Consider the following 268,612-nt stretch of genomic DNA (forward strand, 5'->3'; position numbering starts at 1 on the left):
TGGATGTCAGGAGGGGTCAGGGGACTGTCCTCAGCCAGGAAGGGTTAGGGCCTTTCAGCTTCTGGGGTCAGCTGCTGCCAGCACCATTGGAGGTAGGAGCCAGGCAGAGCCACACAGCTGCTGAACTAAGCCCTCCCACCCCCTGCAGCCTTCACCCTCCATCTCTCCATCCAGTGCTCCAGCTCCACTCACTTGCTGCCCCCTCAGAGTCCCAAGGGTCCCACAACATCACCAGGGCTGATCTTTACAGCCAGTAGGTTCCAACAGAAGTCCCTGGATGAGAACATGGAGAATCCCTGTGGTGGGTGGAAGGCACTGGGATGTCTTACACCAGACAGTAGAGACCGCCAGAAGGGACAGCAGAGTCCAGAGGGACACCACAAAGTGTCATCTATCTCATTTCATCCCCACAAGGCCTGCACCCACTCTCTACAAAGGAACAGCACAGGATCTCCAACCTCCTTTGCCCTTCCTCTCTGCTCCCAGGAACATCTTCTGGCATCTCTCTCTGCAGAGGAGCTTTGAGGCCTTGGCAATGCTGCCAACTGCGGCCTGCAGAGGCCTGGCTCACCTGGGAGCTGCCTACCAGAATCTGTAACTGCAGCACTTGGGTATGGGGGAGGAGGGGCAGAGAGGCATGGGGGAGGGGGAAGGCATTTGGGGCCTGGGGTTCTGGCCTGCTTTGGTGGAGCTCTGGAGGAAGCTTTGGCCTAGGGAGGTTGCTTGGCTCCCGTGGCCCAGGCACACTATGGATTGTTGTGGATTTGATGCTTTGCACTGTAGGATGCAGCTCTGAACAGCACAGCCATGGAAACTGCCCAATTCTATCCAACCCTCTGGCCACAGCTTCGCATCAACTCCTTTCACAAGGCTCAGAGAGAGCCTCTCTGCCTCCTGAAACCTAAGGCAATACCCTGCAGAACAAGTTGGAGGAGCTCAAGGGGACAAGCTGCAGAGGGGGCCCAGGGCAACCTCCTGAGCTTCAACAAGAGCAAGGGCAGGGTCCTGCCCCTGGCCTGGCACAATCCTCACAATCAGGACAGGCTGGGGGAGGAGGGGATAGGAAGCAGCCCTGCAGAAAAGGACTGGGGGCTGCTGCTGGACAAGAAGCTGGACAGGAACAGACAGGGGGAGCCTGCAGCCCACAAGGCCAAGGGCAGCCTGGGCTGCACCAAAAGCAGCAGGGCCAGAGATGGACAGAGGCCATCCTGGCACTTGGCTCTGCTCTGCTGAGACTTCACCTGCAGCACTGCAGCCAGCTCTGGAGCCCTCAACACAGGAAGGACATGGACCTGATGGAGAGGGCCCAGAGGAGGGACACAAAAGTGATCAGGGGCTTGGAGCAGCTCTGCTACCAGGACAGGCTGAGGGAGCTGGGGGTGATCAGCCTGGAGAGGAGAATACTCTATGGAGACCTAAGAGTGACCTTCTGGTACCTGAAGGGGACTACAAGAAGGCTGCAGAGGGAATCTTTGAAGCCATTGCCTCTGGTCCTGTCCCTGCAGGCTTTGCAAACTAGAGCAGAGCAGATTGAGATTGGAGGTGAGGAACAAGTTCTGCACCAGGAGCCTGCTGGAACACTGCAACAGGTTGCCCAGGGAGGGGCTTGAGGTCCCAGCCCTGCAGAGGTTCAAGGTCAGGCTGGACAGGGCTCTGGGCAACCTGAGATAGTGCAGGATGTCCCTGCTGACTGCAGAGGGGCTTGGACTGCAGCACCTTTGCAGCTCCCTGCCAACCCAAACCACTCTAGGATTCTAGGAGGCTAAGGGCAGCCTCCAGGGAGAGCAGGAAAAAGATGAGGCAGAGGAGGACAAGGAAGAGGACAAGGAGGAGGAGAACCAAAATCCCTTCCCAACTCCTCCAAACCTCTGCCAAATTCCTGGAAAGCTCTTCCAGCTCTGCAGAGTTCATTCTCAAGAGAGCTGAGGGAGTTGCTAGGCTCAGGGATGTCTTGCACACTCTGCACAAATGCTCCAGAAGCTTTCCAAGTGCCCTCAAAACCAGCAGCACAGCTCTGCTGCCACACAATGCCAGGCTGCAAGGGATCCCAAGGCTCAGCTGCTCCAACCTTGCCAGCTGACACTGGACTGGAAAGGAGCTGGCCCAGCCCCCTGCCAAGCTGAGCCTTCCAACTCTGCCCTGCAGGGCAATCCACCACTGCCCTGGGGAGAGGATTCCAATGGCTGACTGGCAGGGAAAAGCTTTTGCCTCTGCAGGGCACTGTGCCACTTCAGCTCAACTCTTGCAGCAGCTCTTTGAGATCTGCCTTTGGAGCACCACAAACTCTGCAGCACTGCAGTGCAAAGCAGCTCAGCTTCAACTTCCAACTGCCTGAACTCTCACATTTTAAATTCAAGGCAGGGGCCAAGCTCACACCCAGCCCCCAAGCTCAAGAACCAGCCACTAAGGTCAGAGACAGCTCCCAAGCACAAGAATCCAGATCAGAAATGCAGAACCAGCCCCCAGGCTCAGAGCCAGCTCCTAAGTTCACATCCAGGCCCCAAGCTCAAGAACCAGCAGCTAAGATCAGAACCACTTCCCAAGCTGAGAGCCACCTCCAGAGCTCACACCCAGGCCCCAAGCTCACAAGCCAGCAAACCAAACCAAACCAGGTTGGAAGAGACCTTCAAGATCATCACGTCCAACCCATCAACCAATCCAACCCACCCAAACAACTAACCCATGGCACCAAGTACCTCATCAAGTCTCCAAATAAGGTCAGAACCACAATAATAACCACAATAATAAGCAAATAAGGACAGAACCACATTCCAAGCTCAAGAGCCAGCCCCCAAGCTCAAGAGACAGCCACTAAGGTCCAGAACCTAGATCAAAAGTGCAGACTCGACTCCCAAGCCAGCAACTAAGGTCAGAATCACTTACCAAGCTCAAGAACCAGTCCCTGACCTCAGAGACAGGCCCTGAGGTCAGGAACCACACCCCAAGCCCAGAGCCAGCAACTAAGGTCAGAACCCCTTTCCAAGCTCACACCCAGACCCCAAGCTCAAGAAACAGCTCCCAAGCCAGCAATTAAGGTCAGAACCACTTTCCAACCTCAGGAACTAGCCCCCAAGCTCCAGTACCAGCAACAAAAGTCAGAGCCAAGCTCCAGAGCCAGCCCCCACAAGCTCAAGAGTCAGCCAGTAAGGTCAGAACCACTTTCCAAGCTCAAGAAGCAGCAGCTAAGATCAGAACCACTTCCCAAGCTCAGAGCCAGCCCCTAAGCTCACAACCAGCCCCCAAGCTCAAGAACCAGTCCCTGACCTCAGAGACAGGCCCTGAGGTCAAGAACCACACCCCAAGCCCAGAGCCAACAACTAAGCTCAAAACCCCTTTCCAAGCTCACAACCAGACCCCAAGCTCAAGAGCCAGAAAATAAAATCAGCACCACTTCCCAAGCTCAAGAGCCAGCAACTAAGGTCAGAACACTTCCCAAGCTCACAGCCAGCCCCCAGGTTCAAGAACCATCCCCCAAGCTCCAGAACTAGCAACTAACATCAGAACCACTTCCTAAGCTCACACCCAGACCCCCAATCACAGTATCACAGTAGAACTTAGGTTGGAAAGGACCTCGAGGATCATCGAGTCCAACCTATCAACACAGACCCCATGACTAGACCATGGCACCAAGTGCCACGTCCAATCTCCCCTTGAACGCCTCCAGGGTCGATGACTCAACCACCTCCCTGGGCAGCACTTTCCAATGCCGAATGACTCGCTCTGTGAAGAACTTCCTCCTCACCTCGAGTCTAAACCTCCTCTGGCACAGCTTGAGACTGTGTCCCCTTGTTCTGGTGCTGCTTGCCTGGGAGAAGAGACCAACCCCTTCCCGGCCACAACCACCTTTCAGGTAGTTGTAGAGGGCAATGAGGTCACCCCTGAGCCTCCTCTTCTCCAGGCTAAACACTCCCAGCTCCCTCAGCCTCTCCTCATAGGGCTTGTGTTCAAGGCCTCTCCCCAGCCTTGTTGCCCTTCTCTGGACACGTTCAAGTGTCTCAATGTCCTTCTTAAACTGAGGGGCCCAGAACTGGACACAGGACTCAAGGTGTGGCCTAACCAAAGCAGAGTACAGGGGCACAATGACTTCCCTGCTCCTGCTGGTCACACTATTCCTAATGCAGGCCAGGATGCTATTGGCCCTCTTGGCCACCTGGGCACACTGCTGGCTCATATTCAGGTGGCTATCGACCAGCACACCCAGGTCTCTCTCTGTTTGGCAGCTCTCAGCCACTCCAACCCCAGCCTGTAGCTCTGCATGGGATTGCCGTAACCAAAGTGCAGCACTCGGCACTTGGACTTGTTGAATGCCATCCCATTGGACTCTGCCCATCTGTCCAGTCTGTCGAGGTCCCTCTGCAAAAGGGGACTCTGCAAGCTCAAGAAACAGCTCCCAAGCCAGCAAGTAAGGTCAGAACCACTTTCCAACCTCAGGAACCAGCCCCCAAGCTCCAGTACCAACAACAAAGGTCAGAAGCAAGCTCCAGAGCCAGCCCCCACAAGCTCAAGAGCAAGCAAGCAAGGTCAGCACCACTTCCCAAGCTCAAGAACCAACCCCTGACCTCAGAGACAGGCCCTGAGGTCAAGAACCACACCCCAAGCCCAGAGCCAGCAACTAAGGTCAGAACCCCTTTCCAAGCTCACACCCAGCCCCCAGGCTCAGAGCCAGTTTCACAACTTTGCTTATTTCAAGTTCCCTTCATTGCACTTCTGCTAAGTGTCCAAATTCAAGCAGCCAGAGAATGCTTTGGGCTGGAAGGGACCCCAAAGATCAGACAGCTCCAACCCCCTGCCATGCCCACAGACACCTTCCACCACACCACTCTGCTCAAGCCCTCATCCAACCTCACCCTCAGCACCTCCAGGGAGGGGGCAGCCAGCACCTCCCTGCCCAACCTGCTCCAGGCTCTCACCACCCCCACTCCAAACTACTGCCTCCCAAGCACCACTCCAAATCTGCCCTCCTCAACCTTCAATCCACTCCCCCTCAGCCCATCACTCCCAGCCCCTCACAAAAGTCCCTCCACCGCTCTCCTGCAGCCCCCAGCAGCTACCACAAGGCTGCTCCAACCTCTCCCCACAGCCTTCTCCTCTCCAGCCTCCACAGACACAACTCTCACAGCCAACCCACACAGGGGAGATGCCACAGCCCTCCCACCACCCCCAGGGCCTCCTGCACAGCCCCTCCAACAGCTCAACCTCCTGCCCCTCCTGGGGGCACCACAGCTGCACACAGCACTCCAGCTGGCAGCACACAATGCTGCCAGCACAAAAACCATTGCAGCAAAAGCCTCAAGCTGTGCTCAGCTGCCAAACCAAAGGGACCTCAACTTGGCCACAAGAGAAAGGACCAAACTCAGCCAAGACACTGATCCAACATCCAAGGCTGCACAAAACAACCAGCAACAGCTTCCAGCAACAGCAGACCTGCAGCTGGGCTGCAAAGCTCTGCAGAAGAAAACCACTCCAGAAGGGCTCCAGGGCCCCAGGGATTGCAAAGCCCAGGCTCTCACTCTCCTCCTGCACAAGGAAAGCTTCACTTGCCCACAAGAAGCCAAACACTTCCCCACACCAAGCCATCCACACCACTTGACTTTCAACCTCCTTCAAGCCCTTGCCTGGCAGCACCACTTCCTCAGCCCACAGCTCCAGCAACACCACAAGGCCTTGAAGGCTCTCCTGCACTCCACACCTCTCAGCCACACCCACACCCCTTGGCCACCCACAACCCAACAAGCTTCCTGCTCACCACTTCTCTTCCCAAGCCTCACCTCCCTTTGGCCCTCTCAGCACACCACCAACTAACCACAAAGGGCTCCAGCTGACAGCACTGCTTGCAAGAATCCCAGGCACTTCCAAGGGCAGACTATGAGCCCAAAGGCAAAACCCAAACCTTTCCCCTCTCCACAGGACTCTCTCCCATTTCCCATTCTTCCCAGCACCTCCAGCACCTAAGAGGCATTTGCTCTGGGGCAGCTTCCTCACACAGCCACACAATTGCCTGGCCTGCAAAAGACCTCTCTCAGCACTGAGGCCAACTGCCAGCCCCAACACCACCAGGGACACCAAACCATGGCCCCATGGCCACACCTTGCTGCAACACCTCCAGCCATGGCCACTCCACTGCCTCCCTGGGCAGCCTCTGCCAGGCCCTGACCACTCTGGCACCAAACTCATTCCTCCTCCTCTCCAACATCTTTATTGATGATCTGGATGAGGGCATTGAGTCCATCAGCAGTAAATTTGCTGACGACACCAAGCTGGGGTCAGAAGTTGATCTGCTGGAGGGTAGAGAGGCTCTGCAGAGGGACCTTGACAGGCTGGACAGATGGGCAGAATCCAAGGGCAGTAGATTGAACACATCCAAGCGCCGGGTTCTGCACATTGGCCACAACAACCCCAGGCAGAGCTACAGGCTGGGGTCAGAGTGGCTGGAGAGCAGCCAGGCAGAGAAAGACCTGGGGGTGCTGGTCGATGGGAGGCTGAACATGAGCCTGCAGTGTGCCCAGGCAGCCAAGAGGGCCAATGGCATCCTGGCCTGCATTAAGAACAGTGTGGCCAGCAGAAGCAGGGAGGTCATTCTGCCCCTGTACACTGCACTGGTTAGGCCACACCTCGAGTCCTGTATCCAGTTCTGGGCCCCTCAGTTTAGGAAGGAGGTTGACTTGCTGGAAGGTGTCCAGAGAAGGGCAATGAAGTTGGTGAGGGGTTTGGAACACAGTCCTGTGAGGAGAGGCTGAGGGAGCTGGGGTTGCTTAGCCTGAAGAAGAGGTGACTCAGGGGTGACCTTATTGCTGTCTACAACTACCTGAAGGGAGGTTGTAGACAGGCAGAGGTTGGTCTCTTCTCCCAGGCAGCCAGCACCAGAGCAAGAGGACACAGTCTCAGGCTGCACCAGGGGAGGTTTAGGCTGGAGGTTAGGAGGAAGTTCTATACAGAGAGAGTGATTGCCCATTGGGATGGGCTGCCTAGGGAGGTGGTGGAGTCACCGTCATTGGAGGTGTTCAGGAGGAGACTTGATGGGGTGTTTGGTTACATGGGTTAGTTGATTAGGTGGTGCTGGATGATAGGTTGGACATGATGATCCTGAAGGTCTCTTCCAACCTGGTTTATTCAATTCTTTTATATTCTATTCAACCTAAGCCTCCCCTGCCACAATTTCAGGCCACTTCCTCTCCTACCACCTGAGACTAGGCAGAAGAGCCCAACCCCCACCTCACTGCAGCCTCCTTGCAGGCAGCTCCAGAGGCCAAGAGGTCTCCCCTCAGCCTCCTCCACACTAAACACTCACAGCTCCCTCACCTGGTCCTCACCAGCCCTGCTCTCCAGACCCTTCCACACGTTTCTTGCCCTTCTCTGCACCTGCTGCAGACCCTCAAAGTCCTTCTTGGAGTCTGGGGCCCAAAACTCACCCCAGCATTCCAGGGGTGGCCTCCCCAGGGCCCAGGACAGGAGGACAATCCCTGCCTTGGCCCTGCTGGACACAGCACTGCTGAGACTTGCAGAGCACTGCAATTGCTTTGCTCACTTGCAGCAATCATTTCCTTCCCTTCCCAGCTCATTGCACAGCAAACAGCAGCAAGGGAATTGCTTTGGCTTCTGCTGAAGCTCCTCCAAGGAAGCTGCAGGACTTCTCACCACCAAAACCATCAACAACAGGCTGCCCCCAGCCCAAGCCAAACCTTTCAGTCCAAGTCAATGCAGTTCCTCAGCCACAAGCAGACACTCAACAGCTCAGCCTCATTTGGCTGCCTGCCAGCAAGCATTTCCCCAGGGGCAGAGCAGCTGCAGCACAGCAGTCTGCTTCTGACCATGCTTCCTGCCAGCACAGCTGACAAAAGCTCTGCACAGCTCTCAGCCTGCAGCCACACAGCAGAAGCTCCTCCTGCCCTGAGCCTTTCTGTGCTCAGGAGGCCTGCAGAGAAACTGAGAATCACTCTGCAACCCCCCAGGGAATCTTTGTGCCTCAAGAGATTGCAGAGCACAGAGGCCTTGGAGGGGTGTTCTGGGCAGGGGGGCTGTGGGTTTGGGGTGCTTCTGACACCTCCTTAACCTCTCTGCCCAGCTCTGCAGAAGGCCCAGCATCAGGGGCAGGCATTGTGCTGCCAGCCCAAGGGCTGAGGCAGGAGCACCCCTGGCAGCTGGCCCAGCACAGCCAGCTGCAGGCACTGGCAGTCTAGGGGGGGATAAAGCCCTGAACCCCCCAAACAGCCTCCCCCAGCTCCCTGTGCCACCCCAGGCAGCCCATGCTGCACCCTGCCACAAGCAGGAGGAGCCCAAAATGCCCCCAGGGAAACCACAACAGCAGCCTGAGAGCTCAAAATGCCTCCCTGGCACCCTCAGTTACCTCCCTGCACCCCAAAGCTATCCCAAAGGAACCAACAAGGGTCCCCAACACCCAGGCAGCAGGAAAGGACTCCCCCACCCCCATGGGACCCAGCACTGGGGGTGACTGTAGAGGGATTCTGGGGGGCTGGGCCCATGGCAGTGCCATTTGGGACCCTGCCTGACCTGGGGGCAAGAAGACTTGGGGGGCAGCAACATTTGGGGACCCTCCTGTTCTTCCCTCCCCACTCCAGCTGGGCACTCCTCCAGTGCCACCCAAGTTGGGGACCCCATTTCCCTGGGGGTACCCCCCCACCTCCTGGCCTCCTCTCACCAGTAGCCTCTCTCCAAATGGGGGCTCCTGCCCAGGAGGCCACCCCAGCCCCAAGCCCTGGGCTCACAGACCAGGCCAGGTGTGGCCGGTTGACGTTGCCCCCTTAAGAAAGGGAATATGGTGGACGGAAGTTGGTAAACGGAAGGAATAGTCTAAACTAATTTCATTGGACGAGTGGGAGGAAGCACCTTCTGAGCTGGGACTATACTGGGTTTTTCCAGCACCTTATCTTCAGTCTTGCTTCCGCCTTTCCATGGTGCAGCAGCTCTGCAGCTAACTCTGTGCTGGGCTTTCTGCCAAGGCCTCAGCCTTGAAAACAAGATACCAGGCCTGTATATTAACTCTTTTCCAATTAACACAAAACTGCTTTTAACTTCTTTCTTTCGCTCTCTCTCTCTTCTAACCCAATCTGGGGAAAGGGGGGAAAGAGGGGAAAGAGGAGGTGGGGAACCCCCTCTCTGCCGAGGGGGGATTACTCTCATTTCTGTGTTGCTCTGTTGTATATCTTTGTATATATTGTAGATATTGTAAATTTGTAAATATCTCCCTGCAAACCCTACATTGTTTTGTAAATATAGCTCCACTGCTTTGCTAATTCAGCTTGCGAGTTTTTTTTTCCTTTCCCTTCAATTTTTTTTCCCTTTTACCTTACAAGGGGGAAGGGAGGAGGCTTCTTGGCCTTACCCCTTCCACCCACCACACCAGGCCAGGCTCTGAGGTGCTCTATGGCCAAGCCAAGCTGAGTCCAGCACCAAGCCACTGCTGGACCCCCCTGGACTCTTCCTTGGACCCCCCCAGCAAGGGCAGCGCTCAAAGAGGTGTCCTGCAGCTTGTGCAGGGCTGAGAGCAGCTGAGGAGAGAGGGGAGAAGGCAAAGAGAGGGCAGAGAATGACCAGCAGAGAGCTCAGCACCACCCCAGGCTCCCATCCAGGCTGCCAAGGTGCTGCTGGGCACCCACCGGGCTTGGCTGGGGGCAGGGCACCACTGCCAGCTGCAAGTAGCCAAAGGGGCAAGCTGAGCACACTGGGCACAGAGGCTTCCTGAGGGCAGGGACAAAAGGCAGAGCCCAGCTGGGGTCATAGAGAGGCCTGCAGAGAGATGGACACAGCCCTGTGCCCGAGGGCAGGCAGAGGCACCCCTGGCACAAGGGCACAGCAGAGCCCCACAGGAAGGGGCTGGGGGGCACAGAGGCCTTGGATGCCACCACCCCCAGCACAGCCAAACCGCCCCACAGCTGACACCAGCCCCAGGCGCTCCCAAGCTCAGGCTCAGCACAGCACCCACGCCTGACACCCCCACGGCACCCAGCACACAGCCTGCCCACAGCTCCCCCCCGCGCCTGGCCCTCAGCCCAGCCGCTGCCCTTCAGCACAGCAGCCGCCCGGCACCTGCAGCACAAAGCCTCCAAACCCCCAGGGCTCCCCCACACACCCCCACAGCAGCCTCTGCTGCAAGCCACACCCCACACTCACCACCACCTCTCCTGCACACAGCAGCCCCCACAGCGCCGCTGCCACCTCAGCTCTGCTGCCAGCCCAGCCCCCAGCACAGGGACACAGGGACACAGGGCCAGGGACAGCCCCTGCAGCCCACCAATGGCTCCGCCTGCAACACAGCAGCAGCCAAAGGGGGCCTGCAGCTGCCCCCACCAGGGGGAGGCAGCACCACAAAGAACCCCCAAACACACCCACCCCGACCCAGCCCCACACACAGCTCCCCACAACCGCACCCACCCCCTCGCACCACCCCACCACTCCCCACTCCAAGCCTCACCACCCCGACCCACACCACACCCACACACAGCCTCCCTCACCACCAACAACTCCTACCACCAAACCCACACAGCCCCACGGGCTCCTCACCAGCCCCTCACACGCCCCTCTCCGACCCCAAGCCCCCACCCAACCTCACACACGCCCCCACAACTCCACAGCCCCCAACAACCACCCCCCACAGCCCCACCCACACCAGCCCCACACCTCACCGAGCCCTCCTCAAGCCCAGCTCCACGACACAGCCCTCAGCCCCAGGCCATCCCAATGCCAACCCCACCAGCCGCTCCCCCAAGCCCCAAGGGATCCCCACACCAGCAGCCCCCACTCTGCCCCGCGCCTGCTCACACCTACCCCACAGCCCAGGCCAAAGGGGCGCACAGCAGCAGGAAGAGGAAGGAGGAAGAGCTTGGAGCAGAGGCAGCTGCCGACTGCCGTCCCCTGCAGCCTCCTGCCAGCCTGGGCGAGCAGAGAGCGATGCAATGGAGGCCCCGAACCGCCCACGTCGCAGCCCAGCCCAGGCGGGGGCTGGGGCCGCAGAGGAAGCCCCGCCCACGGCCGGGCAGCCGCAGCCAATCAGACACGCCCGATTACCCCAACCCCGCCTCCAAGTCCCAGCGGGGAGCTGCGGCCCTGGCTCCGCGCGGGGCATGCCGGGAGGTGCAGCTCTCAGCCAGGGCGGCGCCGTCTGGGCTGAGCTGCGCTGCGGGGGCAGGGCTGGGGCACAGCAGCTCCGCAACAGCTCTGACCCAGCAGCTGCGCACAGCTCCCAGGAGCTTTGGCTCAGCTCGGAAAGGTTGCGCAGAGGTTTCCAGGAGGTCCGGAGAGCTTCGGAGGAGTTTTTTCGCTGAGGATTCTCTGCAGGGTTGGGAACCCAAAACCTCCTCCCAGCCTCTCCCAAACTCTTGCAGACAGATTTCGATGCCTCCCGAGGGGGCTTGGGGCAGCTCCAGGGGATGTGAACGGCTCGGGAAGAGCTTTTCTGTCGCCTTCCAGAGTTTCCAGCAGGTGCTGAGGACTTTTCCGGCAGTTTTCAGCCTTTTGCAGCATTTCGGAAGGATGTTGGAGACTGCAAGAAGCCAGAGCCTGGCTGAGAGCTCTGCAGAATCAGTTTGCAGGAGCTTGGCAGCCATGGGGATGAGGTTCTGGAATTGGTTTGGATTCGTTTGGGCACTTTTAATCATTTCCCGAAGCTCTGTGGATTATTTCCAGCCCCTTTTCGTTCCTTTTGAAGCTATTTTCCTTATTTTGGGCTGATTTTAATGGGTTTTGGGGCGACTATGCTTAGCCTCAGGCATTTTGAATGACTTTTGAAGATAGTTTGAGTATTTTCATCTCATTTTTCATGATTACTGAAGACATTTTGATCATTTTCAGGCCTTTTCAATGATTTTTTGGAGATATTTAGACCATTTTTAGGATTTTTCTAATGGTTTTTGAGGTATTTTTATTATTCCCAGTCCCTTTCAATGATTTTTGAAGTATCTTTACTCATTCCAGGCCCTTTTAGTGAGTTTTGAAGACATTTTGATTATTTTTGTCCATATTTGATGTTTTTCTACAAGATTTTGATTCTTTTCAGGCCCTTTGAATGATCTTCAGAGAGATTTGGATCATTTTTAAGCCATTTTGTACAAAGCATTTTGAGTGCCAAAAAAACTCCTTAAAATCCTCAAGTCCTCAAACAGAGCTTTTAAAGCATCTTTAGGGAGGTTTAGGAGGTTCTAATAGTTTGGGAAATGTTAAAATCTTCTCCAAGTGCTGAAACAGGAATCCAGAGGCACAAAGCTGTCAGCTCCCTTGAGCTGCAGCTATAGAATTTGGGGGGTTTGAGAGGTGAAGCATCAGGACTGTGGAACCTGCTGCTCCTGGCAGAGTTGATCCAATCAGAGAAGAGTTTGGGTTGGGAAACCCCCAAATTCAGCTGGCAGCTGTGGGCAGGAGGAACATTGCCCTGCTTGAAGCAGAGCCTTTGGACTGCAGCTGAGGGTTCAGAGCTGCCTTAGGAGGAGACTTGAGCCCTGGGGATGTATCCCAGTGGGAGTTGTGTTCTCAGCCCCTGAGTGCTGCTGGTTTGCCACAGGGTTTCACAGACAGACTCACTAAGGTTGGAAAAGACCTCCAAGCTCATCAAGTCCAACCTTCTACTCACATCTCCATGACCACCAGACCATGTCCCAGAGTGCCACCTCTACTCATGTCTTGAATACACCCAGGGACAGTGACTCTCCCACCCCCCTGGGCAGCCTGCTCCAATGCCTGAGCACTCTTGAAGCAACTAAATTTTTCCTCCTCTCCAACCTAAATCTCCTCTGGTACAATTTCAGGGCATTTCCTCTTGTCCTGCCATTGGTTACTTGGGAGAAGAGGCCAATATTGGCCTCACTCTGATCTCTTTCCAGGTCCATGTAAAGATCAATGAGGTCTCCTCTCATCCTTCTCTTCTTCACAATAAGCAATCCCAGGTCCCTCAGCCTCTCCTCACCAGACCTGCTCTCCAATCTCCTCACCAGCTTTGCTGCCCTTCTCTGTCCCTGCTCCAGTGATGAACAGAAAAGTCTCATTAACAGAACAACAGAGTTGATAAGAATTTTCCGCTTGTTAGCTGAAATGCTGGAATGCAGGGAGGGGGAGAGGGGTTGGCAGACAGCCTTTGGATCGATAAGGAATAACAGGATTTGTCAGTGATTCACTTCTGTTAGTCTTGGACAAGATGATCTTTTGTACAAGATAAAGGACACCTGCATGATATGTGTACTTCTGCTAGTTTTAGCTAGATAAGCTGTGTATAGATAGGAAGCATCTGGACCTCTGTCATTATAGACAGATAACTTTCTGTATAAAAGTTTGCCCAAAGCTCTCTGAAGGCACACAGCTCTTTTGAAATGATTCTACCTGTGTCAGGCGCCAGAATAGAAGCATGATACAAGAAACTTACTGAGTCTAACTCCCAAGCGGGTCGCGCCGAGGCTCTGACCCCCTCCCCCCCCCCTCCCCCCCTCCTCCCCCCTTCTCCCCCCCTCCTCCCCCCCTCTCCCGAAGACCCTTCCCCACCCCCTTCCCCTTTACCGCTGAGGTCTCTTCTCCTCCCTCCTCCAGGTCAAAACCCCCGGTGGGTGCTAAAGGGAAAAGGAACCAAGCCCCAACCCCAAACCCCCACCCCCCCCCCGGTCCCCTTCATCCATGGCGCCGTCGCTAAGGAAACCGCCGCGGCCGCGCTTCCGGGTCGGGCGAGCTGCAGCGCTGGGAGCCAATGGGCGAAGCGTTGCTAGGCAGATTAGGGAGCTGGACGGGGGGGAGAGGGGAATGATAGCCAATGGGGGACTCGTTGCTAGGTCGATTATGGCCCCTGCAGGCTAGGGAGCGGGGAGCGGGCGGCCAATCCGCAGACGCGTTGGTAGGCCGATTAAAGGCAGTGCCGGAGAGGGAACGGGGAGGGCTTGGGGAAGGGGAAAGCCAATGGGCGACGCGTTGCTAGGCAGATTATGGCCCCTTCAGGCTAGGCAGCGGGGAGCGAGCGGCAAATCGGAAGGCGCGTTGGTAGGCTGATTAAAGCTCAGCCTGCTACAGAGCTGGGAGCCAATCAGCGACGCGTTGCTAGGTAGATTAAGGCCCCTGCAAGCTCGGGAGAGGGGAGCGGGCGGCCAATCCAGAGACGCCTTGGTGACTGATTAAGGGCAGTGCCGGCGAGGGAGCGGGGAGGGCTTGGGGAAGCGGGCAGCCAATGGGTGAAGCGTTGCTAGGCAGATTAGGGAGCCGGACGGAGGGGAGCGGGGAGGGACAGCCAATGGGCGACGCGTTGCTAGGTAGATTATGGCCCCTGCAGGCTAGGGAGCGGGGAGTGGGCAGCCAATCAACTCCCTTGATGAATTCCCTTGACCAATTTCCCATATCAATTTCCTTAAGTAAATTCATTGATTGATTTCCTTGATTAACTTCATTGACTAACTTAATTGATTAATTTCCTTGATTAATTGATTAATTTCATTAATTTCCTTGATTAATTTCCTTGATTCATTGATTAATTTCCTTTATTAATTGAGTTGATCAATTTAATTGTTAATTCCCTTGATTACTTTAATTGATTAATTGATTAATTTTGTTGATTAATGTCCTTGATTAATTTCATTGATTAATTTCCTTGATTAATTTAATTAATTCCCTTCATGAATTCCCTTGATTAATTCCCTTGATCAATTTCCTAGATCAATTTCCTTAATTAACTTCATTGATTAATTTCCTTGATTAACTTAATTAACTTCATTGATTAACTTCATTGATTCATTCCCTTTATTCATTTCCTTGATTAATTTCCCTGATTCATTGATTGATTCATTGATTAATTCCCTTGATTAATTTCCTTGATTAATTTCCTCGATCAATTTCCTCGATCAATTGATTAAGTTCATTCATTCATTTCATTGATTCATTTCCTGGATTCATTTAATGGATTAATATTGTTCATCAATTTCATTGATTCCTTTCATTGATTAATGTCATTGACTAATTTCATTGATTAATTGATTCATTCCCTTGATTGATTTCCTTGATTAATCGATTGTCATTGAGAAATTTCATTGATTAATTGATTCATTTCCTTGATTCATTTCCTTGATTCATTGATTAATGTAATGGACTAATTTCATTGATGAATTGATTCATTTCCTTGAATAATTGATTATTGTCATGGACTAATTTCCTTGATTCATTGATTAATTCCTTTGATTCATTTCCTTGATTAATTGATTAATGTCATGGACTGATTTCATTGATCAATTGATTAATTTCCTTGATTCATTGATTAATGTAATGGACTCATTTCATTGATTAATTGATTCATTCCCTTGATTAATTTCCTTGATTCATTGATTAATTTCCTTCATTTCCTTGATTAATTGATTAATTTAATTACTTTCCTTGATTAATTTCCTTGATTCATTGATTGATTCATTGATTAACTTCCTTGATTAATTGCCTTCATTAATTTCCTCCATGAATTTCCTCGATTAATTGATTAAGTTCATTCATTCATTTCATTGATTCCTTTCCTTGATTAATCATGTTGATTCATTTGCTTGATCAATTTCCTTGATTAGTTTGCTTGATTAATGTCCTTGATTAATTTAATTGATCAATTGATTGATTCTCTTGATCAATTTCCTTGATCAAATTCCTTCATCAACTTAATTGATTCATTTCCTAGCTCAATTTCATTGATTAATTCCCTGGATTAATTTCCTTGATTAATGTCCTTGATTAATTGATTAATTCCCTTGATCAATTCCTTTGATCAGTTTCCTTGATCAATTTGATTGATTAATTCCTTGATTAATTGATTGATTTCCCCGATTAATGGCATTGATTAATTTTGTTGATTAATTTCCTTGATTAAATGGTTATTTCCTTGATTAATTGATTAATTTCCTTGATTAATTGACTAATTTCCTTGATTCATTGATTAATTGACTTGATTAATTTCATTGAGTACTTCCTTTGATCAATTTCATCGATTCCTTTCCTTGATTAATTTCATTGATCCATGTTCAGGATGAATTTCATTGATTAATTTAATAGATTAATCCCATAGACTCATTCCCTTGATCAATTTCCTTGATTCATTTCATTGATGAATATCCTTGAATAATTTCCTTAATTGATTAATTGCATTGATTAACTTCATTGATTAATTTCATTGATTACTTTCCTTGATACATCTCATTGATTAATTTCCTTGATTAATTTCCTGGATCAATTTCATTGATTCATTTCCTTGATCAATTTCATTGATTCATTTCCTTGATCAGTTTCATTGATCAATTGATTAATTCCCTTGATTAATTCTCTTGATTAATTCTCTTGATCAATTCCCTTGTTGGCTTTTGGTGCCCTGTAAACCTCAGGGACTGAGAGGAAGCTGATGAAACCTCTCCAGGAGTCAAAGTCAGACTCAAACTCTGAAGTTTCTTCTACTCTTAATGGGTCCCAGTGAAGCATACTGGGAAAGGGTCCCCAGGGTCTGCTTAGAGCAGGACAGAGTGGATGCAAGGGAAGCATCACTGGAGGCACTGAAGCATCTCCAGGCTCTGGTGAGAGCAGAGAACTGAGGCAGTGCTGACAGGTCAGGACAAGCAGCTCAAAGTGGCTCTGCTGCTGAGTGAACCTGGAGGGGTTTCACTGATCCAAAGGGCCAAGCCCTGACCCCTAGCCCCTGGCAAGGCAGATCTTATGATACTATGATAATCAGCTGCAGAAACCTTGGCAATAATGAGAGGTTCAGCAGTATTTAATGAGCCCCATGGAGTATTTGGGGCTGATGACATCATCCTTAGGTACTGCCAGGAGACTCTGCCAAGCTACTGCCAAGAAGCCTCTCAAGAAGTCCAAGTCAGAAGCAAACTCCAAAGTACCTTGAAGCACTGATTGGCCTCACTGAGGCTTGTAACTGACAAAGGCTCCCCAGGGACTCGTTAGAGCAGCTTGTTAGAGGCCAGGATTGCAGGGAGACAAAGGCAAAGTACAGGGCAGAAAAACTTGCCTTTGGTCTGTGAAGCAGAAAGGCCAAGCCCTGACCACTTCCCTTGCAATAGAAGAACCTCAAAGCCTCAAAGCCAAGTTTCTCCTCACAGGCCTTGGTGGCAGAGGCAACTGCCAGAGCCAAGGGGACAAAGACCTTGGTCCTGTTGGGGCTCTCAGCCTTGCCAGAGCCCTTGGCCATCCCTACTGCAGCCTGCATTACACTGTCCCATGCCTGCAGCTCTTCCCCTTCAGGCTGCTCACACCAATCTTTCTTCCTCACCCAGCTCTCCCCCTGCCATTTCCATCCCTTCCCTGAGCTGTCTCAGCTCTCCCTGCCATTTGCTGACACATCTGGATGGCCTCATGCATAGCAGTTCTGCCCTTGAAGGGACATTTCTTTGGCCTCATCTCTACTCTGAATCTTCCAAGATGCTCTTTGTGAAGGCTTTAGTCTCTCCCCACTCCCCAGAAGAGCTCCATCCTCTCTGAAACCACCCTTCAGCCATGTGCACACTGCTCTGGCAGCGCACTGTGCCTCCATTCAGCAGGCTGAAGCAGCCCAGGTCCCTCAGCCTCTCCACAGAGATGTCAATCTCCATCCTGGCAGATCTCCTCTGCATTCTCCTGAGTTCCTCCTATGCTCTTCTAGTCTGGAGAATGCAACACCAAGACTCCAAGCATCCAGATGTGTCCACAGCAGTGCTGAGTCCAGAGGGAGGACTACTCCTGTGTCTGGGTGGCCACACTCCTCCTGCCACAGCCCAGCTGCAGTTGGCCTTCTTCACTCTTTGCAGGGTTTGCTCCATCCCAGGGCATTTGGAATGGTTCCTCCCAGATGCTGTGGTGCCTTTCTGACTAGGGCTAGGACACACCAGAAACTCCATCTCCAAAGAACAGGCAGACAGTTTATACTGGGATGGGGCCCAGTCTGTCAGGGAGTGGGTAAGGGGATATGGTTTGTACTGGGAGGAGTCCTAGAGGAGTGGTTAGAGGGCTTCAGGTGGTGTAGCCTTTCCTGGGAGTGGGCACAATCTGTACTGGGAAAGAGTCCTGTTACAGTTTTATAGTTGGCTGCACCAGGGGAAGTTTAGGCCAGAGGTGAGGAGAAAGTTCATCCCAGAAAGAGGAATTGGCCGCTGGAATGTGCTGCCCAGGGATGTGGTGCAGTCACCATCCCTAGAAGTGCTCAAAACAAGATTGGATGTGGCACTTGGAGCCATGGTTTAGGTGTCAGGGGGTGTTGGGTAGAAGGTTGGACTTGATGATCTCTGAGGTCTTTTCCAACCTGGCTGACTGTGTTTCTGTGATTAGAAGGTGAAGGGAAAAGTTTCAACACAGCTGGTGACCAAACCAATGTCTGGTGACAAACCCAAGAGATTGCAAAACACATAGTGAAAGGTGAGGAGAACATCTCCTGCCCTGCTGATAGAATGAGAAACTCAAGAGCCTCCCAAAAGCAACAGAAAGAAGGGAAAAGAACCTCAGGAAAGTGTTGCTCAGTATTGCTCTATGAACTGCAGACAGGCCTTAGGACTGGTCCTTGAAATGGGAGCTTAGGAGAAGACAGAGGCTTAGGGCCTGCTCTTGAAGGTGACATTTGCCCCAGCTCTTCCCAGAGAGGTCCTTGCTGTCCCCTGTTCTGCTCCCTCAAGCAGACCAGCACTCACACATGCCCTGCACTCTAACAGCCATGCAAACAAAGGGGAACAAGCTCAGGGTTATTGCTCCAACCAACTTCCTGAGACTGAAGCCCAAGGCAGGAATCCACAACCATAGCCAGACCCACAGCTCTGAGAAGCCCCAGGTGGTGTCTTCCTTTTGCACTTTGCTCCCATATCTCACTGACCATGGAATAGGCTGGACTGGAAGGGACCTCCAAAGGTTATCTTGTCCAACCTTCCAGGGACATCCTCAACTAGATCAGGTTGCCCAGAGGCCTGTCAAGCCTCACCTTCAATATCTCCAGTGATGGGACACCAACCCCCTCCCCGGGCAACCTGTTCCAGTGTTCCACTACCCTCATGGTGCAGAACTTGTGCTGGCTCCTCCTTCCTGCACAATCCTGCTTTGTTCCCATCTCTCACCCATGTCTATGGATGTCCTTCCTCTCTGATCCATGGAAACACAACACCTTGTGTTCAGTGCTGTGCCCACTCCTCCTTCTGAGGCAAAGACCATGCCTGGAGCCATTCCCTCCTGAGCAGCTATTTCTGCAACCTGTTTCCCTCCTCCCTGGGAAGCTGATCCTGCACCTGCAGTCCTATTCCAGAGGACTGGGAGAGCAGAGATCTTCACCATGGCCTTTTCTGCTTCAGAAACCATCAGGCAGAAACCATCAGGCAAAGCTGCGCCAAGCAGAGGCCCTTTCCTTTGCAGCATTGTTTCATTTGTGCCATTTCACATCTCCTTGGACCCAACTTGGAGTCTCTCACTGATCAGCCACAGTTGTATTTGGGAGCACTGCCCCAGGGGCACAGATTCCTGACCAGCTGAGGGGTAATCTTTTCCTGCCTTTACTGCCACATCTCCAAGACTTTCCCTTTCCTCCTAGTGCTGCCCACCCTGTGTGTTTGTTCCTTATTATGGGATGGTGACAGCCTGGATGGATGCACAGCCTGAGTGTTTTTCCCACAGAGGTGCCTTGACTTCAGGCAGTCAATGTTTGCTGATCAGTTAGGTTGCATCTCTGGACACCTTTGGAATATCTCTTTTTTGGATCAGGAGCCTCTTCCATCCCCATCCTGTGCTTCTAATTCTGGATTATCCTTAAGGGAAGTGTTCATCCACAAGCTCAACAGGAGCCACCAGTGTGCACTTGCAGCCCAGAGAGCCAATTGTATCGTGGGCTGCATCAAGAGAAATGTGACCAGCAGGGCCAGGGAGATGATTCTCCCACTCTGCTCCACCCTGGTGAGACCACACCTGGAGCTCTGTGTCCAGTTCTGGAGCATCTATTACAAGAAGGATCTGTAGGGGCTGGAAGTTGACCAGAGAAGGGCCATGAGGATAAGCAGAGGGCTGGAGCTGCTCTGCTATGAGGACAGACTGAGGGAGTTGGGGCTGTTCAGTCTGGAGAAGAGAAGGCTCCAAGGAGTCCTTCTTGTGGCCTTCCAGTATCTGAAGGAGGCTACAAGAAAGCTGGGGAGGGACTATTTAGGGTGTTGGGTAGGGATAGGATTGGGGGAGAATGGAGCAAGACTTGAAGTGGGGAGATTCAGATTGGATGTTAGGAAGAAATTCTTCCCCATGAGGGTGGTGAGACACTGGCACAGGTTGCCCAGGGAGGTGGTGGAATTCTCATCCCTGGATGCTTTTAAGGCCAAGCTGGATGTGACTCTGAACAACCTGCTCTGGTGTGAGGTGTCCCTGCCCATGGCAGGGGGGTTGGAGCTGGATGATCCTCGAGGTCCCTTCCAACCCTGACAATTCTGTGATTCTCAGTATGCCCAAGAGGTATTATCAGGTATTGGAATTCCAGTGAATGCCCTCCCCCCTCCAGCCCTTCCTTAGGGGTCTCAGGGCAGTTGGTGCACCCCCAGCAGTTGCTCTCATCAGCTCTCTGTGTTGTGCTCTGTGTCCATCCAGAATGGACATTTGCTACCAAGGGCTTTCTTTCTAGATTCAGGTGATGAGATTTTCAGTTCCCTTTCTCCTTCTCTTCAGCCTGGTGTTCCTTCTCCTGCACTAGTGCCTGCTGGGACAGGATCCATGTGATTAAGAGGAATCCACTGGCAATTTCTGGGGAGCCTCAGATTCACTAGGGGTGATCTGCACCATGCAATGTCCAGAACAATGTGAACCCTACAGCACTCAAGGGAACAAATAGTTGGAGAGCAGCCCCATGGAGGACCTGGGAGTTCTGGTGGGCAGCAAGTTCTGCATGGGACAACAATGTGCCCTTGTGGCCAGGAAGGCCAGTGGGGTCCTGGGGTGCATTTGGAAGAGTGTGGCCAACAGATCCAGGGAGGTTCTCCTCCCCCTCTACTCTGCCCTGGTGAGGCCCCACCTGGAATATTACATCCAGTTCTGGGCTCCCCAGTTCCAGAGGGACAGGGATCTGCTGCAGAGGCTGTGAGGATGCTCAAGGGACTGGAGTACTGACTGATGAGGAGAGGATGAGAGTCCAGTGGCTGTTTAATCTGTAGAAAAGATGTCTGAGATGGCATCTGATCAATGCCTATCAATATGTGAGAGCTGGGGGTGAGGAAGCAAGAGGCAGGGACAGCCTCTGCTCACTTGTGCCCTGGGAGAGGATAAGGGGCAATGGATGGAAACTGCAGCACAGCAAGTTCCACTTCAACAGGTGTGGTGTGTTCACTATGTTGATGGATTTGCTTTTGGGAGGCTGATGAACTTCAGTCCTGTTTGTGGTGCTGATGGTGCTGGGTGTTAGCTTAGGGCAATGGCTCAGAGCTGTGCTGTCCACTGCTGGGCAGCTTGCTCTGGTTCCATCCAGAGCAATACAGGACACTCCCTAGGAAAACACTGTGAGACCTGCCCAGATACTGGATACCGAGGAGTGGCAGGAGGTGGGGGAGGGAAGGGGCAAATTCTTAGGCTGGTGGTCACCTCTGGTGCTTTGGAATTTCACCCCTGAGCAAGTGCAAAATCCTCCCCAGCTGGGGAATGGTTTGGGAAAAGTCTGTTGTCAGCCTGGGAGTTCCTGAGAGACAGAAATCACTGCAATGTGCTTGGGCCTGGCCCATGCCTCTCGAGCCCTTCTCATCTCTGTGCAGAGGGCTCAGGGGCAAGAGAAGGTCTCTGGACCTACAGACAGTGCCACAGGCATGGCAGCTGTGTCAGAGAAGCAGCCTGTGCCAGGATCAGCTGCCCCTCATAGTGAATGATGCTTATGACCAGGATTGTGCCCCAAATATTACCAGAACATGCTTCTGTGTGTGTGACTCAAACCCCCTTTTTCCCCCCTCCACCCTGGAGTCGGGGGGGAGGGTGCCATTGGTACCACTGAGTCCAGGTCAACAATCTGCCTGGGCATGTTCTCACCCCTATGGCAAACAAGGCCCAGGCTACATGTTTGTTTGCCCTGTTTACAGCCTGTGCTTATGCTCATTTGGCAGAGTATCAGCTGATTGGTTAATTATTGTGTTAGCAGTGGGTGCTGACTGGAGCAGTATTCTTTGGGGCAAATGGTAAATAGGAGTTGTTTGGTAAACAAGTGCCCCCCACGCTGGTGCTCGTGCCTATGCCTGCGTGCGTCTCTGTGCCGCTACGGTCCGCCTCGCCCGGGACTTGAAGCAGCTCCAGAAGGCCTCGCTGCACATTGCCACTGTTGCCCGGCTGGGGGCAGTGCCGTGGAGCGTGGGGTCAACTGCCGCATGAGCCATCGCCACGGGAGGAAACCATGGCAGCCCCTGTGCACCACCGGTCCTGAAGCGCTACAGCCCCCAGAGCGGGGAACCTTTGCCAGGTGCTGCGCTTCGTGGAGCCAGCGGCAAAAGCCTCTGAAGCTTCCCCTGGGAGGCTCCAGGACCTTTGTGCTCTGGGAGAAGCAGCAACCCTGCGGCACAGCCACGCGGTCGGCGCCGTTCTCTAGTTCCTCATGAGGGCACAGCCGTGCCGCGCTGTCAGGACTCTAAACACATCACCAAGGAAAGATTTCATGAGGTTCTCAGCTCGTGAGGAAGCCAAACCTTTGCTTTATAGAATTTGGGTTCAGGGAGTGCTGAAACTGTCCTGGGTTGAGGGTTTGCCGGTCACCGACCAACCCCTCCCCCACTGCTTTTCCAATCAGTTTCAACTCTAAATTCTATAACTCATTTGGTTCCTCTGAAGTGCCCAGGCACAAACGTTCTGCAGAGGTGGTTCCACCAACCCAATACTGCTGCCTGTGAATAGAAACTAAATCCCCTGCTGCATAGTTTGTATATCAATAGACTACCAATATATCTATTCATTGATATCCTTGCTGCTCATTCCTGAGGGCACATCTGCAACACTCCTGTAGGGACAAAGAAGCCTACAAGGAAAGCAGCTGATCCTGCAAAGGACCAGGAGGGATCAGGGTCCCCATGGGAACAAGAGAAAGAGCCTGGGCTGCTGGCTTGGTTCTTATCTCTGGCTTTGGAAGAAGGCCAAGGACAAACAGTGGATGAAACAAGCAGCAGGCCCCAGCAAGGCAAAGGAAATCTCTGCTCCTCTGTCCAGGCCTGTGTTTCAGCTGTGAAGGAACTGTCCCAGAAGTTCCATCAGCTCCAGAAGAAGCTTTTATTCCCCACCTGTACAGTCCTGTGTTTCAGCCATGAGGAGCAGCTGCTCCCCGTCCAAGGGAGAGAATCTGGGAGGCACACAGCACAGCACACCCTCTGCTTTACTTGTGTGACAATGGGCAGAACATGAGGAAGTGGAAAGGAAAACCCAATCCAGTCCTGGCTGCAGGAGTCTGTGACTTACAGGGGAATTGTCCCCCCAGAGATGCTGCCTCAGTTTCCAGTGGGAAATGGGCTAAGAAGAGCAGGGAAGTTGAAACTGCTTCTGGTCCTCCTGAAGGGACTCCCAAAGCATCTTCACAAGATGCAAGGGACCCAAGACAGAATTAGAGGGGCTCTGCCTGCAACCAGATGGAAGGGAGAGACAAATTGGTTTGTTGGACCACACAGAACCAATGGCCTGGCAAGTTGAACCCATGAGAGCATAAAGCTTTAGTAGATACAGGTGCCCAGAGTGCTCTGACACCATCAAACCACAAGGGGTGGAACCCATCTGTGTTTCTGGTGTGACAGGAGGATCCCCACACCTGGATGTGTTGGAAGCTGAGTATTGGGATGCAAGCCACAGTTTGCTTTCACTTGGAGGCATGGAAGGAGTCACTGGTCTCAGACTGCCCCAGAGCTGGAAACACAGCCCCAGCATTTGCAGCATTTGGACTGGGCATGGACTGATCCAGACTGTGCTGGAACAGAGTGGAGCTGCAGAGCACCTGCAGTGAGCAGCCCTCTGGGTACTGCAAAGCGACCTCCTGTGGAGTGAGAATGGACAGTGCCTGAAGTGTGCTGCTGATTGCTGCTGGGCATGGTGCAGATGGCACAGAATGAAGGCTTGGGAGTATCAAAGGTTAAGCTGAAAATTTGCTGCCATTACTCCATCCTGCCTCATGTCACCTTCACAGCGACAGTGCTGGCTGGAGCAAAGGACTACAGGGCTTGAAGTTCAGATGGCAACATGAGAGGCTTCCTGTTCTGGTTGCTGCTGTTGGGTTCTGGCTCTCAGGTGCTGGCTCTTTGCTGAGGGGGAGGGCTGCAGGGGTTTAACTCCTGGCTGCTGCTGCTCACTGCTGTGCTTCTTTCTGCAAACAGCCTCAGGTCAGTGTGCATTATGGGATCTCCTTTGGGTTCAACTCTTTTGATCTTATCTCAAGTCCTTATCTCAACCCAGAGGGTTTTTTGATTCATGTGTGTATGTTTCCCTCACTTCTGTTTTGGGGGGGAACAGGCAGCTTAACCTCTTCTCAGCTCTTCAACCTGTTCCAGCCCCAGAGTGGAAAGCCAACAGAAGCTTTCTGAGTTCTTCCAAAGATCTCCATCAGCTTCCCCTTACACTCTCCAAAGATCTCAAAAGTCAGTCCCAGGACCATCCAAATCCCAAACACCTAAGATCACCTGAAAGCCCCTGAAGAATGCCTCTGAGATGCCACTCAAGACTCCTCTGAGAACCTCATTGTCCCCTCCCTGAACTGGGCACACAGCTCCACCCCATCCCTTGGGAGCAAATGCCCCCAATATTCAGGCATTGAGGCAGGGATATCTGAAATAAAAGCAAACAGACAGGATTTGGGTAACTTTTGGGTTTTATTGAGACAATTGGTCAATGGACAGAGGATTTCTTACCCCAGGGAGACACAAAGCATTGGGGAAGAACCAGACAGACCCTGGCAAAGCCCTGCCCAGCTCCACTGGGAGCTCCAGCTGTGCCAACTCAGCACTGTAATTGTTCTCATTAGCAATAATTGGTGTTCAGAAGGGCAGGAGGTGTTTGTTGCTGCTGGTGTCCCCAGTCCCTGAGAACTGCAAAGGAAAAAGGGATGATTTTGGTGCTGGAAAGGCCCTCTCAGAAGGGTCATGATTACCCAACAGATTCTAGGTGGATTTATGCCTCCCCTCTAGTGCAGGCTGCTCTCTGGTGTGGATGTAGCGGTGCTTCTTGAAGCGCCCCATCCGGGTGAAGCTCTTACCGCAATCAGCACGTGACAGCCTTCTCACCAGTGTGGGTGCGGTGGTGGCGACTGAGATGTTGCCTCTGTCTGAAGCTCTTGCCACAGTCATCACAGGTGTAAGGCTTCTCACCGGTGTGAGTGCGGTGGTGCGCAATGAGAGTGCCCTTATGTCTAAAGGCCTGGCCGCACTCAGCACAGCTGAAAGACTTTTCACCAGCGTGCACACGACGGTGCTCTGTGAGGTTTCCCCTCTGGGTGAAGCTCTTGCCGCAGTCGGCACAGCTGTACGGCCTCTCACTATTGTGGATGAGTTGGTGCTGGATGTAATCCCTGCTCGTGGTGAAGCTCTTGCTGCACACAGCACAGGGGAACAGATGCTCTCCAGTGTGGATGCGGCGATGGATGGTGAGACTGGAGCTGTGTTTGAAGCGCTTGCCGCAGTCCCTGCAGGGGAAGGACTTAGTGCTGTGCACACTGCGGTGCTGCCTGAGGGAAGATTTGTGAGTGAAGGTCTTGCCACACTCAGCACAGCTGTATGGCCTCTCACCGGTCTGGGCGCAGCATTGCTGGATATGCTCAGAGCTCTTGCTGAACCTCTTGCCACAGTCACCACGGATGAAGGGCTGGGGGCCAGGGTGGGGGCAGTGGTGCTTCACCTGCTCTGAGCCAGGTGGGAAGCTCTGCCCACACTCAGGACACTGATTCAGCTGCTTGGGTGGCACAGAGGGACCTGCTCTGGCTTCATTCTCTTCAAATTCCTTTTCCTCCTCATCCTGATCACCTTCATCCTCATGGTTATCCACCTCTTCATACTCATCATTATCATAGTCATCCTTCTCCTCAGCATCACCATCCTCCATCTTGTCCTCTTTCTCTTCCTTCTCAACACCCTCCAGGCTGCACTTTGGCTGCTCGAACTTCATCTCTGGCTGCTGCTTCTCCTCGCAGCTTTTGCCTGGGTCCTTCTGTGAGGCCATACTGTGGCAGGAAGGGGTTACAGCAGAGAGATTAGGAACATGGAAGCACCTGAGCCCAGGATCACAAAACCTCACATCCTGCCTGGGACAAGACAGTCCCTGACTCCCAGCACTTCCCAACACCCAGCTGGAGGAGAGAATGCAGAAACCTTCAGTTTCTGCCACAGTGTGGGCTCAGACCTCTAATATCTGTGCTGAGACCCCAGGTTCCTGTGATCAGTGCCCTGAGGTACCCTGGGACTTAAAAGTGGTCTGGTCCCACTCTCCTCGAGCCTGGTAGCATTGGCAGGGTGGTTCCTGGCCCAGGCTCTGTCCTTTGATCTCTTCTGGCTCAGGCAATGGAGGCAGCAGCACTGAACAATTAAAGACCAAACCACCTCCAACCTTCTCCCACCACCCTCCACGTGCCAACTACAAACATCACCTCCTGCCACACAACTGATCCCAAGCCTAGGGAGTTCCCAAACTCCAACAGCTGATGTGCCTCAGAGGCCCTGGAGGGGCGAAATGTGGTGGGTAGGAGGAGGTGGAGGAGGCTGGGAGGTGCCCTGGGACTCTAGGATTCTGGGGGCTGGGGTCCTGCTGTTGCCCCACTCTGGGTTCCTTACCTGCTGGGCTGCTCCAAGGGGCAGATCTGCAAACTCTGCTCTTCCACAGCACACAGGGGCAGGGATGATGGAGAGAGAGGGACACAACTCCTGCTACAGAGAAGAAAAGAGCTCAGAGGGGAGCACTGATATGCAAGGGATGGCTCAGCACTGCCCAGGACCAGGCAGCACAGCTCAGCCTTGCTGGGGGCAGCTCCCAAGCCCAGCAGCACAGCCACAGCACACAGCCAGGGCTGATCAAGATGGGAGGCCTCAACAAGTGCAGACTCAGCTCCTTGCCCAGCACACAGCTGCAGGCCAGCACCACAACACAGCTGCCTCCACACAGCCTCTCCCAGGCCTTGCCTAAAGCTTCCTCCCACTGCCTGCCCAGGGCTCTGCTGCCTGCAGCTGCATTTGACAATAGATTTTGCTCTGGTCCCAGTTCCCCTCCCTGGCCCTGCCCCCACCACACCCACTCTGTGCTCAGCTCTGCCCTGAATACACCTTTCTGCTAGCCACTCCCCAAGAGAAGATCACAGCAGCCCTCAGGACACACACAAAGGGAGCTTCATGAGGGGGAAGGGACTTGGGCAGCTTCTTGCTACACCTCTTCAGCCCTCACTGGGATGCTGGAGGAGTCTCTGGCTCCTGCCCACACCAAACAGCTCCAGCACCCTTCACACACCTGCAGTCCAAAGAGACTCACTGGAAAGGGTTTGGCTTCCCTCTCTCCCTGACCATTTCTCTCAGCTTGATCTTTGCAGCTCCCCTGGAGCTGCCACTCCACATCCCCAAGAGAAAATGAGGTTTGGTGGGAGGGCACAGTGCCCATGGGCTGCTGTTCATCTCCCAGCTGACACATGCAGAGCTGCAGCACAATTCACTCCTTTCACCTCCTCAAATGCTGCCAGATTCTGCCATTTCCTGCACACACATCTGCCACCTGGGCCCTGGATCCTCTCCCCTTTTGGAGGGGACAAGGCCTAATTCCTGCCTGACCACACCCAGGCCCTTCCCTCATTCCCAACACATCCATGGCCCTGCTGCCTTGGCTCTCCCATGGCCCTGTGTCCCCCACCTCCACTGCCACTGCAGCTGGAAGGGTGGAGTGGGAAATGCTGTGGCTGAGGAAGCATCTAAGGAACTGGGCTGGAAGCAGCAGCACAAGAATGGAAGGGGCCTGAGACTAAAGGCTGGGATCAGCTGGAGGGCTGAAAGAACAGCACCAAGCCAAGGGGGGGTTACAGATGGGGGCTGGGGAGGGACCCTGCAGCTACCTCATGCAGCAACTGATGAGAGCAAGGGGGGCAGAGAGGGACTGAGACCACAGGTGACTCCTGCCATGGGAGATGGCTGGGCTGTGTGGCTAGGAGCCCTGAGTGCCTGCTTGGGCTGTGCTGCATGTCAGGAGGGGTCAGGGGACTGTCCTGAGCCAGGCAGGGTTTGGGGCTTTGAGCTTCTGGGGTCAGCTGCTGCCAGCACCATTGGAGGTAGGAGCCAGGCAGAGTCACATAGCTGCTGAACTAAGCCCTCCCACCCCCTGCAGCCTTCACCCTCCATCTCTCCATCCAGTGCTCCAGCTCCTCTCACTTGCTGCCCTCTCAGAGTCCACAGGGCCACAGCAAGTCCCCAGGGCTGATCTACACACCCACTAGGGTCCAACAGAAGCCCCTGGATGAGAGCATGGATGAGGATCCTTGTTGTGGGTGTAAGGTACTGGGATGTCTTACACCAGAGAGTAGAGACTGCCAGCAGGGACAGCAGAGTCCAGAGGGACACCACAAAGTGTCATCTAGCTTACTTCATTCCCACAAGGCCTGCACCCACTCTCTACAAAGGAACAGCACAGGATCTCCAACCTCCTGTGCTCTTCCTCTCTGCTCCCAGGAACAGCTTCTGGGATCTCTCTCTGCAGAGGAGCTTTGAGGCCTTGGCAATGCTGCCAACTGCGGCCTGCAGCAGCCTGGCTCACCTGGGAGCTGCCTACCAGAATCTGTAACTGCAGCTCTTGGGTATGGGGGGAGGAGGGGCAGAAGGGCATGGGGGAGGGGGAAGGCATTTGGGGCCTGGGGTTCTGGCCTGCTTTGGTGGAGCTCTGGAGGAAGCTTTGGCCTAGGGAGGTTGCTTGGCTCCCGTGGCCCAGGCACACTATGGATTGTTGTGGATTTGATGCTTTGCACTGTAGGATGCAGCTCTGAACAGCACAGCCATGGAAACTGACCAATTCTATCCAACCCTCTGGCCACAGCTTGGCATCAACTCCTTTCACAAGGCTCAAAGAGAACCTCTCTGCCTCCTTAAACCTAAGGCAATACCCTGCAGAACAAGTTGGAGGAGCTCAAGGGGACAAGCTGCAGAGGGGGCCCAGGGCAACCTCCTGAGCTTCAACAAGAGCAAGGGCAGGGTCCTGCCCCTGGCCTGGCACAATCCTCACAATCAGCACAGGCTGGGGGAGGAGGGGATAGGAAGCAGCCCTGCAGAAAAGCACTGGGGGGTGCTGCTGGACAAGAAGCTGGACAGGAACAGACAGTGGGAGCCTGCAGCCCACAAGGCCAAGGGCAGCCTGGGCTGCACCAAAAGCAGCAGGGCCAGAGATGGACAGAGGCCATCCTGGCACTTGGCTCTGCTCTGCTGAGACTTCACCTGCAGCACTGCAGCCAGCTCTGGAGCCCTGAGCACAGGAAAGACATGGATCTGATGGAGAGGGTCCAGAGGAGGGACACAAAAATGATCAGGGGCTTGGAGCAGCTCTGCTACCAGGACAGGCTAAGGGAGCTGGGGGTGATCAGCCTGGAGAGGAGAAGAGAAGGCTCTGGGGTTTCCTAAGAGTGACCTTCTGGTACCTGAAGGGGGCTACAAGAAGGCTGCAGAGGGACTCTTTGCAAAGCCTGCAGGGACAGCACCAGAGGCAATGGCTTCAAACTAGAGCAGAGCAGATTGAGATTGGAGGTGAGGAACAAGTTCTGCACCAGGAGCCTGCTGGAACACTGCAACAGGTTGCCCAGGGAGGGGCTTGAGGTCCCAGCCCTGCAGAGGTTCAAGGTCAGGCTGGACAGGGCTCTGGGCAACCTGAGCTAGTGCAGGATGTCCCTGATGACTGCAGTGGGGCTTGGACTGCAGCACCTTTGCAGCTCCCTGCCAACCCAAACCACTCCAGGATTCTAGGAGTCTAAGTGCAGCCTCCAGGGAGAGTAGGAAAAAGATGAGGCAGAGGAGGACAAGGAAGAGGACAAGGAGGAGGAGAACCAAAATCCCTTCCTAACTCCTCCAAACCTCTGCCAAATTCCTGGAAAGCTCTTCCAGCTCTGCAGAGTTCATTCTGAAGAGAGCTGAGGGAGTTGCTAGGCTCAGGGATGTCTTGCACACTCTGCACAAATGCTCCAGAAGCTTTCCAAGTGCCCTCAAAACCAGCAGCACAGCTCTGCTGCCACACAATGCCAGGCTGCAAGGGACCCCAAGGCTCAGCTGCTCCAACCTTGCCAGCTGACACTGCACTGGAAAGGAGCTGGCCCAGCCCCCTGCCAAGCTGAGCCTTCCAACTCTGCCCTGCAGGGCAATCCACCACTGCCCTGGGGAGAGGATTCCAATGGCTGACTGGCAGGGAAAAGCTTTTGCCTCTGCAGGGCACTGTGCCACTTCAGCTCAACTCTTGCAGCAGCTCTTTGAGATCTGCCTTTGGAGCATCACAAACTCTGAAGCACTGCAGTGCAAAGCAGCTCAGCTTCAACTTCCAACTGGCTGAACTCTCTCATTTTAAATTCAAAGCAGGGGTCAAGCTCACACCCAGCCCAGGAGTTCACACCCAGCCCCCATGCTCAGAGCCAGCAACTAAGTTGAGAACATCCAAATCTCAGAGCCAGATCAAAATGGCAGAACCAGCTCCAAAACTCAGATGCAGTCGCCATGCTCAAGAACCAGTAGCAAATAAGCTGAGAACCACTTCCCAAGATCAGAAGCAGCTCCCAAGCTCAGACCCAGATCAAGAGTCCAGGACCAGCCCCCAAACTCAGAGCCAGCCCCCAAGCTCTAGAGCCAGTAAATAAGCTCAGAAGCAGTTCTCAAGCTCAGCCCCAGGTCCCATGTTCAGAAGCAGCTCCAAAGCTCAGACCAGGCCATCAAGATCAGGCCCAGCCCCCAGGCTCACTCAGACCAAAATGCAGACCCAGATCTCAAGCTCAGACACAGCTACCAACCTCAAGAAGACAAAATAAACTCAGACCCACTTCCAAAGCTCACAGCCAGCCCCCCAGCTCACAAGCAGATCTAAAGTGCAGAAACTGACCCCAAGCTCAGATGCAGCTACCAGCAAGAACCAGCAAATAGGCTCACCCCCAGCCCCCAGGCTCAGAGCCAGTTCCACAACTTTGCTTATTTCAAGTTCCCTTCATTGCACTTCTGCTAAGTGTCCAAATTGAAGCATTCAGAGAATGCTTTGGGCTGGAAGGGACCCCAAAGAGCAGACAGCTCCAAACCCCTGCCATGCCCACAGACACCTTCCACCATACCAAAGGGAGTCTGCAGCTGCCCCGAGCAGGGGGATTCAGCAGCACAAGGAACCCCACCAACCCCCCACCTCAACCCCACCCGCGGCCCCGCAACCACACAGACCCCTCCCAGAACAGCACAGACGACGCTCACCGACCCTGCACACCTCTGCCCTACCCCACAGCACCCCCCACGATTTACCCCCAACACCGCAGACCCCCACAGCCACACAGAGGTCCCCACACTCACAGCGACATGCCCCCAAACCACACAGGCCCCAAGGGCCAAGCTTGCAGAGCTCCCCCAGACCCCACAGCCCCCCGCCGCGTGCCCCAACCGCAAACCCCACCGGCTCCCCCAAGATCCCCACAGAGAATCCCAGCCCCACCGACCCCTACCCCACAAACCCTTCCCCAACTCAAGTGACCCTCCCCACCACTCGCAGCCCCCCAGAGAGCATTCCCTGATCCCCACCCCACGACCCCCAACTCAGCCCCAGAGATGCCCTCACCCTACCTGGACCCCAGGACAACAGCGAAGAAGAGAAGGAGAAGGAGGAGAAGGAGGAAGAGCTCAGCGCACAGGGAGCCGCCGGCCCCGGCAGGCTGCTGCCGAGCAGAGAGCGCTGCGAGGGAGACCCCGGCCCGGCCCCTCCGGCTGCTGCGGCCACGTGGGACGGGGAGCGGAAGCAGGGAGCAGTCTGGAACGGAAGCCCCGCCCACGCCCGGGCAGCCTTAGCCAATGAGAGGCGGCGGGAGCGCGGCAGCTCCTCCCCCTGGGCGCTGCCGAGGCCCAGCCAGGAGCTGCCCCTGCCGGCCGCGGCCGCCATTGGTGCTGCCCCGTGGGGAGCGGCAGCGGGGCCGGAGCGCGGGAGAAGTGCCGGAGGTGCTGGCGGGCGAGCGGCAGCTGCCGGCTGGTGAGCTGCGGCGGGGCGGGAGGGGCTGAGGGGGCCGGGGAGCGCTGAGGGCGGCGGCAGCGCAGCGGGGAAGGCTCTGGCTGCGTGGGGCTGCCGGGGGCGTGTGTGGAGTTGGGGGTCGGGAGGGGCGCGGGGGGCAGGGGGCTCCGTGGGGCTGGGGCAGGGTCGGGGAGGGTGAGGAATTGTTCTGTTTGGCTTGGGCCAGGGGCAGGGGGGTGCCGGCGGTGCTGGGGGCCGCGGGGTTGGCTCCTGAAGCTCTTGGCTGTTTGCAGTCTGTGCTGTGCAGGATGTGCATTGGGACAGCAATGGGGGGGGGGCGGTGAGGTGTCAGAGAGCGGCCGGGAGGGACGGGGTCCAGAGTGCAACTCTCATCCCAGCCCTGCTGCCCGCACTCAGCACCAGGCGGGGCTGGCACTGGCACTGGGGGTGGAGCACAGCCCTGGGAGGAGAGGCTGAGGGAGCTCTGGGGTTGCTGAGCCTGGAGAAGAGGAGGCTCAGGGGAGACCTCATTGCTGTCTGCAACTCCCTGAAGGGAGGCTGGAGCCAGGTGGGGGTTGGTCTCTTCTCCCAGGCAAGCAGCACCAGAACAAGAGGACACAGTCTCAAGCTGTGCCAGGGGAGGTTTAGGCTGGATGTTAGGAAGAAGTTCTTCATAGAGAGAGAGATTGGCTATGGGAATGTGCTGCCCAGGGAGGTGGTGGAGTCACCATCCCTGGAGGTGTTTAGGAAGAGCCTGGATGAGGCACTTGGTGCCATGGTTTAGTTGATCAGATGGTGCTGGGTGAGAGGTTGGACTTGATGATCTCAAACGGTTCTTCCAACCTGGTTAATCCTCTCCCCTCCCTCTCCCCTCCCTCTCCCCTCCCTCTCCCCTCCCTCTCCCCTCCCTCTCCCCTCCCTCTCCCCTCCCTCTCCCCTCCCTCTCCCCTCCCTCTCCCCTCCCTCTCCCCTCCCTCTCCCCTCCCTCTCCCCTCCCTCTCCCCTCCCTCTCCTATCCCTCCCCCACAAACCAGGAGAGCCAACAGCTGCCACCCAGCCAGGGGAGAGATGAGGGAGCAGAGGGGTGGAGCTGGCTGTGCATTCTGCTTCCAGGGCAGCTGCAGGGATTATGGGATGGCAGAACAATTCACCATGTCCTGTGCCCACCCTCTGGCCACTGCCCAGCCCCTTGCTGCTCTCTGGCACTGCTGGAGGAATCTTCTCTCTGGTCCTCAGCCCACAGCAAAATACTATTGACCAAAGGACCTCTTCAGCTCTGGCACAGTGCCAGGGTCAGGGCATGGCTGACCTGCACCTGAAAGGTCTTCTCCAGCCACAGGCACTCTCTGATTCTTACTCCTTTAGGCTGGGAAGGGCCAGGCCTGGAAAAACATCCAGGTGGCTGTCAAGAAGGTGGTGCCAGGCTCTCTGTAATGGTGTCCTGGGACAGGACAAGGGGTAATGGATGCAAGCTGGAACACAGCAAGCTCCACCTCACCATGAGGAGAAACTTCTTGGCTGGAAGGGTGCTGGAGCCCTGCAGCAGGCTGCCCAGAGAGGCCCTGCAGTGCCCCTTGCTGGAGAGCTTCCAGAGCCATCCGGATGTGTTCCTGTGGGACCTGCCCCAGGGGATCCTGCTCTGGCAGGGGGATTGAACCTCCTCTCCAGAGCTCCTTTCCAGCCCCTACCATCCCAGCAGTCTATGATGCAATGACCCCAAGCTGTCTGACACCAAGCTGTGTGGTGCAGCAGACAGGCTGGAGGGAAGGGAGGCCATCCAGAGGGACCTGGACAGGCTGGAGAGGTGGGCACAAGCCAACCTCAGGAGGTTCAACAAGAGCAAGGGCAGGGTCCTGCAGCTGGGTCGAGGCAATCCCAGGCACAAATCCAGGCTGGGCAGTGACTGGCTGGAAAGCAGCCCTGAGGAGAGAGACTTGGGGGTGCTGGTGGACAAGAAGCTCAACAGGAGCTCTCAGTGTGCACTTGCAGCCTGCAAAGCCAATCAGATCCTAGGCTGCATCAGGAGAAGTGTGGCCAGCAGGTCGAGGGAGGTGATCCTCCCCCTCTGCTCAGCTCTGGGGAGACCCCACATGGAGTACTGTGTCCAGTTCTGGAGCCCCTATTACAAGAGGGATCTGGAGGTGCTGGAAGGTGTCCAGAGAAGGGCCACGAGGATGATCAGAGGGTTGGAGCAGCTCTCCTGTGAGGACAGACTGAAGGAGTTGGGGCTGTTCAGTCTGCAGAAGAGAAGGCTCCCAGGTGACCTCATTGTGGCCTTCCAGTATCTGAAGGGGGCTACAGGAAGGCTGGGGAGAGACTGCTCAGGATCTCAGGTAGTGATAGGACTAGGGGGAATGGAATGAAGCTGGAGGTGGGGAGATTGAGGCTGGAGGTGAGGAGGAAGTTCTTCCCCATGAGAGTGGTGAAACCCTGGAATGGGTTGTCCAGGGAGGTAGTTGAGGCCCCATCCCTGGGGGTGTTTAAGCCCAGGCTGGATGAGGCTCTGGGCAGCCTGATCTAGTGTGGGGTGTCCCTGCCCATGGCAGGAGAGTTGGAACTAACTGATCCTTGTGGTCCCTTCCAACCCTGACTGATACTATGATGCTATGACCACAGCCATGGGCTGGACCTAGTCAGTGCTGAGCAGCAGATATTTGTCTCCCTCACCTCCCTGCCAAGGCAAAGCACAGAGCTCCCAGAACCGATTCTCTGATTGCTCATGGAAACATTTGAAACCCAGGGTGGCTATAACTCAACTGGAGTTTTAATGCTCATCTTAGTGTTTGTTAGGTGTGTTCTTGTTGGTTTGGGGTTTTTTTTTCCCCCTGGTCTGTATTTTCTAAGCCTTTCAATGTTCACTAGACAAACCCTGGTGGTGGTGGTACTCCAGGTGATTTCTGACTGCATCTTCTGCCACATAAACAGCAAGAAATTACAGAGTGAGCAAGGTGCAGACAACATGAAGTGGGAGTGTTGATCTGCTGCAGGGTAGGAAGCCTCTGCAGAGAGGTCTGGAGAGGTTGGACTGCTGGGCTAAGGTCAGTTCCAGAAGGTTTAATAAGGCCAAGCACTGGCTCTTGTGCTAGCATCACAACCACCCCGTGAAGGCTGCAGGCTTGGGGCAGCGTGGCTGGAAACTGCCCAGCAGAAAAGGGCCTGGGGGTGTTGGTAGACAGCCAGCTGAGCATGAGCCAGTGTGTACCCAGGTGGTTAGGAAGACCTCCACCATCCTGGCCTGGATCAGAAGGGCTGTGACCAGCAGGAAGTGATTGTCTCTCTGGCCCCAGCACTGGGGAGACTGCATCTCAAGTGCTGTGTTTGGCTTTGGGCATCACAGTATGAGAAAGTCACTGAGGTGCTGGAGCAGGGAGAGAGAAGGGCAGCAAAGCTGGTGAGGAGATTGGAGAGCAGGTCTGGTGAGGAGAGGCTGAGGGACCTGGGATTGCTTATTGTGAAGAAGAGAAGGATGAGAGGAGACCTCATTGATCTTTACATGGACCTGAAAGGAGATCAGAGTGAGGCCAATATTGGCCTCTTCTCCCAAGTAACCAATGACAGGACAAGAGGAAATGCCCTGAAATTGTACCAGGGGAGATTTAGGTTGGAGAGGAGGGAAAATTTCTTTGCTTCAAGAGTGCTCAGGCATTGGAGCAGGCTGCCCAGGGGGGTGGGAGAGTCATTGTCCCTGGATGTATTCAAGACATGAGTAGAGGTGGCACTCTGGGACATGGTCTAGTGATCATGAAGATGTGGGTAGAAGGTTGGACTTGATCTTGGAGGTCTTTTCCAACCTTAGAGAGTCTGTCTGTGAAACCCTGTGGCAAACCAGCAGCACTCAGGGGCTGAGAACACAACTCCCATTGGGATACATCCCCAGGGCTCAAGTCTCCTCCTAAGGCAGCTCTGAACCCTCAGCTGCAGTTCAAAGGCTCTGCTTCAAGCAGGGCAATGTTCCTCCTGCCAACAGCTGCCAGCTGAATTTGGGGGTTTCCCAACCCAAACTCTTCTCTGATTGGATCAACTCTGCCAGACGCAGCAGGTTCCACAGTCCTGATGCTTCCCATCTCAAACCCCCCAAATTCTATAGCTGCAGCCCAAGGGAGCTGACAGCTTTGTGCCTCTGGATTCCTGTTTCAGCACTTTGAGAAGATTTTAACATTTTCCAAACTATTAGAACCTCCTAAACCTCCCTAAAGATGCTTTAAAAGCTCTGTTTGAAGACTTGAGGATTTTAAGGAGTTTTTTTTTGGCACTCAAAATGCTTTGTAAAAAATGGCTTAAAAATGATCCAAATCTCTCTGAAGATCATTCAAAGGGCCTGAAAAGAATCAAAATCTTGTAAGAAAACATCAAATATGCACAAAAATAATCAAAATGTCTTCAAAACTCACTAAAAGGACTTGAAATGAGTAAAGATACTTCAAAAATCATTGAAAGGGCCTGGGAATAATGAAAATACCTAAAAAACCATTAGAAAAAGCTAAAAATGGTCTAAATATCTTTTAAAAAAATCATTGAAAAGCCCTGAAAATGATCAAAATGTCTTCAGTAATCATGAAAAAAAGGATTAAAATACTCAAGCTATCCTCAGAAGTCATTCAAAATGCCTGAGGCTAAGCATAGTCTCCCCAAAACCCATTAAAATCAGCCCAAAATGAGAAAAATAGCTTCAAAAGGAAGGAAAAGGGGCTGGAAATTATCCACAGAGCTTCGGGAAATGATTAAAAGTGCCAAAACGAATCCAAACCAATTCCAGAACCTCATCCCCATGGCTGCCAAGCTCCTGCAAACTGATTCTGCAGAGCTCTCAGCCAGGCTCTGGCTTCTTGCAGTCTTCAACATCCTTCAGAAATGCTGCAAAAGGCTGAAAACTGCCGGAAAAGTCCTCAGCACCTGCTGGAAACTCTGGAAGGCGACAGAAAAACTCTTCCCGAGCTGTTCAGATCCCCCGGAGCTGCCCCAGGCTCCCTCGGGAGGCATCGAAATCTCTTTGCAAAGTTTGGGAGAGGCTGGGAGGAGGTTTTGGGTTCCCAACCCTGCAGAGAATCCTCAGCGAAAAAAATCCTTCGCAGCTCCTGGAAACCTCTGCGCAACCTTTCCGAGCTGAGCCAAAGCTCCTGGGAGCTGTGCGCAGCTGCTGGGTCAGAGCTGTTGCGGAGCTGCTGTGCCCCAGCCCTGCCCCCGCAGCGCAGCTCAGCCCAGACGGCGCCGCCCTGGCTGAGAGCTGCACCTCCCGGCATGCCCCGCGCGGAGGCAGGGCCGCAGCTCCCCGCTGGGACTTGGAGGCCGTGGTTGGGGTAATCCGGCGACTCTGATTGGCTGCGGCTGCCCGGCCGTGGGCGGGACTTCTCCTGCGGCCCCATCCCCCGCCTGGGCTGGGCTGCAACGTGGCCGGTTCGGGGCCTCCATTGCATCGCTCTCTGCTCGCCCAGGCTGGCAGGAGGCTGCAGGGGACGGCAGTCGGCAGCTGCCTCTGCTCCGAGCTCTTGGTCCTTCCTCTTCCTGCTGCTGTGCGCCCCTTTGGCCTGGGCTGTGGGGTAGGTGTGAGCAGGCGCGGGGCAGAGTGGGGGCTGCTGGGGTGGGGATCCCTTGGGGCTTGGGGGAGCGGCTCGTGGGGTTGGCATTGGGATGCGGTGGGGCTGAGGGCTGTGTCCTGGAGCTGGGCTTGAGGAGGGCTCGGTGAGGTGTGGGGCTGGTGTGGGTGGGGCTGTGGGGGGTGGTTGTTGGGGACTGTGGAGTTGTGGGGGCGTGTGTGAGGTTGGGTGGGGGCTTGGGGTCGGAGAGGGGCGTGTGAGGGGCTGGTGAGGAGCCCGTGGGGCTGTGTGGGTTTGGGGGTAGGAGCTGGTGGTGGTGGGGGAGGCTGTGTGTGGGTGTGGTGTGGGTCGGGGTGGTGAGGCTTGGAGTGGGGAGTGGTGGGGTGGTGCGAGGGGGTGGGTGCGGTTGTGGGGAGCTGTGTGTGTCTGTGGGCAGTGTGTGGGGAGCTGTGGGGGTGTGTGGTGTTGGGGGTGGTGTGGGGAGTTGTGTGTGGGGTGTGTCTGGGGGGTGTGTGTGGGGTACGGCAGAGGTGTTGGGGGTGGGTGAGTGTGGTGTGTGGGTTTGTGGGTGCGTGTTTGGGGTGGGGTCGGGGTGGGTGTGTTTGTGGGTTCGTTGTGGTGCTGTGCTGCTGCCTCCCCCTGGTGGGGGCAGCTGCAGGCCCTCTTTGGCTGCTGCTGTGTTGCAGGCGGAGCCATTGGTGGGCTGCAGGGGCTGTCCCTGGCCCTGTGTCCCTGTGTCCCTGTGCTGGGGGCTGGGCTGGCAGCAGAGCTGAGGTGGCAGCGGCACTGTGGGGGCTGCTGTGTGCAGGAGAGGTGGTGGTGAGCGTGGGGTGTGGCTTGCAGCAGAGGCTGCTGTGGGGGTGTGTGGGGGAGCCCTGGGGGTTTGGAGGCTTTGTGCTGGCAGGTGCCGGGCGGCTGCTGTGCTGAAGGGCAGCGGCTGGGCTGAGGGCCAGGCGCGGGGGGGAGCTGTGGGCAGGCTGTGTGCTGGGTGCCGTGGGGGTGTCAGGCGTGGGTGCTGTGCTGAGCCTGAGCTTGGGAGCGCCTGGGGCTGGTGTCAGCTGTGGGGCGGTTTGACTGTGCTGGGGGTGGTGGCATCCAAGGCCTCTGTGCTCTGCAAGCTCTTGAGGCACAAAGATTCCCTGGGGGGTTGCAGAGTGATTCTCAGTTTCTCTGCAGGCCTCCTGAGCACAGAAAGGCTCAGGGCAGGAGGAGCTTCTGCTGATGGTTGTTTTGTGCAGCCTTGGGTGTTGGATCAGTGTCTTGGCTGAGTTTGGTCCTTTCTCTTGTGGCCAAGTTGAGGTCCCTTTGGTTTTGGCAGCTGAGCACAGCTTGAGGCTTTTGCTGCAATGGTTTTTGTGCTGGCAGCATTGTGTGCTGCCAGCTGGAGTGCTGTGTGCAGCTGTGGTGCCCCCAAGAGTGGCAGAAGGTTGAGCATTTGGAGGGGGTGCATAGGAGGCCCTGGGGGTGGTGGGAGGGCTGTGGCAGTTCCCCTGTGGGGGTGGTCTGTGAGTGTTGTGTCTGTTGAGGCTGGAGAGGAGAAGGCTGTGGGGAGAGGTTGGAGCAGCCTTGTGGTAGCTGCTGGGGGCTGCAGGAGAGCTGGGGAGGGACTTTGGTGAGGGGCTGGGAGTGATGGGCTGAGGGGGACTGGATTAAATGTTGAGGAGGGCAGATTTGGAGTGGAGCTTGGGAGGAAATTGTTTGGAGTGGGGGTGGTGAGAGCCTGGAGCAGGTTGGGCAGGGAGGTGCTGGCTGCCCCCTCCCTGGAGGTGCTGAGGGTGAGGTTGGATGAGGGCTTGAGCAGCCTGGTGTGGTGGAAGGTGTCTGTGGGCATGGCAGGGGGTTGGAGCTGTCTGATGTTTGAGGTCCCTTCCAGGCCAAAGCATTCTCTGACTGCTTCAGTTTGGACACTTAGCAGAAGTGCAATGAAGGGAACTTGAAATAAGCAAAGTTGTGAAACTGGCTCTGAGCCTGGGGGCTGGGTGTGAGCTTATTTGCTGGTTCTTAGCTTGGGAGCTGCATCTGAGCTTGGGATCTGGGTCTGCATTGGGATCTGGCTGCAGGCCTGGGGGCTGGCTCCGAGCTTAGTGGCTGATTCTTGAGCTTGCTGTCTGCATCTGAGCTTTGGGTCTGGTTCTGCACTTCTGATCTGGCTGTGAGCTTGGGAGCTGCTTCTGAGCTTATTTGCTGGTTCTTGAGGTTGTGAGCTGCATCTGAACTTGGGATCCAGGTCAGCAGTTTTGATCTCTGTCTGAGCCTGGTGGTTTCATCTGACCTTGGGAGCTTCTTCTGCACTTCTGATGTGAGTCTGAGCTTGAGGGCTTGGTCTGAGCTTTGGAGCTGCTTCTGAACATGGGAGCTGGGTCTGAACTTGGGAAATGATATTTGCTGATTCTTGAGCTTGGGAGCTGCATCTGAGCTTGGGGTCTGCTGCTGCACTTTTGATCTTGGCCTGAGCTTTGGAGCTGATTCTGGACTTTTGATCTGGGTCTGAACTGGGGCGCTGGTTCTGGAGCTTGGGGAGCTGATTCTAGCACTTGGGGGCTGGCTCTGAGTTTGGGACCTGGGCCTGAGCTTATTTCCTGGTTCTTAGCTTGTTAGCTGCATCTGAGCTTGGGATCTCGGTCTACATTGTGATATGGGTCTGGGCTTGGGAGCCATGTCTGAACTTTAGATCTGGTTTTATACTTTTTATTTGGCTGTGAGCTTGGGGCTGGGCCTGCTGAGCTGCTTTGCACTGCAGTGCTTCAGTGTTTGTGATGCTCCAAAGGCAGATCTCAAAGAGCTGCTGCAAGAGTTGAGCTGAAGTGGCACAGTGCCCTGCAGAGGCAAAAGCTTTTCCCTCCCAGTCAGCCATTGGAATCATCTCCCCAGGGCAGTGGTGGATTGCCCTGCAGGGCAGAGTTGGAAGGCTCAGCTTGGCAGGGGGCTGGGCCAGCTCCTTCCCAGTCCAGTGTCAGCTGGCAAGGTTGGAGCAGCTGAGCCTTGGGGTCCCTTGCAGCCTGGCATTGTGTGGCAGCAGAGCTGTGCTGCTGGTTTTGAGGGCACTTGGAAAGCTTCTGGAGCATTTGTGCCGAGTGTGCAAGACATCCCTGAGCCTAGCAACTCCCTCAGCTCTCTTCAGAATGAACTCTGCAGAGCTGGAAGAGCTTTCCAGGAATTTGGCAGAGGTTTGGAGGAGTTTGGAAGGGATTTTGGTTCTCCTTCTCCTTGTCCTCTTCCTTGTCCTCCTCTGCCTCATCTTTTTCCTGCTCTCCCTGGAAGCTGCCCTTAGACTCCTAGAATCCTAGAGTGGTTTGGGTTGGCAGGGAGCTGCAAAGGTGCTGCAGTCCAAGCCCCTCTGCAGTCATCAGGGACATCCTGCACTAGCTCAGGTTGCCCAGAGCCCTGTCCAGCCTCATCTTGAACATCTGCAGGGCTGGGACCTCAAGCCCCTCCCTGGGCAACCTGTTGCAGTGTTCCAGCAGCCTCCTGGTGCAGAACTTGTTCCTCACCTCCAATCTCAATCTGCTCTGCTCTAGTTTGCAAAGCCTGCTGGGACAGGACCAGAGGCAATGGCTTCAAAGAGTCCCTCTGCAGCCTTCTTGTAGCCCCCTTCAGGTACCAGAAGGTCACTCTTAGGACTCCCCAGAGTCTTCTCTTCTCCTCTCCAGGCTGATCACCCCCAGCTCCCTCAGCCTGTTCTGGTAACAGAGCTGCTCCAAGCCCCTGATCATTTTTGTTTCCCTCCTCTGGGCCCTCTCCATCAGGTCCATGTCCTTCCTGTGTTGATGGCTCCAGAGCTGGCTGCAGTGCTGCAGGTGAAGTCTCATCAGAGCAGAGCCAAGTGCCAGGATGGCCTCTGTCCATCTGTGGCCATGCTGCTTTTGGTGCAGCCCAGGCTGCCCTTGGCCTTGTGGGCTGCAGGCTCCCCCTGTCTGTTCCTGTCCAGCTTCTTGTCCAGCAGCACCCCCCAGTGCTTTTCTGCAGGGCTGCTTCCTATCCCCTCCTCCCCCAGGCTGGTCTGACTGTGAGGATTGTGCCAGGCCAGGGGCAGGACCCTGCCCTTGCTCTTGTTGAAGCTCAGGAGGTTGCCCTGGGCCCCCTCTGCAGCTTGTCCCCTTGAGCTCCTCCAACTTGTTCTGCAGGGTATTGCCTTAGGTTGCAGGAGCCAGAGAGGCTCTCTTTGAGCCTTGTGAAAGGAGTTGATGCCAAGCTGTGGCCAGAGGGTTGGATAGAATTGGGCAGTTTCCATGGCTGTGCTGTTCAGAGCTGCATCCTACAGTGCAAAGCATCAAATCCACAACAATCCATAGTGCGCCTGGGCCACGGGAGCCAAGCAACCTCCCTAGGCCAAGGCTTCCTCCAGAGCTGCACCAAAGCAGGCCAGAAGCCCAGGCCCAAAATGCCTTCCCCCTCCCCCATGCCTCTCTGCCCCTCCTCCCCCCATACCCAAGAGCTGCAGTTGCAGATTCTGGTAGGCAGCTCCCAGGTGAGCCAGGGAGCTCCAGGCCGCAGTTGGCAGCATTGCCAAGGCCTCAAAGCTCCTCTGCAGAGAGAGATCCCAGAAGCTGTTGCTGGGAGCAGAGAGGAAGGGCAAAGGAGACTGGAAAGCCTGTGCTGTTCCTTTGTAGAGAGTGGGTGCAGGCCTTGTGGGAATGAACTAAGCTAGATGACACTTTGTGGTGTCCCTCTGGACTCTGCTGTCCCTTCTGGAGGTCTCTACTCTCTGGTGTAAGACATCCCAGTGCCTTCCACCCACCACAGGGATTCTCCTCCATCATCTCATGTCCAGGGATTTCTGTTGGGCCCTACTGGCTGTGTAGATCAGCCCTGGGGACTTGGTGGGGTCCTGTGGACTCTGAGAGGGCAGCACGTGAGTGGAGATGGAGCACTGGATGGAGAGATGGAGGGTGAAGGCTGCAGGGGGTGGGAGGGCTTAGTTCAGCAGCTGTGTGGCTCTGCCTGGCTCCTACCTCCAATGGTGCTGGCAGCAGCTGATCCCAGAAGCTCAAAGCCCCAAACCCTGCCTGGCTCAGGACAGTCCCCTGACCCCTCCTGACATCCAGCACAGCCCAAGCAGGCACTCAGGGCTCCTAGCCACACAGCCCAGCCATCCCCCATAGCAGGAGTCACCTGAGGTCTCACTCCCTCTCTGTCCCCCTTGCTCTCATCAGTTGCTGCCTGAGGTGTCTGCAGGGTCCCTCCCCAGCCCTCATCTGTAACCCCCCCTTGGCTTGGTGCTGTTCTTTCAGCCCTCCAGCTGATCCCAGCCTTTAGTCTCAGGCCCCTTCCATTCTTGTGCTGCTGCTTCCAGCCCAGTTCCTTAGATGCTTCCTCAGCCACAGCATTTCCCACTCCATCCTTCCAGCTGCAGTGGCAGTGGAGGTGGGGGACACAGGGCCATGGGACAGCCAAGGCAGTAGGGACATGGATGAGCTGGGAATGAGGGAAAGGCCTGAGAATGGTCAGGCAGGAATTAGGCCTTGTCCCCCAAAAAGGGGAGAGGATGCAGGGCCTAGGTGGAAAATGTGTGTGCAGGGAATGGCAGAATCTGGTAGCATTTGAGGAGGTGAAAGGAGTGAATTGTGCTGCAGCTCTGCCTGTGTCAGCTGGGAGATGAACAGCAGCCCATGGGCACTGTGCCCTCCCAAGAAACCTCATTTTTCTCTTGGGGATGTGGAGTGGCAGCTCCAGGGAACTGCAAAGAGCAAGCTGAGAGAAAAGGTCAGGGAGTGAAGAAGCCAAACTCTTTCCACTGAGTGTCTTTGGGCTGCAGGTGTGTGAAGGGTGCTGGAGGTGTGAGGTTTGGGCAGGAGCCAGAGACTCCTCCAGCATCCCAGTGAGGGCTGAAGAGGTTTAGCAAGAAGCTGCCCAAGTCCCTTCCTCCTTTGCTGCATCTGCAGAGATCATGAAGCTCCCATTGTGTGTGTCCTGAGGGCTGCTTTGATCTTCTCTTGGAGAGTGGGCAGCAGAGAGGTGTGTGCAGGGCAGAGTTGAGCACAGAGTGGGTGTGGTGGGGGCAGGGCCAGGGAGGAGAGGTGGGACCGGAGCAAAATCTGCTGTAAAATGCAGCTGCAGGCAGCAGAGCCCTGGGCAGGCAGTGAGAGGAAGCTTTAGGCAAGGCCTGGGAGGGGCTGTGTGGAGGCAGCTGTGTTGTGGTGCTAGCCTTCAGTTGTGTGCTGGGGCCTGTGTGCTGGGCAAGGAGCTGAGTCTGCACTTGCTGAGGCCTCCCATCTTGATCAGCCCTGGCTGTGTGCTGTGGCTGTGCTGCTGGGCTTGGGAGCTGCCCCCAGCAAGGCTGAGCTGTGCTGCCTGGTCCTGGGCAGTGCTGAGCCATCCCTTGCAGGTCAGTGCTGAGCCATCCCTTGCAGGTCAGTGCTCACCTCTGAGCCCTTTACTTCTCTCTGTCAGGGGCTGAGTCCTCTCTCCATCATCCCTGCCCCTGTGTGCTGTGGAAGAGCAGAGTTTGCAGATCTGCCCCTTGGAGCAGCCCAACAGGTAAGAAACCCAGAGTGGGGCAACAGCAGAATCCCAGGCCCCCAGGGCCGCTCCTAACCTACCCCATCTCCTCCTGTCCGGCATATTTCACCTCTCCAGGAGCTCTGAAGCACATCAGGTGTTGTGGGAGTTGAGGAATGCTCCAGGCTGCTGGGGGTGAGTTGTGAGCAGGAGGTGATGTTTGGGGGTTGGGATCTGGAGGGTGGTGGAAGAAGGTTGGAGGTGATTTGATGTTTCTAGTTCAGTGCTGCTGCCTCCATTGTCTGAGCCAGGGGAGATCAAAGGACAGGGCCTGGGCCAGGAACCACCCTGCCAATGCCACCGGTCTTGAGGAGAGTGGGACCCAACCACTTGTAAGCCCCAGGGTAGCTCAGGGCACTGATCACAGGAACCTGGGGTCTCAGCACAGGTATTAGAGGTCTGTGCCCACACTGTGGCAGAAACTGAAGGGTTGAGGTCCGCTCTGCATTCTCTTCTCCAGCTGGGTGTTGGGAGTCAGGGAGTGTCATGACCCAGGCAGGATCTGAGGGTTTGAGGTCCTGGGCTCAGGTGCTTCCATCTTCCCTATTGCAGAGCTGTGACCCCTCCCTCCCACAGTATGGCCTCACAGAAGGACCCAGACAAGAGCTGGGAGGAGAAGCAGCACCCAGAGATCAAATGTGCAGTCCCAAGGGAGAGGAGGATGAGGAGGAAAAAGAGGAGAAGATGGAGGATAATGCTGAGAATGACAACTGTGAAGAGGAGGATAATGATGATGATGAAGGTGAGCAGGATGAGAGGGAGGAATGTATGGAGGAGGATGAAGCCAGAGCAGGTCTCTCAGTGTCACCCAAAGAGCTGAATGAGTGCCTTGAGTGTGGGCAGAGCTTCCCAGGTGGCTCAGAGCTAGTGAAGCACCACTGCCCGCAGCCTGGCTCCCGGCCCTTCATTTGTGGTGACTGTGGCAAGAGGTTCTGCTGGAACTCTGAACTCATCAAGCACCGCCGCACCCACACTGGAGAGAAACCTTTCACCTGTGCTGACTGCGGCCAGAGCTTCACCCAGCGCTATCATCTCACCCGTCACTGCCTCACCCACACTGGAGAAAAGCCCTTCTCTTGTAACAGCTGTGGCAAGCGGTTCAGGCAGATCTCTCATCTTATGCAACACCACCTCACCCACACTAGGGAGAAGGCCTTCACCTGCAGGGACTGCGGAAAGAGCTTCAAAAGCTGCTCCAGTCTCACCATCCATCGCCGCATCCACACTGGATATCATCTGTTCCCCTGTGCTGAGTGCGGCAAGAGCTTCACCACGAGTAATGGATTCATCCGGCACCAACTCATCCACAGTGGTGAGAAGTCTTACAGCTGTGCCGACTGCGGCAAGAGCTTCACTAAGAAGGGAGACCTCACAGAGCACCGTCGTGTGCACACTGGCGAGAAGTCTTTCAGCTGTGCTGAGTGCGGCCAGGCCTTCAGCCGTAGGAGCTATCTCATTTACCACCACCGCACCCACACCGCTGAGAAACCTTTCACCTGTGCTGACTGTGGCACGAGCTTCAGCGAGAAGCGATCCCTCAGCAAGCACCGCTGCACCCACACCAGAGAGCTGCCTGCACTGGAGGGGAGGCATAAATCCACCTAGAATCTGTTGTGTAATCGTGAACCCTCTGAGAGGGCCTCTCCAGCACCAAAATCTTCTCTTTTTCCTTTGCACTTCTCAGGGACTGAGGACACCAGCAGCAACCAACACCTCCTGCCCTTCTGAACACCAATTATTGCTAATGAGAACAATTACAGTGCTGAGTCAGCACAGCTGGAGCTCCCAGTGGAGCTGGGGAGGGCTTTGCCAGGGTCTGTCTGGTTCTTCCCCAATGCTTTGTGTCTCCCTGGGGTAAGAAATCTTCTGTCCATTGACCAATTGTCTCAATAAAACCCAAAAGTTACCCAAATCCTGTCTGTTTGCTTTTATTTCAGATATCCCTGCCTCAATGCCTGAATTTTGGGGGCATTTGCTCCCAAAAGATGGGGTGGAGCTGTGTGCCCAGTTGAGGGAGGGGGAAATGAGGTTCTCAGAGGAGTCTTGAGGGGCATCTCAGAGGCATTCCTCAGGGGCTTTCAGGTGATCTTAGGTGTTTGGGATTTGGATGGTCCTGGGACTGACTCTTGGGATCTTTGGAGTGTGTAGGGGGAAGCTGATGGAGATCTTTGGAAGAACTCAGAAAGCTTCTGTTGGCTTTCCACTCTGGGGCTGGAACAGGTTGAAGAGCTGAGAAGAGGTTAAGCTGCCTGTTCTCCCCCAAAACAGAAGAGAGGGAAAAATAACAGACACAGGAACCAAAAACCCCTCTGGGTTGAGATAAGGACTTGAGATAAGCTCAAAAGAGTTGAATCCAAAGGAGATCCCATAGTGCACACTGACTTGAGGCTGTTTGCAGAAAGAAGCACAGCAGTGAGCAGCAGCAGCCAGGAGTTAAACCCTTGCAGCCCTCCCCCTCAGCAAAGAGCCAGCACCTGAGAACCAGAACCCAACAGCAGCAACCAGAACAGGAAGCCTCTCATGTTGCAATCTGAACTTCAAGCCCTGTAGTACTTTGCTTCAGCCAGCACTGTCCCTGTGAAGGTGGCATGAGGCAGGATGGAGTAATGGCAGCAAATTTTCAACTTAACCTTTGGTATTCCCAAGCCCTCATTCTGTGCCACCTGCACCATGCCCAGCAGCAATCAGCAGCATACCTCAAGCACTGTCCATACTCACTCCACAGGAGGTCACTTTGCAGTACCCAGAGGGCTGCTCACTGCAGGTGCTCTGCAGCTCCACTCTGTTCCAGCACAGTCTGGATCAGTCCAAATACTGCAAATGCTGGGGCTGTGTTTCCAGCTCTGGGGCAATGGAGTCCAGTGACTCCTTCCATGCCTCCAAGTGAAAGCAAACTGTGGCTTGCATCCCAGTACTCAGCTTCCAACACATCCAGGTGTGGGGATCCTCCTGTCACACCAGAATCACAGATGGGTTCCACCCCTCATAGTTTGATGCTGTCAGAGCACTCTGGGCACCTGTATCTACTAGAGCTTTATCCTCTCATGGCTTCAACTTGCCAGGCCATTGGTTCTGTGTGATCCAACAAACCAATTTGTCTCTCCCCTCCATCTGTTTGGAGGCTGAGGCCCTCTAAGTGCCGGGTGCTGCTCTTTGGCCACAACAACCCCTTGCAGTGCTACAGGCTGGGGTCAGAGTGGCTGGAGAGCAACCAGACAGAAAGTGACCTTGATGGTACTGGTTGATAGTAGGCTGAACATGAGCCAGCAGTGCACCCAGGTGGCCAAGAAGGCCAATGGCATCCTGGACTGTATCAGGAACAGTGTGGCCAGCAGGAACAGGGAGGTCATTCTGCCCCTGTACACTGCACTGGTTAGGCCACACCTTGAGTCCTGTGTCCAGTTCTGGGCCCCTCAGTTTAGGAAGAATGTTGACTTGCTGGAAAGTGTCCAGAGAAGGGCAACAAACCTGGGGAGGGGTTTGGAGTACAGGTCCTATGAGGAGAGGCTGGGAGTTCTGAGGTTGCTTAGCCTGGAGAAGAGGAGGCTCACAGCAGACCTTATTGCTGTCTACAACTACCTGAAGGGAGGTGGTAGATAGGTGGGGGCTGGTCTCTTCTCCCAGGCAACCAGCACCAGAACAAGAGGACACAGTCTCAAGCTGCACCAGGGGAGCTTTAGACTGGAGGTTAGGAAGAAGTTTATCATAGAGAAAGTGATTGCCCATTGGAATGGGATGCCTGGGGAACTGGCAGAGTTGCCATCATTGGGAGTGTTTAGGAGGAGACTTGATGGGGTGCTTGGTGCCATGGTTTAATTGATTAGATGTTGTTGGATGATGGGTTGGATGTGATGATCTTGAAGTTCTCCTCCAACCTGGTCTGGTCTATTCTATTCTATTCTATTCTATTCTATTCTATTCTATTCTATTCTATTCTAAGTGGACAGAACAAAAGGGTTGTTGCCTGAGAAAAAAGAAGTGCAGGGAATAAAAGGGTTGGTGCCTGAGCAAAAAGAAGGGCAGAGGAAAAAAGGGTTGGTGCCTGAGAATAAAGCAGCGCAGGAAGCACTAGAAAAAAAAAGATTTGGTGCCCAAGAATAAAGCCCAGAGAATAAAAGTGTTGGTGCCTGAGATAAAAGGGGATCAGAGAAGAAAGAAGTGCATAGAATAACAGGGTTGGTGCCCGAGAAGAAGTAAGCACAGGGAATAAATGGGTTGGTGCCTGAGAAAAAAGAAGAGCAGAAGAAAAATGTCTTGGTGCCCAAGAGATAGAAAGTGAAGAGAAAAAAAGGTTGATGCCTGAGGAAAAAGAAATGAAGAAAATAAATGTTCAGTGCCCGAGAAGAAAGAAGTGCAGAGAATAAAAGTGTTGGTGACTGAGAAAAGAGAAGTGCAGGGAATAAAACTGTGAGTGCCTGAGGAAAAAGGACAGAGAATAAAATAGTTGGTGCCCAAGAAGTAAGAAGTGCAGAGAAAAAAAGGGATGGTGCACAAGAAAAAAGAAGTACAGAGAAAAATGTGTTGGTGCTGAAAGAAAACAAGAGCAGAGAATAAAATTTTTGGTGCCCAAGAAATAAGAAACACAAAGTAAAAAAGGGTCTGTGCACAAAAATAAAACTCTCAGAGATAAAAAGGGTTGGTGCCTGAGAAAAAGCAGCACAGGAAAAAAGGGTTAGTGCCTCATAACAAAGAAGCATAGAGGAAAAAAGGGTTGATGTCCAAGAAAAAAGAAGTGCAGAGAATTATAGGGTCAGTGCCCAAGAAAAGAGAAGTGCAGGGAAAAAAAGGCTTGGTGTCCAAGAAAAAAGAAGTGCAGAGAAAAAAAAGCATTGCTGCATGAGAAAAAAAGAAGTACAGAGGAAAAAAATGATTGGTGCCCAAGGAAAAAGGTGCAGAGAATAAAATAGTTTGTGCCTGACAAATAAGAAGCTCAGACAAAAAGCGTTGGTGGCCAAGAAAAAAGAAGCGCAGGAAAAAATAGGGTTGGTGCCTGAGAGAAAATAAGTGCAGAGAAAAATGTGATGGTACCTGAAAAAAACCAGGGGCAGAGAACAATATTTTTGGTGCCAAAGAAATAAGAAGCGCAGGGAATAAAAGTGTTGGTACCCAAGGAAAAAGAAGTGGGGAGGAAAAATGTGTTTGTGCCCAAGAGATAAAAAGCGAAGAGAAACAAAGGGTTGGTGCCCGAGTGAGAAGAAGTGCAGGGGAAAAAAGGGTTGGTGCCTGAGGAAACAGAAGTACAGAGGAAGAAATGGTTGGTGCCCAAGGGAAAAGAAGGGCAGAGGACAAAAGGTTTGGTGCCCAAGAAAAAAGCAGCACAGAGAAAAAAGTGTTGCTGCCTGAGAAGAAAGAAGTGCAGGGAATAAAAGGGTTGGTGCCTGAGAGAAAAGAAGCCCAAAGAAAAAAAATGGTTGGTGCACAAAGGAAAAAGAATCTCAGAGAAAAAAAGTGTTGGTGCCTGAGAGAAAAGATGAGCAGAGCAGAAAAGGGTCTGTGCCCAAGAAAAAAGAAGTGCAGAGAAGAAAAGGGTTGGTGCCCAAGAGAAAAGAAGTGCTGAGGAAATAAGTGTTGGTGCTGGAGGAAAAAAAAAAGTGAAGGGAAAAAAAGGTTGGTGCCCTAGAGAAAAGAAGTGTAGAGATAAAAATGATTGGTGGCCAAGAAAAAAGAAGCACAGAGGAGAAAAGGCTGGTGCCCAAAGGAAAAGAAGTGCAGAGGGAAAAAAGGTTGGTGCTGGAGCAAAAAGAAGATCAGAGGAACAAAGGGTTGGTGCCCGAGAACAAAGCAGCACAGAAAATAAAGGTTGGTACCCAGAAGAAAAGAAGCACAGAGTAAAACCAGGGTGGTTCCCAAAAAAAACCAAGATCAGAGAAACAAAGGGTTGGTGCCCGAGGAAAAAGAAGGCCAGAGGAAAGAAGGGCTGGTGCCCAAGAAAAAGAAGCATAGAGAAAAAAGTGTTGGTGCCTGAGAAAAAAGAATTGCAGGGAATAAAAGGGGAGGTGCCCAGAAAAAAGAAGTGCAGGGGAAAAAGGGTTGGTGGCTGAGCAAAAAGAAACAGAAAGAATAAAAACAATGGGTGCCTGAGAAACAAGAAGTGCAGGGAATAAAGGGGTTGGTGCCAGAGAGAAAGGAAGCACAGAGGAAAAAGGGTTGATGCCTGAGAAAAAAGATAGTAGAGGAAAAAATGTTTGGTTTGTGAGAAAAAAGAAGCACAGAGAACAAAATGGTTGGTGCCCAAGAGAATAGAAGCACAGGGAATAAAAGGGTTGGTGAACGAGAAAAAGAGAGCACAGAGAATAAAAGGGTTGGTGCCTGAAAGAAAAGAAGAGCAGAGGGAAAAATGGTTGGTGCCCAAGAGAAAAGAAGCACAGAGGAAAAAATGGTTGGTGCAGACTTTGCTCTCTTTCCTGCTGCTTCCACACTCTGCAAAGGACTGGTTCTGTATCTCATAATTGTTTTTCCTTTTCCTCTCCTTCTCCCATCCATCCTTGTTCCTTACCCTTCTGAACCCTGCCTGTCATTGTTACATAAATATATATATATATATATACTGTTTAAAGAAAAATCCTTTGCCTCTTTACTTCCAAGCTGAACCCAAATTATTTCTTGGTGGATTTGCTCTCTCTGTTGGGGAAGAGGATTCTCAGCCTTGCCCCCATCTGAGCTTTTAAGCCCCAGTTAAGGCTCAAACCACCACAATGCCTTAATGACAGGCATGCCAGTAGAGAATGACCAATTGAGATGTGACACCTGTGCCTGCTGATAGACCAGAGAACCTTGCTGTGCAACGTAATAAATGTCTTTGCCTGCTTACATCCTGTCCTGGAAGCATTGCTCGAGGTAATTAAAACATCTAAACTATTACAAATGGTGACCCCGAACGTTTGCCTTGACCAACTATTCATTATGACTCTCACTTGCACCAGCAAGAAGACATTTCACTTTTAAGGACTGTGGAGATGCTCCTGTTTGTCAGTGCCACTAATGGTGGCTATTGGATTAGTCTCTGTGAGATTAATCTGTCTGCCTTTATGCCAGCGACGTTCCCTGATTCGCCGGACGTTATGGATGTGCTATATGTCTAAGATAAGGCGAGGTACACCTGATAACGAGTAGTTAATTATATTGGAGATTATAGGCGTGCTATATGTCTAAGATAAGGTGAAGTACATCTGATAATGAGTAGTTAGTTATATTGGAGATTATAGACATGCTCTATGTCTACGATAAGGTGAGGCACGCCAGAGATAAAGGTGCAAGGAGCACTGAAGAAAAAAAGAAGAAAAAAGGGTTGGTGCCCTAGAAGAGAAGCAGCTCTGCAGTGACAGAATTGAGCAGTCAAGGAAATTGGGTGGTTGGAGCCTCCCCAGGGGTTGGTGCCTCCTTTTGACAAACACATGACAGGTAATCAAATAATAAAAGAGGAGAAATCAATACTGGGAGTCATTATGCATATCTTGACAAAAAGAGCAACAACATATGATGAAAGGACAGGGGAGCAGGGAGAGATGGCTATGGCTGGGGCAACAAAAGTAAGCAAAATAGCTACATCTTCCTTTACAACGTGGAGATTAGTTAAATATTCTTTAGACCAACTAGCAGAAGATCCTAAGGCAAATTCAGCAGTGATTAAGAGCATTTCACCAGAACAGAACTCTTCTTTGACATCTACACGCCCCTTCCCCCTCCACCACCATGGCCACTAAGCCTGCCTGCCCCCCTGGAGCTGCAGTCGATGGTGTCTCTCCAACAAAAACAGCAGCCTGTTGCTAGGCTCCCCTGCTGCAACTCTCAAGAGTTCTCCAACATGTTTTGATTCTGGACAGAAGGGACATCCTAAGTTAAATGATCAGAACTTAGCTTGGGGACGATGGCTAAGAAAGAAAGATCAGAAAAATCAAGGCAATGCCTAACTTAGAGAAGAAAATGAGAAATACTGATTGCCAGATACTTTTGTGTGCTTTAAGAAATGCTGCTCTAAGTGGTGTGCTAACAGCCTTACACACCAACACCCAGCGGTATGGACCGGAGAAGAAGCAATGGCCTCCACTCTAAGCATCTCAAATTTCAGGCTCAAAACCAGCAACAATTCAGCTCAAATCTCTGATATCACCACCCACTGAAATATTCCTGCCTTCCAGGAAAACTACACTTTGGCTGGAAGCTGTAAAATAAAAAGACAGCTGCTGGGAATTCAGCGGAGTTCTCCCACCGCCACCACCCCTTTCCTTCCCCTCTTTCCCCCCCTCCTCCTGTGGCTGTGCTGGCTTTGCTGAGCCATTCAGCTCTAACTGGGGCCCAGGGCAGGTCATCTTTTGAGCAGTTCCAACTCCTGATGGCATTGAGGATCTGGGCCCAGAGAGTGTGTGTTCCATTGAGTTTGGCTAACTTTTTGTCCAGGCTGACATCACGAGTCAGGGAGCCTAAAAGCTTCACCTCCCTCTTATCCAGGTCCATTGTGTCCACCCCCTCGTCCCAGCATCTCATCAATAGAATAGACTAGACTAGGCTAGACTAGACTAGGCTAGACTAGACTAGACTAGACTAGACTAGGATAGACCAGGTTGGAAGAGACCTTCAAGATCATCGTGTCCAACCTATCATCCAACGCCACCTGATCAACTAAACCATGCAACCAACCACCCTATCAAGTCTCCTCTTGAACACCTCCAGTGATAGGTGACTCCACCACCTCCTCAGGCAGCCCATTCCAATGGGCAATCACTCTCTGTGTAAAACTTTCTCCTAATCTCCAGCCTAAACCTCCCCTGGTGCAGCCTGAGACTGTGTCCTCTTGTTCTGGTGTGTTTGCCTGGGAGAAGAGACCAACCTGTGCCTGTCTACAACCTCCCTTAAGGTAGTTGTAGAGAGCAATAAGGTCACCCCTGAGTCTCCTCTTCTCCAGACTAAGCAACCCCAGGGCCCAGCTCAGTATTGGCTCACCCTCTTTTCCTGCATAATCCAGATGAGTTTGGAGTCCTTTGGTTAGACCAGGATCAGACAGTGAATACTCTGATGCAGACCAGGAATAGAGGGTCCCTGCCCTTGGCCAGGAGGAGGAAAGGGATGGCAGTGTGCTGTGTAGGTTCGATGGCCTGGCTCATCAAAGCCACAGGAACAGAAGGTGTTGGCAGACACAGGGGCACAGTGCACATTGATGCCATCATGGCACAAAGGCACTGGATCCATCTGGATTTCTGGAGTGACAGGAGGCTGCCAGCAGCTGTCTGTACTAGGAGCTGACATGAGTCTAAGAGGGAATAAGTGAGAAAAACATCCCATTTTGCCTGGCCTAGAGGCCCCTTGCATTCTTGGTACAGAACACCTCAAGAAAGGCTACTTCAAGGACCCAAAGGGCTCTCAATGGGCTTTTGGTGTAGCCATGGTGAATACAAACAAGATCAGAGAGCTGTCTGCCCTGCCTGGCCTTGCAGAGAATCCCTTCCTTGTGGGACTGCTGCAGGTTGAAGAACAACAGCTGCCAGCTGCTACCAGGACTGTGCACTGGCAGCAATATCACACAAACCAAGACTCCCTGGCTCCCATTCCAGAACTGATTCACCAGCTGAAGATCCAGGGAGTGACCAGCAAGTCACATTTGCCTTTCAACTGTCCCAGCTGGGCAGTGCAGAAACCTGACAGAGAGTGGAGATTAATAGTGGACTATTGAGGCCTGAATGAAGTGACAGCACCACTGAGTGCTGCTGTGCCAGACATGCTGGAGCTCCAGGATGAGCTGGAGTCAAAGGCAGCCAAGGGGTTCTCTACAATCAACATTGCCAATGCTGCCTTCTCAATTCCATTGGCAGCAGAGTGCAGGCCACAGTTTGCTGTCACCTGGAGGGCTGTGCAATACACCTGGAATCGACTGCCCCAGGGGTGGAAGCAGAGCTCCACCATTTGTCATGGACTAATCCAGACTGCACTGGGAAGACTGATGCCCCTGAACATCCATGACATCATTGTGTGGGGCCACAAGGCAGAAGAAGTGTTGGAGAAGGGAGAAAAAAATATTCAGATACTTCTGAAGGAAGAAAATGGCAGGCTGGATGCTGTCATGTACCTATGGACATGGTCAACAGGATAGCAACCATGTCTCTACCATCCAACAAGAAGGAGACACAGTCTGTCCTAGGCCTTGTGGGGCCCTGCAGAATGCATGTCCCAGGCTGCAGTCAGCTTTTGAGCACTCTCTATCGAGTGACCTGAAAGCAGAATCACTGTGAGTGGGGCAGTGAGCAACAAGGCTATGAGCAGATCAAACAGGAGGGAGCTGTGCAGTGGCACTTGGGCCTATCTGAATGGCACCATTGGTGCAAAATATCCTCTACACTGCAGCCAGGGAACATGGAGCACTTGGAGTCTCTGACAGAAGACATCAGGTGAAACCTGAGGTCAGCCACTGGGGTTTTGGAGTAGGAATAAGGGGTGGAGATTGTACTGGGTTTGGGCTGAGCTGGAGTTAATTCTCTTCTGAGCATCCTGCTAGTGCTGTGTTTTGCAGGACTGAGGCTGGATGTTGGTAACACAGCAGAGTTTTGGCTGCTGCTCAGCTGAGCACTCAGGCTGTGTTTTTCCAACATTTCCCTGCCCCAAGGGTATCCTGGGCTGGGGGGGGAGGCAAGATCTTGGGAGGGTACACAGCTAGGCCAGCTGACCCGAAGTGGCCAAAGGTGTGCTCCATGCCAAGGGTGGTCAGCTCAGCTATAATTGCAAAGTGGGAAGGAGATTGGTCCTTGGAGTTTGTCCTCCAGAAGAACCACTCTGCACAGAGCCCTGCTGCCTGAGACCAACACCCCTGTGCTGCTGGTCTGTAGAGATTCACTTTTCCCTCTGCTTCACCCTGTGTGGTCTATTGCTTGTGCCTATTGTTAGTGTTAAATTTCTTCTATCATACACTGCCTTTTGTTATCTTTCCCTTCTCCCCTGTCCATCTAAGAAGAGGAGTGATAGAGTGGCTTTGGTGGGCATTAAGCCCCCAGACAGGTCCAAACCGCCCCACTTGCCCAGTCAGAAAGGTATCACAGGGTCTGGGAGGAACCATTCCCAATGCCCTGGGATGAAGCAAACCCTGCACAGAGTGAAGAAGGCTAACTGCAGCTGGGCTGTGGCAGGAGGAGTGTGGCCACCCAGGCACAGGAGTTGTCCTCCCTCAGTCTCAGCATTGCTGTGGCCACATCTGGATGCTTGGTGTCTGGGTGTTGGCCTCTGCAGTCTGATGGAGAAGGGAGGAACTGGAGAGACTACAGAGGAGATCTGCCAGGATGGGGGTTGGCATCTCTGTGGAGAGGCTGAGGGACCTGGGCTGCTTCAGCCTGCTGAATGGAGGCTCAGAGCACTGCCAGAGCAGTGTGCACATGTCTCAAGGGTGGTTTCAGAGAGGGTGGAGCTCTTCTGGAGAGTGGAGAGACACCAAAACCTCCACAAAGTGCAGCTTGGAAGTTTCAGAGTGAAGATGAGGACAAAGCAATGTCCCTCAAAGGGCAGAGCTGCTATGCATGAGGCCATCCAGAGCTGTTAGGCAATGGCAGGGAGATCTGAGACAGGTCAGGGAAAGGATGGAAATGGCAGGGGGAGAGCTGGATGGGGAACCAAGACTGGTGTCAGCAGCCTGAAGAAGAGCTGCAGGCATGAGACAGTGAAGGAGAGGCTTTGAGGTTCTTCTATTCCAAGGGCAGTGGTCAGGGCTTGGCCTTTCTGCTTCCTAGATCAAAAGCAAGTTTTTCTGCCCTGGACTTTGCCTTTGTCTCCCTGCAATCCTGGCCTCTAACAAGCTGCTCTAATGAGTCCCTGGGGAGCCTTTGTCAGTAACAAGCCTCAGTGAGGCCAATCAGGGCTTCAAGGTACTTTGGAGTTTTCTTCTGACTTGGACTTCCTGAGAGGCTTCTTGGCAGTACCTTGGTAGAGTCTCCTGGCAGTACCTAAGGATGATGTAATCAGCCCCAAATACTCCATGGGGTTCATTAAAATACTGCTGAACCTCTAATTATTGCCAAGGTTTTTGCAGCTAATTGGAGAGGATTTTATTGCACAAAGCATCTGATAAAAATGATTTCACAGGGTGAATCAGAGACCTGAGCCAGAGGTGAGGGACAGGATCTGCCTTGCCAGGGTCTGGGGGGTCAGGGCTTGGCCCTTTGGATCAAGGAAACTCCTCCAGGTTTCCTCAGCAGCAGAGCCACCTGACCTGTCAGCATTGCCTCACTTCTCTGCTCTCACCAGAGCCTGGTGATGCTTCAGTGCCTCCTGTGGTGCTTCCCTTGCATCCACTGTCTCCTTCTGCTCTGAACAGACCCCGGGGACCCTTTCCCAGTATGCTTCACTGGGACCCATTAACAGTAGAAGAAACTTCAGGGTTTGAATCTGACTTTGACTTCTGGAGAAGTTTCATCAGCTTCCTCTCAGTCCCTGGGGTTTACTGGGCACCAAAGCCAACAGAGGAGTTATTAAAACACCTTGGGCTGGTTGTCTGCTGCCCTATTGGGCCAGACTCCTGGGCTGGAGGGAGCTGCTGGCAAGGAGGCAGTGCTGCAGGAGACAGCTCTGGCCAGGAGCAGGTCCTCTGCACAGCACAGCAGGGCTGAGGACACTGCCAGAGGATCTCAGGGAGATGAGGAAGGCAGAGAGAGCTTCAAGGTGGCCAGGACTGAGAGGACGGTGAGAGCTCCGTGGAGTAGAAGTTGCTACATTCACTGACAGATTAAGGCTGTAGGTGCAGGACACTGCAGCTGTAGCCCCTGGAGGCATCTCCATCTCAGCAGCTGATGCTCAACTGAAGGCTCCTGGAGTGTGCACACAGAAGGAGGACCAAAGCCCTTCAGTTCCATCCTGTGAGCAGCAGTGAGCAGAGCTGGGTAAGGAGAAGGCTTCACCCCCAGCCTCTCTGCCTTTCTCTCTTCCCTTCACTGTCTCTGCAGCACTGCAGGCCTGCTCCCTGTTTCTCCACCTCTCCATGGGTGTAGTGGTTTTAGGCAATGCCTTTGAAATTTAGTTACAGATTTTGAGCAAAAAAGTAGAAACAAAATAAATAGATCACTCTTGGGTGTAAAAAGGAAAAGAAAAGATTATTCTAAACAAATTCATTGGATAAATATCTGGAATCAGTGGAGCTGTACCATAACAATTCTCTCTCTTCTCTTCTGATCTCAGCTGTTTTGCTCCATGGCCAGAGGCAGCAAATGTCCAACAGCAGCTCCATCACCCACTTCCTCCTCCTGCCATTCCCAGGCACAAGGCAGCTGCAGCTCCTGCACTTCTGCCTCTTCCTGGCCATCTACCTGGCTGCCCTGCTGGGCAATGGCCTCATCATCACCACCATAGCCTGGGACCACCACCTCCACACCCCCATGTACTTCTTCCTCCTCAACCTCGCCCTCCTTGACCTGGGTGCCATCTCCACCACTGTGCCTAAATCCATCATCAATTCTCTGAGGGACTCCAGGGACATCTCCTATGCAGGATGTGTTCTCCAGCTCTTCTTTTTCATGTTCCTAATTGATGCAGAGTATTTTCTCCTCACCACCATGTCCTACGATCGCTATGTTGCCATCTGCAGACCCCTGCACTATGAGACCCTCCTGGGCAGCAGAGTTTGTCTCCACCTGGCAGCAGCTGTCTGGGCCTGTGGCTTTCTCTATGCTCTGCTGCACACAGCCAATACATTTTCCCTGCCCCTCTGCCAGGGCAATGCTGTGCACCAGTTCTTCTGTGAAGTGCCCCAGATCCTCAAGCTCTCCTGCTCCACATTCTACCTCAGGGAACTTTGGCTTCTTGTGGCCAGTGCCTGTTCATTATTTGTCTGTTTTGTGTTCATTGTGGTGTCCTATGTGCAGATCTGCAGGGCAGTGCTGAGGATCCCCTCTCAGCAGGGACGCCACAAAGCCTTTGCCACCTGCCTCCCTCACCTGGCTGTGGTCTCCTTGTTTATCAGCACTGCCTTCTTTGCCTACCTGAAACCCTCCTCCATCTCCTCCCCATCCCTGGACCTGGGGATGTCAGTTCTATACTCAGTGGTGCCTCCAGCAGTCAACCCTCTCATCTACAGCCTGAGGAACCAGGAGCTCAAGGCTGCCCTGAGCCAACTGATCCATGGCTGGTTTCAGAAGCAATAAACTCTTTGTCTTCTCCTGCAGAGCAGTTCTGATGTCATTCAATGCAAGCCCAGCCTGGCTGCTCAAGCTCTGGCTGTTGGTGGTGCTGTTCCCCTTGTGAGAATGTTGTTCCCACACAAATGACTGTCTTCAGACCATTTCTGGTTCAGTGTTGTCCTGTCTGGGGTGACCCAGAGGCTGCAGACATGAGGAGCTGTGCTCCCTGTGTGTTCAACACAATAAAGGACCCTGCAGGGAGTTGTTTCTTTGAGTTCCTTCCTACAGGTTTCTGTGGAGCTGCAGGACAGTGCCTGTGTGCAGAGGTGGAGGGGCTGAGTCCCAGCACAGCAGCAGTGCCAGGCAGCCCCAGAGCTTGGGCGGTCCTCAAATGATCTTTCTGCCCTTCCACCCCCTCCTGCTGAGCCTCTGTGCTGGGGCAAGGCCTAAGTGCTCTGGCAGCTTGGGCACTGTGCTGCTGTGTGGCAGTGCTGGGATTGCCAGCAAGGATAGGCCAGGGCTGCTTGTGGGAGAGTGCTGGGCTCCAGAGCAGCACTGCCATCAGAACAGGAGGTCTCCTCATGCCTTCATACCCCAACCCCCTCCCATTACAGACTGCACCTACTCAGAGTCCAAACTGGATACCCTGACCCCCTTCCAGTATAGACTCAGTCCAAACATGGTTCCTTTATCCCCTCCCAGTACGGATGTGGCCTCATCCCAGGACAAGCTAGCTCATATTGTCTTCTTCCTCTACAGACTGTGTCCCATCCCAGCACAGAATGTATCCCCTGGCTCCCTTCCCAGTACCATCTGCATCCTTCCCAGTAGAAACTTCACACCCTCATGCCCTCCCAGTACAGTCTGCACCCTGTCCCAGTCCAAACAGGTTCCCTTTCATCCCTCCAAATGTACACTGGGCCTTTTCTCAGCAAAATCTCAATCTCTTTATGCACTCCCAGTGCAGACTGGGCCCTGTCACAGTCACAACTCCATAGCTAATCACATCAGAGTCCAGTCTGGGCCATCTCCCATTTCAAACTGGCTCCCATTAACATCTCCAAGATCATCCCCAGCCCTGTCCCAGTACAAACTGATTCCACTCATCCCATCCGGTGCTGTTTCATATTTTTATCAGTGCTATAGACAGAGGGATGGAGACACCATCAGCAAGTGTGCAGGTGGCACCAAGCTGAGTGCTGCTGTTGATATGCCAGATGGACAGGATGGCATCCAGAGGGCCCTGGACAAGCTGGAGAGGTGGTGCCCAGGTGACCCTCATGAGGTTCACCAAGAGCAAGAGCAGAGTCCTGCAGCAAATGTCTGTAGGGACAGGGACAGAGGCAATGGCATCAAAATAAAGCAGAGCAGATTTAGATTGGATGTGAAGAAGTTTTTTATCATGAGGGTGGTGGAACACTGCAACAGGTTGCCCAAGGAGGTGGTTGCAGCTCTTTCTCTGCAGATATTCAAAGTCAGGCTGGACAGGACTATGGGCAACCTGATCTAGTTGAGGATGTCCTTTGCTGACTGCAGGAGGTTGTACTGGATGACTTTTGGAGGTCCCTTTCAACCCAAACCATTCTATGATTCTATGATCCCAGTACAGATTGGGCCTCAATGAAGTAAAACTGGATCCCCTCACCCCCTCTCAGCACCACCTGGATCTCTCCAAGGGCAAAATGGGTGCAGGACAGACTGAACTCCTCCCCAGTGCAGAATGCATCCACAGACCTCCTGTCGGCACACACTGTGCTCTCTCCCAGCACAAACTGGACCCATCCCAGTTCACTCTGCAACCTCTTCTTGTAGAAATCAGATCTCATGGTCCCCTCTCAGTCTAGACTGGGCCATGTGCCAACCCAAACTGCTTTGCTTTTGCCCCTCCCAGTTCAGACTTGGCTCTCTCCCACTACTGACTTGCACCCCTGTCCCACTCCCAGTACAGACTGAGGTCTCTCCCAGTACTAACAGGAGCCCCTGGTGCCTCCTAGTAAAGTCTTGGACACCTCCCTGTAAAAGCTGACCCCATGGCCTCTCCCAGTAACACTGGGCCTTATACCAGGACACTCTGAAACCCTAATCCTCTCCCAGCACAGACTGGGCCCTTCCTGTCCAAACTGGATCCCTTCAGTTTGGGGCTCCCCAGGTCAAGAGATCTGCTGGAGAGAGTCCACCAGAGGCTATGGGGATGAGGAAGGGACTCAAACATCTCTGTGGCCAAGCCGCTATCCATTGTTGACCAGGAGTCCTGGTTCACTGGGGAGGTCCCAGGGCATTGGAGAGGAGCAAATGTGACACCCAGCTCCAAGAAAGGAAGAAAGGAGGACCCAGGAAACTACAGAGCTGGCAGTGTGAGCTGGGTAGCAGGGCAGGGCATGGAGCAGAGCATCTCCAGCACCATTGTTGTTTTTTACCTAAGATGAAAATGTATGTTGTGTTACAATTAATTTTGACTTTCCCTTTAACTATCTAAGATTATGGCAAACCGGTGAGGTGACAAATAAATCCATGTGAACATTTCCTCTAATCACACAACAATCAAACCACCATAATGTTCAGTCCTAATTCAGATGTCTGTTTTTTTTGGTACATTTTTCTGACTGATGCTTTTGACCTCAGATTATCCTAACAGTTATTGTGATGGATGTTCAGCTGCATGGGAAATGCTGTTCCTTCGTATTCTTGATTCTTCTGCCCTTGTTTATTGCGATGATTGCAGCTGACATGCAGTTAGTTATCTCTGGCTGCTATCACTAAACCCCCTTAGCTATACAATATGCATCCTCTTCTTTTTTTTGTTATTTTTTTTCCTTGACATATTTTTAACTATTTTTTTCTTTTTGAATTTTATTATTTTAAATTTTTTAATTTAATTTATTTTTTAAATGTCTTTTAGTATTTCTTCTTAATTTTAATATTTTAACAAATATTTTTATCTTATATTTTTTAAATATTATTTTAATTTTTTGTATGTTTGTTTAATCTATTTTTTTTAAAATTGTAATATTTTTATTGCAATTTAACAAAAAAAATTAACGAATTTCTAAATTTTTTTATCTTTTTATTTAATCAATTTATTTTTTTAAATTTTGTTTTGTTTTTGTTATTTTATTTTATTTTTTAAATCTAATTTTAATTTTACATTTTTATAATTTTTATTTTCATTGTTATTTTTATTTTTAAAAAGAATTTATTTTAATTATTTTTTCATTTAATTTTTAAATCTAATTTTTAATTCAACTAATTTTTAATATGCCTTTTAAATATTTTCCTTTTGTCATTATATGTATTTTTTGGTCTATAATTTTTAATTTTTTTTTTTAAATTTAATTTTTTTAATCTATTATTTATCTGTTTATTTATGCCTTGATTTTTATTTAATATGATTGAATTTTTATTAATTATTTTTATGTTATTTTGTTTTGTAATCTGACTTTTTAATTTTTTTAAATTTAATTTAAAAATATTTTTAATTGTTTTTTGTTTTAGTTTTTCCCCTTTTTAATATTTTTTAAAACCCTTTTTGCATTTAATTTTTTGTCCTTATTTTTCATTTAAATTTTTAAATTTTTTTATATATTTATGTATTTTGTTTTAATCTAGTAATCCCTATCTTAATAATCCTTATAATTTTTTTTGCTAATAATCCTTACGGGTTTTGTTTATAGTTATTTTTTGTTAGTAATCCTTATTTTGTTGTTTTTTTTGCTTTTTTCAATTATTATTCTGTTTGATTATTTATTATTTATTGTTTTTATTATATTCCTATTTTAATTTTGTTTTTTTATTATTATTATTGTTATTATTTTGTTGTTTTGTACTTTATTTTTTGTATCTAATTTTTTTGGTCATTTTTTTATTTTTTATGGTATTTTTTTATCTAATTTGTAATTTTTTTTGTTTGGTTTTTGTTTTTTAAGTTTACTTTTTTCTTTTTGTATTTTTTATTTTTTCTCGTCAATGTCTAAGAAGGAAATAGAAAGACATTTCATTAGCTAAGGAATAGTTTTAAAAATGAATACCTATTTATTACAAACCTTAACTATATGACATGGAGCTCCTTTGAAATGCCATGGCACACAACTAAGCAGGTTGGAACCAAAAGAAAATCTTACAGTGTGAACTCATTGCTAAATACTTACACCTTACTGCAATTATTGCATACTAAGCACCTGTAAATACCAAATGCTTACTATTCATTATTCTTACCAGGAAGACTTAGCAAAACTCTAAGTAACAAATCTCTGAAAGACATTACAATCAGAAATTACTAAATTAGCACTGTTGCTTTAAATCAGAACAGAGCTTTGGTAGACTAGAGTCATACCATAAAAGGGAAGGGGGGCGGGGGGCTGAGGGGGGAGGATGGCTAGTTGTGCCCTAATTGCAATTGTTTCTGCACTAGGGTCTTAACCATTTGCAGACTAGAAATTGCAAGCTCTGCTGTGGTGCTATTTTCAACCCTCTGCTTTCCAACATGGGTTGAAGCTCAGAGAGAATTGTCTTAAGATCTAACTTTTTTTGTAATTAGAATATCATCCATATCATCCATCACAGTCTCAAGCTGTGCCAGGGGAGGTTTAGGCTGGAGGTGAGGAGCAAGTTCTTCCCAGAGAGAGAGATTGGCCATTGGAATGTGCTGCCCAGGGAGGTGGTGGAGTTACCATCACTGGAGATGTTTAGGAAGAGACTGGATGGGGTGCTTGGTGCAACGGTTTAGTTGATTAGATGGTGTTGGATGATGGGTTGGACTTGATGATCTCAAAGGTCTTTTCCAACCTGGTTTATTCCATTCTATTCCATAATGATAGGTGACAAAGTCACTACGAGTCTGTCTAAATAGGGACAAAGCCCAAGCCACATACATGTGGCACAGGGTGGGAGAATTCTGCAGGCCTTGAGGCAAGGTTACCCATTGATATCATTGGGCAGGTTCTCCCTTGTTAATTGATGGCCCAGTAAATGCAAACTTTTCTGAATCCTCCAGATGTTAGCAAGTGTGTGCTGAAAACAAATGATCAGTTATAGCAGTTGTGTATCCTGACTTTGACCTGTAGGTAGTTATGGCTTGTTTAGCTTCTTTTAACATTTTCCAGTCCAGAGATTGCCATATTCTTTGTTGACCTTCTAATACCACAGGAAATCTACAGATTCTCCATCTATTACTGCATTTCTCACAATGCCTTTCCACCGGTGCAGCGGAGCATCTCCCTGTCCCTCCCACCTCTCGATCCCTTACACTATTGTCCCTTCATAATTCGACTGTAGCCTCCATCACAGTGATATCACCTGCTGATAATGCCTGGGATCTAAGGGGCAAGGAGGGTAGTGCAGCTGGAGCCGCTGGGGGGGGCACTGCTGTGGGGGCCACCACTGTGGGGGCCAGCACTGGGGGGACCGCTGCCGTGGTTTGTGCTGCCGGTGTCAGTGGTGTGTTGGTCCAGGCCGCCCTGGTCGGGGCCACTGGGGCTGCCGGGGCTAGCAAGAGGGGTCTGGGCATAAAGATGCCATAATCATGAGCCTCCAAGCGCTCCATTTTTCCTAAGAGGAGGTGTGAAACAGAGTCGGTACTGTTAGATTTCTTAGGGTAGTATTTTTCGTCTTCTGAATCCGAGCCATCACTGTTGGTATTTGTGACCGTTTGAGGCAGTGCCTTTAACAAGGGGACACCATGGCTGAATGTTTTATAAACAAGACAGGTCTAAACTAATTTCATTGGTGGAGAAGCAGAAGCACTGCCCTCAGTTCAGTCTTGCACTTTTTCCCCTCCTTCCTGCAGCTCACAGCTTCTGGGCTTTCGGCCAGGCTGACCTTGGAGCAGATAAGGCCTCTTCCGACACGTAACTGCTTTTAATTAACATTTGCTCTTTTTTCTCTCTTTCTAACCCTCTTTGGGGAAAAAGGGGAGAGAAGGGGGTACAGGGGGAAACCCTTCCTCCAGATGGGGGAAGGGAATCTCATTCTGTGTTACTTTGTTGTATATTTCTGTGTATATATTGTAAATATTGTAAATTCTGTATATAAACCTGCATTCCCTAAACTGCTTTGTAAATACAGCACACAAGCCCTTTGCTAATCCGGCTGTGGGTTTTTGTTCCTTTCAATTTTCTTCCCTTCACTTTACAGGGTGGGGAGAAGGCCTGGCCTTCCCCCCAACCCTCGACAGTATTAGAGGAAGAAGGGGATTGAAGACACTGAACCACAGGTTTCACTGCCTTTTTATCGCTTTTCTTCTGCTTGGGACAAACAGCAGCCGTGATGTCTGGTGAACGCAGTGTGTTTGCCAAGATGGCGGGCCTGGCATCTTCTTGCGTTGAATTTTCATGCGTTGTGGCCTCCATTTTTTCTGTTGACATCTCCTCAGGCAGGTCAGAATTTGCCTCTGTCGCTACTGATGCAGTGGCAAGAGATTTTTTCTTGGAAGAGGATGGTAATAGGGAGCTGTGATTCACGTAGGAGGAGGGATAGCAGGTGATTGAAATAGGAATGGTGACAAGGATGCTGATGAAGCGGCAGACGCTGCAGGGAGGGAGGGGGGCCGGAGGGTGCAGAGCCTTCTGAATCTCCCTTTTTCATCTGGGTTAGAACCTACACCACAGGAGCTGAATCGAGAGTAGACTGCTCTGCTTTTATAGATTGCAGTGTATGTGACAATGTGCCACACGGTGCTATAGTGAAAAGCTTCTTTTTGAGCCTTTAGGCACCTCATCCCACAGCTGGGCTCCAATTTTGTCCCATGCTTCGTAAGTGAAAGCTTCAGTTGCTCTGGAGATAAAATCATGATCCCGGGCCCAGGCTAACAGCCCCTTTAAAATTCCAGAATCGTAAGGAATACCTCTCATGGAGAGGATACCTTGGAGGGCTTTTAGCACAGCCTCTTCTTCTTTGCGGAGTGCGTCCCCGTACCCTCCCTGGCTGCTTCACCGGATCCTGATGAGATTCGCTTCCTTTTCTGAGCGCGTGCTGCTTATTTTCTCAGCACTGGGGCAGTGCTGGTTCGAGCGGCTTTCCATATCTCTTGGAGCGTAGCTCTTATGCTGAGTTGAGCAGCATCGTAGTCTGAGGATCCCATCATGAGTTCAGGTGTCAGATGTCGGCCACAGAGGACGGAGTCAATATGAACGACCAATGTGATCTAGTATTAGTCCTTTATTAATGGAACTTCTACAGTTTATATAGACTCAGAGAGCATCATTGGCATAGCTTCATTGGTTCCCCACGAGTGACCACACATCGCACTATTATAGATTATTGGTCAAACTACTAATGACACGCAAGGTTGTTGATGCAGGTGTGCATCCTATTATTCCCAGATAACACTCTGTGTTTATAGCCCTGCTTTAGTTAAATGCTGCAGGCACAGCACTGTTCTGCTACACTGCTAGCCACTTCTGCACTTATGTTGAGAATGGCCTACCACCATGTCAGGCTCTAGGCCTACACTGCCAGATTGCTCACACTGCTCATTGCTGGCATCACCACATATTCCTACTCCAAAACCCCAGTGGCTGACCTCAGGTTTCACCTGATGCCTTGTGCCAGTGATTCCAAGTGCTCCACACTCCCTAGCTGCACTGTAGAGGATATTCTGCACCAATGGTGCTATTCAGATAGGCCCAAGTGCCACTGCACAGCTCCCGCCTCTTTGATCTGCTCAAAGCCTTGTTGCTCACTGCCCCACTCACAATGATTCTTTTTTAAGGTTACTCGATAGAGAGGGCTCACAGGCTGACCACAGCCTGGGGCATGCATTCTGCAGAGCCCCACAAGGCCTAGGACACACTGTGTCTGCTTCTTGTTGGATGGTGGAGACATGGTTGCTATCCTGTTGACCATGTCCATAGGTACATGACAGCATCCAGCCTGCCATTTTCTTGCCAAGAACTGAATTTCCTGTGCAGGTTCTTTGACCTTGCTTTTCTTTATGGCAAATTCAGCCTTCAGAACTATCTGAATAATTTTTTCTCCCTTCTCCAACACTTCTTCTGCCCTGTGGCCCCACACAATGATGTCATGGATGTACTGGAGATGTTCAGGGGCATCAGCCTTCCCAGTGCAGTCTGGATTAGTCCACGACAAATGGTGGAGCTCTGCTTCCTCCCCTGGGGCAGTCAATTCCAGGTGTATTGCACAGCCCTCCAGGTGACAGCAAATTGTGGCCTGCACTCTTCTGACAATGGAATTGACAAGGCAGCATTGGCAATGTTGATTGCAGAGAACCTCTTGGCTGCCTTTGACTCCAGCTCCTCCTGGAGCTCCAGCATGTCTGGCACAGCAGCACTCAGTGGTGGTGTCACCTCATTCAGACATCAATAGTCCACTGTGCACTGGAATGGGCCCAGGAAATGCAGCTTGTACTGGAAAGAGTTCCAATCTGCATTGGGAGGGCACAAGGGGATTCAGTTTTTATTGGGACAAAGCCTAATGTGTACCTGGAAGAATTAAAAGGAGTGGGACAGGGCCCAGACTGTACCGGGAGGGCATGAGAGTGTGCAGTTTCTAATGGGATGGATCCAGATGGTACTGGGAAGGGAGCCAGGGGATATATTCTGTGCTGGGATGGGAACCAGGCTGCAGTGCTAGAGGACAGTAGGATCCAGTTTGAACTGGAATGAGGCCACATCCGTACTGGGAGGGGTTAAAGGAACCATGTTTAGACTGAGTCTATACTGGAAGGCGGTCAGGGCATCCAATATTGACTGAGTAGGTGCAGTCTGTAATGGGAGGGGGTTGGGGTATGAAGGCATGAGGAGACCTCCTGTTCTGATGGCAGTGCTGCTCTGGAGCACAGCTCTGTACCAGAAGCAGCCCTGGACTGTCCCTACCTGCAGTCCCAGCACTGCCACACAGCAGCACAGTGCCCAAGCTGCCAGAGCACTCAGGCCTTGCCCCAGCAGAGAGGCTCAGCAGGAGAGAGTGGAAGGGAAGAAAGAGCAGCTGAGAACAGCCCAAGCTCTGGGGCTCCCTGGCACTGCTGCTGTGCTGGGAGTCTGCCCCTCCACTTCTGCACACAGGCACTGCCCTGCAGCTCCACAGAAGCCTAGGAGGAAGGCACTCAGAGAAACAACTCCCTGCAAGGTCCTTTATTACTGACCACACAGGGGGCACAGCTCCTCATGTCTGCAGCCTCTGGGTCACACCAGACAGGACAACACTGAACCAGAACTGGCCTGAAGAAAGATATTTGTGTGGGAACAACATTCTCCCAAGGGGAACAGCACCAGCAGCAGCCAGAACTCCAGCAGCCAGGCTGGGCCTGCACTGAGTGACATCAGAACTGCTCTGCAGGAGAAGACAAAGAGTTTATTGCTTCTGATAGCATCCAGTGATCAGTTTGCTCAAGGCAGCCTTCAGCTCCTGGTTCCTCAAGCTGTAGATGAGAGGATTCACTGCTGGAGGCACCACTGAGTACAGAACTGACACCACCAGGTCCAGGGATGGGGAGGAGATGGAGGAGGGCTTCAGGTAGGCAAAGATGGCAGTGGTGATAAACAGGGAGACCACAGCCAGGTGAGGGAGGCAGGTGGCAAAGGCTTTGTGGCGTCCCTGCTGAGAGGGGATCCTCAGCACTGCCCTGAAGATCTGCACATAGGACACCACAATGAACACAAAACAGACAAAGACTAAACAGATATTGAACATAAGAAGCCAAAGTTCCCTGAGGTAGGATGTGGAGCAGGAGAGTTTGAGGATCTGGGGATTTCACAGAAGAACTGCTCCACAGCATTGCCCTGGCAGAGGGGCAGGGAAAATGTATTGGCTGTGTGCAGCAGAGCATTGAGAGCTCCACAGCCCCAGGCAGCTGCTGCCAGGTGGACACAAACTCTGCTGCTCAGGAGGGTCTCATAGTGCAGGGGTCTGCAGATAGCAATGTAGCGATCGTAGGACATGGTGGTGAGAAGAAAATACTCTGCCTGAATTAGGAATATGAAAAAGGCCACCTGGACAACACATCCTGTGTAAGAGATGTCCCTGGTGTCCATCAGGGAATTTACCATGGATTTGGGAACAGTGGTAGAGATGGTACCCAGGTCAAGGAGGGCGAGGCTGAGGAGGAAGAAGTACATGGGGGTGTGGAGGTGGTGGTGCCAGGCTATGGTGGTGATGATGAGGCCATTGCCCAGCAGGGCAGCCAGGTAGATGGCCAGGAAGAGGCAGAAGTGCAGGAGCTGCAGCTGCCTTGTGCCTGAGAATGGCAGGAGGAGGAAGTGGGTGATGGAGCTGCTGTTGGCCATCTGCTGCCTCTGGCCATGGAGACCTGTCCAAGGATGGAAAGGCAGTGACAAGTTAGGGCACACTTCTCTCAGCATCATTGTAACCTCCCTCCCTGAGCTGCATGAGGAATGGATCAGCTTATTCCCCATCACTCCCAACCAGTGATGGTTCATCACCACTTCAAACACAGCAGGGACCCAGAATTGCCATGAAGATTCCTCTGGTGTCTGAACAGAAAATGACCAACAGCCCAATCCCAGGGATGAGAGTCCCATGGAGAGGTGGAGAAACAGGGAACAGCTCTGCAGTGCTGCAGAGACAATGAAGGGAAGAGAGAAAGGCAGAGGGGCTGGGGGTGAAGCCTTCTCCTTACCCAGCTCTGCTCACTGCTGCACACAGGATGGAACTGCAGAGCTTTTGTCCTCCTTTTGGGTGCACACTCCAGGAGCCTTCAGATGAATGTCAGCTGCCAAGGTTGTGACTCCTGACCTGGAGCCCATAGCTTTGAGGGCACTGCCTCTGCTGGGTAGGAGAGGAGAGCAAAAGGTTGCATTGGGAAATGTGTCTGCAGTGCAGAGAATGGCACAGAGGTGCCTGATCCCCCTTGCCAGGGCATCTCTGCCACAAGATCCCTCTCCTCCCGCTGCCCTAGTCCCTGCTGCCTGCAGCTGTCCCTGCCAGAAGCTGCATCTCTGTGCCCAGCTCTCCTCCCTGTCCCTGCTGACAGAGCTCATCCCACCTGCTGTGTGCTCAGCTCTGCCCTGCAGACCCCTCCCAGCAGCAGGACACTGCCCAGGGCCAGCTCTGAGTGTGCAGGGGCTCAGAAGCAGCTCAAAGGCTAATGAAAGTCTTCTCCAGAGTGGAGAAACAAGCTCTAGTCTCACACAGCCCACCCAGCACACCAAGGAGGTCAACATTCAAAGCCAAGACTCCTTCCCTTCCAGCAAAATGCTGCCTTGATGCTCTTCTGGAAAGCCTCCTCAGAAATGCCCAGGGGGGAGCTAGAACTGTGAGCAGCTCTGGCCAACATAGCTCCCTCCCCACAGCACAAGGACCCTGCCCTGCCCTGCCCTGCCCTGCCCTGCTATGCCAGGGCTGTCTCCTGCCACTCACAGCTTCTCCCCACAGCACTGTGTGGAGCTCTCTGGGCAGGCTGAGACCTGAGCCTGGCAGGCAGCAGAGTCCCTGCCCCAGCACACAGACCCTGGGCTGCAGGGACCCTGCTCTGAAGGACAGCCCTCACCACCCCTGCCTGCACCCCAGAGCTCCACAGCTCTTCAGAAAAGCCTGAAAAGAGCCTCTGCACAGGAAGATTTCCTTCCAGCCCCCACCAGCTGTGGCTGTGCCAGCTTTAGGAGATGCCTCCAGGAGCTGCACCTGCACTGCCCTGCCCCCACAGACTCACCGTGTCAGTGCCTGCAGTGACTTCTCCTCCTGTCAGCTCTCAGTCACCCTCCTGGACACCTCCAAGCTCTCTCTGCCTTCCTCATCTCGCTTAGATCCACTGGCAGCGCCCTCAGCCCTGCTGTGCTGTGCAGAGGAGCTGCTCCTGGGCACAGCTGACACTTTTCATTGCTGCCTACTTTCCAGCAGCTCCCTCCAGCCAGGGAGCTCAGCCCAGCTGAGCAGCAGAGGACCAACCCAAGGGCATTTTAGTGACCCTCTGGTGGCTTTGGTGCCATGTAAACATCAGAGACTGAGAGGGAGATGATGAAACCTCTCCAGAAGTTGAAGTCACTTTCAAACTCTAAAGTTTCTTCTCTTGTTGAAGGGTCCCAGTGAGGACACTGCTGGGAAAGTGTCTCCAGGCTGTGGTTGGAGCAGAGAAGTGGAGGCAGTGCTGAGAGGTCAGGAGAAGCAGAGGAAGATGTCTCTGATGCTGAGCAAACCTGGAGGTGTTTCATTAATGCAAAGGGTCAAGCCCTGACCCCTGGCTCCTCCACTAGCAGATCCTGTCCCTCAGGGTGACTCCTGGAGCAGTGAGATGTGAAGAGGACCGATATCAAGGGCAGGATTATGGCACAACCCCTCCCAGGCTCCTGAGGATGGAAAAGGAGGCAATGAGGCCCCAAGGCTGGAAGGAGGAGTTGTCTCCTCAGAGGCATCAGTGACACAGACCACAGCCAGAACCAAAGGCATGAAGAGCTTGGTTCTGCCATGAGCCTTTCAGCTCTCCCACAGCCCTCTGTCATCTGCCCCTCAGGCTGTCCTCTGCTGCTGCATCAGCTGAGCCTCTTTCCCTGCAGGCTGTAGTCACCCAGCCAGCTGCCCCACCTTGCTGGCACCTTCCTTTGTTGCTCTCTCTCCATCCTCCCTGGCTGTTCCTTGAGACTCCAAGCCTTGGAGTGCTCCAGGCTGCAGCTGGGGGATGTCTTGCAGTGACATTTCTTTCTCCTCATGCCCAGTCTGGACCTCCCCAGCTGCACTTTGTGGCTTTGTTTCTTTCTCTTGCACTTTGTCACTGTGCGGAAAAGTTTCTCCGTGTCTCAAACCACTCCCCAAGCACTCTCAGGCTACTCTGCTCCTGTCCTCACTCTTCACACCATTGAGCCCATGGCCTTCAGCCTCTATCTACTGGTCATGTGCCTGAGGCCTCCCAAGCACATCTTGGGAGATCTCTGGGCACTCTCCAAGGTCTTTGCAGATGGAGATGTGGTGCTCATAGGACAACAAAGAGACTTTTGACCAAGTGCTGTAGTGGGTGGACAAGGGGAAGTGGTTTTGAACTGAAAGAGGAGACTGAGATTGGATAGAAGGAAGAAACATTTTGCAAGGAGGGTGGCAGGACACTGGAACAGGATGCCCAGAGAAGGGGATGTCCATCCCTGGAAGTCTCCAAAGTCAGGAGTTTCAGCAGCCCAACCTAGTGGGAGATGTCCCTGGCCATGGTCAGGGTGTTGGACTCAATGCTCTGTTCCACCTCTGCCAATCCAAACCATTCCAGGATTCTTTTATTCCAATATCCCCAACCCCTTCTCCACAGGGCTGCAGCTACCCCCCTACACCATGGGGGTGTTTGCATCTCCCCTAGGCCCCTGCATCCCCATACAAAGGAAATTGTTGTCATTCCTGGCCATGAATGGCAATGGCTTGGGCAAATCCAATCCAATCTCAAAGGCACCTCCCTCAGAAGGGAAAGCAGCAATGAGTTCTGCTGAGGCAGGAGGAGCATCTGAGACATTGGAATGAATTGGATGGAATTCAGCAAAGGGAACAGAGATGTCAACAGGTTCAGTTTGGTGTCAAGTTTTCACTCTCTCACCTTCACCATGGGAGAATCCTGCAGAGGAAAATCAGTTTGGGGGAGGATTAGAAAGACTGTGAAAGGAAAATCTCCTGGGGCTGGAAGGATTTTACATGGAGCCTGAGAATAAAGGCCTCAAGGAAGCCCTTCTGTTGACTCACAAGGTTTTTAATGGACTCCCTCACTCTCTAAACAACTTGAGAGAGAAGCCTGTCTGAGGTTAAATCCATTCCTAGTCCCTGGTTTATGACTCAGAGTTTGGGTGCAGGGATTTCAGGGGCAGTGCTTTCCCAAGGCACTGTGGCTCCTGTAGAACTTGAAGGTAGCAGCAGCAGCAGTTTGAAATCCTTTCAACAGTTCTGGTGAATCATGAGCTCAGGCTGTGGGATTTCATAGCAGCACTTCACAAGTCAAACCCCAACAGCTGGTTACAATCAATGCAGGGATTTAGATCAGGATTGCACAGGCTTTGACCCACAGTCCGACTTGAGGTCCAACAGCTGAGGAGATGTGAGGAGAGAATCTGCCAGGGAAGACTGAAGCAAAATGTGTTTGTGTAGCTCAGCCTTCTCCTCATGTGCTGCTACCAGCTGTCCAGTCTGGCTCATCACAAAGAACATCCTTCCTTTGACTTTCCTTCTCTGGCTGGCAGGCCTGGAGAATCTGCTTCTTGTTCTTTGCATGCCTAGGAAGGTTCAGCTCCAGCCATAGCTTGGCCTTCCTGACCCCATGTGGGGAAGGCACATTATGCCCAGAATTATGCCCAGATACTGAAACTTGTCCCTGCACATGGACAAGTTCCCCCTCCTTTCATGAGGAGAGCAAAGGCCAAGGTGTGAACCAGGTGGTACAGACCCCTGCACACACCCATGGCATTGGATGCTGGTGCTGATGCCAAGCATGGCATAATTCCAGCTTCACACCTCCCATAGGCTGCAGCCGGTTGTTTACGACAGTGCCCATTGGCCATTGGCCACTTGTTTTGCCAGGGCTCTTCTCCTTCCACTTCCACACTCTCCTGCTGAGCCCCTGTGTTGGGGCAAGGCCTGAATGCTCTGGCAGCTTGGGCACCATCCTGCTGTGTGGCAGTCCCATGACCACAGGCAGACACAAACCATTGGAAATTCTTTGGCTCAGATGGCCTCCACAAGAGCAGTTCCACACAGAGAGCTGATCTGCTTGGGGCAGTGCCTGAAGGCTTAGGCCTTCTTCCAAAATTTCCTTCAAGAGCATGCCCAAGAAATTGTCCACCAGATGCAAACAGCAGGGAACAGCTAAAGTGTGTGAGTGTGCAGGGCTGGGGCACACAGCAGTGTCCTCACACAGCCAGGCCTCCTGCAAGTGACCTGAAGGATCAGCAGAGAAGGGTCTGGACTGTGTCTGTGTTCACTGGACACCCTGGGAAGCTGTCCCAGGGCAGTCATCCTAGACTGGGCTTCACAACCACTGTTTCCAGCAGCAGCCTCACACCTCAGCTTGGATAGACTCTGTGTCCTTCCACAGGAGGACATGGCCTCAGGAGGTCAGCAGTGCCTGTTTGCATTGTGCAGATGAGATGTCAGCAGATGAGGTGAGGTGAATCTGAGTGAGCATACATCATCAGCTATTGCTGGAGGTACCAGGGCACTGGAGGTGTGAGAAGCCTCCCAGCCTCTGGCAGGGGCAGCAGGAGGCCAGGGAGACTGTCTGACTGCTGCAGGGCAGGGTCTGTGTGAGTGATGGGGAAAGACTCTGTCTCTGAACATCCCACACTCCATTAGGGGTCTGTGAGGCCAGCTCAGTTGTGGACACCTGACAGAGCTGGGACATTGCTGTGTGTCACTCCAGAACAAACCCTACTGGCCCAGGGAGATTCATCTCAGATGTCTTGGGCAGGCTGCTGTCTGCTCACATCATCCTTTCTGGACTGTGCCCTGAGATGTGCACAGAGCCATCCCAGAGGTTTTGGGCTCCTTGGAAAAGGCCTCCTTCAAGAACACCAAAAAGGAGGGTGGGGAACATTGCAGGCTGGTCACCCTCATCACAGTCCCTGGGAAGGTGAAGGCTCAAACACCTCTGCAGCCATTTGCAGGCCCTTGCAGGACAAGAGAGGTATTGCTGAAGCCATATGGGTAGGGGCAAAAAGGGAAGGTTTTGTCCCTGGACCTTAGCCAGAGCTTTCCCATAGCCTCCTTAGAGCCAGACTGCTGAGAGCTGGAGAGCAGAAATGGGTGAGGTGGTGGCTGGGTGGTGGAGGAAGCCCAAATATCATCAGTGGAGAGTCCTCCTGTCAGACACTTCCCAGTGGCATCCCTCAGGGCAAGCCCTTGGGCCAGAACTGTGCAATGTCTTCATGAACTCCCTGCATCATCTGACCCAGGGCCTTTGCAGATCCTCTGGAGATGAAGCCAAACTGGGCAGAGCCCTTGAGGGACCTCATCTGCTTAACCCTGCCCTGAGCAGGATCATTGGAGAAGAGGATGTGCAGGAGGCTCCTCCACAAATGCAGCAGGACAGAGCCAGCAGCTTCTCCACTCAAACCCTTGGCAGGAAATCTCCCAGATGGATCTGGTGAAACTTTGATCTGCTCAGGCTCTGGCCACAAGAAGGCTGAGGGCTGAGTGTGCAATCCTGTGCTCAGTTGTGTCTCAGGAACTCATCATTCAGTAGGAAGCCAAGGACTGTGAAGGGGGAGGGGAGGCCACTTCTGCCTCCTGAGAGGATTGGCCAACAGCAGGAACACAGCTGGGAAAGGGACTGTGAGGTCAGCTGTGTCTGCAGGAGCTGATAGGGCAGCCCTGGGCTCATGGCTGGCAGATGGGCACAGTGATCTGGGAGATGCCCTCTGCCAAAGGGCCTGGGCTGACTGCAGGAAGGGGCTGATGGGTTGGTTGCTGTGTCTCTGCTGCCTGAGTACCTGATGGGACAGCAACAGGCACAGGGCTTGGTGCTGTCTCTGCAAGAAACTGCAAGGCCAGCAGCCTTGCGAGCTCCTGGTGAGGTAGGAAAGAGCAGGAGAGAGGAACACTGCCAGATGGTGCAGCCTGGCCATGAGGAGCAAGAAACCTCTCTCAAAGGGTAGTGCTGTGGCCTGGGAAGTTCTTCAGCAGGAGTCTGGGATCAGCCCTTCTCTTTGTGTCCCAAGGAGCAGAGTGTGAGTGTGGGCAGGTGTCAGTGAAGGCATGGAAAGGCCAAGGTGGGGAAGTGAGATGAGTGTCTGCAGCCTGCAGGGCAGGAGAAGCAGCTGTGAGACAGTGCAGGACAAAGCTGTGGGAGAGCTGGCAAAGGGCAATGGCAGTGGTGGGAGTGATGAAGAGAAGCCAAGGCTGTGCCCTCTTGACTATGGCAATACTCTGCCCCTGAGGCCTGTGAGGAGATGTTGTCCTAAGGTACTGGGAGGAACTCACTGCCTCTTTCCACAGCCCCAGGAAGGCTGGGGACTGTCAGGCCCTTGTCCTCCACTCAGCATCACAAACCCTGCAGGGATCCTAAAGGAAGGCTGGAGAGGAACTTTTCATGAGGGTGTCTGGTGACAGGACAGGAGGAAAAGGTTTGAAGGTGAGGAAAAGGAGGTTTAGACTGGGTCTCAGGAAGAAAGTTCTTCAGTATGAGGGTTGTGGGACTCTGGAATAGGCTACCCAGGTAGGATGCCCTCTCCTGAGGATGTTGAAGGCCAGGCTGGATGAAGCCTTGAGCAGCTGAGTCTATTGGAGAGGCATCCCTGCCTATGGCAGGGAGGTTGGAGCAGAGGAGCTCTGAGGTCCCTTCCAACCTAGGCCATGCTATGCTGCTATGAAACCCACACCCCACCCCCACTGCACCTGAAGAGCCTTGACCCACACATGTGGGACAGGGTCTGCCTGCCCAGGGGCTGTGGCCAGGCCTTGGCCTTTGTGCTGCAGAAACCAGAGCCAGAGTTTGCTCTCCTGCACTTTGCCTTTGTCTGCTGCAATCACAGCCTCTCCTGAGCTGCTCCAACGAGTCCCTGGGGAGGCTTTGGCAGTAACAAGCCTCAGTGGGGCCAATCAATGCTTCAAGGTACTTTGTGTTTTGCTTCTTGCTTCTTGCAGAGTTTCTTCACTCTTCTCTCAGTACCTGAGGTTCATGGAATGATTCCCAAGTGCCCTAAGGAGCTCTTTGTGTCTTTGTTGTTGACTTCAAGCTTTCCAAGTGCACCTCACAAAGCTCAGATTTTGATGGTAAGCTATTTGATTCTTTCTCAGATGAGGGCAGAGGTGACAGCAGCATCCACCAAGCCAGAATGATGCAGGCTGTCTGCTCAGGAGGTCTGGACTGGGAGGAGAAGCTGTCCTTTGAGGGCTGACATGGAGTGGACATCTTTGCTCCTCACTTTCCCCAACCTCCCTGTTGTTGTCACTGCCCACCTGGGCCTTACATCCCTGCTCTTTGCATCAGACTTCTCCACTGCTCTCTGCAGCTGGAGCTTACAGCTCCATGGCACACCTGCCCCCTGCTTTCCTTAGAGAGCTGCCTGCACACAGCCACAGAAGAATTGTTGCTCTTTCAATGCTAAGCAAAGCCATGGCTGAGAAAATTCCCTCAGCAATCCAAGCCCTCTGGGACCATCTGCTCAGCACAAGCTGTCTCTCAGCAGCTTGCCTGTCCACAAGGATGAGGCAAAGCCAACAAGTTCTGACATAGCTGTGATTTCTCAGCCAGTCAAGAGTTCTTGAGAGTGAGCAGATGAAAAGTTTGGATTCAAGTCGCCCTTCCTCATGAACCAATCCTGAATTCAAATCTCTTTCTATGGCTGTGCACCACACAGAGCCCCCCAACATGGTGACAGCAAAGGTGTCTGTCCAAAGACACAGAGGTGGAGAGGTGGCTGGCAGAGAGGCTGCCCTGGAGTTCAGTTTCCTTCTGCTGGAGATCAGGGCAAACACTCACAAAGCTTCAACATTCTCAGAGGATGAGAACTGAGCCTGGAGAAGTCTGACTTGGTGCTGGCCCTTGGTGCAGGTTGTGCCTGGGAGATGTCTGACTGGGGGAGATGCTGGACACAGCTGCTGTGATCCAGGAGAGCTCCAAGGCTCTGACTCTAGGGTCACTGTATTTAGAGGTGGAGATCCTTGACTTTCATCAGGTGTTTCTCTGATCTGGGGAACCTTGGATGCTGAATCATCCTGGGATCTTCTGCCACTTGCACAGACCCTGAAGTTTTTGGCTTTCAGAGTTTTCTATCAGCTCCCTGTTGGCTGTGATCCAAGCACAGATGCACTGAGCTGGCAGGAGGTGACAAACCCCCAAGCCACAGGGAGAGAAAAACAAGGCTGGGAGAGCCCTGGTCAGCACTGAGCCATTCCTTGCAGATCAGTCCTCTCCTCTGAAGCCTTTGCTTCTCTCTGCCTGGGGTCATATCCTTCTCTTCTCTCCATCAGCCCTGCTCCTTTGTGCTGGGCAGGAGGAAAGTTTGCAGATCTGCTCCTTGGAACAGGCCAGAAGGTAAAGAACCCAACTTTGGAGCAGCAACAAGGTCCCAGGCTCCTGATGACTGCTAAGCACCTCCCTACCCTCTCCAGACCCTCCTCCCAAACCACACTTCACCACTTGTAGAGCTTTGAGGGTCATTGGTTGTGATGAGAATTGAGGATTTCATCTCCCTGAACCCCAGGTGGTCAGGTATAAGTTGCATGGCCAGAGGGGGATGATTGGGATGACTACATCCTGGGGGTGTCAGCCCCATCAGCACTACAACCAGGGGACTCAGCACAGGAGTTAGGGCTCTGATCCCTCCATTGCAAGAAGTCACACACAGTGTCCTTACTTCTCAGTCACTTGGTCCCCAAGTATTTGCCCAAGAGCCCAGGGGTGACCATTCCTCTTATCAGCATGGACTCCCAGAAGGATCTGGACAAGATCTTGGAGAAGAAGAATTTCCTGGAGAATAATTTGAAGGAGACAAATCTTGGCCTTGAGGAAGAGGAGAAGTGGTTGATGAAGAGATGGATGAGGATAGCAAGGATGAAGTATATGAGGATTAGGAGGAGGATGACAATAATTATGAGGACAAAGGGGATGATGTGGAATAAGAGGAGGATGATATGGAATAGGACAAAGAAGAGAAGGAGGAGGAATATGAAGAGGAGGAAGATGGGAAACCCATATCAGCCCCTCTGTGCCACACATGCAGCCACATTAGTGTCCTGAGGGTGGGCAAAGCTTCCCACCCAGCTACTGGAGCTGGTGAAGCCCCACTGCCCCCAGCCCAGTGCCCAGCCCTCTGTCTGTGGTGACTGTGCTGTGAGCTTCACCCTCAGCTCCAACCTCACCCGGCACTGCTGCGTCCAAAGCCAGAAGCAGCTGCTCCTCTGAGCTGCCTGAGCCAAGAGCTTCACTCAGATGGCCTCTCTCAGACAATACTGCTGCACCCACAAGGGTGCCAGCCCTTCATCTGCACAGGCTTCAGCAAGGGCTTCAGCCACAGCTCCTCCCTCACCTGGCATATTCACCCCCACACCAGTGACCAGCATGCCCCAGGGGACACAGCAATACACTGACTCTGGCTCTGCCAGGCCAAATGTGACCCCCCTGGGGAGCTTTTTCCAGCAGATTGAACTGAAATCTCCTCTTTTACACCTTCTTTCCTCAGAAGCAAATGTGCTCCTGCCCTTCTCAGCACCAGCCAGTGCTGAGGAGAGTAATAACAGTGCTGAGTCAGCACAGCCACTGCCACCTCTGCAGCTGGACTGGGATTTGCTGCTTTCCCCCCAACACTTTGGGTTTCCTAGAGGGAAAAGAAAAAACTCATCCCAAGGATAATGCCTAATTAGAATGGAAACCCCAACCCTAATAAAGTATTGTCTTTGGTTGGTTTTTCTTTGATATTTCTGTCCCAAAAGGCCACTTTTGGGGATATTTCTTCCCCAGGGCCAGGGATGAAGCCATGTGCTCACTGCAGGGAGCTGTCCTTGAGGGGTCCTGGGAGGATCTTGAATGTGAAGTGAGGAACTCAAACTCAGTGCCTCCCACAGCCATACAGCAGTATCCTTCACTAACCTGCATTGACATGGAATGATGGCTCCAAAATGTACCTGTGCTGAAAAGGTTAACCATGGTCCTCATCTAGGACTCAGTAACACACAGGCATTAGAAGGATAAAATCTTATTTGATAATGTCCTTCCATGTCTTGGTCTTTGCTACCACCTCCTGTCCTTTTAACAACATTGCAGTCCCCATGGCTTCTGTCTTGTATTGTTCCTGTTGGTCCTCTGCCAATCCCACAGAACTGTCCTTCTCTTGTTAGTGAGGCCCAGGGGTATGAGAACCCAGCCTGCTTTCCAGACTCAGCCTTATTTCTCTCTCTGTCTAGAGCTGCCATCTGCTGCTCTATCTCCATTTGTTCTCCCAAGCTCCAGGTTTACTTTCTTGATGTCAGAAAGCTAAGCTCTGAACCAGTGGGAGAGTTTCTACCAGTTAGTGAGAAAGTTCAGAAGTCTCCTTCCATCAGATGTCCTGCTGAGTGTTCTGGGAAGGGCTGAGGTGAAGGTCAGTTCTGAGAGGTTGGGTTGTGGCTGGGTTGAGGCCTGGGGTTAACACCCAAGGGTCAATGCCAAGGGTAAAGGCTGGAGCCAGGCTGAGCAATGGGGGCAGAGTCAGGATCAGTGGTGGATTTGAGAGGAGCTGAACTGTAAGGGGTTAGCTGAGACATGGGCTCAGTTTCACTGTTAGAACAGGGGGCAGAGTAGAGAGGATGGGAAGGGCTCAGGTTGCAGTTGGAGGGCATCATAGGATCTGGGAGGTGCTCAAGATATTCAGTCTGTATTGGGAGGTGTGGTTATTGCTCCCCCTGTTTCCATAGTAGTAGTAGTAGCCCCTTATAACGAGGTCTCTTAGGGTGATGAATACAGGGGCATGAACCCTGCTGCTGCTTCAAGCAGAATTCCAGAAATGCAGAGAATCTTAGAAGTCCTCCCAGAAGTTCTTTATTACTGTGTTGTAGAATCCCCAGCATTAGAGTTTCAGAATGTCTTTATCAGATGAAGTCCCAGAAGCCCTTAACAAAGTAGCTAAGCAAAGCAGAAGTCCCAAATATTCCCTAGCAGTATATCCCTAACCCCCAATCTCCAGTATTGCTCTGAGTAGCTGCTTCAGTTCTCTTTCTTATCAATAACTTAACCAATAAAACCTAACCACATGTATAAGCTAAAAAGCATTTCCCAATAAGAGGTGCCAGTGTGTCAAGGAGGTGTCTTCTGCAGCCTGTTCCAATCAAAGGATGTAAGGATGTGTGCTGGGTTGAGGCAGCCCCCACGATGGGCAGAAATAATAACTCAGACAAAACGGATTGCAAAAGTGATGGAAAGTTTAAATAGAAAAGCAGTGAATGTTTACAGAGAACCAGAAAAGCACAGTGACAAAGAAAGATCCCAAAAATAGACCCAGAGAGATCCCATCCCCACCTGGGGGTACACCCAAAACCCCCAGAGCTCCTTCTTCGTGCCCCCCCCCCCGCTAAGCTAGTCTCAGCTGGCCAGGTCTGAGACTGCCCATCCCCCTGTGGCCTTGGGCCTAGCCAGGCCCAAAGCGAGGAGACATCTCCCCCCGTTACCTGCTAATAGAGGAGGAAGAAAGAGGAAGTGCTAGACCCTGCACTGGATCTTATAGTGGTGCAAAGAATCATGGTAGGAAATACCTAATTTCCTGTGTCCACCCCTCTGGGCTGGACTTCTGGACACAGGAAGTAAACACAGCAGAGGGCACCCAGCTCAAACTGCAACAGGATGTTGTTCTTGGCACGCATGTGTGGTGGTTTTATGCCTTTAAAATTTAGTTACAGATTTTGAGCAGAAAAGTAGAAAAATAGAAATAAATCACTATTGGGTGTTAAAAGGAGAACAAAAGATTATTCTAAACAAATTCATTGTATCATAAAAATTCTCTCCTCTCCTCTCCTCTCCTCTCCTCTCCTCTCCTCTCCTCTCCTCTCCTCTCCTCTCCTCTCCTCTCCTCTCCTCTCCTCTCCTCTCCTCTCCTCTCCTCTCCTCTCCTCTCCTCTCCTCTCCTCTCCTCTCCTCTCCTCTCCTCTCCTCTCCTCTCCTCTCCTCTCCTCTCCTCTCCTCTCCTCTCCTCTCCTCTCCTCTCCTCTCCTCTCCTCTCCTCTCCTCTCCTCTCCTCTCCTCTCCTCTCCTCTCCTCTCCTCTCCTCTCCTCTCCTCTCCTCTCCTCTCCTCTCCTCTCCTCTCCTCTCCTCTCCTCTCCTCTCCTCTCCTCTCCTCTCCTCTCCTCTCCTCTCCTCTCCTCTCCTCTCCTCTCCTCTCCTCTCCTCTCCTCTCCTCTCTCTTCTACCTTCTCCCTTCTCTCTTCTCCCTTCTCCCTTCTCTCTTCTCTCTTTCTTCTCTCTTCTCTCTTAATAGAATTTAATAGAATAAACCAGATTGGAAGAGACTATCAAGATCATCGTGTCCAACCCATCAACCAGTCCAACCCACCTAAACAACTAAACCATGGCACCAAGCACCCCATCAAGTCTCCTCCTGAACACCTCCAATGATGGTGACTCCACCACCTCTTCTCTTGGCTGTTTTGCTTCACTCAGGAGAGATAATGTGCTCTGGCTGACCTTGGCTAAGCCTAACTTATCTGCTCCTTTCTCTTGTCCCTTTTGTGCAGGGGGATAAGGGGGAGCCAGGGAGGGAGAAGCCAGTATCTTCCCCTGGTCCTTGGCTGGGGGGGTCCTTGTGCTGTTTATTAGAAGTGGGTTTGGGAAGTGCTGAACTGTAAGGGGGGAGGTGAGGAATTGGCTCTGCTCCACTGCATTGGAGTATAGGACTGAGTAGAGAGGATGGGAGGGGCCCAGGCTGTACTGGGAGTGCATCCTAGGATCCAGCATGCACTGGGAGGGGATAAAAGCATTCAGTCTGTAATGGGAGGTGTGTCAGCTTCAATTCAGACCCTGAGGAGTCCCCCACACAGTGGAGGAGGGCTGGGTGGGGAGGGAGGGATACACTTTCCTGCCAAGGAGCCCCGCACCCATGCCTGGTGAAGGAAGACAACGATCCCCTGATGAGAAGCAAGCTGCAGGGCTGGCCAGGAATGGATCTTGATCAGATTCCTGATGTCTTCTTTTTGTCTTGTCTTTCTTGGCTTGAGTGCTGCTCACTGGACAGTCACTGGAAAATGAAAAAGCCTCCAGCAGAAGTTTCCAACCTACCACAGCCTGGGACTGCAGACACAGTGCTGTTAGGTCTGCCCTATGAACTGTCTGCAACTAAGGCAGCAACTGAGCTGACCACAGACTCAAATGCAGGAGGAGTGTGGTTCACAGCTGCATTCACCTACTGTATGGGATGCAAATGGCAACAGCAAGCTGCAGTGATAGAGGTTGGCACTGGGAAGACTGTGACAGAGGAAGGTGGTGCACAGGTAGAAGAATTGCCCTGCACTCATGCTGGCAGCAGAGAATGGTGCCACTGCTATTCACACTGATTCCTGTGCAGCCTACAAGGGTGCCACTGAATGGATGTGTCAGGGGGAATCTAATCAATCTGGAGAGCTGGAGACTGGCCATGATTCTGAGAAATAGGTCAGTCAAGCCCCTCAAAGGTAGGATTGGTCAATGGCCATGCACAGAAGGGAAGAGCTGCTGCAAATTGGAACCAGCAGGCAGCTCACCCAGCAAAAATTCCTGTGGTGAACAATGAAGGGAAAGATTGAGCAAGATTGGCTGAGTGGCTGCACATCAGAAGAGGCCACCCAGGGAAGGCCAACCTCTATTCTGAGTGTCAGCCTCAAGGATAGTCAGTTTGAAACAATTCTTATATCTTATCCACAATGTTGGGTAAGGCTTAAGGCCAACCACCCAAACCAAGTCTCTACTCAACACTCCAGACACCAGAAGACTCTGTGGAGCCCCTGGCAAATTGATTATGTTGGCCCTTTGAAGACCTCTCCTGGGAAAATTTATATCCTGGTAGGAGCAGAAGTGGTTTCAGGAGGAACCATGGCCACAGCTCTCAGTACTGCCACAGGAGCTCAAAGGATTGAAGCTCTGGAGAAATGGTTCAGCATTCTACCTATGTCTGAGTGTGTCCAAAGTGCCAATGGATCACACTTCACAGTGAGCACAGTGCAAGACTGAGTGCAAGGAGAATGAATTAAAGGAGTGTTCCCTACCCCATATTATCCTCAGGCTAATGGTGTAGCTGAACAGACCAATGGTCTTATTACAAGACATGCTGATAGCTCAAGGCACAGCTGGGACACACAGTTGGCAGAAGCAGTTTTTACTGTCAGCAGCTGATGAGGAATATATGGAAGCCCCAAAATTCAATCATTTAGTCCCATGGCTACTGCCCATGGACCTGATGGACAGAGGAGTAAATCCCTAGCACAACCTGTACCAGTGAAGCTTCTGTCCTTTGGCATTGTGCCCATGATATTGGCAAAACCCAGAGGCTTCTATGCCTGGGAAGCCTTGGATGGGATTGGGATTGGGCAGGGACAGCAATGGGGAGGCTGGGGAGGGTGAGGAGCAAAGTTGTCCATTCAATGTCAGACCTGAAGGACAGATTTCCCTGCAAGTGCAGATGTCCTGGTGAGGCAGCCTGGGTCATTGTCATTTGGTGAATTATCATCTCTGCTCTGAACTGAAAGCTAACAGAATATTCTACCTCTGATATGAAGTAAATAATAAAGGAGCTTTGTGAGGAGCACTTTGAAATCCTGAAGAAAACCACAAAGACACAAATAGCTCTTAGGGCACTTGGGGATCATTGCCTGAGCCTCACACACTGAGAGGAGACTGAAGGAATCTGCTCAAGAAGTCAGAAGAAAAACAAAGAGTGCCTTCAAGTATTAATTGGCCTCACTGAGGGCCGTTAGCAACAAAGCCTCCCAGGGGTGGTTAGAGAAGCTCAATGAAGGTCATGATTGAAGGCAGACAAAGGCAAAGTGCAGCTGAACAAACCCTGGCCTTGGTTTAGGAAAGAGAAAGGCCAAGCTCTGACCCTCAGGCCTTGGAAAGGCAGATCCTGAGAGCCTCCAACTACAACTTCGTCTCAGCAGCCATGGTGGCAGAAGCTGCTGCCAGAAGGAAGAGGATCAAGACCTTGTCCCTGTTGAGCCTTTCAGCCCTGCCAGAGCCCTTGGCCATCCCTCCTGCAGGCTGCGCTACCCTGTCCCATGCCTGCAGCTCTTTCCCTTCAGGCTGTTGACATCCATCTGGCTTCCCCAGCCATCTCTCCCCCTGACATTTCCACACCTTCACTCAGGGCTCTCCACTCTTGCTGCTTGTTCCTTGACACACAAAGGCAGACATGGGCTGTCCAGACTCCTTCTGGATCACCTCTTGCACCACAGCTCTCCACTTTGAGTGACATTTCTTTCTCCTGGCCTCCAGTCTGAGCCTTTAAGTTGCACCTTCTGAAGGCTTCCTTCTGTGTCCACAAGCAAGAAAAGCTCCATCACCTGACACCCCCCTTCAAGCAGGTGCACATCACCCCTGAGCCTTCACTTCACCAGGCTAACGAAGCTCAGCAGCTTCAGTTTCTAGATAGAGACTCCAAACTCCTTCCAGGCAGATCTCCGACAGAGCTTCTCCATTACCTCTCCATTCCTCCAGACTAAGGAACTCCCCAGCCAGACACCAATTTTGCAGATGTGGTCACAGCAGTGCTGAGTGCATGGGGAGGACAACCTCTGTGTCCGCGTGGCCACACTCCTCCTACCACAGTCCAGCTGCACTTGGCCTTCTGCACTCTGCTCAGGCTCTGCTCCATCCTAGGGCAGTGGCAATGGTCCCTGCCAGAGGCCTTTCTGCCTGGGCACAGAGCAAAACCTCCAGCTCTAAACCAGCACCCAAGGCACCTCCCTGATGCTGCCGCTCAGTTTGGCATGCACAAGGGATGGCACAGTCCCCAGCCCAGCCCTCGGCCTGCTGCTGGCCAATGGCATAAAGGGATTGGCGTTTGCAGTGACCTCACACTCACCTCATGGCCATGTGGCTCCTCCTGCCCTAGGAGCTTCTCAGCCATCCCTGATGTCCCAATGCTGGCCCAGGGCCTCAGCCTGCTTGTGGCCTGGCAGCTGAACAGCCACAAGAAACCTCTCCAGAGCCTTCCAGGGCAGGTCCCTGCTGCTGCCTCTCAGCTTCTCCAGCAGCCACAACCAAGCCCTGTCCCTGCTGCTGTCGCCTCAGGCCATCAGGTGTCAAGGAGGTGACAACCCAGCTCCAAGGCTCTTCCTGCAGGGGCAACCAGGTGCTTAGGGACAGGGAGTCACACAAGTCCCTTGTCCACCACATGCCTTCTGATGCCCTGCTGGGGACTCTGGCAGCTGGGAGGCCAAAAGCACATAGGCCAGACAGGAGCCAGGGGCTGCCCTCTCAGCTGCTGCAGCAAGAAGTGACCTCCCAGTCCCTTTCCTGCCCTCTCCCTGCTGCTGCCCTCTCAGCTGCTGAGCCAGCGGTGACCTCCCAGCCCCAGCCCAGCCTTGTGCCTGCTGCTGTGCAGGAGATCCTGAGGCAGAGCTGAGCTGCCCATGGCATTGCCACCCATCTTTTCCTGGTGTCCATGAGCTTCTAAGCCATAGGCCACCTCCTGCTCCTCTTCCTCTGGCAGCTCCCAGCTCCTGCCCTGTGTCAGGTGCCAATCAGGGTCATTCAGGGGTGGGAGGGGATGCAGGTGAGGGTCAGAACACAGGAAGTCTGAAGTGGGAGCCTCACCTTGAATATCTCCAAGAAGAGGCCTCAATCACCTCCTTGGGCCACCTGTTTCAGTGTTCCACCACCCTCATAATGAAGGAGTTCTTCCTCATATCCAATTTGAATCTACTTTTCTCTAGCTTGATGCCATTGCCTCTCATCCTGTCCCTGCAGGCCTCTGCAAACAGTCCCTCTCCATCCTTCTTGTATCCCTATTCAGGTACTAGAAGGCTGCTATTAGGTCTCCCCAGAGCCTCCTCTTCTCCAGGCTGAACACCCCCAGTTCCCTCAGCCTGTCATCATAGCAGAGCTGCTGCAAGCCCCTGATCATTTCTGTGGCCCTCCTGTGGATGTGCTCCATCAGCTCCATGTCTTTCCTGTGTTGAAGGCTTCAGGAGAGGTCTTACCAGAGCAAAGTGGCAGGATCCTCTCTCTCCATCTCAGGCCATGCTGCTTAGAATACAGCCCAGGCCCATTGGCCTTCTGGGATGCAAGCTCACACTGCCTGCTCCTGTCCAGCTTCTCCCCCACCAGCACCCCCAAGACCTTCTCCTCAGGGCTGTTTTCTATCACCTCCTCCCCCAGCCTGTATTGAAAGTGAGGATTGTTCCAGCCCAGCTGCAGGACCCTGCTCTTGCGCTTGGTGAACTTCATGAGGGTCACCTGGGCACCACCTCTCCAGCTTGTCCAGGGCCCTCTGGATACCATCCTGGCCCTCTGGCATATCAAGAGTACCACTCAGCTTGGTGCCATCTGCACACTTGCTGGTGGTGTCTTCATCCCTCTGTCTATAGCACTGATAAAAATATCAACCAGCACAGGATGGGATGAGTGGAATCAGTTTTTCCTGGGACAAGGCCTGGGCTGTACTTGGAGATGTAATGGGACCCACTTTGAAATGGGAGATGGCCCAGACTGGACTCTGGTGTGATTAGGGTATGGAATTGTGACTGTGACAGGGCACAGCCTGTGGTGGGAGGGTATTAAGGACCCCAATACGTACTGGGATGAGTCCCAGACTGTATTGGGATGTGTCCAGGGGACTCAGGTTGTACTGGGATGGGGCCAGTCTGTCTGGGAGGTGGTTAAGGAATACAGCTTGTACTGGGAGTGGTTCCAGTCTTGTCCTGGGAGGGGTTCAGCTGGTGCAGCTTTTCCTGGGAGCAGGCACAGTCTGTACTGGGAAGGAGTCCTGTTCTCTAGTTTGCAGTGGGAGCGAAGCACTTAGTACTTGGAGGAGGTCAGAGCTTCAACTCTGCTGTGGGATGAGACCCTGTCTGTACTGGGAGGAGATTAGGAGATGCAGTTTGCACTGGGCAGGTTCCCAGTCTGTACTGGGTGACGCCATTGGATCCATTTCCTCCGGGACAGGACCTGCACTTTACTGGGATGGGATCAGGGCACCAGTTTGTCTTGGGCAGGGCCTAGTCTGTACTGGGAGGGAGTCAGGAGATGCAGTTTGTACTGGGAGTGAGCCCAGTCTGTACTGGATTGTAACAGGAGTACACAGTTAACATGTGGAGGGATGCATTAGGAACTGAGAAGGGGTCCAAGGGATGCACTTTGTAGTGGCACAGGAAACTGTATGGGAGATGGCAAAGTGATGCAGTTTGTACTGAGATAAGAGCACATCTGAGCTGGGAGGGGTTCAGGAAATGCAGTTTGTACTGAGATGTGACCAGGTCTGTACTGGGAGGGGACAAATGGTTCCCAATTGTACTGTGTGGGGACCAGACTGTACTGGAATGAGATCCAGGCTGTACTGGGAGTGCATAAGGGGATCAAGTTTTCATTGAGACATGGCCTAATGTGTAGTAGGATGGATTAAAGGGATCCTGTTTGGACTGGGACAAGGCCCAGGCTGTACTGGGAGGGCATGAGGGTGTGCAGTTTGTACAGGGATGGATGCAGATGGCACTGGGAAGGAAGCCAGGGGATATATTCTGTGCTGGGATGGGACCCAGGCTGCAGTGCTAGAGGACAGTAGGATCCAATTTCTGCTGGGATGAGGCCACATCTGTACTGGGAGGGGTTTAAGGAACCATGTTTGGGCTGAGTCTATACTGGAAGAGGGTCAGGGTATCCAGTTTGGACTCTGAGGAGGTGCAGTGTGTAATGGGAGGGGGTTGGGGCATGAAGGCATAAGGAGACCTCCTGTTCGGATGGCAGTGCTGCCCAGCTCTGTCCCACAAGCAGCCCAGACCTGTGCCTGCCTGGAGTGCCAGCACTGCCACACAGCAGCACAGTGCCCAAGCTGCCAGAGCACCCAGGCCTTGTCCCAGCACAGAGGCACAGTGGGAGAGGGTGGAAGGGAAGGAAGAACAGCTGAGGACAGCCCAAGCTCTGGGGCTCCCTGGCACTGCTGCTGTGCTGGGACTCTGCCCCTCCACCTCTACACATAGGCACTGCCCTGATTTCCACAGAAGCCTTGGAGGAAGGAACTCAGAGAAACAACTCCCTGCAGGGTCCTTTATTATGTTCAGCACACACAGGGAGCACAGCTCCTCACATACACAGTCTCTGGGTCACATCAAACAGACCAACAAGGAACCAGAAATGGTCTGAAGAGAGATATTTGTGGGGAAACAACATTCTCACAAGGGGAACAGCACCAACAGCAGCCAGAACTTGAACAACCAGGCTGGGCCTGCACTGAGTGACATCAGAACTGCTCTGCAGGAGAAGACAAAGAGTTTATTGCTTCTGAAACCATCCAGGGATCAGTTGGCTCAGGGCAGCCTTGAGCTCCTGGTTCCTCAGGCTGTAGATGAGAGGGTTCACTGCTGGAGGCACCACTGAGTACAGAACTGACAAAACCAGGTCCAGGGACAGGGAGGAGACGGATGAAGGCTTCAGGTAGGCAATGGAGCCAGTGCTGAGAAACAGAGAGACCACAGCCAGGTGAGGGAGGCAGGTGGCAAAGGCTTTGTGGCGTCCCTGCTGAGACGGCATCCTCAGCACTGCCCTGAAGATCTGCACATAGGACACCACAATGAACACAAAGCAGAGAAAGATTAAACAGACACTGGCCACAAGAAGCCAAAGTTCCCTGAGGTAGGATGTGGAGCAGGAGAGCTTGAGGATCTGGGGGATTTCACAGAAGAACTGGTCCACAACATTGCCCTGGCAGAGGGGCAAGGAAAATGTATTGGCTGTGTGCAGCAGAGCAAAGAGAAAGCCACAGGCCCAGACAGCTGCTGCCAGGTGGAGACAAACTCTGCTGCCCAGGAGGGTCTCATAGTGCAGGGGTCTGCAGATGGCAATGTAGCGATCGTAGGACATGATGGTGAGGAGAAAATACTCTGCATCAATTAGGAATACTATAAAGAACAGTTGAAGAACACACCCAGCATAGGAGATGTCCCTGCTGTCCCTCAGGGAATTGGCCATGGATTTGGGGATAATGGTGGAGATGGTACCCAGGTCAAGGAGGGCGAGGTTGAGGAGGAAGAAGTACATGGGGGTGTGGAGGTGGTGGTCCCAGGCTATGGTGGTGATGATGAGGCCATTGCCCAGCAGGGCAGCCAGGTAGACGGCCAGGAAGAGGCAGAAGTGCAGGAGCTGCAGCTGCCTTGTGCCTGGGAATGGGAGGAGGAGGAAGTGGGTGATGGAGCTGCTGTTGGCCATCTGCTGCCTCTGGCCATGGAGACCTGTGCAAGGAGGGAAAGACAGAGACAAGTTAGGGCACACTTCTCTCAACCTCATTGTAAGCCCTGTCCCTGAGGTGCATGAGGAATGGATCAACTCATTCCCCATCACTACCAACCCAATGGCAGAATTCATGACAACTTCAAAAGCAGCAGGGACCCAGAATTGCCATGAAGATTCCTCTGGTGTCAGAACAGCAAGTGACCAACAGCCCAATCCCAGGTAATAAGAGTCACATGGAGAGGTGGAGAAACAGGGAGCAGGCCTGCAGTGCTACAGGGACAGTGAAGGGAAGAGAGAAAGGCAGAGGGGCTGGGGGTGAAGCCTTCTCCTTACCCAGCTCTGCTCACTGCTGCTCACAGGATGGAACTGAAGGGCTTTGGTCCTCCTTTTGGGTGCACACTCCAGGAGCCTTCCGCTGAATGTCAGCTGCTGAGATGGAGTGCCTGCAGGAGCTACAGCAGTGACTTTTCCTCCAGCGAGCTCTCAGTCACTCTTCCAGTCCTGGACACCTCAAAGCAGTTTCTGCCTTCCTCATCTCCCTGAGATCCTCTGGCAGTGTCATCAGTCCTACTGTGCTGTGCAGAGGAGCTGCTCCTGGACAGACCTGTCTCTCTGCAGCGCTGCCTGCTTGCCAGCAACACCTTCCAGCCCAGGAGCCTGGCCTGGCTCAGCACAAAAGGACCAGCCCAGGTATTTAAAGGAGCCCTCTGGTGGCTTTGGTGCCATGTCCATGAACCTCAGAGACTGAGAAGCTGATGAAACCTCTCCAGAAGTCAAAGTCAGATTCAAACTCTGAAGTTTCTTCTACTCTTAATGGGTCCCAGTGAAGCATACTGGGAAAGGGTCCCCAGGGTCTGGTTAGAGCAGAAGGAGACAGTGGATGCAAGGGAAGCATCACTGGAGGCATTGAAGCATCTCCAGGCTGTGGTGAGAGCAGAGAACTGAGGCAGTGCTGACAGGTCAGGACAAGCAGCTCAAGGTGGCTCTGCTGCTGAGGAAACCTGGAGGGGTTTCACTGATCCAAAGGGCCAAGCCCTGACCCCCAGCCCCTGGCAAGGCAGATCCTGTCCCTCACCTGTGGCTCAGGTCTCTGATTCACCCTGTGAAATAATTTTCATCAGATGCTTTGTGCAATAAAAACCTCTCCAATTAGCTGCAAAAACTTTGACAATAATTAGAGGTTCAGCAGTATTTAATGAGCCCCATGGAGTATTTGGGGCTGATTACATCATCCTTAGGTACTGCCAGGAGACTCTGCCAAGGTACTGCCAAGAAGCCTCTCAAGAAGTCCAAGTCAGAAGCAAACTCCAAAGTACCTTGAAGCACTGATTGGCCTCACTGAGGCTGGTTACTGACAAAGGCTCCCCAGGGACTCGTTAGAGCAGCTTGTTAGAGGCCAGGATTGCAGGGAGACAAAGGCAAAGTGCAGGGGAGAAAAACTTGCCTTTGGTCTAGGAAGCAGAAAGGCCAAGCCCTGACCACTGACCTTGGACTAGAAGAACCTCATAGCCTCAAAGCCAAGTTTCTCCTCACAGGCCTTGGTGGCAGAGGCACCTGCCAGAGCCAAGGGAATAAAGACCTTGGCCCTGTTGAGCCTCTCAGCCTTGCCAGGGCCCTTGGCCATCCCTACTGCAGCCTCTCCTACACTGTCCCATGCCTGCTCCTCTTTCCCTTCAGTCTGCTGACACCAATCTTGCTTCCCCATCCAGCTCTGCCCCTGCTATTTCCATCCCTTCCCTGAGCTGTCTCAGCTCTCCCTGCCATTTCCTGACATCTCTGGATGGCCTCATGCATAGCAGCTCTGCCCTTTGAGGGACATTTCTTTGGCCTCCTCTCCACTCTGAACCTTCCAAGCTGCACTTTCTGAAGGTTTTGGTCTCTTTCCACTCTCCAGAAGAGCTCCATCCTCTCTGAAACCACCCTTCAGCCATGTGCACACTGCTATGGCAGTGCCCTGAGCCTCCATTCAGCAGGCTGAAGCAGCCCAGCACTCAGCCTCTCCACAGAGATGTCAATCCCCATCCTGGGAAATCTCCTCTACAGCCTCCCCAGTTCCTGGCTTCCCCTTTGGACTTCTGAACTCTGCACCCAGATACCAGGAATCCAGATGTGGCCACAGCAGTGTTGAGTCTGGGGGAGGACAATTCCTGTGTCTGGCCACTTTTCTCCTGCCACAACCCATCTGCAGTTGGCCTTCTTCCCTGTGTGCAGGGTTTGTTCCATCCCAGGGCATTTGGAATAGGGAGAAGAACCTCAGGAAAGTCTTGCTCAGTATTGCTCTATGAAATGCAGACAGGCCTTAGGCCTGGTCCTTGAAATGGGAGCTTAGGAGAATACAGAGGCTTAGGGCCTGCTCTTGAAGGCAACATTTGCCCCAGCTCTTCCCAGAGAGGTCCTTGCTGTCCCCTGTTCTGCTCCCTCAAGCAGACCAGCACTCACACATGCCCTGCACTATAACAGCCATGTAAACAAAGGGGAACAAGCTCAGGGTTAGTGCTCCAACCAACTTCTTGAGACTGAAGCCCAAGTCAGGAATCCACAACCATAGCCAGGCCCAGAGCTCTGAGAAGCCCCAGGTGGTGTCTTCCTTTTGCACTCCATGCAGAATCTGCTTGGTTCCCATATCTCACTGATCACAGAATGGGCTGGGCTGGAAGGGACCTCCAAAGGTTATCTTGTTCAACCTTCCCAGGGACATCCTCAACTAGATCAGGTTGCCCAGAGCCCTGTCAAGCCTCACCTTGAATCTCTCCAGGGATGGGACCCCAACCCCCTCCCTGGGCAACCTGTTCCAGTGTTCCACTCCCCTCATGGGGCAGAACTTGTGCTGGCTCCTCCTTCCTGCACAATCCTGCTTTGTTCCCATCTCTCACCCATGTCTATGGATGTCCTTCCTCTCTGATCCATGGAAACACAACAACTTGTGTTCAGTGCTGTGCCCACTCCTCCTTCTGAGGCAAAGACCATGCCTGGAGCCATTTCCTCCTGAGCAGCTATTTCTGCAACCTGTTTCCCTCCTCCCTGGGAAGCTGATCCTGCACCTGCAGTCCTATTCCAGAGGACTGGGAGAGCAGAGATCTTCACCATGGCCTTTTCTGCTTCACTTTCTCCTGAGCAAGGCAGAAACCATCAAGCTAAGCTGTGCCAAGCAGAGGCCCTTTCCTTTGCAGCATTGTTTCATTTGTGCCATTTCACATCTCCTTGGACCCAACTTGGAGTCTCTCACTGATCAGCCACAGTTGTATTTGGGAGCACAGCCCCAGGGGCACAGATTCCTGACCAGCTGAGGGTTAATCTTTTCCTGCCTTTTCTGCCACATCTCCAAGACTTTCCCTTCCTCCTGGTGCTGCCCACCCTGTGTGTTTGTTCCTTATTATTGGATGGGGACTGCCTGGATGGATGCACAGCCTGAGTGTTTTTCCCACAGAGGTGCCTTGACTTCAGGCAGTCAATGTTTGCTAATCAGTTAGGTTGCATCTCTGGACACATTTGGAATGTCTCTTCTTTGGATCAGGAGCCTCTTCCATCCCCATCCTGTGCTTCTAATTCTGGATTATCCTTAAGGGAAGTGTTCATCCACAAGCTCAACAGGAGCCACCAGTGTGCACTTGCAGCCCAGAGAGCAAACTGTATCCTGGGCTGCAGCAAGAGCAATGTGGCCAGCAGGGCCAGGGAGGTGATTCTCCCACTCTGCTCCACCCTGGTGAGACCCCACCTGGAGCTCTGTGTCCAGTTCTGGAGCATCTATTACAAGAAGGATCTGGAGGTGCTGGAAGGTGTCCAGAGAAGGACCATGGGGCTGAGTAGAGGGCTGGAGCTGCTCTGCTATGAGGACAGACTGAAGGAGTTGGGGCTGTTCAGCTTCGGGAAGAGAAGGCTCCATGGAGTCCTTCTTGTGGCCTTCCAGTATCTGAAGGAGGCTACAAGAAAGCTGGGGAGGGACTTCTTAGGGTGTTGGGTAGGGATAGGACTGGGAGAGAATGGAGCAAAACTTGAAGTGGGGAGATTCAGATTGGATGTTAGGAAGAAATTCTTCCCCATGAGGGTGGAGAGACACTGGAACAGGTTGCCCAGGGAGGTGGTGGAAGTCTCATCCCTGGTGGCTTTGAAAGCCATGCTGGATGTGGCTGTGAGCAACCTGATCTGGTGTGAGGTGTCCCTGCCCATGGGAGGGGGCTTGGAGCTGGATGATCCTTGAGGTCCCTTCCAACCCTGACAATTCTGTGATTCTCAGTATGTCCAAGAGGTATTATCAGGTACTGGAATTCCAGTGAATGCCCTCCCCCCTCCAGCCCTTCCTTAGGGCTCTCAGGGCAGTTGGTGCACCCCCAGCAGTTGCTCTCATCAGCTCTCTCTGTTGTGTTCTGTGTCCATCCAGAATGGACATTTGCTACCAAGGGCTTTCTTTCTAGATTCAGGTGATGAGATTTTCAGTTCCCTTTCTCCTTCTCTTCAGTCTGGTGTTCCTTCTCCTGCACTAGTGCCTGCTGGGACAGGATCCATGTGATTAAGAGGAACCCAGGGGCAATTTCTGGGGAGCCTCAGATTCACTAGAGGTGATCTGCACCATGCAATGTCCAGAGCAATGTGAACCCTACAGCACTCAAGGGACGAAATAGTTAGAGAGCAGCCCCTTGAAGGACCTGGGAGTTCTGGTGGGCAGCAAGTTCTGCATGGGACAGCAATGTGCCCTGGTGGCCAAGAAGGCCGATGGGATCCTGGGATGCATTTGGAAGAGTGTGGTCAGCAGATCCAGGGAGGTTCTCCTCTCCCTCTACTCTGCCCTGGGGAGGCCCCACCTGGAATATTGCATCCAGTTCTGGGCTCCCCAGTTCCAGAGGGACAGGGATCTGCTGCAGAGGCTGTGAGGATGCTGAAGGGACTGCAGCACTGCCTGATGAGGAGAGGCTGAGAGGCCTTGGGCTGTTTAATCTGGAGAGGAGAAGGCTGAGAGGGCATCTGATCAATGTTTATCAATATCTGAGGGCTGGGGGTCAGGAGGCAAGAGGCAGGGACAGCCTCTGATCACTTGTGCCCTGGGATAGGACAAGGGGCAATGGATGGAAACTGCAGCACAGGAAGTTCCACTTCAACAGCAGGAAGAACTTCTTTACTGTAAGGCTGACAGAGCCCTGGAACAGGCTGCCCAGAGAGGTTGTGGAGTCTCCTTCTCTGGAGACTTGCCAGCCCTGTCTGGATGTGTTCCTGTGAGACCTGCACTAGATTCTATGGTCCTGTTCTGGCAGGGGGACTCAGAGATCTCCAGAGGTCCCTTCCAACCCCTAACATCCTGTCACCTGTGACCCTGTGAATTGTCACAGGGCTCTGAATCCAAAGGAGATCCCAGTAGGAAATACCAAGGCTCCAGCTACAAATCATGAAGTCTGTCTGAGCTTCATCTTCAAGGATCCTTCTGAAGTCACCTTCCACTGCCCCCTTGGGCTCTTCTGGGCTGTCAGCTAATGCATCCATGTGGCAAGTCCAGCTGCCTTCAAAGCAGTGTAAGTTGTTCACAGAAGCTGAGAGGCTCTTTCCATTTCACTTGGAGGGCTCCTGATTGTCATGGGTTGAGTTGACTCTGCTGCTGTTATCCAGACCATGCTGCAGCCATGCCAGCCTCAGAAATGAAAGTGCTGGCTGGAGCAAAGGATGATGGGGCTTGAAGTTCAGGTTGCAACATGGGAGGCTCCCTGTTCCAGTTGCTGCTTCTGGGTCCTGGGATTTTTTGGGTGTTGGCTGCTCTGCTGGGATGGCAGTGGGACAGGGAGGGATAGGGGAGCAGCTCCCTGGTTTGGGCTTTTGCCTTGCTTGCTGCTGCTTGCCGCTGCTTTCCACTGTGGCTTTTCTGCACACAGGCTGAGGTCACTGTACTTTTGTATTCTGATGATCTGATTTGCTCAGGAAACTCTTCTCTCATTTGTTTCTGTATCAACACAAAGTGGTTTTGTGTGGTGTTCTTTCCCCCCAGTTCTGTGTTGGGGGAGGCAGAGAGCTTAAGCTGCTGGTTCAGCTGAACCCATTACATTCTTTCTCTGGAGCCCAACGTTGGGCAGGAAAGCAGCTGCCTTAATGAGGACAGATTTTGGCAGGATTGAGGCAACAAAAAGAGAGGAGAAGAGAAGAGGATTCAATTAAGGCTTGAGGCTTGTCAACAGAGTTAGAAAGAAATTTTCTTTCCTGTGGTGTGTTCACTTTGTTGATGGATTTTCTTTGGGGGGTCTGATGAGCTGCAGTCCTGTTTGTACTGTTGATGGTGCTGAGTATTAGCTTAGGGCAATGGCTCAGAGCTGTGCTGTTCACTGCTGGGCAGCTTGCTCTGGTTTCATCCAAAGCAATACAGGACACTCCCAAGGAAACCACTCTGAGATCTGCCCAGATACTGGATGCTGAGGAGTGACAGGGAGTGGGGGAGGGAAGGGGCAAATTCTTAGGCTGGTGGTCACCTCTGGTGCTTTGGAATTTCAGCCCTGAGCACGTGCAAAATCCTCCCCACCTGGGGAAAGGCTTGGGGAAAGCCTGTTGTTCCTGAGAGACAGAAATCACTGCAATGTATTTGGGCCTGGCCCATGCCTCTCAAGCCCTGCTCATCACTGTGCAGAGGGCTCAGGGACAAGAGAAGGTCTCTGGACCTACAGACAGTGCCACAGGCATGGCAGCTGTGTCAGAGAAGCAGCCTGTGCCAGGATCAGCTGCCCCTCATAGTGAATGGTGCTTATGACCAGGATTGTGCCCCAAATATTACCAGAACATGCTTCTGTGTGTGTGACTCAAACCCCCTTTGTCCTCCCTCCCTTCTGGAGTTGGGCGGGGGCACCTTGGCACCACTGAGTCCAGGTCAACAATCTGCCTGGGCATGTTTCCACCCCTGTGGCAAACAAGGCCCAGGCTACATGTTTGTTTGCCCTGTTTACAGCGTGTGCTTATGCTCATTTGGCAAAGTATCAGTTGATTGGTTAATTATTGTGTTAGCAGTGGGTGCTGACTGGAGCAGTATTCTTTGGGGCAAATGGTAAATAGGAGTTGTTTGGTAAACAAGTGCCCCCCACGCTGGTGCTCGTGCACAGGACTTGAAGCAGCTCCAGAAGGCCTCGCTGCACATTGCCACTGTTGCCCGGCTGGGGGCAGTGCCGTGGAGCGTGGGGTCAACTGCCGCATGAGCCATCGCCACGGGAGGAAACCATGGCAGCCCCTGTGCACCACCGGTCCTGAAGCGCTACAGCCCCCAGAGCGGGGAACCTTTGCCAGGTGCTGCGCTTCGTGGAGCCAGCGGCAAAAGCCTCTGAAGCTTCCCCTGGGAGGCTCCAGGACCTTTGTGCTCTGGGAGAAGCAGCAACCCTGCGGCACAGCCACGCGGTCGGCGCCGTTCTCTAGTTCCTCATGAGGGCACAGCCGTGCCGCGCTGTCAGGACTCTAAACACATCACCAAGGAAAGATTTCATGAGGTTCTCAGCTCGTGAGGAAGCCAAACCTTTGCTTTATAGAATTTGGGTTCAGGTAGTGCTGAAACTGTCCTGGGTTGAGGGTTTGCCGGTCACCGACCAACCCCTCCCCCACTGTTTTTCCAATCAGTTTCAACTCTAAATTCTAGAACTCATTTGGTTCCTCTGAAGTGCCCAGGCACAAACGTTCTGCAGAGGTGGTTCCACCAACCCAATACTGCTGCCTGTGAATAGAAACTAAATCCCCTGCTGCATAGTTTGTATATCAATAGACTACCAATATATCTATTCATTGATATCCTTGCTGCTCATTCCCCAGGGCACATCTGCAACACTCCTGTAGGGAAAAAGAAGTTTACAAGGAAAGCAGCTGATCCTGCAAAGGACCAGGAGGGATCAGGGTTCCCATGGGAACAAGAGAAAGAGCCAGGGCTGCTGGCTTGGTTCTTATCTCTGGCTTTGGAAGATGACCAAGGACAAACAGTGGATGAAACAAGCAGCAGGCCCCAGCAAGGCAAAGGACATCTCTGCTCCTCTGTCCAGGCCTGTGTTTCAGCTGTGAAGGAACTGTCCCAGGATTTCCATCAGCTCCAGAAGAAGTTTTTGTTCCCCACCTGTACAGTCCTGTGTTTCAGCCAGGAGGAGCAGCTGCTCCCCTGTCCAAGGGAGAGAATCTGGGAGGCACACACCACAGCACACCCTCTGCTTTACTTGTGTGACCATGGGGAGGATGTGAGGAAGTGGAAAGGAAAACCCAATCCAGTCCTGGCTGCAGGAGTCTGTGACTTACAAGGGAATTGTCCCCCCAGAGATGCTGCCTCAGTTTCCAGTGGGAAATGGCCTAAGAAGAGCAGGGAAGTTGAAACTGCTTCTGGTCCTCCTGAAGGGACTCCCAAAGCATCTTCACAAGATACAAGGGACCCAAGGCAGAATTAGAGGGGCTCTGCCTCCAAGCAGATGGAATGGAGAGACAAATTGGTTTGTTGGACTGTACAGAACCAATGGCCTGGCAAGTTGAACCCATGAGAGGATAAAGCTTTAGTAGATACAGGTGCCCAGAGTGCTCTGACACCACCATACCATGAGGGGTGGAACCCATCTGTGTTTCTGATGTGACAGGAGGATCCCCACACCTGGATGTGTTGGAAGCTGAGTACTGGGATGCAAGCCACAGTTTGCTTTCACTTGGAGGCATGGAAGGAGTCACTGGACTTGATTGTCCCAGAGCTGGAAACACAGCTCCAACATTTGCAGCATTTGGACTGGGCATGGACTGATCCAGACTGTGCTGGAACAGAGTGGAGCTGCAGAGCACCTGCAGTGAGCAGCCCTCTGGGTACTGCAAAGTGACCTCCTGTGGAGTGAGAATGGACAGTGCCTGAGGTGTGCTGTTGATTGCTGATGGGCATGGTGCAGGTGGCACAGAATGAGGGCTTGGCAATATCAAAGGTTAAGTTGAAAATTTGCTGCCATTACTCCATCCTGCCTCATGTCACCTTCACAGGGACAGTGCTGGCTGGAGCAAAGGACTACAGGGCTTGAAGTTCAGATGGCAACATGAGAGGCTTCCTGTTCTGTTTGCTGCTGTTGGGTTCTGGCTCTCAGGTGCTGATTCTTTGCTGAGGGGCAGGGCTGCAGGGGTTTAACTCCTGGCTGCTGCTGCTCACTGCTGTGCTTCTTTCTGCAAACAGCCTCAGGTCAGTGTGTATTATGGGATCTCCTTTGGATTCAACTCTTTTGATCTTATCTCAAGTCCTTATCCCAGCCCAGAGGGTTTTTTGATTCATGTGTGTTATTTTTCCCTTCCTTCTGTTTTGGGGGGGAACAGGCAGCTTAACCTCTTCTCAGCTCTTCAACCTGTTCCAGCCCGAGTGGAAAGCCAACAGAAGCTTTCTGAGTTCTTCCAAAGATCTCCATGAGCTTCCCCCTACACCCTCCAAAGATCCCTAGAGTCAGTCCTAGGACCATCCAAATCCCAAACACCTAAGATCACCTGAAAGCCCCTGAAGAATGCCTCTGAGATGTCCCTCAAGACTTCTCTGAGAGCTTCATTTTCCCCTCCCTGAACAGGGCACACAGCTCCACCCCATCCCTTGGGAGGAAATGCCCCCAAAATTCAGGCATTGAGGCAGGGATATCTGAAATAAAAGCAAACAGACAGGATTTGGGTAACTTTTGGGGTTTATTGACATGATTGGTGAATATACAGAGAGGATTTCTTACCCCAGGGAGACACAAAGCATTGGGGAAGAACCAGACAGACCCTGGCAAAGCCCTTCCCAGCTTCACTGGGAGCTCCAGCTGAGCCAACTGAGCACTGTAATTGTTCTCATTAGCAACAATTGGTGTTCAGAAGGGCAGGAGGTGTTTGTTGCTGCTGGTGTCCCCAGTCCCTGAGAACTGCAAAGGAAAAAGAGATGATTTTGATCCTGGAAAGGCCCTCAAAGATGGGTCACGATTACCCAACAGATTTTAGGTGGATTTATGCCTCCCCTCCAGTGCAGGCTGCTCTCAGTTGTGGGTGCAGCGGTGATTGCTGAGGGATCGCTTCTGGGTGAAACTCTGACCGCAAGCGCCACACGTGAAGGGCATCTCACCAGTGTGGGTGCGGCGGTGCCGAGTGAGACTTTGGCGCCATCTGAAGCTCTTCCCACAGTCAGCACAGGTGAAAGGTTTATCACCGGTGTGGGTGCGGTGGTGCTCAGTGAGAGTGCTCCTGTGTCTGAAGGCCTGGCCACACTCAGCACAGCTGAAAGACTTATCACCAGTGTGCACGCGACGATGATCGATGAAGCCTGCCGCCTGGGTGAAGCTCTTGCCGCAGTCAGCACAGCTGTATGGCTTCTCACCATTATGGATGAGTTGGTGCCGGATGTATCGATTACTCGTGGTGAAGCTCTTGCCACACTCAGCACAGGGGAACAGGTGCTCTCCAGTGTGGATGCGGCGATGGATGGTGAGAGTGGACCTGTGTTTGAAGCTCTTGCCGCAGTCCCTGCAGGTGAAGGCCTTCTCACTGCTGTGGGTGAGGTGGTGTTGCCTAAGATGAGAGAGCTGTCTGAAGCGCTTGCCACAGCTGTCACAAGAGAAGGGCTTCTCTCCAGTGTGAGTGAGGCAGTGCTGGGTGAGCTCGCCGCGCAGGGTAAAGCGCTGACCGCAGTCAGCACAGGTGAAAGGTTTCTCTCCAGTGTGGGTGCGGCGGTGCTGGGTGAGATGACCGCGCTGGGTGAAGCTCTGTCCACAGTCCACACAGAAGAAGGGCTTCTCTCCAGTGTGGGTGCGGCGGTGCCGAGTGAGAGTGCCGCGCCGGGTGAAGCTCTGGCCGCAGTCAGCACATGTGAAAGGTTTCTCTCCAGTGTGGGTGCGGCGGTGCTGGATGAGCTCAGAGTTCCAGCGGAACCTCTTGCCACAGTCACCACAAACGAAGGGCCGGGTGCCAGGCTGCGGGCAGTGGTGCTTCACTAGCTCTGAGCTACCTGGGAAGCTCTGCCCACACTCAGGGCACTGATTCAGCTCTTTGGGTGACACTGAGGGACCTGCTCTGGCTTCATCCTCCTCCATATATTCCTCCCCCTCATCCTGGTCACCTTCATCATCATTATCCTCCTCTTCATAGTTGTCATTCTCAGCATCATCCTCCATCTTCTCCTCTTTTTCCTCCTCATCCTCCTCTACCTTGGCACTGCACATTGGCTTCTCCAACTTGATCTCTGGGTGCTGCTTCTCCTCCCAGCTCTTGTCTGGGTCCTTCTGTGAGGCCATACTGTGGCAGGAAGGGGTCACAGCTCTGCAATAGGGAAGATGGAAGCACCTGAGCCCAGGACCTCAAACCCTCAGATCCTGCCTGGGTCATGACACTCCCTGACTCCCAACACCCAGCTAGAGGAGAGAATGCAGAGGGGACCTCAAACCCTCAGTTTCTGCCACAGTGTGGGTTCAGACCTTTAATACCTGTACTGAGACCCCAGGTTCCTGTGATCAGTACCCTGAGGTTCCCTGGGGCTTACCAGTGGTCCCATTCTCCTCGAGCCTGGTGGCATTGGCAGGGGGGATCCTGGCCCAATCTCTCCTGGTTCAGGCAATGGAGGCAGCAGCATTGACCAAGGAAGAACAAACCACCTTCAACCTTCTCCCACCACCCACCACATCCGAACCCCAGTCACCTCCTGCCACACAACTGACCCCCACAAGCCTGGGGAGTTCCTAAACTCCAACACCTGATGTGCCTCAGGACCCCTGGAGGGATGTAATGTGGTGGGCAGGAGGAGGTGGAAGAGGCTGGGAGGTGCCCTGGGACTCTAGGATTCTGGGGGCTGGGGTCCTGCTGTTGCCCCACTCTGGGTTTCTTATCTGCAGGGCTGCTCCAAGGGACAGATCTGCAAACTCTGCTTTTCCACAGCACACAGGGGCAGGGATGATGGAGAGAGAGGGACACAACTCCTGCCACAGAGAAGCAAAGGTCTCAGAGAGGACTGACCTGCAATGGATGGCTCAGCACTGCCCAGGACCAGGCAGCACAGCTCAGCCTTGCTGGGGGCAGCTCCCAAGCCCAGCAGCACAGCCACAGCACACAGACAGGGCTGCTCAAGATGGGAGGCCTCAACAAGTGCAGACTCAGCTCCTTGCTGCAGCTGCAGGCCAGCACCACAACACAGCTGCCTCCACACAGCCTCTCCCAGGCATTGCCTAAAGCTTCCTCCCACTGCCTACCCAGGCACCCACCACACCCACTCTGTGCTCAGCTCTGCCCTGCACACACCTCTCTGCTGCCCACTCCCCAAGAGAAGATAACAGCAGCCCTCAGGACACACACAAAGGGAGCTTCATGCTTTCTGAAGGTGCATCAAAGGGGGAAGGGACTTGGGCAGCTTCTTGCTAAACCTCTTCAGCCCTCACTGGAATGCTGGAGGAGTCTCTGGTTCCTGCCCAAACCTCACACCTCCAGCACCCTTCACACACCTGCAGTCCAAAGAGACTCACTGGAAAGAGTTTTGCTTCCTTCTGTCCCTGACCATTTCTCTCAGCTTGCTCTTTGCAGTTCTCCTGGAGCTGCCACTCCACATCCCCATGAGAAAATGAGGTTGGATGGGAGGGCACAGTGCCCATGGGCTGCTGTTCATCTCCCAGCTGACACATGCAGAGCTGCAGCACAATTCACTCCTTTCACCTCCTGAAATGCTGCCAGATTCTGCCATTCCCTGCACACTCATTTGCTACCTGGGCCCTGGATCCTCTCCCCTTTTTGGGGGGACAAGGCCTAATTCCTGCCTGACCACTCCCAGGCCCTTCCCTCATTCCCACCACATCCATGGCCCTGCTGCCTTGGGTGTCCCATGGCCCTGGGTCCCTCATCTCTACTGCCACTGCAGCTGGAAGGGTGGAGTGGGAAATGCTGTGGCTGAGGAAGCATCTAAGGAACTGGGCTGGAAGCAGCAGCACAAGAATGGAAGGGGCCTGAGACTAAAGGCTGGGATCAGCTGGAGGGCTGAAACAACAGCACCAAGCCAAGGGGGGGTTACAGATGGGGGCTGGGGAGGGACCCTGCAGACACCTCAGGCAGCAACTGATGAGAGCAAGGGGGACAGAGAGGCAGTGAGACCTCAGGTGACTCCTGCCATGGGGGATGGCTGGGCTGTGTGGCTAGGAGCCCTGAGTGCCTGCTTGGGCTGTGCTGGATGTCAGGAGGGGTCAGGGGACTGTCCTGAGCCAGGCAGGGTTTGGGGCTTTGAGCTTCAGGGGTCAGCTGCTGCCAGCACCATTGGAGGCAGGAGCCAGGCAGAGCCACACAGCTGCTGAACTAAGCCCTCCCACCCCTGCAGCCTTCACCCTCCATCTCTCCATCCAGTGCTCCATCTCCACTCACTTGCTGCCCTCTCAGAGTCACCAGGGCCCCACCAAGTCTCCAGGGCTGATCTACACATCCATCAGGGCCCAACAGAAGCCCCTGGATGAGAGCATGGATGAGGATCCTTGTTGTCGGAGTAAGGCACTGGGATGTCTTACAGCAGAGATCAGAGACTGCCAGCAGGGACAGCAGAGTCCAGAGGGACACCACAAAGTGCCATCTAGCTTAGTTCATCCCCACAAGGCCTGCACTCACTCTTTACAAAGGAACAGCACAGGAACTCCAACCTCCTTTGCCCTTCCTCTCTGCTCCCAGCAACAGCTTCTGGGATCTCTCTCTGCAGAGGAGCTTTGAGGCCTTGGCAATGCTGCCAACTGCGGCCTGCAGCGGCCTGGCTCACCTGGGAGCTGCCTACCAGAACTGTAACTGCAGCTCTTGGGGATGGGGGGAGGAGGGGCAGAGAGGCATGGGGGAGGGGGAAGGCATTTGGGGCCTGGGGTTCTGGCCTGATTTGGTGGAGCTCTGGAGGAAGCTTTGGCCTAGGGAGGTTGCTTGGCTCCCGTGGCCCAGGCACACTATGGATTGTTGTGGATTGGATGCTTTGCACTGTAGGATGCAGCTCTGAACAGCACAGCCATGGAAACTGCCCAATTCTATCCAACCCTCTGGCCGCAGCTTGGCATCAACTCCTTTCACAAGGCTCAAAGAGAGCCTCTCTGGCTCCTTAAACCTGAGGCAATACCCTGCAGAACAAGTTGGAGGAGCTCAAGGGGACAAGCTGCAGAGGGGGCCCAGGGCTACCTCCTGAGCTTCAACACGAGCAAGGGCAGGGTCCTGCCCCTGGCCTGGCACAATCCTCACAATCAGGACAGGCTGGGGGAGGAGGGGATAGGAAGCAGCCCTGCAGAAAAGCACTGGGGGGTGCTGCTGGACAAGAAGCTGGACAGGAACAGACAGGGGGAGCCTGCAGCCCACAAGGCCAAGGGCAGCCTGGGCTGCACCAAAAGCAGCATGGCCAGAGATGGACAGAGGCCATCCTGGCACTTGGCTCTGCTCTGCTGAGACTTCACCTGCAGCACTGCAGCCAGCTCTGGAACCATCAACACAGGAAGGACATGGACCTGATGGAGAGGGCCCAGAGGAGGGACACAAAAATGATCAGGGGCTTGGAGCAGCTCTGCTACCAGGACAGGCTGAGGGAGCTGGGGGTGTTCAGACTGGAGAGGAGAAGAGAAGACTCTGGGGAGACCTAAGAGTGACCTTCTGGTACCTGAAGGAGGCTACAAGAAGGCTGCAGAGGGACTCTTTGCAAAGCCTGCAGGGACAGCACCAGAGGCAATGGCTTCAAACTAGAGCAGAGCAGATTGAGATTGGAGGTGAGGAACAAGTTCTGCACCAGGAGGCTACTGGAACACTGCAACAGGTTGCCCAGGGAGGGGCTTGAGGTCCCAGCCCTGCAGAGGTTCAAGGTCAGGCTGGACAGGGCTCTGGGCAACCTGAGCTAGTGCAGGATGTCCCTGCTGACTGCAGAGGGGCTTGGACTGCAGCACCTTTGCAGCTCCCTGACAACCCAAACCACTCTAGGATTCTAGGAGTCTAAGGGCAGCCTCCAGGGAGAGCAGGAAAAAGAGGAGGCAGAGGAGGACAAGGAGGAGGACAAGGAGGAGGAGAACCAAAATCCCTTCCAAACTCCTCCCAAACTCTGCCAAATTCCTGGAAAGCTCTTCCAGCTCTGCAGAGTTCATTCTGAAGAGAGCTGAGGGAGTTGCTAGGCTCAGGGATGTCTTGCACACTCTGCACAAATGCTCCAGAAGCTTTCCAAGTGCCCTCAAAACCAGCAGCGCAGCTCTGCTGCCACACAATGCCAGGCTGCAAGGGACCCCAAGGCTCAGCTGCTCCAACCTTGCCAGCTGACACTGGCCTGGGAAGGAGCTGGCCCAGCCCCCTGCCAAGCTGAGCCTTCCAACTCTGCCCTGCAGGGCAATCCACCACTGCCCTGGGGAGAGGATTCCAATGGCTGACTGGGAGGGAAAAGCTTTTGCCTCTGCAGGGCACTGTGCCACTTCAGCTCAACTCTTGCAGCAGCTCTTTGAGATCTGCCTTTGGAGCACCACAAACTCTGAAGCACTGCAGTGCAAAGCAGCTCAGCTTCAACTTCCAACTGCCTGAACTCTCTCATTTTAAACTCAAGACAGGGGCCAAGCTCACACCCAGCCCCCAAGCTCAAGAACCAGCAACTAAGGTCAGAGCCAGCTCCCAAGTACAAGAATCCAGATCAGAAATGCAGAGCCAGCCCCCAGGCTCAGAGCCAGCTCCTAAGTTCACATCCAGGCCCCAAGCTCAAGAACCAGCAGCTAAGATGAGAACACTTCCCATGCTCAGGGCCAGCCCCTGAGATCAAGAACCAGCAATTAAGGTCAGAACACTTCCCAAGTTCAGAGCCACCTCCAGAGCTCACACCCAGGCCCCAAGCTCACAAGCCAGCAAATAAGGTCAGAACCACATTCCAAGCACAAGAGTCAGCCACTAAGGTCCAGAACCTAGACCAAAACTGCAGACTCAGCTCCCAAGCCAGCAACTCAGGTCAGAATCACTTAGCAAGCTCAAGAACCAGCCCCTGACCTCACAGACAGGCCCTGAGACCGAGAACCAGACCCCAAGCCCAGAGTGAGCAACTATGCTCAAAACCCCTTTCCAAGCTCACACCCAGACCCCAAGCTCAAGAGCCAGAAAATAAAATCAGAACCACTTCCCAAGCTCAAGAGCCAGCAGCTAAGGTCAGAACCACTTCCAAGCTCAGAGCCAGCCCCCAAGCTCAGAACCATTTCCCAAGCTCAGAGCCAGCCCCCAATTTCAAGAGCCAGCCCCTAAGCTCCAGAACCAGCAACTAAGGTCAGAACCACTTCCTAAGCTCAAGAACCAGCACCCGAGCTTCAGAACCTAGATCAAAAGTGCAGACTCAGCTCCCAAGCTCAAGAATCAGCAACTAAGATCACAACCACTTCCCAAGCTCACACCCAGCCCCCAAGCTCAAGAAACAGCTCCCAAGCTCCCAAGCCAGCACCTAAGGTCAGAACCCTTTCCAAGCTCAGGAATCAGCTCCCAGGCTCCAGTACCAGCAACAAAGGTCAGAACCAAGCTCCAGAGCCAGCCCCCACACGCTCAAGAGCCAGCCAGTAAGGTCAGAACCACTTTCCAAGCTCAGAGCCATCCCCTAAGCTCAGAGGCAGCCCCCAAGCTCAGAGGCAGCCCCCAAGCTCAGAGCCAGCCCCCAAGCTCAGAGCCAGCCCCCAAGCTCAGAGCCAGCCCCCAAGCTCAAGAGCCAGCAGCTAAGGTCAGAACACTTCCCAAGCTCAGAGCCAGCTCCTAAGTTCACATCCAGGCCAAAAGCTCAAGAGCCAGCAGCTAAGCTCAGAACCACTTCCCAAGCTCACACCCAGGCCCCAGGCTCAGAGCCAGTTTCACAACTTTGCTTATTTCAGGTTCCCTTCATTGCACTTCTGCTAAGTGTCCAAATTGAAGCAGTCAGAGAATGCTTTGGGCTGGAAGGGACCCCAAAGATCAGACAGCTCCAACCCCCTGCCATGCCCACAGACACCTTCCACCACACCAGGCTGCTCAAGCCCTCATCCAACCTCACCCTCAGCACCTCCAGGGAGGGGGCAGCCAGCACCTCCATGCCCAACCTGCTCCAGGCTCTCACCACCCTCACTCCAAACAATTGCCTCCCAAGCTCCACTCCAAATCTGCCCTCCTCAACCTTCAATCCACTCCCCCTCAGCCCATCACTCCCAGCCCCTCACAAAAGTCCCTCCCCAGCTCTCCTGCAGACCCCAGCAGCTACCACAAGGCTGCTCCAACCTCTGCCCACAGCCTTCTCCTCTCCAGCCTCAACAGGCACAACTCTTACAGACCACCCCCATAGGGGAGCTGCCACAGCCCTCCCACCACCCCCAGGGCCTCCTATGCACCCCCTCCAACAGCTCAACCTCCTGCCCCTCTTGGGGGCACCACAGCTGCACACAGCACTCCAGCTGGCAGCACACAATGCTGCCAGCACAAAAACCACTGCAGCAAAAGCCTCAAGCTGTGCTCAGCTGCCAAAACCAAAGGGACCTCAACTTGGCCACAAGAGAAAGGACCAAACTGAGCCAAGACACTGATCCAACACCCAAGGCTGCACAAAACAACCATCTGCAGAAGCTCCTCCTGCCCTGAGCCTTTCTGTGCTCAGGAGGCCTGCAGAGAAACTGAGAATCACTCTGCAACACCCCAGGGAATCTTTGTGCCTCAAGAGCTTGCAGAGCACAGAGGCCTTGGATGCCACCACCCCCAGCACAGCCAAACCGCCCCACAGCTGACACCAGCCCCAGGCGCTCCCAAGCTCAGGCTCAGCACAGCACCCACGCCTGACACCCCCACGGCACCCAGCCTCCCCCACCACCACCAACTCCTACCCCCAAACCCACACAGCCCCACGGGCTCCTCACCAGCCCCTCACACGCCCCTCTCCGACCCCAAGCCCCCACCCAACCTCACACACGCCCCCACAACTCCACAGCCCCCAACAACCAACCCCCACAGCCCCACCCACACCAGCCCCACACCTCACCGAGCCCTCCTCAAGCCCAGCTCCACGACACAGCCCTCAGCCCCACCGCAGCCCAATGCCAACCCCACCAGCCGCTCCCCCAAGCCCCAAGGGATCCCCACCCCAGCAGCCCCCACTCTGCCCCGCGCCTGCCCACACCTACCCCACAGCCCAGGCCAAAGGGGCGCACAGCAGCAGGAAGAGGAAGGACGAAGAGCTCGGAGCAGAGGCAGCTGCCGACTGCCGTCCCCTGCAGCCTCCTGGCAGCCTGGGCGAGCAGAGAGCGATGCAATGGAGGCCCCGAACCGCCCACGTTGCAGCCCAGCCCAGGCGGGGGCTGGGGCCGCAGGGGAAGCCCCGCCCACGGCCGGGCAGCCGCAGCCAATCACAGACGCCGGATTACCCCAACCACGCCTCCAAGTCCCAGCGGGGAGCTGCGGCCCTGGCTCCGCGCGGGGCATGCCGGGAGGTGCAGCTCTCAGCCAGGGCGGCGCCGTCTGGGCTGAGCTGCGCTGCGGGGGCAGGGCTGGGGCACAGCAGCTCCGCAACAGCTCTGACCCAGCAGCTGCGCACAGCTCCCAGGAGCTTTGGCTCAGCTCGGAAAGGTTGCGCAGAGGTTTCCAGGAGCTCTGGAGAGCTGCGGAGGAGTTTTTTCGCTGAGGATTCTCTGCAGGGTTGGGAACCCAAAACCTCCTCCCAGCCTCTCCCAAACTCTTGCAAAGAGATTTCGATGCCTCCCGAGGGGGCTTGGGGCAGCTCCAGGGGATCTGAACGGCTCGGGAAGAGTTTTTCTGTCGCCTTCCAGAGTTGCCAGCAGGGGCTGAGGACTTTTCCGGCAGTTTTCAGCCTTTTGCAGCATTTCTGAAGGATGTTGGAGACTGCAAGAAGCCAGAGCCTGGCTGAGAGCTCTGCAGAATCAGTTTGCAGGAGCTTGGCAGCCATGGGGATGAGGTTCTGGAGTTGGTTTGGGTTTGTTTTGGCACTTTTAATCATTTCCCGAAGCTCTGTGGATTATTTCCAGCCCCTTTTCCTTCCTTTTGAAGCTATTTTCCTCATTTTGGGCTGATTTTAATGGGGTTTGGGGAGATTTTGCTTAGCCTCAGGCATTTTGAATGACTTCTGAGGATAGTTTGAGTATTTTCATCTCCTTTTTCATGATTACTGAAGACATTTTGATCATTTTCAGGCCTTTTTAATGATTTTTTGGGAGATATTTAGACCATTTTTAGGTTTTTCTAATGATTTTTGAGGTATTTTCATTATCCCCAGGCCCTTTCAATGATTTTTGAAGTATCTTTACTCATTCCAGGTACTTTTAGTGAGTTTTGAAGACATTTTGATTATTTTTGTGCATATTTGATGTTTTCCTACAAGATTTTGATTCTTTTCAGGCCCTTTGAATGATCTTCAGAGAGATTTGGATCATTTTTAAGCCATTTTTTACAAAGCATTTTGAGTGCCCAAGAAAACTCCTTAAAATCCTCAACTCTTCAAACAGAGCTTTTAAAGCATCTTTAGGGAGGTTTAGGAGGTTCTAATAGTTTGGAAAGTGTTAAAATCTTCTCAAAGTGCTGAAACAGGAGTCCAGAGGCACAAAGCTGTCAGCTCCCTTGAGCTGCAGCTATAGAATTTGGGGGGTTTGAGATGTGAAGCATCAGGACTGTGGAACCTGCTGCTCCTGGCAGAGTTGATCCAATGAGAGAAGAGTTTGGGTTGGGAAACCCCCAAATTCAGCTGGCAGCTGTGGGCAGGAGGAACATTGCCCTGCTTGAAGCAGAGCCTTTGAACTGCAGCTGAGGGTTCAGAGCTGCCTTAGGAGGAGACTTGAGCCCTGGGGATGGATCCCAATGGGAGTTGTGTTCTCAGCCCCTGAGTGCTGCTGGTTTGCCACAGAGTTTCACAGACAGACTCACTAAGGTTGGAAAAGACCTCCAAGATCATCAGGTCCAACCTTCTACCCACATCTCCATGACCACCAGACCATGTCCCAGAGTGCCACCTCTACTCGTTTCTGGAATACACCCAGGGACAGTGACTCTCCCACCCCCCTGGGCAGCCTGCTCCAATGCCTGAGCACTCTTGAAGCAAAGAGATTTTTCCTCCTCTCCAACCTAAATCTCCCCTGGTACAATTTCAGGGCATTTCCTCTTGTCCTGTCATTGGTTACTTGGGAGAAGAGGCCAATATTGGCCTCACTCTGATCTCCTTTCAGGTCCATGTAGAGATCAATGAGGTCTCCTCTCATCCTTCTCTTCTTCACAATAAGCAATCCCAGCTCCCTCAGCCTCTCCTCACCAGACCTGCTCTCCAATCTCCTCACCAGCTTTGCTGCCCTTCTCTCTCCCTGCTCCAGCACCTCAGTGACTTTCTCATACTGTGATGCCCAAAGCCAAACACAGCACTTGAGATGCAGTCTCCCCAGTGCTGGGGCCAGAGAGACAATCACTTCCTGCTGCTCACAGCCCTTCTGATCCAGGCCAGGATGGTGGAGGTCTTCCTAACCACCTGGGTACACCCTGGCTCATGCTCAGCTGGCTGTCTGCCAACACCCCCAGGCCCTTTTCTGCTGGGCAGTTTCCAGCCACGCTGCCCCAAGCCTGCAGCCTTCACGGGGTGGTTGTGATGCTAGCACAAGAGCCAGTGCTTGGCCTTATTAAACCTTCTGGAACTGACCTTAGCCCAGCAGTCCAACCTCTCCAGACCTCTCTGCAGAGGCTTCCTACCCTGCAGCACATCAACACTCCCACTTCATGTTGTCTGCACCTTGCTCACTCTTTCATTTCTTGCTGTTTATGTGGCATAAGATGCAGTCAGAAATCACCTGAAGTGCCACCACCATCAGGGTTTGTCTGGTGAACATTGAAAGGCTTAGAAAATACAGACCAGGGGAAAAAAAAAAACCCAAACCAACAAGAGCACACCTAACAAACACTAAGATGAGCATTAAAACTCCAGTTGAGTTATAGCCACCCTGGGTTTCAAATGTTTCCATGAGCAATCAGAGAATCGGTTCTGGGAGCTCTGTGCTTTGCCTTGGCAGGGAGGTGAGGGAGACAAATATCTGCTGCTCAGCACTGACTAGGTCCAGCCCATGGCTGTGGTCATAGCATCATAGTATCAGTCAGGGTTGGAAGGGACCACAAGGATCATCTAGTTCCAGCCCCCCTGCCATGGGCAGGGACACCCCACACTAGATCAGCCTGGCCAGAGCCTCATCCAGCCTGGGCTTAAACACCTCCAGGGACAGGGCCCCAACCACCTCCCTGGACAACCCATTCCAGGGCTTCACCACTCTCATGGGGAAGAACTTCCTCCTCACCTCCAGCCTGAATCTCCCCACCTCCAGCTTCATTCCATTCCCCCTAGTCCTATCACTCCCTGAGATCCTGAGCAGTCCCTCCCCAGCCTTCCTGTAGCCCCCTTCAGATACTGGAAGGCCACAATGAGGTCACCTCAGAGCCTTCTCTTCTCCAGACTGAACAGCCCCAATTCCTTCAGTCTGTCCTCATAGGAGAGGTGCTCCAGCCCTCTGATCATCCTCCTGGCCCTGCTCTGGACACCTTTCAGCACCTCCAGATCCCTCTTGTCATAGGGGCTCCAGAACTGGACACAGTACTCCAGGTGGGGTCTCCCCAGAGCTGAGCAGAGGGGGAGGATCACCTCCCTTGCCCTGCTGGCCACACTTCTCCTGATGCAGCCCAGGATCTGATTGGCTTTGCGGGCTGCAAGTGCACACTGAGAGCTCCTGTTGAGCTCCTTGTCCACCAGCACCCCCAAGTCTCTCTCCTCCATTGCCTCCATTGCATCGCTCTCTGCTCGCCCAGGCTGGCAGGAGGCTGCAGGGGTCGGCAGTCGGCAGCTGCCTCTGCTCCGAGCTCTTCCTCCTTCCTCTTCCTGCTGCTGTGCGCCCCTTTGGCCTGGGCTGTGGGGTAGGTGTGGGCAGGCGCGGGGCAGAGTGGGGGCTGCTGGGGTGGGGATCCCTTGGGGCTTGGGGGAGCGGCTGGTGGGGTTGGCATTGGGCTGGCGTGGGGCTGAGGGCTGTGTCCTGGAGCTGGGCTTGAGGAGGGCTCGGTGAGGTGTGGGGCTGGTGTGGGTGGGGCTGTGGGGGGTGGTTGTTGGGGGCTGTGGAGTTGTGGGGGCGTGTGTGAGGTTGGGTGGGGGCTTGGGGTCGGAGAGGGGCGTGTGAGGGGCTGGTGAGGAGCCCGTGGGGCTGTGTGGGTTTGGGGGTAGGAGCTGGTGGTGGTGGGGGAGGCTGTGTGTGGGTGTGGTGTGGGTCGGGGTGGTGAGGCTTGGAGTGGGGAGTGGTGGGGTGGTGCGAGGGGGTGGGTGCGGTTGTGGGGAGCTGTGTGTGTCTGTGGGCAGTGTGTGGGGGTGGTGTGGGGGTGTGTGGTTTTGGGGGTGTTGGGGAGTGCTGGGGAGGGTGTGTGGGTTTGTGGGTGCGTGGGTGGGGTGGGGTCGGGGTGGGTGTTTTTGGGGGTTCCTTGTGCTGTGCTGCTGCCTCCCCCTGGTGGGGGCAGCTGCAGGCCCCCTTTGGCTGCTGCTGTGTTGCAGGCGGAGCCATTGGTGGGCTGCAGGGGCTGTCCCTGGCCCTGTGTCCCTGTGTCCCTGTGCTGGGGGCTGGGCTGGCAGCAGAGCTGAGGTGGCAGCGGCGCTGTGGGGGCTGCTGTGTGCAGGAGAGGTGGTGGTGAGCGTGGGGTGTGGCTTGCAGCAGAGGCTGCTGTGGGGGTGTGTGGGGGAGCCCTGGGGGTTTGGAGGCTTTGTGCTGGCAGGTGCCGGGCGGCTGCTGTGCTGAAGGGCAGCGGCTGGGCTGAGGGCCAGGCGCGGGGGGGAGCTGTGGGCAGGCTGTGTGCTGGGTGCCGTGGGGGTGTCAGGCGTGGGTGCTGTGCTGAGCCTGAGCTTGGGAGCGCCTGGGGCTGGTGGTAGCTGCTCTTTGCTGTGCAATGAGATGGGAAGGGAAAGAAATGATTTCTGCAAGTGACCAAAGCAATTGCAGTGCTCTGCAAGTCTAGAGCTCCCTGCAAGGAGGCTGCAGTGAGGTGGGGGTTGGGCTCTCCTGCCTGGTTTGAGGTGCTAGAAGGTGAGAAAGTGGCCTGAAATTGTGCCAGGATAGGCTTAGGTTGGAGAGGAGGAGTTCCCATGCTGACAATGTTGGAAACAACTATCAGATGTAGTCACCCAGACTGGTGGTTCCCAAATCCAATTCCTTGAAGCTTCCCCAAATAGCAGGGTCCTCATCTGGCCTGGGGGCAGCTGGGTGCATCTCCAGCAGTTAGAAAGAATAGTTTGCCAAGCCAGTTCTTGACTAACATTTCAGTACCTATTTCCTTCCCATCCCTCAGCAGTGTTCACCATCAAACAGGCCACAACTATCGATGCAGCTTGAGCTGCAGGGGGCCCTGGGATTGGAGTTTCCATTCTCCCACCGAAGCCTTCTTGCCTGGGGTGTGGTGGATCCAGGCAGCTGGTTCCTTGGTTTCAATGGCTGTGAAGGCTGTCAGCAACACCTGATATGGTCCTGTCCCCTTGGGCTGCAGAGGGGTCTCTGAAAGAGATCTGACATGGACATAGTCTCTGGGTTCCACATCAGGGCCTGGTCTGTCTAACCCTCTCACCTGGGTTGCAGCCACCTGGTTGGTAACAATGCTCAGGCTCTTATCAATCTGCTGAACTTCCTTGTTCAACATTGCCTCTGAATGGCCCTGGTTCAGAGGGGTCCATAGCTCCTACTGCATGAGGCCTTGCAAACAGGATTTCAAATGGGCTCAACCCCTCCTTTGTCCTTTACTTGGTTTGAATTCTCAGCAGGGCTCTTGGTGATGCTTGTGGCTAAGGGAGGTTTGCTTCCTGCCCAGTTTTGACTGTCTGGGTTTTGATTAAATGGTTTATTTTCTCCACTTGCCCACTGGAATGTGGATTATAGGGGCTGTGGAGTTGCCAATCCATCCCTAAGGTTTTACTTACTTGTAGCACCTTGGCCACAAAATGAGGTCCTATGTCTGAGGAAACAGCAGCAGGTGCCCCAGAGCAAGGCATTGCCTCCTGTAACACTGTTTTAGTAACCTCTGGAGCTTTGTTTGTGCCACAGGGAAATGCTTCCTGCCAGCCAGGGGAGTTGTCAGTGAGTACCAACAGGTACCTGGATCCCCCTTTCTTGGGAGCTCAGTGACATCCATTTGTTGTCCTGGATCATTTCCTTTGCTAATCTGTGCCAGCCTAACTCCTCTCCTTACCCTGGGGTTAGCTTTCAGGCACTCCTCTCACTGTTGCTTACCTGCTCTCCTGGGGTGGATAATTCTCGTGCTAGACACTCCTGAACAAAGTTTCCACACAGGGCTTCCACTCCCCAATGAGTCTTTGCCTGTTGCACCTGAACAGAAGCCCACAGGTTTGTAGGTGTGATTAACTTCCCATCCGGTGTCCTGGCCCAGCCCTTTCCTACCCTAGTCCCTAAGAGGTCTTTGATTCATTTCTCCTGCTCAATTGAGAGTTTACCATTGGGATCAAACTCTGCCACCTTCCTCCCCTCCCTGGCCACTCTTTGAGCTGTTTGCCAGTCCATTGCCTCTTTCTTGACTGGTGTTCCCCTTCTGGTGTGCTTTGGAGTGCACTGTGGCTGCCTTGCTTGGCTTTTGCCCTGCTGCCAGCAGCCTCAGTATCTCTTCCCCATGTTTAATACCTGTTCCCTGAGTTGACAACAGTCCTGGTTCTTCCCACATGGCTCCATGTGCCACCCCAAAGGCTTACATGGAGTCAGTCCATATGTTTGCACATTTCCTTTGGGAAAGCTCAGGCGCTCTGATTAGCGCTGACATTGCCATGCCTGTGCCATCCCAGTTCATTCAGCCTGACCTGATCCAGCAAGAGCCTGCACCTGGCAGCTGCAGCATTTTGTGATGTCAAACATGGCTGCTTCAGTGGGAGGTTAGGGGCAAGCAGCATCTGTGGGCAGCAGTGTAGGGTGCCTCAGGGGCCTGAGCTGGTGTTAGAGCAGGAGCAGCCCCTGGCATGTTTGTCCCAGTTGGGTGACTTTTTGAGAGGCCAGAGGCATTCAGGTGACATTTGCCCTTCCTTGTAGCATCCTTCCTGGCTCTGCCTGAGTCGGTGTTGTGGCAGCCTGGGGCTGGCTTCTGCAGCATTTTGTGACATCACAGGTGGCCATGTCAGTGGTTCATCTGGGGCAAGCATCTTTTTTGTGCAGTGATTTAGGGTTCATCAGGAGCCTGAGTGGTTTGGGGGGGGGCAGGAGCAGGCCCTGTGCAGCTCCTGATGTCATCCTGTCAGCGACATCAGGAATCAAACTCCTGCAGGCTGGGTTTGGCACTAGCAAGCAGCCATTGCTAGAGTACAGAGCTGCACAAGCTGGGGTGCTGAGGGCATTGCCACAAAGACAACACACAGGTGAAATTCCTGGTGGATGCTGATCCAGTGCAGGGCATGAGCTATGCCTGATGACAACACCTGCTGAGGCTCCATTGGTCAGTCTCTTGCTGGCTTCCATTCACGCTCCAGCTGCTGTTCAGTTCCCTGTGTGTGTACAGGGGGTGGGTGGTTTATTCTGGGCAGGGGTCTCCCAGCTAGGAGCTGTGCTTTGTAGCATGATAATGAGGCTGGTTTAGTCCAGGACACTATTTCCCAGGCCAAAGCTGACTGCATGTCATGGTTATTGGGATGAATTATCAAATATGAAGTATTAATAATATTAATTACTTATTACTATTGACATTATCAACCTTTCAACACTCCATATCCACATGCAGTTTCTAGTGTGTGGTCATGGCTATAATTCCATAAAGTGCTGCAGTTTGAGAATTTGGAACCAAATTAGAAAACTAAAAGAGCTTTTCAGTGAGAGAACTGGGGTGCAGTCTGCCCTTTGTCCACTAGGGAGCGACTCAACAAGACACCTGGCAGCTGAATGCAGCTGGTGAGGCTGGGTGTCAGGCACAAACAATTCAAAGAACCTTTCAAAGAGGCTTGAACCAATTTTCACTCACCAATTATGGCTCAGTGCATTACCTGGGGTGCTGCTTTACAACCCACAGGTGACAATGCCACATGGGCTGAAGTGCAGGGACTTTAAACAGAACCCAAATGGATGTTCAATGTGTGAGCACTGAAAAGAGAGAGAGAATCAGAATCAGTGAGGGATGGAAAGGACCACAAGGATCATCTAGCTCCAACCCCCCTGCCCTGAGCCTCCTCTTCTCCAGGCCAAACAATCCCAGCTCCTTCAGCCTCTCCTCACACGGCTGTGCTCCGGACCCCTCCCCAGCCTCGTTGCCCTTCTCTGGACACGTTCAAGAGTCTCAATGTCCTAATGCAGCCTTTGCCACATTCCACCCCCTTGACTTTGGGCAAAGAAAGACCTCAGGCATAAATTCCCCCTGTTAAGATTTATCCCATGTGGGTTAGGTTGTCTCACACAAGCACAGTGAGTTACATGTACCACATGCACTGTATGAGCAGGACACAAGCATGTAAGGCATACAACCATACTCTAACCAGAGTGTACTGCAAAAGCAGTGTGGAGCAGTGTTTGCTCTGAGCCCAGTATTGGTACTTGTAGTTTCCACCCCCTGACCAGTGATGGGTCTGTCTGCAGTGTGACACTGAAGCACTTAAAGTGTCCATGGAGCTTTGTCATTTCCTGTCCCCTTGCTGGAGAGAGGATCTGTGGCTGTGACGTGATTCCCTTAACAGGGAGGTGAGGGAGGAGCCACTGCCTTGCTGAGTGGAGGTGGTTAAGCTGGAGCTGAAGCTGGAAGAGGGGCAGCAGTGAGTGGAGCAGGAACTGAAGCAAGCTGTGGAGGCTGGAGCTGGGCTGCTGTCTCAGCTCTGGCTTCTGTTGAGGCTGCTTTTGTGGAGTTGCTTTTCCTGTTTCCAGCTGCCAACACATTCATTCTTCCTATCCCTGCTTAGTTTGTAAGCAGAGGAACCTGGAGGTACATGTTATTCCTTACTCTTATCCTGCAGCTGGGAGCTTCTAATCAAACACCAATGATTCCCAGACATCCCCAGGCAGCTGGATACTTGTAATCAAACTTCAGTTAACCCTTTCCTGTTACAGCCCCTCAGTTCAAGAAGGACCTCAGGGAACTGCTTGAGAGAGTCCAGCACAGAGCCACAGAAATGATTAAGGGAGTGGAAGATCTTCCTTAGAAGGCGAGATTGAGGGAGCTGGGGCTCTTTAGCTTGGAGAGGAGGAGACCAAGGGGTGAGCTCATTGATGTTTATAAATATGTAAAGGGTGAGTGCCCAGAGGCTGGAGCCAGGCTCTGCTGGGTGATGCCCAAGGACAGCACAAGGGGCAGTGGGTGGCAGTTGAGGCAGAGGAAGTTCCATGGAAACAGGAGGAAAAAAATTTCACTGTGAGGGTGACAGAACCCTGGAACAGGCTGCCCAGGGGGGTTGTGGAGTCTCCCTCTATGGAGATATTGGAGACCTGCCTGGATGAGTTCCTATGTGATCTGCTATAGGTGATCCTGCTCTGCAGGGGGGTTGAACTGGACAGTCTTTTGAGGTCCCTTCCAGCCCCTAACATTGTGTGACTCTGTTACTGCTTGGTATGCAAAGTCAGGCAGTCATTTCGTCACTCCTAACTTTACATGTGAAGCTAGAAATTTACCATTCCTTTATCTCCATGCTCCTGTTACCTTTTGGGAATAAGGAGTGCTTACCCAGGTGTGATACCACCTCCCACTCCCCACCCCTGGCTGTGAAATCTAGAACCTTTGTTAACCCTTTTCCTTCTGACAAAACCTTGCGTGTGTCCTTTTAAGCTTCCTCCTCTTACCCCTGAAAGTTTCATCTTGTAAAGCATGTTCTAATCTCCCATCAGGATGAAACTGCAGTCAAGGCCTGGGAGAAGCTGCCTGGAGTCCCCTCTCTCATGGGCCTGCCCTGCAGATGTCTACTGGAGGTTATCTGCTTGAGAAGGAGCTGCATCTCTACTGAAGACATCCATCCCAACTTCAGGAGCACTGCCTGTCTGCTGTGCCTGTGCTGCTGGTCTTTGAAGCTGCCTGCAGCAAGGCCTGGCTCTCCTGTAGGACTGTGGGCAGTGCAAAGCCACCCCATGTAGATCAGTCCTTTTGTCTGAGCCCTTTGCTTCTGTCTGGGTGGGGCCCTGTCATTCTTTCTCCATCACCCCTGCTCCTTTGGGAAGGGCTTGCAGATCTGCCCAGTTGAACAGAACTCCCCTGCTCTCATCAGAATAGAGTTGGGTTGGTGGGAGGGGGTTGGGAGGGTTGGGCTTCTGGGTCAGCACCACCACCTCCTTTATCTGAGGTGGGGGAGATCAGAAGGCAGGGACTGGGCCAGGAAATGACCTGCCACTGCTGCTGGGCTCAGGAACAAGGTAGATGACCCCCACTAAATAGCTACCAGGGGCTTCAGCATAGGAACTCAGTGTCTGACCCCCCACACCCATGCAAGTGTTGGGTGTCAAAGGCTATTTCTGTGTCCAGACACACACAGAGTCCACCCATCTGTCTCTTATCACTTGGTCCCTGGGGCCTTGCCTGAGGGCACAGGGGTTCCCCTTCCCCCTCCACCATGACCACCCAGAAGAACCTGGATAAAAGCCTGAAGGAGAAGAATCACCTGGCAAAGTTGGAGGATCTAAAGTGCAGCCCCAAGGAAGAAAAGGAGGAAGACAAAACTGATGAAGACAAAGAGGAGGAGGAAGAAGATGAGGAGGAGGAAGAAGAGGAAGAGGAGGAGGAAGAAGAAGAGGAGGAGGAAGAAGAAGAGGAAGAAGATGAGGAGGAAGAGGAGGAGGAAGATGAGGAGGGAGAGGAGGAAGATGACAATGACAAGTACAAGAAGGAGTATGATGAGGAAGAGCAGGGGAAGGAGAAAGACAAAGCCGCATTACCCCCCTGTGTGCCATCTAAGCAGCCAAATCAGTGTCCTGAATGTGGACACAGCTCCCCAACAAGCTCAGAGCCGATGAAGCACTGCTGCCCCCACCATGGTGCCCAGCCCTTTGTCTGTGGTGACTGTGGCAAGAGCTTCAGGCTCAGCTCCAACCTCACCCAGCACCACTGTGTCCAGCCCGGGAGGAAGCCCTACATCTGTGCTGGCTGCGGGAAGAGCTTCACTCGCAGCCTGGCACTCATTGCCCACTGGCATGGCCACGCTGGGAAGAAGCCCTTTGCCTGCACTGACTGTGGCAAAAGCTTCCATCGTGGCTCCAACTTCCTCCAGCACCGCCGTGTCCACACCAGCGAGAGCCCACACATCTCTTGTGCCTGCAGCAAGAGTTTCCAGGAGAACTCGATGCTCATCGCTCACTGGCACATCCAAACCAGCCAGAAAGCCTTCAGCTGCAGCAACTGCGGCAAGAGCTTCAAGATGAGCTGCCAGCTCTTACGGCACCGCCGCGTCCACACTGGCGAGAACCTTACTGCTGTGGTGGCTGTGGCAAGAGCTTCTGCTGGAGCAGAACCCTCATTACCCACTGGAATGCCCACAGTGGCAAGAAGCCCTTTTCTTGTACTGACTGTGATAAGACCTTCAGCCATATCTCCCAAGTCTCACAGCACCGCTGTGGCCACACCAGCAAGAGGCCGTGCAATCCAGGCACCTCCAGTGAGAGTCTGAGCCACAGGGCAGACCACAACCTCAGCAATGACCTCTCTGAGGGTCACAAGCTGCACAGCAGAGAGAAGCCAGCAGCCACTGAAGTCATCTCCAACCCCTGCAGCAAGTGCCAGCAGAGATTTGCCAGGCGCTCAGACCTGGTGAGGCACATGCGGATCCACACTGGGGAGAAGCCATATGTCTGTGCTGTCTGCGACAAGAGCTTCAGCCAGGCCTCCAACCTCACCCGACACCACCGGATGCACACAGGGGAGAGACCGTACCGCTGTGCTGACTGCGGCCAGAGCTTCAGCTCCAGCCATGCCCTCACACAGCACCACCACACTCACAGTGGCAGAAAGCCATACCGCTGTGCTGACTGTGGCAAGAGCTTCTCTACAAGCTCCACCCTCCTCCAGCACCACCTCATCCACACTGGGGAGAAGCCCTACCGCTGCACTGCCTGTGGCCAGAGCTTCAGACATGGTGCCACCCTCAGAAGGCACCTCGATGTCCACACTGGCAAGAAGGCTTTCACCTGTGCCGACTGTGGCAAGAGCTTCAGCCAGCACTCCCAGCTGCTCCATCATCACCGCATCCACACCGGCCAGAAGCCCTACGTCTGCAGTGACTGCAGCAAGTGTTTCACTCACAGGGCCTCCCTCAGGCAGCACCACCTTGTCCACACAGGTGAGAAGCCCTTCCCCTGCACCACCTGCGGCAAGAGCTTCCGGTCCAGATCTAACCTCAGCCGGCACATGCGCATCCATGCCAGTGACCAGCCTGTGCTGGGGGACGCAGAAGAGCACTGACCCCAGCACTGCCAGGGTAAACATCACCCCCATGAGGGACCTATTCCAGCAGATTGAACCAAGATCACCTCATTTGCACCCTGTTTTCTCAGACTCTGGGGGCTCTGGCAGGAAAAAACGCCCCACTCACCCCTAAACACCAATTAGGGATGATGAGAATAATTAACAGTGATGAGTCAGCACAGCCATCACTGCCACTGAAGCTGGACTGAGCATTGCTGGGATTTGTATGCTTTCTACCCTGTACTTTGGGTTTCCCCAGGCTGAATGCTCCTTTCCTTTGTCCCTTGCACAGTTATAATGCTAATAACCTCAACAGAATCTTCTCTTCTTTTGGGTTTCTTTTAGACATTCCTCTCCAAAATGCCTAATTCTTGGGGACATTTTTTTCCTAGGCCTGAGGCTGGAGCTGTGTGCCCAGTTCAGGGAGGTCTTTGGTGAGATTTTCATCAGTCTTGATGGTGTCCTGGGGGGGGCGGGTCTCAGAGGCACCTCTGTCTTCATATTTCAGCCCCATCCTGGGCATTTGGTGCTTTGGGGGCACATGGCAGCAGAGGCTCCTCAGCTTCCTGAAGATGGGGGTGTCTGTAGTGGGTAGGACATGAGGATGTCCTGCCCTGCCACCACTGCCAGCTCAGCCATGTGTCTCCCAGGGAGTGAAGCATTGTGATGGGGCTGTCACTTCAGAAGGGAGCAAATGTCTTGCTGTAATCCTGCAACCACCCCAAAAAGGGAGTGGAGTGGCCCCCAGCCCCAGCATTTCTGCTGCCGTTCCCCTGATATGAACCCTGGCCTAAGAGTTATTAAAAAGTAAATAGATTGAGCAGCAGATATTCGTAGTTGTATATATTTATATTCTCCAACCCTCGGACTCTTACCCATTTCTGCTTTTCCATGTGGGTGGAGATGAAGCCACAATCTATAGTCCAAGAGGGATCCAGAGACATCAAGGCCTGGAGACAGATGGGAAGAGAGTCTGGGGCACAGGTTCTATGCTCCTCTCCCTTTTCATCTGCAGGCAGTAACACTGGCAGAAAGAGACAGACCCATGCTGTGAATCCATGGCTCTGTGGCTGGTGTCACTGCCACAGCTCTGGGGTCTAACAATGGGATGGGCAGCACAGCACCAGGCTTGCTGGGGTCAGGTGGGATTCATCTTTCTCCAAGGGAGCAGAGGGTCTTTGCTCAGGAGCTTTCAGGGCTCAGTGGCAGGCCTTTAAACTGGACTTGAAAGAAGAGGGGGACAAGATGAGGCTTGCTGGTGACAAGCTGTGGAGTGATGTCATGATTAGAGAGGGCTAGAGAGTGCCATTAGGCTCTTGTTCTGAGCTGAGCTGGGGATACTGCAGCACATTGAAGTCCTGTGGAGATGAGCCAGGGGCTCCTGGGGATTTGAATAAGGAAACCTTGGTTGAATCACTGCAGGCCATTGGACTGAAAGACCTGTGAAGGTCCCTTCCTACCCAAACCAGCCTTTGATTCTATGATTGTATGCCATGGAGATGCCCCAGACATACTGGGACCAGTGCTGTTCAATATCTTCCTCAATGACACAGACAGTGAGGTTAAGGCATGCTCAGCAAGTTTGCAGATGATAGAAAGCTGAGTGGTGTGGTTGATAAGGAAGGACAGGATGGGTGTCATCCAGAGGATCTGGACAGGCTGGAGAAGTGAGCTCAAGAGAACCTCAAGCAAAGTGCAAGGTCTTTCACCTGGGTCATGGCAACCCTCAATATTAATTCAAGCTGGGGGTGATAAAACTGGGAGCAGCCTACAGAAAGGGACTTGGGGGACACTTGTAGGTGAAGGGCTGATTTCAGATAGCTTTGGAAGGTTATGCTTGGTCTCTGAGTTGGAAAAGAATGCAAACACCTTGTAACTGGAGGAGAGAAATTGGGCAGAATTTGGTTGGATGTGTTAAAACATTGTTTTGTTATTTTAGCCTATTGCATGCCTTGATGACAGGCATGCCAGCAGAGAATAGCCAATTGAGATGTGACACATGTGCCTGCTGAGAGACTAGAGAACTTTGCTGTATAACGTAATAAATGTCTTCCCCTGCTTACACCTTGTCCTGGGAGCTATGCTCAGGGTGGTGGGACAGCTAGACTACAACAAATGGTTCTTCACCATGAGAGTGGTGAAGCCCTGGAATGGGTTGTCCAGAGAGGTGGTTGAGTCCCCATCCTTGGAGATGTTTAAGCCCAGGCTGGATGAGGCTCTGGTCAGCCTGATCTAGTGTGAGGTGTCCCTGGCCCATGGCAGGGGCGTTGGAACTAGATGATCCTTGTGGTCCCTTCCAACCCTGACTGATTCTATGATTCTATGAAATGGTGACCCCAGACATGCTCCTTGAGCAACTTCAGATTACAACTCCCACTGGCACCAACAACAAATAATTTTGCTTCATGGGGACTGCAGAGATGGTTGTGTTCAGTGGTGCCACAGATGGTAGGCTTTAAGCTGTTAATCTCTGTGAGATGCTGATTATGCCAGAAGGGAAGCCTGGCACTTGTGATGCTCCCCAGCTGAGTTTAGGACGAGGCAAAAAGCACAAAGAGAGAGACATGTGGTGGTTTGAGCCTTAACTGAGAATTAAGAGCTCAGATAGGGGGCAAGGCTGAGAATTCCTCCCTCGCTTTCCCCCTCCTCTCTCCCAATTGAGAGAAAAAGAAAGGCAAGGAGCAAATCTACTGAGAAATAATTTGGAGTTGGTTTGGAAGTAGAGAGGTAAAAAGTTTCTTTAAACCATATACATATATATATACACACAAAATAAATAGATATATATACACATATATTTATGACAATAACAGGAAGGGTTCACAAGGGTCAGGAACAGGGATGGATGGGGGAAAAATGCATACAAAACCAGTCCTTTGAAGTCCTTTGAAGAGGCCTGGATGTAGCAGGGAGGAAAAGGACCAGGCCTGACCACATAGCCTAAGTTCTCCTTTGAGAGATCAGGCAGGTAACAAAGAAGTTCAAAACTGTAGGATGAAATTTTGTGTCTGAAAGAAGCAACTGTTCTGTGTTCTGACCTTGTAAGATAAGTGGAAAGGAATGTCTGCTTGTTACTGAAATGCAGCTGGAAGGTTTGTTCTCTTTAACCATATATTATGCCAGTTCTGTTAGAATGTTCTAATCAGCTCAACCTGAGCATTGTGTCTTGTATGGCTTACATCAGTCTGTTAGACACGCTGCCTTACACAGCTGTTGCTTTTGCCATAGAGTTAGTTTTAACTTGCTTGCTTCTGTGTATGCAAAGAATGTTAGAAAGGCCAATCAAAAGTGGTGTTCTATGGAAAAACAGAAAGGGGAGATGTGGGAAGAGGTTGTTTTCAGATAGCTTTGGTAGGCTATAGGGAAGATTTGCCTTTGCTGGAATTACAGAAAGCTATGGTTTGTCTTTGACTCTGGGAGTAATGCAAACACCTTGTAACTGAAGGAGAGAAGCTGGGCAGAATTTGGTTGGATGTGGTAAAATATTGTTTGGTTGTTTTGACCTATTGTCTGCCTTAATGACAGGCATGCCAGTAGAGAATGACCAGCTGAGATGTGACACAAGTGCCTGCTGATAGACTAGAGAACTTTACTGCACTTTGGCCACAGCAACCCCATGCAGAGCTACAGGCTGGGGTCAGAGTGGAAGGAAGAGCTCCCAAACAGAGAGGGACCTGAGGGTGCTGATTGACAGCCGCCTAAACATGAGCCAGCAGTGTGCCCAGGTGGCCAAGAAGGCCAATGGCATCCTGGCCTGCATTAGGAATAGTGTGGCCAGCAGGAGCAGGGAAGTCATTGTGCCCTTGTACTCAGCACTGGTTAGGCCACACCTTGAGTACTGTGTCCAGTTCTGGGCCCCTCAGTTTAGGAAGGACATCGAGACACTTGAACATGTCCAGAGAAGGGCAACAAGGCTGGGGAGAGGTCTGGAGCACAAGCCCTATGAGGAGAGGCTGAGGGAGCTGGGATTGTTTAGCCTGGAGAAGAGGAGGCTCAGGGGAGACCTCATTGCTCTCTACAACTACCTGAGGGGTGGTTCTAACCAGGAAGGGGTTGGTCTCTTCTCTCTAGCAACCAGAACCAGAACAAGGGGACACAGTCTCAAGCTGTGCCAGGGGAAGTTTAGGCTGGAGGTGAGGAGAACATTCTTCACGTTCTTGCATTCATTATTGGAATGTGCTGCCCAGGGAGGTGGTGGAGTCCCTGTCCTTGGAGGTGTTGAAGAGGGGATTGGACGTGGCACTTGGTGCCATGGTCTAGTCATGAGGTCCGTGGTGACAGGTTGGACTTGATGATCTTTGAGGCCTCTTCCAACCTTGGTGATACTGTGATACTCCAAATAGGTTATCTTTGGACTTCTCATATGTTGTTATGTGTGGTCATAAATGTAAGCTGTTGTAGTTATGTCAATCTGTAGTTATGTTAAGTAATTGTAGATCACAATCAAATATTACATCAGATTTCTTTGGATGATACTTCTTGTGGGTTATATGAAGAAATATGGGATAAGTTAACTCCTTGGTTATTGACTATAACTTGGTTTAAACATTTGTTTTTAATACTATTTGGAACAATTGTAACACTGCTCTGTGTAATTCTTTGTCATTGTTGTTTCAAAATGATAAGACCTTTAGGTAAAATTGTTTATGCCAACAAGTTACAAGCAGATGGTTATGATCTGATGGTGATCAGAACAGAGGAACCTAATTATGATCCAATTAAGGAGGTTCTGAAAAATCTGGAAATTGTAACACAAATCAATGGTGACAAAAAGAAAATGAGGGATTGTTATGAATATACTGGTGATCTGTGATTTGTGTTAAAGGGTGATTGGGGGCTTGCAGGAGCCTGCTTTGAGGACAAAGGGGGAGCTGCATATTTTACAGCCTTAAACAGAGACAGTGTGTTTGGCTAATTGGAGACACCAAGGCTGAGGAGAAGCTGTGTTAAGATCATAGTATCATAGTATCATTCAGGGTTGGAAGGAACCACAAGGATCATCTAGTTCCAACCCCCCTGCCATGGGCAGGGACACCCCACACTAGATCAGCCTGGCCAGAGCCTCATCCAGCCTGGTCTTAAACACCCCCAGGGACAGGGGGCCCCAACCACCTCCCTGGACAACCCATTCCAGGGCTTTGCCACTCTCATGGGGAAGAACCTCCTCCTCACATCCAGCCTGAATCTCCCCACCTCCAGCTTCATTCCATTCCCCCTAGTCCTATCACTACCTGAGATCCTGAGAAGTCCTTCCCCAGCCTTCCTGTAGGCCCCCTTCAGATACTGGAAGGCCACAATGAGGTCACCTCGGAGCCTTCTCTTCTGCAGACTGAACAGCCCCAACTCCTTCAGTCTGTCCTCATAGGAGAGGTGCTCCAGCCTTCTGATCATCCTTGTGGCCCTTCTCACTCAGTTCTATTCAGAACTGGGGATTTGTTTTCTTTAGATAAGAAGCCTGAATGACTGAGCATGAGTCAAAGTGGACAACTTTGAGGATGACTCATTGACTTCATCTTTCGACCCTGGGGAGCACCCTTACCACGCAGAGTGCGCATGAGCAGGGATCTGCCCACCTATTCTGAGACCCATTATCATATGCCCACCTTCTATTTAGCATAAGTTTGTTTATGTAGATGATGGACCTATATAAGATGAAGAAAGCTATTGTAGAGCTGCTGTGGGGGTATCCCTGCATGCCCAGCCAGTTGCTTTGCTTGCTTTTATTGCCTTTTTTTTCCTTTTTATGGTCTTTTATTGCCAATAAAATTGTGACCAGAAACTTTTAACTGGAGTCATCTCTAACAGCAGGATCACCCATGGCTGGACACACAGGAACACATCCAGGCAGGTCTGAAAACCTCCAGGGAAGGAGACTCCACATACTCTCTGGCAGCCTGCTCCAGGGCTCCAGCACACTCACAGCACAGGAGAGTCTCCTCACACTGAGGTGGAACCTCCTGTGTTCCATCTTGCACCCAATGCTCCTTGTCCTGTCACTGGGCACCACTGCCAAGAGCCTGGCACCTTCATCTGACACCCCCCCTCTGATATTGATAGCCATTGATCAGATCCCCTCTCAGGCTTCTCCCCTCCAGACTAAACAGCCCCAGGGCTCTCAGTCTTTCACAGAATCACAGAAACATTCAGGTTGGAGAAGGCCCTCAGGAGCACCCATTTCAACCATTAACCCTACTCTACAAGGGTCACCCCTAAGCCGTATCCCCCAGCACCACATCCAAAGCACCTTGAAACACCTCCAGGGTTGGTAACTCCACCACCTCCCTGGACAGCACATTCCACTCCCTGACCACTCTGGATGGGAAAATTTATTTCCTACTGTCCAGTCTGAACCTACCCAGTCCTAGCTAGAGGCCATTCCCTCTTGTTCTGCCACTAATGACCTGTGAGAAGAGACCAGCAGCAGCCTCTCCACAACCTCATTTTAGGTAGCTGTAGAGAGCCATGAGGTCTCCCCTCAGCCTCCTCTTCTCCAAACTAACCATCCCCAGCTCCTTCAGTTGCTCTTCATCAGATTTATTCTTCAGGCCCTTCCCCAGCTCCTTGCCCTCCTCTGCCCTGGCTCCTGCACCTCCACATCTCTCTTGGATGGAGGTGCCCAAAACTGGACACAACACTCAAGGTGTGGCCTCCCCAGAGCTGAGTCCCAGGGGACAGTCACCTCCCTGCTCTGGCTGAACAGAGCATTTCTAATCCCAGTTTATTCATAATTTTGCTTCTCAGACTGAGTTAGCCATGGTTTCTTCATGTTGGGGGGGGGGAGGGGGGGAAGAACTGAACTTTCTCTCACCACCACAACACACTACAAAGGAGATCTGGCAGGATGGGGATTGACATCCCTGTGGAGAGGCTGGGGGACCTGGGCTGCTTCAGCCTGCTGAAAGGGGGCTCAGGGCACTGCCACAGCAGTGTGCACATGGCTGAAGAGTCATTTCAGAGAGGATGGAACTCTTCTGGGGAGTGGGGAGAGACCAAAACCTCCACAAAGTGCAGCTTGGAAGGTTCACAGTGGAGATGTGGACAAAGAATACCCCTCAAAGGGCGGAGCTGCTATGCATGAGGCCATCCAGAGGTGTCAGGAAATGGCAGGGAGAGCTGAGACAGCTCAGGGAAGGGATGGAAATGGCAGGGGGAGAGATGAGTGGGGAAGCAAGATTGGTGTCAGCAGCCTGAAGGGAAAGAGCTGCAGGCATGAGACAGTGTAGGAGAGAATGGCCAAGGGCTCTGGCAAGCCTGAGAGGCCCAGCAGGACCAAGGTCTTTGTCCCTTTGGCTCTGGCACTTGCCTCTGCCACCAAGGCCTGTCAGGAGAAATTTTGCTTTGAGGCTTTCAGGTTCTTCTATTCCAAAGGCAGTGGTCAGGGCTTGGCCTTTCTGCTTCCTAGAACAAAGGCAAGTTTTTCTGCCCTGCACTTTGCCTTTGTCTCCCTGCAATCCTGGCCTCTAACAAGGTGCTCTAAGGAGTCCCTGGGGAGCCTTTGTCAGTAATAAGCCTCAGTGAGGCCAATCAGTGCTTCAAGGTACTTTGGAGTTTTCTTCTGACTTGGACTTCTTGAGAGGCTTCTTGGCAGTACCCTGGCAGAGTCTCCTGGCAGTACCTAAGGATGATGTAATCAGCTCAAAATACTCCATGGGGCTCATTAAATACTGCTGAACCCCTAATTATTGCTAAGGTTTCTGCAGCTAATTGGAGAGGTTTTTATTTCACAAAGTATCTGATAAAAATTATTTTTAAAGGTACAGTTCAATACTTTTCAGCAGGAAACCACAGCAAAACCTGACAAGGTCCTACCCTGGTCACTGCTCATCCTCAGTCCCCACTGCCCCCAGCAGACCCCAGGGCCACAGGTGGGGACAGGATCTGCCTTGCCAGGGGCTGGGGGTCAAGGCTTGGCCCTTTGGATCAATGAAACCCCTCCAGATTTACTCAGCAGCAGAGCCACCTTTAGCTGCTTGCCCTGACCTGTCAGCACTGCCTCAGTTCTCTGCTGTCACCACAGCCTGGAGATGCTTCAGTGCCTCCATTGATGCTTCCCTTGCATCCACTCTCTCCTTCTGTTCTAACCGGACCCTGGGGACCCTGGGGACCCTTTCCCAGTATGCTTCACTGGGACCCATTAAGAGTAGAAGAAACTTCAGAGTTCGAATCTGACTTTGACTTCTGGAGAGGTTTCATCAGCTTATTCTCAATCCCTAAGGGTTACAGGGCACCAAAAGCCACCAGAGGAGTTGTTAAACACCTTGGGCTGGTCGTCTGCAGCCCTATTGGGCTGGACTCCTGGGCTGGAAGGAACTGCTGGCAAGCAGGCAGGGCTGCAGGAGACAGCTCTGGCCAGGATCAGCTCCTCTGCACAGCACAGAAGGACTGAGGACACTGCCCGAGGATCTCAGGGAGATGAGGAAGGCAGAGAGAGCTTCAAGGTGGCCAGGACTGGGAGGATGCTGAGAGCTCACTAGAGGAGAAGTCACTGCAGTCACTGACACAGTGAGGCTGTGGGTGCAGGACACTGCAGCTGTAGCTCCTGGAGGCATCTTCGTGATAGCAGCTGACGCTCAGCTGAAGGCTCCTGGAGTGTGCACACAGAAGGAGGACCAAAGCCCTTCAGTTTCATCCTGTGAGCAGCAGTGAGCAGAGCTGGGTAAGGAGAAGGCTTCACCCCCAGTCCCTCTGCCTTTCTCTCTTCCCTTCACTGTCTCTGCAGCACTGCAGAGCTAGTCCCTGTTTCTCCACCTTGCCATGGGACACTTGTTCCCTGGGACTGGGCTGTTGGTCACTTTCTGTTCTGACTCCAGAGGAATCTTCATGGCAATACTGGGTCCCTGCTGCATTTGAAGCTGTGATGAACTCTGCCATGGGTTGGTAGTGATGGGGACTGAGCTGAAGCATTCCTCCTGCAGCTCAGGGACAGGGCTTACAATGAGCCTCCAAGAAGTGTGCCCTAACTTGTCACTGCCTTTCCCTCCTTGCACAGGTCTCCATGGACAGAGGCAGCAGATGGCCAACAGCAGCTCCATCACCCACTTCCTCCTCCTGCCATTCCCAGGCACAAGGCAGCTGCAGCTCCTGCACTTCTGCCTCTTCCTGGCCATCTACCTGGCTGCCCTGCTGGGCAATGGCCTCATCATCACCACCATAGACTGGGACCACCACCTCCACACCCCCATGTACTTCTTCCTCCTCAACCTTGCCCTCCTTGACCTGGGTGCCATCTCCACCATAGTCCCCAAATCCATGGCCAATTCTCTGAGGGACACCAGGGACATATCCTATGCAGGATGTGTTGCTCAGGTCTTCTTTTTCATATTCCTAATGTCAGCAGAGTTTTTTCTCCTCACCACCATGTCCTACGATCACTATGTTGCCATCTTGTCAAGGTCCGGAGACATTAGATGTCTCGGTCCAGAGACACAGTTCTTTTAAATATTCCCGTGTTGTGAAATTAAAGGCACAAACGAGGCCAAAGTATCAACAGCTAGACTATTTAATAGATAAAGTGGGCATAAGAAAGGAAGAGGGAGAAAATAAAGAGGGAGAGAGAGACGAGAGATAGAAAAGGAAAGGAATTATATTACCACACCCCTCATCTCCCCCAAGACAGTTAAAGTCTGTGGAGGAAAGGTGCTGCAGGAGATGTTGGGTTTGTAGAGAAACCGTGGTGAGGCTTTTGCTGGAGAACAGCTGTGGTCCTCTGGGGAGATGTTGGGTTGATACAGGAACGGTGCTGAGGATTCGGCTGGAGCTGTGGTCCTCCGGGCAGCTTCTTTTCTCCGGAGCGGCATCGTCCCAGCTTTCTCTTCTCAGCGGCCTGGCCCGGCTCCTGTGTTTTCCTTCATCTCCATTTTTCTCCCCGTTTTTCTCCTCTGTTTCTCTCCTACAAACCAGCAGTTGCTCAAGTCTTTTATACAGTTTTTTAGTCCTCAGGCAGGTGTTGGTCACCCTGCCCAAGGTACTTGATGGGCGGAAACCATCCTGCCCAGAAAGCGTGATGGCTGGGTCTTTGGGTCCATTGTTGTAGTCTCGTGTTATCACGATGCAATCACAAGCTGATTTGCATCCAGGATTGGTGGACAGGATTCTTTCCACCTTCTTTCCAGTGGCTCTGCTATCACTTTATCTTTGTTGACTCACATAGAGAGAGACAAACTTATTAGACTCTCACACATCTGCAGACCCCTGCACTATGAGACCCTCCTGGGCAGCAGAGTTTATGTCTGCATGGCAGCAGCTGTCTGGGTTTGTGGTGCTCTCAATGCTCTGCTGCACACAGCCAATACATTTTCCCTGCCCCTCTGCCAGGGCAATGCTGTGGAGCAGTTCTTCTGTGAAGTGCCCCAGATCCTCAAGCTCTCCTGCTCCACATCCTACCTCAGGGAACTTTGGCTTCTTGCGGCCAGTGCCTGTTTATTATTTCTCTGTTTTGTGTTGATTGTGGTGTCCTATGTGCAGATCTTCAGGGCAGTGCTGAGGATCCCCTCTCAGCAGGGACGCCACAAAGCCTTTGCCACCTGCCTCCCTCACCTGGCTGTGGTCTCCCTGGTTACAAGCACTGGCTTCTTTGCCTACCTGAAGCCATCCTCCGTCTCCTCCCCATCCCTGGACCTGGTGGTGTCAGTTCTGTACTCAGTGGTGCCTCCAGCAGTGAATCCTCTCATCTACAGCCTGAGGAACAAGGAGCTCAAGGCTGCCCTGAGCCAACTGATCCCTGGATGCTTTCAGAAGCAATAAACTCTTTGTCTTCTCCTGCAGAGCAGTTCTGATGCAACTCAGTGCAGGCTCAGCCTCGCTGCTCGAGTTCTGTCTGCTGCTGGTGCTGTTCCCCTTGTGAGAATGTTGTTGCCACACAAATGTCTTTCTTCAGACCATTTCTGGTTCAGTGTTGTCCTGTCTGCTGTGACCCAGAGGCTGCAGACATGAGGAGCTGTGCTCCCTTTGTGTTCAGTACAATAAAGAACCCTGCAGGGAGTTGTTTCTCTGAGTTCCTTCCTCCAAGGTTTCTGTGGAGCTGCAGGGTAGTGCCTGTGTGCAGAGGTGGAGGGGCAGAGTCCCAGCACAGCAGCAGTGCCAGGGAGCCTCAGCACTTGGGCTGTCCTCAGCTGCTCTTTCTTCCCTTCCACCCTCTCCTGCTGAGCCTCTGTGCTGGGGCAAGGCCTGAGTGCTCTGGCAGCTTGGTTACCTTGGGATCCTGACACCCTTCCTGTAGAGACTCAGCCCTTTAAGCCCTCCCAGTACACACATGTCCTCATCCCAGGAAAATTTGGACCATATTGACCTCTTCCTCTGCAGTTTGGGTCCCATCCCAGTACAGATTGTGTGCCCTGGCTCCCTTCTGTAAGGAAAAATTCTCTTGATTTAGATGTTCCTGTTCACAATGGAGACAGAGGAGTTTAGTAAAGCTTTATTTGAATAAAGGGAGAGTCTACAGGGCAATTCCTGGTGGGGTCTCTCAAGTTGCTGGGAGTCGCAGCTCCCTTTTTATCCTGAATCCCTGGATGCAAATTACCTCTCCCTTTCCCCACTGTCTCAGGTGCTCAGGCTTTACAGTCTTTCCTGAACTGCCTACTGCATGCCCCCCCTCACATGCAACCCTCCCATTACATGCATCCTATGTTCATTTAAATTAGGTTCTTCATGACTCTGGGTGGAGAAGTAAATTGTTAGTAGTCTGTTAAGCTTGTGCTCTGGTCTGAAAGTTGAGGAGTTTAGGCTGTGTTCAGTGTTCTGACAGCCTCCCACTGATTTACCATGATGAGTAAGACAAGGATGCCTTGCAGATGCTCCTTTGTTGTTTATGCACATAGATAAGGGGAACTGTCTGGTTTCCCCCTTCCTCTTCCTACCTTCTTCAGACAACTATTCCTTTGTAAAGACACTGATTACTTTTAATCCCATCATTTCCCTGTGACAGCTACACCTATTCCAGTACAAACTGCCCACCTTCATGTCCTCTCAGTACGGTCTAGGCCCTGTCCCAGTCCAAACAGAGTCACTTCAATCACTCCAAGTACACATTAGGCCTTATCCCAATACAAATTGGAAGCCTTTATCCCCTCCCAGTGCTGACTGGACTCCATTCCATTGGAACCCTTGGGCCCCTTCCCAGTCCCAGCTGCACCCATCCCATCCCAAACTGGATATGCTGATCCCAGTGCAGGTGTGGCCTGCTCCTAGTACAAATGGGATCCCATTGCTGTCTCCCAGTACCGTCTGAGTCCCATCCCAGTACAAAGTCCATCCCCTGGAAGCCCTGATTCCATCCCAGTACAGACCAGGACACATCTCTGTGTACACTGCTACCCTGATGCCATCCCACTTCAGACTGGGGCCCCCTCCTGGTACAAACTGAATCTCTTTGATGTCTCCCAGTACAGACTGGGCCTTATTCCAGTACAAGCTGAACCCCCTGGTCCCCTCCCAGGACAGGCACGGCCTCCTTCCAGCACAAACTGGATCATCTGATTCCATCCCAGTATACACTGGGTCACATTCCAGTGCAAAATGACTTCCCTGATCCCCTCCCAGTACCTACTGCATCCCTCCCTGTGTTAACTGTATCCTGACTCCAACCCAGTAGAGAGTGCTCGCCCCGCCCATTATAAACTGCATCCCTGATCCCATCCCATTATAACTGAAGACCTGCCCCAGGAACTGGATCCAATGTCATCCCCCAATGCTGAATGGAGACCATCCCAGTGCAAAGTGGTTCTCCAGATTTCCTCCCAGTACAGACATGGGCTCATCCTGGAGCAGAGTGGAATCCCTTCCCCCCTCCCAGTGCAAAACAGGGAACAACCTCAAACTTCTTTCCTGAGCTCTGACCTCTCTGCTCTGCACTCCTCCACCACTGACTGATTCTGCTTGGCTCCTGGCACAGGACAGGGGATGGGAGCTCCCAGAGCAGCCTGGAAGAGAAGCAGGAGGTGAACTGTGGCTGAGCAGCTCACAGATACAATGTGGAGATGGTAGGCAATGCCATGGGCAGCTCAGCTGTGCCTCAGTATCTCCTGCACAGCAGCAGCCACAAGACTGGGCAGGGGCTGGGAGGTCACTGCTGGCTTAGCAGCTGATAGGGCAGCAGCAGGAAGAGGGCAGCAAAGGGACTGGGAGGTCACTTCTTGCTGCAGCAGCTGAGAGGGCAGCCCCTGGCTCCTGGCTGGCCTCTGTGCTTTTGGCCTCCCAGCTGCCAGAGTCCCCAGCAGGCCAGCAGAAAGCATGTGGTGGGCAAGGGACTTGTGTGACTCCCTATCCCTGAGCACCTGGTGGCCCCTGCAGGAAGAGCTTTGGAGCTGGGTTGTAACCTCCCTGCCACCTGAGGGCCCGAGGGTACAGCAGCAGGGACAGGGCTTGGCTGTGGCTGCTGGAGAAGCTGAGAGGCAGCAACAGGGACCTGCCTTGGAAGGCCCTGGAGAGGTTTCTTGTGCCTGCTCAGCTGCCAGGCCACAAGCAGGATGAGACCTTGGGCCAGCAATAGGACATCAGGGATGGCTCAGAAGATCCTAGGGCAGGAGAAGCCACATGACCATGAGGTGAGTGTGAGGTCACTGCAAACTCCAATCCCTTTGTGTCATTGGCCAGCAGAAGGCCCAGGGCTGGGCTGGGGACTGCCAAGCTGAGACGCAGCAGCAGGGAGGTGCCTTGGCTGTTGCTTTGGAGCTGGAGGTTCTGCTCAGTGCCCAGGCAGAAAGGCCTCCATCAGGGACCATTCTCAATGGCCTGGGATGGAGCAGAGCTTGAGCAGAGTGAAGAAGGCCAAGTGCAGCTGGGCTGTGGTAGGAGGAGTGTGGCCACCCAGACACAGAGGTTGTCCTCCCTGCACTCAGCACTGCTGTGGCCACATCTGGATTCTTAGTGTCTGGCTTTGGGACTTCTACTCTGAAGGAATTTTGAAGAGTCTGAGAAGCTTCAGAGCATATCTGGAAGGACTGGGTTGGAGAGCCTGAGGGACTGGGGCTTCTCTAACCTGGTGAAGTCCAAACTCAGGGCACTACAGATGCAGTGTGCACCTGCTTGAAATCTGGGGATGATGCAGCTTCTGGTGGTTGTGGGACAGGAAGACAACCTCCATTGAGTGGAGGTGTCCTGGTTTGAGGCCAGGAAGATCCTTTCCTGCCCCTGAGAGTGTACAGGAGGTGAGGACAAAGAAGAGTCAATCAAAGGGGATTCTTGTGGTCCAAGATGTCCTGGCTGTGTGTGTCAAGAAATGGCCATGGAGAGTAGAGACAGAGCAGGGAGGGTACAGAAATGTCATGGTGAGAGCTGCTAGGAAAGCAAGATGGGTGTCAAGAGCATGAAGGTAATGAGCTGCAGGCATGGGGCAGTGTAGCACCACCTTCAAGGATGAAAACTCAACAGGACTGAGGTCTTTCTCCTCCTGTCTATGGCAGTTGTCTCTGCCGCCAAGGCCAGGGAGGTGAAACTTTAGCTTGAGCCTCTCTGCATCTGACTGCCCAGGCTCTGTGGTCAGGGCTTGGCTTTTCTGCTGGAGAAACCAAACCCAAGTGTGGGACAGTGTAGGACAACCTGTGGTGGGGATGGCAATGGGCACTGGCAAGGCTGGAAGTCATCAGGAGAACCCAAGGCTTTGCCTTCTTGACTATGGCAATCATCCATCTCCAAGGGCTTTGAGGAGACTTCCTAAGGCACCATAGGGTCCTCAGGGCTTCCTTAAGCACCCCCAGGAAGGCTGGGGACTGTCATCCCCTTGTCCTTCACTCAGCATCACAAACCCCACAGCCCACAGCACCTGAGGAGCCTTGACCCATACATGAGGGACAGGATCTGCCAGTCCAGGCACTGTGGTCAGGGTTTGGCCTTTCTGCTCCATAAACCAAACCCAGACTTTGCTCTCCTGCACTTTGCCTTTGTCTGCCTGCAACCATGGCCTCCACTGAGCTGCTCTAAGGAGCCCTTGGGAGGCTTTGTTGGTAATGCCCCTCAGTGGGGCCAATCAGTGCTTCAAGGTACTTTGTGCTTTCCTTCTGACTTCTGAAGAAGTTTCTTCAGTCTTCTCTCAGTACCTGAGGTTCCTGCAATGAGTCCCAAGTGCCCTAAGGAGATGTTTGTGTCTCTGCAATCTTCTTCAGGATTTCAAAGTGCACCTCACAAAGCTCAATTTTTTTATGCCAAAGATAAAATATTTTACTCCATTTCAGTTCAGAGCAGAGATGATAATTCCCCAAGTGACACTGACCCAGGCTGTCTCAGCAGGACATCTGCACTTGCAGGAACATCTGTCCTTCAGTCTGACATTGAATGGACAACTTTGCTCCTCACCCTCCCCAACCTCCCCATTGCTGTCACTGCCCACCTGGGGCTTACAAGGTGATTCAGCAGAATGTGTTCTAATCACAGAGCCTCTGAATGACAGAGTGGACAAGGACAAGGCTGACCCTGACTGGCTGCAAGGGATCCTGAATTCAAATCTATTTCTATGGCTGTGCCTGGAGAGAAGCACCAAGGACAAAGATACAGGGACAGTGCTGGCTGGGTTCAGTGCATGATAGAAACCTTGCCCCTGGTGACAACAAAGGCATCTGTCCAAAGACACAGAGAGGTGGAGAGGTGGCTGGCAGAGGGTGCCTGGGAGTTCAGGTTCCTTCTCCTGGAGCTCAGGGCAAACCCTCACAAAGCTTTGGCATTCTTAGGGCAAAAGAACTGAGCCTGAAGAAGTCTGACTTGGTGCTGGCCCTTGGTGCAGGTTGTGCCTGAGAGATGTCTGAGTGGGGGAGATGCTGGACACAGCTGCTGTGATCCAGAAGAGCTCCAAGGCTCTGGCTTTAGGGTCACTGTTTTTAGAGGGGGAGATCATTGACTTTCATCAGGTGTTTCTCTGAGCTGGGGAACCTTTAATGCTGAATCATCCTGGGATCTGTTGCCACTTGCACAGACCCTGAAGATTTTGACCTCCAACGTTTTCTATCAGCTCCCTTTTGGCTGTGGTCCAAGCACAGATGATTAGGTGGTGTTGGATGATAGGTTGGACGCGATGATCTTGAAGGTCTCTTCCAACCTGGTTTATTCTATTCCATTAATTCTAATTCTGAGCTGGCAGGATGTGATCAACCCCCAAGGCACAGGGAGAGCAGTGCAAGGCTGGGAGAGCAAGGGCGCAGCACACCAAGGACACTTCTCAGTTCTCTATTTCTCTCTGTCCTGATCCATCCCTGGCTTACCCTGGGCTACTTCATGGCCTAGGCCTTTTCTTTGTTTGTTTGTTTTTAACCTAAAATGAGAATGCATGGTGTGTTATAAGGAAATTTTACTCTCCCATTAACTATTTAAAACTAAGGCAAACTGGTGAGGTGACATAGAAATCCATAGGAACATTTTCTCTAGTCACACAACAATTAAACAATCATAACAGCCAGTCCTAACTCACACGGTGCTGTGGTGCATTCTTCTGAGTGATGCTTTTGATCCCAGATTATCCTAACAGTTGTTGTGATCGATGTTCGACTGCATGGGAAATGCTGTGTGCTCATGGCCTTGATTCCTCTGCCGTTGTTCATTGCGATGATTGCAGTTGACATGGGGTAGACATTTCTTGCTGCTATCACTGAACCCCCTTAGCTATAAAATATACATCCTCTCTTTTGCTTTGTTGATTTTTTCTTGATAGATTTTTAACTTTTATTAAATTTTGGTTTTTATTATTTTTATTTTTTTAAATTTTATTTTTATTTTTAATTTTTAAGTGTTTTATTTTAAAATATTTTTCTTAATTTTAATTTTTAATCCAATTTTAAAAATTTATTATTTTTTGATCTTATGTTATTTTTTTAAAACTATTTTAATTATTTTTTGTATGTTTGCTTTATTTAATCTATTTTTAAAATTTCTAATATTTTAATTTCAATTTTTTAAAATCTTAATTTTTTTATTTAATCTATTTTTAAATTTTTTAAATTTTATTTTGTTTTGGTTTTTTTTTTTTAACCTTTTTAAAAATTATTACATTATTTTTATTTTTTTTAATATTATTTTAATTAATTTTTATTTTTAAATTTTAATTTTTTTAATTTCATTTTTAAAATCTAATTTTTAATGTAATATGCCTTTAAAATATTTTTTCTTTTGTTGCTATCTGTGGTTTTTGGCCTAGAATTTTTAATAATTTTTTGGTAATTTTATTTTTCTTTTAAATCTATTTTTTTATTTATTGATTTTTTTTATAGCTTTTAATTTTTCTTGAATTTTATTTATCATAATTTAATCTTGTATTAATTAATTTTTAATGTTATTTTATAATCTAATTTTTAATTTTTTTCATTTAATTTTTTTAATTTGTTTTTTATTCTATTTTTTCCTTTTTTATTTTCTATTTAACTTTTTTTGTACTTAATATTTTGCCCCTATTTTTCATTTTAAATTTTTGTAAATATTTTTTCTTGCTAATAGTCCTTATGTTTTTTGTTAATAGTTATTTTTTGTTAGCAATCCCTTATGGTTTTTTGTTTGTTTTGGTATTTAAAAATTATTATTATGTTAAATTTGTTTTTATAGTAAATTTTTTTTTTTTTTTTTTTTTTTGTTATTTTGTACTTTTCCTTTGTAGTAGTACTTTGTGCTATTAGCCAAACACCAAACTTAGGTGCGAGAGGCAATGCACCAAAATGGACTCTCCAGACTGTCTATTAGCTGAGGAAGGAGGTGGATGTGGAAAGTTTAATACATCTGATTGGTGCCTAAAGACTGAGGCCAATGGGGAGGCAGCAATAAGTATAGCCTCCAACAGCAGGGAAATAGCTCATGGACCAGTCCAAACCTGGAAAGGACTGGAATGGGACACATTATCTTGGTTTCCTGGTGGGCCATGGGTCAAACGAGTGTCATTCTTCTCTCTTTGTGCAACAGCAGCTCTAATCTTTCTACCATGTCTGATACCCTGGTTTGTATGGCTTATCTATTCTGCAGTCAGGCAGGTGCAGGTTGTAGCCATATGAAGTGAGCCTGAAAAGGCTATAAAAAAGAGCAGTATGACGTATCTGCAAATCAGACCAACATCAGAAATGAGCCAAGAGGAAAGGATTTAGTTAATGGTGAATGAATTTTGTAAAGGCAATTATTAAAGCAGGGAGAGGAGGGATTGATGGGATCAAAAGGAGGGAGTGTCCTTACAAAGGAAGAATTGGCTAAGAGGGAGTTGGAAGAGAAAGGGAGGAACCAGACAGTTCCCCTTCTCTATGTGTATGTAAATCACAAAGGGGCCCCTTGAACCTTGCTGTAAATCAGTAGGGGTCTGTCCGAAGATAGCAGACACTGAACACAGCCTGAACTGCTGAACTTTTAGGCCAGAGCATAGGCTTAACAGACTACTGAATATTAACTTCTGCACCCAGAGAAGTGGAGAACCTAATTTAAATGAGCATAGGATGTATGAAACAGGGAGGGTTCATGTGAAGGAGGACATGTAGCAGGGCTTTCAGGAAAGACTAAATCCTGAGTACCTGAGCAGGTGGGGAAAGGGAGAGGGAAATTTGCATCCAGAAATGTAGGATGAAAGGGGAGCTGTGTCTTCAGCAATGAGAGACCCCACAGGGAGTTGTCCTGTGGACTCTCCCTTTCTTCAAATAAAGTTTTACAAGACTCCTCTGTCTCTGTTATGAACTTCTAGATGGGAAGAAGTTTTCCTTGCTTGTTGCACACCAAGGGAGCACAGCTGCTGATGTCTGCAGTCTCTGGGTCACAGCAGACAGGCCAGCACGGAATCTGAAGTGGTCTGAAGGAAGACTCTGGTGGGGAAACAACATTCTCACAAGGGTAACAGCACCAGCAGCAGCCAAAAAGAGAGAAACCAGACTGTGAGTGACATCAGAACTGCTCTGCAGGAAAGGACAAAGAGTTTATTGTTTCTGAAAGCATCCAGGGATCAGTTTGCTCAGGGCAGCCTTGAGCTCCTGGTTCCTCAGGCTGTAGATGAGAGGGTTCACTGCTGGAGGCAACACTGAGTACAGAACTGACATCACCAGGTCCAGGGATGGGGAGGAGATGGTGGAGGGCTTCAGGTAGGCAAAGAAGGCAGTGGTGATAAACAGGGAGACCACAGCCAGGTGAGGGAGGCAGGTGGCAAAGGCTTTGTGGCGTCCCTGCTGAGAGGGGATCCTCAGTACTGCCCTGAAGATCTGCACATAGGACACCACAATCAACACAAAACAGACAAAGACTAAAGAGGCACTGGCCACAATAAGCCAAACTTCCCTGAGGTAGGATGTGGAGCAGGAGAGCTTGAGGATCTGGGGGACTTCACAGAAGAACTGGTCCACAACATTGCTCTGGCATAGGGGCAGGGAAAATGTATTGGCTGTGTGCAGCAGAGCATAGAGAAAGCCAGAGGCCCAGGCAGCTGCTGCCAGGTGGAGACAAACTCTGCTGCCCAGGAGGGTCTCATAGTGCAGGGGTCTGCAGATGGCAACGTAGCGATCATAGGACATGGTGGTGAGGAGAAAATACTCCGCATTAATTAGGAATATGAAAAAGAAGATTTGGAGAACACATCCTGCATAGGAGATGTCCCTGGTGTCGCACAGGGAATTGGCCATGGATTTTGGCACAGTGGTGGAGATGGCACCCAGGTCAAGGAGGGCAAGGTTGAGGAGGAAGAAGTACATGGGGGTGTGGAGGTGGTGGTCCCAGGCTATGGTGGTGATGATGAGGCCATTGCCCAGCAGGGCAGCCAGGTAGATGGCCAGGAAGAGGCAGAAGTGCAGGAGCTGCAGCTGCCTTGTGCCTGGGAATGGCAGGAGGAGGAAGTGGGTGATGGAGCTGCTGTTGGACATCTGCTGCCTGTGGCCATGGAGACCTGTCCAAGGAGGGAAAGGCAATGACAAGTTAGGGCACACTTCTCTCAGCCTCATTGTAACCCCTGTCCCTGAGCTGCAGGAGGAATGGATCAGCTCAGTCCCATCACTACCAACCCATGGCAGAGTTCATCACAGCTTCAAATGCAGCAGGGACCCAGAATTGCCATGAAGATTCCTCTGGTGTCAGAACAGAAAATTACCAACAGCCCAGTCCCAGGGAATGAGAGTGCCATGGAGAGGTGGAGAAACAGGGACCAGGCCTGTAGTGCTGCAGAGACGCTGAAGGGAAGAGAGGAAGGCAGAGGGGGCTGGGAGTGAAGCCTTCTCCTTACCCAGCTCTGCTCACTGCTGCTCACAGGATGGAACTGAAGGGCTTTGATCCTCCTTCTGTGTGCACACTCCAGGAGCCTTCAGCTGAGCGTCAGCTGCTGAGATGGAGATGCCTCCAGGAGCTACAGCTGCAGTGTCCTGCACCCACAGCCTCACTGTGTCAGTGACTGCAGTGACTTCTCCAGTGAGCTCTCAGTCACCCTCCCAGTCCTGGCAACCTTAAAGCTCTCTCTGCCTTCCTCATCTCTCTGAGATCCTCTGGCAGTGTCCTCAGCCCTGCTGTGCAGAGGAGCTGCTCCTGGCCAGAGCCATCTCCTTCAGCACTGCCTGCTTGCCAGCAGCTCCCTCCAGCCCAGGAGTGCGGCCCAATTGGGCAGCAGAGGACCAGCCCATGGTGTTTTAATACCTGCTTGGTTGGCTTTTGGTGCCCTCTAAACCTGAGGGACTGAGAGGAAGCTGATGAAACCTCTCCAGAAGTCAAAGTCAGATTCAAACTCTGAAGTTTCTTCTACTCTTAATGGGTCCCAGTGAAGCATACTGGCAAAGGGTCCCCAGGGTTTGGTTAGAGCAGAAGGAGAGAGTGGATGCAAGGGAAGCTTCACTGGAGGCACTGAAGCATCTTCAGGCTCTGGTAAGAGCAGAGAACTGAGGCAGTGCTGACAGGTCAGGACAAGCAGCTAAAGATGCCTCTGCTGCTGAGCAAACCTGGAGGGGTTTCATTGATCCAAATGGCTAAGCCCTGACCCCAAGCCCCTGACAAGGCCCCTCACCTGTGGCTCTGGGCTCTGCTGGTAGCAGTGGGGAGTGAAGATGAGCAGTGACCAGGGTAGGACCTTGTCAGGTTTTGCTATGGTTTGCTTGCAAAGAGACAACTCCTGCTGAAAAGGAATGAAATGTCCCTTTAAAAATACTTTTTATCAGATGCTTTGTGCAATAAAAACCTCTCCAATTAGCTGCAGAAACCTTGGCAATAATGAGAGGTTCAGCAGTATTTAATGAGCCCCATGGAGTATTTGGGGCTGATTGCATCATCCTCAGGTACTGCCAAGAAGCCTCTCAACAAGTCCAAGTCAGAAGCAAACTCCAAAGTACCTTGAAGCACTGATTGGCCTCACTGAGGCTTGTTACTGACAAAGGCTCCCCAGGGACTCGTTAGAGCAGCTTGTTAGAGGCCAGGATTGCAGGGAGACAAAGGCAAAGTACAGGGCAGAAAAACTTGCCTTTGGTCTGTGAAGCAGAAAGGCCAAGCCCTGACCACTGCCCTTGGACTAGAAGAACCTCAAAGCCTCAAAGCAAAGTTTCTCCTCACAGGCCTTGGTGGCAGAGGCAACTGCCAGAGCCAAGGAGCCAAAGACCTTGGTCCTGTTGGGCCTCTCAGCCTTGCCAGAGCCCTTGGCCATCCCTACCGCTGCCTCTCCTACACTGTCCCATGCTTGCAGCTCTTTCCCTTCAATATCTGGGATGAATGCACAAACAGATTTTAGAAGAAAATTAAGTCTACACAGCCTCTGAAGTGCAAACCCAAACCAATGTCTTGTGACATTGAGGGTGCAGGATATTATGGGTATGAAATAGGCTGTTTCCTGTGTCCACCTTATGGAGTTGGACCCTCTGGACACAGGAGGTGTAGCTTATGTGGCAGGAATAGAATGCACCCAGCCTCAACTGCCACAGAAGGTGAAGGGAAAAGTCTGAACACAGCTGGTGACCAAACCAATGTCTTGTGACAAAACCAAGAGATTCCAAAACAGGCAGTGAAAGGTGAGAACTTCTCCTGGCTAGCTGATGGAAGGGAAAACTCAAGTTTTGCCAAACAAGCAACAGGAAGAAGTGATTCAGAGAACTGGAAAAACTCAACAGCTAAGGCTGTGCAGTGTTGGTGGCCAAGAGAAAGGATGACACCAAGATGTGCTCAAGCACCAGCCCTCAGCAGAGGCCACTTGATTCATACACATCATGGCTTATATCTTTTTCTTTCTGTGTCCATATGCCCTTTGTACTTAAGTTTAGGCTTGGTGTCCAGGCACCTCTCTCCCCCTTTTGGTAGCCTGGGGAGTTCTCTCTGTTTCTTCCTTTGTTGTTCACAGACTTTCTTTCCTGGAGTTGTTTCCATTCGTGATTCAAGGGCAGAGCTCTGCTTAGTTCAAGGTTAAAGCTGCCCATGGCCACCTGCTTTATCTACAATTCCTCCTTTTTGCCCAGGGCTCATTCTCTTCTGCAGGGCCCTTTGCAGGCATGAGAATGAACAGGGCACTGCCAACACCAGGATTAATCCAATCAGCAATATTCACAACCCAGTTTGTAATACTCTTATGTCTATGTTTAGAATGATCACTTCAGTGTGTACCACACAGACCATCAAATTCTGCCCAGCCCTGACTGTGAGCTGATAACAAAGAACCAACAGCAGCTCGATTTTGCAGGCTGGCATGGCTGACACTATCCTCATCAGTGGCTAATTCAAGCAAGACTTTTGATGCTTCCTTGTCTTGTTTTGCAACCCAAGATGCCAGTTCCCTTAGCTGAGCTGGTGCTTTGCTCTAGCAATTTGAAGCAAGATTACCCTGACTGCTATGTGTTCAGCTTTGTTCTTCATACCTCCATGATCATCTCATTCAGCTGTTAGGCTAAGCCTGCATGGCTTTAAGGCAAAGGGAGTGTGATTAAAGATCATAGTACTAGATCAGATCCAGATCTATGCTGCAGGTACACACAGCTTTCTGCTTGGAAAGTCCCTGAAATATCTAATTCTTGAGGCTCTAATGGGGCCAAGAGCAAATTATCATCCACATGTCCTGATGCTCAAAACACCTTACTGGTATGTTACAATTTAATCTTGACAGGCATTTAAATTCCAGGTTTGATTTACTGCATGCAGCAGTGCTGCCCAAATGTTTTGCTATCCCATGGACTTACTGGTTGTGGGCTGAGGGCATTGTTTGCATTGATCATGCTCTGGAGTAGGCCAAACACAACAAGCAGAGACCCACTGGACCCTGGTACCTGTGGAAACACAAGCATAGCCATGGCCCCAGGTCACAAGATCCCAGGGGCCTTCCCAATCAAGGGTCTGTAAATTGCAGACCCACACTGGGGCCTTTTCTGCCAAAGGATTGCTCACAGACTGCAAGGACAAGAAATGAGTTACTATGGCAGGGTTCATACCACTCAGAGAGATGGTTAAATAATTCAGGGTGTAGGCAGCTTTGCATAGCCTGCTGTGTGGTGTCTCCCCCAACATTCCCTGTGGTGGTGAGAGAAAGTTCAGTTCTCCCCCCCACAGAGAAACCATGGCTAACTCAGTTGGAGAAGCAAAAATGAATATAAGCTCTATTTACAACCAGGATGAGATGCAGTGAATCTATATGCAATATACAGCACTTACAATATATACAGAAATATACAGCAAAGAACATAACAGAGAAAACCTTTCCCTCCTCCAACAAGGAGGGTCTCCCCAACTATCCCCCCTTCTACCCATTCCTCCCTTTTTTCCCAGAAAGGGTTAGAGAGAGAAAAGGTAATTATTAAGGAGGAAATTCTGTTAGCTCAAAGCGTATGCAAGAATTAGTTGCTTATCTGGTTAGTTGAAGGTCAGCACCTGCCAGCACAGACAGAGCACAGCTGTTCAGAGTGTTATAGATGACTCCAGGTAAAAGTTTTTGGTAACAGTTTTATTGGCACTAAAAGATCATAAAAAGGTAATAAAAGGCAATAAAAGGCAAGCAAAGCAGCGTGCTGGGCTGGAGAGGGGACAAAACTCCACCTCCACAGCAGCCTTACAATAGCTTTCTTCATCTTACATAGTTACATCATCTACATAAGCAAACTTATGCTAAATGGAAGGCAGGCATATGATAATGAGTCTTAGAATAGGTGGTCAAATCCCTTCAAGGGTCAAAGCATCCACTTTCACCCATGCTCAGTTGTCCAGGCTTCTTATCTGAAGAAAACAAATTCCTAGTTCCAAATGTTTACCATTAAGACAGCTCCTTCTCAGCTGTGATGTCTCCAACTAACCAGACAGTGTCCTTGCAAGTCTGCAAGATATGTTTCTTCCCCTTTACTCTCAAAACTGGCCTCCCAAGATCCTCACCCTTAATCCCAGTGCACTCTAAGTCTTATCATTTTAACATAAATCACCAGTATATTCATCACACACTCCATGCAGAATCTGCTTGGTTGCCATATCTCACTGATCATAGAATGGGCTGGGCTGGAAGGGACCTCCAAAGGTTATCTTGTCCAACCTTCCCAGGGACAGCCTCAACTAGATCAGGTTGCCCAGAGCCCTGTCAAGCCTTACCTTCAATATCTCCAGGGATGGGACCCCAACTACGTCCCTGGACAACCTGTTCCACTGTTTCACTACCCTCATGGTGCAGAACTTGTGCTGGTTCCTCCTTCCTGCACAATCCTGCTTTGTTCCCATCTCTCACCCATGTCTATGGATATCCTTCCTCTCTGATCCATGGAAACACAGCAGCTTGTGTTCAGTGCTGTGCCCACTCCTCCTTCTGAGGCAAAGACCATGCCTGGAGCCATTCCCTCCTGAGCAGCTATTTCTGCAACCTGTTTCCCTCCTCCCTGGGAAGCTGATCCTGCACCTGCAGTCCTATTCCAGACTGGAAGAGCAGAGATCTTCACCATGGCCTTTTCTGCTTCACTTTCTCCTGAGCAAGGCAGAAACCATCAGGCACAGCTGTGCCAAGCAGAGGCCCTTTCCTTTGCAGCAGTGTTTCATTTGTGCCATTTCACATCTCCTTGGACCCAACTTGGAGTCTCTCACTGATCAGCCACAGTTGTATTTGGGAGCACGGCCCCAGGGGGACAGATTCCTGACCAGCTGAGGGGTAATCTTTTCCTGCCTTTACTGCCACATCTCCAATACTTTCCCTTTCCTCCTGGTGCTGCCCACCCTGTGGGTTTGTTCCTTATTATGGGATGGTGACAACCTGGATGGATGCACAGCCTGAGTGTTTTCCCCACAGAGGTGCCTTGACTTCAGGCAGTCAATGTTTGCTAATCAGTTAGGTTGCATCTCTGGACACATTTGGAATGTCTCTTCTTTGGATCAGGAGCCTCTTCCATCCCCATCCTGTGCTTCTAGTTCTGGATTATCCTTAAGGGAAGTATTCATCCACAAGCTCAACAGGAGCCACCAGTGTGCACTTGCAGCCCAGAGAGCCAATTGTATCCTGGGCTGCATCAAGAGAAACGTGGCCAGCAGGGCCAGAGAAGTGATTCTCAGCCCCTGCTCCATCCTGATGAGACCACACCTGGAGCTCTGTGTCCAGTTCTGGAGCATCTGTTACAAGAAGGATCTGGAGGTGCTGGAAGGTCTCCAGAGAAGGGCCACCAGGGTGAGCAGACGGCTGGAGCTGCTCTGCTCTGAGGACAGACTGAGAGAGTTGGGGTCATTCAGTCTGGAGAAGAGAAGGCTCCAAGGAGTCCTTCTTGTGGCCTTCCAGTATCTGAAGGAGGCTACTAGAAAGCTGGGGAGGGACTTTTTAGGGTGTTGGGTAGGGATAGGACTGGGGAGAATGGAGCAAAACTAGAAGTGGGGAGATTCAGATTGGATGTTAGGAAGAAATTCTTCCCCATGAGGGTGGAGAGACTCTGGCACAGGTTGCCCAGGGAGGTGGTGGAAGTCTCATCCCTGGACGGTTTTAAGGCCAAGCTGGATGTGACTCTGAGCAGCCTGATCTGTTGTGAGGTGTCCCTGCCCATGGCAGGGGGGTTGGAGCTGGATGGTCCTTGAGGTCCCTTCCAACCCTGACAATTCTGTGATTCTCAGTATGTCCAAGAGGTATTATCAGGTATTGGAATTCCAGTGAATGCCCTCCCCCCTCCAGCCCTTCCTTAGGGTTCTTAGGGCAGTTGGTGCACCCCCAGCAGTTGCTCTCATCAGCTCTCTGTGTTGTGTTCTGTGTCCATCCAGAATGGACATTTGCTACCAAGGGCTTTCTTTCTAGATTCAGGTGATGAGATTTTCAGTTCCCTTTCTCCTTCTCTTCAGTCTGCTGTTCCTTCTCCTGCACTACTGCCTGCTGGGATAGGATCCATGTGATTAAGAGGAACCCACTGGCAATTTCTGGTTAGCCTCAGATTCACTAGACGTGATCTGCACCATGCAATGTCCAGAGCAATGTGAACCCTACAGCACTCAAGGGAACAAATAGTTAGAGAGCAGCCCCATGGAAGACTTGGGAGTTCTGGTGGGCAGCAAGTTCTGCATGGGACAGCAATGTGCCCTGGTGGCCAAGAAGGCCAATGGGATGCTGGGGTGCATTTGGAAGAGTGTGGCCAGCAGATCCAGGGAGGTTCTCCTCCCCCTCTACTCTGCCCTGAGGAGGCCCCACCTGGAATATTGCATCCAGTTCTGGGCTCCCCAGTTCAAGAGGGACAGGGATCTGCTGCAGAGGCTGTGAGGATGCTGAAGGGACTGAAGCACTGCCTGATGAGGAGAGGCTGAGAGGCCTGGGGCTGTTTAATCTGGAGAGGAGAAGGCTGAGAGGTCATCTGATCAGTGTTTATCAATATCTGAGGGCTGGGGGTCAGGAAGCAAGAGGCAGGGACAGCCTCTGCTCAATTGTGCCCTGGGATAGGACAAGGAGCAAAAGATGGAAACTGCAGCACAGGAAGTTCCACTTCAACAGGAGGAAGAATTTCTTTGCTGTAAGGGTGACAGAGCCCTGGAACAGGCTGCCCAGAGAGGTTGTGGAGTCTCCTTCTCTGGAGACTTGCCAGTCCTGTCTGGATGTGTTCCTGTGAGACCTGCACTAGATTCTATGGTCCTGTTCTGGCAGGGGGACTCAGGGATCTCCAGAGGTCCCTCCCAAACCCTAACCCTGTGAGTTGTCACAGGTCTCTGAATCCAAAGGAGATCCCAGCAGGAAATACCAAGGTTCCAGCTACAAATCATGAAGTCTGTCTGAGCTTCATCTTCAAGGATCCTTCTGAAGTCACCTTCCACTGCCCCCCTGGGCTCTTCTGGGCTCTCAGCTAATGCATCCATGTGGCAAGTCCAGCTGCCTTCAAAGCAGTGTAAGTTGTTCACAGAAGCTGAGAGGCTCTTTCCATTTCGCTTGGAGGGGCTCCTGATTGTCATGGGTTGATTTGACTCTGCTGCTGTTATCCAGACCATGCTGCAGCCATGCCAGCCTCAGAAATGAAAGTGCTGGCTGGAGCAAAGGATGATGGGGCTTGAAGTTCAGGTTGCAGCATGGGAGGCTCCCTGTTCCAGTTGCTGCTTCTGGGTTCTGGGATTTTTTGGGTGTTGGTTGCTCTGCTGGGATGGCAGTGGGACAGGGAGGGATAGGGGAGCAGCTCCCTGGTTTGGGCTTTTGCCTTGCTTGCTGCTGCTTGCTGCTGCTTTCCACTGTGCCTTTTCTGCACACAGGCTGAGGTCACTGTACTTTTGTATTCTGATGATCTGATTTGCTCAGGAAACTCTTCTCTCATTTGTTTCTGTATTAACACAAAGAGGTTTTGTGTGGTGTTCTTTTCCCCTCAGTTCTGTGTTGGGGGAGGCAGAGAGGTTAAGCTGCTGGTTCAGCTGAACCCATTACATTCCTTTTCTGGAGCCCAACGTGGGGCAGGAAAGCAAATGCCTTAATGAGGACAGATTTTGGCAGGATTGAGGCAACAAAAAGAGAGGAGAAGAGAAGAGGATTCAATTAAGGCTTGAGGCTTGTCAACAGAGTTAGAAAGAAATTTTCTTTCCTGTGGTGTGTTCACTTTGTTGATGGATTTTCTTTGGGGGGGTCTGATGAGCTGCAGTCCTGTTTGTACTGCTGATGGTGCTGAGTGTTAGCTTAGGGCAATGGCTCAGAGATGTGCTGTTCACTGCTGGGCAGCTTGCTCTGGTTTCATCCAGAACAATACAGGACACTCCCAAGGAAACCACTGTGAGATCTGCCCAGATACTGGATACTGAGGAGTGGCAGGGGGTGGGGGAGGGGAGGGGCAAATTCTTAGGCTGGTGGTCACCTCTGGTGCTTTGGAATTTCACGCCTGAGCAAGGGCAAAATCCTCCCCAGCTGGGGAAAGATTTGGGAAAAGTCTGTTGTCAGCCTGGGAGTTCCTGAGAGACAGAAATCACTGCAATGTGCTTGGGCCTGGCCCATGCCCCTCGAGCCCTTCTCATCTCTGTGCAGAGGGCTCAGGGGCAAGAGAAGGTCTCTGGACCTACAGACAGTGCCACAGGCATGACAGCTGTGTCAGAGAAGCAGCCTGTGCCAGGATCAGCTGCCCCTCGTAGTGAATGGTGCTTATGACCAGGATTGTGCCCCATATATTACCAGAACATGCTTCTGTGTGTGTGACTCAAATACCCTTTGTCTTCCCTCCCTTCTGGAGTTGGGGGGGGGACAGGACCTTGGCAGCACTGGGTCCAGGTCAACAATCTGCCTGGGCATGTTTCCACCCCTATGGCAAACAAGGCCCAGGCTACATGTTTGTTTGCCCTGTTTGTGGCGTGTGCTTATGCTCATTTGGCAAAGTCTCAGTTGATTGGTTAATTATTGTGTTAGCAGTGGGTGCTGACTGGAGCAGTATTCTTTGGGGCAAATGGTAAATAGGAGTTGTTTGGTAAACAAGTGCCCCCCACGCTGGTGTCCGTGCCTATGCCTGCGTGCGTCTCTGTGCCGCTACGGTCCGCCTCGCCCGGGACTTGAAGCAGCTCCAGAAGGCCTCGCTGCACATTGCCACTGTTGCCCGGCTGGGGGCAGTGCCGTGGAGCGTGGGGTCAACTGCCGCATGAGCCATCACCACGGGAGGAAACCATGGCAGCCCCTGTGCACCACCGGTCCTGAAGCGCTACAGCCCCCAGAGCGGGGAACCTTTGCCAGGTGCTGCGCTTCGTGGAGCCAGCGGCAAAAGCCTCTGAAGCTTCCCCTGGGAGGCTCCAGGACCTTTGTGCTCTGGGAGAAGCAGCAACCCTGCGGCACAGCCACGCGGTCGGCGCCGTTCTCTAGTTCCTCATTAGGGCACAGCCGTGCCGCGCTGTCAGGACTCTAAACACATCACCAAGGAAAGATTTCATGAGGTTCTCAGCTCGTGAGGAAGCCAAACCTTTGCTTTATAGAATTTGGGTTCAGGTAGTGCTGAAACTGTCCTGGGTTGAGGGTTTGCCGGTCACTGACAAACCCCTCCCCCACTGCTTCTCCAATCAGTTTCAACTCTAAATTCTAGAACTCATTTGGTTCTTCTGAAGTGCCCAGGCACAAACGCTCTGCAGAGGTGGTTCCACCAACCCAATACTGCTGCCTGTGAATGGAAACTAAATCCCCTGCTGCATAGTTTGTATATCAATAGACTACCAATATATCTATTCATTGATATCCTTGCTGCTCATTCCCCAGGGCACATCTGCAACACTCCTGTAGGGAAAAAGAAGCTTACAAGGAAAGCAGCTGATCCTGCAAAGGACCAGGAAGGATCAGGGTTCCCATGGGAACAAGGGAAAGAGCCAGGGCTGCTGGCTTGGTTCTTATCTCTGGTTTTGGAAGATGACCAAGGACAAACAGTGGATGAAACAAGCAGCAGGCCCCAGCAAGGCAAAGGAAATCTCTGCTCCTCTGTCCAGGCCTGTGTCTCAGCTGTGAAGGAAATGTCCCAGAAGTTCCATCAGCTCCAGAAGAAGCTTTTATTCCCCAGCTGTACAGTCCTGTGTTTCAGCCATGAGGAGCAGCTGCTCCCCTGTCCAAGGGAGAGAATCTGGGAGGCACACAGCACAGCACACCCTCTGCTTTACCTGTATGACCATAGGGAGGAAGTGGAAGGGAAAACCCAATCCAGTCCTGGCTGCAGGAGTCTGTGACTTACAGGGGAATTGTCTCCGCAGAGATGCTGCCTCAGTTTCCAGTGGGAAATGGGCTAAGAAGAGCAGGGAAGCTGAAACTGCTTCTGGTCCTCCTGAAGGGACTGCCAAAGCATCTTCACAAGATGCAAGGGACCCAAGACAGAATTAGAGGGGCTCTGCCTCCAACCAGATGGAAGGGAGACACAAATTGGTTTGTTGGACTGTACAGAACCAATGGCCTGGCAAGTTGAACCCATGAGAGAATAAAGCTTTAGTAGATACAGGTGCCCAGAGTGCTCTGACACCATCAAACCACAAGGGGTGGAACCCATCTGTGTTTCTGGTGTGACAGGAGGATCCCCACACCTGGATGTGTTGGAAGCTGAGTCCTGGGATGCAAGCCACAGTTTGCTTTCACTTGGAGGCATGGAAGGAGTCACTGGTCTCAGACTGCCCCAGAGCTGGAAACACAGCCCCAGCATTTGCAGCATTTGGACTGGGCATGGACTGATCCAGACTGTGCTGGAACAGAGTGGAGCTGCAGAGCACCTGCAGTGAGCAGCCCTCTGGGTACTGCAAAGCAACCTCCTGTGGAGTGAGAATGGACAGTGCCTGAGGTGTGCTGCTGATTGCTGCTGGGCACGGTGCAGGTGGCACAGAATGAGGGCTTGGGAATATCAAAGGTTAAACTGGAAATTTGCTGCCATTACTCCACACCATCCTGCCTCATGCCACCTTCACAGGGACAGTGCTGGCTGGAGCAAAGTACTACAGGGCTTGAAGTTCAGTTGGCAACATGGGAGGCTTCCTGTTCTGGTTGCTGCTGTTGGGTTCTGGCTCTCAGGTGCTGGCTCTTTGCTGAGGAGGAGGGCTGCAGGGGTTTAACTCCTGGCTGCTGCTGCTGACTGCTGTGCTTCTTTCTGCAAACAGCCTCAGGTCAGTGTGCACTATGAGATCTCCTTTGGATTCAACTCTTTTGATCTTATCACAAGTCCTTATCCCAGCCCAGAGGGTTTTTTGATTCATGTGTGTATTTTTCCCTCACTTCTGTTTTGGGGGGGAACAGGCAGCTTAACCTCTTCTCAGCTCTTCAACCTGTTCCAGCCCCAGAGTGGAAAGCCAACAGAAGCTTTCTGAGTTCTTCCAAAGATCTCCATGAGCTTCCCCCTACACACTCCAAAGATCCCAAAAGTCAGTCCTAGGACCATCCAAATCCCAAACACCTAAGATCACCAGAAAGCCCCTGCAGAATGCCTCTGAGATTCCTCTCAAGACTCCTCTGAGACCCTCATTTTCCCCTCCCTCAACTGGGCACGCAGCTCCACCCCATCCCTTGGCTGCAAATGCCCCCAAAATTCAGGCATTGAGGCAGGGATATCTGAAATAAAAGCAAACAGACAGGATTTGGGTAACTTTTGGGTTTTATTGAGACAATTGGTCAACGGACAGAGGATTTCTTACCCCAGGGAGACACAAAGCATAAGGGAAGAACCAGACAGACCCTGGCAAAGCCCTGCCCAGCTCCACTGGGAGCTCCAGCTGTGCTGACTCAGCACTGTAATTGCTCTCATTAGCAATAATTGGTGTTCAGAAGGGCCGGAAGGGTTTGTTGCTGGTGGTGCCCCCAGTCCCTGAGAACTGCAAAGGAAAAAGGGATGATTTTGGTGCTGGACAGGCCCTCTCAGAGGGGTCACGATTACCCAACAGATTTTAGGTGGATTTATGCCTCCCCTGCAGTGCAGGCTCTCTTCAGGTGTGGGTGCAGCGGTGCTTGTTGTGATAGCCCTTCTCGGTGAAACTCTTCCCACAGTCAGCACAAGCGACCGGTTTCTCACCAGTGTGGGTGCGGCGGTGGCGAATGAGATTTTGCCGCTGGCTGAAGCTCTTACCACAGTCAGTACAGGTGAATGGCTTTTCACCAGTGTGGGTGCGGCAGTGAGCAATGAGATAGCTCCTGTGGCTGAAGCTCCTCCCGCAGTCAGCACATGTGAAAGGTTTCTCACCTGTGTGGGTGCGGTGGTGGTCAATGAGAGCATCTCTACGGCTGAAGGCCTGACCGCACTCAGCACAGCTGAAAGATTTCTCGCCAGTGTGCACACGACGGTGCTCTGTGAGATGGCTCTTCCGGGTGAAGCTCTTGCCGCAGTCGGCACAGCTGTACGGCCTCTCACAATTATGGATAAGTTGATGCTGGATGAATTTAGTACTCGTGGTAAAGCTCTTGCCGCACTCAGCACAGGGGAACAGATGCTCTCCGGTGTGGATGCGGCGATGGATGGTGAGAGTGGAGCTGTGTTGGAAGCCCTTGCCGCAGTCCCTGCAGGTGAAGGCCTTCTCACTGTTGTGGCTGAGATGGTGTTGCCTAAGAGTAGAGATCTGCCTGAACCGCTTGCCACAGCTGTCACAAGAGAAGGGCTTCTCTCCAGTGTGGGTGAGGCAGTGGCGGGTGAGACTATAGCGCTGGGTGAAGCTCTGTCCACAGTCAGCACAAGTGAACGGTTTCTCTCCAGTGTGGGTGCGGCGGTGCTGGCTGAGATGAGAGTTCCTGCGGAACCTCTTGCCACAGTCACCACAAATGAAGGGCCGGGTGCCAGGCTGTGGGCAGTGGTGCTGCACTAGCTCTGAGCCACCTGGGAAGCTCTGCCCACACTCAAGGCACTCATTCAGCTCTTTGGGTGACACTGAGGGACCTGCTCTGGCTTCATCCTCCTCCATACATTCCTCCCCCTCATCCTGGTCACCTTCATCATCATCATTATCATCCTCTTCACAGTTGTCATTCTCAGCATCATCCTCCATCTTGTCCTCTTTTTCCTCCTCATCCTCCTCTAACTTGGGACTGCACATTGGCTTCTCCAACTTGATCTCTGGGTGCTGCTTCTCCTCCCAGCTCTTGTCTGGGTTCTTCTGTGAGGCCATACTGTGGCAGGAAGGGGTCACAGCTCTGCAATAGGGAAGATGGAAGCACCTGAGCCCAGGATCTCAAACCTTCAGATCCTGCCTAGGTCATGACAGTCCCTGACTCCCAACACCCAGCTGGGGGAGAGAGTACAGAGGGGACCTCAAACCTTCAGTTTCTGCCACAGTGTGGGCACAGACCTCTAATACCTGTGCTGAGACCCCAGGTTCCTGTGATCAGTGCGCTGAGGCACCCTGGGACTTACACATGGTCTTGTCCTACTCTGCTCAACCCTGGTGGCCATGGCAGGGTGGTTCCTGGACCAGGCCCTGTCCTTTGATCTCCCCTGGCTCAGACAATGGAGGCAGCAGCACTGAACAAGGAACACCAAACCACCTCCAACCTTCTCCCACCACCCTCCAGATCCCAACCCCCAAACATCATCCCCTGCTCACAACTCACCCCAGCAGCCTGGAGCATTCCTCAACTCCCACAACACCTGATGGGCCTCAGAGCTCCTGGAGAGGTGAAATATGCTGGACAGGAGGAGGTGGAGGAGGTTGGGAGCTGCCCTGGGGGCTGGGGTCCTGCTGTTAACCCACTCTGGGTTTCTTAACTGTTGGGCTGCTCCAAGGGGCAGATCTGCAAACTCTGCTCTTCCACAGCACACAGGGGCAGGGATGATGGAGAGAGGACTCAGCCCCTGACAGAGAGAAGCAAACGGCTCAGAGGAGAGCACTGATCTGCAAGGGATGGTTCAGCACTGCCCAGAACCAGGCAGCACAGCTCAGCCTTGCTGGGGGCAGCTCCCAAGCCCAGCAGCACAGCCACAGCACACTCCCAGGGCGGATCAAGATGGGAGACCTCAACAAGGTTGAGGCCGGATGTGAGGAGGAGGTTCTTCACCATGAGAGTGGTGAAGCCCTGGAATGAGTTGTCTAGGGAGGTGGTTGAGGCCCCATCCCTGGAGGTGTTTAAGCCCAGGCTGGATGAGGCTCTGGCCAGCCTGATCTAGTGTGGGGTGTCCCTGCCCATGGCAGGGGGTTGGAGCTAGATGATCCTTGTGGTCCCTTCAACCCCGACTGATACTATGATACTATGAGACTAACTGCGGACTCAGCTCCTTGCCCAGCACACAGCCCCCAGCACACAGCCCCCAGCACGCAGCTGCAGGCCAGCACCACAACACAGCTGCCTCCACACAGCCTCTCCCAGCCCTTGCCTAAAGCTTCCTCCCACTGCCTGCCCAGGCCTCTGATGCCTGCACCTGCCTTTGCCAGCAGATCTTGCTCTGGCCACAGCTCTCCTCCCAGGTCCTGCCCCCACACCACACACTCTGTGCTCAGCTCTGCCCTGCACACACATCTCTGCTGCCCACTCCCCAACAGAAGATCACAGCAGCCCTCAGGACACACACAAAGGGAGCTTCATTATCTCTGGAGATGCAGCACAGAGGAAGGGACTTGGGCAGCTTCTTGCTAAACCTCTTCAGTCCTTACTGGGATGCTGGAGGAGTCTCTGACTCCTGCCCAAATCTCACACCTCCAGCACCCTTCACACACCTGCAACCCAAAAAGACTCACTGGAAAGGGTTTGGCTTCATTCTCTCCCTGACCATTTCTCTCAGCTTGCTCTTTATAGTTCTCCTGGAGCTGCCACTCCACATCCCCAAGAGAAAATGAGGTTGGATGGGAGGGCACAGTGCCCGTGGGCTGCTGTTCATCTCCCAGCTGACACAGGCAGAGCTGCAGCACAATTCACTCCTTTCACCTCCTCAAATGCTACCAGATTCTGCCATTCCCTGCACACACATTTGCCACCTGGGCCCTGCATCCTCTCCCCTTTCTGGGGGACAAGGCCTAATTCCTGCCTGAACACTCCCAGGCCCCTCTCTCAGTCCCAGCCCATCCATGGCCCTGCTGCCTTGGCTCTCCCATGGCCCTGTGTCCCCCACCTCCACTGCCACTGCAGCTGGAAGGGTGGAGCATAGGGGCTGGCTCTTGAACTTGGGGGCTGGCTGTGAGCTTGGGAATTGTTCTGACCTTAGTTGCTAGGTCTGAGCTTGGGAAGAGGTTCTGATCTTAGCTGCTGCTGCTTGAGCTTGGGAAGTGTTTCTGACCTTTCTGGCTGGCTCTTGAGCTTGTGGGGGCTGGCTCTGGAGCTTGGTTCTGACCTTTGTTCTTGTAGTGGAGCTTGGAGGCTGGTTCCTGAGCTTGGGAAGTGGCTCTGACCTTAGTTGCTGGCTCTGAGCTTGGGAGCTGAGTCTGCACTTTTGGTTCCAGAACGAGCAACAAAGGCCAGAACCAAGCTCCAGAGCCAGCAACCAAGGTTGGAGTCATTTACAAGCCCAGGAACCAGACCCTGACCTCAGAGACATGCCCTGAGGTCAGGAACCACACCCCAAGCCCAGAGCCAGCAACTAAGGTCAGAACCACTTCCCAATCTCACACCCAGGCCCCCAGGCTCAGAGCCAGTTTCACAACCCCCTGCCATGCCCACAGACACCTTCCACCACACCACGCTGCTCAAGCCCTCATCCAACCTCACCCTCAGCACCTCCAGGGAGGGGGCAGCCAGCACCTCCCTGCCCAACCTGCTCCAGGCTCTCACCACCCCCACTCCAAACTATTGCCTCCCAAGCTCCACTCCAAATCTGCCCTCCTCAACCTTCAATCCAGTCCCCCTCAGCCCATCACTCCCAGCCCCTCACCAAAGTCCCTCCCCAGCTCTCCTGCAGCCCCCAGCAGCTACCACAAGGCTGCTCCAACCTCTCCTGACAGCCTTCTCATCTCCAGCCTCAACAAACACAACTCTCACAGCCAACCCCCACAGGGGAGCTGCCACAGCCCTCCCACCACCCCCAGGGCCTCCTACACACCCCCTCCAACAGCTCAACCTCCTGCCCCTCTTGGGGGCATCACAGCTGCACACAGCACTCCAGCTGGCAGCACACAATGCTGCCAGCACAAAAACCATTGCAGCAAAAGCCTCAACCTGTGCTCAGCTGCCAAAACCAAAGGGACCTCAACTTGGCCACAAGAGAAAGGACCAAACTCAGCCAAGACACTGATCCAACACCCAAGGCTGCACAAAACAACCATCAGCAGAAGCTCCTCCTGCCCTGAGCCTTTCTGTGCTCAGGAGGCCTGCAGAGAAACTGAGAATCACTCTGCAACCCCCCAGAAAATCTTTGTGCCTCAAGAGCTTGCAGAGCACAGAGGCCTTGGATGCCACCACCCCCAGCACAGCCAAACCGCCCCACAGCTGACACCAGCCCCAGGCGCTCCCAAGCTCAGGCTCAGCACAGCACCCACGCCTGACACCCCCACGGCACCCAGCACACAGCCTGCCCACAGCTCCCCCCCGCGCCTGGCCCTCAGCCCAGCCGCTGCCCTTCAGCACAGCAGCCGCCCGGCACCTGCCACCACAAAGCCTCCAAACCCCCAGGGCTCCCCCACACACCCCCACAGCAGCCTCTGCTGCAAGCCACACCCCACGCTCACCACCACCTCTCCTGCACACAGCAGCCCCCACAGCGCCGCTGCCACCTCAGCTCTGCTGCCAGCCCAGCCCCCAGCACAGGGACACAGGGACACAGGGCCAGGGACAGCCCCTGCAGCCCACCAATGGCTCCGCCTGCAACACAGCAGCAGCCAAAGGGGGCCTGCAGCTGCCCCCACCAGGGGGAGGCAGCACCACAAGGAACCCCACCGAGCCCCCACCCCACCCCCACCCGGGGACCCGCAACCGCACAGACCCCTCCCAGAACAGCACAGACGACGCTCACCGACCCTGCACACCTCTGCCCTAGCCCACAGCCCTCCTCGACCACCCCAAACCCCCACAGCCGCACAGAGGTCCCCACAATCACAGCGACCACCCCCCCAAACCGGACGGACCCCAAACGCCAAGCTTGCAGAGCTCCCCCGGACCTCACAGACCCACCCCCACCCGTACCCCACCGATCTCCCCCGGATCCCATGGACCCCCAAACACATATCCCCAGAAACTCCCCAAACAACCCCCACTGATTTCCCCTAGATCCCTGCAGAGGCTCCCCCCCCGCCCCAGCCCCACCTAGCCACAGGGATCCCTGCCCCACAAACCCCTCCCCAACCCAACCGACCCTCCCCGACCCCTCGCAGCCCCCCAGAGAACATCCCCTGTTCCCCACCCCACCACCCCCAACTCAGCCCCACAGACTCCCTCACCCCACCTGGACACCGGGACGAGGGGGAAGCAGTGCAGCAGAAGGAGGAAGAGCTCAGCGCATAGGGAGCCGCCGGCCCCGGCAGGCTGCTGGCGAGCAGAGAGCGCTGCGAGGGAGACCCCGGCCCGGCCCCTCCGGCTGCTGCGGCCACGTGGGACGGGGAGCGGAAGCAGGGAGCAGCCTGGAACGGAAGCCCCGCCCACGGCCGGGCAGCCTTAGCCAATGAGAGGCGGCGGGAGCGCGGCAGCTCCTCCCCCTGGGCGCTGCCGAGGCCCAGCCAGGAGCTGCCCCTGCCGGCCGCGGCCGCCATTGTTGCTGCCCCGTGGGGAGCGGCAGCGGGGCCGGAGCGCGGGAGAAGTGCCGGAGGTGCTGGCGGGCGAGCGGCAGCTGCCGGCTGGGGAGCTGCGGCGGGGCGGGAGGGGCTGAGGGGGCCGGGGAGCGGCGCTGAGGGCGGGAGCTCGGCCGCGGGGCGATGCTTTTTGTCCCCCTCCGAGCCGCCGTCGCCTTCCTGCCGCCGGAGCCGCGTGGCAGCGGCTGTGCCCTTCCCCTGCGTCCTTCTCCTGCCCTCACGTGACGCAAGGGGGGGGCAGGGCTGGGACCGAGCCCCACGGCACCAACGCCAGCCCCGCCCCCAGCCCCGCCCCCAGCCCCCGGGACCACTCCCAGACCCTTGTAGTTCATCCCAGGTCCCTTTAAAAGACTCCCCCAGACCCTTTTAGATCCTCCCTGGCACCTTTAGCATCTCTCCATCCCTCCTCAAACCATCCCAGGACCCCCCCAGATCCTTTAAGCTCCTCCCAGGACCTTCTAGGACCCCCCCAGCCCCCCACAAACCACCCCAGGACTCCCCCAGACCCTTTAAGCTCCTCCCAGGACCCTTTAGGACACCCCCAAGTCCCCCCCAAGACACCTCCAGACCCTTTAAGCTCATCCCTGGCACCTTTAGGATCTCTCCAGCCCCCCTCAAACCACCCTGGGACCCCCCCAGCCCCCCACAAACCATCTTAGGACCCCCCCCAGACCTTTTAAGCTCCTTCCAGGTCCCTTTAGGACCCCCCAGGGCACCCCCAAGACACCCCCAGATCCTTTAAGCTCATCCCAGGCCCCTCTAGGACCCCCCCAACCCCTTACAAACCACCCCAGGACCATTTTAGTTCCTCCCAAGCCCCTTCAGGAGTCCCCCAGGACCCCCCCAGATCCTTTAAGCTCATCCCAGGTCTCTTCAGGACACCCCAGGTTCCCCCCAAGACACCCCCAGATTGTTAAAGCTCATCTCAGGCCCCTGCAGGACCTCCCCAGCCCCCCACAAACCACCCCAGGACTCCCCCTCAGCTCCTCTACAAACCATCCCAGGACACCCCCAGATCCTTTAAGCTCATCCCAGGTCCCTTTAGGACACCCCCAGACACCCCCCAGACACCCCCAGCCCCTTTAAGTTCATCCCTGGCACCTTCAGGCCCCCCCCAGCCCCCCTCAACCCCCCCTGGGACCCCCCCCAGCCCCTCCTGGCTGACTCCAGGTCCCTTCAGGCCCCTCCCCCCCAGCCCCCTACAAACCAGCCCAGGGCTCCCTCCTCTCCCCCCCAGACCCTTTTCGACCTTGCCAAGACCTCCTGGGGGACCTTCCCCCCCCCCCCAGGAGAGGCCTTTGGAGACATCTGGGGAGGGTCCTTTGGGGTCCTGAGGAGCAGCTCCTGCCCCCCCCCCAGGGGTTTGTGGTGAGTTGGGTTTGGGTCTGCCCTGACCCAGGGCCTTGGGACCCCCCCCCCCCAGAGCCTTGAGACCCCCCCCAAGGGTTTGAACCCCCACCCAGGGCCTTGGGACCCCCCCCAGAGCCTTGAGACCCCCCCAAGGGTTTGAACCCCCACCCAGGGCCTTGGGGCTCTTCTTCAGGCCTCCCCCCAGGGATCTGGGGGGGCTTTGGGGACCTCCCCCCAGGGTTTTAGCCCCCCCCCAGGGTTTTAAGGTCCTCCCAAAGGCTTTGAGGACCTCACTTAGGAGTTTAGAGACCCTGCCCCCCCCCCCCCCCCAGGTCTTTAGAGACCTGCTCCCCCCCTCCCCAAAAGCTTCCTTCCTTCCCCCTTCCTTCCCCCTTCCTTCCCCCTTCCTTCCCCCTTCCTTCCCCCTTCCTTCCCCCTTCCTTCCCCCTTCCTTCCCCCTTCCTTCCCCCTTCCTTCCCCCTTCCTTCCCCCTTCCTTCCCCCTTCCTTCCCCCTTCCTTCCCCCTTCCTTCCCCCTTCCTTCCCCCTTCCTTCCCCCTTCCTTCCCCCTTCCTTCCCCCTTCCTTCCCCCTTCCTTCCCCCTTCCTTCCCCCTTCCTTCCCCCTTCCTTCCCCCTTCCTTCCCCCTTCCTTCCCCCTTCACCTTCCCTTCTCCCTTCCCCCTCCTTCCCCTTCCTTCCCCCTCCCTTCCCCTTCCCCTTTCCCCCCCTTCCCCCTCCCTTCCCCCTCCCTTCCCCTTCCTCCCCCCCCCTTTTTCCCCCCAGTTTCTCCCTTCCTCTCCCCATTTCCTGCCCTCTCTCTGCTGCCTCACAGCAGCTCTCTGATCTCACTCAGCACCAGCTGCTCCCAGGGCTCCACTCACTCCAGGGCTGCTTTCTGGAGGGGGGGAGCCTGCAACTGGCCAAACTGGGACCAGGCCCCCCCTTAATGGGGGCTTCTTGCCACCCCCCCACCCCCACAGAGACCCCAACCTCTGCACTGGGAAGTGCAGGGTGAGGACTGGGGGGGGAGGGGTTGTGACACAGCCTGACCCTAAGTGGCCCTTTCTGGCCCTAAATTGCCCCTTTTGACCCCAAAATTGGCCATTTCTGGCCCCAAATTCACCTTTATTGCCCCTTTTTAGCCCCACATTACCCCATTTTGCCCCCAAATTGGCCCTTATTGGTCTTTTTCTGCCACAAATTGGTCTTTTCTGGCCCCAAGTTGGCCTTTATTGTGCCTTTTTAGCCCCAACTTGGCTTTTTGGTCTCCAATTTGCCTTTATTGTCCCTTTCTGGCCACAACTTGGTTGTTTTTGGCCCCACGTTGGCCTTTATTGGCCCTTTAAGGCCCCAGAGAGGCTCTTTTAGGCCCCAGCTTAACCTTTATTGTCTGTTTTTAGCTCCCAATTGTCTCTTTTTGGCCCCAAATTGGCTTTTATTGCCCCTTTTTAGACCCAAATTGGCTCTCTTTGTCCCCAGGTTGGCCTTCATTGTCCTTTTATAGCCCCAAGTTGGCCCTTTTTGGCCCCACGTTGGCCTTTATTGTCCCTTTATAGCCCCAAATTTGCTTTTGTTGGCCTTTATTGTCCCTTTTGGGCCCCAAATTGGCTCTTTTTGGCCCCCAAATTGGCTCTTTTTGGCCCCAGTTTGGCCTTTATTGTCCCTTTTTAGCTCCAAATTGGCCCTTTTTTGCCCCAATTTGCCCCCAAATTCACCCTTATTGATCCTTTTTTGATCAAAATTGGTCTTTTCTGGCCCCAAGTTGGCCTTTATTGTCCCTTTTTGGCCCTAAATTGTCCCTTTTTGGCCCCACATTGGCCCTTATTGTCCCTTTTTAGCCCCAAATTTCCTCTTTTTGGCCATAAATTGGACTACACTGCCTCTTTTTGGCCCCAAATTGGCCTTTATTGTCCCTTTTTGGCCATTAATTGTCCCTTTTTGGCCCCATGTTGGCCTTCATCATCCCTTTTTAGCCCCAAATGGACTGTTTTTGCCCCCAAATTTGCTTTGTTAGCCCTTTGTGCCCTCACATTGGCTCTTTATTGTCCCCAGATTGGCTTTCTGGTCCCAAATCGGCCTTTATTGGTCCTTTTGGCCCCAAATTTGTCCTTTTTTGGCCCTTTTTGGCCTCAAATGGGCTTCATTTGACCCCTAGTTGGCCTTTATTGTCCATTTTGGGCCCCAAATTGGCTCTTGTTGGCCTCTATTGTCTCTTTTGGGCCCCTAATTGTCTCTTTTTAACCCCATATTTGTCTTTTCTGGCCCCAAATTGGCCGTTATTGGCTCTTTTTAGCCCCAAATTGACACTTTTTGGCCCCAGTTTGGCCTTTATTGTCCCTTCTTAATTCCAAATTGGCCCTTTTTGGCCCCAATTTGGCCCCAAATTTGCCCTTATTGGTCCTTTTTTGACCAAAATTGGTCTTTTCTGGCCCCAAGTTGGCCTTCTTTGTCCCTTTTTAGCCACAAATTGTCCCTTTTTGGCCCCAAAATTGCCTTTATTGGTCCTCTTTGACACCAAATTGGCTCTTTTTACCCCAAAATTGGCCTTTTCTGGCCCCAAATTGTCTGTTATTGGCTCTTTTTAGCCACAAATTGGCCCTTTTTGGCCCCAGTTTGGCCCCAAATTTGCCCTTATTGGTCCTTTCTTGACCAAAATTGGTCTTTTCTGGCCCCAAGTTGGCCTTTATTGGCCCATTTTAGCCGCAAATTGTCCCTTTTTGGCCCCAAATTGGCTTTTATTGTCCCTTTTTAGCCCCAAATTGTCTCTTTTTTGCCCCAAGATGGCATTTATTGTCCCTTTTTGGCCCCAAATTGCCTCTTTTTGGCCATAAATTGGCCTTTTCTGGCCCCAAATTGGCCTTTATTGTCCCTTTTTAGCCTCCTGTTGACTCCTTTTGGCCCTAAATTGGCCCCTTTGGGACCCAAGTTTGCCCTTATTGGTCTTTTCTCACCCCAAGCTGGCCTTTATTGTTCCTTTTGAGCCCCCAATTTGCTCTTTTTGGCCCCACATTGGCCTTTATTGGCTCTTGTTTTGCCCCAAATTGGCTCTTTTTGGCCTGAAATATGCCTTTATTGTCGCTTTTTTGCCCCAAATTTGTCTTTTCTGCCCCCAAATTGGCTTTTGTTGTCCCTTTTTGGCCCCAATTTGCTTTTTATTGGCCCTTGCTGGCCCCAAATTGGCCTTTTTTGGCAGCAAATTTGTCCCTTGTGACCCCAGATCACTGGTTTTGGACCCTAAATTGCCATTTCTCCCCCCAAATGCCCCTTCCTCTCCCCAAATGCCCCTTCCTGTCTTTTTCTTGCCCCTTCCTGCCCCCAAATTGCCTCTTTTTGGCCCTAAATTGCCATTTCTGTCCCCCAATGTCCCTTCCTGTCCCCATCCTGTCCCTCTGTGTCCCCAGATGGGGGAGGAGCGAGCCACAGCCATCGCCCTGATGCGGAAGTCCATCGGCTACCAGTTCACTGACATGGTCAGGAGGTCCCCAAAGTGTCCCCGAGGTCCCCAAAGTGTCCCCAAGGTCCCCTCCTGCCCCCCCAGGCCCTGCAGATCAAGTCAGGGGTGGCTCCAGAGCCCCTCAAGGCGATGTCTCCATGGGGTCCTACCACCCGAGTTGGCCTTCCCCATGTCCCCAACCTCTTCCTCCTCCTCCCCCCAACCTCTTCCTCCTCCTCCTCCCCCCAACCTCTTCCTCCTCCTCCTCCCCCCAACCTCTTCCTCCTCCTCCTCCCCCCAACCTCTTCCTCCTCCTCCCCCCAACCCTTTTGGCTGTCACCAACCCTCTCCCTTCCCCCTCCCTGCCCCCCGGGATCGTGACCCCCGTGCTCAGCAGGGGCTGTGGCGCCCCCTGCAGGTGCTGAACATGTATGGGAAGGTGGTGGCAGTGAGGCACCAGGCTGTGAGCAGGAAGAAGGACAACTGCTTCGCCGCGGCCCTCGACTCGGTGCAGAACAACATCCACGTCCAGGGCATCATCAAGGTCATCGACAGCCCCCACTCGGTGAGGCCCTGGGGGGCTGGGGGGGTTGGGAGGCCAGACTTGGTCCTTTGGAGGCTTCTCTTGGGGCTTGGAGGGGTCTTGGGGGTTTGGAGGGATAGGAAGGGGGTTTGGAGGCCAAACTTGGTCCTTTGGAGGCTTCTCTTGGGACTTGGAGGGGTGTCAGGGGGGCTGGAGCCATCTTGGGGGGCTTGGAGGCATCTCAGGGGGGGCTGGAGGTCTCTAAAGGGGCTTGGAGACATCTCAGGGCTTTGGTGGATCTCGGGGGGGGGGGGGGTTGGTAGCCCTTGGATGCCCCTTGGTTGCCCCTGAGGTGCCCACGAGGTGCCCATGGTGTGTGTTCACAGGCAGCCATACTCTGCACTGCAGCTCCCAGACTCCCAGACTCTGCTGCACAACGGCAGCAGAACCCCAGCCCAGAGCGGGGCCTGGGACCCCAGCAACCCCAACACCCCCTGCAGGTGTGTGCCCTCAGCCCTCCCGAGCCCCCACCCCATCCCTACCTTCCCCATCTCTCCTGTCACCTCTGCCCTCCCCCTTCACCTTTCCCCCTCCTCACCTCTGCCCCCCCACCTTTGCCCCCCCCCAACCTCTCTCCCCCCCTCACCTATGCCCCCCACACTTCAGCCCCTCCCACATCTGCTGCCCCCCCCCGCCTCCCCTCCACCTCTGCCCCCCCTCACTTCTGCCTCCCCATCCCCAACCCCTCCTTCATGGCCACCACCAGGAGTGGCCACCAGAGGGCGACCACCCGAGTTGGCCTTCCCCATGTCCCAAACACCTCCAGTGGCTCTCATCCACCTCTAACAGGCCCCAGAGTGTCCCCTAGGCCCCCAAAAGTGTCCCTTTATTGTGGCCTTTATTGTCCCTTTTTAGCCCCAAATTGTTCCTTTTTGGTCCCAAGTTGGCCTTTATTGTCCCTTTTTGGCCCCAAATTGGCCTTTATTGTCCCTTTTTAGCCCCCTGTTGGCTCTTTTTGGCCCTAAATTGGCCCCTTTGGGACCCAAATTTGCCCTTATTCGTCCTTTTTTGACCAAAATTGGTCTTTTCTGGCTGCAAGCTGGCCTTTATTGTCCCTTTTTAGCCACAAATTGTCCCTTTTTTGGACAATAAAGGCCAACTTGAGGCCATTTTGACACCAAATTGGCTCTTTTTTACCCCAAAAAAATCAGCAGCTCAGCTAGGAACTCTCTCGAGGGATAATGGGATAGATAGACATCTGGGCAAGGCTCTTGGTAAGGTTAATCTGTGGATACACCTTTTAATGGCAGTTGCCCTGAGATACCCTTCCCGAGATGATCTCCCATGGAATCCTAAACCCTGGGCTACCATAGATGAGGGAATTAAGTGTCTGAGAGACTTTGCTGTTAGAGAGCTACTCTATGGTGAACATGAACCTCTGAATCCTGATGACATCCCTGTGGGTACTGGTCTTGCTAAAAAGCTCATCAAGCTTGCTCCTTCTAATTATGCAAACATTCTGGCAAGCAGAATTGTGTCAGGGAATTATGGTGGAGCTCCTCCTACGGTTGGCCAATTCAGTGATCAAATGAGACAACTGGAGGAGAGCATGACACGTGGTTCTTTGGTTTCAGCCATTGAAACTCTCTCTGGAAAAACTGAGAGTTGCATGAAGGATCTGAAGGATTCCCTATCCCAATTGGCACAGAGAGATAATTCCAATTCTTCCCCCAGGTGGATACAAGTTTCATCTGTGAGGAACAGACATCCCCCAAGGAGGCCATTCCAAACCAGAACAAACCAAAACAGACCACCGAGGCAGTCACGTAGGACTGTTTGGATAACTCTGCATCTCTCTATGAAGAACTTCTTCCTAACATCCAGTCTAAAGCTCCCCTGGTGCAGCTTGAGACTGTGTCCTCTTGTTCTGGTTCTGCTTGCCTGGGAGAAGAGACCAGCCCCCACCTATCTACCACCTCCCTTCTGGCAGTTGTAGACAGCAATGAGGTCTCCCCGAGCCTCCTCTTCTCCAGGCTAAGCAACCCCAGCTCCCTCAGCCTCTCCTCATAGGGCTTGTACTCCAAATCCCTCCCCAGCTTTGTTGCCCTTCTCTGGACACCTTCCAGCATATCAACATCTTTCTTAAACTGAGGGGCCCAGAACTGGACACAGGACTCAAGGTGTGGCCTAAGCAGTGCTGAGTACAAGGGCACAATGACTTCCCTGCTCCTGCTGGCCACACTATTCCTGATGCAGGCCAGGATGCCATTGGCCCTCCTGGCCACCTGGGCACACTGCTGGCTCATGTTTAGGCAGCTGTCAATCAGCACCCTCAGGTCCCTCTCTGTTTGGGAGCTCTCCCGCCACTCTGACCCCAGCCTGTAGCTCTGCATGGGGTTGCTGTGGCCAAAGTGCAGTAAAGTTCTCTAGTCTATCAGCAGGCACATGTGTCACATCTCAACTGGTCATTCTCTACTGGCATGTGTGTCATTAAGGCAAAGAAGAGGTCAAAATAACAAAACTGTATTTTAACATGTGTACTGGAGCAGAATGACCTCCCTGCTCCTGCTGGCCACACTGTTCCTGATGCAGGCCAGGATGCCATTTGCCTGCTTGGCCACCTGGGCACACAGCTGGCTCATGTTCAGCCTACTATCAACCAGTACCATCAAGGTAGCTTTCTGTCTGGCTGCTCTCCAGCCACTCTGACCCCAGCCTGTAGCACTGCATGGGGTTGTTGTGGCCAAAGAGCAGCACCCAGCACTTATAGGGGCTCTGCCTCCAACCAGATGGAGGGGAGAGACAAATTGGTTTGTTGGATCACACAGAACCAATGGCCTGGCAAGTTGATACCATGAGAGGATAAAGCTTTAGTAGATACAGGTGCCCAGAGTGCTCTGACACCATCCAACTATGAGGGGTGGAACCCATCTGTGTTTCTGGTGTGACAGGAGGATCCCCACACCTGGATGTGTTGGAAGCTGAGTGCTGGGATGCAAGCCACAGTTTGCTTTCACTTGGAGGCATGGAAGGAGTCACTGGACTCGATGGCCCCAGAGGTGGAAACACAGCCCCAGCATTTGCAGCATTTGGACTGGGCATGGACTGATCCAGACTGTGCTGGAACAGAGTGGAGCTGCAGAGCACCTGCAGTGAGCAGCCCTCTGGGTACTGCAAAGCAACCTCCTGTGGAGTGAGAATGGACAGTGCCTGAGGTGTGCTGCTGATTGCTGCTGGGCATGGTGCAGGTGGCACAGAATGAGGGCTTGGGAATGTCAAAGGTTAAGCTGGAAATTTGCTGCCATTACTCCACACCATCCTGCCTCATGCCACCTTCACAGGGACAGTGCTGGCTGGAGTAAAGGACTACAGGGCTTGAAGTTCAGTTGGCAACATGGGAGGCTTCCTGTTCTGGTTGCTGCTGTTGGGTTCTGGCTCTCAGGTGCTGTCTCTTTGCTGAGGGGGAGGGCTGCAGGGGTTTAACTCCTGGCTGCTGCTCACTGCTGTGCTTCTTTCTGCAAACAGCCTCAGGTCAGTGTGCACTATGTGATCTCATCTGGATTCAGCTCTGTTGATGTTGTCTCAAGTCCTTATCTCAACCCAGAGGGTTTGTGGGGTAGTGGTCGGTGGGGCTGGGGCGGGGGGAAGCCTCTGCAGGGATCTAGGGGGAATCGGTGGGGTTTGGTTGGGTGGCTTCTGCGGATATGTGTGGGGGGGATCCATGGGATCTGGGGGAGATCGGTGAGGTACGGGGTGGGGGTGGGGCTGTGAGGTCCGGAGGAGCTCTGCAAGCTTGGCGCTTGGGGTCTGTGTGGTTGGGGGGGGGTCGCTGTGATTGTGGGGACCTCTGTGCGGCTGTGGGAGGCCACCCCTGGAATGCTGGGGTGAGGTTTGGGCCCCTGACTCCAAGAAGGACTTTGAGGGTCTGAAGCAGGTGCAGAGAAGGGCAAGAAAGGTGGGGAAGGGTCTGGAGAACAGGGCTGGTGAGGAGCAGGTGAGGGAGCTGTGGGTGTTTAGTGTGGAGAAGAGGAGGCTGAGGGGAGACCTCTTGGCCTCTAGAGCTCCCTGCAAGGAGGCTGCAGTGAGGTGGGGGTTGGTTGCTGCTGTTGGGTTCTGGCTCTCAGGTGCTGCCTCTTTGCTGAGGGGGAGGGCTGCAGGGGTTTAACTCCTGGCTGCTGCTGCTCACTGCTGTGCTTCTTTCTGAAAACAGCCTCAGGTCAGTGTGCATTATGGGATGTCCTTTGGATTCAACTCTTTTGAGCTTATCTCAAGTCCTTACCTCAACCCAGAGGGTTTTTTGATTCAGGTGTGTGTTCTTTTTCCCTCCCTTCTGTTTTGGGGGGAACAGGCAGCTTAACCTCTTCTCAGCTCCTCAACCTGTTCCAGCCCCAGAGTGGAAAGCCAACAGAAGCTTTCGGAGTTCTTCCAAAGATCTCCATCAGCTTCCCCCTACACCTTCCAATGATTCCAAAAGTCACTCCTAGGACCATCCAAATCCCAAACACCTAAGATCACCTGAAAGCCCCTGAAGAATGCCTCTGAGATGCCCCTCAAGACTTCTCTGAGAGCCTCATTTTCCCCTCCCTGAACTGGGCACACAGCTCCACCCCATCCATTGGGAGCAAATGCCCCCAAAATTCAGGCATTGAGGCAGGGATATCTGAAATAAAAGCAAACAGACAGGATTTGGGTAACTTTTGGGTTTTATTGACATGATTGGTGAATATACAGAGAGGATTTCTTACCCCAGGGAGACACAAAGCATTGGGGAAAAACCAGACAGACCCTGCGGAAGAACCAGATAGACTCTGGCAAAGCCCTGCTGAGCTCCACTGGGAGCTCCAGCTGTGCCAACTGAGCACTGTAATTGTTCTCATTAGCAATAATTGGTGTTAAGAAGGGCAGGAGGTGTTGGTTGCTGCTGGTGTCCCCAGTCCCTGAGAACTGCAAAGGAAAAAGAGATGATTTTGATGCTGGAAAGGCCCTCAAAGATGGGTCACGATTACCCAACAGATTTTAGGTGGATTTATGCCTCCCCTCCAGTGCAGGCTGCTCTCAGTTGTGGGTGCAGCGGTGATTGCTGAGGGATAGCTTCTGGGTGAAGCTCTTACCGCAGTCGCCACAAGTGAAGGGCATCTCACCAGTGTGGGTGCGGCGGTGCCGAGTGAGACTTCGGCTCCGTCTGAAGCGCTTCCCACAGGCAGCACAGGTGAAAGGTTTCACTCCGGTGTGGGTGCGGTGGTGCTCAGTGAGAGTGCTCCTGTGTCTGAAGGCCTGGCCACACTCAGCACAGCTGAAAGACTTATCGCCAATGCGCACGCCACGGTGATCTATGAGGCCTGCAGCCTGGGTGAAGTTCTTGCCACAATCAACACAGCTGTACGGCTTCTCACCGCTGTGGATGAGTTGGTGCTGCATGTATGGAGTACTCCTGGTGAACGTCTTGCCGCACTCAGCACAGGGGAACAGATGCTCTCTAGTGTGGATGCGGCGATGGATGGTGAGAGTGGAGCTGTGTTTGAAGCTCTTGCCGCAGTCCCTGCAGGTGAAGGCCTTCTCGCTGGTGTGGGTGAGGCGGTGTTGCCTAAGATGAGAGATCACCCTGAACCGCTTGCCACAGCTGTCACAGGAGAAGGGTCTCTCTCCCGTGTGGGAGCGGCGGTGCTGGATGAGATTAGAGCGCTGGGTGAAGCTCTGCCCACAGTCAGCACAGGTAAACGGTTTCTCTCCAGTGTGGGTGTGGCGGTGTTGGGTGAGATGACCTCGCTGGGTGAAGCTCTGACCACAGTCGACACAGATGAACGGTTTCTCTCCAGTGTGGGTGAGGCAGTGCCGGGTGAGATTGCCGCTCTGGGTGAACCTCTGGCCGCAGTCACCACAGGTGAAAGGTTTCTCTCCAGTGTGGGTGCGGCGGTGCTTGATGAGCTCAGAGTTCCAGCGGAACCTCTTGCCATAGTCACCACAAACGAAGGGCCGGGAGCCAGGTTGTGGGCAGTGGTGCTTCACTAGCTCTGAGCTACCTGGGAAGCTCTGCCTACACTCAGGGCACTGATTCAGCTCTTTGGGTGACACTGAGGGACCTGCTCTGGCTTCATCCTCCTCCATACATTCCTCCCCCTCATCCTGGTCACTTTCATCATCATCATCCTCCTCCTCCTCTTCACAGTTGTCATTCTCAGCATCATCCTCCATCTTCTCCTCTTTTTCCTCCTCATCCTCCTCTCCCTTGGGACTGCACATTGGCTTCTCCAACTTGATCTCTGGGTGCTGCTTCTCCTCCCAACTCTTGCCTGGGTCCTTCTGTGAGGCCATACTGTGGGAGGGAGGGGTCACAGCTCTGCAATAGGGAAGATGGAAGCACCTGAGCCCACGACCTCAAACCCTCAGATCCTGCCTGGGTCATGACATACTGCAAGAAGGGGGCCGCTTTAACGACCAATTTGATCAGCGGATTCCACTTTATTGAGCATCAGACACATCTTATATACAGTTTGCTATAATTATGCCCACTTGGCAACATACTATTGGTTGCTCTCTAAAAGGTTACATCATTGTTTTCACAACTCTGTGGAATTCTTCCATCCGGCCTAATTGCTCTCTTTCCCAGATCTCGCCTCCTCCTTATCTTGCTTGCCTCCCATCTCAGGGGCAGCTGGACTTCAGCATACCAAGCAATCAGCACTTTCTCACATCTCCTCTCCGCCAGTATATTATCAACAGAGAATTCTTCAAGGCCTGAATTGCACAGGTGTTCCTGGGACCCATGTCCCCTCTTGTCCGACAACAATTCCCCCGTTTTTCTTTTGTGCAAGTAAGGCCTTGGAAGTTATTCTTTGAACACTTTGCATAATACAATTATAAACAAGTTTAACAATAATCAAAATGAGTACAATAATACCTAAGAACCTTAAAACTTACTACTATAATTAACAAACATATTTACATTAAGTCTGGGTATCCCTATCAGACACGTCTGAAAAAGTTCAATCAATTCATTATTACCTGTTATGTTGCATCTTTATTTTCTCTAGGATGGTCAAAAAGCATAATTTGTTTAATGGTAGCAAGATTTCTTTAATCTGTAAAGGTAGATCTGGCCAGGCTCTAGCTTCACAGACAGAAAACTTGCAGGCAATCAGCAAGAGCAAAAGAGCTTCATTGCTTTGCCCAATATAAAAATTACCCATAATAATGTGTTTTTGGTCATCCTAGTAATACTAATCTCTTATTGGTACCAACTTCACCCAAAAAGCAACCTTACAATAGTTTTCTTCATCTTATATAGTTTCATCATCTATATAAGCAAACTTATGCTAAATAGAAGGGAGGCATATGATAGTCTTAGAATAGGTGGTCAAATCCCTTCTCCCTACATTCAGTGTGGTAAGGGTCAGAGCATCCACTTTCACACATGCTCAATTGTGCAGGCTTCTTATCTGAAGAAAACAAATTCCCAGTTCTGAATGTTTATCTTTAAGACAGCTCCTTCTCAGCCATGATGTCTCCAATTAACCAGACAGTGTCCTTGCAAGTCTGCAAGAGAGGTTTCTTTCTCTTTACCCTCTAAACAGGCCTCACAAGATCCTGACCCTTAATCCCAGTGCACTCTAAGTCTTACAATTTTGACACAAATTACCAGTATATTCATCACAATTCTCCCCCTTTTTTTTTTTTGTCACCATTGATTTGTGTTAAAATTTCCAGATATTTCAGAACCTTCTTAATTGGATCATAATTAAGTTCATCTGTTCTGATCACATTCTGATCATAATTCTCTACTTGTAACTCGTTGACATGAGCAATCTTACTTAAAGGTCTTAGTATTTTGTAACAACAATTGCAGAGTATTATGCATAGCAATATTACAATTATTCCAACAATATTACAAACAAATGTTGAAGCCAATTTAGATTTGGTAACCAGAAAGTTAATTTATCCCATATTTCTTTAAATCCACAAGAAGTATCATCTAAAGAAATCTGATGTAATATCTGATTGTGGTTTACAATCGCCTGTAAATCTGTTTCCACTCGTTTATCTAGATTAACATAACTACAACAACTTACATTTATGACTACACATACACCCCCTTCCTTAACATATAAAAAATCCAAAGCTAATCTATTCTGAGTAGATATTTTCGAGAGACTATTGATTTCAATTTGCTGCACTTTTATTGCATCTGTGCTTGCATTTACTATGATTTCAACTGTAGCAGAAAAATTTACTATTGCTTTTTCAAGTTCAAGTCTTTTCTCTCCGGTCTGATCAAGATTCCACATATTTGCTTCTCCATAACTAATAAATTGTGAACACTTTGAATATTGCCCTATAAAAATTACATCGCCACATCCAGGGTCAGTTCTATTTCCCCCCTTATTCTTGTCTATAGTTATTTGCCAACATCGCTGGACACAAGGTACTGGCATATTCGCATGTAAAGGTTCCTCAAATTGTAATTTCCACCTTAACTGAGATTGTGGGATCTCCATATGATCCTCATGCTTATGATTTTGGAATACTTTTGTATTTCTGTTACATTAGGAAAGGCTGTTCCTATTAAAGGAAGCCCATGGGCCGAATTTTTAGGTAGCCGGGAACAGATCCAACAATCAGTCAAATTATAACTATTCACTATCCCTTTCAATAGATGCAGATAAGTGTTTTGTTCCCATGACCTTACTTCAAATGGTGCTATCATCAATATGATTAATGGGGTTATGATCTTAGCTCCTTTTAATCTGTATATCATTACTGATGTTGAAAGAGAATTCATCCACACAGGGCAACGTGGTTTTTGATCTCAATTGAACTCCTTATGTGCAAATAGGGCTAGGATCAAAATTAGGCTCCACCAGTATATGTTAACTCTTCCTCCTCGGCCTGCTGGGGTGCAACCAGCAGCTGGGTGTATTTTCTTCTCGGCAGCAGTTACATTCTTCAGGAGTCCTACAGATTTTAACTCCTTAACCCACTTCAAAATTCCATTTGGAGTCTCTTCTCTACTTCCTTGGTTAGTTCGTTTACCATTTCCCATTGTGCTTTTGTTATTTCAATTCCTCTTCCTTCAAAATCTTATGTCTCTTACTTTTCCTTTTACTAATCCCTTTTAATTATTCCTGATATTTCCCAACTAAAATTTCTCTAGTCTTTATTTCCCACTTATGCCAATCCCTTTCAATAATTTTCCATGGGGATTTAAATCCTTTTTCTCACCACAAAATAGGTTTTCTGTATTTACCAGCCCAAACTGCCTATTTTCAGATTCAGCATTCAGGACAAAATATTTTTTTGATTGATGCTTTTGACCCCAGATTATCATAACAGTTATTGTGATCGATGTTCGACTTCATGGGAAATGCTGTTCCCTCTTAGTCTTGATTCTTCTGCACATTAGTGAAGGAATAGTTGTTAAAATTAATACCTATTTACTACAAACCTTAACTTATGCTAATACCAAAAATCCTTAAAACCTTAAAAAACTATGTTAAAATTAATCCATCAAATCAGTGTCTAAAAAGAAATAAAATTGTTACATTAACTAAAAAACACTTTCCAAAATTAAAACCTGTTTATACATTCCTTAACTATATTACATGGAGCTCCTTTGAAATGCCTAGGCAGACAACTAAGAAGGTTCGAACCAAAAGAAAATCTTACAATTTGAACTCTTAACTAAGTGCATACACCTTACTGCAATTACTATGTACTAAGTACTTATAAATACCAAATGCTTACTTATTCATTATGCTTATTAGAAAAACTTAACAAAACTCTAAATAACAAATCTCTGAAAGACGTTACAATCAGAAATGACAAAATGAGTACTGTTGCTTTAAATCAAAACAGAGTGGTGCGGCTAAAGCCGCTGCGGGGGAAAGGGGTGGGGGCTGCTGCCGTGGCAGCTGCTCCGCTGCTACTGTCGGTGCTGTCGGTGTCGGTGGTGCGTCAGCCGGTACCGCCTTGGTCGGAGCCGTCGGTATCCGCGGGGGCCGGCAGGGCTCGCGGGAGGAGTGCGGTGGCAGGAACGCTGTAACCGCGAGCCTCCAAGCGCTCCATTTTTTCTAAGAGGGGCTGTAAAGCAAAGTCGGCGCTGTTTGAATTCCTCGCTGCCGGTGTCGTCTTCCGAATCCGAGCCGTCGCTGGCGATGTCAGAGGAAGGTGTTGATAAAAGGGGTCGAACACACTGAGCTGCCTTTTTCCGGCTTTTTCTCCGCTGTGTGCAAACGGCAGTGGTGGGGGCTGGTAAACGCGGTGTGGTTGCCGCAAGATGTATCAGGGGCAGCCCCGGTCGATCGGTTGATAGTTCTCAAACACATCTTTCAGCTGCAACTCAGATACACCTGGCGCTGCATCTCGTCCTGACAAAGTTGCTCTAACTGCAGCAGCTATTCGCTATTTCAGTTCATAGGTTTTAACACAGTTCATGCATTCTCGCCACGGCTTTTGCAGCTTGATGGTAACCCAGTCCCACAGTTTGTCAAAAAACTTATCTGCTAACTTATGTCATTCTCCTTCTTCAAAGACACTATTAGGGTCCTGAAAACACCCTTTAGCAGTACCCTAAGTAAACAATCCTGCTAATTCCTTACTAAAGTCTATATCATTAACACATTGCTTTTCTAAAAAGCACTTAAATAAATCATATGCCTCTTGCCTCTCCATATTTACCGTCAGTGCACACTGTTTTGCAGCTTTTCCAGAGGTATCGGCAGTGTATCTTGGCTGGATCACTTCTGTAAGTGCATCCAAGGTGCGGAGCCTTTCCTGCTTGTCGGCTGCCCTTTTGACCCACCGGCGCAGTGTTTCTCTTCTTTTCTGCTTACCAGCTGCCCTTTGACCCACTGGTGCAGGTTTCCTTTGGCTCTTTCACCTCCTGTGCTGCTGCAGGGCTGAAACCATTACACCCAACCGTGGCCAGGATCATATCCTTTAGGAGCAGGGGGGGTCCCTTTTATCTCCAGGCAGAGAGGGTCCCTGTTTGGGCGCCATTTGTTGTGGTGGGAAGCATTGAGCAGACAATCAATATGATTGGTAATCAGGCTTCGACTTTATTGTTCAAAAACACAGCTTATATAGTATATTCAGCAGCTAAATATGCATACGTGTCATTATTCTATGAGCTATTAGTCCAGGGTTACATCATATTGTCCATCCTACTTGTGGTTAGGCCTACGTGCAACTCCACAACCTCCTTTCTCAGTAGGTCTTTGTTTCGCATATATACTTTGTTTCACATACTACTATCTTGTAAGTAACTATTTCACATGGTGCTATCTTCTAAAAATTACAAGCACAGTCACAGGGCTGTGGTGACCTTGCTACATCAGCATACCAGCTAAGCTGTGAGCAATAAACAACAAAATGGAGTCTGGCCTATACACTCTGATCAAACAGCTGTTCCATAGAACCATGTCCCTGCAATTCAAGCCATTCCCCAACACTCTGTAACCTCGACTCCAGAAACCAAGAGGTCATCCACGTGTCTCACCTGGAGCTCTTTGCCACAAGCACCAGGTTGGACCATTGTCACTTGCAGCCGTGTACAAAATGTTCTTAATGTCTGGACCATCTCGGACAGGTCCCAGACCCACTGCTTGAACTACCTCTTGCTTTATCTGGTCAAAGGCTGCTTGTTGTTCAGGTCCCCAGTGGAAATGGTTTCTCTTTTGAGTCACATCATACAGAGGTTTCACAATCTGACTGTATCCAGGAATGTGCAGTCTCCAAAATCCCACTATCCCCAAGAAACGTAGGGTCTCTTGCTTGTTTGTGGGACTTGCCATGGTAGACTCTATTAACCACATCCACTGGAATGTGTCGGCATCCATCCTGCCACTGTACTCCCAGAAACTGGATCTCTCTGGCAGGTCCTTTAATCTTGTCTTGCTTGATGGCAAAACAAGCCTGTGCAGATGATCACATACACAATACACAGTATTTACAAGATATACAGAAATGTACAGCAAAGAACATAACACAGAAGACCTTTCCCTCCTCCAAGTAGAGGGGTTCCCCCCCAACAGTATCCCCTTCACCCCCTTCCTCCCTTTTTCAACATAAATGATTAGAGAGAGAAAAGGTAATTATTAAGGAGGGAATTCTGTTAGTTCAAAGCAAGAATTAGTTTCTTATCTGTTAGTTCAAGGTCAGCACCCGCCAGCACAGACAGAACACAGCTGTTGCTCAGAGAGACTGAACCAGACAGACTGAACTGACTGAGATTGAAACTGAACTAAAGCTAAAAATTTAAAGTTGCATTCTACCAATCTACCAATGAAATTTGTTTAGACTTATCTCTGTTTTCATTCTACACCAAAACATTAATCCAGAGTGTTCCAGAAACTGTCCCTTCCTTAAAGGCACAGCCTAAAATGGTCACATTGACACAGCTTTGCCTGATGGTATCATAGTATCATAGCATCATAGTATCAGTCAGGGTTGAAAGGGACCACAAGGATCATCTAGTTCCAACCCCCCTGCCATAGGCAGGGACACCCCACACTAGATCAGCCTGGCCAGAGCCTCATCCAGTCTGGGCTTAAACACCTCCAGGGACAGGGCCCCAACCACCTCCCTGGACAACCCATTCCAGGGCTTCACCACTCTCATGGGGAAGAGCCTCCTCCTCACCTCCAGCCTGAATCTCCCCACCTCTAGCTTCATTCCATTCCCCCTAGTCCTATCACTACCTGAGATCCTGAGCAGTCCCTCCCCAGCCTTCCTGCAGGCCCCCTTCAGATACTGGAAGGCCACAATGAGGTGACCTTGGAGCCTTCTCTTCTCCAGACTGAACAGCCCCAACTCCTTCACTCTGTCCTCATAGGAGAGGTGCTCCAGCCCTCTGCTCATCCTCCTGGCCCTTCTCTGGACACCTTCCAGCACCTCCACATCCCTCCTGTAATAGGGGCTCCAGAGCTGGACGCAGTACTCCTGGTGGTATTTCACCAGAGCTAAGTAGAGGGGGAGAATCACCTCCCTTGACCTGCTGGCCACACTTCTCTTGATGCAGCCCAGGATCTGATTGGCTTTGTGGGCTGCAAGTGCACATTGAGAGCTCATATTGGGCTTCTCGTTCACCAGCACCCCCAAGTCTCTCTCCTCAGGGCTGCTTTCCAGCCAGTCACAGCCCAACAGCCAGTTCTGCCTTGCTTAGGAGGAAGTGAAGCAGAAAAGGTCATGGTGAAGATCTCTGCTCTTCCAGTTCTCTGGAATAGAACTGCAGGTGCAGGATCAGCTTCCCAGGGTGGAGTGAAACAGGTTGCAGAAAGAGCTGCTCAGGAGGGAATGGCTCCAGGCATGGTCTTTGCCTCAGAAGGAGGAGTGGGCACAACACTGAACAAAAGCTGTTGTGTTTCCATGGATCAGAGAGGAAGGACATCCATAGACATGGGTGAGAGATGGGAACAAAGCAGGATTGTGCAGGAAGTAGGAGCCAGCACAAGTTCTACACCGTGAGGGTAGTGGAACACTGGAACAGGTTGCCCAGGGAGGTGGTAGGTATCCCATCCCTGGAGATATTGAAGGTGAGGCTTGACAGGGCTCTGGGTAACCTGATCCAGTTGAGGATGTCCCTGGGAAGGTTGGACAAGAAAACCTTTGGAGGTCCCTTCCTGCCCAGCCCATTCCATGATCAGTGAGATATGGGAACCAAGCAGATTCTGCATGAAGTGTGGAAGGAAGACACCACCTGGGGCTTCTCAGAGCTCTGGGTCTGGCTATGGTTGTGGATTCCTGCCTTGGGCTTCAGTCTCAAGCAGCTGGTTGGAGCAATAACCCTGAGCTTGTTCTGCTTTGTTTGCATGGCTGTTGTAGTGAAGGGCATGTGTGAGTGCTGCTCTGCTTCAGGAAGCAGAACAGGGGACAGCAAGGACCTCTCTGGGAAGAGCTGGGGCAAATCTCACCTTCAAGAGCAGGCCCTAAGCCTCTGTCTTCTCCTAAGCTCCCATTTCAAGGACCAGGCCTAAGGCCTGTCTGCATTTCATAGAGCAATACTGAGCAAGACTTTCCTGAGGTTCATTTCCCTATTCCAAATGCCCTGGGATGGAGCAAAACCTGCACACAGGGAAGGTGGCCAACTGCAGTTAGGCTGTGGCAGGTGGAGTGTGGCAAATCAGACACAGAAGTTCACAGTATCACACAGTATCATAGTATCACCAAGATTGGAAGAGACCTCAAAGGTCATGGAGTCCAACCTGTCACCACAGACCTCATGACTAGACCATGGCACCAAGTTGTCCTCCTCCTGGACTCAGCAATGCTGCAGACATATCTGGATTCTCGGTGCCTGGGTGTGGGTTTCTGCAGTCTGAAGGAGAAGCAAGGAACTAGGGAGGCTGAACAGGAGATCTGCCAGGATGGGGATTGACATCTCTGTGGAGAGGCTGAAGGACCTGAGCTGCTTCAGCCTGCTGAATGGAGGCTCAGGGCACTGCCAGAGCAGTGTGCACATGGCTGAAAGGTGAATTCAGAGAGGATGGAGCTCTTCTGGGGAGTGGAGAGAGAACAAAACCTCCACAAAGTGCAGCTTGGAAGGTTCAGAGTGGAGATGAGGCCAAAGACATGTCCCTCAAAGGGCAGAGCTGCTATGCATGAGGCCATCCAGAGGTGTCAGGAAATGGCAGGGAGAGCACAGACAACTCAAGGAAGGGGTGGAAATGGCAGGGGGAGAGCTGGCTGGGGAAGCAAGATTGATGTCATCAGACTGAAGGGGAAGAGCTGCAGGGCATGGGACAGTGGAGGAAAGGCTGCAGTAGGAATGGCCAAGGCTGAGAGTCCCAACAGGACCATGGGTTTTGTGCCTTTGGCTCTGGCACTTGCCTCTGCCACCAAGGCCTGTGAGGAGAAATTTTTCTTTGAGGCTTTGAGGTTCTTCTATTGCAAGGGCAGTGGTCAGGGCTTGGCCTTTCTGCTTCACAGACCAAAGGCAAGTTTTTCTGCCCTGTACTTTGTCTCCCTGCAATCCTGGCCTCTAACAAGCTGCTCTAACAAGTCCCTGGGGAGCCTTTGTCAGTAACAAGCCTCAGTGAGGCCAATCAGTGCTTCAAGGTACTTTGGAGTTTTCTTCTGACTTGGACTTCTTGAGAGGCTTCTTGGCAGTACCTTGGCAGAGTCTCCTGGCAGTACCTGAGGATGATGTAATCAGCCCTAAATACTCCATGGGGCTCATTAAATACTGCTGAACCTCTAATTATTGCCAAGGTTTCTGCAGCTAATTGGAGAGATTTTTGCTGTACAAAGCATCTGATAAAAAGTACTTTTAAAGGAACATTTCATTCCTTTTCAGCAAAAACCCACAGCAAAACCTGACAAGGTCCTACCCTGGTCACTGCTCATCCTCACTCCCCACTGCCCCCAGCAGAGCCCAGAGCCACAGGTGAGGGACAGGATCTGCCTTGTCAGGGGCTGGGGCTCAGGGCTTGGCCCTTTGGATCAATGAAACCCCTCCAGGTTTCCTCAGCAGCAGAGCCACCTTGAGCTGCTTGACCTGACCTGTCAGCACTGCCTCAGTTCTCTGCTCTCACCACAGCCTGGAGATGCTTCAGTGCCTCCAGTAATGCTTCCCTTGCACCCACTGTCTCCTGCTCTAACCAGACCCTGGGGACATTTTCCCAGTATGCTTCACTGGGACCCATTAAGAGTAGAAGAAACTTCAGAGTTTGAATCTGACTTTGACTTCTGGAGAGGTTTCATCAGCTTCTCCGTCTCTGAGGCTCATGGACTCATCACCAAAGCAACCAGAGGGCTCCTTTAAATGCCTTGGGCTGGTCCGTTTGTGCTGAGCTAGGCCAGGCTCCTGGGCTGGAGGGATCTGCTGGCAAGCAGGAAGCACTTCAAGAGACAGCTCTGGCCAGGAGCAGGTCCTCTGCACAGCACAGCAGGGCTGAGGACACTGCCAGAGGATCTCAGGGACGTGAGGAAGGCAGAGAGAGCTTCAAGGTGGCCAGGACTGAGAGGGTGACTAAGAACTCACTGGAGGAGAAGTCACTGCAGTCACTGACACAGTGAGGCTGTGGGTGCAGGACACTGCAGCTGTAGCTCCTGGAGGCATCTCCATCTCAGCAGCTGACGCTCAGCTGAAGGCTCCTGGAGTGTGCACACAGAAGGAGGACCAAAGCCCTTCCCTTCCATCCTGTGAGCAGCAGTGAGCAGAGCTGGGTAAGGAGAAGGCTTCACCCCCAGCCCCTCTGCCTTTCTCTCTTCCCTTCACTATCTCTGCAGCACTGCAGGCCTGCTCCCTGTTTCTCCAACTCTCCATGGCTGTGGTGGTTTTAGGCAATGCCTTTAAAATTTAGTGTGACCGTTTGAGGCTGTGCCTTTAAGAAAGAGACAGTGCTGGGACACTATGGCTGAATGTTTTGGAATATTAACGAAAACAATCAGATATTCTAAACTAACTTCATTGGTGGATTGGTAGAACGCAGTTTTAAGCTTAGGTGCAGCTGGGACTTTCCTCAGTTCGCTCCTTTCCTTTTCCCTTTCCAGCTCGTCCGCTTCTGGGCTCCCTGCCAGACTGATTGTGGACAGATAAGCAACTAAGGCCTATTAATACTTTGCTTTAATTAATAACTTTTTCTCTCTTTCTAACCCTCTTTGGGGAAAAAGGGGAGAGAAGGGGGTACAAGGGGGGAACCCTCCTCCAGAAGTCAAACAGTCACAATTAGTTACAGATTTTGAGCAGAAAAGTAGAAACAAAATAAATAGATCACTCTTGGGTGTGAAAAAGAAAAGAAAAGATTATTCTAAACAAATTCATTGGATAAATATCTGGAATCAGAGGTGCTGTACCATAACAATTCTCTCTCTTCTCTTCTCATCTCAGCTGTTCTGCTTCACTCTGGAGAGATCACCTGCTTTGGCTGCCCTTGGCTAAGTCTAACCCTCTGCTTTTTTTCTCTCTCCACTCCTCCTTTCTGTCTTGGAGCAGGGGGCTAGGGGTTAGGGTCAGAGGAACAGCTTCCCTAGTCTCTGGCCAGGGTTTTTTTGTGTTGATTAATAATTGTAAATAGCTGTCTAATATTGTCACTCCTGGATGTTTTGTACCTGTTCATTGCATTCCATTGTAGAGTGTAGCTCTTGCTTGTCAATACAGCTTCATTTGCTTCTAACTGAGCTGCTCCGGCAAAGATAATGCTAGGGGGAAATATCAACCCACCACAATGGGACTCTTGTTCTCTGGGATTGGGCTCTTGACCACTTTTTGTTCTGACACCAGAGAAATCTTCATGGCAATTCTGGGTCCCTGCTGCATTTGAAGCTGTGATGAACTCTGCCATGGGTTGGTAGTGATGGGATTGAGCTGATCCATTCCTCAAGCAGCTCAGGGACAGGGCTTACAATGAGGCTAAGAGAAGTGTGCCCTAACTTGTCACTGCCTTTCTCTCCTTGGACAGGTCTCCATGGCCAGAGGCAGCAGATGGCCAACAGCAGCTCCATCACCCACTTCCTCCTCCTGCCATTCCCAGGCACAAGGCAGCTGCAGCTCCTGCACTTCTGCCTCTTCCTGGCCATCTACCTGGCTGCCCTGCTGGGCAATGGCCTCATCTTCACCACCATAGCCTGGGACCACCACCTCCACACCCCCATGTACTTCTTCCTCCTCAACCTCTCTCTCCTTGACCTGGGTGCCATCACCACCACTGTTCCCAAGTTCATGGCCAATACCCTGAGGGAGTCCAGGGACATCTCCTATGCAGGATGTGTTCTTCAGGTCTTTCTGTTTGCCTTTTTCATTTCAACAGAATTTTCTCTCCTCACCACCATGTCCTATGATCGCTATGTTGCCATCTGCAGAGCCCTGCACTATGAGACCCTCCTGGGCAGCAGAGTTTGTCTCCACCTGGCAGCAGCTGTCTGGGCCTGTGGAATTCTGTATTCTCTGCTGCACACAGCCAATACATTTTCCCTGCCTCTCTGCCAGGGAAATGCTCTGGACCAGTTCTTCTGTGAAATCCCCCAAATCCTCAAGCTCTCCTGCTCCACATCCTACCTCAGAGAACTTTGGCTTATTGTCTTCAGTGCCTGTTTATTCTCTGTCTGTTTTGTGTTCCTTGTGGTGTCCTATGTGCAGATCTTCAGGGCAGTGCTGAGGATCCCCTCTCAGCAGGGACGCCACAAAGCCTTTGCCACCTGCCTCCCTCACCTGGCTGTGGTCTCCCTCTTTCTCAGCACTGGCTTCTTTGCAAACCTGAAGCCCTCCTCCATCTCCTCCCCATCCCTGGACCTGGTGGTGTCAGTTCTGTACTCAGTGGTGCCTCCAGCAGTGAACCCTCTCATCTACAGCCTGAGGAACCAGGAGCTCAAGGCTGCCCTCAGCCAACTGATCCCTGGATGCCTTCAGAAGCAATAAACTCTTTGTCTTCTCCTGCAGAGCAGTTCTGATGTCACTCAGTGCAGGCCCAGCCTGGTTTCTCGAGTTATGGCTGCTGCTGGGGCTGTTCCCCTTGGGAGAATATTGTTCCCACACAAATGTCTTTCTTCAGACCATTTCTGGTTCAGTGTTGTCCTGTCTGGTGTGACCCAGAGGCTGCAGACATGAGGAGCTGTGCTCCCTGTGTGGTCAACACAAGAAAGGACACTGCAGGGAGTTGTTTCTCTTGTTTCCTTCCTCCAAGGCTTCTGTGGAGCTGCAGGGCAGTGCCTGTGTGCAGAGGTGGAGGGGCAGAGTCCCAGCACAGCAGCAGTGCCAGTGCCAGAGCTTGGGCTGTCCTCACCTGCTCTTTATTCCCTTCCAGCCTCTCCTGCTGAGCCTCTGTGGTGGGTGTAATGGGTTGGGGCAGACCCCCTCCCCACCATGCGCAGAAATAACGACTCAGACAAACGGATTGCAAAAGCGATGAAAAGTTTAAATAGAACGGTGAGTGCGTGCAGAGAACTAGAAACACAGTGACAAGAGAGAGACCCAAAACAGACCCAGAGAGATCCCATTCCCACCTGAGGGTGCACCCAAACCCCCAGGGCTCCTCCTTCCCCCCCCCCACTGCTAGGCTAGTCTCAGCTGGCCAGATCTGAGACTGCCCATCCCCCCGTGGCCTTGGGCCTAACCAGGCCCATGGCCGGGAGATCTCTTCCCCAGTTACCAGGTGGCGAGGAGGAAGGAAAGAGGAAGTGCCTGACCCCGCCGTGAGACTTATAGTGGTGCAAGGGATCATGGTAGGAAATAACCTAATTTCCTGTGCCCACCCACTGGGCTGGACTGCTGGACACAGGAAACACCCCTGTAGCAGAGGGCAGCCAGCCCAAACTACGACAGGAGGGCAAGGCCTGAGTGCTCTGGCAGCTTGGGCAGTGTACTGCTGTGTGGCAGTGCTGGGTCTGCAGGCAGGGTCAGGCCAGGGCTGCTTGTGGGATAGAGCTGTGATCCAGAGCAGCACTGCCATCAGAACAGGAGGTCTCCTCATGCCTTCACACCCCAACCCCCTCCCATTACAGACTGCACCTACTCAGAGTCCAATGTTTTTCTCCAGTCCATTTCTGATTCAGCACTGGACTGTCTGCAGTGACCCAGAAACTGTAGACATGAGAAACACTGTTCCCTGTGGTTTCAAAACAATCAAGGACCCTTCAAGTTTTGTTTCTCTGAGCACCTTCTGGAAAGCTTTCTCTGAAGCTGCAGGGCACTTCCTGTGTGCAGAGGTAAAGAGGTAGACTCCCACTAGAGGTTGCTGGGCTCTGATCCTTGGAAGAATGTGTCAGGCTCTTGTCCATTGTTCAGGACACTTGGACAATAGACAATGGTCTGAAACTGATGAGGTTCAGGCTACACAGAGAGACAAAGTTTTCCAACATGAGGATAATCAGCCCCTGGAAGCTGTTTTCCTGAGAGTGTGCAGGAGCTCTGCCCCAGGCAGTGACCACTACATGTTTGGCTCAAGCCCTGAGGAATCTGCTGTGATTCTGCTTAGAGCTGGAGGTTGGTTGAGACACTTCCTGAAGTCCCTTCCAGCCTGACTGCTGCTGTCCTCCCTTGCACTTCATAGCTTCCAATTAGGGAAAGCTCTTGGACCCTCCCTGTTCACAGCACTCATTCCCAGCAAGTGCAGAGCTTTCTCACAGGGTATCCCAGCCAGCACTGACCACATCCTTCACTTCACCCAAGATCTTCTCTGGTTACTGTTGTAAAGCACTCCACAAAGAACCTCTGACCCTCCTGGCCTTGCACTTCTGGGGTTGTACCTTCTGATGGTATTGCTGAGGTTCCTGTGGTATTTACCCCCTTGGGTGGCAACTCCATGGAACAGTTTTCATTCCATACCTGTAGTGTCCTGCAATTCCCCACACTGTTAACTTGTTTGAGGCACTGGCCCTCTAACCTTAAATGCTGTCATGCTGGGATTCCAGTCCACAGGGACCTGGACACGTGAGTGGATTTGGCCATCAAAGACCTCCTGAAGTTTCACAAGGCCAAGGCAGGCAAGGTCTGCACGGGGGCAGAACAACCTCATGCCTCTGGACAGGCTGTGATGTGACCAGCTGGGCACTGATCCGAGGAAGGGGGCATGGGAGTCTTGATGGAAGCCACATCAGATGGTGAGGTTCCCATTTCTAAAAGAGGGTGGAGAACCTGGAGAAGTGCAGAGAGATTCACAGTATCACAGTATCACTAAGGTTGGAAGAGACCTCGAGGATCATTAAGTCCAACCTGTCACCACAGACCTCATTCTCTCATGAAGAGCTTAGGGCCCCACAGTACAGGACCTGTGTGGCAAGCTGGAGGCAGCTGGACCACTCTGGCCTGATGAAGGGCAGGTACATGACAGTCTAAAGGCAGACAGCACCTGCCTGGAGAGGTTTTGGAGCCAGGCTCTTCTGCAGTGCCAGATGGCATGACAGTGGCAACAGTAAGAAGGTGCTTGCTCCCAGGAGCTTTGCCCTGGGCCATAAGCAAGTTCGTGTCTGCTCAGTTTTGTCTGTTTTGTGTTCATGGTGGTGTCCTATGTGCAGGTCTTCAGGGCAGTGCTGAGGATCCCCTCTCAGCAGGGATGCCACAAAGCCTTTGCCCTCTGCCTCCCTGTGTCAGTTTTAGGCTATGCCTTTCAGAAGAGACAGCTACTGAGCACTCTGGCTGAATGTTTTGGTGTAAAAAGGAAAACAAAGATAATTCTAACCGAATCTCATTGGTAGATCAGTAGGAATGTAACTTTAAGGTTTTGCTCTGTGCAGTCAGCCTGAGTCTGTTTCAGTCTTGGTCTGGACAGCTGTTTTTCTTTCTTCTGTGCTTGGTGCCGACCTTGGATTAATGAGAGAAGAAAAGAATTCTTCCCTTAGCATATGCTTTGAACTAACAGAATTTCCCTTAATAATTACTTTTCTCTCTAACCCTTTTTGGGAAAAAAGTGAGGAAGGGGGAAAAGGTTTTTTTGGGGGGGACCCTCCTCTATTGGTGGGGGGGCAGTTTTTCTCTGTTACTTTCTTTCCTGTATATTTTTGTATACACTGTAAATACTGCATGTTGTGTATATATTCATTGCAGTTCATTCTGCTTGTGAAATACAGCTCTTTTCCATTTTGCTTCTCTGACTGAGTTAGCTGTGGTTTTGGGGGGGGGGGGAGGGGGGAGAACTGAACTTTTCTCACTACCACACATACCTAAATCCCCCCTCCTTATTTTTTGTTATTGTTGTTGTTCTTTTTAACCTAAAATGAGAATGCATGTTGTGTTATAATTAATTTTGACTTTCCCTTTAACTGTTTAAAATGATGGCAAGCTGGTGAGGTGACAGAAGTCCGTATGAACATTTTCTCTAATCACACAACAATCAAACAATCATAACAGTCAGCCCCAATTCAGCTGAGGTTTTTTTAGTAAATTCTTCTGATTGATGCTTTTGATCTCAGATTATCATAACAGTTACTGTGATCGATGTTCGACTTCATATTCTTGATTCTTCTGCTGTTGTTTATTGCGATGATTGCAGTTGACATGGGGTAGTTATCTCTTGCTGGTATCACTAAAACCCTTACCTATAAAATATACTATTTTTTTGTTATTGTTATTTTTTTCTGGATATATTTTTTAACTATTTTCAGAATTTTATTATTTTTATTTTAATTTTTTATTTCAATTAATTCTTTATTTTTTTTTATTTCTTTAATGTTAATTTTTAATACTTTATCATGCCCAGCAGTGCTCCACAGACGTTTGCCATGGCACTGTGGGCCATGGTTTAGTGGCCATGGCGGTGTTGGGTTGATGGCTGGGCTCAATGATCTTAGAGGTCTCTTCTAACCTTAATGATTCTAGGGCATACTGAACCCAGTCCCTTGCCCTTGAGAGCCTGGAGGCAGGCAGAAAGGAAGGAAGCATCTTCATTTATTAAAGATAACACAGCTATGGACACCAAGGCCCTGAGGAGTGAATCCGGAGGACCGCTGGGCCCCTCCCAGTGCATGCCCATCCATCAGGTCCCCTCTGTCCTGACGCTGCTGCAGGACCTGGGAAAACACAAACATCAGCACCATCATGTGATGTTTTTTCTTTTAATTTTAATTTTATTTTTAACCCAACTTTTTAATTTATTTTTTTTTATTTTTTGATCTTAATTTTAAATTTTTTAAAATTGTAATTAATTTTTTATTTTAAAATTTTTATTTTCTTTATATTTTAATTTTAATTTTATTTTTAATGTAATTTTAAATTATTTTTTATTTTTAAAATTATTTTGATTATTTTTATTTTTAATGTTTATTATTTTAAAATATTTTAATTATTTTGATTTTTTAATAAATATTTTCCATCTAATTTTTAAATTTAAAAGTCGTTATTTTTTCATTAATTTTAATTGCTTTTATTTTATTTTTAATTTTTTGCTTTTTTATTTTTTAATATTTGTATTTTTTTTTCCTTATTTTTCACATTTTTTTTTAATATATCCTTTTGTTTTAATCTAGTAGTCCCTATCTTAATAACCCTTTATTTTTTGCTAATAATCCTTATGGGTTTTGCTAATAGTTATTTTTTGTTACTGATCTTTATGTTTTTAGTTTTTTTAATTGTTGTTTGTTTTTATTATTACTTTGTTGAGTTGTTTTTATTTTCTTTTTTCTTTTGTTTTTTTAACTTCTTTTATTATTATTATTATAATTTGTTATTATTTTGTTATTTTGTACTTTATTTTTTATCTAAAATATTTTATTTTGTCATTTTTTATTGTACTTTTTGTATCTAAGTTGCATTTGGTGATACTGTGATTTTTTGTTTTGTTATATATATATTTTTAATTTTTGGTGTGTGGTTTTTTTACTATTGTTTTGTTTTTTTTATTTTTTGTATTTTTTATTTTATCTAGTCAATGTCTAAGAAGGAAATAGAGAGATGTTAGCAAAACTCTAAATAACAAATCTCTGAAAGACATTACAATCAGAAATGATGAAATTAGCACTGTTGCTTTAAATCAGAACAGAGCTTTGGTAGACTGGGGTCTTACCAGGAAAGGGAAGGTGTGGGAGGTGGGGGGGGGGGGTGTGCCTTGCAAGGTATGCCCTAACTGCAATTGTTTCTGCACTAGGGTCTTAACAACTTGCAGCCTATCTTGTCTGAGCAACCACTGTTCCACCCATACTGGATTAGCTGTTGTCTATTTTAATTTGAGGGTTGGTTGCTGACCAGTAGCCGCTACAGAAATGGAACAGGAATGAGTTTTCCTCCTAGCTAACTTAAGGCATCTCTGCCCAACAGAGCAACTGGAAGGGTTAACAAGTACGGTCTTACAGCAATTGATTTGCCATCTTTAAAAGCTAACTGCACTGGCTCTTTGCTAACCCAGGTTGTTTGCATACCTTTTAAACCCATGACTCCAGAATTTGCCATCAGCAATGGCTAGTGACCATTCCACTTATAGCAAGGTATAATAGCGACATTGTCTCCAGTATCCACAATCATTGAAAGTTGTACAGTTTGTCCACAAGAGTGTCTGATAGTTACAATTTCTTCTGGTTTTCCCTTTTGGATTTCTAGGGCCAATAAGATATTAGGGCATACCAGTGGAACCAAAGCCTTCTTGTTCTTGAATCCTGTATGAAGCCCTAGGCACTCAGGACTCAAATGGTATTAGCTGAGCAATTTTTGTCCCAACAGGAGTGCTAACAGGAAGGGTAATGGTATAGTGCATAATTTTCATAACCCAGTCATAATCATAATCTATTGAATAAGGAATTATAAAGATGCCCTGTCTAGAGGTAGACAATCTGCCAATTAACAGAGCACAGGGTCTGTGACCCAGAGGACCGTGCTGATTGGACTCGACAACATTTTGTGGACTCAAGAGTGACATCCACTGCTGTTGCCAGGTCTGCTCCACGCTGCCACAGGTGGCTGCGAGGGGGGCGGTCCAAGCACCCTGGTTTGGTGTCGTGGCACGGGGTGTACTTGCGCTGCAGGAGCAGTTTCCCTACCAACGATAATCTTGAGTAACATGATTAGGTCTGTGACAGTGAGCACAGCACTTTCGAGTCTGTCCAGCAGTCAGGCAATTTGATTTAAGGTACCTGGGTTTCCCAGAAGTACGATGTTTACCATCCAGGTTGTTTCCCTTGTGCGGTGGTCGTACTGGTGGTTTCACGACTGCTTCTATGGCCCTGGCTAGATACATTGCCATTTGTTGGTGCTTCATTCATTCTGCTGTCACGAGACAGTGGCACCTGTTGATAAGATGCTGAGAACCTGTTTAGTTTCTTCGTTAGCATTGTCAAATGCCAAAATATCCAGCATTTTTACCTTCATATCGTGAGTCAGATCTTGAATGTGGTATGCAAGGTACTGACAAAGCAACCAAGTGGCCCTGTTAGACCCTTGATTGTTTTGAAACCACAGGGAACAGTGTTCCTCATGTCTACAGTTTCTGGGTCACTGCAGACAGTCCAGTGCTGAATCAGAAATGGACTGGAGAAAAACATTGGACTCTGAGTAGGTGCAGTCTGTAATGGGAGGGGGATGGGGTGTGAAGGCATGAGGAGACCTCCTGTTCTGATGGCAGTGCTGCTCTGGATCACAGCTCTATCCCACAAGCAGCCCTGGCCTGACCCTGCCTGCAGACCCAGCACTGCCACACAGCAGTACACTGCCCAAGCTGCCAGAGCACTTAGGCCTTGCCCTACCACAGAGGCTCAGCAGGAGAGGCTGGAAGGGAATAAAGAGCAGGTGAGGACAGCCCAAGCTCTGGCACTGGCACTGCTGCTGTGCTGGGACTCTGCCCCTCCACCTCTGCACACAGGCACTGCCCTGCAGCTCCACAGAAACCTTGCAGGAAGGAAACAAGAGAAACAACTCCCTGCAGGGTCCTTTCTTGTGTTGACCACACAGGGAGCACAGCTCCTCATGTCTGCAGCCTCTGGGTCACACCAGACAGGACAACACTGAACCAGAAATGGTCTGAAGAAAGACATTTGTGTGGGAACAATATTCTCCCAAGGGGAACAGCACCAGCAGCAGCCATAACTCGAGAAACCAGGCTGGGTCTGCACTGAGTGACATCAGAACTGCTCTGCAGGAGAAGACAAAGACTTTATTGCTTCTGAAGGCATCCAGGGATCAGTTGGCTCAGGGCAGACTTGAGCTCCTGGTTCCTCAGGCTGTAGATGAGAGGGTTCACTGCTGGAGGCACCACTGAGTACAGAACTGACACCACCAGGTCCAGGGATGGGGAGGAGATGGAGGAGGGCTTCAGGTTTGCAAAGAAGCCAGTGCTGAGAAAGAGGGAGACCACAGCCAGGTGAGGGAGGCAGGTGGCAAAGGCTTTGTGGCGTCCCTGCTGAGAGGGGATCCTCAGCACTGCCCTGAAGATCTGCACATAGGACACCACAATGAACACAAAACAGACAAAGAATAAACAGGCACTGAAGACAATAAGCCAAAGTTCTCTGAGGTAGGATGTGGAGCAGGAGAGCTTGAGGATTTGGGGGATTTCACAGAAGAACTGGTCCAGAGCATTGCCCTGGCAGAGAGGCAGGGAAAATGTATTGGCTGTGTGCAGCAGAGAATACAAAATTCCACAGGCCCAGACAGCTGCTGCCAGGTGGACACAAACTGCTGCCCAGGAGGGTCTCATAGTGCAGGGGTCTGCAGATGGCAACATAGCGATCATAGGACATGGTGGTGAGGAGAGAAAATTCTGTTGAAATGAAAAAGGCAAACAGAAAGACCTGAAGAACACATCCTGCATAGGAGATGTCCCTGGACTCCCTCAGGGTATTGGCCATGAACTTGGGAACAGTGGTGGAGATGGCACCCAGGTCAAGCAGGGCGAGGCTGAGGAGGAAGAAGTACATGGGGGTGTGGAGGTGGTGGTCCCAGGCTATGTTGGTGATGATGAGGCCATTGCCCAGCAGGGCAGCCAGGTAGATGGCCAGGAAGAGGCAGAAGTGCAGGAGCTGCAGCTGCCTTGTGCCTGGGAATGGCAGGAGGAGGAAGTGGGTGATGGAGCTGTTGTTGGCCATCTGCTGCCTCTGGCCATGGAGACCTGTCCAAGGAGAGAAAGGCAGTGACAAGTTAGGGCACACTTCTCTCAGGCTCATTGTAACCCCTGTCCCTGAGCTGAGTGAGGAATGGATCAGCTCAGTCCCATCACTACCAACCCATGGCAGAGTTCATCACAGCTTCAAATGCAGCAGGGACCCAGAATTGCCATGAAGATTTCTCTGGTGTCAGAACAAAAAGTGGTCAAGAGCCCAATCCCAGAGAACAAGAGTCCCATTGTGGTGGGTTGATGTTTCCCCCTAGCATTATCTTTGCCAGAGCAGCTCAGTTAGAAGCAAATGAAGCTGTATTGACAAGCAAGAGCTACACTCTACAATGGAATGCAATGAACAGGTACAAAACATCCAGGAGTGACAATATTAGACAGCTATTTACAATTATTAATCAACACAAAAAAACCCTGGCCAGAGACTAGGGAAGCTGTTCCTCTGCCCCTAACCCCTAGCCCCCTGCTCCAAGACAGAAAGGAGGAGTGGAGAGAGAAAAAAAGCAGAGGGTTAGACTTAGCCAAGGGCAGCCAAAGCAGGTGATCTCTCCCGAGTGAAGCAGAACAGCTGAGATGAGAAGAGAAGAGAGAGAATTGTTATGGTACAGCACCTCTGATTCCAGATATTTATCCAATGAATTTGTTTAGAATAATATTTTCTTTTCTTTTTCACACCCAAGAGTGATCTCTTGATTTTGTTTCTACTTTTCTGCTCAAAATCTGTAACTAATTGTGACTGTTTGACTTCTGGAGGAGGGTTCCCCCCTTGTACCCCTTTCTCTCCCCTTTTTCCCCAAAGAGGGTTAGAAAGAGAGAAAAAGTTATTAATTAAAGCAAAGTATTAGTAGGCCTTAGTTGCTTATCTGTCCACGATCAGTCTGGCAGGGAGCCCAGAAGCGGACGAGCTGGAAAGGGAAAAGGAAAGGAGCGAACTGAGGAAAGTCCCAGCTGCACCTAAGCTTAAAACTGCATTCTACCAATCCACCAATGAAGTTAGTTTAGAATATCTGATTGTTTTCGTTAATATTCCAAAACATTCAGCCATAGTGTCCCAGCACTGACTCTTTCTTAAAGGCACAGCCTCAAACGGTCACACTAAATTTTAAAGGCATTGCCTAAAACCACCACAGCCATGGAGAGTTGGAGAAAGAGGGAGCAGGCCTGCAGTGCTGCAGAGATAGTGAAGGGAAGAGAGAAAGGCAGAGGGGCTGGGGGTGAAGCCTTCTCCTTACCCAGCTCTGCTCACTGCTGCTCACAGGATGGAACTGAAGGGCTTTGGTCCTCCTTCTGTGTGCACACTCCAGGAGCCTTCAGCTGAGCGTCAGCTGCCAAGATGGAGATGCCTCCAGGAGCTACAGCTGCAGGGTCCTGCACCCACAGCCTCACTGTGTCAGTGACTGCAGTGACTTCTCCTCCAGTGAGTTAGAATAAACCTTTATTAGAATAAACCAAACCAGGTTGGAAGAGACCTTCAAGATCATCGTGTCCAACCCATCAACCAATCCAACCCACCCAAACAGCTAACCCATGGCACCAAGCACCCCATCAAGTCTCCTTCTGAACACCTTCAATGACGGCGACTCCACCACCTCCCCGGGCAACCCATTCCATAGCGCAATCTCTCTTTCTGTATGGAACTTCTTCCTAACATCCAACCCGAACCTCCCCTGGCGCAGCCTGAGACTGTGTCCTCTTGTTCTGGTACTGGGTGCCTGGGAGAAGAGACCATCATCAGCCTGTCTACAACCTCCCTTCAGGTAGTTGTAGAGAGTGATAAGGTCACCCCTGAGTCTCCTCTTGTCCAGGCTAAGCAGCCCCAGCTCCCTCAGCCTCTCCTCATAGGGCTTGTGTTCCAAACCCCTCACCAACTTTGTTGCTCTTCTCTGGACTCGTTCCAGCAAGTCAACATCCTTCCTAAACTGAGGGGCCCAGAACTGGACACAGGACTCGAGGTGTGGCCTAACCAGTGCAGTGTACAGGGGCAGAATGACCTCCCTGCTCCTGCTGGCCACACTGTTCTTGATGCAGGCCAGGATGCCATTGGCCCTCTTGGCTGCCTGGGCACACTGCAGGCTCATGTTAAGCCTACCATCAACCAGCACCCCCAGGTCCCTCTCTGCCTGGCTGCTCTCTAGCCACTCTGACCCCAGCCTGTAGCACTGCATGGGGTTGTTGTGGCCAATGTGCAGAACCCGGCACTTGGATGTGTTAAATCTCTTGCCCTTGGACTCTGCCCATCTGTCCAGCCTGTCGAGGTCTCTCTGCAGAGCCTCTCTACCCTCCAGCAGATCAACTCTTGCCCCCAGCTTGGTGTCATCAGCAAATTTACTGATGATGGACTCAATGCCCTCATCCAGATCATCAATAAAGATGTTAAAGAGCACAGGGCCCAGCACTGATCCTTGGGGCACACCACTAGTGACTGGCTGCCAGCTGGGTGTGGCACCATTCACCACCACTCTCTGGGCTCGGCCCTCCAGCCAGTTCCTAACCCATCGCAGTGTGCTCCCGTCCAAGCCATGGGCTGACAGCTTGGCCAGCAGTTTGCTATGGGGGACGGTGTCAAAGGCCTTGCTGAGGTCCAGGTAGACTACATCCACAGGCCTCCCCACATCCACCAGGCAGGTCACCTGATCATAGAAGGAGATCAGGTTGGTCAGGCAGGACCTGCCCTTCCTAAATCCATGCTGGCTAGGCCTGATCCCTTGGCCATCCTGTAAGTGTTGTGTTATTGCACTCAGGATGACCTGTTCCATGATCTTGCCTGGCACTGAGGTCAGGCTGACAGGCCTGTAATTCCCTGGCTCATCCAACCGGCCCTTCTTATGGATGGGCACCACGTTGGCCAGCTTCCAGTCCTCTGGGACCTCGCCAGTGAGCCAGGACTGCTGGAAAATTATGGAGAGTGGCTTGGCCAGCTCATCTGCCAGCTGTCTCAGCACCCTAGGATGAATCCCATCTGGTCCCATGGACTTGTGGGGATCCAAGCTGCTAAGGAGAGTTCCAACCACCTGCTCATGGAACATAGGGAAACTGTGCAGCTCCCTGGCTCCTTCTGCTAGCTCTGCAGGCCAGCTGTCAGGAAGACGTTCTGTCCTTCTAGTAAAAATTGAGGCAAAGAAGGTGTTCTTAGTCACCCTCTCAGTCCTGGCCACCTTGAAGCTCTCTCTGCCTTCCTCACGTCCCTGAGATCCTCTGGCAGTGTCCTCAGCCTTGCTGTGCTGTGCAGAGGAGCTGCTCCTGGCCAGAGCTTTCTCCTGAAGTGCTTCCTGCTTGCCAGCAGATCCCTCCAGTCCAGGAGCCTGGCCTGGCTCAGCACAAACGGACCAGCCCAAGGCATTTAAAGGAGCCCTCTGGTGGCTTTGGTGATGAGTCCATGAGCCTCAGAGACGGAGAAGCTGATGAAACCTCTCCAGAAGTCAAAGTCAGATTCAAACTCTGAAGTTTCTTCTACTCTTAATGGGTCCCAGTGAAGCATACTGGGAAAATGTCCCCAGGGTCTGGTTAGAGCAGGAGACAGTGGGTGCAAGGGAAGCATTTCTGGAGGCACTGAAGCATCTCCAGGTTCTGATGAGAGCAGAGAACTGAGGCAGTGCTGACAGGTCAGGACAAGCAGCTCAAGGTGGCTCTGCTGCTGAGGAAACCTGGAGGGGATTCATTGATCCAAAGGGCCAAGCCCTGAGCCCCAGCCCCTGACAAGGCAGATCCTGTCCCTCACCTGTGGCTCTGGGCTCTGCTGGGGGCAGTGGGGAGTGAGGATGAGCAGTGAGCAGGGTAGGACCTTGTCAGGTTTTGCTGTGGGTTTTTGCTGAAAAGGAATGAAATGTTCCTTTAAAAGTACAGCAAAAATCTCTCCAATTAGCTGCAGAAACCTTGGCAATAATTAGAGGTTCAGCAGTATTTAATGAGCCCCATGGAGTATTTAGGGCTGATTGCATCATCCTCAGGTACTGCCAAGAAGCCTCTCAAGAAGTCCAAGTCAGAAGAAAACTCCAAAGTACCTTGAAGCACTGATTGGCCTCACTGAGGCTTGTTACTGACAAAGGCTCCCCAGGGACTTGTTAGAGCAGCTTGTTAGAGGCCAGGATTGCAGGGAGACAAAGACAAAGTACAGGGGAGAAAAACTTGCCTTTGTTCTAGGAAGCAGAAAGGCCAAGCCCTGACCACTGCCCTTGCAATAGAAGAACCTCAAAGCCTCAAAGAAAAATTTCTCCTCACAGGCCTTGGTGGCAGAGGCAACTGCCAGAGCCAAAGGCACAAAACCCATGGTCCTGTTGGGACTCTCAGCCTTGGCCATCCCTACTGCAGCCTTTCCTCCACTGTCCCATGCCCTGCAGCTCTTCCCCTTCAGTCTGATGACATCAATCTTGCTTCCCCAGCCAGCTCTATCCCTGCCATTTCCATCCCTTCCTTGAGGGAACACGGCACAACTGTCATGAAAATGGCAGTCAGCAAACCTGCCTAGCACTGACCTCAACGACTGTCACGATAATCCAAGATGTCAACAGAAAGCATCTAACTTATAACTTTGCTGTATATTTCTGTATATATTGTAAATACTGTATATTGCATATATATTCACTGCATCTCATCCTGATTGTAAATAGAGCTTATATTCATTTTTGTTTCTCTGACTGAGTTAGCCGTGGTTTCTTTGTGGGGGGGAGAACTGAACTTTCTCTCACCACCACAGGGAATGTTGGGGGAGACACCACACAGCAGGCTACGGAAAGCTGTCTATACCCTGAATTATTTAACCATCTCTCTGAGTGGTATGAACCCTGTCACAGTAACTCATTTCTTGTCATTGCAGTCTGTGACAAATCCTTTGGCAATATAAGGCCCCAGTGTAGGTCTGCAATTTACAGACCCTTGATTGGGAAGGCCCCTGGGATCTTGTGACCTGGGGCCATGGCTATGCTTTTGTTTCCACAGGTGCCAGGGTCCAGCAGGTCTCTGCGTGCTGTGTTTGGCCTACTGCAGAGCATGATCAATGGAAACAATACCCTGAGCCCATATCAACTAACTCCATGGGATAGCAAAACATTTAGGCAGCACTGCTGCATGCAGTAAATCAAACCTGGAATTTAAATGCCTGCCAAAATTCAATTGTAACACACCAGTAAGGTGTTTTGAGCATCAGGACATGTGGGATGATAATTTGCTCTTTGCCCCATTAGAGCCTCAAGAATTAGATATTTCAGGGACTTTCCAAGCAGAAAGCTGTGTGTACCTGCAGCATAGATCTGGAGCTGATCTAGTACTATGATCTTTAATCACACTCCCTTTGCCTTAAAGCCATGCAGGCTTAGCCTAACAGCTGAATGAGATGATCATGGAGGTATGAAGAACAAAGCTGAACACATAGCAGCCAGGATAATCTTGCTTCAGATTGCTACAGCAAAGCACCAGCTCAGCTAAGGGAACTGGCATCTTGGGTTGCAAAACAAGACAAGGAAACATCAAAAGTCTTGCTTGAATGAGCCACTGATGAGGACAGTGTCAGCCATGCCAGGCTGCAAAATCGAGCTGCTGTTGGTTCTTTGTTATCAGCTCAGGGTCAGGGCTGGACAGAATGTGATGGTCTGTGTTGTACACACTGAAGTGATCATTCTAAACATAGACATAAGAGTATTACAAACTGGGTTGTCAATATTGCTGATTGGATTAATCCTGGTGTTGGCAGTGTCCTGTTCATTCTCATGCCTGCAAAGGGCCCTGCAGAAGAGAATGAGCCCTGGGCAAAAAGGAGGAATTGTAGATAAAGCAGGTGGCCATGGGCAGCTTTAACCTTGACCTAAGCAGAGCTCTACCCTTGAATCAGGAATGTAAACAACTCCAGGAAAGAAGATCTGTGAACAACAAAGGAAGAAACAGAGAGGACTTCCCAGACTACCAAAAGGGGGAGAGAGGTACCTGGGCACCAAGCCTAAACTTAAGTACAAAGGGCACATGGACACAGAAAGAAAAAGATATAAGCCATGATGTGCATTAATCAAGTGGCCTCTGCTGAGGGCTGGTGCTTGAGCACATCTTGGTGTCATCCTTTTTCTCAGCCACCAACACTGCACAGCCTTAGCTGTTGAGTTTTTCCAGTTCTCTGAGTCCCTCCTTCCTGTTGTTGGTTTGGAGAACCTTGAGTTTTCCCTTCCATCAGCTAGCCAGGAGAAGTTCTCCTTACCTTTCACTTCCTGTTTTGGAATCTTTTGGTTTTGTCACAAGACATTGGTTTGGGTTTGCACTTCAGAGGCTGTGTAGACTTAATTTGTCTTCTAAAATCTGTTCGTGCATTCATGCCAGCTATTGAAGGGAAAGAGCTGTAGGCATGGGACAGTGTAGGAGAGGTCGCAGTAGGGATGGCTCTGGCAAGGCTGAGAGGCCCAACAGGACCAAGGTCTTTGTCCCCTTGGCTCTGGCAGTTGCCTCTGCCACCAAGGCCTGTGAGGAGAACCTTGGCTTTGAGGCTTTGAGGTTCTTCTATTGCAAGGGCAGTGGTCAGGGCTTGGCCTTTCTGCTTCCTAGAACAAAGGCAAGTTTTTCTGCCCTGTACTTTGCCTTTGTCTCCCTGCAATCCTGGGCTCTAACAAGCTGCTCTAATGAGTCCCTGGGGAGCCTTTGGCAGTAACAAGCATTAAGTGAGGCCAATCAGTGCTTCAAGGTACTTTGGAGTTTTCTTCTGACTTGGACTTCTTGGGAGGCTTCTTGGCAGTAGCTTGGCAGAGTCTCCTGGCAGTACCTGAGGATGATGTAATCAGCCCCAAATACTCCATGGGGCTCATTAAATACTGCTGAGCCTCTAATTATTGCCAAGGTTTCTGCAGCTAATTGGAGAGGTTTTTATTGCACAAAGCATCTGATAAAAAGTACTTTTAAAGGTACATTTCATCACTATTCAGCAGCAAACCACAGCAAAACCTGACAAGGTCCTACCCTAGTCACTGCTCTCCCTCACTCCCCACTGCCCACAGCAGAGCCCTGAGCCACAGGTGAGGGACAGGATCTGCATTGCCAGGGGCTGGGAGTCAGGGCTTGGCCCTTTGGATCAATGAAACCCCTCCAGGTTTCCTCAGCAGCAGAGCCACCTTTAGCTTGTCCTGACCTGTCAGCACTGCCTCAGGTCTCTGCTCTCCTCAGAGCCTGGAGATGCTTCATTGCATCCAGTGATGCTTCCCTTGCATCCACTGTCTTCTTCTGCTCTAACCAGACCCTGGGGACCCTTTTCCAGTATGCTTCAGTGCACTTCTGGAGAGGTTTCATCAGCTTCTCGGTCTCTGAGGTTCATGGACTTGGCACCAAAGCCACAAGAGATCTCCTTTAAATGCCTTGAGCTGGTCCTCTGCTCCTGGGCCAGGCTCCTGGACTGGAGGGAGCTGCTGGCAAGCAGACAGCGCTGCAGAGGCAGCTCTGGCCAGGAGCAGCTCCTCTGCACCACACAGCAGGGCTGAGGACACTGCCAGAGGATCTCAGGATGATGAGGAAGGCAGAGAGAGCTTCAAGGTCACCAGGACTGAGAGGGTGACTGAGAGCTCACTGGAGGAGAAGTCACTGCAGTCACTGACACAGTGAGGCTGTGGGTGCAGGACACTGCAGCTGTAGCTCCTGCAGGCATCTCCATCTCGGCAGCTGATGCTCAGCTGAAGGCTCCTGGAGTGTGCACACAGAAGGAGGATCAAAGCCCTTCAGTTCCATCCTGTGAGCAGCAGTGATCAGAGCTGGGTAAGGAGAAGGCTTCACCCCCATCCCCTCTGTCTTTCTCTCTTCCCTTCACTGCCTCTGCAGCATTGCAGGCCTGGTCCCTGTTTCTCCACCTCTCCATGGGACTCTCGTTCCTTGGGATTGGGCTGTTGGTCACTTTCTCTTCTGACTCCAGGGGAATCTTCCTGGCAATGCTTGGTCCCTGCTGCATTTGAAGCTGTGATGAACTCTGCCATTGGTTGGTAGTGATGGGGACTGAGCTGATCCATTCCTCATGCAGCTCAGGGACAGGGGTTACAATGAGCCTGAGAGAAGTGTGCCCTAACTTGTCATTGCCTTTCCCTCCTTGGACAGGTCTCCATGGCCACAGGCAGCAGATGTCCAACAGCAGCTCCATCACCCACTTCCTCCTCCTGCCATTCCCAGGCACAAGGCAACTGCAGCTCCTGCACTTCTGCCTCTTCCTGGCCATCTACCTGGCTGCCCTGCTAGGCAATGGCCTCATCATCACCAACATAGCCTGGGACCACCACCTCCACACCCCCATGTACTTCTTCCTCCTCAGCCTCGCCCTGCTTGACCTGGGTGCCATCTCCACCACTGTGCCTAAATCCATTGCAAATTCCCTGAGGGACACCAGGGACATCTCTTATACAGGATGTGTTCTCCAAATATTCTTTTCAGTATTTCTAATACCAACAGAGTATTTTCTCCTCACCACCATGTCCTACGATCGCTATGTTGCCATCTGCAGACCCCTGCACTATGAGACTCTCCTGGGCAACAGAGTTTGTGTCCACCTGGCAGCAGCTGTCTGGGCCTGTGGGGCTCTCTATGCTCTGCTGCACACAGCCAATACATTTTCCCTGCCCCTCTGCCAGGGCAATGCTGTTCACCAGTTCTTCTGTGAAATCCCCCAGATCCTCAAGCTCTCCTGCTCCACATCCTACCTCAGAGAGCTTTGGTTTATTGTGGTCAGTGTCTCTTTTTTCTTTGTCTGTTTTGTGTTCCTTGTGGTGTCCTATGTGCAGATCTTCAGGGCAGTGCTGAGGATCCCCTCTCAGCAGGGACGCCACAAAGCCTTTGCCACCTGCCTCCCTCACCTGGCTGTGGTCTCCCTCTTTCTCAGCACTGGCTTCTTTGCAAACCTGAAGCCCTCCTCCATCTCCTCCCCATCCCTGGACCTGGTGGTGTCAGTTCTGTACTCAGTGGTGCCTCCAGCAGTGAACCCTCTCATCTACAGCCTGAGGAACCAGGAGCTCAAGTCTGCCCTGAGCCAACTGATCCCTGGATGCCTTCAGAAGCAATAAACTCTTTGTCTTCTCCTGCAGAGCAGTTCTGATGTCACTCAGTGCAGACCCAGCCTGGTTTCTCGAGTTATGGCTGCTGCTGGTGCTGTTCCCCTTGGGAGAATATTGTTCCCACACAAATGTCTTTCTTCAGACCATTTCTGGTTCAGTGTTGTCCTGTCTGGTGTGACCCAGAGGCTGCAGACATGAGGAGCTGTGCTCCCTGTGTGGTCAACACAAGAAAGGACCCTGCAGGGAGTTGTTTCTCTTGTTTCCTTCCTGCAAGGTTTCTGTGGAGCTGCAGGGCAGTGCCTGTGTGCAGAGGTGGAGGGGCAGAGTCCCAGCACAGCAGCAGTGCCAGTGCCAGAGCTTGGGCTGTCCTCACCTGCTCTTTATTCCCTTCCAGCCTCTCCTGCTGAGCCTCTGTGGTAGGGCAAGGCCTAAGTGCTCTGGCAGCTTGGGCAGTGTACTGCTGTGTGGCAGTGCTGGGTCTGCAGGCAGGGTCAGGCCAGGGCTGCTTGTGGGATAGAGCTGTGATCCAGAGCAGCACTGCCATCAGAACAGGAGGTCTCCTCATGCCTTCACACCCCATCCCCCTCCCATTACAGACTGCACCTACTCAGAGTCCAATGTTTTTCTCCAGTCCATTTCTGATTCAGCACTGGACTGTCTGCAGTGACCCAGAAACTGTAGACATGAGGAACACTGTTCCCTGTGGTTTCAAAACAATCAAGGACCCTTCAAGGTTTGTCTCTCTGAGCACCTTCTGGAAAGCTTTCTCTGAAGCTGCAGGGCACTTCCTGTGTGCAGAGGTAAAGAGGTAGACTCCCACTAGAGGTTGCTGGGCTCTGATCCTTGGAAGAATGTGTCAGGCTCTTGTCCATTGTTCAGGACACTTGGACAATAGACAATGGTCTGAAACTGATGAGGTTCAGGCTACACAGAGAGACAAAGTTTTCCAACATGAGGATAATCAGCCCCTGGAAGCTGTTTTCCTGAGAGTGTGCAGGAGCTCTGCCCCAGGCAGTGACCACTACATGTTTGGCTCAAGCCCTGAGGAATCTGCTGTGATTCTGCTTAGAGCTGGAGGTTGGTTGAGACACTTCCTGAAGTCCCTTCCAGCCTGACTGCTGCTGTCCTCCCTTGCACTTCATAGCTTCCAATTAGGGAAAGCTCTTGGACCCTCCCTGTTCACAGCACTCATTCCCAGCAAGTGCAGAGCTTTCTCACAGGGTATCCCAGCCAGCACTGACCACATCCTTCACTTCACTCAAGATCTTCTCTGTTACTGTTGCAATACACTCCACAAAGAACCTCTGACCCTCCTGGCCTTGCACTTCTGGGGTTGTACCTTCTGATGGTATTGCTGAGGTTCCTGTGGTATTTACCCCCTTGGGTGGCAACTCCATGGAACAGTTTTCATTCTATGCCTGTAGTGTCCTGCAATTCCCAACACTGTTAACTTGTTTGAGGCACTGGCCCTCTAACCTTAAATGCTATCATGCTGGGATTCCAGTCCACAGGGACCTCAACATGTGAGTGGATTTGGCCATCAAAGGCCTTCTGAAGTTTGACAAGGCCAAGGCAGGCAAGGTCTGCACTGGGGCAGAACAACCTCATGCCTCTGGACAGGCTGTGATGTGACCAGATGGGCACTGATCCTAGGAAGGGGCATGGGAGTCTTGATGGAAGCCACATCAGATGGTGAGGTTCCCATTTCTAAAAGAGGGTGGAGAAAGTGGAGAAGTGCAGAGAGATTCACAGTATCACAGTATCACTAAGGTTGGAAGAGACCTCGAGGATCATTAAGTCCAACCTGTCACCACAGACCTCATTCTCTCATGAAGGGCTTAGGGCCCCACAGTACAGGACCTGTGTGGCAAGCTGGAGGCAGCTGGACCACTCTGGCCTGATGAAGGGCAGGTACATGACAGTCTAAAGGCAGACAGCACCTGCCTGGAGAGGTTTTGGAGCCAGGCTCTTCTGCAGTGTCAGATGGCATGGCAGAGACAGCAGTAAGAAGGTGCTTGCTCCCAGGAGCTTTGCCCTGGGCCATAAGCAAGTTCGTGTCTGCTCAGTTTTGTCTGTTTTGTGTTCATGGTGGTGTCCTATGTGCAGGTCTTCAGGGCAGTGCTGAGGATCCCCTCTCAGCAGGGATGCCACAAAGCCTTTGCCCTCTGCCTCCCTGTGTCAGTTTTAGGCTATGCCTTTCAGAAGAGACAGCTACTGAGCACTCTGGCTGAATGTTTTGGTGTAAAAAGGAAAACAAAGATAATTCTAACCGAATCTCATTGGTAGATCAGTAGGAATGTAACTTTAAGGTTTTGCTCTGTGCAGTCAGCCTGAGTCTGTTTCAGTCTTGGTCTGGACAGCTGTTTTTCTTTCTTCTGTGCTTGGTGCCGACCTTGGATTAATGAGAGAAGAAAAGAATTCTTCCCTTAGCATATGCTTTGAACTAACAGAATTTCCCTTAATAATTACTTTTCTCTCTAACCCTTTTTGGGAAAAAAGTGAGGAAGGGGGAAAAGGTTTTTTTGGGGGGGACCCTCCTCTATTGGTGGGGGGGCAGTTTTTCTCTGTTACTTTCTTTCCTGTATATTTTTGTATACACTGTAAATACTGCATGTTGTGTATATATTCATTGCAGTTCATTCTGCTTGTGAAATACAGCTCTTTTCCATTTTGCTTCTCTGACTGAGTTAGCTGTGGTTTTGGGGGGGGGGGGGAGAACTGAACTTTTCTCACTACCACACATACCTAAATCCCCCCTCCTTATTTTTTGTTATTGTTGTTGTTCTTTTTAACCTAAAATGAGAATGCATGTTGTGTTATAATTAATTTTGACTTTCCCTTTAACTGTTTAAAATGATGGCAAGCTGGTGAGGTGACAGAAGTCCGTATGAACATTTTCTCTAATCACACAACAATCAAACAATCATAACAGTCAGCCCCAATTCAGCTGAGGTTTTTTTAGTAAATTCTTCTGATTGATGCTTTTGATCTCAGATTATCATAACAGTTACTGTGATCGATGTTCGACTTCATATTCTTGATTCTTCTGCTGTTGTTTATTGCGATGATTGCAGTTGACATGGGGTAGTTATCTCTTGCTGGTATCACTAAAACCCTTACCTATAAAATATACTATTTTTTTGTTATTGTTATTTTTTTCTGGATATATTTTTTAACTATTTTCAGAATTTTATTATTTTTATTTTAATTTTTTATTTCAATTAATTCTTTATTTTTTTTTATTTCTTTAATGTTAATTTTTAATACTTTATCATGCCCAGCAGTGCTCCACAGACGTTTGCCATGGCACTGTGGGCCATGGTTTAGTGGCCATGGCGGTGTTGGGTTGATGGCTGGGCTCAATGACCTTAGAGGTCTCTTCTAACCTTAATGATTCTAGGGCATACTGAGCCCAGTCCCTTGCCCTTGAGAGCCTGGAGGCAGGCAGAAAGGAAGGAAGCATCTTCATTTATTAAATATAACACAGCTATGGACACCAAGGCCCTGAGGAGTGAATCCGGAGGACCGCTGGGCCCCTCCCAGTGCATGCCCATCCATCAGGTCCCCTCTGTCCTGACGCTGCTCCAGGACCTGGGAAAACACAAACATCAGCACCATCATGTGATGTTTTTTTTCTTTTAATTTTAATTTTATTTTTAACCCAACTTTTTAATTTTTTTTTTATTTTTTGATCTTAATTTTAAAATTTTTTAAATGGTAATTAATTTTTTATTTTAAATTTTTTATTTTCTTTATATTTTAATTTTCATTTTATTTTTAACGTAATTTTAAATTATTTTTTATTTTTAAAATTATTTTGATTATTTTTATTTTTAATGCTTATTATTTTAAAATATTTTAATTATTTTGATTTTTTAATAAATATTTTTCATCTAATTTTTAAATTTAAAAATTGTTATTTTTTCATTAATTTTAATTGCTTTTATTTTATTTTTAATTTTTTGCTTTTTTATTTTTTAATATTTGTATTTTTTTTTCTTATTTTTCACATTTTTTTTTTTATATATCCTTTTGTTTTAATCTAGTAGTCCCTATCTTAATAACCCTTTATTTTTTGCTAATAATCCTTATGGGTTTTGCTAATAGTTATTTTTTGTTACTGATCCTTATGTTTTTAGTTTTTTTAATTGTTGTTGGTTTTTATTATTACTTTGTTGAGTTGTTTTTATTTTCTTTTTTCTTTTGTTTTTTTTAACTTCTTTTATTATTACTATAATTTGTTATTATTTTGTTATTTTGTACTTTTTTTAATCTAAAATTTTTTATTTTGTCATTTTTTATTGTAGTTTTTGTATCTAAGATGTAATTTGGTGATACTGTGATTTTTTGTTTTGTTATATATATTCTTAATTTTTGGTGTGTGGTTTTTTTACTATTGTTTTGTATTTTTTTATTTTTTGTATTTTTTATTTTATCTAGTCAATGTCTAAGAAGGAAATAGAGAGATGTTAGCAAAACTCTAAATAACAAATCTCTGAAAGACATTACAATCAGAAATGATGAAATTAGCACTGTTGCTTTAAATCAGAACAGAGCTTTGGTAGACTAGAGTCTTACCAGGAAAGGGTAGGGGGTGGGAGGTAGGAAGGGGATGTGGCTAGCAAGGTATGCACTAACTGCAATTGTTTCTGCACTAGGGTCTTAACAACTTGCAGCCTGTCTTGTCTGAGTAACCACTGTTCCACCCATACTGGATTAGCTGTTTTCCATTTTAATTTAAGGGTTGGTTGCTGACCAGTAGCCACTACAGAAAAGGAACAGGAACGAGTGTTCCTCCTAGCTAACTTAAGGCATCTCTGGCATCTTTGCCCAACAGAGCAACTGGAAGGGTTAACAAGTACAGTCTTACAGCGATTGATTTGCCATCTTTAAAAGCTAACTGCACTGGCTCTTTGCTAACCCAGGTTGTTTGCATACCTTTTAAACCCATGACTCCAGAATTTGCCATCAGCAATGGCTAGTGACCATTCCACTTATAGCAAGGTATAATAGTGACATTTTCTCCAGTATCCACAATCATTGAAAGTTGTACAGTTTGTCCACAAGAGTGTCTGATAGTTACAATTTCTTCTGGTTTTCCCTTTTGGATTTCTAGGGCCAATAAGATATTAGGGCATACCGGTGGAACCACAGCCTTCTTGTCCTTGAATCCTGTATGAAGCCCTAGGCGCTCGGGACTCAAATGGTATTAGCTGAGAAATTTTTGTCCCAACAGGAGTGCTAACAGGAAGGGTAATGGTATAGTGCATAATTTTCATAGCCCAGTCATAATCATAATCTATTGAACGAGGAATTATAAAGATGCCCTGTCTAGAGGTAGACAATCTGCCAATTAACAGAGCACAGGGTCTGTGACCCAGAGGACCGTGCTGATTGGACTCGACAACAACATTTTGTGGACTCAAGAGTGACATCCACTGCTGTTGCCAGGTCTGCTCAACGCTGCCAGAGGTGGCTGCGAGGGGGGCGGTCCAAGCACCCTGGTTTGGTGTCATCGCACAGGGTGTACTTGCGCTGTAGGAGCAGTTTCCCTACCAACGATAATCTTGAGTAACATGATTAGGTCTGTGACAGTGAGCACAGCACTTTCGAATCTGTCCAGCAGTCAGGCAATTTGATTTAAGGTACCTGGGTTTCCCAGAAGTACGATGTTTACCATCCAGGTTGTTTCCCTTGTGCGGTGGTCGTACTGGTGGTTTCACGACTGCTTCTATGGCCGTGGCTAGATACATTGCCATTTGTTGGTGCTTCATTCATTCTGCTGTCACGAGACAGTGGCACCTGTTGATAAGATGCTGAGAACCTGTTTAGTTTCTTCGTTAGCATTGTCAAATGCCAGAATATCCAGCATTTTTACCTTCATATCGTGAGTCAGATCTTGAATGTGGTATGCAAGGTACTGACAAAGCAACCAAGTGGCCCTGTTAGACCCTGCTGAATAGTGAAAAGCACAGGATCAGAGTTATTGTCCTGGATTCTGGACCACTCTTCGATCACTATATCCTGACTTAATTGCAAAGCCTTATCAGGAAGCTGCAATTGCTGATATGATCTGGCAAAGGTCTCGCCCCAACGAGATGGTTAGTGGTGACACCTTGTAAAGAGTCTGCTGGCTGCCAGGGTGCGGCTTCTGAGGCATTTGCCAGTGAATTGCCACTTAATTGAGGAGTTGCTAGGTCTAAGGCGGTGTGACTTTCAAGTCCATGCTTGCTGACAGGGGCTGAAACTCAGAGAGCACTGTCTTAGGATGTAACTTTTTGTTGCAATCAAAATATCATCCATAGACTTACAGATGAGAAAGTCACAATGAGTCTATCTAAGTGGGAAGAGAGTGCCAGAGAATTCTGGCATGCCTTGAGGCTACCCATTGATATCAGTGGGTGGAGTCTGCCTTAATCGATGACTCAGTAGATGCAGACTTTGTGGAATCCTCTGGGTGTGAGCAAATTGTAAAGAAAACGATCCTTCAAATGAATAATAATCAGGTCCCAATTTGTGGGGACTGGGAGTTGGGAGGCCAGGTTATAAGGCACCCATCTGTTTAACATCTTTATTGATGACCTTGATGAAGACATGAAGTGTGTCAGCAGTGAGTCAGCAGATGACAGGTAGGTGGCAGAGTTGATCTGCATGAGGGTAAGGAGGCTCTGCAGAGGGACTTGGATAGATTGGATCCATGGCCAACATTCCCAGGAGGAGCTTCAACAAGGCCAAGTGCCAGGTCCTGCACTTGGGTCACAACAACTCCAAGCAATGCTCCAGGCTTGGGGCAGTGTGGCAGGTGTGCTGACTGGCAAAAAGGAACCTGGGGGTTCTGATGGACAAGCAGCTGAATAGGAGCCAGCAGTGCCCAGGTGGCCAAGAAAGCCAAAGGCATCCTGGCTGGGATCAGCAATGCTGTGTCCTGCAGGAGCAGGGAGGTGACTGTCCCCTGGGACTCAGCTCTGGTGAGGCCACACCTTGAGTGCTGTGTCCACTTTTGGGCACCTCCATCCAAGATGGATGTGGAGGTGCTGGAGCCAGAGCAGAGGAGGGCAAGGAGCTGGGGAAGGGCCTGGAGAGTAAATCTGATGAAGAGCAACTGAAGGAGCTCGGGCTGGTTGAAGTCCAAGCTCAGGGCACTACAGATACAGTGTGCACCTGCTTGAAATCTAGGGATGATGCAGCTTCTGGTGGTTGTGGGAAGGGAAGAAAAGTTCCATAGAGTGCAAATATTAGGGTTCAGAGTGGAGGTGTCGTGGTTTGAGGCCAGGCAGATCCTCTCTTGCTCCTGAGAGCACACAGGAGGTGAGGATGAAGAAAAGTCACTCAGAGGGGATCCTCATGGTCCAAGAGGCCCTGGCTCTGTGTTTCAAGAAATGGCCATGGAGAGTAGAGACAGAGCAGGGAGGGTACAGAAATGTCATGGTGAGAGCCGCTAGGAAAGCAAGATGGGTGTCAAGAGCATGAAGGGAAAGAGCTGCAGGCATGGGGCAGTGTAGCACCACCTGCAAGGCTGAAAGCTCAACAGGACTAAGGTCTTTCTCCTCCTGTCTGTGGCATTTGCCTCTCCCACCAAGGTCAGGAAGGTGAAACTTTAACTTGAGCCTCTCTGCATCTGACTGCCCAGGCTCTGTGGTCAGGGCTTGGCCTTTCTGCTGCAGAAACTAAACCCAGTGTGGGGGACAGTGTAGGACAATCTGTGGTGGGGATGGCAATGGGCACTGGCAAGGCTGGAAGTCATCAAGAGAACCCAAGTTTTTGCCTTCCTCACTGTGGCAATCATCCACCACCAAGGGCTCTGAGGAGACTTCCTAAGGCACCAGGGGGACATCAGTGCCTCCTTAAACACCCCCAGGAAGGCTGGGGACTGCCATCCCCTTGTCCTTCTCTCAGCATCACAAATCCTACACCCCACCGCACCTGAGGAGCCCTGACCCATACATGAGGGACAGGATCTGCCTGCCCAGGCACTGTGGCCATGGTTTGGCCTTTCTGCTCCATACACCATACCTGGAGTTTGCTCTCCTGCACTTTGCCTTTGTCTGCTGCAATCATGGCCTCCACTGAGCTGCTCTAAGGAGCCCTTGGGAGGCTTTGTTGGTAATGCCCCTCAGTGGGGCCAAGCAGTGTTTCAAGGTACTTTGTGTTTTCCTCCTGACTTCGGAAGAAGTTTCTTCAGCCTTCTCTCAGTACCTGAGGTTCCTGCAGTGAGTCCCAAGTGCCCTAAGGAGATGTTTGTGTCTCTGCAATCTTCTTCAGGATTTCAAAGTGTACCTCACAAAGCTCAATTTTTTATGTCAAAGATAAAATATTTTACTCCATTTCAGTTCAGAGCAGAGATGATAATTCCCCAAGTGACACCGACCCAGGCTGTCTCAGCAGGACATCTGCACTTGCAGGAACATCTGTCCTTCAGGTCTGACACTCTGTGGACAACTGTGGCAGTTTTAGGCTATGCCTTTAAAATTCAGCTGCAGATTTTGAGCAGAAAAGTAGAAAATCATCAATAAATGACTGTTGGGAGTAAAAATGGAAACAAAAGATGACTCTAAACAAATTCATTGGGCAGATAGAGGCAGCTATACCGTAACAGTCTTGCACATTTCACTTCCATTCCCATTCCTTTTCTTCTCTGCTGGCTTAGCTGTTTCTGCTTCACTCAGGGAGATAAATAATGCTTCTGGCTGGCCTTGGAGACAAGAACTAACATTCTAGAGCTGGGATTGTTTAGCCTAGAGAAGAGGATGCTCAGGGGAGACCTTATTGCTGTCTACAGCTACCTGAAGGGAGGTTGTAGCCAGGAGGGGGTTGGTCTCTTCTCCCAGGCAACCAGCACCAGAACAAGAGGACACAGTCTCAAGCTGCACCAGGGGAAGTTTAGATTTGAGGTGAGGAGAAAGTTCTTCACAGAGAGAGTTGATAGCCATCGGAATGTGCTGCCCAGGGAGGTGGTGGAGTCACCATCCCTGGAGGTGTTCAAGAGGGGATTGGACATGACACTTGGTGTCATGGTCTAGTAGTCATGAGGTCTTGGGTGACAAGTTGGACTTGATGATCTTTGAGGTCTTTTCCAACCTTATTGATTCTACGATTCTATGATTCCCTCCTTTCAACTCATTTTTTTTTTCTCTTTGGTACAAAGGGAAATGGGGAAGGAGGTTTTGGAGTGGTAGCAAAGCATCTTCCCTGGTTTCTGGGAGAACCAAGAGAGGTGACAGGGTTTTTATTCAGAAAGCCTGCACAGACTCCCAGTTGGTGGAGCAGGAATTGTTCATTGGCACAGAACAAGCAGTTTATACAGGAAAAATCCAGCAGGCTAAGCAATTCCCTGACATTCTTCCACCACTGCTGCTCATTGAATTTTCTCCTTCGATATGCAGCTGTCAATCGTTATCTTCATCCCATATCAGGTTGAGCTTCTCCAGCATGGAGGCAAGTGTCCTCCTGTCTCGCATTTCAGGTTGTTTACCGTAGTTAGTTCTTCTTTATCACCAGGCCAGCCTTCCAGTATCAGCAGCCTGTTGCTCTTTCTTGTCCTGAAACCTTCCATACATACTTTCTGCTTTCCTACAACTCCCCATTTTTATATGGTTTAAACCAGCAGCCATCACTTGTGTCCTGACCATCCTCCTGTTCCTGAAGGTTATGATTACAAACACCATGAACACTACAATTACAATGCCAATCACCACAAGGATTCCACCTCTAACCCACACTCGTAGATTCAGACCTGAGAACCAATTGTTTGGATTCAGCCAGCTCAGATCTTTGTTCAGTGCTTGCCATGTTGAATCAATCCTCACCTGGTGTTTATTTGCTAATTGCAGTTCCAGCTGATGCTTCAATGTTTGGACATTATATTTCAAGGAGCAATCAAAGGCCCCATGTAAATGTGACCTGAGTGAGTTCCAATCATGCTGAGAGTCATTCCAAGACAAGGATGTTACACACATGTCCTGCTTGTGATATTCCCATCACACTGCAGTATCATATGGGTCCGCAAGGCAGCTTGTTGGTCTCCTAACCAAACAACGCTGGCCTCAAGCATGCATAACCTTGCCATTATTTTCTCATCTATAGCTTCCTGCAGCTGCAGATCATTTGTCACATTGGTCAATAAAGTTCTCACTGTGTCACAGTTTGTATGCCCTTTGTCAGAGCTGTAACTGAAGCAGCTGGGGATGCTAATATTATCACAGCTGGTATTATAGCAAACATTAGCCATCCCACAAATCTTTTTGTCCTTTTTCTAGAATCCTTTAGTCCCTGGTCTAATAGCCTGAGAACATGATCCAATCCACTTTCACTCTCCCACCCTCTTGTCATATTCACTGGGATCCATGCCTCTGCCCTTCTTCGAAAGGGAATGATCATGCTCCACTGATCAATGTCCTTATTGTAATGGGTTGGGGCAGACCCCTCCCCACCATGGGCAGAAATAACGACTCAGACAAACGGATTGCAAAAGTGATGGAAAGTTTAAATGGGAAAACAATAAAAACAACAATGAAAGTTTTACAGAGAACCACAAGCACCGTGACAAAAGAGAGAGATCCCAGAACATACCCAAGAACATCCCATCCCCACCTGGGGGTACACCCAAACCCCCCAGGGCTCTTTCCTCCTCCCCCCACCAAACCCAGCCTTAGGCCTGAGCAGGCCCAAGGGAGGCAGCTCATGCCATTTTACCTAGGCAGCAGCAGGGGACAAAAGAGGAAGTGAAGACCCCGTGTGGATGTTTTATAGGGGAGCAGGGCATTATGGGAATGCAATACCTGTTTTCCTGTAACCACCCCCCTTGGCTGGGCCCACCCCTTGGGACCTTGCAGGAGTGGTCTGTGCAGTGGCATCTGGGCCAGCACCCAGTCTAAACCACCACACTTATCAATAATACAAGACTTAAAGGTAATATTGCTACAACTAAGATGATAAATGCTTGCTTCATTATAGATTGTACAATCAAGAGCTATTCCTAACACCTATGGGTGGGTAGTACACACAGTAGCAAAGGAACTAGAAAGTACAGGTTCTACTAAGATGCCTTTACACCTACGAGGTGGTGGAGACACCATCACTGGAGGTGTTTAGGGGGAGACTTGATGGAGTGCTTGGTGCCATAGTTAAGTTGATTAGATGGTGCTGGATGATAGGTTGGACTCCATGATCTTGAAGGTCTCTTCCAACCTGGTCTATTCTATTCTATTCTAGTCTAGTCTAGTCTAGTCTAGTCTAGTCTACTCTACTCTACTCTACTCTACTCTACTCTACTCTATTCTAAATAGTTCTCTTTACCAATGGTAAAGCTAACCTCCACAACTGTTTCCTTATCACACTTTCAGTACCATTCCATGAGAGCTGTGACACAGGGCCTTCCCATGATACACAAGGTGATTTTATCTTTGTGGATTCACATCAAGAGATACAAGAGTTAGCCTCTTACACCACCCTGTCAATCAAAGATAGAAGCAAGAAAGAAAGAAAGGAAGGAAAGAAGTTTTAAACAATTTTTACAATAGACATGAGTTTTGATTGGCTAATGGCACCAATCTGTTTTACACCATCATTAAACACCAACTGCATATTGGACACTACATTTTGAATCAATCATATAAAATTATACAAGGTTAAAAAGTAACAATGCTGAACCCCATAGAAAATAGGACAAAATTTGTTTCATCCCTGTTCCTCCTGGAAGCCAGGAGAACAAATCCATAACCTACGCCCTGCCCCAACAGTCCTTCAGTTGGAACTGAAGTGAGAGCTTCCTTCCAGATTCAGATGTATCTGCAGGGATAGGAGGAAGGTAGAGTCCTGTGACCGGTTGATGTTGTCCCCTTAAGAAAGGGGATATGGTGGACGGAAGTTGGTAAACGGAAAGAACGGATCTAAACTATTTCATTGGTGAAGTGGGAGGAAGCACCTTCTGAACTGGGACAGCAGGAAGGTATACTGGGCTTTCCAGCACTTTTCTGCAGTCTTGCTTCCACCTCTTCTTCAGGCAGCAGCTTTCTGTGCTGGGCTTTCTGCCAAGGCTTCGGCCTTCAAACTGACAAACCTGATAAGGCCTGTATTAACTCCTTTCCAATTAACACAAACTGCTTCTAATTTTTTTTTCCTCTTCCTCTCTCTTCTCTAACCTGCTCTGGGGAAGAGGGGGAGAGCGGAGGTGGGGAAACCCCTCAGCAAGGGGGGGGGGGGACGGACTCTCATTTCTGTGTTACTCTGTTGTATATCTTTGTATATATTGTAAATATTGTAAATTTGTATATATTCCCCTGCATATCCTACATTGCTTTGTAAATATAAAGCTCCACTGCTTTGATAATTCAGCTTGTGAGTTTTTTTTTTCCCTTTCCCTTCAATTTTCTTTCCCTTTACCTTACAAGGGGGGAGGGAGGAGGCTTCTTGGCCTTACCCTTCCAACCCACCACATTTTTTTTTCTTGGCGTACCCAACGTGCGGCAGATAATTAGTTTAATTTATTACTTGATTGATTTAGTGTTTTCCAGCTGAATTAGCAAGCATGAAGGTGTTGTGGTTCGTGGAGCGATTATTCTTTTCAATTTTTGGGGCTCTGGTTTACAGATATTGTTTGGGTTTGATTTTGGATTACCTGGGCAAATATTTGGTGCGGACAATTTATATGTGGGTTATGTATAAAGTTAAATTATGGTATGGAAAATGTATTAATTTATTATGGCCAGTGAGATGCAGGAATGTTACCTCCACCACTCTCCCAATTGAGATAAATGGTTTTAAGATTCCGCCTGAGGAGAGAGTAACTTTAGGTGATGCCTGGGATCCAAAAGTGATTTATTTGATGTGTATAAATCTGTTGCTGGTGATGGTAATTGCATATTTACTGTTCTCTCTGCGGCGAGAGAGAAAGATATCCAAAGCTTGTTTTGTTATTAAAACTAGATCAAAAAGAAAACGCCATGGCTCTGGATCAGTCCCAGAGTCATCTAGTGACGAAGAGTGTGGGGAATCTGTGTCAGTTAAAAAGAAGGCTAAAAAGTTAATTGGTAAAGCAGCTCTAAATGACCCTGCTGATTCTGGCAAGCTGCCAAGGGCGTCGGCTGGTATCAACATGGCGCCTATTCCTTCTCCCACTCCTTCTCCTTCTTCTTCTTCTCCGTCGGCCAGTAATGGAGCAACGTCACTTCCACCCAATCCCTCGGTGGGACCGGAAGTCACTGCCCCAGCAGCTGATTTATCTCAGGACCTGTCAGCTTCCATTAAGGTGGCTGTGAATTCAAACACAGCTCCAGTTAAGGTGGCTACTTTAAAGACTAGAAGTGGAAAGGCCAAAGATGGAGAAGAAGAGGTGGAGACTGATCCTGGTGAGGGGCCCTCTACTCTAAAAGATCCTGCTCAGGAGGAAGAGAAGGTTTGTTTTAAAGATCTAGCTAACCTAGTGAGATCAAAGCAGGATACAGATGAAGCTAGGAAAGCAGCTGGCAAAGGTGGTTCTCAGCTTAAAGAGATCCTTAGGAGAATGACAGCAGGATTATATGGGCAAAGAATTCAGGGAGACGATGAGGAAGATGATATTTCAGAATGTTCTTCTCCCCGCGAGGAATTGCGAAATGTCCGTAAAGATTTCACCAGGGCAGATAAGGAGCCAGTTCTAGCTTGGCTTAGTAGGTGTTATGATACAGGTGCTCCAGCTCTAACAGTTGGAGACAAGTCAGCAGCTCAGTTAGGAACTCTCTCGAGGGATAATGGAATAGATAGACATCTAGGCAGGGCTCTCTGTAAGGTTAATCTGTGGATACGCCTTTTAATGGCGGTTGCCTGAGATACCCTTCCTGAGATGATCTTCCATGGAACCCTAAACCCTGGACTACCATAGATGAGGGAATTAAGCGCTTGAGAGAATTTGTTGTTAGAGAGCTACTCTATGGTGAACACGAAACTCTGAATCCTGATGACATTCCTGTGGGTATTGGTCTGGCTAAAAAGATCATCAAACTTGCTCCTTCTAATTATGCAAACATTCTGGCAAGCAGAATTGTGTCAAGAAGTTATGGTGGAGCTTCTCCTACGGTTGGCCAATTCAGTGATCAAATGAGACAACTGGAGGATAGCATGACACGTGGTTCTTTCGTTTCAGCCATTAAAACTATGTCTGGTGATATACAGAATTGCATAAGAGTGTTAAAAGATGAATTTAGAAATTCCATATCCCAATTGGCACAGAAGGATAATTTCAATTCTTCCTCCAGGTGGATATAAGTTTCATCTGTGAGGAACACACGTCCTCCAAGGAGGTCATTCCAAAACAGATCAAATCGAAACAGACCACCAAGGCGATCACGTAGAACTATTTGGATAACTCTGCGTGATCAGTTTGGTGAGAACATGAACCGCTGGGATGGCCAACCAACTTCTAATCTTTTCAGGAGACTGAGAGAACTGCAAAGTGGCAGAACCCGAGGTAGCAATACCAGAAGGGTAGCTGTTACTTCCACAGTTCCCCAGAACAACTCTAATGGCTCCAACAGTGGCTCCAGTTATAACATGCAAAGTTATAACCCTGCAAACTATGTGCAATGCACATGTGCGCATGTTCCCCATAACTAGGGGTGCCCTGCCTCCCGCCAGGGGGAGGAGAGGGATAACAGAGATAATAGAATCTATTGGGATGTGTACATCCAGTGGCGTGGCACTTCACAATTTCGGAAGTACAGGGCCTTGGTTGACACAGGAGCTCAGTGCACCATAATACCATCAAATTATCAGGGATCAGAGTCCATAACTATTCTGGGAGTCACTGGTGGATCTCAAGAGTTAAGTAAGGTAGAGGTTAATATAAGTTTAACTGGTAAACAATGGAGGAAGCATACAGTTGTGACCGGACCTGATGCACCTTGTATTTTGGGAATTGATTTTCTGAGAGAAGGGCATTTCAAAGACCCTAGAGGTTACAAATGGGCTTTTGGAGTAGCTTCTATAGAAGTTGATGGACAAAAATTAAAGCTATCTGCTAGACCTGAGCTTTCTGATGAATCTGCAGTTGTGGGACAACATAAGATACAGGACATTAAATTGCCAGTTGCTTCTCAGACTGTGCATCACAGACAATACAGAACCAACCGTGACTCTTTGTTGCCCATTCAGAATCTGATTCGTCAGTTGGAGAGTCAGAAAGTCGTCAGCAAAACTCATTCACCTTTCAACAGTCCAGTGTGGCCTGTGCGGAAGCAGAATGGAGACTGACGTCTGACGGTAGACTACCGAGCCCTAAATGAAGTGACACCACCTATGAGTGCAGCAGTACCAGACATGATGGAGCTACAGTATGAGCTGGAATCCAAAGAGGCCAAATGGTATGCTACCATAGACATTGCTAATGCATTTTTCTCTATTCCTATAGCAGAGGAATGCAGGCCTCGATTTGCTTTCACCTGGAGAGGAATCCAGTACACTTTCAACAGACTGCCAATGGGCTGGATCCACAGCTCAAGCATCTGTCATGCAGTAATCCACAATGCTCTGGAGAAAGGCGGTGCTCCAGAACACATCCAGTTCATCGATGATATCATCGTCTGGGGTAAAACTGCTGAGGAAGTCTTCGAGAAAGGTAACAAAATCATTGACATTCTTCTGAATGCAGGTTTTGCTATCAAGCGAGACAAGGTGAAAGGACCTACCACAGAGATTCAGTTTCTGGGAGTGCGGTGGCAGGATGGATGCCGACACATTCCAGTGGATGTGGTAAATAGTCTCTACCATGGCAAGTCCCACAAACAAGCAAGAGACCCTACGTTTCTTGGGGATAGTGGGATTTTGGAGACTGCACATTCCTGGATACAGTCAGATTGTGAAACCTCTGTATGATGTGACTCGAAAGAGAAACCATTTCCACTGGGGACCTGAACAACAAGCAGCCTTTGACCAGATAAAGCAAGAGGTAGTTCAAGCAATGGGTCTGGGACCTGTCTGAGATGGTCCAGACTTTAAGAACATTTTGTACACGGCTGCAAGTGACAATGGTCCAACCTGGTGCTTGTGGCAAAAAGCTCCAGGTGAGACACGTGGACGACCTCTTGGTTTCTGGAGTCGAGGTTACAGAGGTTCAGAGGCTAATTATACTCCAACAGAGAAAGAAATTTTAGCTGCCTATGAAGGAGTAAAAGCATCTTCTGAAGTGATTGGAACTGAATCACAACTTCTCTTAGCTCCCAGATTACCAGTTTTGAATTGGATGTTCAAAGGCAAAGGCTCCACACCACATCATGCCACAGACTCAACCTGGTCCAAGTGGATGGCTCTGATAACACAGAGAGCTCGAATGGGAAATCTTGAAAGACCTGGTCTAGTGGAGGTGATCTCATGTTGGCCTGAAGGTATCAACTGTGCTAAACCTCCAGAGGAGAAAGTATCTCGTGCTGAGGAAGCTCCTCCTTACAATGACCTTTCTGATGATGCTTTGTTCACAGACGGTTCCTGTCGTCTTGTTGGGAACAAGCAAAGGTGGAAGTCTGCAGTGTGGAGTCCAACACACCGAGTTGCAGAGGCGAAAGATGGAGAGGGAGAATCCAGTCAGTTCACAGAGGTAAAAGCTGTCCAGCTAGCTCTTGACGTAGCTGAACGTGAGAGATGGCCAAAGCTTTATCTCTACACCGACTCATGGATGGTAGCCAATGCTCTATGGGGTTGGCTAAAGAACTGGAAGAAGAGTGGTTGGCAGAGGAAAGGAAAACCCATTTGGGCAGCCGACCTGTGGCAGGATATTGCTGATCGAATCGAGAGAATTCCAGTGAAAGTGAGACACATCGATGCTCACATTCCTAAGAGCAAAGCTACTGAGGAACAGCAACACAACCATCAGGCAGATCTAGCTGCAAGAGTTTCTCAAGTAGACATGGACTCTAGTCTTGATCTCGACTGGAAACACCGAGGTGAGATGTTCTTAGCTCGGTGGGCTCACGATTCGTCAGGACATCAAGGCAGAGATGCAACATACCAATGGGCTTGTGACAGATCCATAGACATTTCCATGGATGCTATCACACAAGTCATCCATGACTGTGACATTTGTGCTGCTATTAAGCAGGCAAAACGACTTAAGCCCTTGTGGTATGGTGACAGATGGTCCAAGTACAAATATGGTGAAGCGTGGCAGATTGACTACATCACTCTACCACGTTCTCGTTCTGGTACGCAGTATGTGCTTACTATGGTAGAGGCAAACACTGGATGGTTGGAAACTTATCCAGTTCCACATGCAACTGCACGCAACACCATTCTCGGTCTGGAGAGACAGATCCTGTGGAGACACGGAACTCCAGAGAGGATTGAGTCAGACAACGGAACTCATTTCAAGAACAACCTTGTAAAGAGCTGGGCAAAAGAGCACGGTATTGAGTGGATATTCCACATTCCCTACTATGCACCAGCTTCAGGGAAGATTGAACGCTACAACGGTTTGTTGAAGACCACTCTCAAAGCCATGGGAGGTGGATCTTTGAAAAACTGGGAAAAACATTTAGCACAAGCAACCTGGCTGGTAAATAGTAGAGGTTCAGTGAACCGAGCTGGACCTGCACATTCAGATTTGCTACGGAAAGTAGAAGGTGATAGAGTTCCTGTTGTTAGAGAAAAGAATCTGTTAGGTAAAACTGTTTGGGTATTTTCACCCTCAGGAGAGGCTAAACCTGTCCGAGGGGTGGTTTCAGCTGAAGGTCCGGGTCACACTTATTGGGTAATGCAAGAGAATGGTGAAACTCAGTGTGTTCCACAAAGAAATTTAACTTTAGCTGAAAGAGGTTAATTTCAAACTGCTGTACAGCTACATCGCGTCCAAAGGAAGAATCAACGAGACATCTACGGTGCACGAACCCTGAGATCCCTGAGAGCCCTGAGTCAACTAAGAGACCCTGAGAATCCCTGTTTCCCTTTTCTTCGCTTCGTCGGTGAAGAAATGAACTGTTTTCCATTCTTCTCATTTTCTGATTTTCTTGGACTTTTGAATCATCTACATCTGAGCATAGCCGGAATGGACTATGAACTTTACTCACGAACTGTAAATATCGTTGTGGATTGGATGGACAGTGTGAACAGCCAATGAAATTGTTTAGAAGGGGGGGACTGTGACCGGTTGACGTTGCCCCCTTAAGAAAGGGAATATGGTGGACGGAAGTTGGTAAAGAATAATCTAAACTATTTCATTGGTGAAGTGGGAGGAAGCACCTTCTGAACTGGGAGTGAACTGGGAGTGAACTGGGCACTCTGGTACTTCTATCTTTAGTTTTGCTTCCGCCTCTTCTTCGTGCTGCAGCTCTGTCTGTGCTGGGCTTTCTACCAAGACTTCGGCCTTGAAACCGATAAGATAGAAGGCCTGTATTGACTCCTTTCCAATTAACACAAAACTGCTTTTAACTTCTTTCTTTCTTCTTTCTCCCTTTTTCTGAACTACTCTGGGGAAAGGGGGGGAAAGAGGGGAGAGCGGAGGTGGGGAACCCCCTCTGCCGAGGGGGGTTACTCTCATTTCTGTGTTACTCTGTTGTATATCTTTGTATATATTGTAAATATTGTAAATTTGTAAATATTCCCCTGCAAATCCTACACTGCTTTGTAAATATAGCTCCACTGCCTTGCTAATTCAGCTTGTGAGGTTTTTTTTCCTTTCCCTTCAATTATTTTTTCCCTTTTACCTTACAAGGGGGAAGGGAGGAGGCTTCTTGGCCTTACCCTTCCACCCCACCACAAAGGTACTTTGGAGTTTTCTTCTGCCTTGGACTTCTTGAGAAGCTTCTTGGCAGTACCTTGGCAGAGTCTCCTGGCATTACCTAAGGATGTTGTAATCAGCCCCAAATACTCCATGGGGCTCATTAAATACTGCTGAACCTCTCATTATTGCCAAGGTTTCTGCAGATAATTGGAGAGGTTATTATTGCACAAAGCATCTGATAAAAAAGTACTTTCACAGGGTGAATCAGAGCCCTGAGACATGAGTGAGGGATAGGATCTGCCTTGCCAGGGGCTGGGAGTCAGGGCTTGGCCCTTTGGATCAAAGAAATCTCTCCAGGTTTCCTCAGCAGCAGAGCCACTTTGAGCTGCTTGTCCTGACCTGTCAGCACTGCCTCAGTTCTCTGCTCTCACCACAGCCTGGAGATGCTTCAGTGCCTCCAGTGAAGCTTCCCTTGCATCCACTGTCTCCTCCTGCTCTGACCAGACCCCTGGGGACCCTTTCCCAGTATGCTTCAGTGGGACCCATTAAGAGTAGAAGAAACTTCAGAGTTTGAATCCAACTTTGACTCCTGGAGAGGTTTCATCAGCTTCCCACTCTCTGAGCTTCATGGACTTGGCACCAAAGCCACCAGAGGGCTCCTTTAAATGCCTTGGGCTGGTCCTTTTGTGCTGAGCCAGGCCAGGCTCTTGGGCTGGTGGGAGCTGCTGGCAAGCAGACAGCACTGCAGGAGGCAGCTCTGTCCAGGAGCAGCTCCTCTGCACCACAAAGCAGGACTGAGGACATGCCTAGAGGATCTCAGGGTGATGAGGAAGGCAGAGAGAGCTTCAAGGTGGCCAGGACTGGGAGGATGCTGAGAGCTCACTGGAGGAGACGTCACTGCAGTCACTGACACAGTGAGGCTGTGGGTGCAGGACACTGCAGCTATAGCTCCTGGAGGCATCTTCGTGACAGCAGCTGATGCTCAGCTGAAGGCTCCTGGAGTATGCACACAGAAGGAGGACCAAAGCCCTTCAGTTCCATCCTGTGAGCAGCAGTGAGCAGAGTTGGGTAAGGAGAAGGCTTCACCCCCAGCCCCCCGCCTTTCTCTCCTCCCTTCACTGTCTCTGCAGCACTGCAGAGCTGGTCCCTGTTCCTCCACCTCTCCATGGGACTCTTGTTCCATGGGATTGGGCTGTTGGTCACTTTCTGTTCGGACACCAGAGGAATCTTCCTGGCAATTCTGTGTCCTAGCTGCATATGAAACTGTGATGAACTCTGCCATGGGTTTGTAGTGATGGGACTGTGCAGATCCATTCCTCATGCAGCTCAGAGAGGGAGGTTAAGATGAGCCTGAGAGAAGTGTGCCCTAACTTGTCACTGCCTTTCCCTCCTTGCACAGGTCTCCATGGCCACAGGCAGCAGATGGCCAACAGCAGCTCCATCACCCACTTCCTCCTCCTGCCATTCCCAGGCACAAGGCAGCTGCAGCTCCTGCACTTCTGCCTCTTCCTGGCCATCTACCTGGCTGCCCTGCTGGGCAATGGCCTCATCATCACCACCATAGCCTGGGACCACCACCTCCACACCCCCATGTACTTCTTCCTCCTCAACCTTGCTGTGCTTGACCTGGGTGCCATCTCCACCACAGTGCCAAAATCCATGGCCAATTCCCTGAGGGACACCAGGAACATCTCCTATGCAGGATGTGTTGCTCAGGTCTTTCTGTTTGTGTTTTTCATTTCAGCAGAGTTTTCTCTTCTCACCACCATGTCCTACGATCGCTACATTGCCATCTGCAGACCCCTGCACTATGAGACCCTCCTGGGCAGCAGAGTTTGTCTCCACCTGGCAGCAGATGCCTGGGCCTGTGGGTTCTTCCATGGTGTGCTGCACACAGCCAATACATTTTCCCTGCCCCTCTGCCAGGGCAATACTGTGGAGCAGTTCTTCTGTGAAATCCCCCAGATCCTCAAGCTCTCCTGCTCCACATCCTGCCTCAGGGAACTTTGGGTTATTTTGGTCAGTGCCTGTTTATACTTTCTCTGTTTTGTGTTCATGGTGGTGTCCTATGTGCAGATCTTCAGGGCAGTGCTGAGGATCCCCTCTCAGCAGGGATGCCACAAAGCCTTTGCCACCTGCCTCCCTCACCTGGCTGTGGTTTCCCTGTTTATCACCACTGGCTCCATTGTCTACCTGATGCCCTCCTCCATCTCCTTCCCATCCCTGGACCTGGGGGTGTCAGTTCTGTACTCAGTGGTGCCTCCAGCAGTGAACCCTCTCATCTACAGCCTGAGGAACCAGGAGCTCAAGGATGCCCTGAGAAAACTGATTCCTGGATGCTGTCAGAAGCAATAAACTCTCTGTCTTCTGCTGCAGAGCAGTTGTGATGTCACTCGGAGGAGCTGTGCTCCCTGTGTGTTTAACACAATAAAGGACCCTGCAGGGAGTTGTTTCTCTGCGTTCCTTCCTGCAAGGCTTCTGTGGAGCTGCAGGGCAGTGCCTGTGTGCAGAGGTGGAGGGGCAGAGTCTTTCCAAACACCCATTATGCCTTGTCTCAGTAAAAACTTTATCCCCTTATGCACTCCCATTACAGACTGGGCCCTGTCCCAGTACAAACTGCATCTCCTGACTCCCTCCCAGTACAGGCTACACCCTGTCCAGGTACAAGCTGATGCCCTGATCCCATTGCAGTATTGTCCAAGATCTGTCCCAGAGGAAACAGATCCAAAGGCATCACCCAGTACAGATTGGAGACCATCCCACTGCAAAGTGGAAGCTCTGGCCCCCTCCAAGTACCAGCTGTCTGCATCCTAGTGCAAACCAGATACCATGACTCCTTCCGAGCGCAGACTGTGCCTGCTCCCAGGGAAAGCTGCATCACCTGAACCCCTCCTAGTACCAGACTGGGCCCCATCCTAATGGGACGGAGATTGGAATCAATACAGCTGACCAGTATGATCGAATATTGTTCCTTTATTTTTCCAGTATTGCAGGCCTATGGTGCAGGCCTGTGGTGCAAGTATAGCACAGTAAAGTAAAGCATAGAAGAAGAAGGGAAAGGAAAGGCAGAAGTGTGTAGCAAGGGAACTTCTACAACTTATATAAGATTGGAAAGCCTTGTTGGCATGGCTTCATTGGTTCCCTAGGAGTGACCACACATTGCACTATTATAGATTATTGGTCCAACCACTAATGACATGTGAGGTTGTTGATGCAGGTGCATGTCCTGCTGTTCCAAGATAACTTTCTATGTTTACAGCTACCAGTGTCCTGTTTTAGTTACATGCTGCAGGCACAGCACTGTTTTGCCACACTGCTAGCTGGATCTGCACTTATGCTGAGCATGGCCTACCACCATGTCAGGCTCTAGGCCTGCACTGCCAGGTTGCTCACACTGCTTGTCGCTGGCATTGCCACAGGGGACAAAATCTTGCCTTTGCTCTAGGAAGCAGAAAGGCCAAGTCCTGACCACTGCCCTTGCAATAGAAGAACCTCAAAGTCTCAAAGCAAAGTTTTTCCTCACAGGCCTTGGTGGCAGAGGCAGCTGCCAGAGCCAAAGGGACAAAAGTCTTGGTCCTGTTGGGCTTCTCAGCCTCACCAGAGCCCCTGGCCATGCCTACTGCAGCCTGTCCTACATTGTCCCATGCCTGCAGCTCTTTCCCTTCAGGCTGCTGACACCAATCTTGCTTCCCCAGCCAGCTCTTCCCCTGCCATTTCAATCCCTTCCCTGAATGTCTCAGCTCTCCCTGTCATGTCGTGACACCTCTGGATGGCCTCATGCATAGCAGCTCTGCCCTTTCAGGGACATTTCTTTGGCTTCATCTCCACTCTGAACCTTGCAAGCTGCACATTGTGGAGGTTTTGTTCTCTTCCCAATCCCCAGAAGAACTCCACTGTCTCTGAAACCACTCTTCAGTCATGTGCACGCTGCTATGGCAGTGCCCTGAGCCTCCATTCACCAGGCTGAAGCAGCCCAGGCCCCTCAGCCTCTCACTCCACAGAGATGTCAACCCCTGTCCTGGCAGATCTCCTCTCCAGCCTCTGCAGTTCCTCTCCATTCCTTCAGACTGGACATTCCCACATCCAGGGACCAAACATCTAGAGGTGGCCATAGCAGTACTGAGTCTGGGGGAGGACAACTTCTGTGTCTGGGTGACCACACTCCTCCTTCCACAACCCAGCCTCAGTTGGTTTTCTCCACTATGGTTGGCCTTTACTCCCTCCCAGGGCATTTGGAATGGTTCCTCGCAAAGCCTGTAGTGCCTTTCTGACTGGGTGGTTTGAACCTTAACTGGTACTTAAGAGCTTTCCCCGCTCCCCCTTTCCTCTTTCCCAATAGACAGGAAAAAGAAAGGGAAGTACCCAATCCACCAAGAAATAATTGTATAGTACTAATTTAGAGCTAATACGGAGAGCTAATAATAATAATAGTGTGTATTAATGGAAACTTTAGAGCTTATACAGACTCAGAGAGCATTGTTGGCATAGCTTCATTGGTTCCCCACGAGTGACCACACATCGTACTGTTATAGATTATTGGTCAAACTACTAATAACACACGAGGTTGTTGATGCAGGTGCATGTCCTATTATTCCCAGATAACTCTCTGTGTTTATAGCTACCAGTGCCCTGCTTTGGTTACATGCTGCAGACACAGCACTGTTTTGCTACACTGCTAGCTACTTCTGCGCTTATGCTAAGCATGGCCTACACTGTGTCAGGCTCTAAGCCTATACTGCCAGATTGCTCACATCACTTATTGGTATGATTGCTACAAATCCCCCTTTTTGTTTTTGTGAGCAATCTGGTCATGGGAGTTGTACCCATCCCATACAGCATAAGTTGATCATCGCGTGCATTAAAGGGGATAGCCTTAACAGCATTATCAACTGTAAGGCACAACGGTACAGACTAAGAGTAAATAATGAGAACAAGAAAAACATTAGCAAGGTAGTCAGGTCTGAATACATTGCATACAAAGATCAAGGCACAAAAGTTCACAAATACAGCAAGCCAATCCTCAGCACTATCCTATGTAATCTGCTCTAAAGATATGATACATCTTTATTTTTCCAAGATGGTTGAGAGTCACAAACTGTTTAGGCTTAGCAAGACTCTCCTTAATCCATGAAGATGAAGCTGGCCAGGCTCATTCTCCATAGATAAAGAAAACTACTTGCAGGCAAGCAGTGAGAGTGAAAAAGCTCCATTGGTGTGTTAAAGATGGCATTCTGAGTACTCATTATTCTAAAACTGAATGCAACACAATGAGGCCTTTTCACTCCTCCTAATGATACTGATCTCTTAATGTTCACATAACAGTTAAGCAGTCACGACACTCAGTTATAAGTTAGATGCTTTCTGTTGACATCTTGGATTAACGTGACAGTCATTGAGGTCAGTTCTAGGCAGGTTTGCTGACTGTCATTTTCATGACAGTTGTGCTGTATTCGTGCTGTCCTGTGGTGAGAGGGTTGCAGCACTTTGCAAAGTTGATGTTTCTAGGTGCTGACATGAGCTAACTATCTCTTGTTGGTACCATTAAAAGACTTTTTGCTATGGGGTATTCTCTCTTTTCCCCTTTTCTTTTTTTGGGGGGAGGTATTTATTTGTTTGGTTTTGTTTTCAACCTAAAATGAAGATGTATGTTGTGTTACAATGAATTTTGATTTTCCCTCTAAGTGTGTAAAATGATAGCCACCTGGTGAGATAACACATAAGTTCACATGAACATTTTCTCTAATCACACAACAATCAAGCAACCATAATATTCAGTCCTAATTCACATGGTGCTGTGGTACATATGTCTGATTGATGCTTTTGATCCCAGATTATCATAACAGTTATTGTGATCGATGTTCAACTGCATGGAAAATGCTGTTTCCTCATTGTCTTGATTCTTCTGCCGTTGTTTGTTGCAATGATTGCATTTGAAAGAAAAGAAGGCTCCGAGGTGACCTTATTGTGGCATTCCAGTATCTGAAGAGAGCCTACAAGAATGCTGGGGAGGGACTTCCTAGGGTGTCAGGAAGTGATAGGACTAGGAAGAATGGAATGAAGCTGGGGTTGGGGAGATTCAGGCTGAATGTGAGGAGGAAGTTCTTCACCATGAGAGTGTGTTACAGTTTGAGCTGGGTGCCCCCCTGCAATGTTTACTTCCTGTGTCCAGAAGTCCAGCCCAGAGGGATGGACACAGGAAATTATGTAGTATTTCATACCACAATCCTTTGCACCACTATAAGATCCAGTGCGGAGTCTAGCACTTTCTCTTTTCTTCCTCCTCCGTCAGCCGGTAATTGGGGGAGATGTCTCCTGGCTTTGGGCCTGGCTAGGCCCAAGGCCATGGGGGGATGGGCAGTCTCAGATCTGGCCAGCTGAGACTAGCCTAGCAGTGGGAGGGGGAAGAAGGAGCCCTGGGGGTCTTGGGTGTACCCTCAGGTGGGGATGGGATCTCTCTGGGTCTGCTTTGGGATTTTTCTTTATCACTGTGCTTTTGCTTTTCTGTAAAAGTTCACTGCTTGCTATTTAAACTTTCCATCACTTTTGCAATCCGTTTGTCTGAGTGTTTATTGTTGCCAGGGGTGGGGAAGGGGGCTGCCTCAACCCAGCACAGTGGTGAAAGCCCTGGAATGGGTTGTCCAGAGAGGTGGCTGAGGCTCCATGCCTGGAGGTGTTTAAGCCCAGGCTGGATGAGGCTCTGGCCAGCCTGATCTAGTGTGAGGTGTCCCTGCCCATGGCAGGGGGGTTGGAACTAGATGATCCTTGTGGTCCCTTCCAACCCTGACTGATTCTATGATTCCATAAATTTTTTTAATTAATTTTGATTTTTTGTTTGTTTTTAATGTAATCTATTTTAAAATCTTTCATTTTTTTGTTGTTTCATTTTTTATCAATTTTTAAAAAAATCTATTTGCAATAAATTAGTTTCATTTTGTTTTGATTTTATTGCTCTTTTTTTGCAAGTTTAATTTTATTTTTTTCCATTATTTTTATTTTTTTAGAATTATTTTTTATTTTTATTTTTAATTGGTTTTTATTTTGATTTTTTTCTAAATAATTTTTTTCCTAATTTCTTTAATTTGTTCTTTCTCTTTTTGATATTTTATTGGATTTTTTCTAATATATGTTTTTTTAATTATATTTTGAGTTGGTTTATTTTTTATTTTATTTTGAATGTATTAATGTATATTTAATATTTTTATTTTTATTTTTATTTTTAATCTATTTTTTATTTTAGTTTGTTTAATTTTTAAGTAATTTTTAAAATTATTTTTATAGCATTTGATTTTTTTAATATATATTTTTATCTATGCTTTTTAATTTTTTTGTTAATACTTTGTTGTTAAATTAAATCTAATTTTTATATATTTCTAACTTTTTTTTTAAATGATTATTATTATTTATTTAGTTTTTTGTCATTTTTCAATTCAATTTTTTAAACTTTTTAATTTTGTTATTTTATTTTTTATTTTAATATTTTATTCTAATTAATTTTTCAATTTTTAATTTTCATTTATTTTTAATCTAGTCTTTGCAGTCTGATCAGGATTCGCTTCTGTTGCTACTGATGTAGCAGCAGCAGACTGTTTTTGTGCAAAAAAACAGTAATAAGAGAGCCATGATTCATGTAGAAGGAGGGATAGTGGGCAATTGAAATTGTGATGATGATGCTGAAGGAGCGGCAGACAGTGTGCAGGGAGAGAGGAAGAGGGCCAGAGGGTGCAGAGCCTTCCGGATCTCCCTTTTTCATCTCAGTTAGAAACAAATGCCGCAGCAGCTGAATCGAGAGTAGGCTGCTCTGCTTGTATAGATTGCAGTGTATGTGATGGTGTGCCACATGGTGCTATCGTGAAAAGTAGTGAAAAGCTTCTTTTTAAGTATTTAAGTACCTCATCCCACAGCTGGGCTGCAATTTTGTCCCATGCTCCGGAAGTGAAAGCTTCAGTTGCTGTGGGGATAAAATCATGATCCCGGGCCCAGGCTAACAGCCCTTTTAAAATCCCAGAATTGTAAGCAGTACCTCTCATGGAGAGGATAGTTTGGAGGGCGTTTAGCACAGCCTCTTCTGTTTTGTGGAGTGCTTCCCCTGTGCCCTCCCTGGCCGATCACCGGACCCTGGTGAGATTCGCTTCCTTTTCTGAGCGCGTGCTGCTTATTTTGTCAGCACTGGGGCAGTGCTGGTTTGACTGGCTTTCCATACCACATGGAGCGAACCTTTTACGCTGAGTCGAGCAGCATCGTAGTCCGATGATCCCATCAAGAGTTTGGGCACCAGATGTCGGCGACAGAGAATGGAGTCAATACAGATGACCAATATGATCGAGTACTGTTCCTTTATTGTTCCAGTATTGTAGGACTATAGTGCGAGCATAGAGAGTATAGCACAGTAAAGTAAAGCAAAGAAGAAGGAAAAGTGTCTATCAAGGGAACATCTACAACCTGTATAAACTCAGACAGCATTGTTGACATAGCTTCATTGGTTCACACGAGTGACCACACATCGCACTATTATAGATTATTGGTCCAACAACTAATGATATGTGAGGTGGTTGATGCAGGTGCACATCCTGCTGTCCCAAGATAACTTTCTGTGTTTATAGCTACCAGTGTCCTGTTTTAGTTACATGCTGCAGGCACAGCAGTATGTTGCTACACTGCTAGCTGGCTCTGCACTTATGCTGAGCATGGCCTACCACCATGTCAACCTCCAGGCCTACACTGCCAGATTGCTCACACTGTTCATCACTGGCATTGCCACAGTAAGTCAATGATCTCCACCTCTAAAAACAGTGACCCTAAAGCCAGAGCCTTGGAGCTCTCCTGGATCACAGCAGCTGTGTCCAGCATCTCCCCCACTCAGACATCTCTCAGGGACAACCTGCACCAAGGGCCAGCACCAAGTCAGACTTCTCCAGGCTCAGTTCTTGCCTAACAGTACCAAAGCTTTGTGAGTGTTTGCCCTGAGCTCCAGCAGAAGGAAACTGAACTCCAGGGCACCCTCTTCCAGCCTCCTATCCACCACTCTGTGTCTTTGGACAGACACCTTTGCTATCACCAGGGACAAGGTATCCATCCTGCACTGAACCCATCCAGCTCTGTCCCTCTGTCTGTGTGTTTTGTGCTTCTCTCCAGGCACAGCCATAGAAATAGATTTGAATTCAGGATCCTTTGCAGTCACTCAGGGTCAGCCTTGTCCTTATCCACTCTGTCATTCAGAGGCTCTTGGATCAGAATACATTCTGCTGAATCACCTTGTAAGCCTCAGGTGGGCAGTGACAGCAATGGTGAGGTTGGGGAGGGTGAGGAGCAAAGTTGTCCATTCAATGTCAGACTGAAGGACAGATGTTCCTGCAAGTGCAGATGTCCTGCTGAGACAGCCTGGGTCAGTGTCACTTGGGGAATTATCATCTCTGAGCTAATCTTTGGCATAAAAAAATTGAGCTTTGTGAGGTGCACTTTGAAATCCTGAAGAGGATTGCAGAGACACAAACATCTCCTTAGGGCACTTGGGACTCATTGCAGGAACTTCAGGTACTGAGAGAAGACTGAAGAAACTTCTTCAGAAGTCAGAAGGAAAACACAAAGTACCTTGAAGCACTGATTGGCCCCACTGAGGGGCATTACCAACAAAGCCTTCCAAAGGGCTCCTTAGAGCAGCTCAGTGGAGGCCATGATTGCAGCAGACAAAGGCAAAGTGCAGGAGAGCAAACTCTGGGTTTGGTTTATGGAGCAGAAAGGCCAAACCCTGACCACAGTGCCTGGGCAGGCAGATCCTGTCCCTCATGTATGGGTCAGGGCTCCTCAGGTGCTGTGGGTGTGGGGTTTGTGATGCTGAGAGAAGGACAAGGGGATGGCAGTCCCCAGCCTTCCTGGAGGTGTTTAAGGAAGCACTGAGGACCCTCTGGTGCCTTAGGAAGCCTCCTCACAGCCCTTGGTGGTGGATGACTGCCATAGCCAAGAAGGCAAAGCCTTGGGTTCTCCTGATGACTTCCAGCCTTGCCAGTGCCCATTGCCATCCCCACCACAGGTTGTCCTACACTGTCCCCCACACGGGGTTTGGTTTCTGCAGCAGAAAGGCCAAGCCTTGACCTCAGAGCCTGGGCAGTCAGATGCAGAGAGGATCAAGCTAAAGTTTCATCTTCCTGGCCCTGGTGGCAAAGGCAATGGCCATAGACAGGAGGAGAAAGACCTCAGCCCTTTGAGCTTTCATCCTTGCAGGTGGTGCTACACTGCCCCATGCCTGCAGCTCTTTCCCCTCATGCTCTTGACACCCATCTTGCTTTCCTGGCAGCTCTCACCATGACATTTCTGTACCCTCCCTGCTCTGTCTGTGCTCTCCATGGCCATTTCTTGAAACACAGAGCCAGGGCCTCTTGGATCACAAGGATCCCCTCTGAGTGACTTTTCTTTATCCTCACCTCCTGTACGCTCTCAGGAGCAAGAGAAGATCTGCCTGGCCTCAAACCAGGACACCTCCACACTAAACCCTAATATTTGCACTCTATGGAAGTTTCCTTCCCTTCCCACAACCACCAGAAGCTGCATCATCCCCAGATTTTGAGCAAGTGCACACTACATCTGTAGTGCCCTGAGCTTGGACTTCACCAGGTTACAGAAACCCCAGTCCCTCAGGCTCTCCACCCCAATCCTTCCAGCTATACTCTGAAGCCTCTCATGCTCTTCAAGTCCATCAGAGCAGAAGTCCCAAAGCCAGACACTAAGAATCCAGATGTGGCCACAGCAGTGCTGAGTGCATGGGAGGACAATTCGTCTGTCTGGGTGGCCACAATCCTCCTACCACAGCCCAGCTGCACTTGGCCTTCTTCACTCTGCTCAGCCTCTGCTCCATCCCAGGCCATTGGCAATGGTCCCTGCCAGAGGCCTTTCTGCCTGGGGACAGAGCAGAATCTTCAGCTCCAAAGAAACAACTAAGGCCCCTCCCTGCTGCTGCCTCTCAGCTTGGCAGACACAAGGGATGGCACAGTCCCCAGCCCAGCCCTGGGCCTGCTGCTGTGCAGAAGAACCTGAAGCACAGCTAAGCTGCTCATGGCATTGCCACTCTTCTCCTCCCGGTGCCCATGAGATGCTCAGCCACAGCTCAACTCCTGCTCCTCTCCTGATACTGCTCTGGGAGCTCCCAGCCCCTGCCTTGTGCCAAGCGGAGTCACTCAAGGGTAGGAGGGGATATAAAAGAGGGGTCAGAGCACGGGAAGGAGGTTTGGGGATGAAGTGTCCAAGGGAAGGCTGCAGGCTCAGAGATGCCTTTGAGGGCTGGGCTCAGGCCAGGACTGAGGTGTGGTTCTGGTGTCCTGATGAGGCCAGTCTGAACTGGGAGGGCTTCAATCACAGAATCACAGAATATGAGGGGTTGGAAAGGACTTCCAGAGATCCTCCAGTCCAAGCCCACTGCCAGAGCAGGATCACCCAAGGTTGGTCACGCAGGAATACATCCAGACAGGTTGGAAAACCTCCAGACAAGGAGACTCCACAACCTCTCTGGCAGCCTGCTCCAGGGCTCCAGCACCCTCACAACACAGGAGAGTCTCTCCATGCTGAGGTGTAACCGCCTGTGTTCCATCTTGCACCCATTGCTCCTTGTCCTGTCACTGGGCACCACTGCCAAGAGCCTGGCACCTTCATCTGACACCTCCTTCTGATATTGATAGCCACTGATCAGATCCCCTCTCAGGCTTCTCCCCTCCAGACTAAACAGCCCCAGGGCTCTCAGTCCTTCACAGAATCACAGAAACATTCAGGTTGAGGAAGACCCTCAAGATCCCCAAGTCCAGGCAATAACACTACTCTACAAGGGTCACCCCTAAGACATGTCCCCAAGCACCACATCCAAACCGCCTTGAGACACCTCCAGGGTTGATGACTCCACCACCTCCCTGGGCTGCACATTCCAGACCCTGACCACTATTGTTGGGAACATTTTTTTCCTACTATCCAGTCTAAACTTTCCGAGTCTTAGTTTGAGGCTATTCCCTCTTGTTCTGTCACTAATGACCTGTGAGAAGAGACCAGCAGCAGCCTCTCCACAACCTCCTTTCAGATAGTTGTAGAGAGCCATGAGGTCTCCCCTCAGCCTCCTCTTCTCCAAACTAACCATCCCCAGCTCCTTCCGTTGCTCTTCATCACATTTATTCTTCAGGCCCTTCCCCAGCTCCTTGCCCTCCTCTGCCCTGGCTCCAGCACCTCCACATCTCTCTTGGATGGAGGTGCCCAAAACTGGACACAGCACTCGAGGTGTGGCCTCACCAGAGCTGAGTACCAGGGGGCAGTCACCTCCCTGCTCCTGCTGGACACAGCATTTCTGATCCCAGCTAGGATGCCTTTGGCTTACTTGGCAACCTGGGCACACTGCTGGCTCCTATTCAGCTGCTTGTCCATCAGAACCCCCAGGTCCCTTTCTGCCAGCAGCTTTCCAGCCACACTGCCTCTGTAGCATTGCTTGGGGTTGTTGTGACTCAGGTGCAGGACCTGGCACTTGGCCTTCTTGAAGCTCCTCCTGGGAACGTTGGCCATGGATCCAATCTATCCAAGTCCCTCTGCAGAGCCTCCCTACCCTCATGCAGATCAACACTGCCACCTAACTTGGTGCCATCTGCTGACTCACTGCTGACTCACTCTGTGTCTTCACCAAGGTCATCAATAAAGATGTTAAACAGAAGTGGTCCCAACACTGAGCCCTGAGGAACAACATCTGTGACCTGCCACTAGCTGGATTGGACTCCACTGAGCACCACTCTTTGGGCCCTTTCACCCAGCCAGGGCTGTATCCAGCAGAGCATTGCTTATCTAAGCCAGGGATGGGTCCTGGGCTGTCCTGGGATGGAATCAGGGTTCCAGGAGATGCACTTTGTACTGGGATGAGACTCAGACTGTGCTGGGAGATGGCAATGGGATCCCATTTGTACCAGGATCAGGCCACAGCTGCACTGGGATCAGGATATCCACTTTGTACTGTACTGGGTGAGATGGCAAAGAGATACAGTTTGTCCTGGGATAAGACCACATCTGAGCTGGGAGGGGTTCAGGACATGCAGTTTGTACTGAGATGTGACAAGGTCTGTACAGGAAGGTGATGAATGGATCCCAAATTGTACTCTGTGGGGACCAGACTGTACTGGAATGAGATCCAGGCTGTACTGGGAGTGCATAAGGGGATCAAGTTTTCATTGAGACAAGGCCTAATGTGTAGCAGGATGGATTAAAGGGATACTGTTCAGACTGGGACAAGGCCCAGGCTGTACTGGGAGGGCATGAGGGTGTGCAGTTTGTACTGGGATGGGTGCAGTCAGTACTGTGAAAGGAGCCAGGGGACAGATTCTGTACAGGGATGGGACCCAGGTTGCAGTGCTACAGGACAGTATGATCCAGTTTGTACTGGGATGAGGTCACATCTGTACTGGGAGGGGTTACAGGAACCATGTTTGGACTGACTCTATACTGGAATGGGGTCAGGGTATCCACTTTGGACTCTGAGGAGGTGCAGTCTGTAATGGAAGGGGGTTGGGGTATGAAGGCATGAGGAGACCTCCTGTTCTGATGGCAGGGCTGCTCTGGAGCACAGCTCTGTAAAACAAGCAGCCCTGGCCTGTCCCTGCCTGCAGTCCCAGCACTGCCACACAGCAGCACAGTGCCCAAGCTGCCAGAGCACTCAGGCCTTGCCCCAGCACAGAGGCTCAGCAGGAGAGGGTGGAAGGGAAGGAAGAACAGCTGAAGACAGCTCAAGCTCTGGGGCTGCCTGGCACTGCTGCTGTGCTGGGACTCTGCCCCTCCACCTCTGCACACAGGCACTGCCCTGCAGCTCCACAGAAGAACTCAAGGAACAAACTCAGAGAAACAACTCCCTGCAGGGTCCTTTATTGTGTTGAACACAGAGGGAGCACAGCTCCTCATGTCTGCAGCCTCTGGGTCACACCAGACAGGACAACACTGAACCAGAAATGGTCTGAAGACAGACATTTGTGTGGGTACAGCATTGTCATAATGGGAACAGCCCCGGGGGCAGCCAGAACTCGAGCAACCAGGCTGGGCCAGCACTGAGCGACATCAGAACTGCTCTGCAGGAGAAGACAAAGAGTTTATTGCTTCTGAAAACATCCCGTGATAAATTGGCTCAGGGCAGCCTTGAGCTCCTGGTTCCTCAGGCTGTAGATGAGAGGATTCATTGCTGGAGGCACCACTGAGTACAGAACTGACACCCCCAGGTCCAGGGATGGGGAGGAGATGGAGGGAGGCTTCAAGTAGGCAAAGAAGGCAGTGCTGATAAACAGGGAGACCACAGCCAGGTGAGGGAGGCAGGTGGCAAAGGCTTTGTGGCGTCCCTGCTGAGAGGGGATCCTCAGCACTGCCCTGCAGATCTGCACATAGGACACCACAATGAACACAAAACAGACAGAGAATAAACAGGCACTGGCCGCAGTAAGCCAAAGTTCCCTGAGGTAGGATGTGGAGCAGGAGAGCTTGAGGATCGGGGGGATTTCACAGAAGAACTGGTCCACAGCAATGCCCTGGCAGAGGGGCAGGGAAAATGTATTGGCTGTGTGCAGCAGAGAATACAGAATCCCACAGGCCCAGACAGCTGCTGCCATGTGGACACAAACTCTGTTGCCCAGGAGGGTCTCATAGTGCAGGGGTCTGCAGATGGCAACATAGCGATCGTAGGACATGGTGGTGAGCAGAAAATACTCTGCATTAATTAGGAGCATGAAAAAGAAGACCTGGAGAACACATCCTGCATAGGAGATGTCCCTGGTGTCCTTCAGAGAATTGGCCATGGACTTGGGCACAGTGGTGGAGATGGCACCCAGGTCAAAGAGGGCAAGGTTGAGGAGGAAGAAGTACATGGGGGTGTGGAGGTGGTGGTTCCAGGCTATGGTGGTGATGATGAGGCCATTGCCCAGCAGGGCAGCCAGGTAGATGGCCAGGAAGAGGCAGAAGTGCAGGAGCTGCAGCTGCCTTGTGCCTGAGAATGGCAGGAGGAGGAAGTGGGTGATGGAGCTGCTGTTGGCCATCTGCTGCCTCTGGCCATGGAGACCTGTGCAAGGAGGGAAAGGCAGTGACAAGTTAGGGCACATTTCTGTCAGCCTCCCTCCCTGAGCTGCATGAAGAGTGGATCAGCTCAGTACCAACACTACCAACCCATGTCAGAGTTCATCACAGCTTCAAATGCAGCAGGGAGACAGAATTTTGCCGTGAAAATTTCCTCTCAGTTAGAAGCAAATGAAGCTGCATTGACAAGCAAGAGCTACACTCAACAATGGAATGCAATGAACAGGTACAAAACATACAGGAGTGACAATATTAGACAGGTATTTACAATTAGCAAATGACATGAAATCCCCCTGGCCAGAGACCAGGGAAGCTGTTCCACTGCCCCTACCCTCTAACCTCCTGTTCCAATAGAGAAAGGAGGAGTGGAGAGAGAAAAAAAGCAGTGGGTTAGACTTAGCCAAGGCCAGCCAAAGCAGGGGATGTCTCCTGAGTGAAGCAAAACAGCTGAGATCAGAAGAGAGAGAGAATTGTTATGGTACAACTATATTTAAAAGACAGAGTCTAAAACCACCACACCCATGGAGAGGTGGAGAAACAGGGAGCAGGCCTGCAGTGCTGCAGAGACTGTGAAGGGAAGAGAGAAAGGCAGAGGGGCTGGGAGTGAAGCCTTCTCCTTACCCAGCTCTGCTCACTGCTGCTCATAGGATGGAACTGAAGGGCTTTGGTCCTCCTTCTGTGTGCACACTCCAGGAGCCTTCAGCTGAGCATCAGCTGCTGAGATGGAGATGCCTCCAGGAGCTACAGCTGCAGTGTCCTGCACCCACAGCCTCACTGTGTCAGTGACTGCAGTGACGTCTCCTCCAGTGAGCTCTCAGCATCCTCCCAGTCCTGGCCACCTTGAAGCTCTCTCTGCCTTCCTCATCTCCCTGAGATCCTCTGGCAGTGTCCTCAGCCCTGCTGTGCTGTGCAGAGGAGCAGCTCCATGCCAGAGCTGTCTCCTGCAGCACTGCCTGCTTGACAGCAGCTTCCTCCAGACCAGGAGCCTGGCCCAGCTCAGCAGCAGTGGACCAGCCCAAGGCATTTAAAGGAGCCCTCTGCTAGGTTTGCTGCTGAGTCCATGAACCTCAGAGACTGAGAAGCTGATGAAACCTCTCCAGAAGCCAAAGTCAGATACAAACTCTGAAGTTTCTTCTACTTTTAATGGGTCCCAGTGAAGCATACTGGGAAAGGGTCCCCAGGGTCTGGTTAGAGCAGAAGGAGACAGTGGATGCAAGGGAAGCTTCACTGGAGGCACTGAAGCATCTCCAGGCTCTGGTGAGAGCAGTGAACTGAGGCAGTGCTGACAGGTCAGGACAAGCAGCTAAAGGTGGCTCTGCTGCTGAGAAAACCTGGAGGGGTTTCATTGATCCAAAGGGCCAAGCCCTGACCCCAAGCCCCTGGAAAGGCAGATCCTGTCCCTCAACTATGGCTCTGGTTCTGGTGGGGGCAGTGGGGAGTGAGGTTGAGCAGTGACCAAGGTAGGACCTTGTCAGGTTTTGCTGTGGTTTGCTTGCAAAGAGACAACTCCTGCTGAAAAGGAATGAAATGTACCTTTAAAAATACTTTTTATCAGATGCTTTGTGCAATAAAAACCTCTCCAATTAGCTGCAGAAACCTTGGCAATAATTAGAGGTTCAGCAGTATTTAATGAGCCCCATGGAGTATTTGGGACTGATGACATCATCCTTAGGTACTGCCAGGAGACTCTGCCAAGGTACTGCCAAGAAGCCTCTCAAGAAGTCCAAGTCAGAAGAAAACTCCAAAGTACCTTGAAGCACTGATTGGCCTCACTGAGGCTTGTTACTGACAAAGGCTCCCCAGGGACTCGTTAGAGCAGCTTGTTAGAGGCCAGGATTGCAGGGAGACAAAAGCAAAGAACAGGGCAGAAAAACTTGCCTTTGGTCTAGGAAGCAGAAAGGCCAAGCCCTGACCACTGCCCTTGGAATAGAAGAACCTCACAGCCTCAAAGCCAAGTTTCTCCTCACAGGCCTTGGTGGCAGAGGCAAGTGCCAGAGCCAAAGGGACAAAGACCTTGGTCCTGTTGAGACTCTCAGCCTTGCCAGAGCCCTTGGCCATGCCTACTGCAGCCTCTCCTACACTGTCCCATGCCTGCAGCTCTTTCCCTTCAGGCTGCTGACACCAATCTTGCTTCCCCATCCAGCTCTCCCCCTGCCATTTCCATCCCTTCCTTGATCTGTCTCAGCTCTCTCTGCCATTTCCTGAAACCTCTGGATGGCCTCATGCATAGCAGCTCTGCACTTTCAGGGACATTTCTCTGGCCACATCTCCACTCTGAACCTTCCAAGCTGCACTTTGTGGAGGTTTTGGTCTCTCTCCACTCCCCAGAAGAGCTCCATCCTCTCTGAAACCACCCTTCAGCCATGTGCACACTGGGCTGGCAGTGCCCTGAGCCTCCATTCAGCAGGCTGAAGCAGCCCAGGTCCCTCAGCCTCTCCACAGAGATGTCAACCTCCATCCTGGCAGATCTCCTCTGCACTCTCTGCAGTTCCTCCCTTCTCCATCAGGCTGCAGAACTTCACACCAAGACACCAAGCATCCAGATGTGGCCACAGCAGAGCTGACTTTGGGGGCAGGACAACTTCTGTGTCTGGGTGGCCCTACTCCTCCAGCCCAGCCTAGCTGCAGTTGTCCTTCTTCCCTGTGTGCAGGGTTTGTTCCATCCCAGGGCATTTGGAATGGTTCCTGCCAGACCCTATGGTGCATTTCTGACTAGGGATGGGACACACTAGAAACCCCAGCTCCAAACAACAGGCAGAAAGTTTGTACTGGGATGGGGCCCAGTCTGTCAGGGAGTGGGTAAGGGGATATAGGTTGTAGTGGGAGGAGACACAGATGACTGGTTGGAGGGCTTCAGGTGGTGTAGCCTTTAATGAGAGTGTCCTGGGAAGGAGTCCTGTTATGGTTGTTATTGATATTTAATAATTGGCTACATCAGGGTAAGTTTAAGCTTGAGGTGAGGAGAAAGTTCTTGCCAGAAAGAGGAATTGGCCACTGGAATGTGCTGCCCAGGGAGGTGCTGGGGTCACCATCCCTGGAGGTGTTTAGAAAAAGATTGGATGTGGCACTTGGAGCCATGGTTTAAGTGCCAGGGGGTGTTGGGTGGTAGGTTGGACTTGATGATCTCTGAGGTCTTTTCCAACCTGGGTGATTCTCTGTTTCTGTGATTAGAAGGTGAAGGGAAAAGTCTGAACACAGCTGGTGACCAAACCAATGTCTGGTGACAAACCCAAGAGATTCCAAAACATGTAGTGTAAGGTGAGGAGAACATCTCCTGCCCAGCTGATGGAATGAGAAACTCAGGAGTCTCCCAAAAGCAACAGAAAGAAGGGAAAAGAACCTCAGGAAAGTCTTGCTCAGTATTGCTCTATGAAATGCAGACAGGCCTTAGGCCTGGTCCTTGAAATGGGAGCTTAGGAGAAGACAGAGGCTTAGGGCCTGCTCTTGAAGGTGACCTTTGCCCCAGCTCTTCCCAGGGAGGTCCTTGCTGTCCCCTCTTCTGCTCCCTCAAGCAGACCAGCACTCACACATGCCCTGCACTCTAACAGCCATGCAAACAAAGGTGAACAAGCTCAGGGTTATTGCTCCAACCAACTTCTTGAGACTGAAGCCCAAGGCAGGAATCCACAACCATAGCCAGGCCCAGAGCTCTGAGAAGCCCCAGGTGGTGTCTTCCTTTTGCACTTCATGCAGAATCTGCTTGCTTCCCATATCTCACTGATCATAGAATGGGCTGGGCTGGAAGGGATCTCCAAAGGTTATCTTGTCCAACCTTCCCAGGGACAGCCTCAACTACATCAGGTTGCCCAGAGCCCTGTCAAGCCTCTCCTTCAATATCTCCCATAGGACCCCAACCGCCTCCCTGGGCAACCTGTTCCAGTGTTCCACTACCCTCATGGTTCAGAACTTGTGCTGGCTCCTACTTCCTGCACAATCCTGCTTTGTTCCCATCTCTCACCCATGTCTATGGATGTCCTTCCTCTCTGATCCATGGAAACACAACAACTTGTGTTCAGTGCTGTGCCCACTCCTCCTTCTGAGGCAAAGACCATGCCTGGAGCCATTCCCTCCTGAGCAGCTATTTCTGCAACCTGTTTCACTCCTCCCTGGGAAGCTGATCCTGCACCTGCAGTCCTATTCCAGAGGACTGGGAGAGCAGAGATCTTCACCATGGCCTTTTCTGCTTCACTTTCTCCTGAGCAAGGCAGAAAGCATCAGGCCAAGCTGTGCCAAGCAGAGGCCCTTTCCTTTGCAGCATTGTTTCATTTGTGCCATTTCACATCTCCTTGGACCCAACTTTGAGCCTCTCACTGATCAGCCACAGTTGTATTTGGGAGCACTGCCCCAGGGTCACAGATTCCTGACCAGCTGAGGGGTAATCTTTTCCTGCCTTTACTGCCACATCTCCAATACTTTCCCTTTCCTCCTGGTGCTGTCCACCCTGTGTGTTTGTTCCTCATTATGGGATGGTGACAGCCTGGATGGATGCACAGCCTGAGTGTTATTCCCTCAGAGGTGCCTTGGCTTCAGGCAGTCAATGTTTGCTGATCAGTTAGGTTGCATCTCTGGACACATTTGGAATGTCTCTTCTTTGGATCAGGAGCCTCTTCCATCCCCATCCTGTGCTTCTAGTTCTGGATTATCCTTCAGGGAAGTGTTCATCCACAAGCTCAACAGGAGCCACCAGTGGGCACTTGCAGCCCAGAGAGCCAATTGTATCCTGGGCTGCAGCAAGAGAAATGTGGTCAGCAGTGCCAGGGAGTTGATTCTCCCACTCTGCTCCACCCTGGTGAGACCCCACCTGGAACTCTGTGTCCAGTTCTGGAGCATCTATTACAAGAAGGACCTGGAGGTACTGGAAGGTGTCCAGAGAAGGGCACTGAGGATGAGCAGAGGGCTGGAGCTGCTCTGCTATGAGGACAGACTGAGGGAGTTGGGACTGTTCAGTCTAGAGAAGAGAAGGCTCCAAGGAGTCCTTCTTGTGGCCTTCCAGTATCTGAAGGAGGTTACAAGAAAGCTGGGGAGGGACTTTTGAGAATGTTGGGTAGGGATAGGACTAGGGGGAAATGGAGCAAAACTTGAAGTGGGGAGATTCAGATTGGATGTTAGGAAGAAGTTCTTCCCCATGAGGTTGGAGAGACACTGGCACAGGTTGCCCAGGGAGGTGGTAGAAGTCTCATCCCTGGAAGATTTTAAGCCCAGTCTGGATGTGGCTCTGAGCAACCTGCTCTAGTGTGAGGTGTCCCTGCCCATGGCAGGGGGCTTGGAGCTGGATGATCCTTGAGGTCCCTTCCAACCCTGACAATTCTGTGATTCTCAGTATGTCCAAGAGGTATTATCAGGTATTGGAATTCCAGTGAATGCCCTCCGCCCTCAGCCCTTCCTTAGGGTTCTCAGGGCAGTTAGTGCACCCCCAGCAGTTGCTCTCATCAGCTCTCTGTGTTGTGCTGTGTCCATCCAGAATGGACATTTGCTACCAAGGGCTTTCTTTCTAGATTCAGGTGACGAGATTTTCAGTTCCCTTTCTCCTTCTCTTCAGTCTGGTGTTCCTTCTCCTGCACTAGTGCCTGCTGGGACAGGATCCATGTGATTAAGAGGAACCCAGTGGCAATTTCTGGGGAGACTCAGATTCACTGGAGGTGATCTGCACCACACAATGTCCAGAGCAATGTGAACCCTACAGCACTCAAGGGAACAAATAATTAGAGAGCAGCCCCATGGAGGACCTGGGAGTTCTGGTGGGCAGCAAGTTCTGCATGGGACAGCAATGTGCCCTGGTGGCCAAGAAGGCCAATGGGATGCTGGGGTGCATTTGGAAGAGTGTGGCCAGCAGATCCAGGGAGGTTCTCCTCCCCCTCTACTCTGCCCTGGGGAGGCCCCACCTGGAATATTGCATCCAGTTCTGGACTCCCTAGTTCAAGAGGGACAGGGACCTGCTGCAGAGGCTGTGAGGATGCTGAAGGGACTGCAGCACTGCCTGATGAGGAGAGGCTGAGAGGCCTGGGGCTGTTTGGTCTGGAGAGGAAAAGGCTGAGAGGGCATCTGATCAATGTCTATCAATATCTGAGGGCTGGGGATCAGGAAGCAAGAGGCAGGGACAGCCTCTGCTCACTTGTGCCCTGGGAGAGTACAAGGAGCAATGGATGGAAACTGCAACACAGGAAGTTCCACTTCAACAGAAGGAAGAATTTCTTTACCGTAAGGGTGACAGAGCCCTGGAACAGGCTGCCCAGAGAGGTTGTGGAGTCTCCTTCTCTGGAGACTTCCCAGCCCTGTCTGGATGTGTTCCTGTGAGACCTGCACTGGATTCTATGGTCCTGCTCTGGCAGAGGGACTCAGAGATCTCCAGAGGTCCCTCCCAACCCCTAATATCCTGTCACCTGTGACTCTGTGAATTGTCACAGGTCTCTGAATCCAAAGGAGATCCCAGCAGGAAATACCAAGGTTCCAGCTACAAATCCTGAAGTCTGAGCTTCATCTTCAAGGATCCTTCTGAAGTCACCTTCCACTGCCCCCTTGGGCTCTTCTGGGTTCTCAGCTAATGCATCCATGGGGCAAGTCCAGCTGCCTTCAAAGCAGTGTAAGTTGTTCACAGAAGCTGAGAGGCTCTTTCCATTTTGCTTGGAGAGGCTCCTGATTGTCATGGGTTGAGTTGACTCTGCTGCTGTTATCCAGACCATGCTGCAGCCATGCCAGCCTCAGAAATGAAAGTGCTGGCTGGAGCAAAGGATGATGGGGCTTCAAGTTCAGATTGCAGCATGGGAGGCTCCCTGTTCCAGTTGCTGCTTCTGGGTTCTGGGATTTTTTGGGTGTTGGCTGCTCTGCTGGGATGGCAGTGGGACAGGGAGAGGTAGGGGAGCAGCTCCCTGGTTTGGGCTTTTGCCTTGCTTGCTGCTGCTTGCTGCTGCTTTCCACTGTGCCTTTTCTGCACACAGGCTGAGGTCACTGTACTTTTGTATTCTGATGATCTGATTTGCTCAGGAAACTCTTCTCTCATTTGTTTCTGTATCAACACAAAGAGGTTTTGTGTGGTGTTCTTTTCCCCTCAGTTCTGTGTTGGGGGAGGCAGAGAGGTTAAGCTGCTGGGTCAGCTGGACCCACTACATTCCTTTTCTGATGCCCAACATGGGGCAGGAAAGCAGCTGCCTTAATGAGGGCAGATTTTGGCAGGACTGAGGTAACAAAAAGAGAGGAGAAGAGGATTCAGTTAAGGCTTGAGGCTTGTCAGCAGAGTTTGACTGAAGTTTTCTTCCCTGTGGTGTGTTCACATTGTTGATGGATTTGCTTTCAGGGGGCTAATGAGCTGCAGTCCTGTTTGTGCTGCTGCTGGTGCTGTTAGCTTAGGGCAATGGCTCAGAGCTGTGCTGTCCACTGCTGGGCATCTTGCTCTGGTTTCATCCAGAGCAATACAGAACACTCCCAAGGAAACCACTGTGAGATCTGCCCAGATGCTGGATACTGAGGAGTGGCAGGGGGTGGGAGAGGGAAGGGGCAAATTCTTAGACTGGTGGCCACCTCTGGTGCTTTGGAATTTCAGCCCTGAGCAAGTGCAAAATCCTCTCCAGCTGGGGAAAGGTTTGGGAAAAGTCTGTTGTCAGCCTGGGAGTTCCTGAGAGACAGAAATCACTGCAGTGAGCTTGGGCCTGGCCCATGCTTCTCGAGCCCTTCTTATCTCTGTGCAGAGGGCTCAGGGGCAAGAGAAGGTCTCTGGTCCTACAGACAGTGCCACAGGCATGGCAGCTGTGTCAGAGAAGCAGCCTGTGCCAGGATCAGCTGCCCCTCATAGTGAATGGTGCTTATGACCAGGATTGTGCCCCAAATATTACCAGAACATGCTTCTGTGTGTGTGACTCAAGCCCCCTTTGTCCCCCCTCTCTTCTGCAGTCAGTGGGTGTGGACCTTGGCACCACTGAGTCCAGGACAACAATCTGCCTGGGCATGTTTCCACCCCTATGGCAAACAAGGCCCAGGCTACATGTTTGTTTACCCTGTTTCCAGCGTGTGCTTATGGTTATTTGGCAAAGTATCAGTTGATTGGTTAATTATTGTGTTAGCAGTGGGTGCTGACTGGAGCAGTATTCTTTGGGGCAAATGGTAAATAGGAGTTGTTTGGTAAACAAGTGCCCCCCACGCTGGTGTCCGTGCCTATGCCTGCGTGCGTCTCTGTGCCGCTACGGTCCGCCTCGCCCGGGACTTGAAGCAGCTCCAGAAGGCCTCGCTGCACATTGCCACTGTTGCCCGGCTGGGGGCAGTGCCGTGCAGCGTGGGGTCAACTGCCGCATGAGCCATCGCCACGGGAGGAAACCATGGCAGCCCCTGTGCACCACCGGTCCTGAAGCGCTACAGCCCCCAGAGCGGGGAACCTTTGCCAGGTGCTGCGCTTCGTGGAGCCAGCGGCAAAAGCCTCTGAAGCTTCCCCTGGGAGGCTCCAGGACCTTTGTGCTCTGGGAGAAGCAGCAACCCTGCGGCACAGCCACGCGGTTGGCGCCGTTCTCTAGTTCCTCATGAGGGCACAGCCGTGCTGCGCTGTCAGGACTCTAAACACATCACCAAGGAAAGATTTCATGAGGTTCTCAGCTCGTGAGGAAGCCAAACCTTTGCTTTATAGAATTTGGGTTCAGGTAGTGCTGAAACTGTCCTGGGTTGAGGGTTTGCCGGTCACCGACCAACCCCTCCCCCACTGCTTTTCCAATCAGTTTCAACTCTAAATTCTATAACTCATTTGGTTCCTCTGAAGTGCCCAGGCACAAACGTTCTGCAGAGGTGGTTCCACCAACCCAATACTGCTACCTGTGAATAGAAACTAAGTCCCCTGCTGCATAGTTTGTATATCAATAGACTACCAATATATCTATTCATTGATATCCTTGCTGCTCATTCCCGAGGGCACATCTACAACACTCCTGTAGGGAAAAAGAAGCCTACAAGGAAAGCAGCTGATCCTGCAAAGGACCAGGAGGGATCAGGGTCCCCATGGGAACAAGAGAAAGAGCCTGGGCTGCTGGCTTGGTTCTTATCTCTGGCTTTGGAAGATGGCCGAGGACAAACAGTGGATGAAACAAGCAGCAGGCCCCAGCAAGGCAAAGGAAATCTCTGCTCCTCTGTCCAGGCCTGTGTCTCAGCTGTGAAGGAACTGTCCCAGGAGTTCCATCAGCTCCAGTAGAAGCTTTTATTCCCCACCTGTACAGTCCTGTGTTTCAGCCATGAGAAGCAGCTGCTCCCCTGTCCAAGGGAGAGAATCTGGGAGGCACACAGCACAGCACACCCTCTGCTTTACTTGTGTGACCATGGGGAGGACGTGACCAAGTGGAAGGGAAAACCCAATCCAGTCCTGGCTGCAGGAGTCTGTGACTTACAGGGGAATTGTCCCCCCAGAGATGCTGCCTCAGTGTCCACTGGGAAATGGCCGAAGAAGAGCAGGGAAGCTGAAATGGCTTCTGGTCCTCCTGAAGGACTCCCAAAGCATCTTCACGAGATGCAAGGGACCCAAGGCAAAGTTAGAGGGGCTCTGCCTCCAACCAGATGGAGGGGAGAGACAAATTGGTTTGTTGGATCACACAGAACCAATGGCCTGGCAAGTTGAACCCATGAGAGGATAAAGCTTTAGTAGATACAGGTGCCCAGAGTGCTCTGACACCATCAAACTATGAGGGGTGGAACCCATCTGTGTTTCTGGTGTGGCAGGAGGATCCCCACACCTGGATGTGTTGGAAGCTGAGTACTGGGATGCAAGCCACAATTTCCTTTCGCCTGGAGGCATGGAAGGAGTCACTGGACTCAGACTGCCCCAGAGCTGGAAACACAGCCCCAGCATTTGCAGCATTTGGACTGGGCATCGACTGATCCAGACTGTGCTGGAACAGAGTGGAGCTGCAGAGCACCTGCAGTGAACAGCTCTCTGGGTACTGCAAAGAAACCTCCTGTGGAGTGAGAATGGACAGTGCCTGAGGTGTGCTGCTGATTGCTGCTGGGCATGGTGCAGGTGGCACAGAATGAGGGCTTGGGAATATCAAAGGTTAAGCTGAAAGTTTGCTGCCATTACTCCACACCATCCTGCCTCATGCCACCTTCCCAGGGACAGTGCTGGCTGGAGCAAAGTACTACAGGGCTTGAAGTTCAGATTGCACTATGAGAGGCTTCCTGTTCTGGTTGCTGCTGTTGGGTTCTGGCTCTCAAATGCTGGCTCTTTGCTGAGGGGGAGGGCTGCAGGGGTTTAACTCCTGGCTGCTGCTGCTCACTGCTGTGCTTCTTTCTGCAAACAGCCTCAGGTCAGTGTGCATTATGGGATCTCCTTTCGATTCAACTCTTTTGATCTTATCTCAAGTCCTTATCTCAACCCAGAGGGGTTTTTGATTCGTGTGTGTTATTTTTCCCTCCCTTCTGTTTTGGGGAGGAACAGGCAGCTTAACATCTTCTTAGCCCTTCAACCTGTTCCAGCCCCAGAGTGGAAAGCCAACAGAAGCTTTCTGAGTTCTTCCAAAGATCTCCATCAGCTTCCCCCTACACCCTCCAAAGATCTCAAAAGTCAGTCCCAGGACCATCCAAATCCCAAACGCCTAAGATCACCTGAAAGCCCTTGAAGAATGCCTCTGAGATGCCCCTCAAGACTCCTCTGAGAAACTCATTTTCCCCTCCCTCAACTGGGCACACAGTTCTACCCCATCCCTTGGGAGCAAATGCCCCAAAATTCAGGCATTGAGGCAGGGATATCTGAAATAAAAGCAAACAGACAGGATTTGGGTAACTTTTGGGTTTTATTGAGACAATTGGTCAATGGACAGAGGATTTCTTCCCCCAGGGAGACACAAAGCATTGGGGAAGAACCAGACAGACCCTGGCAAAGCCCTGCCCAGCTCCACTGGGAGCTGGGAGCTCCAGCTGTGCCAACTCAGCACTGTAATTGTTCTCATTAGCAATAATTAGTGTTCAGAAGGGCAGGAAGTGTTTGTTGCTGCTGGTGTCCCCAGTCCCTGAGAAGTGCAAAGGAAAAAGGGATGATTTTGGTTCTGGAAAGGCCCTCTCAGAGGGGTCACGGTTACCCAACAGATTCTAGGTGGAGTTATGCCTCCCCTCCAGTGCAGGCTACTCTCTGGTGCGGGTGCAGCGGTGCTTGCTGAGGGAGCGCTTCTGGGTGGAGCTTTTACCGCAATCAGCACAAGTGAAAGACTTCTCACCGGTGTGGGTGTGGCGGTGGCGAGTGAGAATGCCCCTGTGGCTAAAGCTCTTCCCACAGGCATCACAGGTGAACGGTTTCTCACCAGTGTGGGTGCGGTGGTGAACAATGAGATGATCCCTGCGACTGAAGCTCTTGCCACAGTCAGCACAAGTAAAAACCTTCTCACCGGTGTGGGTGCGGCTGTGAGAAATGAGATGGTCTCTGCGGCTGAAGCTCCTCCCGCAGTCAGCACAGGTGTAAGGCTTCTCACTGGTGTGGGTGCGATGGTGGTGAATGAGAGTACTCCTATGTCTGAAGGCCTGGCCACACTCAGCACAGGTGAAAGCCTTCTCACCGGTGTGGGTGCGGCTGTGAGCAATGAGATGGCCCTGGCGGCTGAAGCTCCTCCCGCAGTCAGCACAGGTGTAAGGCATCTCACCAGTGTGGGTGTGGTTGTGGTGAATGAGAGTGTCCCTAAGGCTGAAGGCCTGGCCACACTCAGCACAGCTGAAAGACTTCTCGCCAGTGTGCACACGACGGTGCTCCGTGAGGTCTGCCTTCCAGGTGAAGCTCTTGCCGCAGTCGGTACACCTGTACGGCCTCTCACCACTGTGGATAAGTTGGTGCTGGATGAACAGAGTACTCGTGGTAAAGGCCTTGCCGCACTCAGCACAGGGGAAGAGATGCTCTCCAGTGTGGATACGGCGATGGATGGTGAGAGTGGAGCTCTGTTTGAAGCTCTTGCCGCAGTCCCTGCAGTTGAAGGCCTTCTCACTGGTGTGGGTGAGGTGGTATCGCCTAAGAGTAGAGAGCTGCCTGAACCGCTTGCCACAGCTGTCACAAGAGAAGGGCTTCTCTCCAGTGTTTGTGAGGTAGTGCCGGGTGAGATGGCCGCGCAGAGTGAAGCTCTGGCCTCAGTGAGCACAGGTGAAAGCTTTCTCTCCCGTGTGGGTGCGGCGGTGCTTGATGAGCTCAGAGTTCCAGCGGAACCTCTTGCCGCAGTCACCACAAACGAAGGGCCGGGTGCCAGGTTGTGGGCAGTGGTGTTTCACCAGCTCTGAGCTACCTGGGAAGTTCTGCCCACACTCAAGGCACTGATTCAGCTCTTTGGGTGACACTGAGGGACCTGCTCTGGCTTCATCCTCCTCCATACATTCCTCCCCCTCATCCTGGTCATCTTCATCATCATCATTATCCTCATCTTCATAGTTGTCATTCTCAGCATCATCCTCCGTCTTGTCCTCTTTTTCCTCCCCATCCTCCTCTACTTTGGGACTGCACATTGGCTTCTCCAACTTGATCTCTGGGTGCTGCTTCTCCTCCCAGCTCTTGTCTGGGTCCTTCTGTGAGGCCGTGCTGTGGCAGGAAGGGGTCACAGCTCTGTGTCGTAGTTTGGGCTGGGTGCACTCTCCTACAGGGGTGTTTCCTGTGTCCAGAAGTCCAGCCCAGTGGGTGGACACAGGGAATTAGGTTATTTCCTACCATGATCCCTTGCACCACTATAAGTTTTGCGGCGGGGTCTGGCACTTCCTCTTTTCTTCCTCCTCCGTCAGTCGGTAACATGGGGGAGAGATCTCCTGGCTTTGGGCCTTGCTAGGCCCAAGGCCACGGAGGGATGGGCAGTCTCAGATCTGGCCAGCTGAGACTAGCCTAGCAATGGGAGGGGGAAGAAGGAGCCCTGGGGGTCTCGGGTGTACCCTCAGGTAGGGATGGGATTTCTCTGGGTCTGTTTTGGGTTCTTTTCTCTCGTCACTGTATTTCTAGTTTTTTTCCTGCACGCACTCACTGTTCTATTTAAACTTTCCATCACCTTTGCAATCTGTTTGTTTGAGTCATTATTTCTGCGCGTGGTGGGGAGGGGGTCTGCCCCAACCCATTACACTCTGCAATAGGGAAGATGGAAGCACCTGAGCCCAGGACCTCAAACCCTCTGATCCTGCCTGGGTCATGACAGTCCCTGACTCCCAACACCCAGCTAGAGGAGAGAATGCAGAGGGGACCTCAAACCTTCAGTTTCTGCCACAGTGTGGGCACAGACCTCCAATACCTGTGCTGAGACCCCAGGTTCCTGTGATCAGTGCCCTGAGGTTCCCTGGGGCTTACAAGTGGTCCCACTCTCCTCGAGCCTGGTGGCATTGGCAGGGTGTTTCCTGGCCCGATCTCTCCTGGCTCAGGCAATGGAGGCAGCAGCATTGACCAATGAAGACCAAACCACCTTCAACCTTCTCCCACCAACCACCACGTCCAAACCCCTAACATCATCTCCTTCCACACAACTGACTCCCACAAGCCTGGGGAGTTACTAAACTCCAACAACTGATGTGCCTCAGAACCCCTGGAGGGGTGAAATGTGGTGGGCAGGAGGAGGTGGAAGAGGCTGGGAGGTGCCCTGGGACTCTGGGATGCTGGGAGCTGGGGTCCTGCTGTTGCCCCACTCTGGGTTTCTTATCTGCAGGGCTGCTCCAAGGGACAGATCTGCAAACTCTGCTTTTCCACAGCACACAGGGGCAGGGATGATGGAGAGAGGACTCAGCCCCTGACAGAGAGAAGCAAAGGGCTCAGAGGAGAACACTGACCTGCAAAGGATGGCTCAGCACTGCCCAGGACCAGGCAGCACAGCTCAGCCTTCCTGGGGGCAGCTCCCAAGCCCAGCAGCACAGCCACAGCACACAGCCAGGGCTGATCAAGATGGCAGGCCTCAACAAGTGCAGACTCAGCTCCTTGCCCAGCACACAGCCCCCAGCACACAGCTGCAGGCCAGCACCACAACACAGCTGCCTCCACACAGCCTCTCCCAGGCCTTGCCTAAAGCTTCCTCCCACTGTCTGCCCAGGGCTCTGCTGCCTGCAACTGCCTTTGCCAGCAGATCTTGCTCTGGACCCAGCTCTCCTCCCTGGCTCTGCCCCCACCCCACACACTCTGTGCTCAGCTCTGCCCTGCACACACCTCTCTGCTGCCCACTCCCCAAGGGAAGATCACAGCAGCCCTCAGGACACACACAAAGGAAGCTTCACGTTCTCTGCAGATGCAGCAAAGGGGGAAGGGACTTGGGCAGCTTCTCACTAAACCTCTTCAGCCCTCACTGGGATGCTGGAGGAGTCTCTGGCTCCTGCCCAAACCTCACACCTCCAGCACCCTTCACACACCTGCAGCCCAAAGAGACTCACTGGAAAGGGTTTGGCTTCCTTCTCTCCCTGACCATTTCTCTCAGCTTGCTCTTTGCAGATCTCCTGGAGCTGCCACTCCACATCCCCAAGAGAAAAATGAGGTCTCGTGGGAGGGCACAGTGCCCATGGGCTGCTGTTCATCTCCCAGCTGACACAGGCAGAGCTGCAGCACAATTCACTCCTTTCACCTCCTAAAATGCTGCCAGATTCTGCCATTTCCTGCACACTCATTTGCCACATGGGACCTGGATCCTCTCCCCTTTTTGGGGGGGATGAGGCCTAATTCCTGCCTGGCCACTCCCAGGCCCTTCCCTCAGTCCCAGCTCATCCATGTCCCTGCTGCCTTGGCTGTCCTTTGGCGCTGTGTCCCTCACCTCCACTGCCACTGCAGCTGGAAAGGTGGAGTGGGAAATGCTGTGGCTGAGGAAGCATCTAAGGAACTGGGCTGGAAGCAGCAGCACAAGAATGGAAGGGGCCTGAGACTGAAGGCTGGGATCAGGTGGAGGGCTGAAAGAACAGCACCAAGCCAAGGGGGGCTTACAGATGAGGGCTGGGGAGGGACCCTGCAGACACCTCAGGCAGCAGCTGATGAGAGGAAGGGGAGTGAGACCTCAGGTGACTCCTGCCATGGGGGATGGCTGGGCTGTGTGGCTAGGAGCCCTGAGTGCCTGCTTGGGCTGTGCTGCATGTCAGGAGGGGATAGAGAACTGTCCTGAGCCAGGCAGGGTTTGGGACTTTGAGCCTCTGGGGTCAGCTGCTGCCAGCACCATTGGAGGTAGGAGCCAGGCAGAGCCACACAGCTGCTGAACTAAACCCTCCCACCCCCTGCAGCCTTCACCCTCCATCTCTCCATCCAGTGCTCCAGCTCCACTCACTTGCTGCCCTCTCAGAGTCCCCAGGGTCCTACAACGTCACCAGGGCTGATCTACACAGCCAGCAGGGCCCAACAGAAGCCCCTGGATGAGAGCATGGATGAGGATCCTTGTTGTCGGTGTAAGGCACTGGGATGTCTTACACCAGAGATCAGAGACCTCCAGAAGGGACAGCAGAGTCCAGAGGGACACCACAAAGTGTCATCTAGCTTAGTTCATTCCCACAAGGCCTGCACCCACTCTCTACAAAGGAACAGCTCAGGATCACCAACCTCCTTTGCCCTTCCTCTCTGCTCCCAGGAACAGCTTCTGGGATCTCTCTCTGCAGAGGAGCTTTGAGGCCTTGGCAGTGCTGCCAACTGCGGCCTGCAGCGGCCTGGCTCACCTGGGAGCTGCCTACCAGAATCTGTAACTGCAGCTCTTGGGTATGGGGGAGGAGGGGCAGAGAGGTATGGGGGAGGGGGAAGGCATTTGGGGCCTGCGGTTCTGGCCTGCTTTGGTGGAGCTCTGGAGGAAGCTTTGGCCTAGAGAGGTTGCTTGGCTCCCGTGGCCCAGGCACACTATGGATTGTTGTGGATTGGATGCTTTGCACTGTAGGATGCAGCTCTGAACAGCACAGCCATGGAAACTGCCCAATTCTATCCAACCCTCTGGGCACAGCTTGGCATCAACTCCTTTCACAAGGCTCAAAGAGAGCCTCTCTGCCTCCTGAAACCTAAGGCAATACCCTGCAGAACAAGTTGGAGGAGCTCAAGGGGACAAGCTGCAGAGGGGGCCCAGGGCAACCTCCTGAGCTTCAACAAGAGCAAGGGCAGGGTCCTGCCCCTGGCCTGGCACAATCCTCACAATCAGGACAGGCTGGGGGAGGAGGGGATAGGAAGCAGCCCTGCAGAAAAGGACTGCGGGGTGCTGCTGGACAAGAAGCTGGACAGGAACAGACAGAGGGAGCCTGCAGCCCACAAGGCCAAGGGCAGCCTGGGCTGCACCAAAAGCAGCATGGCCAGAGATGGACAGAGGCCATCCTGGCACTTGGCTCTGCTCTGATGAGACTTCACCAGCAGCACTGCAGCCAGCTCTGGAACCCTCAACACAGGAAGGACAGGGACTTGATGGAGAAGGCCTAGAGGAGGGACACAAAAGTGATCAGGGGCTTGGAGCAGCTCTGCTACCAGGACAGGCTGAGGGAGCTGGGAGTGATCAGCCTGGAGAGGAGAAGAGAAGGCTCTGTGGAGACCTAGGAGTGACCTTCTAGTACCTGAAGGGGACTACAGTAAGGCTGCAGGGACAGCACCAGAGGCAATGGCTTCAAACTAGAGCAGAGCAGATTGAGATTGGAGGTGAGGAACAAGTTATGCACCAGGAGGCTGCTGGAACACTGCAACAGGTTGCCCAGGGAGGGGCTTGAGGTCCCAGCCCTGCAGATGTTCAAGGTCAGGCTGGACAGGGCTCTGGGCAACCTGAGCTAGTGCAGGATGTCCCTGCTGACTGCAGAGGGGCTTGGACTGCAGCACCTTTGCAGCTCCCTGACAACCCAAACCACTCCAGGATTCTAGGAGTCTAAGGGCAGCCTCCAGGGAGAGCAGGAAAAAGATGAGGCAGAGGAGGACAAAGAAGAGGACAAGGAGGAGGAGAACCAAAATCCCTTCCAAACTGCTCCACAACTCTGCCAAATTCCTGGAAAGCTCTTCCAGCTCTGCAGAGTTCATTCTGAAGAGAGCTGAGGGAGTTGCTAGGCTCAGGGATGTCTTGCACACTCAGCACAAATGCTCCAGAAGCTTTCCAAGTGCCCTCAAAACCAGCAGCACAGCTCTGCTGCCACACAATGCCAGGCTGCAAGGGACCCCAAGGCTCAGCTGCTCCAACCTTGCCAGCTGACACTGGCCTGGAAAGGAGCTGGCCCAGCCCCCTGCCAAGCTGAGCCTTCCAACTCTGCCCTGCAGGGCAATCCACCACTGCCCTGGGGAGATGATTCCAATGGCTGACTGGCAGGGAAAAGCTTTTGCCTCTGCAAGGCACTGTGCCACTTCAGCTCAACTCTTGCAGCAGCTCTTTGAGATCTGCCTTTGGAGCATCACAAACTCTGAAGCACTGCAGTGAAAAGCAGCTCAGCTTCAACTTCCAACTGGCTGAACTCTCTCATTTTAAATTCAAAGAAAGGGTCAAGCTCACACCCAGCCCACAAGTTCACACCCAGCCCCCATGCTCAGAGCCAGCAACTAAGTTGAGAACATCCAAATCTCAGAGCCAGATCAAAAGGGTAGAACCAGCTCCAAAGCTCAGATGCAGTCACCATGATCAAGAACCAGTAGCAAATAAGCTCAGAACCACTTCCCAAGATCAGAAGCAGCTCCCAAGGTCAGAGCCACCTCCTAATCTAAGACTCAGCTCCCAAGCTCAGACCCAGATCAAGAGTCCAGGACCAGCCCCCAAACTCAGAGCCAGCCCCCAAGCTCTAGAGCCAGCAAATAAGCTCAGAACCATTTCTCAAGCTCAGACCCAGCTCCCATGTTCAGAAGCAGCTCCAAAGCTCAGACCAGGCCATCAAGATCAGGCCCAGTCCCCAGTCTCACTCAGATCAAAATGCAGACCCAGATCTCAAGCTCAGACACAGCTACCAACCTCAAGAAGACAAACTCAGACCCACTTCCAAAGCTCACAGCCAGCCCCCCAGCTCACAAGCAGATCTAAAGTGCAGAAACTGATCCCAAGCTCAGATGCAGCTACCAGCAAGAACCAGCTAAGAACCAGCAAATAGGCTCAGACCCAGCCCCCAGGCTCAGAGCCAGTTCCACAACTTTGCTTATTTCAAGTTCCCTTCATTGCACTTCTGCTAAGTGTCCAAATTGAAGCATTCAGAGAATGCTTTGGGCTGGAAGGGACCCCAAAGAGCAGACAGCTCCAAACCCCTGCCATGCCCACAGACACCTTCCACCACACCAAAGGGAGTCTGCAGCTGCCCCCAGCAGGGGGATTCAGCAGCACAAGGAACCCCACCAACCCCCCACCTCAACCCCACCTGCGGCCCCGCAACCACACACACCCCTCCCAGAACAGCACAGACAACGCTCACCAACCCTGCACACCTCTGCCCTACCCCACAGCCCCCCCCACGATTTACCCCCAACACCGCAGACCCCCACAGCCACACAGAGGTTCCCACAATCACAGCAACACCCCCCCAAACTGCACAGGCCCCAAGCGCCAAGCTTGCAGAGCAAATCTGGACCTCACAGACCCACCCCCACCCCATACCCCACATATCTCCCCCGTATCCCACGGACCCAAACCACATATCCCCAGAAGCCCCCCAAACAAACCCCACCGATTCCCCCTAGATCCCCGCAGAGGCTCCCCGCCCCAGCCCCACAGACTCATACCCAACAAACCCTTCCACAACACAAGTGACCCTCCCGACCCCTCGCAGCCCCCCAAACAGCATGCCCTGATCCCCACCCCATGACCCCCAACTCAGTCCCACAGACTCCCTCACCCCACCTGGACCCGGGGACAAGAGCGAAGCAGAGAAGGAGAAGGAGGAGGAGAAAGAGCTCAGCGCACAGGGAGCCGCCAGCCCCAGCAGGCTGCTGGCGAGCAGAGAGCGCTGGGAGGGAGACCCCGGCCCGGCCCCTCCGGCTGCTGCGGCCACGTGTGACAGGTAGCGGAAGCAGGAAGCAGTCTGGAACAGAAGCCCCGCCCACGGCCGGGCAGCCTTAGCCAATGAGAGGCGGTGGGAGCGCGGCAGCTCCTCCCCCTGGGCGCTGCCGAGGCACAGCCAGGACCTGCCACTGCCGGCCGCGGCCGCCATTGTGGCTGCCTCCTGGCAAGAGGCTGCGGAGCGCTGGAGCAGTGCCTGGGCTGTGCGCGCAGACAGCGCTGTCGCGATAGAGCTGCGGGGTCGAGAGGTGTGGCGGGGCGGGAGGGGCTGCGGGGCCGGGGAGCGCTGGGGGCGGCGGCTATGGCTCAGGAACCTATTTGTGTCTCTGCCCTGCACAAGCGCTCTGGGCTCCTCCAAACCCCTCCTCAAACTTCCTCCTGCGGCCCCAAGTCCTCTCTCTCCAGCCTGCAGTCAGAACTTTCTTCCTGAGCTGCGTTCAGCTCACAGCCTAAGGGAAAAAGCTCAAAGCCAACCTGAGACCAAACCAATCTGAGTGCAACCCGAGAGAGGCTGCTGCGAGGGCTGGAGGCAGCCCCAAGATGTTCCGCAGCAGGCAGTAGGAACCTGGGGACTCCAACACGAAGGAAGGAAAGAAAACCACAAGGCTGAGATCTGCACGCCCCGCGCAGCGCCGCGGCCCAGCAGCTCAACGCTCCCCGGCTCTCAGCATGCCCCGGGGCCCACCCAGACCCTTCCCCGCTCCGCTGCCGCCGCCCACAGCGCTCCGGCACCGCTGCCGCTCCCTTGGGCACTGCAGTTGGCTCTCTTGGCTCTGGGGGGAGTTGTACAGCTCAGAGAGAGGTGAAGCTGATCCATAGCCATCAATATCCCCATGGAGCCCTTTGCATCGCCCCAGCACACTCCCACCCCCAGTGCCAGTGCCAGCCCCGCCTGGTGCTGAGTGCGGGCAGCAGGGCTGGGATGAGAGTTGCACTCTGGACCCCGTCCCTCCCGGCCGCTCTCTGACACCTCACCGCCCCCCCCCATTGCTGTCCCAATGCACATCCTGCACAGCACAGACTGCAAACAGCCAAGAGCTTCAGGAGCCAACCCCGCGGCCCCCAGCACCGCCAGCACCCCCCTGCCCCTGGCCAAAGCCAAACAGAACAATTCCTCACCCTCCCCGAGCCTGCCCCAGCCCCACGGAGCCCCCTGCCCCCCCGCGCCCCTCCCGACCCCCAACTCCACACACGCCCCCGGCAGCCCCACGCGGCCAGAGCCTTCCCCGCTGCGCTGCCGCCGCCCTCAGCGCTCCCCGGCCCCCTCAGCCCCTCCCGCCCCGCCGCAGCTCACCAGCTGGCAGCTGCCGCTCGCCCGCCAGCACCTCCGGCACTTCTCCCGTGCTCCGGCCCCGCTGCCGCTCCCCACGGGGCAGCAACAATGGCGGCCGCGGCCGGCAGGGGCAGCTCCTGGCTGGGCCTCGGCAGCGCCCAGGGGGAGGAGCTGCCGTTCGGTCGGCGCTTCTGATTGGCTGTAGCCTTCCGCTCGTGGGCGGGGCTTCTGTTCCAGCCTGCGGCCTGCTTCTGCTCCCCGTCACACGTGGCCGCAGCAGCCGGAGGGGCCGGGGCGGGGTCTCCCTCCCAGCGCTCTGTGCTTGCCAGCAGCCTGCCGGGGCCTCCGGCTCCCTGTGCGCTGAGCTCTTCCTCTTCCTCCTTCTGCTGTTCTGCTTCCCCCTTGTCCCGGGGTCCAGGTGGGGTGAGGGAGTCTGTGGGGCTGAGTTGGGAGTCATGGGATGGGGATCAGGGAATGCTCTCTGGGGGGCTGGGAGGGGTTGGGAGGGTCACTTGGGTGAGGGAAGGGATTGTGGGGCAGGGGTCCTGGGGACTGGGGGGGGAGCCTCTGCGGGGATCTAGGGGGAATCGGTGGGGTTTGGTTGGGGACTTCTGTGGATATGTGCTTGGGGGTCCGTGGGATCCAGGGAAGATCCGTGGGGTACGGGGTGGGGGTGGGTCTGTGAGGTCCGGGGGAGCTCTGCAAGCTTGGCGCTTGGGGCCTGTGCGGTTTGGGGGGGGGGTCGCTGTGGTTGTGGGGACCTCTGTGCAGCTGTGGGGGTCCGCGGTGTTGGGGGTTGTCGTAGGGGGGGCTGTGGGGTAGGGCAGAGGTGTGCAGGGTTGTTGAGCGTCGTCTGTGCTGTTCTGGGAGGGGTCTGTGCGGTTGTGGGTCCCCGGGTGGGGTTGGGGTGGGGGCTCGGTGGGGTTCCTTGTGCTGCTGACTCCCCCTGCTAGGAGGTGGTTTTCCATGGATTCTCTGAGTCCTTGAATTTGAGCTTGGGATCTGCTTTTGACCTTAGCTGCTGGTTCTTGAGCTTGGGGACTGGATCTGAGCTTGCAGCTGGTTCTTGGGCTTGGGAGATGGCTCTGAGCTTAGGAGCTGGGTCTGCACTTGTGATCTTGGTTCTGGATCTTAGGGGCAGGCTCTGGGCTCAAGAGGTGGTCCTTGAGCTTGGGAGGTGATTCTGACCTTTGTTGCTGGTTTTTGATCTTGGGGGCTGGCTCAGCTTGGCTGAATGTGAGCTTGGGAGCTGGGTCTCACTTTTGATCTCGTTCTTGAGCTTGGGGGCTGGCTGTGAGCTCGGGAAGCTGTTCTGAGCATGGGAGCAGGTGGTGAGCATAGGAGCTGAGTGTGAGCTTTTCACCTGCCTTGAATTTACAATGTGAGAGGTTGGGTTCTGGGTCTGGATTTTGATCTGGGTCTGAGCCTGAGGGCTGGGTCTGCACTTTTGCGCTGCTGCTTGCGCTTGGGAGCTGCATCTGAGCTTTGGAGCTCTGATATGCAGGGTCGGTGAGCGTCGTCTGTGCTGTTCTGGGAGGGGTCTGTGCGGGTGTGGGGCCACGGGTGGGGTTGGGGTGGGGGCTCTGTGGGGTTCCTTGTGCTGCTGCCTCCCCCTGGTGGGGGCAGCTGCAGGCCCCCTTTGGCTGCTGCTGTGTTGCAGGCGGTGCCATTGGTGGGCTGCAGGGGCTGTCCCTGGCCCTGTGTCCCTGTGTCCCTGTGCTGGGGGCTGGGCTGGCAGCAGAGCTGAGGTGGCAGCGGCGCTGTGGGGGCTGCTGTGTGCAGGAGAGGTGGTGGTGAGCGTGGGGTGTGGCTTGCAGCAGAGGCTGCTGTGGGGGTGTGTGGGGGAGCCCTGGGGGTTTGGAGGCTTTGTGGTGGCAGGTGCCGGGCGGCTGCTGTGCTGAAGGGCAGCGGCTGGGCTGAGGGCCAGGCGCGGGGGGGAGCTGTGGGCAGGCTGTGTGCTGGGTGCCGTGGGGGTGTCAGGCGTGGGTGCTGTGCTGAGCCTGAGCTTGGGAGCGCCTGGGGCTGGTGTCAGCTGTGGGGCAGTTTGGCTGTGCTGGGGGTGGTGGCATCCAAGGCCTCTGTGCTCTGCAATCTCTTGAGGCACAAAGATTCCCTGGGGGATTGCAGAGTGATTCTCAGTTTCTCTGCAGGCCTCCTGAGCACAGAAAGGCTCAGGGCAGGAGGAGCTTTTGCTGTGTGGCTGCAGGCTGAGAGCTGTGCAGAGCTTTTTGTCAGCTGTGCTGGCAGGAAGCATGGTCAGAAGCAGACTGCTCTACTGCAGCTGCTCTTCCTCTGGGGAAATGCTTGCTGGCAGGCAACCAAATGAGGCTGAGCTGTTGAGTGTCTGTTTGTGGCTGAGGAAGTGCATTGACTGGGACTGAAAGTTTTGGCTTGGGCTGGGGGCAGCCTGTTGTTGATGGTTTTGTTGGTGAGAATTCCTGCAGCTTCCTTGGAGGAGCTTCAGCAGAAGACAAAGCAATTCCCTTGCTGCTCTTTGCTGTGCAGTGAGCTGGGAAGGGAAGGAAATGATTGCTGCAAGTGAGCAAAGCAATTGCAGTGCTCTGCAAGTCTCAGCAGTGCTGTGGGCAGCAGGGCCAGGACAGGGATTGTCCTCCAGCCCTGGGGATGCCACCCCTGGAATGCTGGGGTGAGTTTTGAGCCCCAGACTCCAAGAAGGACTTTGAGGTTCTGGAGCAGGCCTAGAGAAGGGCAATAAAGGTGGGAAAGGGTCTGGAGAGCAGGGCTGGTGAGGAGCAGGTGAGGGAGCTGTTCTTGAGCTCTGGGCTCGGGGGCTGGCTCTGGGCTTGGGATGTGGTTTCTGACCTTAGTTGCTGGCACTGAGCTGGGGGCTGGTGTTTGCACTCAGGGGCTGGCGCTGACCTTGGGAAGTGATTCTGTCCTTAGTGGCAGGCTCTCGGGCTCGGGGGCTGGGTCTGAGCTTGGGAAGTGGTTCTGGCCTTAGTGGCAGGCTTTCAGGTTCGGGGGCTGGGTCTGAGCTTGGGAAGTGGTTCTGACCTTAGTGGCAGGCTCTCGGGCTCGGGGGCTGGGTCTGAGCTTGGCAGCTTATTCTTGAGCTTGGGAGCTGCTTCTGAGCATGGGAGCTGGTTCTTGAGCTTGGGAAGTGGTTCTGACCTTAGTTGCTGGCTCTGAGCCTGGGAGCTGAGTCTGCACTTTTGATTTGAGTGTGAGCTTGGGGGCTTCTGACCTTAGTTGGTGGTTCTTGAGCTAGGGGTACTGGTGCTGGGCTCTGGAAGTGGTTCTGGGCTTGGGGTCTGTGTCTGATCTTGGGTACTGGTTCTTGAGCTTAGGAAGTGGTTCTGACCTTAGTGGCTGGCTCTGATCTCAGGGGTGAGGCTCTGGGCTCAGGAGATGATTCTTGAGTTTGGGGGCTGGCTCTGATCTCAGGGGCTGGTTCCTGAGCTTGGGAAGTGGTTCTGACCTTAGCTGCTGGTTCTTGAAGTTGCAGGCTGGTGCTGGGCTTGAAGGCTGGTTCTGGGCTTGGGAAGTGGCTCTTGAGCTAAGGAAATTGGTTCTGACCTTACTTGCTGGTTTTGGGTTCAGGGGTCAGCTCTGGGCTTGGGGGTTGGTTCTTGAGCTTGGGAAATGTTTCTGGGCTTGGGGGTTGGTTCTAGAGCTCAGGGGCCGGCTCTGAGCTCAGGAATTAGTTCTGGGCTCAGGGTCTGGGTCTGAGCTCAGGAGCTTGTTCCTTGAGCTCAGGGCTGCTTCTTGGGCTTGGGGGCTGGCTCAGGGCTCAGGGGCTGGTTCTTAATCTCTGGGGCTGCCACTGAGCTCAGAGACTGGTTGTTGAGTTTAGGAAGGGTTTCTGACCTTAATTGCTGGTTCTCAAGCTCAGGGGCTGGTGCTGAGCTTGGGGTCTGGTTGTTGAGCTTGAGAAGTGGTTCTGAGCTTAGTTGCTGGCTCTGATCAGGCCCAGGAGCTGCATCTGCATGTTGGATTTGAGTGTGAGTTTGGGGACTGGTGCTGAGGTTTGGGCTTGGTACTGGAGCTTGGGAAGTGGTTCTGATGTTCACTGCTGGTTCTTAAGCTCAGGGGCTGGTGCTGGGCTCAGGGTCTGGCTCTGGCCTTAGTTGCTGCTTCTTGAGCATGGGGGCAGGCTCTGAGCTGCAAGAGTTGAGCTGAAGTGGCACAGTGCCTTGCAGAGGCAAAAGCTTTTCCCTGCCAGTCAGCCATTGGAATCATCTCCCCAGGGCAGTGGTGGATTGCCCTGCAGGGCAGAGTTGGAAGGCTCAGCTTGGCAGGGGGCTGGGACAGCTCCTTTCCAGGCCAGTGTCAGCTGGCAAGGTTGGAGCAGCTGAGCCTTGGGGTCCCTTGCAGCCTGGCATTGTGTGGCAGCAGAGCTGTGCTGCTGGTTTTGAGGGCACTTGGAAAGCTTCTGGAGCATTTGTGCAGAGTGTGCAAGACATCCCTGAGCCTAGCAACTCCCTCAGCTCTCTTTGGAATGAACTCTGCAGAGCTGGAAGAGCTTTCCAGGAATTTGGCAGAGGTTTGGAGGAGTTTGGAAGGGATTTTGGTTCTCCTCCTCCTTGTCCTCTTCCTTGTCCTCCTCTGCCTCATCTTCTTCCTGCTCTCCCTGAAGGCTGCCCTTAGACTCCTAGAATCCTGGAGTGGTTTGGGTTGTCAGGGAGCTGCAAAGGTGCTGCAGTCCAAGCCCCACTGCAGTCAGCAGGGACATCCTGCACTAGCTCAGGTTGCCCAGAGCCCTGTCCAGCCTGACCTTGAACATCTGCAGGGCTGGGACCTCAACCCCTTCCCTGGGCAAACTGTTGCAGTGCTCCAGCAGCCTCCTGGTGCAGAACTTGTTCCTCACCTCCCATCTCAATCTGCTCTGCTCTAGTTTGAAGCCATTGCCTCTGGTGCTATCCCTGCAGGCTTTGCAAAGAGTCCCTCTGCAGCCTTACTGTAGTCCCCTTGAGGTACCAGAAGGTCACTCTTAGGTCTCCACTGAGCCTTCTCTTCTCCTCTCCAGGCTGATCACTCCCAGCTCCCTCAGCCTGTCCTGGTAGCAGAGCTGCTCCAAGCCCCTGATCATTTTTGTGTCCCTCCTCTGGGCCCTCTCCATCAGGTCCATGTCCTTCCTGTGTTGAGGGCTCCAGAGCTGGCTGCAGTGCTGCAGGTGAAGTCTCAGCAGAGCAGGGCAAAGTGCCAGGATGGCCTCTGTCCATCTCTGGCCATGCTGCTTTTGGTGCAGCCCAGGCTGCCCTTGGCCTTGTGGGCTGCAGGCTCCCCCTGTCTGTTCCTGTCCAGCTTCTTGTCCAGCAGCACCCCCCAGTGCTTTTCTGCAGGGCTGCTTCCTATCCCCTTCTCCCCCAGCGTGTCCTGATTGTGAGGATTGTGCCAGGCCAGGGGCAGGACCCTACCCTTGCTCTTGTTGAAGCTCAGGAGGTTGCCCTGGGCCCCCTCTGCAGCTTGTCCCCTTGAGCTCCTCCAACTTGTTCTGCAGGGTATTGCCTTAGGTTTCAGGAGGCAGAGAGGCTCTCTTTGAGCCTTGTGAAAGGAGTTGATGCCAAGCTGTGCCCAGAGGGTTGGATAGAATTGGGCAGTTTCCATGGCTGTGCTGTTCAGAGCTGCATCCTACAGTGCAAAGCATCCAATCCACAACAATCCATAGTGCGCCTGGGCCACGGGAGCCAAGCAACCTCCCTAGGCCAAAGCTTCCTCCAGAGCTCCACCAAAGCAGTCCAGAACCCCAGGCCCCAAATGCCTTCCCCCTCCCCCATGCCTCTCTGCCCCTCCTCCCCCATACCCAAGAGCTGCAGTTACGGCTTCTGGTAGGCAGCTCCCAGGTGAGCCAGGGAGCTCCAGGCCGCAGTTGGCAGCATTGCCAAGGCCTCAAAGCTCCTCTGCAGAGAGAGATCCCAGAAGCTGTTCCTGGGAGCAGAGAGGAAGGGCATAGGAGGTTGGAGATCCTGTGCTGTTCCTTTGTAGAGAGTGGGTGCAGGCCTTGTGGGAATGAACTAAGCTAGATGACACTTTGTGGTGTAGCTCTGGACTCTACTGTCCCTTCTGGAGGTCTCTACTCGCTGGTGTAAGACATCCCAGTGCCTTCCACTCACCACAGGGATTCTCCTCCATGTTCTCATCCAGGGACTTCTATTGGGCCATGATGGATATGTAAATCATCCCTTGGGATTTTGTGGGGACCCTGGGGACTCTCAGGGCAGCAAGTGAGTGGAGATGGAGCACTGGATGGAGAGATGGAGGGTGAAGGCTGCAGGGGGTGGGAGAGCTTAGTTCAGCAGCTGTGTGGCTCTGCCTGGCTCCTACCTCCAATGGTGCTGGCAGCAGCTGACCCCAGAAGCTCAAAGCCCAAAACCCTGCCTGGCTCAGGACTGACATCCCTGACATCCCCTGATCCCTTCTGACATCCAGCCCAGCCCAAGCAGGCACTCAGGGCTCTTAGCCACACATCCCAGCCATACCCCATGGCAGGAGTCAGCTGAGATCTTACTCCCTCTCTGTCCCCCTTGCTCTCATCAGTTGCTGCCTGAGGTGTCTGCAGGGTCCCTCCCCAGCCCTCATCTGTAACCCCCCCTTGGCTTGGTGCTGTTCTTTCAGCCCTCCAGCTGATCCCAGCCTTTAGTCTCAGGCCCCTTCCATTCTTGTGCTGCTGCTTCCAGCCCAGTTGCTTAGATGCTTCCTCAGCCACAGCATTTCCCACTCCAACCTTCCAGCTGCAATGGCAGTGGAGGTTGGGGACACAGGGCCATGGGAGAGCCAAGGCAGCAGGGCCATGGATGGGCTGGGACTGAGAGAGGGGCCTGGGTGTGCTCAGGCAGGAATTAGGCCTTGTGCCCCCAAAAGGGGAGAGAGGATCTAGGGCCCAGGTGGCAAATGTGTGTGCAGGGAATGGCAGAATCTGGCAGCATTTGAGGAGGTGAAAGGAGTGAATTGTGCTGCAGTTCTGCCTGTGTCAGCTGGGAGACGAACAGCAGCCCATGGGCACTGTGCCCTCCCACGAAACCTCATTTTTCTCTGGGGATGTGGAGTGGCAGCTCCAGGAGAACTGCAAAGAGCAAGCTGAGAGAAATGGTCAGGGAATGAAGAAGCCAAACTCTTTCCACTGAGTGTCTTTGGGCTGCAGGTGTGTGAAGGGTGCTGGAGGTGTGAGGTTTGGGCAGGAGCCAGAGACTCCTCCAGCATCTCAATGAGGGCTAAAGAGGTTTAGCAAGAAGCTGAGCAAGTCACTTTCCCCTTTGATGCACCTCCAGAAAGCATGAATCTCCCTTTGTGTGTGTCCTGAGGGCTACTGTGGTCTTGTCTTGGGGAGTGAGCAGCAGAGAGGTGTGTTCAGGGCAAAGGTGAGCACAGAGTGAGTGTGATGGGGGTAGGGTGAGGGAGGAGAGCTGTGGCAAGAGCAAGATTTGATGGCAAAGGCAGCTGCAGGCAGCAGAGGCCAGGGCAGGCAGTGGGAGGAAACTTTAGGCAAGGCCTCGGAGAGGCTATGTGGAGGCAGCTGTGTTGTGGTGCTGGCCTGCAGCTGTGTGCTGGGGGCTGTGTGCTGGGCAAGGAGTTGAGTCTGCACTTGTTGAGGTCTCCCATCTTGATCAGCCCTGGCTGTGTGCTGTGGCTGTGCTGCTGGGCTTGGGAGCTGCCCCCAGCAAGGCTGAGCTGTGCTGCCTGATCCTGGGCAGTGCTGAGCCATCCCTTGCAGGTCAGTCCTTTCTGAGCCCTTTGCTTCTCTGTGGCAGGACCTGTGTCCCTCTCTCTCCATCATCCCTGCCCCTGTGTGCTGTGGAAGAGCAGAGTTTGCAGATCTGCCCCTTGGATCAGCCCAGCAGGTAAGAAATCCAGAGTGGGGCAACAGCAGAACCCCAGCCCCCAGAATCCCAGATTCCCAGGGCACCTTCCTCCCTTTTCGACCTCCTCCTGCCCACCATATTTTATCCCTCTGGGGGCTCTGAGACACTTCAGGTGTTGGTGTTTGGGAACTCCCCAGGCTTGTGGGGGATCATTTGTATGGCAGGAGGTGATGTTTGGGGTTGGGACGTGGAGGGTGGTGGGAGAAGGTTGAAGGTGGTTTGGTCTTTCATTGGTCAATGCTGCTGCCTCCATCGTGTGAGCCAGGAGAGATCAAAGGACAGGGCCTGGGGCAGGAACCACTCTGCCAATTCCACCAGGCTCGAGGAGAGTGGGACAAGACCACTTGTAAGCCCCAGGGTACCTTAGGGCACTGATCACAGGAAGCTGGGGTCTCAGCACAGGTATTAGAGGTCTGAGCCCACACTGTGGCAGAAACTGAAGGTTTGAGGTCCCCTCTGCATTCTCTTCTCCATCTGGGTGTTGGGAGTCAGGGAGTGTCATGAGCCAGGCAGGATCTGAGGGTTTGAGGTCCTGGGCTCAAGTGCTTCCATCTTCCCTATTGCACAGCTGTGACCCCTCCCTCCCGCAGTATGGCCTCACAGAAGGTCTCAGACAAAAGCTGGGAGGAGAAGCAGCACCCAGAGATCAAGTTGGAGCAGCCTAAGTTCAGCCTGAAGGGTGAGGAGAAGGAGGAGAAAGAGGACAAGATGGAGGATGGTGATGCTGAGGAGAATGATGACTGTAATGCCAACGAGTATGAAGAGGAGGATAACTATGAGGATGAAGGTGATCAGGATGAGGAGGAAAAGGAATTTGAAGAGGAGGATGAAGCCAGAGCAGGTCCCTCAGTGTCACCCAAAGAGCTGAATCAGTGCCTTGAGTGTGGGCAGAGCTTCCCAGGTGGCTCAGAGCTAGTGAAGCACCACTGCCCACAGCCTGGCTCCCGGCCCTTCGTTTGTGGTGACTGTGGCAAGAGGTTCCGCTGGAACTCTGAGCTCATCAAGCACCGCCGCACCCACACTGGAGAGAAAGCGTTCACCTGTGCTGACTGCGGACAGAGGTTCACCTATCGCGCTAATCTCACCCGGCACTGCCTCACCCACACTGGAGAGAAGCCCTTCTCTTGTGATAGTTGTGGTAAGCTCTTCAGGCAGAGCTCTCATCTGAGGCGACACCACCTCACCCACAGCAGTGAGAAGGCCTTCAGCTGCAGGGACTGCGGCAAGAGCTTCAAACACAGCTCCACTCTCACCATCCATCGCCGCATCCACACTGGAGAGAATCTTTTTCCCTGTGGTGAGTGCGGCAAGAACTTCACCACGAGTACTGACTTTATCCAGCATCAACTCATCCACAGTGGTGAGAAACCTTACAGCTGTGCCCACTGTGGCAAGACCTTCACTCAGAGTGCAAGCCTAACCAGGCACCGCAGTGTGCACAGCACTGAGAAGACCTTCACCTGCAGGGGCTGCGGCAAGAGCTTCAGACAGATGTCTCTCCTCCACAAGCACCGCACTGTGCACAGCACTAAGGCCTTCACCTGCAGGGACTGCGGCAAGAGCTTCAAACGTAGCGACAGTCTCACCATCCACTGCCGCATCCACAGCGGGGAGAGGCCTTTCACCTGTGCTGAGTGTGGCAAGAGCTTCACCGCCAGCTTTATACTCATCCAGCACCAACGCACCCACAGCGGTGAGAAACCGTACAGTTGTGTCACCTGCGGCAAGAGCTTCACTCATAGCGGCACCCTCAACAAACACCGTCGTGTGCACACTGGTGAGAAACCGTTCACCTGTGCTGAGTGTGGCAAGAGCTTCACCCAGAAAGGATATCTCAGCAAGCACCGCTGCGCACACACAGGAGATCAGCCTGCAAGGAAGGAGAGGCATAAATAGATGCACCCAGAGTCTGTTGGTATAATCATGACCCTTCTGAGGAGGCCTTTCCACCACCAAAATCACCTCTTTTTTCCTCTGCAATTCTCAGAGGCTGGGGGTCCAGCAGGAACAAACACCTCCTGCCCTTCTGAACACCAATTAGTGCTGATGAGAAGAATTACAGTGCTGAGTTGGCATAGCCAGAGCTGCCATTGGAGCTGGGCTGAGCTTCACGTTTTTTTCTGGTTCATCCCCAAGGGTAAAAATTCCTCTGTCCATTGCCCAGTTGTATTGCTACAAGGCCAAAGTTACCCAAATCCTGTCTGTTTGCTTTTATTTCAGACATTCCTGCCCACAATGCCCAAATGCTGAGGGCATTCGCTTCCTAGGAATGGGGCTGGAGCTGTGTGCCCAGTTCAGGGAGGTCAAAGTGAGATTCTCAGAAGAGTCTGGAGAGTGTCTTGCTGGGAGTGTTCTCAGGGACATCTCAGTGTTTTTTTCATAGTGTCAAGGAATGTTAGGTGTTTTGGGGGGCCTGGAGTGTTCTAGAATTCATTTTCAGAATCTTTGGAGGGTGCAGAAGGGATCTCAGGGAGGTGTTTGGAAGCCCTTGGAGAGCTTCTGCCAGCTTTCCACTACAGAACTCTGCTGCTTTCCAGCAGGCCTGGGGCTTCCAAAAGTCTTCTCCCTAGCTCAGCAGTGTTCCTCATGCATTCCTGCTGACCTGGGGCTTCCCTCAGCCTTTCCATCCACACAGAAGTGGGAAGAGATTTCTCTGAGTGTTGAGTTGTCAGCATATTTGAGAGTGCAAAGAGTGAAATCACTGCAAGAAAGGATGCTGTGCCTCAGCACAGTGCCCAGAAATGTTCCCCCAGGATGTTTGTCTTACACTTGGATCTGAACTTAGCTCTGCAGCTCTAAGCAGTGTGCCTGGCAGAACCGTGAGCTGTTGCTACGCAAGCTGGAGCTGGCTGAACTGCTGCACAAATCCACAAGTCCTGTGCTCAAGATGCTGCCTTGGGAGCTGAAAGTGCCTGTGCAAATGTCATGGTCTTCAGCTGGAGAGACCTCTCCCCACAAATAACTGCAACAGGCACAGTTTGGAGCTATCCAACGTGCAGAGAACCCCAGAAGGGCACTTGGACAAGGAACTGGGAAGCAGCTAAGGAAGTGCAACTGCAGGTGGGCCTGGGAAACTCTCAAACTGTGAGAGCAACTTGGGGGTGTGGAGCTGCCCCACTGCAGAAAGCTTTTAGGGCTGGTGAGCCAGCGCTGGATGCCAGGTGGTGCTGATCCCTTGCTTTAGAATTCCCTGCTTCTCCTCCTTTCCTGTCCTGCAGCTGCTGTTCTGCAAACAAGGGCAGCTGCTGGGCCATGTGTAGAGCCTCTGATTCTCTGCTGACCAACTCCAAGCTGCAAAGTTGTTTTCCTGTGTGAGCCAAGAATAAGTTCCTGCATGAGCCAGAGGTACTGGCACCTTTGATTGGAGCATGCTTTAGTTTGTACACAGGGCTGGATTCTACTGCTGCCATGAATCAATGGGAGAGGGAAGAAAGTCTACCAAAATGAGGTACTTTGGCCAAGAGAGATTGGGTTAGGGACTTCCACTCCTCTTAGCTACTTCTGTTAAGGGCTCCTGGGCCTTGTGATGTTAAGGACACTCTAAGACTCTGTCATGCTGGGGACTCTGCAAAGCTGTAATAAAGGACTTGTGAGAGGACTCCTGAGGTTCTCTACCCTCTGCCCTTCTGGCATCTCATGATACCAGCAGGGGGTTGGTCCATTTGTCAGGTCAGAGGGCACCCTGTTCTCAGGGTGAATCATTAAGGACTCCAAACAAAAAATAAGGTGGGGTATGTGTGTGTGCAGGGAACATGGTTTGGGAAAAAGGGTTTGTGTTTAGCTTGGCTTTGAAAGAAGTTGTAACAATCAAGGGTACTTACAGGCCCATTCAAAGCAATTAAGCCAACTCTTTCAGGGACAGCACCTGAGAGGGTGGCTCAGAGAACCTCTGTGTGTGTATGAAACCTGGCAATAGCAGTTTTGTATGTTTTGAGGTTGTGTTTCTCATTTAAACTCAAATGCTGAAGATTCCTTGATGTATTGACAGATGGATTTGTCTTGCTATAATATAAAAGACCTCTCAAGTTTTGCAGGCTGCAACCCTTGGAAAAAAAGTTTCCTCACAGCATCATCACAGAAGACATCTTTCAAGGACTCTACCTTCCTCCTATCCCTGCAGATTCATTTGAATCTGGAAGGAAGCTCTCACTTTATTAGAATAAACCTTTATTAGAATAAACCAAACCAGGTTGGAAGAGACCTTCAAGATCATCGTGTCCAACCCATCAACCAATCCAACCCACCCAAACAGCTAACCCATGGCACCAAGCACCCCGTCAAGTCTCCTTCTGAACACCTTCAATGACGGCGACTCCACCACCTCCCCGGGCAACCCATTCCATAGCACAATCACTCTTTCTGTATAGAACTTCTTCCTAACATCCAACCTGAACCTCCCCTGGCGCAGCTTGAGACTGTGTCCTCTTGTTCTGGTACTGGGTGCCTGGGAGAAGAGACCATCATCAGCCTGTCTACAACCTCCCTTCAGGTAGTTGTAGAGAGTGATAAGGTCACCCCTAAGTCTCCTCTTCTCCAGGCTAAGCAGCCCCAGCTCCCTCAGCCTCTCCTCATAGGGCTTGTGTTCCAAACCCCTCACCAACTTTGTTGCTCTTCTCTGGACTCGTTCCAGCAAGTCAACATCCTTCCTAAACTGAGGGGCCCAGAACTGGACACAGTACTCGAGGTGTGGCCTAACCAGTGCAGTGTACAGGGGCAGAATGACCTCCCTGCTCCTGCTGGCCACACTGTTCTTGATGCAGGCCAGGATGCCATTTGCCCTCTTGGCTGCCTGGGCACACTGCAGGCTCATGTTAAGCCTACCATCAACCAGCACCCCCAGATCCCTCTCTGCCTGGCTGCTCTCTAGCCACTCTGACCCCAGCCTGTAGCACTGCATGGGGTTGTTGTGGCCAATGTGCAGAACCCGGCATTTGGATGTGTTAAATCTCATGCCGTTGGATTCTGCCCATCTGTCCAGCCTGTCCAGGTCTCTCTGCAGAGCCTCTCTACCCTCCAGCAGATCAACTCTTGCCCCCAGCTTGGTGTCGTCAGCAAATTTACTGATGATGGACTCAATGCCCTCATCCAGATCATCAATAAAGATGTTAAAGAGCACAGGGCCCAGCACTGATCCTTGGGGCACACCACTAGTGACTGGTTGCCAGCTGGATGTGGCACCATTCACCACCACTCTCTGGGCTCGGCCCTCCAGCCAGTTCCTAACCCATCGCAGTGTGCTCCCATCCAAGCCATGGGCTGACAGCTTGGCCAGCAGTTTGCTATGGGGGACGGTGTCAAAGGCCTTGCTGAGGTCCAGGTAGACTACATCCACAGGCCTCCCCACATCCACCAGGCGGGTCACCTGATCATAGAAGGAGATCAGGTTGGTCAGGCAGGACCTGCCCTTCCTAAATCCATGCTGGCTAGGCCTGATCCCTTGGCCATCCTGTAAGTGTTGTGTTATTGAACTCAGGATGACCTGTTCCATGATCTTGCCTGGCACTGAGGTCAGGCTGACAGGCCTGTAATTCCCTGGCTCATCCAACCGGCCCTTCTTATGGATGGGCACCACGTTGGCCAGCTTCCAGTCCTCTGGGACCTCGCCAGTGAGCCAGGACTGCTGGAAAATTATGGAGAGTGGCTTGGCCAGCTCATCTGCCAGCTCTCTCAGCACCCTAGGATGAATCCCATCTGGTCCCATGGACTTGTGGGGATCCAAGCTGCTAAGGAGAGTTCCAACTACCACCTCATGGAACATAGGGAAACTTCAGTTCCAACTGAAGGACTGTTGGGGCAGGGTGTAGGTTATGGATTTGTTCTCCTGTCTTCCAGCAGGAACAGGGATGAAACGAATTTTGTCCTATTTGCTATGGGGTTCAGCATTGCTACTCTTTTACCTTGTGTAATTTTACATAACTGATTCAAAATGTAGTGTCCAATATGCTACTGGTGTCTAATGATGGTGTAAAACAGATTGGTGCCATTAGCCAATCAAAACTCATGTCTGTTGTAAAAACTGTTTGAAACTTCTTTCCTTCCTTTCTTTCTTTCTTGCTTCTATCTTTGATTGACAGGGTGGTGTAAGAGGCTAACTCTTGTATCTCTTGATGTGAATCCACAAAGATAAAATCACCTTGTGTATTATGGGAAGGCCCTGTGTCACAGCTCTCATGGAATGGTACTGAAACTGTGATAAGGAAACAGTTGTGGAGGTTAGCTTTACCATTGGTAAAGAGAACTATTTAGAGTAGAGTAGAGTAGAATAGAGTAGAGTAGAGTAGAGTAGAGTAGACTAGACTAGACTAGACTAGAATAGAATAGACCAGGTTGGAAGAGACCTTCAAGATCATGGAGTCCAACCTATCATCCAACACCATCTAATCAACTAAACCATGGCACCAAGCACTCCATCAAGTCTCCCCCTAAACACCTCCAGTGATGGTGACTCCACCACCTCGTAGGTGTAAAGGCATCTTAGTAGAACCTGTACTTTCTAGTTCCTTTGCTACTGTGTGTACTACCCACCCATAGGTGTTAGGAATAGCTCTTGATTGTACAATCTATAATGAAGCAAGCATTTATCATCTTAGTTGTAGCAATATTACCTTTAAGTCTTGTATTATTGATAAGTGTGGTGGTTTAGGCTGGGTGCTGGCCCAGATGCCACTGCACAGACCACTCCTGCAAGGTCCCAAGGGGTGGGCCCAGCCAAGGGGGGTGGTTACAGGAAAACAGGTATTGCATTCCCATAATGCCCTGCTCCCCTATAAAACATCCACACGGGGTCTTCACTTCCTCTTTTGTCCCCTGCTGCTGCCTAGGTAAAATGGCATGAGCTGCCTCCCTTGGGCCTGCTCAGGCCTAAGGCTGGGTTTGGTGGGGGGAGGAGGAAAGAGCCCTGGGGGGTTTGGGTGTACCCCCAGGTGGGGATGGGATGTTCTTGGGTATGTTCTGGGATCTCTCTCTTTTGTCACGGTGCTTGTGGTTCTCTGTAAAACTTTCATTGTTGTTTTTATTGTTTTCCCATTTAAACTTTCCATCACTTTTGCAATCCGTTTGTCTGAGTCGTTATTTCTGCCCGTGGTGGGGAGGGGTCTGCCCCAACCCATTACAATAAGGACATTGATCAGTGGAGCATGATCATTCCCTTTCGAAGAAGGGCAGAGGCATGGATCCCAGTGAATATGACAAGAGGGTGGGAGAGTGAAAGTGGATTGGATCATGTTCTCAGGCTATTAGACCAGGGACTAAAGGATTCTAGAAAAAGGACAAAAAGATTTGTGGGATGGCTAATGTTTGCTATAATACCAGCTGTGATAATATTAGCATCCCCAGCTGCTTCAGTTACAGCTCTGACAAAGGGCATACAAACTGTGACACAGTGAGAACTTTATTGACCAATGTGACAAATGATCTGCAGCTGCAGGAAGCTATAGATGAGAAAATAATGGCAAGGTTATGCATGCTTGAGGCCAGCGTTGTTTGGTTAGGAGACCAACAAGCTGTCTTGCGGACCCATATGATACTGCAGTGTGATGGGAATATCACAAGCAGGACATGTGTGTAACATCCTTGTCTTGGAATGACTCTCAGCATGATTGGAACTCACTCAGGTCACATTTACATGGGGCCTTTGATTGCTCCTTGAAATATAATGTCCAAACATTGAAGCATCAGCTGGAACTGCAGCTAGCAAATACACAACAGGTGAGGATTGATTCAACATGGCAAGCACTGAACAAAGATCTGAGCTGGCTGAATCCAAACAATTGGTTCTCAGGTCTGAATCTACGAGTGTGGGTTAGAGGTGGAATCCTTGTGGTGATTAGCATTGTAATTGTAGTGTTCATGGTGTTTGTAATCATAACCTTCAGGAACAGGAGGATGGTCAGGACACAAGTGATGGCTGCTGGTTTAAACCATATAAAAATGGGGAGTTGTAGGAAAGCAGAAAGTATCTATGGAAGGTTTCAGGACAAGAAAGAGCAACAGGCTGCTGATACTGGAAGGCTGGCCTGGTGATAAAGAAGAACTAACTACGGTAAACAACCTGAAATGCGAGACAGGAGGACACTTGCCTCCATGCTGGAGAAGCTCAACCTGATATGGGATGAAGATAACAATGGACAGCTGCATATCGAAGGAGAAAATTCAATGAGCAGCAGTGGTGGAAGAATGTCAGGGAGTTGCTTAGCCTGCTGGATTTTTCCTGTATAAACTGCTTGTTCTGTGCCAATGAACAATTCCTGCTCCACCAACTGGGAGTCTGTGCAGGCTTTCTGAATAAAAACCCTGTCACCTCTCTTGGTTCTCCCAGAAACCAGGGAAGATGCTTTGCTACCACTCCAAAACCTCCTTCCCCATTTCCCTTTGTACCAAAGAGAAAAAAAAAATGAGTTGAAAGGAGGGAATCATAGAATCGTAGAATCAATAAGGTTGGAAAAGACCTCAAAGATCATCAAGTCCAACTTGCCACCCAAGACCTCATGACTACTAGACCATGACACCAAGTGTCATGTCCAGTCCCCTCTTGAACACCTCCAGGGATGGTGACTCCACCACCTCCCTGGGCAGCACATTCCGATGGCTATCAACTCTCTCTGTGAAGAACTTTCTCCTCACCTCAAGTCTAAACTTCCCCTGGTGCAGCTTGAGACTGTGTCCTCTTGTTCTGGTGCTGGTTGCCTGGGAGAAGAGACCAACCCCCTCCTGGCTACAACCTCCCTTCAGGTAGCTGTAGACAGCAATAAGGTCTCCCCTGAGCATCCTCTTCTCTAGGCTAAACGATCCCAGCTCTAGAATGTTAGTTCTTGTCTCCAAGGCCAGCCAGAAGGATTATTTATCTCCCTGAGTGAAGCAGAAACAGCTAAGCCAGCAGAGAAGAAAAGGAATGGGAATGGAAGTGAAATGTACAAGACTGTTACGGTATAGATGCCTCTATCTGCCCAATGAATTTGTTTAGAGTCATCTTTTGTTTCCATTTTTACTCCCAACAGTCATTTATTGATGATTTTCTACTTTTCTGCTCAAAATCTGCAGCTGAATTTTAAAGGCATAGCCTAAAACTGCCACAGTTGTCCACAGAGTGTCAGACCTGAAGGACAGATGTTCCTGCAAGTGCAGATGTCCTGCTGAGACAGCCTGGGTCGGTGTCACTTGGGGAATTATCATCTCTGCTCTGAACTGAAATGGAGTAAAATATTTTATCTTTGACATAAAAAATTGAGCTTTGTGAGGTACACTTTGAAATCCTGAAGAAGATTGCAGAGACACAAACATCTCCTTAGGGCACTTGGGACTCATTGCAGGAACCTCAGGTACTGAGAGAAGGCTGAAGAAACTTCTTCAGAAGTCAGGAGGAAAACACAAAGTACCTTGAAACACTGCTTGGCCCCACTGAGGGGCATTATCAGCAAAGCCTCCCAAGGGCTCCTTAGAGCAGCTCAGTAGAGGCCATGATTGCAGCAGACAAAGGCAAAGTGCAGGAGAGCAAACTCCAGGTATGGTGTATGGACCAGAAAGGCCAAACCATGGCCACAGTGCCTGGGCAGGCAGATCC

The 268,612-nt window shown here is 51.7% G+C and overlaps 8 protein-coding genes and 2 pseudogenes across 10 annotated transcripts in view; 4 read left to right on the forward strand and 6 right to left on the reverse strand.

Moving 5' to 3' along the window:
* The window catches only part of LOC137454321 (zinc finger protein 84-like), a 29,520-nt gene extending 3,476 nt beyond the window's left edge, over positions 1–26,044 (reverse strand). Inside the window, exon 1 of one of the 2 annotated variants that reach the window (XM_068164374.1) lies at positions 25,200–26,044. In XM_068164374.1, the coding sequence (XP_068020475.1) occupies positions 25,200–26,037 (838 nt within the window). In that variant the 5' untranslated portion in view covers positions 26,038–26,044. Of the gene's footprint in view, positions 1–25,149 lie in introns of both variants that reach the window. The other variant, XM_068164373.1, reaches the window with a different exon arrangement.
* LOC137454448 (zinc finger protein 585A-like) overlaps positions 1–45,816 on the forward strand; it is a 301,011-nt gene extending 255,195 nt beyond the window's left edge. The window contains exon 6 of the mRNA XM_068164487.1: positions 44,983–45,816. Within this exon, the coding sequence (XP_068020588.1) occupies positions 44,983–45,698 (716 nt within the window). The 3' untranslated portion in view covers positions 45,699–45,816. The remainder of the gene's footprint in view (positions 1–44,982) is intronic.
* A 21,667-nt stretch (positions 45,817–67,483) lies between these two features.
* LOC137454449 (olfactory receptor 14A16-like) lies at positions 67,484–68,415 on the reverse strand (annotated as a pseudogene).
* A 19,255-nt stretch (positions 68,416–87,670) lies between these two features.
* LOC137454450 (olfactory receptor 14A16-like) lies at positions 87,671–88,905 on the reverse strand. The gene is made up of 2 exons (XM_068164488.1): positions 87,999–88,905; positions 87,671–87,705 (listed from the first exon to the last, which is right to left on the reverse strand). Exons 1-2 carry the CDS (start codon positions 88,903–88,905, stop codon positions 87,671–87,673), a joined length of 942 nt encoding a protein of 313 aa, XP_068020589.1.
* Positions 88,906–98,835: 9,930 nt separating this feature from the next.
* On the reverse strand, positions 98,836–243,418 carry LOC137454451 (zinc finger protein 721-like). The gene is given in 6 exon segments (XM_068164489.1): positions 98,836–99,749; positions 136,889–136,908; positions 150,951–151,745; positions 166,976–167,831; positions 202,038–202,051; positions 242,320–243,418. Coding segments are annotated over 6 exon segments (3,654 nt in total). The 3' UTR covers positions 98,836–98,879.
* Positions 138,090–138,992, reverse strand: LOC137454365 (olfactory receptor 14J1-like; the record flags this gene model as incomplete). Its single annotated transcript, XM_068164412.1, has 1 exon — positions 138,090–138,992. A coding segment is annotated over exon 1 (903 nt), but the record flags the coding sequence as incomplete, so codon positions are not given.
* Positions 161,780–163,870, forward strand: LOC137454377 (transcription elongation factor SPT5-like). 2 transcript variants are annotated; one of them, XR_010990590.1, is made up of 2 exons: positions 161,780–161,957; positions 162,302–162,381. XR_010990590.1 is itself a non-coding variant. In XM_068164424.1 (2 exons), exons 1-2 carry the CDS (start codon positions 161,820–161,822, stop codon positions 163,743–163,745), a joined length of 234 nt encoding a protein of 77 aa, XP_068020525.1. In that variant the 5' UTR covers positions 161,780–161,819; the 3' UTR covers positions 163,746–163,870. The 2 variants fall into 2 exon arrangements, 1 of the variants encoding a protein (XP_068020525.1); XM_068164424.1 differs by lacking the exon at positions 162,302–162,381 and adding an exon at positions 163,650–163,870.
* On the forward strand, positions 179,302–180,234 carry LOC137454376 (olfactory receptor 14J1-like; the record flags this gene model as incomplete). The annotated part of the gene is made up of 1 exon (XM_068164423.1): positions 179,302–180,234. A coding segment is annotated over exon 1 (903 nt), but the record flags the coding sequence as incomplete, so codon positions are not given.
* On the reverse strand, positions 186,538–192,671 carry LOC137454417 (olfactory receptor 14A16-like; annotated as a pseudogene).
* Positions 243,419–259,644: 16,226 nt separating the features above from the next.
* On the forward strand, positions 259,645–261,009 carry LOC137454452 (zinc finger protein 16-like). Its single transcript, XM_068164490.1, has 2 exons — positions 259,645–259,890; positions 260,023–261,009. The coding sequence occupies exons 1-2, from the start codon at positions 259,645–259,647 to the stop codon at positions 260,947–260,949; spliced, it is 1,173 nt and encodes a 390-aa protein (XP_068020591.1). The 3' UTR covers positions 260,950–261,009.
* Positions 261,010–268,612: the final 7,603 nt, after the last annotated feature.

Source organism: Melanerpes formicivorus, unplaced genomic scaffold (genome assembly GCF_026170545.1).
Source record: "Melanerpes formicivorus ecotype bairdi unplaced genomic scaffold, bMelFor1.0.p_v2 SCAF_80, whole genome shotgun sequence".
Classification (NCBI taxonomy): Eukaryota; Metazoa; Chordata; class Aves; order Piciformes; family Picidae; genus Melanerpes; species Melanerpes formicivorus.

Bases quoted from the DNA above. Each gene is read 5' to 3' on its own strand.
- LOC137454450 (XM_068164488.1), bottom strand. From the start codon at position 88,905: ATGGCCAACAGCAGCTCCATCACCCACTTCCTCCTCCTCCCATTCCCA. The intron at 87,706-87,998 runs TCCCTGGATGGT...CCTTCCTCCAAG, and splicing joins GGCTGCCCTGAGCCAACTGA to GCTTCTGTGGAAATCAGGGC.
- LOC137454452 (XM_068164490.1), top strand. From the start codon at position 259,645: ATGGCCTCACAGAAGGTCTCAGACAAAAGCTGGGAGGAGAAGCAGCAC. The intron at 259,891-260,022 runs GCAGGTCCCTCA...TGTGGTGACTGT, and splicing joins AAGAGGAGGATGAAGCCAGA to GGCAAGAGGTTCCGCTGGAA.
- LOC137454377 (XM_068164424.1), top strand. From the start codon at position 161,820: ATGTATGGGAAGGTGGTGGCAGTGAGGCACCAGGCTGTGAGCAGGAAG. The intron at 161,958-163,649 runs GTGAGGCCCTGG...TTCTTCCCCCAG, and splicing joins TCATCGACAGCCCCCACTCG to GTGGATACAAGTTTCATCTG.